General features: G+C 37.9%; 20 protein-coding genes and 1 pseudogene across 27 annotated transcripts; 11 read left to right on the plus strand and 10 right to left on the minus strand.

Moving 5' to 3' along the window:
* Nucleotides 1-32400: 32400 nt before the first annotated feature.
* On the minus strand, nt 32401-70588 carry tbc1d4 (TBC1 domain family, member 4). 3 transcript variants are annotated; one of them, XM_056260659.1, is made up of 20 exons: nt 69506-70588; nt 59578-60189; nt 58668-58757; nt 57412-57516; nt 56432-56564; nt 56251-56342; nt 56044-56154; nt 54689-54808; nt 54090-54140; nt 50399-50604; nt 49299-49451; nt 44108-44259; nt 43605-43814; nt 40708-40869; nt 39001-39159; nt 38514-38758; nt 37649-37808; nt 37296-37465; nt 35964-36140; nt 32401-33277 (listed from the first exon to the last, which is right to left on the minus strand). In XM_056260659.1, exons 1-20 carry the CDS (start codon nt 69911-69913, stop codon nt 33047-33049), a joined length of 3747 nt encoding a protein of 1248 aa, XP_056116634.1. In that variant the 5' UTR covers nt 69914-70588; the 3' UTR covers nt 32401-33046. The 3 variants fall into 3 exon arrangements, with proteins under 3 accessions (XP_056116634.1, XP_056116633.1, XP_056116635.1); XM_056260658.1 differs by having other exon boundaries at nt 54689-54811; XM_056260660.1 differs by lacking the exon at nt 49299-49451 and having other exon boundaries at nt 54689-54811.
* Nucleotides 70589-73187: 2599 nt separating this feature from the next.
* commd6 (COMM domain containing 6) lies at nt 73188-155343 on the minus strand. The gene is made up of 8 exons (XM_056260666.1): nt 155333-155343; nt 75047-75181; nt 74684-74742; nt 74446-74511; nt 74269-74345; nt 73932-74100; nt 73689-73841; nt 73188-73598 (listed from the first exon to the last, which is right to left on the minus strand). Exons 2-8 carry the CDS (start codon nt 75069-75071, stop codon nt 73548-73550), a joined length of 600 nt encoding a protein of 199 aa, XP_056116641.1. The 5' UTR covers nt 75072-75181; nt 155333-155343; the 3' UTR covers nt 73188-73547.
* morc3a (MORC family CW-type zinc finger 3a) lies at nt 75711-95170 on the plus strand. Its single transcript, XM_056260746.1, has 19 exons — nt 75711-75790; nt 77391-77463; nt 77852-77984; nt 78945-79168; nt 79420-79576; nt 79759-79906; nt 86700-86831; nt 87128-87247; nt 87402-87499; nt 87918-88016; nt 88103-88231; nt 91658-91732; nt 91907-91949; nt 92041-92133; nt 92217-92295; nt 92372-92426; nt 92536-93664; nt 94542-94777; nt 94900-95170. Exons 1-19 carry the CDS (start codon nt 75749-75751, stop codon nt 95036-95038), a joined length of 3204 nt encoding a protein of 1067 aa, XP_056116721.1. The 5' UTR covers nt 75711-75748; the 3' UTR covers nt 95039-95170.
* Nucleotides 95820-104930, plus strand: chaf1b (chromatin assembly factor 1, subunit B). The gene is made up of 14 exons (XM_056260663.1): nt 95820-95961; nt 96488-96621; nt 96727-96859; nt 96941-97061; nt 97572-97675; nt 97954-98050; nt 98194-98278; nt 101041-101134; nt 101322-101391; nt 101840-101931; nt 102891-103050; nt 103663-104199; nt 104422-104501; nt 104647-104930. Exons 2-14 carry the CDS (start codon nt 96496-96498, stop codon nt 104784-104786), a joined length of 1839 nt encoding a protein of 612 aa, XP_056116638.1. The 5' UTR covers nt 95820-95961; nt 96488-96495; the 3' UTR covers nt 104787-104930.
* On the plus strand, nt 117026-131662 carry si:dkey-229b18.3 (uncharacterized). Its single transcript, XM_056260661.1, has 7 exons — nt 117026-117626; nt 126672-126745; nt 126846-127080; nt 127518-129733; nt 129964-130173; nt 130555-130657; nt 130751-131662. The coding sequence occupies exons 1-6, from the start codon at nt 117302-117304 to the stop codon at nt 130654-130656; spliced, it is 3162 nt and encodes a 1053-aa protein (XP_056116636.1). The 5' UTR covers nt 117026-117301; the 3' UTR covers nt 130657; nt 130751-131662.
* On the minus strand, nt 131735-138381 carry acp6 (acid phosphatase 6, lysophosphatidic). The gene is made up of 11 exons (XM_056260664.1): nt 138285-138381; nt 137396-137564; nt 136911-137039; nt 135888-136018; nt 135353-135432; nt 135151-135238; nt 134106-134238; nt 133916-134016; nt 133714-133806; nt 133270-133435; nt 131735-132426 (listed from the first exon to the last, which is right to left on the minus strand). The coding sequence occupies exons 2-11, from the start codon at nt 137555-137557 to the stop codon at nt 132292-132294; spliced, it is 1218 nt and encodes a 405-aa protein (XP_056116639.1). The 5' UTR covers nt 137558-137564; nt 138285-138381; the 3' UTR covers nt 131735-132291.
* On the minus strand, nt 140256-142082 carry gja5a (gap junction protein, alpha 5a). Its single transcript, XM_056260665.1, has one exon. The coding sequence runs from the start codon at nt 142020-142022 to the stop codon at nt 140820-140822; it is 1203 nt and encodes a 400-aa protein (XP_056116640.1). The 5' UTR covers nt 142023-142082; the 3' UTR covers nt 140256-140819.
* On the minus strand, nt 143786-143907 carry LOC130094458 (U2 spliceosomal RNA; annotated as a pseudogene).
* A 10189-nt stretch (nt 155344-165532) lies between the features above and the next one.
* gja8a (gap junction protein alpha 8 paralog a) lies at nt 165533-169210 on the plus strand. The gene is made up of 2 exons (XM_056260667.1): nt 165533-165926; nt 166562-169210. Exon 2 carries the CDS (start codon nt 166575-166577, stop codon nt 168732-168734), a length of 2160 nt encoding a protein of 719 aa, XP_056116642.1. The 5' UTR covers nt 165533-165926; nt 166562-166574; the 3' UTR covers nt 168735-169210.
* Nucleotides 169211-170916: 1706 nt separating this feature from the next.
* Nucleotides 170917-174316, minus strand: zgc:113314 (uncharacterized protein LOC619272 homolog). 2 transcript variants are annotated; one of them, XM_056260668.1, is made up of 8 exons: nt 174262-174316; nt 173968-174068; nt 173286-173363; nt 172769-172897; nt 171898-172026; nt 171660-171788; nt 171297-171348; nt 170917-171070 (listed from the first exon to the last, which is right to left on the minus strand). In XM_056260668.1, the coding sequence occupies exons 1-8, from the start codon at nt 174311-174313 to the stop codon at nt 171003-171005; spliced, it is 738 nt and encodes a 245-aa protein (XP_056116643.1). In that variant the 5' UTR covers nt 174314-174316; the 3' UTR covers nt 170917-171002. The 2 variants fall into 2 exon arrangements, with proteins under 2 accessions (XP_056116643.1, XP_056116644.1); XM_056260669.1 differs by lacking the exon at nt 171898-172026.
* Nucleotides 174317-181784: 7468 nt separating this feature from the next.
* On the minus strand, nt 181785-184896 carry si:dkey-18p12.4 (SPRY_PRY_C-I_1 domain-containing protein). The gene is made up of 11 exons (XM_056260631.1): nt 184793-184896; nt 184398-184504; nt 184239-184283; nt 184041-184154; nt 183824-183964; nt 183475-183579; nt 183234-183368; nt 182863-182926; nt 182706-182729; nt 182523-182549; nt 181785-182407 (listed from the first exon to the last, which is right to left on the minus strand). Exons 1-11 carry the CDS (start codon nt 184809-184811, stop codon nt 181881-181883), a joined length of 1308 nt encoding a protein of 435 aa, XP_056116606.1. The 5' UTR covers nt 184812-184896; the 3' UTR covers nt 181785-181880.
* Nucleotides 184897-185437: 541 nt separating this feature from the next.
* On the plus strand, nt 185438-191967 carry LOC130094427 (phosphatidylinositol N-acetylglucosaminyltransferase subunit A-like). The gene is made up of 7 exons (XM_056260706.1): nt 185438-185603; nt 185868-186172; nt 188288-188720; nt 189112-189244; nt 189337-189469; nt 189749-189955; nt 191292-191967. The coding sequence occupies exons 2-7, from the start codon at nt 185891-185893 to the stop codon at nt 191547-191549; spliced, it is 1446 nt and encodes a 481-aa protein (XP_056116681.1). The 5' UTR covers nt 185438-185603; nt 185868-185890; the 3' UTR covers nt 191550-191967.
* A 1054-nt stretch (nt 191968-193021) lies between these two features.
* Nucleotides 193022-198614, plus strand: LOC130094439 (ankyrin repeat and SOCS box protein 5-like). The gene is made up of 7 exons (XM_056260728.1): nt 193022-193409; nt 194286-194365; nt 194606-194713; nt 194822-194972; nt 195059-195193; nt 198065-198250; nt 198350-198614. The coding sequence occupies exons 1-7, from the start codon at nt 193313-193315 to the stop codon at nt 198472-198474; spliced, it is 882 nt and encodes a 293-aa protein (XP_056116703.1). The 5' UTR covers nt 193022-193312; the 3' UTR covers nt 198475-198614.
* A 6685-nt stretch (nt 198615-205299) lies between these two features.
* Nucleotides 205300-208408, minus strand: LOC130094431 (butyrophilin subfamily 3 member A1-like). The gene is made up of 11 exons (XM_056260711.1): nt 208306-208408; nt 207911-208017; nt 207752-207796; nt 207554-207667; nt 207337-207477; nt 206988-207092; nt 206747-206881; nt 206376-206439; nt 206219-206242; nt 206036-206062; nt 205300-205920 (listed from the first exon to the last, which is right to left on the minus strand). The coding sequence occupies exons 1-11, from the start codon at nt 208322-208324 to the stop codon at nt 205394-205396; spliced, it is 1308 nt and encodes a 435-aa protein (XP_056116686.1). The 5' UTR covers nt 208325-208408; the 3' UTR covers nt 205300-205393.
* Nucleotides 208409-208950: 542 nt separating this feature from the next.
* Nucleotides 208951-215481, plus strand: LOC130094428 (phosphatidylinositol N-acetylglucosaminyltransferase subunit A-like). The gene is made up of 7 exons (XM_056260707.1): nt 208951-209116; nt 209381-209685; nt 211801-212233; nt 212625-212757; nt 212850-212982; nt 213263-213469; nt 214806-215481. The coding sequence occupies exons 2-7, from the start codon at nt 209404-209406 to the stop codon at nt 215061-215063; spliced, it is 1446 nt and encodes a 481-aa protein (XP_056116682.1). The 5' UTR covers nt 208951-209116; nt 209381-209403; the 3' UTR covers nt 215064-215481.
* A 1054-nt stretch (nt 215482-216535) lies between these two features.
* On the plus strand, nt 216536-222126 carry LOC130094440 (ankyrin repeat and SOCS box protein 5-like). The gene is made up of 7 exons (XM_056260730.1): nt 216536-216923; nt 217800-217879; nt 218120-218227; nt 218336-218486; nt 218573-218707; nt 221577-221762; nt 221862-222126. Exons 1-7 carry the CDS (start codon nt 216827-216829, stop codon nt 221984-221986), a joined length of 882 nt encoding a protein of 293 aa, XP_056116705.1. The 5' UTR covers nt 216536-216826; the 3' UTR covers nt 221987-222126.
* An 854-nt stretch (nt 222127-222980) lies between these two features.
* Nucleotides 222981-243280, plus strand: sytl5 (synaptotagmin-like 5). Of its 3 annotated transcripts, none has more exons than XM_056260702.1 (17): nt 222981-223170; nt 230991-231361; nt 231836-232042; nt 232253-232368; nt 233087-233195; nt 233616-233718; nt 233817-233946; nt 234907-235007; nt 235238-235315; nt 237066-237131; nt 237308-237486; nt 238339-238441; nt 238550-238711; nt 238807-238915; nt 240845-240977; nt 241052-241260; nt 242879-243280. In XM_056260702.1, the coding sequence occupies exons 2-17, from the start codon at nt 231237-231239 to the stop codon at nt 243019-243021; spliced, it is 2073 nt and encodes a 690-aa protein (XP_056116677.1). In that variant the 5' UTR covers nt 222981-223170; nt 230991-231236; the 3' UTR covers nt 243022-243280. The 3 variants fall into 3 exon arrangements, with proteins under 3 accessions (XP_056116677.1, XP_056116679.1, XP_056116678.1); XM_056260703.1 differs by lacking the exon at nt 222981-223170 and adding an exon at nt 228436-228618; XM_056260704.1 differs by lacking the exon at nt 237066-237131.
* A 2992-nt stretch (nt 243281-246272) lies between these two features.
* srpx (sushi-repeat containing protein X-linked) lies at nt 246273-259874 on the minus strand. Of its 3 annotated transcripts, XM_056260708.1 has the most exons (10): nt 259721-259874; nt 255008-255055; nt 254445-254636; nt 253171-253347; nt 252934-253060; nt 252648-252769; nt 249916-250095; nt 249473-249606; nt 246659-246780; nt 246273-246464 (listed from the first exon to the last, which is right to left on the minus strand). In XM_056260708.1, the coding sequence occupies exons 1-10, from the start codon at nt 259785-259787 to the stop codon at nt 246287-246289; spliced, it is 1347 nt and encodes a 448-aa protein (XP_056116683.1). In that variant the 5' UTR covers nt 259788-259874; the 3' UTR covers nt 246273-246286. The 3 variants fall into 3 exon arrangements, with proteins under 3 accessions (XP_056116683.1, XP_056116684.1, XP_056116685.1); XM_056260709.1 differs by lacking the exon at nt 255008-255055; XM_056260710.1 differs by lacking the exon at nt 259721-259874 and adding an exon at nt 256249-256481 and having other exon boundaries at nt 254445-255055.
* A 1234-nt stretch (nt 259875-261108) lies between these two features.
* On the minus strand, nt 261109-279916 carry rpgra (retinitis pigmentosa GTPase regulator a). The gene is made up of 16 exons (XM_056260747.1): nt 279886-279916; nt 279339-279497; nt 279149-279241; nt 278992-279054; nt 278288-278446; nt 278033-278182; nt 277770-277925; nt 268081-268236; nt 267566-267690; nt 267211-267459; nt 266122-266314; nt 265851-265921; nt 263933-265756; nt 262597-263224; nt 261997-262521; nt 261109-261900 (listed from the first exon to the last, which is right to left on the minus strand). The coding sequence occupies exons 1-16, from the start codon at nt 279914-279916 to the stop codon at nt 261152-261154; spliced, it is 5331 nt and encodes a 1776-aa protein (XP_056116722.1). The 3' UTR covers nt 261109-261151.
* Nucleotides 279917-280260: 344 nt separating this feature from the next.
* Nucleotides 280261-283726, plus strand: otc (ornithine transcarbamylase). Its single transcript, XM_056260720.1, has 10 exons — nt 280261-280422; nt 281012-281150; nt 281251-281332; nt 281467-281554; nt 281645-281798; nt 281873-281995; nt 282787-282840; nt 283089-283238; nt 283422-283559; nt 283643-283726. Exons 1-10 carry the CDS (start codon nt 280277-280279, stop codon nt 283700-283702), a joined length of 1134 nt encoding a protein of 377 aa, XP_056116695.1. The 5' UTR covers nt 280261-280276; the 3' UTR covers nt 283703-283726.
* Nucleotides 283727-287026: 3300 nt separating this feature from the next.
* mid1ip1a (MID1 interacting protein 1a) lies at nt 287027-288220 on the plus strand. The gene has a single exon (XM_056260740.1). It carries the CDS (start codon nt 287126-287128, stop codon nt 287582-287584), a length of 459 nt encoding a protein of 152 aa, XP_056116715.1. The 5' UTR covers nt 287027-287125; the 3' UTR covers nt 287585-288220.
* The last annotated feature ends 138 nt before the right edge of the window (nt 288221-288358 follow it).

Genomic DNA, 288358 nt, shown 5'->3' on the forward strand with positions numbered 1-288358 from the left:
TGAATTTTTAAAATAAGTCCATTGTTTATTCCTACCTTAGTTACACGTGTGCACGAGTTTTGATTAGTAATATGTTTTATAGGTGTACATGTGGTAACTGTGACAAAATGCCAACGGAGGTTGAAAACATCTGCTGCAAAGAAATACAAAAATGTGGATTATATTTTTCGGGAACCGAGTTAAACATAAATTGTAACCATTGATCTCTAAGCACAGCGTCCCTGGGAAGGCCAAACAAAGGTGAATTGACTCCGGCATGAAAATAACAGCGTCTCGACGTCATGGCGACAAACACACTCTACAAACAAAACTCTTCCTCTTCTCCGTGGGAGCGCAACAAGACCACGCCCCCTTTTTTGTGTATTCCTGTGGGCGGAGATTAGTCAAAAAACTGTTCTAGTTACGTCATTAAAAAGGAAGTAGAGGGTTGTAGTCCAAACCGGCCGTTCGCTGTAGGCTTTGAAAGGGGACTTCTGTTAAATAAAATATCTCGCTAGGCATTTAACTTTGAGCTTTATAATTTTACAGGTATTATTTATGCTCTAACAGCAACATTACACACTAACTAAAGTTTGAAAAATGGAATCGCGAAGAACGGGACCTTTAATCCAAAAGCGACTTACAAATGAGGAGAGCAAAAGCAATCATACGAACAATAGGGCAGCAATACACTCACCTAAAGGATTATTAGGAACACCTGTTCAATTTCTCATTAATGCAATTTTCTAATCAACCAATCACATGGCAGTTGCTTCAATGCATTTAGGGGTGTGGTCCTGGTCAAGACAATCTCCTGAACTCCAAACTGAATGTCAGAATGGGAAAGAAAGGTGATTTAAGCAATTTTGAGCGTGACATGGTTGTTGGTGCCAGACGGGCCGGTCTGAGTATTTCACAATCTGCTCAGTTACTGGGATTTTCACGCACAACCATTTCTAGGGTTTACATAGAATGGTGTGAAAAGGGAAAAACATCCAGTATGCGGCAGTCCTGTGGGCGAAAATGCCTTGTTGATGCTAGAGGTCAGAGGAGAATGGACCGACTGATTCAAGCTGATAGAAGAGCAACTTTGACTGAAATAACCACTCGTTACAACCGAGGTATGCAGCAAAGCATTTGTGAAGCCACAACACGCACAACCTTGAGCCGGATGGGCTACAACAGCAGAAGACCCCACCACTCATCTCCACTACAAATAGGAAAAAGAGGCTACAATTTGCAAGAGCTCACCAAAATTGGACAGTTGAAGACTGGAAAAATGTTGCCTGGTCTGATGAGTCTCGATTTCTGTTGAGACATTCAGAGAGTCAGAATTTGGCGTAAACAGAATGAGAACATGGATCCATCATGCCTTGTTACCACTGTGCAGGCTGGTGGTGGTGGTGTAATGGTGTGGGGGATGTTTTCTTGGCACACTTTAGGCCCCTTAGTGCCAATTGGGCATCGTTTAAATGCCACGTCCTACCTGAGCATTGTTTCTGACCATGTCCATCCCTTTATGGCCACCATGTACCCATCCTCTGATGGCTGCTTCTAGCAGGATAATGCACCATGTCACAAAGCTCGAATCATTTCAAATTGGTTTCTTGAACATGAGTCATGACAATGAGTTCACTGTACTAAAATTGCCCCCACAGTCACCAGATTTCAACCCAATAGAGCATCTTTGGGATGTGGTGGAACGGGAGCTTCGTGCCCTGGATGTGCATCCCACAAATCTCCATCAACTGCAAGATGCTATCCTATCAATATGGGCCAACATTTCTAAACAATGCTTTCAGCACCTTGTTGAATCAATGCCACGTAGAATGAAGGCAGTTCTGAAGGCGAAAGGGGGTCAAACACAGTATTAGTATGGTGTTCCTAATAATCCTTTAGGTGAGTGTATGCACGTGCTGTGACCAGTCCCAGTTAGTCCAGCACAGTACATGTAGCAAGAATTTTTTTTTATATAGATATAGAATAGTAGGTGTTAGTATTAATGGGTCAAGTGTTGTTGAGTCCAGGTAAAGATCTGTGAAAGTGATTTTGTGCCTCTTTAAGATGGCACCACAAGGCATCCTTCACTTCCAGGATGCAAGCTTCTGGAGGGCACATAGGTCTGAAGTAGTTAGTTTAGGTATAGGGGTGCATGGATAGTGGTTGTTCTGTAGGCAAACTTCAGTGCCTTGAATTTGATGCAAGCAGCAATTGGCAATCAGTGCAAGTGTATGAGGAGAGGTGTGACGTGTGCTCTCTTCGGCTTGTTAAAGACCACTCTAGCTGCAGCATTCTGGATCAGTTGTAGAGGTTTGACAGTGCATGCTGGAAGGCCTGCCAAGAGAGCATTACAATACTCCAGTCTGGATAGAACAAGAGCTTGGATAAGGAGTTGTGTAGCATGCTCCGATAGGAAGGGTCTGATCCTCCTAATGTTGCATAGCAAATCTGCAGGACCGGGCAGTTCTACAATGTGGTCTGTGAAGTTCAACTGATCATCAATCACATCTCCAAGGTTCCTGGCTGTCCTGGATGGAGTTATGGTTGACAAACCTAGCTGAATAGAGAAGTTGTGATGGAGTGTTGGGTTGGCCGGGACCACAAGCAGCTCTGTCTTTGCAGCGTTTAGTTGAAGGTGGTTGTCCTTCATCCAAGAAATGTCTGTCAGGCAGGCTGAGATGTGAACAGCTACTGTCGGATCCACTGGTTGGAATGAGAGGTAGAGTTGTGTTTCATCAGCATAGCAGTGATAGGAAAAAACATGTTTCTGAATGACAGATCCTATTGATGACATGGATAAGAGAAGTGGTCCAAGCACTGAGTCCTGAGGCACCCCAGTAGCTAGATGTTGCAACTTAAGCCCAATTTATACGACGGAAGCGTCGACCTCCCGCCGTGGCTACGTCGTAGGCTGTGTGTAGCGCGCGTACCCTTCGGCGTACCCTGACGTGCACCTCTCCAAAAATTTAACAACGCGTCAATTCTACGCGGACGCAAGCGCTGTGATTGGTCTGCTAGAACCGCTCCCTCGGGTTTCACATGTTCCCTCTGCGTGCATCAACGCGGACAACGACGCAGAAGTATAAATTAAAACCAACGCGTAGTCTACAGCGTAGAGGCTCTGGCGTGGGTCCGACGCAGAAGTATAAATCAGCCTTTAGAGACATCACCTCTCAAATTGCATATAAACTGTAAAACTATTTGTGCTACAAACCAGTGTTTATGGTAATAATAATAAAAATACCAATTTGCAATATCATGCAGCATACTGTTGTTGTACAGCTAAAATAACTGCCAAAAAAGAGAGGGATTAGGATCAGGAAATGTTATGAGCTATATTTGATATCACATCACCCATATGAGCACCTCAGCTCACTTTGTCAGAGCCATTCTCTCTGTGTTCAACTCATACTTGGAGCCCTCTAGTAGACCATTTGCTGCAAACACTGAAGGTGTGGCTTTCATAATCAATAGGATCCTTGTTAGCATTTGCATGGGTTCTGTCGTTGTAGGGCATTGATTTACCCTTCACAGCCGATTGCACTACATTTACTCAGCCGTGAGTTCAAATGAATGCCCTGCTGCTCTCTACCAATTAGTTTCCCTGCAAATGGCACTGGGGCAGTCAAAGGGTTCATTACCTTTGAGTTCTAGTCTTCCACATGTAGCCTAGACCTTGTGCCTGATGCTCTGTGCAGTCCAGCACTTTTAGAGGGATATTGAGAATAAGGGTCTTGCTATTGAAACTAATGGGTTTGTACTTTGTAGTAATGAACTTTCTGAGAATGTGATGCATAGTGTGTGTTAGATTAGCATACACAGGAACTGCAGAAGTAGACAAGGATACGGTCAAGAGGTTGAGTCACACTGCACTCTCAAACACGGTCCATTGTGTCTAATGCTGCTCTTTCCTAATGTGTTATTTCATTGTGATTCATTCATTCACATGAAAAGTTCTTCTGAAGAGGTACTTTCCTAGTCAAGCTCTGTGCATCGCTTTTCATGTAACATCTGATCTCTCCCAATGTTAAAGCCATTTTAAAAGCATGCCCAAACTTTGACATAAAAGACTCCTTCATTAAAATGCCACCTAGCTCCCCAAGTAATATTTTTAGAGCAATTAATGGACCCATTTACATGCTAATGTTAGCATGACTGGGAGGGTACTGTATTGCTACAGTACATGCATTAATGCAAGCTAAAACATCCTCAACGCTTTCTATTGTCCTTGAAGTGGAACGCCTAATGTCCTCTGTTGTAAATGCCAACATGTGGGGGCACCTTGGCAAAGGGGCACTGATGCATCTTGGAAGGGTAATGATTGTGCCTGCCTGGGGCTATGGGGGTCCACTGGGAGATCAGTTAGCTATAGGACTGCAGGCAACCAGGTGGAGTTAGAAAAAAACAGGGCTCAGAATGGGTCGGTATCAACTCTGAACACATTTTTCATCACACCCATCTTTAAGAGCTTTAAGACACTCATCTTTCAGACAGTTTTGATTGGTCAGGGCTCAACAATAAGGTTTTTTTATTCTGGCAAGGTTTAAATTCTGGCAAGGTTTAAATTTTAAAAAAAAATATTCTGGTAGGTTCAAATTTTTACTTGCCCTGCCAACATTTGCTCTGGCCCCAAAACAAAATAATGATAATATTGTATTATAGCAATGTATATTTAATGTAATTTTTATTTTTTATTTGTGATTAAACGAAAGTAGAGACTGATATTTTCTTCCCTATTGTGATGTACAGTACGGTGAAATTCATATTTAAAAAAAGAAAAAAATGTAGGGTAGGGATATGGTTCTAGTCGTTGATTGATTAGGAGATCAATTCAATTCAATTCAAATCATTACTGATAGGTTTGTACTAATTTTCAACACACACTGATGCATTTCAAGTCATTTTGGTGACAAATCAGCTGAATTTGCAACAACTCTAGAATTTATAACAGAAAACCAAATGTTTAAGTTTGTAAGGCATAAAAATGGATGCACAAGCTGAAGGCAATGTGTTGGTGTGGAAGAAATGTAATATGTTATGTACTATGTTTGCATTTTCTATATGTTTGATTTTCCTTTATTAATGGAATTGCTTAGAAAGGCAGTAATTAGATAATTTGCACGAGGACTGATTTGGTAGAACAAACAGTTATTGATCTTATGAATGTATGATGTAAATGACCATTGTATACATAGCTGGAAATGAGAAATGTGTGACCATTATATGTGACCCTGGATCACAAAACCAGTCACAAGTAGCACGGGTATATTTGTTGCAATAGCCAACAATACATTGTATGAGTCAAAATTATCGATTTTTCTTTTATGCCAAAAATCATTAGGATATTAAGTAAAGATCATGTTCAATGAAGATATTTTGTAAATTTTCTTACCGTAAATATATAACACATTTATTTTTGTGAGTGAATGCAGCACAATTGCACACATAAATGGACAACTTTAAAGGCGATTTTCTCAATGTTTAGATTTTTTTGCACCCTCAGATTCCAGATTTTTTAAATAGTTGTATCTCTGCCAAATATTGTCCTATTCTAACAAACAATACATCAATGGAAAGTTTATTTATTCAACTTTCAGATGATGTATAAATCTCAATTTCAAAACATTGACCCATGTGACTGGTTTTGTGGTCCAGGGTCACATACGTGCGTGACAGAGGGGCCTCCACTCAAGGATAGAATTTGATGAACAAGTTTAAACAATGATCCATGTATGGTTGAAAATATTTCCATTGGAAACTATCAAGGAGGTCAAAACTATACAGGAGGAAGGATGCCCTCCCTTCATTGTCACACTCTGCAGCCACTCTGTATGACTGTATGACTGCTGACCTTTTCTTGCAAGAAAATAAACCTCATCAAAGACAATTGGTATATGTTTGTCTCTTATTCAGTGATATAATTTTGTTTGCCACCACAGTAGGCAAAATTTAAAGTGCAAGTGATTGTTTCATCTACTGGTCAGAAATTCTCTCACACTGGCCCAGGGTTGTGCAGACCATCCTTGAGCCCATTGGAGTTATTGATTTCATTCCTTATTGAACCTGTGCAAAAATGTCTGTTAAACATTAAGCAAGCTTGATATTCAATATCAAGTCTGTTATTCTGACTCTCTCCTGAATATCATTCTATACTTCAGCAATATTTCCCCACCCTGTCTGCTTGCCCTTTGCACTCTGTCTCTGATTGTTACCTTTGAGCCCCCTTAAACAAATGTAAATGTGATACAGAGATTCTAATTCTTGGACAAAAAACGTCCTTACGTAATAACCTAGAATACTGTCTAACACTTGATGGCTGCTCTGTCAAAACTTCGTCGTCGGTTAGGAACCTGGATGTGCTCTTTGATACAAATCTTTCATTTGAAAGTCACGTTTCTAGTATCTGTTTAACCGCATTCTTCCATCTTAAAAATATATCTAAATTACGTCATATGCTCTCAATGACAAATGCAGAACAATTAGTTAATGCGTTCATGACATCAAGGCTAGATTATTGTAATGCTATTATGGGTGGTTGCCCTGCACGCTTAATAAATAAACTACAGCTGGACCAAAACGCAGCAGCTAGAGTTCTTACTAGAACCAGGAAGTATGACCATATTAGCCCGGTTTTATCAAAACAGCATTGGCTCCCAATTAAACATCGTATACATTTTAAAATATTGCTGATTACTTGCAAAGCGCTAAATGGTTTAGCTCCCCAGTACTTAAGCGAGCTCTTAACGCATTACAGTCCTTCACGTCTATTGCAATCTCACAATTACAGCCAGTTGATAATACCTAGAATATCAAAATCGACTGCTGGCGGTAGATCCTTATCCTATTTAGCACCAAAACTCTGGAACAGTCTTCCTAACATTGTCCGGGAAGCAGACACACTCTGTCAATTCAAATCTAGACTAAAAACACATCTCTTTAACCTAGCATACACATTATAAACTTCTATAATTCAATGTTAGGGAACACTCCCCATAAATCCTAATGTACTCGTTACATCATAAGAAGAATGGCGTCTACGCTAATATTAGTCTCTCTGTTTATCCCGAGGTTTACCACAGTCTGCCGGATCCAGGCCGTATCCAGATCTGATGAAGGACCTGCGCCTGGACACGAAGACAACGCAGTCCTCCCTGTGAAGGCCCCCTTCTCCTTCCCTTTACCTCTGTACAGATAAAACGTTGTCTAAATAGTTCCGGTTCACATGGCTACTCGGAAGTGATAAATAATTCTGTATTATAAATTTTTAAGGCCAGACAAGTCATTTGTTGAGGTCAATTTGTAAAGAAAGACTACACGCCTGCACACATATATATTCAAACGTGCATACCTATAGACTAAACACGTAATACGCATGTGCACACCATCAGCGTTTTCACAGGTTTGCGTTTTAAAGCTTGCGCAGAGATAAAAAAAAAAAAATATATATATATATATATTTTTTTTTTTCTTCAAGGCTTGCACCTTGGAACCTATTTCAAGGTTTGCGTTCTCGAGCCACCAGGCACTGTTGTGCGAATGAGCGAGCTGGAACGCGTTAAGGGTTTTCTGTTAGAACGGTGTCGTGTAAGTGGCCCCTAAGTTAATAACTAATGACCTTTGCAACGGAAGTGAATCGATCAAAACTAACTTTAGCTGGACAATAACTTTATTCTAGAGCTGTTGTAAAGCCAAAACAATCTCTGTTACTTTCATTTCCTATTATCACTGTAAAGCTGCTTTGAAACAGTCCATATTATATTATTATTAATAGCCTATTATTAATTCTTTATTCCAGACCCTTAGGTCCATATCACAAAATAAAAGAAACACTTTGTGATATGTGTTATTGTTAACAGCGCTATATAAATGAAGGTGACTTGACTTGACTACAGCAGAACTTGTTCCAATGTATTTGAACACCATTTTAACAATGCATCTCTTAAACTGACTAAAATGCCAATCCATTGCGTTTGTGATTTTGTGTGGATTTGGGAAGTGATCCCCTGTTCCTCCCCTTCTTCCTCTCGGCTTTTAACCATCAGTAGAGCGAACACCTTTTCTTTCTCTCCCTGGCAACCCAAACCATAGTTGGGCAGATCCGGCAGGACTGTATTTCTCTGGATTTGGTCCCAGCAAACAAAAGCTGCCCTGTCCACTCCATCCCCAGATGTTTTGTATTGATCTCCCTGTGGTTTTGGCAGGGTGGAATGGCTGGGTTTGTTGCTCCCCTTTTCTCTTTTTTGTTGCAGACAGAATTAGAAAACAAAGGAGATGGAAAAGTCAGCGGGTGTTTTTGGCTCCGCAGTGCATGTCTGCTGGGCGTAGTGTCACATTTCAGGCAGAAGTGCGGCTGGCCTTGCTCACTTTGTTATCTCACTCTTGCTCTCTCTCTCTTCCCCTTCCCCTATCCCTCCCTTCACTCCCTGATTAATAATGCAGAGTGTCTCTTTATCTAATGTTCGGCTGTAGGTGAGTGCTGCGGATGGGCAGGTGAGGAGTGTACCTGTCTGCCTTTGAGGCTCAGAGACCTGGCTGACGGCCTAATTCTGAGAGGCATGCGTAGGAATTAGACAGTAGAGAGGTACAGTATGGCAATCCATATACAGTTCATATACACTATCTAGATGGTCCAAAGCTGCCCATAGGAAGCCAGAGGTTGCTCTTTTATAACTTACACACTTTTTAGAGTTCACAGTTAAAGGAATATTTTGGGTTTAATACAAATTAAAGAAAAAGAAATCAATGATAATGCTCTTGCAAAGTTGAATGGGGACAATTTTTGATTTAAAAGCTTATAATTTTACGTTTTTCCCAATTAGCCTGTGTTGTATTTTTCTCAGAGAGAGAGAAGACTTAGGTGAAAGTTGTTGTAAAGGAGAAACAAATTTTTTTTTTAAACACAAGCTTGTTTTTTAATGTTAAAATACTTTCTCCTGCTCTAGTTTTATATAGACAATTCTTAAGTAATTGATAGTTTTATTTCCACAAAAAAAATAGTAAAACTGACTCCATTGGTGTGGGTCTGACCGGTGGAATGGCACTTTGGCTCTGAATTGGTTTAGATGGACTGTAACATTTAACCATGGAATGTTAATGGCATTTGTCTTGCACAGGGCGTTGGTGAAGTGTTATGAAGCAAGTGCCAACCCATTGTCTCATCCCATATAAGTTAATAAGTCCCTTTCCATCCACTGAAATGGCAGCGAAACACTGAAAGAAACTGCTCAAGTGGAACAGCATGGAGCCATGGTAAGTGCACTAGATTTACGTCTGTATGCAAGACTTTAGACTCACACCCTCACCCACGTCATGTTTCAATAACCCTTCACAGCAACGCTCTATAAATGGCTGTCGGCTTAACTAACAATCCGCTGTGACACAAAATAGCTATGAAAACGTACATCAGCCAAACCACACACAAAAAAAAATCTGTGATAGATATGACTGGAACGATCACAACTGTTCGTTCCATACTCTGTGAATAGGGTTTTCAGACTCATTTAACCTAGCGCTAATACTCAGAGCTAAGTCACTAGGAGAAGCTCATCATTTCTCTCTCTCTGCGTCAATGTGATTTTCTTTATCTGTCAGAGTGCAGCTTGCACATAGAATCTGCCCCGAGTACACGGCTGCTCCAGTGTGGGTGGAGAGTGGGCGAAGGTGCGTGGCATCTGCCACAGTCCAACGCCTGAGGAGAAATAGAAACACTTCACATTCAAACTCACTTCCACTGCAGCCTTCACATTGTTAGGCACTGGATAGATTGAAAGTGAATACCGTGTTTCAATGAATCATTTTCTTTGGCCAGGCTTTACCCTCCACCTTCGACATTTCCTTACAACACTCATTCAGAACGGTGAAGGGGAGGAGGAGAATGGAACATAAAAGTTTCAAGCACACTATGTACACACAGCAAACAGTGCTTAGATTAAATATTATATGCATGCATTTATTTATCATTTTCAAATTTGGTTTTTGATCTGTTAAGTGATATAGTTATTCTATTCTTTATTATCATTAACATATATGAGAGCAATATATATGAATATATCAGGAAATAATATTTTGCAAATATATTCCAGCAAAAAAATGCTTTCTGTTGAGGTTAAAGGCTATCTTTTGGTATTGTAAAATCTCAAGTGTCATTTTCTTGCATAAAAAAATCCCTATTACTAAATTAGGAGATCATATGAGCTACGAACTACCAAACCATGGAATCTATTTTTCACTTAAAAACTAACACTTGAAATGTAGTGGACACTTCTGTCCATTTCAAAGTCGCCAAAAAGTTGCATGGAATTAATTAAATGCATCATGTTTAGATTTACAAATATGAACCCCCAATTTGAAATCCTGTCACTCCACAGTGAATTTTCTGACTTGGGATACTCCTAGAAGTAACATAAATTGGTGTTTTATTCTCATTCTGGCCCATGCTTTGGTTTCCTCCTGCCAAAACTGTCTCATAAACACACTTCCATTTTGACGCCCAGCCAGTATCCTATTTCATAATGTCCCCTTCTTTCCAATATTCATATAAATATCTGCTTATTTTCTGTCCAAATGTGTTTCATTAACACTCAACCACGGTCACAAACTTATACAAGCCACAATATTTATTGTCCAAAGTTCATGTCATCACTGTAGTTTGTGCAGAAAAAGTTTTGAAGGATCATTACATGGGAGACATTTTGTACAAAGCTGTTCGATATACTGTTATATACACACAGCTGACTTTTTTAATTGTCTTTAAAAAAATGTGAAGTAGCAAGCTTAAATGTACTCTAGCAAACCTCTTTTGCTTTATTTTAAACAATAGCTTTTAGCTTAGCTAATTGTTTTCTGTGAGTATAATTGGTATATCTTGCTGCTTTTTTGGATAAATGTAGCTTGCTCAACACTGGTCTAGTGTTACTTTTTCATAACACTGAATATGTTTGCAATAAGACCGACTGCACAAACTGAGCCTGAATCCTTTATTCTCACGGGAATTGCTGTTATTGTTAATCAGCACAAGAAGAAATGCATGAAGTTGTTTTGATTGTGCTGTCCTCTTCACTGCTTTGTATACATCATACTTAAACCTCAAAGGTCTCCTGTTTATGGCAAATCTTTAAGAAAAATTCATTCTAAAATGACTCAAAACAGATTGTCACACTTTGTGGTCAGATTTATAATGTAACTGGCTAATTTTCATATGGTAACGTAAACCAATAAATAAATGTCACTGAAATTTTACATTAAAATTGTAGTAGATATTTTGGAACACAGTTTTTATTTGAATACTAGATGGCTTGCTAAAACTTTTCAGTTAATTGGACCCCTATTACTCTGAAGGCGTGAGTAGAGACGACTAAACGATGGTCTTCCGACAAACCTTTGAGCTGTGTGGTGTGGATGCTATTGCTACTGCATTCCAGAAATGTCTTTAAAATTAAATAAATAAAATTAGGAGAACACTTATTCCCCCCTGCTGCTGCTGATCATGCACACAATTTCACTCAAAGTGAGCCACTGGATAAATTGACTCCACACTTGTCAAGGCATCAATTATTCAGCGGCTGAGCCTTTCAGCACCGCCATCATGTCCCTCTCATTTGATTTGGAGGACAGGAGAGGCGAGCAGTGCTGAAGCGAGCCTGGCGGAGCGCGGCGGAAAGTGGCAGAGACTTCTGTCTGATTGGAGCGCGAGAACCGCCCGAGTGTTCATTAAACCCCAAAAAGTACACGCAGGCAAAGAGGACGATAACAAGACCCTTGAGCCGCTCGTACCCGGCTCTCTCACATTTCTGGAAGCCAATAAATATTCTCCCGCTCTCCCTCTTGCACAAACAGGCATGTCAAATGCAACTAACGAGTCAGCAAAATAGGCGATCCCTGTCCCTGCGGTGAGAGCCGGCTACTTTCATTTGTTCTATAATTTGGAGCTCCTGCAAAGGATTAATAGACCCAGAGTCACTGTAAAGGGTTGAGACATGGCCTCTATGTCCAAGACTGACATCACACAAGTAATTGTTCCCAGGCTCCAAAATTAGGCTACCTTTTTACCACACCTAATGATGAGTAAACGTATTACTTAGAGGCCATGAAACTTTTAAAAAATGAAAAAAATTGGAATCATTTTGGTTTAATGACAATGTAATAATTATATGTTTTGTTTTGCTTTTTTCAGTAATGAGTCACATGAAGAGAGTTGTTCTCAGTGTTGCCACTGAGAATGTATAGGAAGAAAAAGTTTCCTATACTTTTTCAAAGAGCTGTAACATTTACTGAATCTAAAGCGCGAAACAGACAGTGCAACCAGTGTCAACTAAGTCAAGTCACCTTTATTTATATTGAGCTTTATACAATACAGATTGTTTAAAATCAGCTTTACTGTGATAACAGGAAAATAATGCAAACAGTACATATAGCCTACATAACAGTTCAAATAGTGTCATTGTTCAGCTGAAGTCTGTTAAGTGTTGATTCAGTTTCGTTGTAAAGATCATCAATTATGGCAGTTGAATGCTTGAATCTGATTGGTTGATGAACGTTCTAAGGTGTGCAATTATTTTCAGTGAAACGCACAGATCCAGGCAGGTCTTGACCGCATTACAGTTCCATGTCACCTCACCAAATCATTTCAGTTTTTTCAAAGGTTTTTACAGCCTACAACAGCAAAAGAACCAAAACCCACAATGACACCGACCAAGCAAATAAACATAGTAAACAATAGGGTAAAAACTACTAATCATTTCCATGTTTTTTGCCACAAAATTACGTTTTATTATGTACGGAAAGCACATACTCTCTTTTTCCGTCCTACCCTCTCTCCCACTCAAACACACACACGCGTACATTACGGACAAACATTCGCACAGAAACATGTTGTCAGCTCTGCTCTGACGATTTTATCAGTAAAATAGTTTAACAACTTAAAAGAACTATGAATTTCTCACTAGCGAGGTAATAACGGCGCTGTTCTTGAGGCAGATAAACATACATTTTCATTTATGCTTTTGGCAGATGCTTTTATCCAAAGCGACTTACATTGCATTTCAAGGTACACATTTACATTCTTATCATTTATTGCTTTCCCTGGGAATCAAAACCATGACCTTGGCGTTGCAAGCACTAACGCTCTACTGGTTGAGCTACAGGAAAGTACAGTTTCTCTATTAGTACGCTTCTACCTAACACTGTTGAGAGACAGATTCAAGTAATTCACATACGCTTAGTCAATTAATCTCTCTCTCTCTCTCTAACGGCATTAATAACTGCATTAGACTGCTATCAGTGGCTGAAGCTTCTGTTACTAGCTCTAAAATGACGTTTTGGAATTAGCAACGGGGGCTTGGGATTAGATGCTTACAGTTACACACAAGAGCGTTTTAAGGACAAAAAACCTGACAAATGTCTTGAATTACATCATCCGAACAATGATTTGAGGTGTGGTAACATAAGCGGAATAATTGACTCCGGGCCGTTGAATTATTAGAAAAAGAATGGCCGCATTACCACCTCGGTGTGCATTATTTTTCTAATAATTCAATGGCCCAGAGTCAATTATTCCTTAAATTAGTTAATTTAATCTATAAAGCATTTCTGCAGAACAACAGTGATGTCATCACCCAGCTCAGTTCGGTTCTCATCCAATAATGTCAGTGCAGTCAAACCAATAACAATGTTGAAAATTTAAAGGGATAATTCACCCGAAAGTGAAAAATCTGTCATCGTTTAATCACACTCAAGTTTATTTCTTCTGTTGAAGACAAAGGAAGATATTTTAAAAATGTATAGTCAAACAATTGATGGGCCCCCATTGACTTCCATAGTCAATGGGGCCTTGGGCCTGTTTGGTTGCCCATATTCTTTAAAACATCTTTTGTGTTCAGCAGAAGAAAGAAATACACACAGGTTTGGAACAAAATAATGGGAATTTTGAGGAATGACAGAATTTTCTTTTTTGGGTGAACTATCCCTTTAAGTCTAGTCCAATACAGAACAAATTACTCTTATGAGCTTCTTTTTAGTGAATCAAATATATTCAATGTGACCAGTGTAGTATGACTCCTGAATGAATGATTCATATGATCCTATTCATTTTAATGACTCATTTCTTAGAAAAAGCTTCTTTGAATTGAATTTCATGTGTTACAGCAATGGTCAGATTATCATTTGTACAACTGGATTTGAACCATGTAATTTGCCGTTTTTCAGTCAACCGGTGCAGTGTTATTTTACTATTATTTAATTTTAGTATTAATTTTAATTAGCTTTTATTTATATTTTTCATTAACATTTTATTTATTTTGTTATGATAGGTGTTTGTCATTTTTATCTATCATCATATCAGTCGTTATATATATACACTACCGTTCAAAAGTTTGGGGTCGGTACGATTTTAAATACTTTTAAAAGAATTCTCTTCTGCTAACCATGGCTGCGCTTATTTGATTAAAAATACAACAAAAATCAGTTATAGTATTGAATATTATTCCAGTGTAAATCAGCTGTTTTCTGTGTGAATATATAGTAAAGTGTAATTTATTCCTGTGATCAAAGCTGAATTTTCAGCATCACCAGTGTCAGTGTCTTCAGTGTCAAATGATCCTTCACAAATCAGTATAATATGAGGATTTGATGCTCAAGAAACATTTATTAATATTATCAATGTTGAAACAGTTGTTGGTCTGTTAGTTGTACAGTTTTTTTTTTTTTTAGGATTCTTTGATGAATAGGAAGTTCAAAAGACTTTTGTAACATTATAAATGTCTTTACTGTCACTTTCGATCAAATTAATTATTCCTTGATAAATAAAAGTATTGATTTCTATCCTCCAAAAAATAAAAATAAAATTCTCACTGACCCCAAACTTTTGAACGGTAGTGTATATATATATATAATTATTATTATTTTAGCATAAAATTATTTTTATTTCAGTTTGAGTTTGTCATTTTACTTCAACTTCAACTTATTTGATATTTCAGTTTTTCATTTGTTCATCTAATATTTATATTTTAATGTATCCCAGCTTTGTTTCGATTAACAGAAGCATTCATTGAAAATAGTTTTAGTTAAGAATAACTGGTAAGTACCTCTGTCTTATTTACTTACGCAGTATGTTATATACATCTGGTCCTTAGTGTTAATTTTGGTGTTAATCCATGGTTGTTCCTTAACATTACTGTGCTGGAACAGATCTTGAATCACACTATTCCCTGGATTAAAGTGGAGTGAGGTCAGTGCGTTGCCATAACTCAAGCAAGAAAACTATGAATAATGAAGTTGTCCCCTGAGCCACTAATATGACCTCAGGGCTGTGATCCAAACAGTTTGCCTCAGTGTTTGGGTGTAGTCGACCCGGGGTATCCTTCAGACCCTGCAGCCACTGAAACGAAAGCTGTCTCACTGCGGTTAGTAAAATAGTTGGACAGTGAGAGCATGCGGTGGCCACGACTCAAGGCAGTCTGGGTGAGCAATGGAACTGCTGAGCTCTGGAGGACAAAAGAGAGAGAATCAGCAAGAAAACACACATTGACCTGGTTTAAATTTACATGGAAGAATTTCAGGAAAAGAATTGTCCACTGTCAATGTGTATACATTGTTGCATTTACTTGGCAGCGTTTATAAAAAAAGAAAGTTATAAAAAAAATGAATGTCAACAGGGCATGATCTGTGACCAAATATCACTGCATGTATCTTGTTTTATGACTACTGCTAAACTTAATGTGTCATTAAAATGTGATTATGTGCACCTTTTTATGATCTAATGGTTAAGTGTATGCAATAATAAGGGTTTGGTCGTGTTTAGATAAGCAAATATAAGGACACAACACACAACACATGCAAGTGATATTTATTTAACACACTTTCTGTCATCTCTTCAGCTTTCAAAAGTTACGAGAACAGCTGGCTGGTTCAGTTATTTGACTGCCATAATACAGTCTGAAATCTTTATTGGATTGCATAACTCTTCTGGCAACATTTGAGAGGGCAAGACGTGAAATAATATTATAAGCTCCCTGATTGGTGAGTCGATTTTAATCCCCACCCACATTCCACAGTAACTGCTTGCTCTGAGAGCTTCATGTTTTTCCTGGCTAATTACACCACTAACATATTCCAATATCAATATTACCGTATGCTCCACATCAATAAAACATACAAGTTCTTTCTTACCTGAACCTTCTCTGAGGTTTCCTCACTCCTAACTCTTTCAGTTTTCATTAGTCTCTTTGCTTCATTTTAGAGGAGGAATTTCATGATAGCCGGCAAAAGTCTGAAAGCAATCTTTTGTTTCAGAGTACCTTAATTTACCAGGAGCTAGAAGTTCATCAGAGTTTGGGAAACAAAAGTCTCTCATATATTCTAAGCTCTGCCGGCTCCATGCAGGGAATGGGATGGGTTTCATAAATCTCCGACCCAAGTTCCTTTGAGTCCATTGGGGGGGGGCAGGCATTAGCCATGACTCAGTCTTTCAAGTGTAACCCGAGCCAAGACATCTGCATCGCTCGAGAGGAGGGTACTGAGGCGCAGATTTGGAACACTCAGCGTTGGGAATTTTGGGAAGCAGTGATGCCTATCAATGACCCACGTTGATTTCGAAATGTTAATTTGTTCCTTGTTGCCACAATATGTCGTTTTTGTGTGACTGATTGTCTGAGGAGCCACTGATTTTAAAAGGAGAAAAGATAAGTAAGCTTCCTGTCATCATTTTCCTCAGGTGCTTCCATAGCCTGTGCTAATGTTCACAGCCAGAGGGAAGGTGTGTGTGTGCTGTCTGAGTTCAGCAATAGATTGCAACACTCTCTTAAAAGTGGTGCATTATTACACCACTGTACTATTATATTTTTAATTTCTTTTTCTGTCCTCTGATTTTATTGGAGATAACAGAATTGAACTGATCTGAATTGAGCTGGATAATGACACTATTGTCTTTTGCAGAGCTGCTTGATAGCTGAATCTGCTTCGTAATTGACGGATTTTCCAACATTGACACAGTTATTGAACTGAATTGAATCAAAATTGAACTGACTCAAAACTATTGTCTTCCTCCTCTTTATTTTCGGACCTCCTCCTCCACTGCAACTGTTGGGGCCGGCTCTACTCTGTACACCTCACTTTTTAATGCTCCTCATGTTAGATGGCCAACATTCACATTCCTACTTAAGAATTAGGGTGTGCTGAGTGGAGGGTCTGAAGAGGTCCTGCACTGTTGCCCCCCACTTCTTTTTAATGCATCTCATATCATACATTTAATCACACAATCAATCAATAGGTAGGGAAATGGGTGGTGCTTGAGGTGGTTCTGAATAAGTTCTACCCCTTTCGCCGCACCTTTTTTAAATGCACTTAGACTTAATTTAGACCCTAGAAGACATAACACAGGGATAGTGGGGTGGGTAGATGAGCTGGCCCGTCAATAGAACAGCAACTGACGGCGGGGGCAGAGGAGAGCAGAAGTGGAGAGGGGTTCTGGCACCGTGTGCCTCAATCTGTATTTAATAAAGCGCTATATAAATAAAGGTGACTTGACATGATTTGGAAACAGGTTCTTTTTATTGTAAAAAACATTCTTCACACTAAAACAAATGGTTCTTTTAAGAACTTTTCACTGAACGATTATTTTGGGAATCAATTTATCTTTGGGAACCTTTACTTTTAACTGACTTGGAAAAACATTTAGCTTTGTACATTTAGCATTGTAGTGAAAATGAAATCTAGGGTGTTGCCAAGGTGTTATGTGTGGTTGCTAGGTGGTTGTTTAATGGTCCAAATCAAAAGTCTCTGATGCCCATTTTTTCCACTAACGGGGTGAACAATGCATGAGTTTCCCCAGCAGAAATTATGATTTGCAATATGGCGCCAATGCAGCTTGCATTGCATTCAGTATGACGGTATGACGCTTACAGTATGACGATTTGGCCACTTTATTTCCCCCATTCCCGTCATAAAGAAAAATAATCTAAGTCAAATGTATTTGTTTTTTTTAAGACTCAGAATTATTATTATTTAAAAAGTTATTATTTAAATAACTAAATGGCTAATTTGATTTATTGATTTAAGACTTTAAAAGTGGCAAGCAGTGGTAGTAGTGGCGAATTTAATTTTACGTTAATTCTCAGTATAACTTTTACCAGCCCTTGCAGCATCTTGGCTTGCTTAGCTATAATGTTTGAATTGATGCACATGTGCATTCAATTTGTTGTAGGCCTAATACTTAAGATTAGGAGTTTTTTTCTAATACTCTTACTCTAAGTATTAGAAATTATAATACATGCTTTTTTTCTGATATTGTATGTCAGATGTACATGTAGGAGGGAAACGATGAGAAATGCATGATGTATAGTTGCCATTTATTTTCTTGAAGGATTTCAATTATATGTTACATTTGTAATAGATGTTTCTCTTACACTAGTCTTTCCAGTCGAGGCACATGTGGACATGAAGGTGCAAGGATAATCTTTCACGTTTTATTGTGTCTTTCCTTTTTCTGCTAACAGTACCCGTGTGTGTCTTTGTGCAGTCCTGTCAGTGTGTGACCTCCCATGTCCTAGAGTCCTGCCACCACACCCCCCAGCTCTCAGCGCGTCTATTCCACCCTAGACAGGAGCCAGGTTGCCAGAGCTACGCTACTCCCACCCATTAGCTGCAGGAATCCAACATAACCATGGTAACAAGTCTCTCACCCCAGGGGAGATGAGCAACAGAACTGAAAGACTCCATTCAATTTCCACATCCCCAGTCCACTAGGGCTGACAGCCTCTCATCGTTTGTGTTGCAGTGGGCAGGGGTATGTGCTCATTAAAAAAGCCAACACACACTCACTCTCTTTTCTATACACAAGTCTGTGGACACACACTGCCATACATGTGCTTCACATTATCTTCACATTAGACTGCATCCTTCCTCAACATTTGAATGCTTGAATTGCGTCTGCCCACTTGCCTGACAGAAGATAAGATAGGTTTTAGGGCTGGGCTTGTATTCCAACTCCCTACATAGTTATGTTTTTATGTCTTGGTGTGTTTCCACCCTCAAGATTAATGGTGTCAATCTGCACTCCTAAAGATGCTGGATCAATACTTCTATTCACCTTTGCCACCCTTTCTTAATAATTCAGATTTGTGTGTATAGATTGTTTGGGGTGATGTTGTGTCACTGACTTATTATGTTTATGATTATCACATTTGGTGTGTTATTTCGGTAATCAAACAATACAATCAAAAAATACAAACTGTTAGTGAGAAAAGTAAAATGTCCCAGTACCCATACCTGAGGCACACCGGCCTTCTTTGGAAGCATATGTCTGTCTAATCTGTGGATATTAATCCATGTTTCTGCATTTAGTCACCACAATATCTAGAGAACCATCTACTCCCTCAAGTGATGATGACATTATAGCGCATGCTTCAAATGTACCTCGATGAATCCGTGCTGATGAGATCCAGGAAAGGTTAATGAAGCACAATGGGAAATCAGCCCTCCTCCACTAGTGCTGTGAAGAGGCTAAAGGAGTTCTCTCTAGGTGGAGTGGGAGAGAGCAGTTTCAGGTTCTCTCCAGTGAGCGATGAAGCAGCAGTGCCCACACTGCCTGAATCAAAGCCCGGCCCAGCCCCAGTGCGCAGGGAAACCATGCAGGCTTTCAATTATTAGTCAGGCTGGGGACTGGAGAATGGAAGCAAGAGGTAGGAAACTCTGCTGGCGAAACTTCATATATCAGTTACTCTACTTTTTTAAGGCAAAATAGATGTTAGGAATAGAAAATGTTAAGACTGGAGAAACATGAGCTAGTCTGAGGTTTTTTGAAGAGAAACTGTAATGGGCAGTGCTTAGATTCTCTTGGGTACAGTATTCAGGCTGGTAATTTCTACGCATATTTGTGCTTTGATTGCACAATTTCAGGTTAATGACTTTTGTATCCTTTTTGGACTTATTTACACTTCATACGTTTTTTTTTTTACAGCGCAACCTGTGTTGTCGAGTTCACAAACAATCTCTTTTGAACTGGCCCTTGTAATAAATCATTTAAAATGACTCATGAACTCATGAACCATTACAGTTTACTCATGAATTCAAAGAATAGACCAAATTCAGAGCTTTTATACTATTTGGGAGTTTGTAACTGAATGTTCATGAGTTTGATGAGTTTATATTTCAGTTTTACACAGGAAATGCAATTTAAAGTTTGGAAACTTTGGAAAGAAAAATGCACATTGCATTTGAAATAAAGGAATTTGAAATTGATTTGTGAATTTAAATCTGGAATATTAGTACCCAACCCTACTTTAACATTTACATTTGTTCTTTTCATGATCGGATAGCTATCTGCTAAAAAAATGAATGATGTGATCAAGAGTAGCACCACTTAATGCCCCATAATTTGCTTCTCTCTTGTCTGCATAAATAGTGCTTGATGGCACTGGTCCCTCCTTCAGAAACAGGAAGTAACTGGTCAGGGGTGGAGTTAGTGAGAGTGCGGGATAAAGATAAAAACAGAGAGAGGGAAAGATAGAGCAAGCACATTGGCTCTTAGCCAGATACACAAAACCTAAGTGAGCCGACCATTACGCCTCAGTGCCTTCTTTAGAAACCTCATTTGGAAAGTTCCGCATCTGTACACAGCAACTTCAATGACCTCAGAGGCCCCAAAAAGTGTGAGATATGAGGTGTTTGTGTGAGCATGACGAGCGCTGGTGAGTTGTGGTCTGAGGGTGGAGGCTGTTTGTTATTAGATAGATGGGTGTGGTGTCAGTGCAATGAGATCTAGGTGGGTTGTGAAATTAATTGAGGGTGCGCCCATAAAGTTGCACTCCTTTACGATGTTGCCTGCTCAGCAGAGCTTGTGCGAGTTTGTCTGCACAATTGTTGCATCTTGCTTTCAAACAGATGTGCCACTCAAAGGACTTCAAAACAGGCTTTTAACGCTGCGCCTTGCAAGGCAAAGTTCAATCCAGACATGTGACGTGGGAGATGAGTCTATCAGCAGTGCCTGGACCTATGTAGAAAGGAACAGGGCAGAACAACAAATATTTGGCAGCCATTCGCCCATCCAAAGGCACACAAGAGCAGCCCCCAGTCGAATGTTTGCTTTGCTGGTGGAGAGTGTCTCCACTTATCACACTGTTTTCACTGAGGTCATCACAGACGTCAGAAGAGTGTGGTTTCAGCCAGTTCTTTCTATCTCTCTTTCTCGCTCTCTGCCTACTGCAGCACCATTGAGGATGTGTGTATGATATGAGTGTAGTTTCACACCCATAACGCCCCTCACCGATAGTCCAGAAAATCCGCAGAGTTGACCTCCTCCCTCAAAGGTTGTCAAACCGAGTGTTTTTTTATTTAATTTTTTTGCAAAGAAACTGGCCTCTTTCTCTGTTGTTTTCTGTCTATGTAAACAATGGGCTCTGATCTGGTTTGGTGAGAGGATAATATGATTAAAAAGGGAGTAGATAGAATATTCAATGTCTCTTTTGGGATCAGGTCACATATGTCATGAGAACTTACCTCATCTAGAAAATCAATTTTCATTAGGGTTAAGTCATAAAGGTTATTGTTGATGTCAGTGTAAAAACTTACATGTTGCCAAGCCAACATGTATCATATGTTTCTGTCCCTAATAAACAGTGAGATTTATGACTGAAAGAATACCTATATTTTTCCCTAATCAGACCCAGAGAGACACATTTTCTGCTCTATATTTTTTGGGAAAAGTTCAGAGTATTTAAATTAGCCCAAATATTAAATAAATTACTGTAACTTGCCAGATTTGGTGATGTATTAAACTGAAAACCACCTAGGCCTACATCATTCAAAAGTTTAGGATCAGTAAGATTTGTCATGTCACCAGGAGTGCATTTATTTGATCAGAAACAATAAAAACTATAATATTATGAAATATTGCTGAAATGTAAAATAACTGTTTTCTATTTTAATATATTTACAATGTAATTAATTCCTGTGATGGCAAAGCAAAATTTTCAGCATCATTACTCCAGTCTTCAGTGTCACATGATCCTTCATAAAACATTCTAATATGTTGATTTGGTGCTGAAAAATTATTATCAATTATCAATGTTGAAAACTGTTGTGCTGCTTAATATTTTGGTGGAAACCATGATACATTTCTTTGATAAATACAAAGTTCAAAAGAACAACATTTATTGGAATTTCATTTGTAACAACGTAAAAGTTTTTAAATTAAAGGGATAGTTTACTTTGAAATTAATTTTTGATATGTTTTAGCTTACCTCAAGGGCATCCAAGATGTAGGTGTCTTTGTTTCCGCAGTAGTTTCAATTTTGATATTTTTAGGTCAAACCGTTCTTGTCTGTCAGTCATATAATGCAGGTCTATGGTATTAGGTAAAAACGATATAAATACTGTTCGTTTTCTCACACAAACCGCTCGTTTCGTGTCTTAGGCCATCAATGTGTATTACATTTATGAGTCATTAAATCATGTTTAATTTGGACTTCTCTGTGCATACTCTTTGAGGTGGTGACCATAGACCTGCATTATATGACTGACAGACAGGAACGGTTTGACCTAAAAATATCAAAATTGAAAATACTGTGGACACAAAGACACTACATCTTGGATGCCCTTGAAGTAAGCTAAAACATATCAAATTAATCAATTAATTTCAAAGTGAACTATCCCTTTAAAGCCATCCTTGCTGAATAAAAGCAATCATTTCTTCTAACTGTAATCGGCACTGCACTGTCAAGGTGAGCCGATCCCATGATGGTAGCTCCATGGGAAGAAAAAGGGATGCAGGTAATTAATATTTTGATCTAGTTCTTATTAATTTACCACACTGACTTCACAATTTCATATTTTACCACAGTAAACTAAAATTGCTCATCCTGTGGCCCTTAAAGAGTGAGTTTCCTCTACAAAAAAAATAAAAAATAAAGATATGAGCAAAATGGTTAAAAGCAGCATTTTTTTTTTTTTTTTTTTTTTTTTGGAGATATGATGCATGGTGGCACAAGCAGCACCAGCTGGGAGGGGGTGTGAGCGTTGTGCTATACCGAGAACGTGCATGGAACCTCCCTCCTCGCTCTCACCATCCCTCCTGGACCAAACTGTGCTTTGTTCCCCTCCCAAAGGGGAAGGAGATTAATTCAGTGCTGGATCAGGTAAGCCCAGTGATTTTCCTGGGGACGTTGCAGCCGGTCTTTTGGGATTAGCTGCACATTCGCCCGGCAGCTGGGGGATGAAAGTGGAAGTGTGGCTTGCAAATGGCCTCCAGGCAGGAAAGGAGCCTTGACAGGTACACTAGGATAAACACTGATTGCATTCAAAAAACACATTGTCTGCTTTGATACATATCAAGGAGGGTTTCTCTTTGTGTTTGAGCATCTGTCCTCTGCTTTTAAAATGTGCTGTGACTGTGAAATGTCTGTGCTGATAATCTAATGAGTTGCCACAGATTCTTGACAAATGTAAACCTCAATAAGTGGACAGATAAATATCTATGAGACAATCTGCATGATGTTTCATGGGATGTCTGTGCGTTAGGAGAGTATATGATGACTTTGGAGTTGGTGTAGACTGAACGAGGAAGGGGGAGGGATACGGGCAGACTTTACTCTGCTCTCAAGGCCAAATGCAGTAGTCCTACACCTGCGTCTCGGTAGCTGTCTGCACACCTCTGTCACCTGGCCTCTGTGTACAATTCCCAAACACAGCATGGCCACTGAATCCAGAGCCAACACTCTTATCAGTGTGCATTAAATGTTTGAATGCACTTAAAGTCACAACAAAATCAAATTTGACAATTCTTATTTTTGTATGGAATATTGCAGTATTTATTATTAGTCATCCATGCACATCATTCAAATTCATATGCCCTACTAGGTGTGTTCGGCTTGAAGCGGCACTGCACAGACTGATCAGTTTATGACATCAAAGTACCGCGAGAGCGTTTCGAAAGCATACAGAGCTGTCTGCTCTCTAATCGCTCTCGCGGTACTTTGATGACATACACCGATTGGTCTGTGCAGCTCCGCTTCAAGCCGAACACACATGGGTTGCATCCGAAATTGCATACTTTCATACTATATATAGTAAGGTGAAAAACAGTATGTGACAAAAGAAGTATGTCCAAATTCACAGTACTCAAAAAGTACCTGGATGGCCTACTACTTCCGGCGAGATTCTGAAGTGTGCATAGGATGGACACTTTACTATCCCATGAGGCCACGGGAGAGGATTTATGAATGGCAGTGAAGCGACACAACTGACGCTAGGTCACATGATAATGACAACATGGCGGATGTATTACGTCCGGATTACATTCATGCAACACACCTCATGATATGGGCCTTTCCAAATACCCACACTTGCGGTCTTTGCACTTGACCACTTGTCGACTTGCGTATTTTCTGTATTTGGCCCAAGTGTTCAAATAGGTGTGAAGACCCAGCCTGATCTCATGAAATGATAGCTCTCTATAGCACGCATTGTGTTTAACATTGTGTGAAAATGAGTTTTTCCGTGCATATGGATACGCAGTTTCAAGTGCATATGATACGCACTGTATTGCGTGTAATACACACGCACCCCACACCACTAATCCTACCCAAACGTATAATACACACGTCACGTACCCCTACTAATCCTACCAAAGAACGTATATTGACAAGAAGTGAAAGCCAATAGAACGTTCCATTGCAACACCAGCGCCCAGCAGCAGCCCTACGCGTCCGCCATTTTGGGGTGAAAGCGACTCGGCAGCGGATCGGCAGTCATATATTATATTTAGTCCAGTCCAGAGGTCATTTTTAGGTTGAAATAATTAGGGGATTATTTTAACTCACAACAGTTAACGTTATAGCAGTTAAAAAGAAGTTGCTACTTAACCAGGCTTTTTCCCCCACATAACTTGAGACAGGGAAGTTCAAGGATTTAATTAACGTTATATTACTCACCATATTAAGTGTGACAGGTAAGAATAAAGTGATATCAGTTCATAAAGTTATAATAACGTTAGACCGTTTCCCAGGAGGTACACATAACGTTACATACAAAAATAAGTTATCAATGAAATAAATGAATTCAGCAAATAAATGTAATTGTAGCTACTAAAATGTAAATGTTGGACAATAAATATATAACAGCAATAGAATAACTTTACAGTTTTTTTTGTGTTTTTTTTGCAGTACTATCTTATATTAATGACCGTTAAAGCAAGACTATGTAAACAAAACAAAAAAACAGCCACTGTCCCGGACACAGCAATGCAGCAGCATCATGTTCTATAAGATCATCATGTTTGTAGCATGATCCAGGGGATTAAAACGTACAAAATATATTCCAGGCCTAGTGGAGTTGGTAACTAATAATAGTAGTAAATGTGTAAAGTTGCATAAAATGGAAATACTCACTAATGCAAGAAAAACTACCTCAAAAGACTGTATCTGTGCTGTTGTCCAGTAACTCCAGTTGGAATTTTCACCCCAAAATGGCTGCCGCCCTACCGAAGCGCCACCTAGTGGCTGTTACCAAAAAAGCAAGGGGTTTACAGTGCGTATCATATTAAAGGTGCTCTAAGCGATCCTGGGTGACTTCACTTCTTGTTGACGTTCGAACTATTGTCAAACAAAACGGAGGCTAGCTAGACCCTCCCTCCTCCTCATCCGCACACTAACCCCCCAAACCACACCCCCAAACCCTTCTTGTCGGTCATTGGCTGGAACAGTTTGTTATGTTTCGGGGAGCGGGTCGCCGCAGTTTGTTTTTGTTGCTATTTGTGGAGCCTGGGCTGTCTACAGAGATCGCGTTTCTTTACAGTGTGTTCAGGGGACAGGCAGCCAGCGGATAGTGAGGAGATGTTTGCTGTATGTGACAAAAAATGTTTTGGCCTAAAAAACGCGTGACATCGCTTAGAGCACCTTTAACGTAAAAACAAATTTTCAGTGCATATCATATTAACGTAAAAACTAATTTTCAGTGCGTATCATATTAACATAAAAACTCTTCTCCGCGTATAAATTGCATGATAAACACAATGCATGCTATAGAGACACATTTAACTTGACCGGGTCGCAAGACCGCAACTGTGTAGCAAGGCCTTATAGAACATACTTTTGTTAGCGGTCGTGAAGTAAATAATTAATCAATATAATAACTGCCTACTCAAGAGAGCATGCGATTTCAGACGCAGCCCTTTTTCTCTGATGACTTGTTTACCGGCGCGAGGGCAGGACAACTCTCAAAAATGAATGCGTGTGCTTGCAGTCGATTGTGGAAGGGTGGAGTTAAGTGGTCTAAACATTTTCACCGGATATGACATTTTGATTAAACATGACTAATGAAACATATGGATAGATTTACAATCAAATCTATAACATGAATTTACAACATAACGTATATTTTCATTTCATGCTGACTTTAAAGTGCACTTTTTTTTACAGATTAATCTTCTACATGAGGTTTCTATGTTCATATACCGTACTCATTAAGTAATTGTGTGACAAAATATTCATAAAAGTCTTCACACTGCTGTTGCATCTTGTATTAAATGCAGCTCATATTTGAAAAATTATTTTGAATGCTGGAATCATTATTCCTATACAGTGTACAACAAATAAGACAAGATGATAAATAACCACAATAAAGAAATATACAGGCTCAGCATTTGAAAAGGAAATCTGATTTACAAAATCAGGATATTAGGCCAGTTCAAGCAGTGAGTTTGAACAACACAAAAATAAAGTAATAAAAATTTTTTTTTCAAAAGCTATTTTGAGGAAAATCACTCAATGGTGCTTACCTGTTCAAAAGTCACAGAGGTATTGTGGGTGTTTGCTATGCCATTGCTACATGGATGCAAGGTTATTCTCTGTGTTTTTTGAAGTATGTTGCTATGCACTTGCTATATTGGGTTCTGGATAGCTTTTAGCATTTTGCTGTGTGATTGATTGCTATAGGGTGTTCTGTTGGTGCATCCCAATTCGTGTTTTGCACTATTCTTTGCTTTTTTGTAGCATAAATAGTGTGAGTGTTCAAGCTGAAAAATACCCTGATAATGCACTTAATTAACCAAAAAAAAAAAAACTAAGTGTGGAATGCTGGAAACTTTGTGCACTCAACTGTCACAGCTTTCCTTACTAAGCAGAGGGTGAGGGGGTATCAGGCTCCAATGTTGAATGACAAAATAAGTAACCTTATAAAATTCACACACTACACGGTTGAGCGCATAGTATTAGCGTATAGTGCGTCATTTGGGACACAACTTATGTGGTCTTTAGCATGTTGCTATGCAGTTGCTATTGTATTCTGGGTGTTTTTTTTAGCATGTGTCTGGGGTTTTCAGGGTAGTTTTGAGCATGTTGCTATGCAGTTATTTACTAGTAGAGCCGAAATTCTTTACCTCTCATTAGAGTATTAGTTGAGTATTAGTAGACTGTTAGGGTTAGGTTATGGTTAGTAGAGTAAGGGGTTAGGGTTAGTAAATTAAGTTGACATGTACTTCCAAAGTTACTTATAATCAGTAGAATGTCTGTTGGGGCGCATTAAAATAAAGAGTTAGCAGATATTAAGCAGCAGTCTCTACCAATACTCTAATGAGAGTTAGTTGACATGTAGGTGCAACTATTACTTATAGTAAAAAGAATATCTAAAGGGGACCATCGAAATAAAGTGTTACCATAGTTGCTTTTCAAAGTCATTTTCCCCCCATCTTCTACTGTTCTTGCTTTTTGCCCCAAATCATTGTCTGCTTCATCACGAACTATGCGATAAGATTCACCTTATGGCAAGAGGACACTGACTACCTGTATTAAGTCTAACCTCCAAACTTTGCTTGACATCTCCAGCCTATCTCTGGCCAAGAATTAAACTGCAGAAACAGGCTTCTTTTAAGGTTGAGGGGAGACACTAAGGAAGGTACTTAATGTAATGACAAGTTTGCTATATTTTATTCATTTTTTGTCTTAAAAAGTGTAAAGCATTTTGGTTTTTCGATATTGTAATGCTTATGGAGAGATTTTGGGACAGTTTGGACCCACTTGGTCAAGGTTTAGCTGGTTAGCAACTGCAGTTAGATGTTGGTTGTTGTTGTAACTGCAAAAGGCGTCCTTCTCAGCTAACACCATTCAAAATTAGTAGTGTTTTCTGACAAAATGTATAGCCTAATAAAATATTTGTTTAAATATTTAGATATTATAAATATTCTATGGCAAGCGAGAGCCATTGGAACAGAGCGAGGCCGTTGGTGCGAGTGTTAATGGGCGTCAACTGCGCCACACACCACACCGGTCTCAAGTCTCACGGAGGAGCTCCGGAAGGATAAAAGGAGGAGTGACGACAGAGAAGGACGAGAGAGGACCAGGCCTGGGACATTTATGTTAGTGTCTTAGTTTTTGTTTATATGGCAGTCATCCGTGAGGGGCTGCTGCTTTACTCTCATTTTGTTGTTTATGTTTATTTGGTAACACTTTAGTTGAGGGTCCAATTCTCACTATTAACTAGTTGTTTATTAGCATACATGTTACTAGGATATTAGCATTTACTCAACCCCATTCATTCCAGGCCTATAGGACTTGAAGACTGACTTTCTTCAATATTTTGAAAATTGTCTCTCAGGTATCTTTTGTTCAATCTGGAAATCTGTTTTCACACAAGGAGGGAAAACATGCCCCAAACAAAGCGGTTTGATGGCTATTTTGCAGCACTCCGTCACCCTTTGACATAAACCCCTTTATTGTTCATCTCTATGAGTGGGAGGATGGACATGGTATTAAACAAAAAGCACTGATAAGGTTGTGCAGAGGAAGCGTTCTGTGCGCCAATCCCCAACTGACTTCCATGATCCATCCAGGCATTTCCCCTCCACAGGAAACACCCTCACCAGGGAACATGTACGGAATGCTGCCTTTTGTTCCGAGCGGGAGATAAGCGGCGTGACAATGCTCCAAGTGTGGTATTTTTGCATCCTCTCGCCATCAAAAGGAGGTTTATCGAAACGAAGGGTGGGTAATGCGCTGTCTCCATCTCTCAGCTGGTCCTACATCTGGTCCAATGACTCATTGTCTACTCCCTGCAGGAAAATTGGGCTTAACTTCCCATCTATCTTGTAAGATTACAAATCACCACTTTCTGTGCCAAAAATTGTGATTCTTCTGAGTAATATGGTTGGAAAAGAACTGACGCTCTTTTGCATAAGCACAGACATATCAGGCCAAACACAATCAGCCCAGACTTTCATTAAACAGAGGAACTTTCACAGGTCAGTCTTGGTTTTTCCTAATTTAATGAGAAAATCTGTAGCCAAAACTTGTTGGAAATTTTTTCTCAAATCTATATCTTTGACGCATTAACAGGTTTAAAAATGAATGGCCCAGTTTCACAGACAGGGCTTAGATTAAGCCAGGATTAGGCATTAGTTCAATTAAGACATTTTTTTTTAAACCTTAGAAAAAAAAATGATGTGCATTTTGAGACAAAACAATAGCACTGGCATATTTTAAGATATGTCAGTGCAAGTTGATTTCAGTTAAAACAGCTCAAACATGCATTTTAGTCTGGGACTAGGCTTAAGCCTTAGGAGGTATGTCTAATAAATTAACTGTATGCATGTCTAAAAAAGTGATTATGTGTGGCTTTTCACATCCATGTTTCTTTTTGATTCTAGGGACTCGAGATTCAGTTCAGCTAAGATTATGTTTTTGCACTGTAAACTCATAATAATAAATGAAATACCCCTGTCAGTTCAGTATCAGATGGCGTTAAACTAGAAATGCACAAAGGCAGATTTTATATTCATAACAGCATGCTGTATATTAGTAAAAGTGATATGTGATAAATGTAACTGTAAATAAAAAAGCTCTAATATAAATTATTACATTTTATGTGTGCATAAAGATTTTAGTCAATGAGGAACAACCTCAAACACTACATTTATCTTCTGATTATGACATCACAGCAAGTTGATATGAAAAGCACCATTTAAACTCCAAAGATGCCTTTTTAAATGGAAAAGAACATAACTGTTATTGTTCATATTGTTGAATTATATAGTTTTTACTGTACATAACACAAATTATTTGTATAATGTCAATAAAACTGTCCATTCTTGCAGGAGGAAATTGAGGGCTGCATTGTCATGCAGCATCTGAAACGGCTAATGAAAGTATTTTTTTAACAGTGTTGCATCATTGTCAGTAAACAGGCAGAACTTCCTTATTCTTCCTCCGAATATGTATTAATAAGAACGGGGCACAGAACGACAACCTTTTAATTCAAACAGCACCTCAGAGAGCAATCAATGAAATGCGCTGCCCTTTTGACTTCACTAAACCGTAAACATCTTCAGGCTGTCTTCTTGTATTACATGTTGGCAATGGCAACATTATAAAAGCGTGAAATTTACATCACAAAATATTGGTGGTATTACAATTTCAAAACAGCACTGGGCTTGAGATAAAGGATAAGCACAGCCAGCTCTCCATGACTGGAGTCTCAGACCTGCTGTTTAACAGCCTCAGGTAAAGAGAAGGGCTCAATTTCATATTCAAGCACTGTTTGTAGGAGGCTCTGTTTACCGGGCGGTGAAGAAAATAATGCTAACTGGCTCAAGTATGTCATCAGTTTTAGGTCTTAAAGGGATTCTAGCACTTTTGCCATTGTAGATATAATCGGTCTCAAACAGTAATGGATGATGTGCTGGCATAGAGCTTCATATTCATACAAATGTTCAACACACACAGTGGGGTCCAAAAGTCTGGGATTCAAAATCAAATTTAAATCTGGACATAAACAGTTTTAAGAGTTTGAAAAATGTGAAGAATAAGATTCCATTGTATTAATATTAAAATTTCACTCTACCTTAGTTTTTAGATGATGTAAACTTACACAAATGTATCATAATATCCTGGCCTGAATATTTTTATATTTGACTGGTACCAAAATGTTAAGATGTTTTTTGCATTCCATATTGCTGATAAACCTTTATGTAGTAAAACACAAAAAATAACTTTGCCAGTATTTGATCTTCATGCATCATTCTTCAAATTCTGCAAATGTGTTTATATTGAGCTAAGATGCATATATATATATATATATATATATATATATATAAAAAATGTACAAACAAAAAAAATGTGAAATGTGCTACTGGCCCAAGTCAAGAGACTCTCCCTCAAGGATTTTGTCCTTCCTTCAATGTAAGTTTATACAATTCTTCATGTTTATTATCCACTAGATAATCATTCACCAAGTTCAAACAATAATAATAATCCTTTCCTTGGCAAGCAATAATAAAAAATGGAAACTGAGGTATAAAAAGTTGATTTTAATGGAGTATGGAGGACTGACAACTCAGCCAAAATCAAAAAGAACAATCACGAGATACTGTCAGTAGACACACTTTCAATGATGAACAAAGATTCATTGCAAACAAAAGTAAATCTGAAATTAATGTAGTCCAAGAAAACTCATGTTGAATGTTGTGCTGAGAAGTAACAGCAGCATGTGATAATGGAAAAGTGATGGTCATGGTGAACATGTTTTGGCACACTGAATATAAAGTATGAAAAAGTATGACTATGATGTATCAAACGCACCATCAGACCATTTGCTTTATGGGTTTTTTTTCTGTATGAAGACATGATATCATGATAGCACTGAGAAATATTGAAAAGTTGGACAATGTGCGCTCTTTCTCCCCCGTCCTTCACATTGATAAACTTTGGTGCAGAAGCATTGCTAGTATGTACCTTCTCTGAACAGGTGATTTATTTGCAGCCCTTGGTTAAACATGTGCATGTTTCCACTCTCTCTAAAGAGATGCAAGTCTTTCCAATTCACAATGTCACAAAAATGTATTTTTAAAAGAGATCCAAGAAAACTATCTAAAAACAATCAAACTACTATCTAGAATAAAGATTAGACATATTTTACACGCCACTGGTAACCACCACCAGCCCAGCAGTAACACTTCTTAATATGCCACTTTTGACATATTCACACAAGCACAAAATAGCAGAAAGAAGCTCTTGATTAAGTTTGCGAACACTGCTCTAAGAGTTTTACCATCTTACTACAATTGTGATTCATTCATTGAACTATCAAAACAAGGTCAAATGTAAGACAATTTGAAGACAGACAAACAATAATAAATGTTCAAGTAGATAATCCTATATAAGTATTCTGCTCATTCTTCTTACTGTATATATATATATATATATATATATATATATATATATACACAGTCTTATTTAGCCACCAACAGGCAGTTTAACCCAATGCATCATCTATCATTTTTGCTGTATTAGGCCCAGATGAACTAACATCAAGTAAAAAATTATGACAAAAAAATAAATGAAATCAATGCTTTAGCTCTTATACAACACTACAAAAATATTTGCGCAGATGTCAAGTACAGTGCGACGCAAAACTCAAGTGATCAATTGAAAAGAAACCCAAGCTATGGTAAAATCCACACAGGATTTTTGGATTTATTATCCACAGTGTTTGAATGATTACATGCACACATCTTTATGGCATAGTATCCAGCACAATGTTTTTCAGGCATACTTCCTCACTGCACACACAGAAATGCTGTGCAATAACAAAGATGAGGGTTTAAAGACAAGAAACTCTTCATGTCTTCAGACAGTGATTCGCTTGAAGCCCATGAGCTCAAACTAGGAAGTCTGGACAGCAGGACTGTTTGTAAGTTGCAGAGGAAACCCAGCAGCAGATGGTTTCACTTCCTGCCTGCACTTTAGGTGAAGCACTTTAAGCAAAAGGTCGACCCGGTAAATATTTGGTTTCCTCCAAACTCCAGGTTTGGAGTGCCAGGCCAAAAAAATCTTCACAGTGAGCACAAAGACACGTGTGGACATTAATGCAACACGCCATAATACGCGGACTAGTCATGCTGCTCTTTGGAAAGGAAACACTTCCGTATTGTTTTCAAGTTTAAGTGCAGCCGCAAGGTGTCAAACGTTCCCATTTGTCAAACGTAAAAATTGAAGTAGGCCTTCAAAGGTGAAGCATGATGGGAACATAGAGGAAGAAGCAGACTAACACTACTGATGTACCGATATGATGCATCAGTCAGTACGGCCATTCAAGGCTTTTTACAGGCAGCTTTGGCTTTCCCATTATTGCTGGACTTGAGTTGTGTCATCTCCACCTCAGCCATGGCTTCTGATGGCAAACTGCTACGCATGCGCTCAATGGTCTTCTGGTAGGAAGCTTTCTCCTGTTCCAGAGAACGGATCAGGTGCTTCATCTTGCTCTCTCGTGACAGGAAACTCTCCACGCTGCTCTCCAATGTCTGAATCTTCAAACGAGCCGCCTGTTAATAAGAAAACCAAAAATGAGCACTGGGTGATGAATGAAGCTTGTGAAGAAACTATGCACAATTTTTGTCATGTGACCATATAGACTATTGTTCAAAAGTCTTTGAATGTTTTAGAATGTTTTTGAAAGAAGTCTCTTATGCTCACAAAGGCTGCATTTATTTGATGAAAAATACAGTAAAATGGTAATATTTGGACATATCATTACAATTTTAAATAATTGTTTTCTATTTGAATATATTTTAAAATGTAATTTATTCCTGTGATGGAAAAGCTGAATTTTCAGCATCCATTCCTCCAGTCTTTGGAGTCACATGATCCTTAATATGCGGATTTAGTGCTTAAGAAATATTTCTTAGAATCAAAGAAAGTTTAAAAAACAGCATTTATTTAAAGCTGCAGTCCGTATCTTTTCCTCTTTGTCACCATCTCTCTGTTCGAAATCTGTAACTGCAGTGATTCGCGGAATTATCATCTTTACGTGGGTTGTAAATCGGCATGAAACAGCGCGGATGAACACAGTGCTTTGAGGCGAGTGCTGCTGTCAGTCACCGCGCTGTGTGGATACTGTCATACAGAATCACAGATTCACTTTTTGAAAGTTTTACCAACATAAGAATTTTCATAAGAAAATGTCTTCTGAACAAGTAAGTAACATCCATTTTTGTTCTGACCAACTAAGGGGGGAAAAAGCATTCGACATAAGCTTCGTTAGATTTAATCAACGCGATTTACAGCAACCGTGCAAATTATAGCCTACTTTGTTTTCAAATTGTTCATGTTAACAACATCACATCAGCATTGCGTGACTAATGTTAAATTTAATGTGTTTTATGGTTACCTGTGTAGTTCAGAATTCATATTCTCCATAATAGCAAAACGAGAAAGGCACAACAAAGGAAACGCCATAACTGTGTGAATTAAGAAAACGTACTGTTACACGATTGAACTATTGAAATGTCTTAACTTACTTGTTCAGCAGAAAAAAGCCGTCTCTTCTTCCGTTTTGAACCCCTTCAAAACACGGAGTTCACGCACTTTTCAAAAGCCGTTAAATATGATGTTTAAATCCTTGTGTTCGCATGAGACGGTTTCTTTCTCTTTCTCTAGCCACCTTAAATCCGAAGTACGAAGTCTTTTGGGTTTTATAACTGCTGAATCTCCAGTTGACACTGATGATTGTTGTTTGGATCTTTCTGGATGCCATAAGTTTAATTATGTAAAGTGCTGCGAGAAAAGCCTATACATCTAAACATCTCGTCACGCGCAGTATAGCCGGCTAGCCGAAACTCCTTCTTTATGTGTACGGGTGTGACGTAATGACGCAAAGACATGCTTGAATTTCCCGCGGAAACCCACCAGTACCACTGGAATTAAAATCATTATTACAAGCTAACCGTTTTGAATCTAGCTATGGCAAGCAGATAGTTTTGACCACTGGCAGAATAAGTTTTTTTTTATATAATTATTTTGGATTATTTTTAACTTAAAAAAGCTACGGACTGCAGCTTTAAAATCAGATTTTTGTGGAACAACAGCCACATTTCCACTGTTGGCGATGGAAAGACGATATGAGATGTAAATAGTGACCGTGTTATGGAGGATGATCAGATATTTCTTTTAATTTCATTAACTTCGCTCAAATAGTGCGCTTGGCCAAATTACTATAGAGAAACTGGCAGCCAGGCAACAGACAAGTGATCAATCCTGACGTCACTACATGCATTCTACCAGCACGGTTCTACCAGCTGGCTAACCGTGCTGAAAATTCCAGGCCGTGAACTGTTTGTAATCCTACCGTGCCGAACCAAGCTCAAGTGGAAATATAACTGGTACCGTTCCTTACCGTTCTGCCTGACAGTGGAAAAGCAGCTAATGTAAAAGTCTTTACTGTCACTTTTGATGAATTTAATGCATCCTTGCTGAATAAAAGTACAGAAATCCAACTTTTTAACGGTAGTGTATTTAGAAAGGGTATTTTTAATGCTACTTTGACATTTAACATGTAAAAGTAGATTTTCTATATGGGAAATTAAAATTACATTTATCCACATCTAAAATACTATATATATATATATATATATATATATATATACATATACACACACACACACACACACACATTGGTGAAATGCCAATGAATAAAACTCAAGAAAACTTTTGGCTAAATGGTAGCTATGGGGTAAATTTTTTCAGATGTTTCAGGGTAAGCTGTGCCAATGGCTCAAGTAATAGTATTATTGATAGTCAGTTTTGCATCTATGTACTATTACGTTAGTTTGGAAAATTTGGACACTTTCCCCTCTAACATGTTTCTAGGAACAGCTTGGTTTTAGCAACAGGTTGTTTTTAAGAACAAATTGGAGATGAGCATGCTGTGACAATACATGTTTAGACTAATGGACTTTCAAGGATAATTCACTCCCCCACATTCATAAACACTAGTGAATGACCGATCAACAAGCTATTATCAGCTGAATTCCTATTACTTTTAATTTAAATGTGAAAATCAAAATACCTTTTTAATATTCTTTGGTAGTAAACGAAGAGGCGTATCTGTAAAGATATCCAGTTTCAGGCTGTTTGTCTTTTGTACTGTGAGTGTGCTGCCACACACTGGCAATAAAGACACAAAAAAACACTTCTCTACTTCTGCTATTTTGTGATATAACATCTACATACCTGCAGTTTCTCTAGCAAGTCCATGTTCTGTTTCTTGAGCTGGGAATTGGATTTCTCCAGTTTATCCAGCCTATCAGACTCCTCTGATGGTGGAGGAGCGTCTGACAGCTCATCCTGCAGGACGTGGTACTCCACTTCATATGCGTGCAGCTGCTTGGAGATGTCCATCTCAGTCGCCTGCAAACCACATTTCATACTGACAGTTATTGTCAGAGAATATGCCACAGGTTCTTTCAAATTATTTGCACACATACTGTAAATATATATATATATATATATATATATACTGTATATATACACACACAAAGATTTTTTGTTATCAATTTCATTAACAATAAAGGCTTTTGATTTTTGGAAAGTAAGTTACACCACCTAGTGGTTAAATAATGTGCATTCTACTCTAAATAGGCTGTTTGGCCAGTGTGTGGAGAGAGACACCAGTGTACTGCATACTGCGCAGCAAACGCTGTGCTGTCTGCTATTAAAAATAGTATATGAAACAGTATTTAGTATGCAACAAAAACGGTTTTCAAACAGTATGCTACACTGTTGTCACAAGATCACTTTGATCATGCCACATGGCCACTTTACGGTATAGTATCCAGTTGCAGTTTAAAAAAAGGATATTTTGAGTTTGATCAAATAAGTCAAGGAAACCATGTCAAAATCATGGGTGATCAGAGTTGTTATTGGTAACTAGAACTATTTTTTTTGAAAATCATTTCAGTAATTGATATAAAGACGGAAAAAAAATATTAGATGAACAGCTGAAATTAAAAAAACAAACAAAAACATACAAATTTGAAGTTGAAGTACTTAAAATACAATTTACTTTTTTTTTTTTAAATGACAAAAGCACATACAGTATGAAACAAATTTAATAAAATGTAAACTAAAATAAAAATAAAGTGTAACTCAACCTTAACCCATTAATAAATACTATAATACTATATAAATAATACTAAAATAGCACTGATATTACTTACATACTCATTTGGAGACTGTATGGAATATTTGAATAAAAAAAAATCTAAATCAAACGGTGGGCGATTTAAAACAATTGAAAAAAAAAAAGAGATTAAAAATGGTGAAACACTTAAAAGAATTGTTGACAGGATCCAAACCTTACACTTTCCCTTAAACATTCATAATTATTTTATATTAAAATCTTGATATTAAAAAAAGAAAAGTAAAAAAAAGACCATGAACACATTATGTGCCAGATCCCTGAGAAACAAAATATGAGTGTAAAACTTTTTTTTTTTTTTTTTTTGTTGATGAAATTAAGTCCCCATATATGCAGGAATAAAGATTATTCCATTTTAAATGTACCTTGGTGATCGTCTCTTCCATTTGGCTGTGAGTGAGGGTGGGGATGGTGGATTTAAGGTACTCCACGATACTTTCAAAGCAGTCACACTCCAGTATCTCCCCCTCGTGGTTGCTCAGCAAACACAGGGCCACCTTAAAGATCACCTCTGTGCCTTGGACAAACAAGAGGTCTGCCACAGAACACACATACATGTACAAGAGTCAAAGGCTAAGCACTGACTACAATACTTGACTTATGCATGAAATGCATGAATTTGAACACACAAGATCATTTCATGTTCCCCCTAACCCCATCACATACCCTACATTCGTTCAGGTCTGAATAAGGTAGTTACGTAGGAAGTGAAATATACCAAATATACGGGCAACAAAGCCGAGCGGGAACTGAGAGGCGAAGAGAGTGAGGAACCACGGTGCGGCGTACAGGCTGGGGCAGATCTCGTGCTCCTCCAGGTGAGTGTACAGGTTACGGTGATAGTCATGCAGCAGACGGGACAACTGGTACATCTGGATCTACAGAGAGAGAAAGAAGAAAAAGTCCTCACACTTACAGGTGTGACCTTTAAACAGGCTCTAACGCAACTAGCTGAGACAGCCCTCTCACAGGATTAAACATTGGCACATCTGATGATGAATAATCACTAACAGCTGAGGAGGAAACAGTGTGCAAGAGGTGGAGACGGCTGTTTGCATACCGCTTGAGCAAATGTGCATTAAGTCATGTGTATTAAAAATACTCTGTTCTGACCGTTGGAACAATATTAGGATTTGGAATTTACAAATCACTAAAAGAAAAGCTCTAGTTTAAAAAAAAAATAGTATTTCTTAAATTTAAGGTGTGCTAGGTCACTTTCAATTTATGTTTCACTGGTCAATACATCAATGGCTTTGAATGTTATACTGACACCTGGTGGAGTGGAGGTAGCATTGTGCAAAAATGTTTCAAGGCTGATGACACTTCAAACATGTTTGTTTTTTAAATTTATTTTACAAATGAAAGTGTCTGATAAAACCTTGCTTTTGATGCAATAGGAAAAAAAATTATATAACATACAGTTCCACAATTTAGGACACATTGTTCTATACTCGTTCCATTATCTGACACAAAAACCAGTTCTGCTACATTTAACAATAGGCATAATAAGAAAAGCGAACATGCCAGTTCTGAAATAAAAACACGAACTAGTGAAATCTGACACTCTCTCACACACGCCGCACCTGCAGGGAGATCATGTCGGGACGGTACTGTCGGCGAATGCCCAGATCGTACATGAGGAACTTGAGGGTGTCGAAAGCCTGTTCCTCGCTCATATGCAACAGTAGCAAACCGGCCACAAAACTGATGCCCTGGCAGTAGCCCACCTCCGTGTCCAGCAGGGAGTAGGCCTTCAGGAGATTGTACAGAGACAGCTGTCCAGCTCCCAGCTGAGCACTGAAATACTGGTGCGTTGGGAATGTCCGGCCTGGAAAGGAGAACATCCCTTCAGTAATGTGCTGGGTCAAAAATATAACACTATTCTGATGTCCATGTGAATTTGCTGCAACAATATGAAAATATACAGTAATAGTCTGATTCACATTTTATAGGTGATTTGATAATTAATAAACAAATAATATACAACTTTGAAATGCATTCCATGTATGTAGTTTATCAGTATGCGTATTGCCCTATAAACAAACTCTACGTGCTTGGTTGGATACAGACCGAGGTCGACCAGGATGGCGTGTTGCTGTGCTGTGAGCTGTTTGAGGAGATCCTGATAAGGCGTTTCAGGAGACTGCTGCCGCTGCGGCAGACGGTGACGCAGACGATACTGCTGGAAGAGGAGGAGCCACACCTCACCTCGCCGACTTTTGGGGACACCTACAGAACACACACATTTTATTTATTTATTTATTTATTTTTATTTATCCTTTATTTTACCAGGTGATGTCCCGTTGAGATATTCAAATCTCTTTTACAAGGGAGCCCTGGACACACCCCTGTATACACATACAATTTAACTGAGGGAAATCTGAGCGTTATTTAGAAGAGCAAAACAATTTCATGTTTATTTTAATCTACACAGTACAATTATATATATATATATATATATATATATATATATATACACATACATACTGTATATATGTGGTGAGCAGTCCAATATAAATTTTAGTTGAAAAGAAGTCTCTTGTGCTCTCTGGGAGGCGTTACAGGACAATCGCCTCCAGAACAACTAGCTTCAAAAACAGTTTCATTCCAAAAGCAATACACATTCTGAACTCTGAACGCTGAGGACTGTGGATTAAGCATGACTGGACCCTTATGTATTATGTATTAATGTGTTTGTCTGTATGTATATATATAATATATATATATGTTAATTTATATGTTTAATGTTTACTGTTTAATGTAATGCTGGAACCTGTACCAAAGAGCTGTACTGAAAACAAATTCCACCAGCCTGGCTTAAATCAATCAATCAATCAATCATCATTTATTTGATCCAAAAAAACGGTAAAAACATAAATACTAATATTAATATTAATACAATTTCAAATAACCTTTTTTTTTATTTTAATCTATTTTAAAATGTAATTTATTCCTGTGATGGTGAAGCTGAATTTTCAGCATCATTACTCCAGTCTTCAGTGTCACGTGGTCCTTCAGAAATAATTCTAATATGCTGAATTGGTGCTCATTAAACATTTCTTATTATTAAAGGAGCTGTATGTAAGAAATTTATTTCAATTAATCATAAAATGGCCCTGATATATCACTAGACATTAAGAAATCATGTACATTTCAAATACTTATATCACTGACAACAGTAGTCCGGCCAGGATATTGTCATTTAAAAAGTGCAGTTGCAGCCCTCAACTGATGTTGATGTTGTCATGTTGTGTTTTGGTCTGATGCTCCACCCTCCACCTATCTACCAATCACGAAGTCAGTAGTGTTGCGGCATCCAGGTTGCCAGCTCTGCTCTAGTTACCACAGCTGCAGCTTGTCACGTTCCTGCTGGATCCTGCAGCCGATCTGGCAACCTTGAGTCAGGGGGGAGGGGGAGGGGATACACCACTCTACAGTAATTTGAAAGTGATTGCAGTACCAGTTTTGGCCACAATCTTAAATACAGCTCCTTTAATGTTGAAACCAGTTGATAAAAAATTGTTTTCAAGATTCTTTGCTGAATAGCAAGTTCAAAAGAACAACATTTAAAATATTTTGTACAATGTAAACATTGTTACTGTCCGTTTTCATCAAATTAATGTGGCCTTGCTGAATAAAAGTTAATTGAATTTTTTTTTAACTGACCCCCAAAACTTTTGAACGCTAGTGTAAGTATTTCTGTAACAGGTGTAACAACAAAAGATGATGTAGAGTAGCATGCCAGAGACCAGAATCTCTGAAGTAAACAGTTTTTACCCTGGCAGACGGCGCCGTTGATCTCTTCTTTGTCCCACTGTACTTTAGTGCGGCAGGGGCTGCTCAACTTTTTGTCCCACAGGGCCTGCAAATCTTTGGAGCACTGACACACTTCCGGGTAGTCCAGCTTCATTTTACGAATGTGCAATTCATCACGGCTGGCTGCAGGGTGAGAAAACTGTTTAGCATTCATTTATTCAGACTAACATCAGAACAACTAGTAATTAATATATTGCTTTTATATTCTATGTAACTGGTTCTCAATTTGTGGGTTGTGACCCATAAATGTGGACAGAAAGGGGAAATATGCTAAATGCAATTTATCAACATTCAAATAAATTCATATTTTTAATATAACATTGTATCAGTATATGATTTATAAAATCTCATTCATCATATTTTAAGAGCAGATTACAATAATATACTGTATGTTCTTAAAACAATTCATATAAAAAAATGCCATTGATCAGATTATTTAAATAACATTTATTAGTAATTTGCGCTGGTTTGCCACTTGATATTCAATGTAAAATATGGGTCCACAAGCAAAACCAGTTGAGAGCCATTCATCAAAGTCATGCATACAATAATTTAATAAGTTTCAGTTTGTAAAAATAAAAGTGCCTTTACAGCAGTGCATGTACAATGGAAGCCTCACAGGCAAGCGCACATCACTGGGTGCTTCTCAATATCCCTCCTCGTCTCCTCGCTCCTCCGTCCTCCATCCTATGACCCGGAAACCAATCGAGCTCAGCCATCTTGAAGGACATCTCAATTCTCTAATTGCACCGCGAGGAGGCGAGGATCGAGGAGTGAGGAGGCTTCCAGAGGAGCTATGAGCGAGGATACACAGGTGTACCCTTTGCGGAAGAGTTTTATCGACTAAACATGACGCACGTATCAATTCTCCTCCCCCTTCACATCTGTCACAATCATTTGAATTTATACTTTACTTTTGTAGTTTACATAAACCACACAACTCACATATTTCAACAAGGTATCTTGCTTTATTATTATTTATTATGAATTTCTTAAATAAACTAACTTTAACAACATAAGGGCAGATCCTTTGAGCACTGCCGATGACGCAGTGAAGTGACGCTCGAGTGATCAAGTATTCCAATGTATTAAAAAAGCTTTCATTCAATTCCTCCGTCCTCGTTTTTTTCCCTTGCAGCCTTCCCTCGCGTCCTACAGGGGGTGGAGCTGAGACGCGAGGAAAGGAAGCGAGGAAAGGAAACGAGGATGCACAAATAAGAAATGAGAAGCACCCACTGTCAATAAAATGTAGCATGCTGCTGATAGATCGAGGAATATTAAGCACTCTCCATTTCCATAGCAACTTTAGACAAGGTTCAAAGTATACCAAGTCATGGCATGGCCTTTTACAGTAACCTTAAAGCATCACTACACATATGTACTATCCAATATAAAAGCATATATGAACAGATGAATAAGAGAACGATGCTCTGTTTTACTCCAGATTAATGCAACTCTTTAACTATTGCACTCAACAGGAGAAAATGATATCCTAAAAAACACTTATAGGCACTGGAGAACATGTAGCTATCTGCCTCATGCTGGTTTGTATATTGCAGCCAAACAATGATATCATGCCAACAACTGCCTGAAGTTCAGCATGTTCAGGCAAGATGTCAATGCCATGGCTGTATTTTCTTACCTTCTACAATGACATGTTCATTCAGTTCGGCCCATCCAAGAGCACACAAAAACAGACAGAAAACATCAAAAGTAAAAGGGTAGAGGAAGCGACTTGAGTCTCATGCGTGATGCAGTTTGGCCAACAGAGGGCAATGTTTCACATGCTTTTTGCTTTGCTCTTCCAAAGCAAAGTTGAAAATACACAATATTAACCTTTCATAATGTGTTAAAGAGATTGAAATACTGACATTATTAAACCATTTCTGAAAGACTAGAGCTACATATGTAGCCCAGAGGTCACAGAACTGAAAGTGCACTCTTAAAGAACGTGAACGTCATCCAGACATTCCCATCTATAATTAACTTTGCTCCAGAATGTAAAATAGAGGCAGTGACACTTGCCCCTCTTAAAATAAGGCCATGGCAAAAACAACAGTCTAATCAGAGTGGCGGGAGGAAACACTCCCTCTCCTGTGACTCCACAATGTACCATGAACACTGGACTACTCCTGAAGGTTTACATTTGTATGCATTTGGCAGACACTTTCATTCAACGTGACTTACAATGCAACTGACTTGTTCATACATTAGGTTTATTTTATCAGTGCATGCATTCCCTGGGAATCAAACCCATGACTTTAACCTTGTCAGTGCAATGCTCTACTGTTTGAGCAACTGGAAATATTTTAGTTCAGCTAAAAATTTAATCTGATTAAATTAATGACTGACTTTCTGTTGAGTAACACAAAAGGAAATGTTGTAAGGTCTCTAAGCCAGTGTTGTTTTAGTATTATTTATATACTATTATATTATATTATTTAGATTCAGATGGATCCATCAGATATTAAGATATTAAAAAGGATCTACAAAAATGTCATACAATAGCTTTTTCACACATGCACTGCACATTTTCAAACTTGGTTTCAGAAGAATTAGAATATAGCACACAAGTTTATGTATGGTTCACGTTTATGGGGATTTCAGGGTGATTTTTAATTTATTTTTTTGGAAGCACCTGGTGACCCCTCCATTCATTATTTGGGAAAAAGCTGGATAAACAATATTCTCCTTTTGTGTTCAATGAAAGGAAAACTCAAATGGTTTGTCTTTTTTGGGTGAACGAACGGACACCCAGTGAAGTGGATCTGCACGTTATGTTATGAGTGAATCCAAATGAGAGAAAAGTTAAATTATAAGAGAGAGAGAGAGAGAGAGATACAAGTAGAAACACTAACCTTCCAGGCGCTGGTTCTCTTTCTCCATGCGGATGAGCAAAATCTGTTGGTGGATGGCTTTCTTCCACAGGGCCCTGTAGTCAGCTGGGCAACGCCGGCCCTTCTCTCCACCAAAGCTCTGCTCTGGGGACAGAGGGCTGGCCTGAAAGTCTTGATCCTGGTTCAAAGCCCGAGGAGAAAGCGGCAGCAGCTCCCGGCCATCCATGTGGTCTGGAAAACAGCAGATGCTGACCAAAATGTCTAAGATCCATGCTCAAATGGCATGAAAAGACAATAAAGTGATTTAAGGAATGTAGTACTGTGTATTTCCCTGACAAAAAAAGTAACTTTTAGGTTGTTTCTTTTTCTTGAATCTCAGTAAAAGGGAGAGTTATCTTGAAGTTCAAAAGCATGCAGAACAATGATATATTTCAGTGTTGACTTTAAATAGACTGCTGGGAGAACAGGGTGTAATGTTGCACCTGTCTGCTTGTCTGTGCGTACGCTCAAGCATGTGTACCCACCCACGTTTTGCATAGAAGCGGAGGGTTTGTTCATGGGTGACGCTACCCTCAGGAAAATCTTCTGGCGCCAAGAAACTCTGCGTGGAGGCACCAAGGTCAAAGAATCGGTGCTACAGCCTGACAGAGACCTCTTCCTGCCCTCCCCATTACCACTGCAGGCAAACAAAACACACGCTTATTCAAATAAGACAGACCGACATTTTTTTTTACCATGTGCTCTCAATACAGCTGGTCAAACCAGTTATAAGCTAAAAACAACATACATTTATGTAACAAGTTCATTCAGCAAAAGCTCATAAGCAATAAGAAGCAGAGCGTTTAGAGGTTCATAATAGATGTTAATTGGTTTCATGCATAAGCTACATAAAACACAGATTACCTGTTTTGAGGAATGAGAAGAACTAGGAAGTGAACAGAATGAAGAATAACTGAATAATGCATTGCACACAAAAACCTTGTGCAACACATGACTCAACTATGTACAAAAACAAAGAAAACAATCTTACAATATTACCGTTTTTACTGTAATCAAATAATTGCAGCTTTGGTGAGCATAAAAGACTTGATGCTCTTTATTATTATTAATGTTGGAAATGGTTGTGCTACTTCATTTTTCAGGATTATATGATGAATAGAAAGTACTAAAATATACACTTACCGGCCACTTTATTAGGTACACCTGTCCAACTGCTCGTTAACACTTAATTTCTAAGCAGCCAATCACATGGCGGCAACTCAGTGCATTTAGGCATGTAGACATGGTCAAGACAATCTCCTGCAGTTCAAACCGAGCATCAGTATGGGGAAGAAAGTTGATTTGAGTGACTTTGAACGTGGCATGATTGTTGGTGCCAGAAGGGCTGGTCTGAGTATTTCAGAAACTGCTAATCTACTGGGATTTTCACGCACAACCATCTCTAGGGTTTACAGAGAATGGTCCGAAAAAGAAAAAACATCCAGTGAGCGGCAGTTCTGTGGGCGGAAATGCCTTGTTGATGCCAGAGGTCAGAGGAGAATGGCCAGACTGGTTCGAGCTGATAGAAGGGCAACAGTGACTGAAATAACCACTCGTTACAACCGAGGTATGCAGCAAAGCATTTGTGAAGCCACAACACGCACAACCTTGAGGCGGATGGGCTACAACAGCAGAAGACTCCACCGGGTACCACTCATCTCCACTACAAATAGGAAAAAGAGGCTACAATTTGCAAGAGCTCACCAAAATTGAACAGTTGAAGACTGGAAAAATGTTGCCTGGTCTGATGAGTCTCGATTTCTGTTGAGACATTCAGATGTTAGAGTCAGAATTTGGCGTAAACAGAATGAGAACATGGAACCATCATGCCTTGTTACCACTGTGCAGGCTGGTGGTGGTGGTGTAATGGTGTGGGGGATGTTTTCCTGGCACACTTTAGGCCCCTTAGTGCCAATTGGGCATCGTTTAAATGCCACGGCCTACCTGAGCATTGTTTCTGACCATGTCCATCCCTTTATGGCCACCATGTACCCATCCTCTGATGGCTACTTCCACCATGTCACAAAGCTCTAATCATTTCAAATTGGTTTCTTGAACATGACAATGAGTTCACTGTACTAAAATGGCCTCCACAGTCACCAGATCTCAACCCAATAGAGCATCTTTGGGATGTGGTGGAACGGGAGATTCGCATCATGGATGTGCAGCCGACAAATCTGCGGCAACTGTGTGATGCCATCATGTCAATATGGACCAAACTCCCTGAGGAATGCTTCCAGCACCTTGTTGAATCTATGCCACGAAGAATTGAGGCAGTTCTGAAGGCAAAAGGGGGTCCAACCCGTTACTAGCATGGGGTACCTAATAAAGTGGCCGGTGAGTGTATATATATATATACACTGCACATCTGATCTCACCTTCCAGAAGAGATCAGATGTGCTCCTACAGTAGTCACATTCAAATCCAGCCTCAAAACACATCTGTTTAGCTGTGCATTTACTGAATGAGTACTGTGCCACTGTGCGTCCAACTGATTACACCATTTTATTTCTGCATCCTCCTTTTGATTCTAAACTCAAATGGCACTGAAAATTGGATAAGAGACAAACATTAATTACTTAATTGGAGAAATTGAGAGATGAAACCATGCTGATGAGCTGGGTCTGTGGTGGAGTAGTGAGTTTGATGTGTCAATTAAACTCGAGGTTCTGTGGGGTGCGGACTCGATCGACTCCATTCCTAGAGCTTCCGAACAAATGGGCTTTATTGGGGTGCGGACTGATGGGGCAGTGAACCCGAGGTCAGTTCCTCCTGTCCGATTTTAGGGGGAAATCGGGTAGGCGCGCTAAATAAACACCACAGACACCGTGTAAGAGTAAAACTATATGCAAAATAAGATACACAGATGTTTTGCCAGATGAGAAGTTTATTCTATGTATCATCTTTTACTATAATTAATTTTACTCTAATTCCTTTTATAACTGTTTTAATTTCCCTTGCTTTTATTTTGTGCTTATTTTCTATGCAAAGCACTTTGAATTGCCATAGTGTGATATTGTAAAGCATTTTGAATAACTGTTTTAATTTTCCTTGCTTTTATTTTGTGATTATTTTTATTCCTTTCTATGTAAAGCCCTTTGAATTGCCGCGTAGTGTATATAAATGTGCTATATAAATAAACTTGCCTTGCCTATATATATATATATATATTATATATATTTATATATACACACTGAAGATTAATACTTAGAATTAGGGTTTATAATAACTTAAAAAGCTGAAAAGGGTTATTTTTTTCTATTATTCCATTAGATAAGACATCTTTTAAGCCATTCCAAATCTAAGAAGCTTTATAGATTAATATCAGAGGCAGGAACAAGACGTGCTTAAAGTCTAATCAAATCTGTTTTATCCCCCAGGTCTCTGTCTATTTTCCCTGTACCTGTCTCTTTGCTTAGTTACCACAACAATACACAAGCAACAGCAAGGACAATTCAGTTAATGAAAGCGTGAAACGGGGTTGAATGTTATGCATTAACCCTGGACCAACCCTGACCGCCGCTCAACAGACAGGTGTGCTGCACATCCAATTACAAAAGACAGCTGGTGACAATCAACATACAAAGAGGAGGACCCTCTCTACAATTTGTAGAAAACAGAGCAGGGCCAAGGAAGTGACATTTTAAATATCTCCTCCTTTCAGAGCACTCAAAGCATTGGACCATTAAAGCCCGCTATTTTTAAAAAAATGAAGGCCGAATACACATCAAGGAACATCATTTATCAGTGATCTCAAGTTAGCTGTTGTTCAGATGAAGGAGAGCTCAGTTCAAATATTATTGTCCTGCATAGAAACCCTTGGGAGAGTGTCTATATTCCACACATGTACTAATGTAATACACTCGCCCTTGACAACCGCTGCTTTAAATTCTACTTAATAGCTAATAGTTAATAACAGGAACTTTGTTAAAAGGGATAGTTCTCTAGAATAATTTATTAACCCTCATTCCAAACCTATGACTTTCTTTCTTCTGTGGAATATAAAAGAAGATATTTTGAGAAATGTATCAATGTTTGTTTTGTTTTTTTTGTCCATACAATGGAAGTCATAGGTAAACAATACTGTTTGGTTACCAACATTCTTTAAAATATCTTCTTTTGTTTTCTGCAGAAGTCAGTCATACAGGTTTGGAATTACATGAAAATTAATAAACAAAGGCTTTCGCCCTGGGTAGTTATAGGAACTCAGTTATAGGAACTCAGTTATAGGAACTAGCCACCAGGGCGGTCCCCCGAGAACTATATTTTCACTGAAGGCCATTTTACTGACACAGACAGTCACTTACATCCTGTCGCTCTGGCTGTTCATCATAAAACTGTCATCATAAAACAGTTTTAAGATGGTCTTAAAGGTAGGGTAGGTCGTTTTTGGTCTAAAAAACTTTTTCCCAAATTTGTTTAAACTTTCTATATATATCAATGCATAATTAAAATGTAAGTACTCTGATAAAAAGAGTATAAGAATCGAGTGACTCTAGACCGTTTAATCTGCACTAAACGCAGCTCATTATTTCCTTCCGGGACGAAACAAAGGATTGGCTTAGGCGACTGTCACTCTCTCGCAACCATGGCAACACCCCCGCTGCTACATGCGCTGCCCACATGCGCGCACTCGTTTGACTCGAGGAGGGTAAGAGACTAGTAAGAGACACAATTACATGCAAAACACGGCGTATATGTTATGAATCTTACACGAAATTCACCTTCATCACAGTGTAACTGATTGTAATGGGAAAACGTGTATCAATGCAACCTGTTTTTAGCTTTGCTTTATGTTACTAGCTCGTTAACGAATCAAACTCAATATATTTTAAACTTTACCAGTATCGATATGCTAGCTTGATAGTGAGTACTAACAGCCATGTTAGTTGTTTATATTCATAATGATAAAGTTAGGTATTTTATTACATGTGAGTCTGACATGATGTCACTACATGCACTGCTCCTCTCCGCTCGGCGCTGGTAAGCGCGTCCTCCAGCTGTGAGCTGTCGGCATCGCGCGTTCATGTGTTTTGGGGGCGTGGTTTTGGAAGGAGCCCAGAATGGAGGGGGTGGAAGTGAATGGAGATAAGTAGCTGTGTTTATTACGGCCCTGAGAGGACTACAGACACTCTATTTTTATACTCTCTTTTCCAGAGTACTTACATTTTAATTATGCATTGATATATATAGAAAGTTTAAATAAATTTGGCAAAAAGTTTAAAAAAAAAATTCTACCTACAATACCTTTAAATCGCAATTGTTCAAACCAACCTGGCAATGCTTTTTCTCTTAAAAATGAATTCTGAATTATTATCCAACATAAAATACCATTCTCAATTATTCTCAATATTTAAGCACTATAGAGTATAGATGAGAAGAAAGTTCTGTGACAGTTGATGGATGCAATCTAGATGATAAACGCTTTTGTTTACCATTAGTTAGTAAAGACGCCAACATGCAATTGAGGTTTAGCATCCCTTTTGTCCAGTTGACAATGACAAAGTCCAACAATGTTGACAGAAAGAGAGAGTAAGTTACAGAAGTGGTTCTTCTTAACTGACGACACAGTGACTGAAGCCTTTGGGTTAAGAAACAGACAGGTGCAGAGAAGGCCGCTATCAGCTCGAACCTCAGGCACCCCCGCGGGAAAACGCGATCGACGCCCCCTCTCACCTCTTAAGACTCCCGCTGTCCGACAGGGAGGCCAGTGAGCCAAGGGAGCCCTGGTAAAAGCTTTTCAGGAAAGTGGGGGTGTGGAAGGAGGACGATAGACTGAAGTAGGAGTCACTCTCAGAGACACTGCGCGCTCTTGAGATACCAACAGTGCTGAGGGAGCCGAAACATAAAAGGCCCACGACAAATACACATTTCATTACAGATGTCTAAACACGGCCATGGAACCACAATCTAGAACACATGAGCGCCTCTGAGCAGATGAAAGATAATAACAATTATTTTAGGTTTTGCCTGATTACTGGAGATTTTTTTACTGTTACTTTTTTAAATGCTGAAAAGTAAAAGCTCTGACAAAAATACATAAGCTCTCAGAAGCATACTATCATTTTACCTATATTAAATCTATTAGAGACGACAATATATCAGTACAGCATTGGTTTTATATATATATATATGTGTGTGTGTATTTAAAGTGATTAAAAAAGACAAATTCCTTACACTATAAAACTAGAGCCATCAATTGAATGTCTTGATATAGCACATTTATTTATTTTTTTAAATGAATGCCAATTACCAATTGAAGCACCCTGACCTATACTAAATTCCTAAATAATATTAAGATAATTATATATTATATAATGTCCTCATTTGGGGGAAATTCTCAGTATAGGCTGATACTGGTTAAATTAACTGGCATATAATATAATTAATTCAGTTAATTTTCAAACAATTGACAGACTCCCATCAATAAAATGTTGATTCATTAAAATAACCAATATACTGTAGTTCACAAAATTCAACAATAAAAATCATAGGCATCACATTCTCTAGATTTAGTAATTTTCTAAATGATTTGAATTAGTGCTAAATCCAACAATACACAGACATGCCACATGCACTCTTGACCATGTAAGCATTCATGCTCAAATTTGAGTTTATATGTATTGAAGAATTTTTTATGACTGTAAATAAACACAAGCGGTTTTTAGCACATCAGCACATAGCTGTGACTGTCTATACATCATATGACTGTTGAATAACAGAAGTAAAGATAAATGGCTTTATCACATGAGAGCAAACAGGAAGAAATGCATTACCTGCTCTGCAGCAGCTCTGGGGCCAAAGACTGCTGCCGGCGCAGTGGAGCTTTACAGGCCTGGGAGGAAACCTCAGTGAAGGAGATCTTCTTCTTGATGGGCGGGTGGCTGAAGGTGTGTGCCCGGCGACGGAACTGCGGGGCATCTGGGTCGTCCTCAAGGTAACTGGGTGGAGTCCCAGGTGGGGAGTCACCAGGAGAGTCGCCCTGCAGGGTGAGCAGATAATGAACCGGGTCAGTGATGAGTTGAACCCAACAACCTCAGACGATGAGATTATATTTAATGTCAGACAACTTAGCTTATCAATGAGTCAAACCTCAAATTCAACAAGGATCCATCCCAGACAGAAACAAGCAATTTACTGATATATAAATGTACAACCTTCAAATTTCAGACAAAGCAAAACAACTGACTTGACACCAGCTACATCAAACTATTGATTCTGAACTCACTCAGCATTTTCCCTCTCCCCGTCCTGTCTCGTTCGCTTCCCCGGTAAGAAGTGGCTGTGTTGGCGGTAGAGTGACTGCACACTTTGTGATCTATTGTATGTTAATAGTCTGTGTCACAGAGCCACATCACACACACATGAGCCGTTGGAGGTGGACCGCAGCACAATGGAGGTTTTTGGCTGCTGTTTGCTGTGATGGATATAGGAAGGGTCTCTCTCTGGCTCTCTTCCTCACTCTGTTTCCTGTCCTTGTGCTATGGCAGTTCCTGAACCCATGCTGTCCTGTGAGTCAGTAAACAGCAAGGCCAGGAAACCAGTAACGGCTGCACAATGCTCTCTCTCCTTTCACTCGCACAAATCACAAACCCTGTCCACTTCCTTCAGCTGCCTACAGCTAAATTTGGGAAAAACAAATGATCCAAACAATATAATAGCTCTCGTCATGGTAATACCTAGGGAACGGGAGCCTTCAAACAGCGCAAGATTTGATCGATTTGGGACCAGTAATTATTCAAATGGCTTAGAAAAAAGTATTAGCATAATTTGTTTACAGATGCCACTTAATTTTGTATACAAAATTATTTTGTATATTTTGTAGCATTTTTGGTTTGCACACATTTTGACCAATGAATCTCCATGATTTTTCCAGTTGTTTGAGATTTCTGAATAAGGATTGTAAACAAATTCAAGGAAAATTCACTCACATACCCATTACTATGGCTTGCGGCTGCAAGCAAGTTTTAAAGGTGACCTATTATGCAAAATTCACTTTTAAATGGTGCTTGAACATAAAACAAGTGTGTGTACACAACCACCCTATAATGGCAAAAATCCACCCACCCCTCTTTTTTAATCCCGATAAACAGTGTCTCAGAACAAGCCATTTGCAGATTCTATGACCACTGACAGACTCTGCCCTATTAGCATATACCCTGCCCTGAGTGAGCTGTACACACTCCGCCATGTTTATCTCCTCGCCAGAGCATTTAACAGCAGCTTTCAAGTAAGAAATGTATTCTTATTAAAGCTACTAAAGTCAAAAACTATTCAGTCAAGAGCAGCGAGTGATTTTATGTTTTTCTTTTCTTGTTTGATTCACATTAACAGCATATATAGCAGTAAGTTCTGCATATTATGCTGCTTTCACTTTAATACACATATCTAATATACACATGCGATTTCTTTCCCTGCTGTTTACATTCACAGACATAACTAACTGTGTTGATGTGATGTGAACTGTGTTTTTGACATAACCTTGTGTGTATTTGACAGTTTAAGCGCAATAAAGCCCCGTACACACCGGGACGAATATCGGCGCGCGTTATTCGTCAGCGTTTTTTAACGCGTTTTTTGTGTTCACACCCAAGCGATTTTCGCTGACGATGAGCCGAGTGAACATGCAAATTCATTCCCTGACATTAGATGGCGCTTAATGTAAAACAGAAATAGTCCTATTTTGTAGTCGCTGTCGCGTTTGTCATATGTTCTTTATGTTACGACACCAACGAGACCAGCAGCAGCTCTACATTCATCTTGCCTTGCATCTTCCTCGTCTTATTTCTTCCCGGCAGTGTAGACGCTACTTGGCCTATATCTTCTTCGCCGTTACGTATGTGTGCTCGGCAAGACCGTTTTGTGTTTGAGCGCCCCCAAGTTGTGTTTTACTGTAACTTCAGAAGCTCCAGACAAGTGAGTAAAAGCGTCAATCTCATTGGTTGGATAGTTTTTGACGCGGCGCGTCAAACCAAAAAAACGAACCCGAGGCGTTTTTTAAAAAATGACGCTTTTACGCGTGACGTTTTTCGTGTCGGTGTGCACACTCACATTGGCGCCCTTTGTTTAGTCACGAGGCGTTAAACGTCGGCGAATATTGCACGCGAAATTCGTCCCGGTGTGAACAGGCCTTAAGACGTGAAAAAGAACTTAGTTTAATACTCATGGGACATGCTGTCTGACAGCCAGCTCTCCAGCTCTCTGTGTGTGTGCTTCAGATGTGTGCGCTCAGAAAAACCATACATCAGAAGTTTAGACTGATGTGGCTTTAAAACGCATGCAGATAATAAACTTTCATGATGATGAAGAACTGCAGTGCCAAGTGACCGTGATAGATAATCAAAACAAAACCGATGTTTTAGTTTTTGGCAGACTATCGGAGGCACAAGCTGTAAAGGCTCTGCCCTCTTCTGGAAAGTGGGGTGGGGAGCAGCAGCTCATTTGCATTTAAAGATACATGCACAAAAACAGCATGTTTTTCCTTCCACTCAAAAATGGCCATTTACAACAAGGTATAATAAATGATCTGTAGGATATTTTGAGTTGAAACTTCAGACACATTCTGGGGACACCTGAGACTTACATTACATCTTGTAAAAAGGGGCATAATATGTCCCCTTTAAGCAATATTTAATCACATAAATATTTTAGCAGAGCTTAACTAGACAAATGGTATTCACTACATAAACTTCATAATACATACAAGTTCATAAACATTCCTGATATTTCCTGGTTTTCCATGACCTTGAGAACCCAGTATTTATTTTATTTTGGTTGATTATTATTTCATTTCATTCAGTTAAATTTGCAACTGAACCACTACTTTTAGTATTTTTACTGTTATTTTTCGTTAATTATTTAATTTAATTTTACAAAGATGGTTTAAAAAAAAATTCTCAAAATATCTTCTTTTGTTCCACAGAAGAAAAAAAAAGTCATTTTGAACAACATGAGTGTGAGTAAAGGATACCAGATTTTTAGATCAGATTTAACAGATAAAAATATCATTTTTGGGTGAACTATGCATTTAAATCAATCATTCTCATTGTTTTAGAGTAGACTCACTATATGATGATAACTCGTGGACCCTGTGGGAAGGTAGAGCTGACTGATTTGTTTTCCATGGAGTCCAGAGACCCAATCCTACCATCACACACACCTCACATTTCACACCCCACCGAGACAGAGAGGTGGACAGGGTCAAAACAAGCCAACCCCAACAAGTGAGACCCCCTGATGAGACTGACAGGCCAGCTTTAATCATATTACTCATGCTGATGCTTAAAAACATGTAGTGTATTATGACACAGCATTGGTATAATGTGGTGAATGCATGTGGACGTGGTGGTAACTGACACCACAGAGGCATGCTTGCTGGCAGGGGCAGAACAGATATGTGATTCTTGGCAGGGTGAGAACAAGAGCTGGGGTTAAAATGACAGTATTCACGTGTTGTGTGATACTCACGCGGTCAAAGCTTCCCATGCTGCCCAGACGCATTCGCATACGGCTGGCTCCCTAGGGAAGAAATTAAGCAACTTGAAATGTCAGAATTTACATCTACACAGACTTTATGAATAATGAATAAAATAAAAATTCTGTTATCCTTTAATCAACATGTCATTCATCATTCACAAACCTGTATGATTTCAGTCTTTCATGGAACACAAAAGAAGATAATATGTGTAGTTTAAAGTATTTTAATGCTGCTCTTTTCCATGTAACAAAAGCAGATAGTGACCATCCAAAAAGGATCTTAATTTGAGCTTCAAGAAAGAAAGAAATTCATACAGGTCTGGAACAACATGAGGGTGAGTAAATGACAGAAGGTTAATTTTTTACTGAACTGCCCCTTTAACTGAACACAGACATCTAATGGAGAATTCAGGCTTAGCTAGTTTTTATCCTTATGCAATGATATTGCTTTGTGAGTAAATACAGCAGCTGGTTGAGTTATTATAGTACTGTACACAAACAAAGGTATTATTCATAGTACAAGGGTGGGTAAATGGGTCAATCCCCATTCATAGACCATTAAGACACAGACGAACAACACACACACATACCCGTGAAAAGATGTTCTCCAGGGAGCTCGTCAAAGAACTCCGGGCTTTGTTCTTCAACAAGTCAAGTTTATTGCGGCCCACACTGGAGTTATCAGAGGTCAGAGTGCTGCCAGAAGCATTCTGCGGTGACACAAAGAAATAAAAAGGAGTGAATAAGTGAGAATGAATGCCCTGTACGATTAGACAGTTTTCTGAGGAATGCATGCTCTGCACTTGGTGACATTTCACTTAATAGATTTTAAAATGATGGAAGCAAGACCACCAGGTATCAGGGATAAATCGGCACTTGTCTAAACCAAAGCACAAAGACTGGAAGTAAATGGCTCCAGCTAGCATACTGCTCCCAATAAGTGACAAAATAACGCCAACATTTTCCTATTTATATGTTGTGATTTGTATAGTCACAGTGTGTACAAATAAAAAGGTCATATGAGACACAGCCATCTTTTAACCGTATATATACTGGGAACTATTTTCTCAGAAGGCGAAGCACTGCTACTTGGGCGGAGTGATTTGCTCGCAGCACCTGAGAAGCCTCGTGGTGAGGAGCAGAGAGTTCGCTCAGTGTGTTGCGCTAATCTCTCCGCCCAAGTAGCAGTGCTTCGCCTTCTGAGAATATAGTTCCCAGTATATATACGGTTAAAAGATGGCTGTGTCTCATATGACCTTTTTATTTGTACACACTGTGACTATACAAATCACAACATATAAATAGGAAAATGTTGGCGTTATTTTGTCACTTATTGGGAGCAGTATGCTAGCTGGAGCCATTTACTTCCAGTCTTTGTGCTAAGCTAGGCTAGCGGTGGGTGCGTCAGACAGAGTTACAGCACGCACGGAGATGAAAAGGGTATGTATCTAACTCTGGGGGATACGGTGAATAAGCTAAAGTCCCAAAAAGTCGGCGTGTTCCTTTAAAGCACAGATTGAGCACATTGGAAGCCTTGCCAACTATGATTTTCTCAGCAAACCATTGTTTTCACTGCAAAGTTCAAAGGGTAGGCAGATAGGATCGTTGTTTCCATGGTACCTTATAAAAATTGTCTGCATGTCTGTATACATACACACATTTTATATATATAAAAGTAAATGGGGATCTATTTGATTTCATTTCAATTTTAAAAGCTAGATGAGAGAAATGTTAACAGAGGTGAACTACTCTGAAAACATACAGTCTTGCACATGTTTAGAAAGGCACCTGCATTCATTCAGGTGCTCTGTTCTAATCTCTATTCTGATGACTCTTACAACCTGTCTTATCCTATTAGAGGGAGGTCACAGTTTCATGACTTTGCAAGGCGGCGTGGGTGGGCGAAGTAAGTGGTGCATTTTTGTTGTTTTTGTATTTTTGCTACCTGTGAGACCTCTCCAATATGAACATGAGATTTCTGCTTGGTCTCACACAACTGTCGAAGGTGAAGAATCACAAGCTCGTTTTCTTCGTGATCAGATGCTGGCTTCATTTTCTAATGCATGAGAAAACAAACTAAATATACAATAGATAATTGGAATGAAATGATATTTAGTTAATTTGTTTGCCAAATTTCTCCTGGTTTGCCTACCTGCACCCGTTCGAATATGTTCACCTGCTCGTTGTCGCTCAGTTGTGACAGGTACTTCTGAATGGCTAGTTTCGCCCTGGGAGGATACAAGCCTGGGACATTGAGAGAGACACACACTGAATTATTGTGCTAAAACTGAGGCGAGTACATTGAGTGAGTTTATGAAAGCTGGTGGCTTTACCTTCTATTCTCTCACAGAGCTTGTGCAAGTCGTGCATTGGACAAGCCTCGCACAGTTTGATTTGGTTCTTGGAGCTCTGCATAGCTGCTGCTGTGGTAAAGGCTTGTTTTAGGGTGAGCATTACTTCATCCACCTAAGAAAAACATTTGTAGACAAAATTAAAGTAAAAAAAAAAAAAACACCTTTAAAAGAATATTCTTGGTCAAACTTAAGCTCTACTCATGGCATCAATGTTGTCAAATACTTTGAAAAAAGATATATATTGACTACACAAATAAAAATAAATTATACAGTAATAGACTTACAATGAAAGTCTTTAGGCCAGTCATGATGGAGGATTTAAAAACAGAAATATGAAGCCTGTATTTTTTTATATATAAAAAAAAAGAATTGATTTGTGAAGTCCTCAATTGTCGTTTTGAAATTAGACAACCTTTCCACACAAATTAACATCTGGTTATTAATTTATGATGCATATCATGTGCTTGTTATGGCCATGAAATGAGTTGAAAGATTATATTACTGTATAACTTTTGCTCAGATAAAATTTGTAAGCGGTAGCATATTCTGCTTAAGAATTATGTTTACACTTTTGGCAAAACAGTTCCATATTTTAAGCATTTATTTATAGTGCTGTACATTCAGTCAAAACATTTCTTTTTTTTTTTTTTTGAAATCAAGGTAGTCCACATTATTTTTTAAGGTAATCGACAGCAAAGCATCCATATAGACCAAAAACAAGGAAAAACCTTCATGTTTGCATATCAGTTGTACAATGAGACCTTATCTGTACATTGTGTGCAAAAACACAGGTCTAATCCTATTCATCCTCTCGGTGGCATTCAGTTGGCAGAGAAATCAGCGTACTAAAGGTAATGTCCACAAGATAGGCAAAGGAGAGTCATTGTTTCCATTGTACCTTAGGATGAATAATTAATCAGTGTGGTGACAACAGGTGCTGCAAGCAGGTCAGGACTCACCAGAGACTCACTAGCGCACTGGAACACGTAACACACATACTGGGCTGGGCCAGACACCTCCACATCCCGACAAATAAAGCCAAAGTGATCTGTCTGTTTAACACCCTGCGGGCACAAGAAATGACATCCATAAAAGACTAACAGACATACAGGGCTGCAAGTCACATGGACACACAACATGTAAAAATTCACTTCATAAAACAAATTATTCTACCTCTGAATTCTGATTGGAAGAAAGTGTGATTACACATCAACTGAATTGTATATTAACCTTGTAGGTATTATTATTGGTAAGGTAACACATATATTTTTTATTTAATGAACATTAGTATCCTTAATAATATTTATGTTGCTGTCATTTTATGAAACCAATAAGCACTTAATCAAAATTTACGTTTTTTGGCTTTTAGTATGAATGTTAGCCATACTGTTATCTATAAGCTAGTGTTCTCCAAAACAATGACAAAATTCGTATTTAGAAGATATAAGCCTTTAAAACTGACAGTCTCTCACTTTCGCCAATATGGATCAATGATTTTGATGACATCATGCTGCACTTGCAGCTTCTCATCAGATTTTCTGTCCAATCAAATGCTTATAAATGCTCATTAAGATTCTCTAGAATCTAAAGCGTCCCGCCCCCTACATTATAAATAGACACTGAAGCTGGGCTAAAATCAGTCACTTTTTCACACATTTACTATTTTCTATATGATTAACTGCTTTACTGAGCTGTGATATAAACAAAACGCTATTGGCTATTTTTAAAAAGGGGAGGAGCTGCTCAATATGTCCAGCTCTGTCTTAATGTTTCAGTGGAAATTACGTCAACACATTTAATAATGCTGTGCCCTTTAAGGATGAGCATTACAAAAATAAAAATCAATGACACCTTGTGTTGTGCCTAAAACACCCCTTATCTACGGTAAAATCACTCAACTCATGACCTTGTCCTTGAGTGACTTATTGCCTTAATATTCAGATCACTGTCCTGTTATACACATGCAAAACATGCACTTTTATCGTAAGACATAGACAACAGTAAGAATTATGGCAGTTTGAAAGGTCTTTTTATGAGAACATCAATATATGACCAAGAAAAATATAAATATTCTAAATTAGTACAAAACCTCATGTCAGTTGCTTGGTACTTGTTTTGAATAGCACTGTGTGACAACATATGGTGACATTAAATATGAGACGTACAAAGAGCTTATCTCTAAAACCAAACAATCCTAATCCTTTCACACACAGACCTGTGAACAGGACGAGATGTCCTTAAAATTCTTCTCCAGAACCACAGTTTTGGTTTCAGGGCTGATGAGATTCACTTCAAACCGTCCAACCTGCACAAAAAAAAGCCGTTTGATAGCATATTTTGTTTATTGAGAAGCAGTAGGAATAAAAACACAAATATTAAGCTAAATGTCTGATAACTGATAACTCGGCTCGCAGTGTTTTCTGAGAGCTGTATTTGCATTTAAAAAAATCCTACTTAACAACCAAGGTCATAGATTGCAAGTGATTTCTTAACCAAATGACCATAGAGACACCTCCCCCTAAAAACTGTTTAAAGGGAAACGTGTGACTGCATGACCATCATGCATGCTAATTAGCAAGAATTTGACTTTTAAAAAGAAGACATTTACATGCGTAGGCCTGTTTTTAAAGGGATAACTTAAAGGGATAGTTTACCCAAAAAAAATTGAGCTCAGAAGAAAATATTTTTGTGTTTTTTTGGTTCATAAAATTAAAGTCAGTTGTTTAGAACTCCATCAACCCTCTATTCACACAATAGAAATAGAATCACCATAGTTGTGGTGTGGACTTCCCACTTCTCATAGAATCAGAACAATTATTAAAACATTATAGTTATCATCCTTTGTGTTAACGGGCCTTTGGCCTCTAACTCAATCACTGGTGAGTGAAATCTAACAATATACAGACATTATTTGTTCACCTAGCGTGAAATTTAGTAGCATATGTGATCGATTTACTCGCAATGTAGAGGGATTGTCCATTAACTTCTATTGTATGGCCAAAAACAGTTGAAAGACTCATTAATATCTTTTTTGTTTCAACATGAGGGGAAGTAAATGATGAATTTCATTTTTGAAATCATCTGTAAAGGTTCAAGAAATCACAGTCTAAAAGTTTGTGTAATACCTGGAACAACATTGTGCGATTCTTGTCAGCATCAGTCGGCTGCACGTTATTGGGCGCGCTAGCATGTCTCCTACGCGTTGACCCCTTGCCAGTCTCTCTGGGCTTTTTCTGCAGGCCGCCCGCGAGGCTATTACAGCGCGTACGAATCTCCTGCTGCTCCCCAAATCCCGAGTCCTCCAAAATGCACTCAGGAAAGGCCCCTCGCAAGCTGCCTGTACTGGAGGAGCTGGTCAAGGCCAGTTTCCCATTGGCCAACTCAGACAGGTCTTCCTCAATCGAGCCATGTTCTGCCTCTGGTTCGTCAACTTCGCAGAGGGAGGAGCTTAGAGGGTCGTCACCCATGATGAACTCTACGGGGGCTTCGGTGGAGCTACGCTGGCCGCTGAGGAGCCGCAGACGCTTGCGTTCAATCTCGTGTTGGCGGAATTTATCAATGCAGTCGTCAATTAGAGTTGAAGGGGCTTTTTTGTGGTTGACAGTCACTTTTCCACAGTAAAGTACTTCAAACTTCTGGGAGTTGTAGAAAGACTCGTCACTATCTTGCTTGGGCTTGCTTTCCTCCTTAAGTGCAGCCTTAGACACCTGTCTAATGCTGCTAATAACCTCAGGCACCTGGGGAACAGGGTAAGACATTAGATCAACCATACAAATACTAACTCAACACACTGAAAGGCAAACAAGGACAAAACGTCTATAAAAAGGCTCAGTGGTCACGTTAAACTTTTGGAGTGAGACATGCAGGTTGCATAACTAACTAGGTTCAGCCCCTAAGGAGTAATTTAGGAGTCAGTAATACAAAAGCCAAGGCAGACTTTTCTCTGGTATCTGATACTACTATCGATCATTTAGAATGAAACCTGGAGCTAAGAAAACAGATCTCTGTTTTTATAAGCCTGAACATCAGTAGGAATCTTTTGAAACTAGATGCAAAGGCATAGGTTTGATTATAACATGGGTTGAGACATTTCTAAATCTGCAACACTATACATATCCACACAAAATACTTTATCTTTATTTCATCTTTATGTATTAAAGATTTTCTTTTCCAGGATCTAACACTCATGTTTCAAACAACTGAGAAACTGTAATGTAAAAAAAAAAAAAAAAAAATTATATATACAATTACACTCACCTAAAGGATTATTAGGAACACCATACTAATACTGTGTTTGACCCCCTTTCGCCTTCAGAACTGCCTTAATTCTACGTGGCATTGATTCAACAAGGTGCTGAAAGCATTCTTTAGAAATGTTGGCCCATATTGATAGGATAGCATCTTGCAGTTGATGGAGATTTGTGGGATGCACATCCAGGGCACGAAGCTCCCGTTCCACCACATCCCAAAGATGCTCTATTGGGTTGAGATCTGGTGACTGTGGGGAACATTTTAGTACAGTGAACTCATTGTTATGTTCAAGAAACCAATTTAAAATGATTCAAGCTTTGTGACATGGTGCATTATCCTGCTGGAAGTAGCCATCAGAGGATGGGTACATGGTGGCCATAAAGGGATGGACATGGTCAGAAACAATGCTCAGGTAGGCCGTGGCATTTAAACGATGCCCAATTGGCACTAAGGGGCCTTAAGTGTGCCAAGAAAACATCCCCCACACCATTACACCACCACCACCAGCCTGCACAGTGGTAACAAGGCATGATGGATCCATGTTCTCATTCTGTTAACGCCAAATTCTGACTCTACCATCTGAGTGTCTCAACAGAAATCGAGACTCATCAGACCAGGCAACATTTTTCCAGTCTTCAACTGTCCAATTTTGGTGAGCTCTTGCAAATTGTAGCCTCTTTTTCCTATTTGTAGTGGAGATGAGTGGTACCCGGTGGGGTCTTCTGCTGTTGTAGCCCATCCGCCTCAAGGTTGTGCATGTTGTGGCTTCACAAATGCTTTGCTGCATACCTCGGTTGTAACGAGTGGTTATTTCAGTCAAAGTTGCTCTTCTATCAGCTTGAATCAGTCGGCCCATTCTCCTCTGACCTCTAGCATCAACAAGGCATTTTCGCCCACAGGACTGCCGCATACTGGATGTTTTTCCCTTTTCACACCATTCTTTGTAAACCCTAGAAATGGTTGTGCGTGAAAATCCCATTAACTGAGCAGATTGTGGAATACTCAGACCGGCCCGTCTGGCACCAACAACCATGCCACGCTCTAAATTGCTTAAATCACCTTTCTTTCCCATTCTGACATTCAGTTTGGAGTTCAGGAGATTGTCTTGACCAGGACCACACCCCTAAATGCATTGAAGCAACTGCCATGTGATTGGTTGATTAGATAATTGCATTAATGACAAATTGAACAGGTGTTCCTAATAATCCTTTAGGTGAGTGTAATTATATATATATACACTCACCGGCCACTTTATTAGGTACCCCATGCTAGTAACGGGTTGGACCCCCTTTTGCCTTCAGAACTGCCTCAATTCTTCGTGGCATAGATTCAACAAGGTGCTGGAAGCATTCCTCAGGGAGTTTGGTCCATATTGACATGATGGCATCACACAGTTGCCGCAGATTTGTCGGCTGCACATCCATGATGCGAATCTCCCGTTCCACCACATCCCAAAGATGCTCTATTGGGTTGAGATCTGGTGACTGTGGAGGCCATTTTAGTACAGTGAACTCATTGTCATGTTCAAGAAACCAATTTGAAATGATTAGAGCTTTGTGACATGGTGGAAGTAGCCATCAGAGGATGGGTACATGGTGGCCATAAAGGGATGGACATGGTCAGAAACAATGCTCAGGTAGGCCGTGGCATTTAAACGATGCCCAATTGGCACTAAGGGGCTTAAAGTGTGCCAGGAAAACATCCCCCACACCATTACACCACCACCACCAGCCTGCACAGTGGTAACAAGGCATGATGGTTCCATGTTCTCATTCTGTTTACGCCAAATTCTGACTCTAACATCTGAATGTCTCAACAGAAATCGAGACTCATCAGACCAGGCAACATTTTTCCAGTCTTCAACTGTTCAATTTTGGTGAGCTCTTGCTAATTGTAGCCTCTTTTTCATATTTGTAGTGGAGATGAGTGGTACCCGGTGGAGTCTTCTGCTGTTGTAGCCCATCCGCCTCAAGGTTGTGCGTGTTGTGGCTTCACAAATGCTTTGCTGCATACCTCGGTTGTAACGAGTGGTTATTTCAGTCACTGTTGCCCTTCTATCAGCTCGAACCAGTCTGGCCATTCTCCTCTGACCTCTGGCATCAACAAGGCATTTCCGCCCACAGAACTGCCGCTCACTGGATGTTTTTTCTTTTTCGGACCATTCTCTGTAAACCCTAGAGATGGTTGTGCGTGAAAATCCCAGTAGATTAGCAGTTTCTGAAATACTCAGACCAGCCCTTCTGGCACCAACAATCATGCCACGTTCAAAGTCACTCAAATCACCTTTCTTCCCCATACTGATGCTCGGTTTGAACTGCAGGAGATTGTCTTGACCATGTCTACATGCCTAAATGCACTGAGTTGCCGCCATGTGATTGGCTGCTTAGAAATTAAGTGTTAACGAGCAGTTGGACAGGTGTACCTAATAAAGTGGCCGGTGAGTGTATATTGATATATATATATATATATGAGACTGGTTTTACAAAAATTCTCAAAATTAAAATTTGAAAGATAAATTCAAAGAAGTTTGTTAGAAAGTTCAGTAAGTGCAGTTACTTTAAGAGATGTTGGAGTATATTCAAAACTTCAAGATGTTATTTATGAGAAAAAGAAGGAAAATATTTTCAGGAATTCAAATTCTTATGTTTTGTCCAAAACAATCCTGAGAAAGAAAAAAAAAAGTTTAGAACATTCTTAAGAATGTTTTGTGAATCCAACCAATTGTGTGTTTTGTGAATACAACTGAATTTAGCTGAAACACCATTTTTGGAAACCTTGAGATTTTAATTGGCTGTTTGATTAGGCTCCTCGCAGAAAAGCATGGGACATAAAGAAACTGATTTATAGCGGCTTGGGTTTTGAACACATGCAGCATTTGCATAATTCCCATAAAACTCATGCACAGTCACAAGCCATGCAAAAGTGTTACCCTTGTAATGCTTAATTTCACTTATTACAGGAAACAAAGTATTTAATTTTGCAAATGAAAACATGACATTAATTACATTCCGTAGCTTTATCACATCTAGTCACAGCTGAGATCAAAAGAAACTTTGGTATACGGTCATGACTCAAGTCCCTACTGTCCATCCTCAAATCTGCATTCATGCTTTTGGGTTTAAAACTGGTATATTAACTGGTTGCAAATGTCAGATATATCTCAAAGTATATTACGCCGTGATCTCTTGTGCCTTTGCTTGGCTTAGAAATGTTCTGGCTTGTCTCTCAGGCTCAAGTGTATAAAAGGTTATGGCTACGTTAAATAAAACTGATTTACATCAGCAAGACACATCTTGTTTGAGAGAATACAATAAGGAGTCTGGTGACAGAATTGGGCCTGATGCCAGCAACACTCAGAGGTGAAAAGAAATGAAGCTCCACCGACTTTAAACACACACTAGGCCAGCTCAGACTAGGCTGGAAGTGCATGCTTGGCTGGCCTGATCTAGATGACATACCATTACCAGGCTTATGGTAAAGATTCTATTCTGAGCTGGCTCAACATAAACAATAAATCCCTGAAGTTGCGTTCAGGGAAAACAAACAGAAGTAGAGAAAATTATGTTCTAACAAGAATCTGAAACGGTTTCAGGCATGGTATAAACGAACGAGTTTCCTTTGACTGTGCAACATTCTAATGTGTCTCAGAGCTTGCCGTGTCTGTGGCAGTGCACATAGAGCGCAAAGCACTAATGTGAACAAGAATCCTGTCGATATAAACATCTTCCAGGAACTAAAGCCCTGTAATGGATACAGAGTGCTTGCTGCATAAAAATGCAGTCACATGGATTACTTGTTCAAGTAATGTAGAGCAAGTCAAACATAACTGCAGGCTGTGCACACTGTTCTATCTCTTGTAAAGCTAACCCATGAAAACTTTCACATTAGAGGCTTGACTTGTTGCTTTACCATGTCACTGGCATAACTACACCCATGATATAAATCATCTTTTCATGGGCTATCAGGTACAACAAACACCTAACCTGCCACATTAAATTTCAGCGCATAACTCAATATAATATGGCTTTTTGATAATTGGTGTGCTATTACTTGAAGCAATCAGCCTTATAATTTTTCCCTGGTGTGCAAAAACCATTGAAGGAGGGACCTGAGTTATATATAGAACCAGAATATCACAGAGACTTGAGGCTGGGAACGTAACTATCCAGAAAACCTTATAAACCACATTAAATGGTTCCACTCAGAATGCTTTGCCAACCGCATAGCAACACCCTGGCAACCACACAGAATAGCCTAACAATTTAGCAGCAAGTTGTACATGGGTACATTTTCTTTACTTTGCAATTGGTTTTATGCAATTATTGCAGGCACTTCACGAGTGAGTCAGGAGTAAAAAATAAAGACAATTAAGTCCTCTGTGGTCCACTACACGTCTGTCAGTAAATATAGCTCAGTTTAATGCAAACATGTCATTGAAACCCTAAGGCTAACTGGTGGAAAATCATGGTGCAGCTGAGAGAAAAGGTTCCTTGAGATCAGGAGGAAAAGCAAACAATCCTTCAAGCAATCGTCTGCTGCAATGGGCTGCCTGTGTAAGCAGCACAAAGGGTGTGGCTGCTTGTTTTTAACTGACAAATGGCTTATTTCCTAGGAACACTCACAGATTTCCAAAAAGACTCCTAGTAACTACCTAAAGCAGCCTGAATAATCAGCAAAAAGCTGATTTTTACATCTGATAGTGAAAAGGCAATGCACATAGTGCTGTTTTGAGGTCACATACCCAGCGTACAAGAAAAGGCAGAATAAAAACATTCACCTACAGTAAACTTCTGTGACCTCACCAGGCATCAGTGACAGTGTTTAAAACCCTTAAATGGTCTGAATTATTCAATTGCAAGATGATGCTAGACCCCCTTTAGTCTAATAAATTATTTGCACTGAAACAAACATGTAAGGATGAAAGTAGGAGGGTATGAATTACAAAAGCTATATAAAAAAACAAAGAAATTAATAGTAATCATTACTAATCATTAATTAATGATTCAAATAGAAAAGTCCTTGTCATTGCATTAGATGACTATCAAATTTTTTTTTTTAATTTTTATCATAACTAAGTTCACTTTCCTTTGTTTATTTGCCTTTTCATCAACTGGTGTCAAGGGCATTTAGTGAATATGACATCAGTTCTCCTCAAGTTCACTAGCAAGAGTAACCACGTATAGTGCATCACAGTAACTATGAGCATGTTTGTTTTACAACCAGAAAGAGTCCAACAACATACATTGTCGTCATTTTGAACAGAATATCTATTCTTTTATCATTCAAAACACGATGCTTTTGTGAAGCATTTTGATGTTTATAAATAAATACCATTTGGTTTTGTTTTCTGTAACCAAATGCAATGACATTCATACATTTTTAGGTGCTTTACATATATGTGACACAGAGGCTTGATACCAGATGAGGAATATCAACCTCTTTGATTTATGCATCAAAAGCTGTGGTATGAAAAATACTTTAAACAAATAAACTGTGATGAGAAATTCCTGCTTTTCATTAGAATTGACAAAATACAAAGACTGATTAGTGCACATGACCTCCTAAATCTCTCAAGATTGAAAGAATGTGCAAAATTTTATCAATGTGCTGCCATGACCTCATGTTTAAAAATGCTTTAGAATGCTGTTTAAAAACTAAGATATAAAATGCAAACAGCACTGGAGGCTTCTCAGGAAATTACCAGAGTCAACCCACATAAAACTAACAGTGAAAACAGAGAAAGGAGCACTGAAAGATGATGAATCTGAACATTTAAAAAAAATCTGTATTTCGTTAAAATCTAAAGTATACAAATTAACCTTGACAGACCTAAAAATATACTGCACAAAATCCTTTTATTTCTCTAAAAAAATGTGCGAACCCCCAGCACCAAGTCTGAAAATTCATTACTTAAAATCCACAATAAAATATTGATTATTCATAGATATAACTTTGCTTTCTCTACAGTACCAAAAAACAATGCACTAGACCAGGACACCCATGTACTGGTCACTTCTTGTACAGGACGCAGATTGGCATGACATGAGTCATGGGTACCAGGAAGATCGACCAACTACAAGGTATTCAGAGCAGCTGGGTAAAACAGGACACTGTCCCATATTCCAAAACTCTAACTTGGAGGTCTAAGTGGGTTATTATATCCTGTGCAACATTGCTTTTGCTTCATACTTTGATAGCCGGTCCAAACCTCAAAACAAATAGCCTAGTCTTAAACTGCATAAACAATTTTAAAAAATGCATCAGAAGGACCCCAGGCATTTTTCTTGCCCACAGCATAAACACACTGCAGCTTAATCACAGATAAAGCTATCAGTATAATGAGGCGAAGCATCTGAGTGCACATAGTATATCATTATGAAAAGAAGCATAACCTTACTTTGTTGCCCTTACACTGGGTGGGCTATTCTATGCTGAAGGTGGAGTTATAAATAAGGGAGCAGTGGGTTCCCCCACAGCCTTAAAAGTTGAACTATGTCACTCCACAGGCAACAGGGAAAGGATTGATCAGGCTGCATTCAGACTGGGAGAGATATTTATATGCCGTAATGCCAGTCTAAGAAAACTGGAGGGACTATAGTGCACGGTAGCACTTCGAAATGAGCCAGCAGCCATCTTAAGATGTGAGCAAAGACACATTCCTCATGGACTATCTAGCACGTGTTGATATCCAGCTACGTGTTGCTATTTTATTGCATAACACATGACGGTGATGTATGCATGTTGCCTCTGGAGCTCAACATGCACACACAAGAGGACCGACACCAGGAAGAGAAACTTTCCCTTCCTCACATTCACTTCTGCAGTACTTTTACCTTTGAGAATATACAACAATAGTATAAATAGCATACATAATGTGCCACATGCAATAAAAATGATTTATTTTCAAATGAAATCCACAGAGAAACAGAGATAGCAAATCACTGAATATACACACATATGTGCAAATTCATGTTTCACCAAAAACAACAAAGCACATTGAACAGGCTTCTCAAATATAGCTCAGCAGCAGAATAACATTAGGGTTACATTACAACTAATTACAAATCAATACGATGGAACAGAGTACTCAGATGTAACTGCAGTGCATCATGGTTATTATTGTTGTTTCAAGGCATCATGACAGAGCGCAGAGGAGCGGGTGGGGGGTATTTCAATATTCTATGTGTGTATTTTCTAGCTGATCTGATTAATCCTTCCTACTCGTGTGCCAGGAGAGATCTGGCCCGCCTTTACATGATGCTCTGTAAATCTAATTCCTCTGGTCCAACGCTGCCCTACATACTGGCATTTATCCAACTGACAAAGACCTGTCAATCATACTGGAGACTAAACGTCAGGGTGCATTATCCCCGGCATTGTAAAAGTTTAGCATGATTCATTATTTCTGTTGAAAAAGTAAGGGGGACAAAGAAAGGAAGGTTGTTTTATATATATATATATATATATACACAAACTAGAATACATTTGGTAAAGAGGCAGTCCCAACCAACAGCGGAAAAAAATTCACATAAATTAACGTGAGAAATTACGAGTGAATTACGAGATTTTTCAGGTTCGGATCATGTCGCTGACCTGGTCATAGTTAACGAGTGGAAATCTGTCTGCGACAGCATAGATAGATAGATAGATAGATAGATAGATAGATAGATAGATAGATAGATAGATAGTAACTTTTTTGCATTTAAATATAAAAAGTATTAAAAAAAAATTCAGGGAAAAAATAAATAAATAATAATGGTCAGATGATGCCATTTATTCATAGACCAGAAAGAACCGATAACCAGTCTACCTCTAATTCAATCCCCAAAAAGGGTTTGATTGAATATTTGTAAATATATATATATATATATATATATATATATATATAATATATATATATGTGTGTGAACAAAATGAGGACATTTAACAATAGACCTGATATTTAAGAATATATAACCATTTAAATTAAAAAGCTGTTACGCTAATATCGTTAAAATAAATAAAGTAAAAATGATGGTCAAATCATGCCATTTATTCATATACTAAAAAGAACCGATAACCAGTCTACCTTTAATCCAATCCCATCCCCTGTAAGGGTTAATTGAATATCTGTAAAAAATAATTTACAAAATTATGTCATTTAACAATAGACCAGATATTTAATAATACATAATTTAAGTTGAAAAGGTGTTAATATTGGTAAAATAAATAAATAAAAATGATGGTCAAATGATGCCATTTATTCATATACCAAAAAGAACCGATAACCAGTCTAACCTCTAATCCAATACCCTGACAGGGTTAATTGAATATCTGTTTAAAAAAAAAAAAGTAAAAAAATTTGGTCATTTAACAATAGACCTGATATTTAGAAATATATAACCATTTAAGTTGAAAATGTGTTAATATCTGTAAAATAAATAAATTAAAATTATGATCAAATTAAGCCATTTATTCATATAGCCTACCAAAACGAACAAATAACCATATAGGCCTATCTCTAATCCAATCCCCTGAAAGAGTTAACTGAATAGGCCTATCTGTATAAAAAATATATTACCAAAATTAGGTCATTTAACAATAGACCCGATATTTAAGAATATATAACCAAGTTAATATTGGAATAAATAAATAAATAAAATAGTGGTAAAACTATGCCATTTATTCATAAAGAACCGATAACCAGTCTACCTCTAATCCGATCCCCATAAAGTGTTGATTCATAAACTATACGCACTGTGCCCTTGAGCAACACATTAAACAAACAAAACGCTTACCATCTAAATCAGTGGCCAAACATACCTGATTTGGATCGCATGCTTTGAACACATGGCATGCCATCTCAGACTCTGGGTTCTCTGGTTGACTTCTGATAAGGTAGGCAAAATAAGACAGGTCATGACTATTGTGGATAAACCTGGATATAAACTGTGCTTTGTGTTCGAATATGAACACGGACGGGTTGCTGCTGTTTGCGGGGACGCAGCGGATCAGAGAGGGCGAGAGATTCAGCTGGACTTCTCTGGCCTGTGCGGGACCGGGCTCGTTCTTCTCACTTTTCCTCCGGATCTCCGCCACCAGCCACGGGAGCATGGGCAGCGTGGTTCGCCTGTCCAGAGACGACCAGCCCATGTAACACAGCGCAAACCTCTTGTCTGCCTTTTGATTACTGTCATTATTATTATTCCCTTTGCCATCCTGTCCCTCCATCTCTCCGAGGGCTCCGGGACAAAGACTTAGTTGCTTTGTGCAACCACTCTATGCCGTTATACCACTAAATGCCTAAATAAATACAGGCACCGGTCAGTAGGCTATGTGAAAGCAACTGGAAACATCTCCTGGCGCGTTAATGGTAGCCTATAGGGATCACTCACGCTTTAGGCAAAAGTGCGTGAGGATCGTGTGTCCTGAAGAGCTTAAGCTACAAAAATACTTGCAGCTACAATAATACTTGCTTTTAAGATGCACCGAGGCTTTTATTCCAAGGTCATATCACTGTTTAAAAATCAAAAACCTCCACTCGAAGCGAAAAATCCATATATAAAGTTAAACGATTTGCCTCAGAGTGTCAATACACAACTGCTTGAAGGACTGCGCGTCTATTCCTGCAGATTTCTCGAGTCCCGACGCCTCAGATTGTGGACGTCGCCGCGGACAAACGCCTCATGTGTGAAGTTGCAGATCAGCTGGAGTCCTTTAAAGTCGCTGCACATCACTTTTTAGGGGTTATTGTGTCATTTAACTGCGTTGGAGAACAGAGAGTGCTGTTGTTCCAGGAGGAGTGGCCGCAGCAGCCACATGAGAGGCGTTCACTTGAACGCGCGCGCGTGTGTGTGTGTGGATCTCTGGCTCCCCTGCGTCTTCAGGAAAGGAAACACACGGCACTGGCCTGACTGAGGAAAGCAAGTGAACTTTATTAATGCTTGGGATATCTAAATTATGGAAGCTTGTTTCCGCCACTGAATAAAAAAAAAAAATAATAATAATTGCGACTTTTTATCTCACAATTGCGAGATATGAAGTCAGAATTGTGAGAAATAAAGTCGCAATTTCGAGATATAAAGTCGCAATTCTGAGAAATAAAGTCAGTTCGATTTTAGAGCTAGTTGTCAAACTTATTACTCCATCTGAATATTTCATATTTTTGAAAGTCAACTTCTTTATAGGTTACAAATAATCGCCCAGGGGCTGATATTTTGTGACAACGTGCCCCAATTGTGAATATTGATATATTTGTCCTTATGACAGTTCAACATTTTGTTTATAATTACAGTGTGGTTTTATTGTGTGCACTTGTTTATCAAACACTAAAAATTTTATATTAAAATTTTAATATTGAGAACACAATTCACAAAAACTACTTTTTTACTTTTCTGACTACTTTTCATAAACGTATTTCATAAACCAACGTCTCAGGAAAACGTTATGAGGTTTCAGATCAAAATATGCCTTTCTGTTACAGAACATGGCATTGGTTTCATACATGTCCACTGTGGACACCAGGACTTAAATCATGTTTATCATAAGTGTGTGAATAGGGAAAGGAATTATACATCAATATTCCTATGAAATATTAGAGATTACCAATTAATACTCCCATTATTGCACTTCTTTTTTCATTACATGTGTCCCCAAAAACAAATTCATATGCAAATTAGATACATTGTACAGATACATTGTATTGAATGGGACTACACATGTATGGCCATTTTACCCACATATTGCATAAAGTAAAATGGTGTATCAATTCATTCTGTTATATCTTTCATAACATAGTTGAGAATCATCTTTATACAAATTTTGGTTAAAAAAATTCCTGAAACCCCAAAATTTAAAGTGAATGAAAAAGAAATCCCATTGTTTTTGCCTATACATGTCATTTCATGTCATTTTATTGTTTTAAACAACTGATTTCTGGTGTCCACTATGAACAAACTATAATTGTTCAAAAATGATTGTATTATTATTATTATTACCTACATTTGTTTATTATGCTCTACACAATGTTATGATATATAAAAAACTTTTTTTTCTGGGCCAATGAACACTAAAAGTTGAGTCAAGAGATTTTACTGTGGATAAAGCATTCTTCACATTTCTAGTAAATACAGGGTGAGGCTCAGGGTGTGTTTAAGGTGAGCATACTTGTAAAATTCAGTGTGAATCAATGGTATCCTATGTAAGTTTCATTCGAGCAATATTTGTTAAGAATAGTATTAAATAATATGTTTTGCCAGTATAGTGAATTGGATACACATTACATAAGTAGGCTACTGACAGGTTTGACACATTAAACTGTACTTTTGCTCAAAAGTGATTCGATATACTCAAGAGCGCCCTCTGCAGTCTCTAGAAGCTATCATGATTTTTTATGATAAAGGTTACTGTGGTCATATTTCGGAATCAAATACTAACATGATACATACTGCTGCATACTATGTAGTATACAGAGTAAACTGTCTACCCTTCATTTCAGACAGCGGCTGAATTCGAAATAGTATGTTTCCATACTTTTCTTATTATTTCTGCCATTTCTTTAATAGTATATACACTACTATAGGAATAGTAGAATACTGTAGAAATCGTAAAGGTAGTATACTTGTATGCTATTCAGAAGTATACAATCTGGATGCTGCTATCATCCGCTCTTAGTTTAAAAAAAAAGAGGCCATTAAACAGAAGTCGTGAAAGTATTTTCTTCCCTATTGTGACGTATTTCCTAGTGAAAAAGCTTCTCGAACAGGAACAAACGTAGGACAGGACTTGATTTTGTCCATCGGGAATTGATTGGATCATTGTGGTTTGCTATTGCTGCAATCTCATGTGAGTGACAGGTAGGTTGTGTCTCCTTTGCGTCAGTAAACACATTGCTTGTCTAACACAGTGAGATATGATGAGATATCGAATTCAGTTCAAGGCCAACTGAGGACCTGCATAATAATTTTCATCATTTTTATTTATGTTTCATAAAAGTATTAGCTGGTCAATAAATCAATTGAAAACACATTTTTAAAAAGTTCTCTCATGTTACTATTGCTGCCATCGAGTGCTGACCAAGTACCCAACTTAAATCAGAGACCAACTGTAGCCCATCATCACATATAGCCTGTAATATAGTCTGTAAAAGTTGCCATCTCTAGGCACAGGTTTCAGGCCTTCAGAAAGTATTCACGCCCCTTCAATTATTTCTCTCTCTGCTGTGTTGCAAGGTCATATTCAAACATATTTTATCTGGAATCTTTCAGCCAAGACAAAACAGCAGATCACTTCAACTGTCAAGGAGACAACGAAGCTGCCAAAATTTGATTTTTGGAAAAATTTATAAATAAGTCCATTCAAAATAACAGGTCATCCTAACGATTTTTTGCCTAAACCAAATCCAACACCGTCCTTGTTTAGCATTGTGATGTTAAGCATTGTAAAGGATTGTGATGTTAAGAAGGTGCAATACAGTACATAAAAAAACTATAAACAAAACACAAAATAGTGGTTCAGTGAATAATTGTATTGAAAAATATTAGAAGAAATTCATGTTCTTGAACATCATCTCATAAGTGTTATTTGTTATTTGAAAGGTGAAAAACATATTTAATGTTCCTAAAGGCACTTTAGACAATTATGAAGATCAATATTAATGACAAATGGAAATTTATGTTGATCCATGGGGGATCTAACACTATAGGACATGTGTTTGGATGTCTTTATTCAGTGCTGACAGTATTAAAGGAATAAAAAGAAAAAAGATCAGTGTAAAATTATTAAATATTAAATACTTAAACGTAACATTTAGTCAAACACAGAATGGTTCAGAATCACTGCTGCAAAAATCACTTGCAGAAAAAGATTAAACCGTCTCTAAAACGGAGGCCATTTCCTTGAACTGCCTGTGGAAGTTCTGAGGGACAAAAAAAAAAAAAAAGAATTGCAGAAGTTTAGACACTTCAGATGGTTTAAAATGAAATTAGGAAAATGCATAATTGCATACCTGAAACTGCTGTACTGTCATCTCAAAGGATTTATATGATACCTCCCCTGACGTGTCCGCAATTTTCATTAGAACCGAGATGAACGAAGAGTTGAGGGATCGGCAGGTATCTGAGCTCACTGCCATTCCAAGCTTCCACTGGATATCTACAAGCTAAGAGTGAAGAAGCTTTGATATCAACAACCTGAGAGAGAATAGCGGCTGACCAATAGTGACACTGAAAACAAGAATCATGTGACACACCTGTCCAATACTAGCCATTGTCAGGTCCTCCTGCTGTGCATGTAGAAGAGCACCATGCTCAGTCCAAAGCTGGTGAACCACCTGTAGCTTTGCTTTGGACCATTTACTGCTGCATTCAGTCAATTTACTGACCAAGACATCTGCACTGAGATTGCCCTTTGCAGCTAACCTGTTTTAATAAATATTTATCATAAATTTTATCGCAGCCGACACCAATCAAACAGGCAAAATCAACATGTTCCAGAAATGTGTATACACACAGGGTTTGAAATAAGCCCATTTACTTCAGAAACGTTTACATCAAGGGCATTTTGTCCTGTGAGAGTTAATACTGTACCTAAAATAGTATGACATCAGTCTTATAATATCTTGAACAGCTTTCTGATCCAGGTTTATCCCGGCTCTTTGAAATTTCTGAGTTAGGGAAATAAAAGCATTTCAAAGACATAAAGAGCAAGTACATGCATGCTCAATTTACAATATAATTACATCCCAGTCAATTTTGTGAGCTTACATCACAGTTTTCAATCAAATCTACTGCTCTGCTCTGATCCTGAAGATGAACAAGGATCACCTGGAGCTGGAAAATTAAAAGACTAGTGTCAGATCAGCAGTCTGAATTAACATTCAATACCGCATCCAGTAAATAACTTGATGATAATATGTAAATATGAACTGTGAAGTGTTGCAAATGTTTCAAGCACAATTTTTTTCTTCCCATTGTATGACCACACAACAATGACAAATCTTACCGTTTCTGCAAACAAGTCTGTGGGGAGCTTTTCAAAATTTTTGACCACATCATCCACACCTGCAATAAAACATGCAAAATGTCACGGATAATCAGAATCAAATAATTTATTATGCTAGCTTATATCAATAATTATTAATGGCTGTGTGTGTGTGTTTATACTTGGGACATTCTGTTCAGTGTAAAGTAAAAACGGCACCCAATGATATGGCAGACAGTATTATATCAAAATATATATTGATACCAATTATTATATTCATAAGGTTAATTTTGTCATGTTTAGTTTAATTAGAACACAGAAAGTGAACGAACACAAATTGCTGCTCTTTAAATTTGCAAGAAAATAGTAATACATTAGACTCACCAGTTGACAGCTCCAGTGCAAACATCTTTGTCAACTATCGGGCTATTTATCATAAGACAACTGTATTCAACAATATGTTAAACAGCCGAGTTTCGTGGTATTGTGTCAAAGCATAGATCAATTATTTTGGACCAGAACTGTTTACTTGTCTTTAGCCACTTCTGTATAAAGGAGAGTTCCAGTCCGGAAGTGATGGATTCCATTGAGAATTTCTTTCAAAATAACAGTACGACTGTTGGGTAGTAGACTACTTATCAATGGGAAGAATATAAAATTGATATTTTTTTATATTATTTATACCTATATTTTTAGTCATAAATATAAAGAATTGCTTACTATTTGACCTCAGCAATATGTGCTTTTTATTTTTATTTATTTTTTATTATTTTAATTCAAATTTTAATTTTTAATTATTTGGAGTCTAAAAAGGTATTCTCTTTGCGGTCTTGTCATATGAAAACAAAACCGGTCTAATGAATTATTTATATTAATACTTAATACTATTAATAACTTAAACATATCAACGTCAAATGAATAATACATCAAATAAATACAAATATAATTAAAAAATCAGCTAATTAAATTTACGTCCCCTTGTTTGGGCTTTTATTTTGAAAATCCTTCGGTCAGTACTCCAGGCTGCAGCTACCCCTGTCTCCACCTCTCTGGACGTTTTGTATCATCGCGGGTTTGTGCCTATCAATGATGGCGGTGCAAACGGAGAGAGGAATCCCGCTCAGTGCGGTATGCATGTTTAATACATTTATTATTACAGCCTGACATGTGTAATTAACGCATGGTAATAGACACCATGTTAATAGACCTATTGGAAAGTGTATAAGTTAAGTAATAACTTAATTTCTCGCACTGTTAGCATTGCCATTGGCAGGTTGACGGTTTATATGTCATCTTAAATGATCTAACGTTATATGTTTGCTCTTAACAATGAACAACAACTATTTCACAGTGTAGGAAAATGGTGTGGTCGTTTAATGTTATGTTCATGTATTTGTTTTGCTGTGACGTATGTGTTCGTCGTCCTATCAGAAAGGCTCCAAAATCGAATTGTACTTTCAGTTTCATTTCTCTGCCAACGGGATGTGGCTAATCGAGGCTGAATCTACCTGTTTATTCGTTTCACCTTAAAAAACGCGACGCTTGCGCTTGTTTTTAAACTTTTTACCCTGGTAACGTTAGTCCATCACACTGTGTATCAGTTCCCTCAGTGTGGTCATCAGTAACGTTAGGCTACTGACAGTAGCTAAGCTCACCCTTAAAAATGACTGAGAAACAGTGGCTCCAATTGGACAAAAAAATGTAATGATACACTAAAACTTTTTCTTTCGATAATCCGGTACATTATCCTCAGACCAACTGCTATTTCTAGCCCTTAAGTTTAAAAGTTATTAGCATGGACAGTGAAACCTTTTAGCTGTTGGTGGCGCTACAGGGTTTGAGACAGATACTCAAAATTCGCTGTGGTTAATGTTGAGACTGTCCTCTATATGTGTGCCAAATTTTATAACTTTAAGTTTCCCTCAAACAACATAAACACAGGAGCAGTGTAGGAGTAATAAACCTTGTGGTCGCAACTGCTTCAGGGGACCCGAGTTTGAGTCCTTTGCCTGTCCTGGCTGTTCCCCTCTCTCTCCTCACTGTTGCTTCCTGTCTCAGCTAATAAAGGGATGAAATATAACTTTTAAAAAAGACACTAGAGTGGAAGAAAAAGATGAAGAAGAATGGATACATATAATAGGTGCACACACCTTCAGTGCTTGTTGGCCCCTAATAATAAGTAGAAATACAGATTTGTAGCATATATATCATCACTTAACAATAACAGTAAGCTCATGGTAGGCCTCTCGTAAAAGACTTATAAATCATCTGTAAAAAATAAGTTTTTACTTCCGAGTGCTGCTGTCTATTTATGTTTTTTCAAAAACAACTTCGAACAAGGCTCATCCACATGATATATGAATTATAAAATGGTTCAGAAAAGTAAATAAATACATTGTTGAAATGTATAATAACTTAGGGTCTTTTGAAAATCCAGATTAAAGAATTTTAAATACCTTCAAACCTGGAAACAGATAATATGGAGAAAAATCTATTTGCAAGTCTTATATTACAGAAACATCCTAACACAAAACCCTACCCTGTCTGTTCAGTAACGGTATAACTTTTTCAAATCTTAAGTATTAAGATAAGAAGTTTCTGTAATACAGCTCCTGTGAACAGAGATCCACAATCCTAGAATACAGGTTTATTAAGTAATCCATACATACATAAATTGTGTTTTAGGGTGTTACTTATAAAGTTTCCTGTGTCTTTGACCCTTTTATAGCTTAATCCAAAGTTCCTTCACACCAACTCCACCAGCCACACCTGGCCCTTCAGTGCCGTTGCAGAGCTGATAGGTGAGCTGACACTTCTGATAGCGCTCGTTGTGAGAATATGTATTAGCATTTGAAACAACGGGTGTGTTCCCTCAAGTCTTAGATTACTATGAATTTGTAATCTAGTTTCACATCTTAAAGACATTCCTGGCTATATTACCAGTGCATGATACCATTTAGTACTGTACGTAATAAATTAAGTAAATAGTTTTATTGCATCCCATGTATTGCTCATTAACAGCTAGCATGAAGTCCTTTACTGTGTTTAACTCCTGCCAGGGTCAAGTAAGGAATTAAAAGACTTTGTAAGAATAGTTTTCAGGGCTACCTCAGTAGAGAGCTACTCAGACACTAGGATGAATATGTGTAATAATTTGATCATATTTTAAATTTATATTTTCTACTTTAGACAATGCTTACGACCCAGATGTGAGAGCCAAACAGTTTTGGATTGATAAGGCGGTCATGAGTGGTCATGACTGTCTAATTTTCATGGATAATGGAGCAGGAATGGATTACGATAAGATGCACAAAATGCTCAGGTGGGTGAGAACACAAACCAGTATGTTGACTAGCACACATTTGGGTTTCATGATCCTAACAGTGATTCTTACTGTGTCACATGATCTAAAATGCTGATTTGGAACTCAAGAAACTTTTCAGTTACCCTCTATTTTTTGAGGTGTCATTACAGTGTAATTATACATTTAAGTACTTAGTCATATACTGTACATTAACAACACTTACTCTAGGGTTAGGGTAGGATTTGGTTGAGGTTTAGTTGCATGTAATTATGCATAATTTACTGTTATTATTACTATGGTAGTTACGTAACATATGTAACAAGGATACTGTAAAATAAAGTGTTGCCAACTTTTCTTATTATCATAGTTGAAAATGGTTGTTCATGAAGTGTGGAAACAGAAACTGCGAAACTGTCTTTTATCAGGATTCTTTGATAAACAGAACGTTTGAAGAACAGCATTTATTATAAAATTGAAACATTATAAATGTCTTTTGTAAATGTATTTATTTACACTACTGTAATTGTTTTAATGTTTTTGAAAGGTGTGTCTAATGTTCAAAAATACAGTAAAACAAAATATTGTAAAAATAAACTTGTTTTCTATTTTAATATATTTTAAAATGAATTGATTCCTATGACGGCAAAGCTGCAATGTCATCAGTAGTCTGCAGTGTCACATGATCATTCTAATATGCTGATTTGGTGCATTTTGTGAAACATTTTGTGGAAACTGATCAATTTTTTCATGATTCTTTGATGAATAGAAAGTTCAAAGGAACATAATTTTTTTTTTTTTTTTTTTTTTATATTATAAGTATCTTTACTGTCACGTTTGGTGAATTTAAAGCAGCGTTGCTGAATAAAAGTACCGGTATTAATTTCATAACAAAAATCTTACTCACCCCACGGTTAAACAGTAATGTAAATAAAAAAATGTTATATATACCCTAATGTATTGTGTTCCTCTCCCTCTCAGTTTTGGCTTCAGTGACAAGGAGACTATAAATGGCCATGTCCCTGTGGGCCTCTACGGCAATGGATTTAAGTCTGGTTCCATGCGCTTGGGAAAGGACGCCATTGTGTTTTCCAAGAACGGAGAGTCCATGTGTGTGGGCCTGCTGTCCCAGACATACCTTCAGGAGATACATGCAGAGAATGTCATTGTACCCATTGTCTCCTTCAAACGCATTGGACAGTCATATATCCTTACCTTCCAAATAAAGACAGGAGGAGGCTTAAATGGATGGGCAACAAAGGATATTATATAATATTTAGCAAGATATAAAAAGAAGAAATTAGAGAGATGATATTAGACATAGTAGGAATCCAGTGCCTAATGTTCTTTTGCATTTGATCAGTTTCACCATTTGTTGTAAAAGTTGTTTTTGTTAAGTAAGAGTTTAAGCATATATTACCTATATGACGTCTTTATCCTTGACCTTTCCTCTCACTCCGACCTGAGTCACAACACACAGCAAGTCTCCAAGATATCCTGCGCTTCTCTCTGTTCAAGACAGAGGAAGAACTGCTCTGTGAACTCAATGCCATCAATTCACACTATGCCACCGACTCCACAGGAACACGAATCATCATCTGGAATCTCCGCAAGTGAGCATGCTGGTAGATAGTGAGGCAGAGAATAAGAAATGTTAGAAATAATGAAAAGATCTGCTAATAATGTAGTTTAGAGCAGTGTTTCTCAACATCAGATTCAGCTTGGTATTGCTAGCACCATACACAGGAATGCATAGTTGAAATTGTTCAGAGAATGTTTTTTTTTTCTGCGACAGAACATCCACAGACAAATCTGAGTTTGACTTTGAAACAGACCGCTACAACATCCTGATTCCATCTGAAGTATATGAGAGTGAAAAGGAGAAATACAAGCAACCCTGCCGCGTATTACAGTCAAGCCCAGACAGCGACTTCTCCCTACGGGTGAGTACTTCACCCTCCTACTGTATTTTGAGTAGGTCCAACAGATTACAGTCTACATGCTGTATTATCAGTGTGTCTGTGATGAGAGACATCACTTCATTATGCATTACAGTTTGAACCACCTGTGGCTTGTCTGTAAGGTAGAGCAGTGCACCACCAAAATATTCATGCAAAACATAGACCTCTACATAAACAGAATCAATAATAAATTGTAAAAGTGAAAAGATATCAGTATTAACCCTCAGACGGTCCTCGGTCATTTCTGACCGAAACATTTTCTGTTTTGAATTTCTAAAAATCACAGCTTCATCGGAATGTTATGAAACTTGGTGACTTTTATGGTATTATGTATGTGAATAAAAAATAAAAAAATTGAGGTCATGATCCGAGCATGCTAAGTGGTCGTAAAAAAAATAGTGACGATTTTGGTCTTTGACCGACCCATAGGAAATGAATGGGAAATTGACAAAACACAAAAAAATTACCGAATTAAAAAAAAAAAAAAAATGTTATAGTAGTTTCTATTTTTTCATCTTTCTTTAGCTTGTTCATTATTGCTGTTTTCTTTTTTACTGTTCACTGTTTTGTTACGTTCAGTGACTTACACAAATGTTCATTATATAGACATGTTCATTAAATATTATTTTACATAGTGTTATAATTGAATGAATTGCTTGAATAATTTATAATAATGAATCATTTTTTGTTACAAATTCTGAATAAAAAAAATGGGTATAAAATTTGCTTCTTGTCAACACAAGCTTCTCTTTCTAACAGAATGTTTAGGTTTGATTGTAATCATAATGCAAAAACTAACACTTTAAATCACTATTTCTTATATATATATATATATATAAAACTTGATAAGAAATAGCTTTTGAGATTGTTTAAATATGTATTCAAATCCACCAAAAAAAAAAAAAGTAAATGTGTCCATCTGTTACACCATGGTCCTACTCTTTCTCTCCATACTCCCACCAGATGGTGCTAATCTGCTTAAAACATTTTTTTTGAAGGCCTAGACTCTATATTAAACTAAAATACTGCATAAAAAAAAAAGCATTTTTAAGCCAGCTCACAGTATGTGGATCAGTCTGGCATCCAACAACCAGCCTAAGCCAGCTCACAATCTGTGGACTAGTTCGGCATCTAACAACTAGTCCAAGCTAGCTCAAAATCTGCGGACCAGCCCGGCATCCAACAACCAGCCAAGACGAGCTCACAATCTGTGGACCAGTGTGGCATATAACAACTAGCCCAAGTCAGCTTACGGTCTGTGGTCCAGTATGGCATTCAACAACCAGCCCAAGTCTGCTCACAATTTGTGGACTGGTATGGCATTCAACAACCAGCCCAAGGCAGCTTACGGTCTGTGGACCAATCTGGCATTTAACAACCATCATATGCCAGCTTACAATCGGCAGACCAGTCTAGTATCCAATAACCAGCCCAAGTCAGCTCATAATCTGCGGTCCAGTCCGGCATCCAAAAACTAGCCCAAGCCAGCTTACAAACTGTGGACCAGTCTGGCATTCAACAACCAGCTTAAGCCAGCTCACAGTTTGTGGACTAGATCTCAGTGGTCTGCGTGTAGCACAAACTGGCTACTAGTCTGTGGACCATCCTAGTGGCCTGCAGTCAGCATAAACCAGCTCTCAGTCTGTGTCCCAGCCCAGCAGTTTGCAATCAGCACATTCCCGTTACCAGTCTGTAGACCAGCTCAGTGGCCTGCACTCAGCACAAACTCGTTATCAGTTACCAGTCTAAAGTTTTAAAACAAAAATAAAAAATAAATAAAGTTGCCCTCCGAAGAGGGGGGGGGGGGGGGGTGTAGGTGGGAAAAAAAAAAAAAAAAAAGCATATATATATATATATATATTTTTTTTTAAATTAATTTCAATGGCAAAAATAGACCATAAATATTGCATAAATATTAATAAATTCAATCAAATTCTCTCAAAATGCAAAATTAAAAAGAATAAATATTATAGAGCAAAAATAAATTGGTTTTACTGGGATGGAGGAAGTTTCATTTTTAGGTCTCCGGTCACTTCTGACCGGGTAGGCCCAGGATGTGACTCGGAAAGGAAGACCGTCTGAGGGTTAACAAAAAGCCATCTTTGCACTGCAGTAGCACAAGCTGCATCTAGATGTATTTACACACTGTTTAATGCTGCTCAGAGATGGCACAAATGCAATTACAATGGCATATATAATGTCTAGGGGTGTCACGATTCTCCAAATCCTCGATTCGATTAAATTTCGATTCTAAGTTCACGGTTCGATTCGATTCTCGATTTTTACATTTATTTTTTTTAAAGCCGAAACCGGCCAATCAGGATGCTCTTTGTTTTACATGCGCTTCATGAGGCATACATGTCTCTCGCTCTCTCCATCTCTGCCGTGCGCGCGCTATACGGTTTGGAGCACAGTTTTTTCTGTCCCGCATGCGCGCTCTTGCTTGCTCACTCTAGATTCCGGGAGATTTTAACTACTTTGCGGGCATCAGGGAGCCGCAATCAATATACGGGAGACTCCCGGAACTTCCGCGAGACTTGGGATGTCTGCAAACTGTGGCTTTTTTGAAGCGCGAACGTTGTCAACATAACTCACTGGAAATCCAAAAAACTTTCACACCTGCGATTTCAATGAAAGAGGAGGGGGTTCAAGTTCTGTCGATGGGTCTCCTGCAACTGCAGTTGCCATGCTATCTTTTGAATGGCTGTAGCTAAGTTAGAGGTGGTTGACCATAGACTCGCAGCACTTCAACACGCGTTTTTTTCCGCTTGGCATGCCGACCGGACGTGACATGGGGGCGTGGTAGCATCGACGATTTTCAATTGTGACTTAATTTCGGTGACACCCTTAAAGGTACAATATGTAAGAATTTTGTAATAAAATATCCAAAAATCACTTGAACAGTGTGATATATTTCCTGCAGTTGTGTACTTACAATATCCCAAAAGTCTCCAAAGATTTTTTATTTCAGAGAAATTCCAATTTTAAATAAGTGGCCGTCCCGGAAAAAAATGTCGCCTGTCAATGACGCAATATCCGCGCTATCCTCGGTTTCCGTTCATACTGCCATAGCCATGACGTAACCATGGCGACAGACGTGGACAACTGCGTAGTGCGTAACGTTTAGCGGCACGCAGTTCTTGTTTCTTTCAAACATAGACCATGGCAAGCAGACTTTGGGACAAACAAGGAGAACTAAAATGAGGATCAATATCAGCGTGGCGTTTTTGAGATGCCGAGAGCTCCACGTCCGCGACTAACTTGGACTTGACAGAGCTTCACGAGTCACGACTTGACAGCTTTATTAGACAGGTGAGCAAATGTACATAAAACAAACCAATGTTATATAACGTTAGCTCAACATGATGAAATGTTAGAATATGGTCAGTATGTTATTCTAATGTTGATCTAGCTTAACGTTACTGCTAGTTTCGTATAGCAAACGAACTAACACGTAGTATAACATTATAACTTTCAACACACATTTAAATGCCGTTTAGTGTGATAGTGTAACGTTAGACCAAGTGAAGCAGCGCTGCGTTACCTCACAAGTTTAATTTGTCTAATAAACTGACCTGTGTGAGTAATCCAGCACTTGCGAGTAGTTCGGTAGAATTTAATGTCCTTATTCCTTTATATCCGCGGGACTCGCGTGTGATATCTGTCTCTTTAGCAATCGCGACCTGCTTCATACCACTGAAATGTTAAAAAGCATGAATGTTTGCACTCATCCATAAACATTATTAGATCCATCAGCTTGACAGCAAGTCCCATCATTCAGCTCATCACTGCGTCATCAACCTACGCCTTTGTTATTGTTGGAAACTGCGCCCTCTTGTGGCGAAAAAACCCTACATATTGTGCCTTTAATAATGTCATGAGTTAATGTTTTAAAAAAATGTTTAATAGAGAAATATAAAATGATGCTAAAATTAAGTGATACTTTTAAATATTAAAGTAATACTTATTCCATGATTTACTCACGCTCAATCCATCCTAGGTGTACATTGATGTACTCATAACAAAAGTCCAAGTCCAGTCCATTGGTCCATCCTGACCAATAACTACCCCTGGTCCCTTCCACTCAGGACAGACTGCTCTTTTGTAATATACCTTGTCTCCTGTCACATACATGTCATCCGTGGGCCTGAGCTGCTTACTGTACGTAGTGCCCTTCTTATCCGCTTAGAAGACTCTGCTCTGTGAATGCTTTCCTAAAAGCATGTACTGTAAAGCAGAAATGTGTTCTCCTACTCTAGCACTTACAGTGGTACCTTCTAGAGCAGGTAGTTTATCAACTAATACAGAAGGAAGGTTAGGATTCTGTTCAAACAGTAATTAATATGGGCTGTGGCCATGAACATTCAACATACTGTTCTTAGCCATGATGGCTCAGTCAAGGGCAGTGTGCCAGTCACATCCATTTTCTCGTTTGACCTTCTGGATTATCTCAGTGAGCATTTGATTATGTCTCTCAAGTAGTCCGTTGCTCCAGAGACTGTATCCCACCAAATGGGGGATGGAACATTTGCCATGGACACTTATCAAAGTGTGAAAATTAATGATTTCAGATGACTTTGTTTTCACAATGTTTCCAGCGCTGAAACGCGTGAAATGGTAGATGATGTTGAGATACCATAAACCTGGCTCCAATGCGTGCAGATCCACCGCTACTATCTCGTTTTATTCCGAAGCTAAGGGTAGCCCCACAGCAGGCTTTGTCTTTTTGTATTTCTTACATATTTCACAGTCTTATACTTTTTTGTTGTAAAATAGTAAAGCATTCTTTGTCGTTATTTCATGATAATGAATGAGCCTCTGTAGCCTGTCTGCAGACGCATGACCAAACTGTTTATGGAGCTTCAGAAGGACTTTGTGTTTCTCATCTGGAGACATATTTTCTGTCACTGTTAGGACTTCATCTCCATCTTGACCTTTTTTTAGTTTCTTTGTCTCTGATATCGACACAGTAATATCCACTATAACTAGTAAATTCAAGAGGAATGGATTGTTTGAACATCACTGCACTTTCCTTTTCCACGTCCAAAATAGTCCCTGCCTTCTTCAGGGATGTTTTACTCAGCAGGAGTGGAATGTCAACCTTGACAGCTTCAGTTTCAATTTGGCATTTTGTCAGTCCTATTTTAGCCGGTAGTTTCACATATCTTGTGGAATATACCAAATTCCCAACTTCAAACTGAAATGGTCTGCAACTGGGAGTTTCTGTTTGCATCAACTGGTTTAATTGATCTTGGGTGATCAATTTCCAGCCATTTTCCCCACACACAGTACGGGTATAGGCAGTGTCAATAATCGCTGATCCCAATGACTCAGTCATAAATATCTCTGCATCTGACATGGCGGCCTTTGTAAACAATATAAAATGCATAGTGTAGAGGGGGAATAACATGTTAACATACACTGAACAAAATTATAAACGCAACACTTTTGTTTTTTTTTCAGCATGCCAATTGCACGCTCCCTCAAAACTTGCGACATCTGTGGCATTGTGCTGTGTGATAAAACTGCACATTTTAGAGTGGCCTTTTATTGTGGCCAGCCTAAGGCACACCTGTGCAATAATCATGCTGACTAATCAACATATTGATATGCCACACCTGTAAGATGGATGGATTATCTCGGCAAAGGAGAAGTGCTCACTAACACAGATTTAGACAGATTGTGAACAATATTTGAGAGAAATAGGCCTTTTGTGTACATAGAAAAAGTCTTAGATCTTTGAGTTCAGCTCATGAAAAATCGGGGGGAAAACAAAAGTGTTGTGTTTATAATTTTGTTCAGTGTATATGACTTTCTTCTTTCAGCCAAACACAACCCGAGTTATAAGAAATAATATCCTGGCACTTCCTAGCTTTGTAATGGCATTGAATAGTGCCCGAGTTTTTGAAGCTCCAGAATGCGCATCCATCCATCCCAAGTAATCCATACAACTCCAGAGGGTTTAATAAATGCCATCTGAATCGGAGCGATGGGGTTTTGTAAGAAAAATATCCATATTTAAAACTTTTAAAACTAATCACTGGCTTCCAGCAGCAGCAATACATGCATTCTTGAGAGTCAAGTTCCAGTGGAAAGGTGACCTCTGACCCGAAGAATGATGCAGGATGTGTCACGTAGGTGTAGTGTAAGCTTACGTGAGAATAGACGCCTCTCGCAAAACCCATGTGATTCTCGTGAACGTGCGTACGGCCGTTGCCATAAGCAACGATTATAGTTTATAAAGTTTTAAATACTCTGCATGCAACCTATCTTTTGTGTACTGTGTGGATGCAGTCAGATTTGACTGTAAAAGATGAGGTGCACTACCATTTTCCTGATTTTACACTATAAGCAACATTTTGCCTGTTAGAAATAGATGCTCGATTTTAATGTTTTAAGGTGGGTTAAAATTAAATGAACGGCAAAATCAGCATTTTGTTCCCCCTCTGTCAAGCCTCAGGGACCCCTAGGGGTACGCATATACCAGTTTGGGAACCATTGTTCTAAAATAACAGTCGGAGGAGATAAATACTACACAAGGCAATTATAAGATGGCATTCTATGTGTTTCGTGTGTACTTAAAGCCTGTCAATCAACATTAGAGCTTCAACCTCAGACTGAATAAGGCAAGGACACTAGGCCTCTTACAAAATGTTTATCAAAAGCTAGTGCAAAGACCCAGAATCTGACCTACCTAAATTTACAGTCAGGAGCTGCCACTGGTTTGAACACAACAACAGTAATTTGTGTCTGTATGTCTCTTTTCTTTTCCTAGGCGTACTGTAGCATCCTGTACCTGAAGCCCAAAATGCAGATTATCATTCGTGGACAGAAAGTGAAAACCCAGCTGATCTCTAAAAGCCTGGCGCACATTGTCAAGGATAAATACAAACCCACTTTTCTAAATGTATCCATACAATAAAAAGGAGAAAGCTGTGATTCCCTGTTTCCCAAAGAAATCCTGATAACTATTGGGAAATTGTTTCCCCAAGATGCTACCTTTTTAATAAGAGACAGAAAATTTAGTTTTTTTAAACATAAAAGCAACTTGACATAAACCTTTTAATGAATTTATGGTACAAAATTTATTTGAAAAAACTCATTACACAATCAGATCATTATAGTAATTTCTGATCAGAATACAGTACTAAATTGGCTATGAATACACACATACGGACCTATCCTTAAGTCTTTTCTTCTCAGAAAGAAAGCATCCCAATCATATTTGGATACAACACCAAGAGCAAAGAACATTACGGAGTCATGATGTACCATAAAAACCGGCTCATCAAATCCTATGAACGTGTTGGATGCCAAAACAGGGTAAATATTTAAAAATGAATTATATACATTTTAATGCATTTGTGATTTTTTTTCTAACCTAAACACCACCTTTTTTAGAGTGATAAAATAATTTTTTGTAGTTTATTACTACTCTGAGTATCCAAATGCATTTTCAATCTTGGTTTTGCAATAGGCAAATGGAAAAGGAGTGGGAGTCATTGCAGTGATTGAGTGCAACTTCCTCCAGCCAACACACAACAAGCAGGACTTTGACTACACAGAAGAGTACAGGCGAGTGTGATACGTGACTAGAATTATTGTTTTCTGTTGAATATAGATACTGTCTCTCCTTTTTACTACATTCTGTATATGGTCAAAATACATTAAATATATGCCAATGTTACCTGCACAAGTATATGCATTTAAAATGTTTTGACTAATTATGAATATCTTATTTTGTGAGCTCATTTGCTATTCAGCGTTTGATTTTTGATGAGGCAGGCAGGGTTACAAACAATTCAGGTAATTGCAAGAATTGTTCGAAACCTTGTTAAGATTTGTTCTCATATTGGACTGTTTTATAACTAAATAAGCTCTTTTCCATTTAAGTTAATAACTAATTTTACAAGTTTTTGCGAGCAAATTTAGTTTTCTACAACAGGAAATCAATAATATAGCAGTCTAAGCTGTTTATTGTTTGTCCACGCAGGAGAACAATGAACATTTTGGGTGTGAAACTGGAAGAGTACTGGAAAGCAATCCGCCATAAGAGGGGATTGAACAGCACAGTCCTTATGGAGGATATCCCGTTAGTATACACTGACACACACTACAAAACATTTTGTTTCTTTTGGCCACTTTATTCATAAACTGTTTACCTTGTTTAACGTAAAGGAAACGTCCTGATCAGAACTGGGCTCAGTGTGATGAGTGCCAGAAGTGGAGGAAACTTCCCGATGGCATCGACACGAATAAGCTGCCTGAAAATTGGTTCTGTCGATTGAATCCAGACCCCCAGTTCAGGTTTGTTCAGGGTTGTTAAACATCTTTGAAGTCAAATTTAAGTTTTTTTAAGACCCTTTTTAGACCTGAAGAAATACTGTACATTAGGGGTGTGCATTATTGACAAAAATATTATATTTCGATATATTTCGATATTTTTTAAAAGTTTTGTTGATAATAATTAGATGATATTTTGCTGAGTGTGATTTTGTGTTGGTACCATGGATGGTTTAAGCCAGTTGTGGACTGTTGATGGACATTTATATTATTCATATTCTATGTGGTGGTCAGATCGCAGCAGTGACAGAAATTAAACATTGTTTTACTTGGGGGCAATATTTGCTCTCAAAGTCTCACGCCAAGCTGAACTCAAAAGTTGGCAGCTATGTAAAAGTGTTACACAGTATAGGCTGTTACCAATCAAAATAAATCATTATCAACAAAATCCATCTATGCACTGCAGAGGTGACACAGAAGCGGCATCAGAAGTGGCATTAAAGGGGTGGTTAGCCTAGCACCGCAAACAATGCAACTGAAACGACTGGATGAAAAATTTTGACAACTGTCTCCACTGATAAATAACACTAAGGCTAACTTGGAAATGAGGCCCGATGTCCAAAATTCTGAACCACCCCTTTAATATATTTACACTGCATTTAGGTGGCGGCAAGTCACTGTCTAAATGAGTGAGTCATTCATTCAACCGATTTGTTCAAACGGCTGATTCATTCAGGAACGATTCTTTATTGAAAGGGTCATTCAATCATTAATTTAACTGATTCGTTTAAAATGCGGAATAAAGGAAAAACAAACAATATTGACAACATTGTGTCTAAAGTTATTGTTCATTTAACTGTTGTATAAAATAAATATTTAATTTGCAATCATGCAGATATTTTGGGCGAAATGGCACTCTTGCTCATGCGATATTGTAATATAACTACATCATATGATATAAATGAAAAAAACTCATCGGGGCAAAAATGCCCAAGTATCTTGAATTTTGGGGGCATATAACTGCATACATCATGTAGTAAAAGCGTGAGTGACAAACTTGATGTCAGCTCGCACATTGTTAAAACAATAATTACGATATCATCATAGGCGATAGCCTACATATCGCACACCCCTACGCACAAAGAATGCACTTACAATTGAACTGACATTTACCCATCTTCTTCTCTTCCTTTCTCGTGCAGGAGACTGTACGTAATAATGTTGTCGTAAATGCCTTGAATTGTCACGGAAACAAGCAAATCCACAAAGAAAGAATAAGACAAAAGAATGTGTACTCTAATTAGATAGTTTTAATTTGGTAAAGGATTTAGATATGTCTTAGTCAAAGTGTGGTTTAAAAAAGACCTCTCATAAGTAAAAAAATAAGACCTTTTTTTTACCTTAAATTTGACTTTTTAATCTTTTTAAGGATCAGTGGGAACCCTGTTTGTCTAATCTAATCTTTTTATTATTTAGCTTTTAATGTTTAATAAAACCTCCAGCAGTACTCAAACAAAAAAGTTCCTTGAAGAGTCATATTACAATTTATTATATTTTTTGTGCCTTTCCATTTGCATTATCCGTTATGAGTATAGAAAAAAAAGTATTACCTCTGCAAACCTTTAAAGGGGTCATTAGAACTCAAAACTACCCTGTTAGTCCAAAAACAGCTTTATTGAAACCAGTTTCCAAAACGACTCGTTTCAGATTTTGTCACATTATTACATCAAAAAATACCGCCTGTGCAGAAGAAGATCAGTGCCTACTTCTACATCATTGCCTCTTTTAGCCCCACCCATCGATTCGCGCATGTCATGTAGTAGTAAATGTGAGACAGACGATACAAAGCGATAGAGATGCCTCTGGGGATTACATGACGTTTTGCAGTGTCAAGTTGTCTTTGCATTGCCTTCCTTGTGATCTTAACATTAAGAAAGCGTGGATGAAGTACCAGATCGCGTCAGTAAGACACTGTTCGTTTGTTTGCCTCATTTTACTGCGGATTCATTTTGAAACAACACACAGTTTGACGCAGGCTTTTCAGAGAGACTAAAATTAAAAGATGATGCAGTGCCAACTACTTTGGATCCGACAGTAATGTCACAACACACAATTGTGAGTAAACAGTGTTTTTAGCGTGTCACTATTGCTTTGTCTGTTACATTTCGTTTGATATGTACTCACTTTACTTTTTACTTTACTGAAAATGATGAACGATGAATAAAGAACGACAATGCGACAAACGATGGTACATTCATTCGTAATTTGTTTACACTAAACACAGTATTATCCTGTCATCTATAACTAGGGTAACTCCAAGTACTTTGTTTGCCACAACCAAGACTTATAAAGCATTTGTAATACACATAAATGTTTTGGTACAGTTGGCAAATATTTCAACTATGTCTATGCAAAACCTAAATTTGACTCAGAAGTGTAAAATGACTTGCAAAGAAATACTCAATATTTCAAAAACCGAGAATACATTGTATTGTGATTCCCACATTTATTACACAACAAAAAGATGAGGAATATGTAATAGTGGGAGTAATTGTAATTGGAGGCATAACTGCAAAAATGGTATTTTTAGAGTTTAAATTAGAGATTTTTTATCAATTAAAAGCTACATTGGTGAAGAGAAGCAGTAATATCTTTTTAAAAAATGATAGTCATTCTACACATTTGAATGGTAGTAACTTTTAACCTACAGCAATTATAAGCACTCTTGGAAGAGATGTCGTTTAAATGGGTTTCCTGAGAGATCACCTATCGCTGTGACATCCCAAGGCTCTGTAAAAGAAAAACAACAATCTGACAGCAGCCCGCGTGTGTTAGCCAATCAGAAATGCCGTTTAGGTAGTAATGATCATAATACAATTATCAAGGCTGTGTATTAAATTCAGAAATGTTTGGGTTTCCTTATGGCACCTACACACTTGAGAGCTCTGATGGGGCGATTGAAGGATAGGAATGCGTACGTTTTCTGGTCATTTTGTGTGTACCATGGAGAGAAGTAGCGGGTGAAACCTAAACTGATTTTCGCATGAAATTACTTTTGGCAATTGCTATTTTGCATCACCGGAGAACAAAGCAAGAAGGAGTCTGGCGACTGTGTGAAATTAATAAAATGCGTTCGACAACCTAAGTTTCATATCTAATATATTATGTTTAATTACATTTTTTATTTTCTAGAATTATACTTTTCCAACAAAACAACCTGTTGTTGTTGTTGGGTTTTTTTTACCCCTGTTGGGTTTGCATCCCTGAACAGATATAATGTGCGAAAACACAAAAAAAATAATTCCAGTGCATTATAGCAATGTATAATTTGTGGAAACTTAGAGAGTAGAGCAGATTAGTAATATTTATCAACAAATGTAATTGCTTCTGAGTTTGTGTGCAAATCTCTAAACGTGTCTTAGCTCAAACAGTTGTTCTTTCTATATTCAGGCGATGTGAAGAACCAGAAGAAGCTGAAGATTCTGAAGATGAAAGTTCAGACTGCCTGAAAATATACAAACAGCAGTGAGTGAATTATTTGTTACATTTCTTACAACTATTCATTTATTTTGTTATCTAGATATGAATAAATAGACCCATTGATTTATGCAAGTACAATTAAGCCAGTGATTTTTTTTTTTAAAGAAATGGATCTGAAATACCATAATCTGACACTAATTTTCTGTTATGTTGACACAGTGAGAGAAACCTCAAAAAACAGCAGGAACAGAAAAGAATTCAGGTAATGTCAAACAATGGCTGGTGAGTTTGTGTTTTGTACTCAGATTTCTTTCCACTTTTTTGTAATTTAATTGGCAATTTCTTTGGATTAGGAGGAAGCCAGGTTGAGAAATGATGTGCTGACTCAACAGAATAAGGACCTGAAAAGGAAACGTGAGGACTTTGTGCGTCAACTCCGGCAAAATGTAATTAATTACTCAAGCTTAGTTAAGCAATTATCAATTATAAGAACATATTTAAGTCTCGCTCTCTCTTTTTGTTTCCATAGGCCCCTTCCTCACCCAGATCACCTACAGTGTCTTTGACAGCACAGAGCCCTTTAAATTCAACACCCCTCTCACAATCTGGTGAGGCCAAGTTTTGAGCATATTTGATTTTGCTACAAAATTGTAATTATTTATATTAATAATATTATTTATATAGGCCCGGACAACATGCCAGTGATTTCAAATGTCATTTCCCTCTTCACTCCTAAAAGGTACATCATTCTCTTTCTTACTTTCTCTTTTTTAAATTGTTGTATTGGTGATAATCTTCTCTTAATTCTCTTTTTCCACACAACATGATTTCAAACTTGTCTTCTAAAGGACGAAAAGCAGTCTAGGACTGACCCATAGCCAAGCTGCAAAAAGAAAAAGAATATTTCAGGATAACTGTAGCAACACACCAGATAGTCCATCAACATCCGCAGCTACATCTGATTTCATATCCTCACCTTTGGGGATCACAGACAATAATGACAAAAAAGTTAATGAAAACGATGACGATGAAACAAGCAGTGGTGGTGATGATGACATTGCAATTGATGAGACCAAAAGCACGCCAAGACCAGAACCTTTGACCTTTGACCTCTCTAAGGTAAAGACAGAAAAAAGTACCAGCAAGGATGCAGTGGGATTATATATGGAGTGCAGTGATCAGGCTTCAACTTCAAATGACCAAACCAGCATAACAACTCAAACCGAAAGTTTCATTGTAAAGGCGGAGGAAGACCAGCAGATCAACAGGGAGGAGATTGAGAATGATGCTAAAGGAAGGGAACAGAGTAACACTGCAGAAATAATCCAAGACCCCGTGGAGGTTGAGAGATGTTGTAGTGCAGACGGTTCCAGACCAAAACTTGCGAAATTAGAGGACACAATTAAGGAGAATAGAATCAGTTTTGAACATCCCAAGTCAGATGTAGAAAACCATGAAGGTACGACATCAACAACTTCTAAATCCTCACTTTTCTCTAACATAGAAATAGACCTTATGCCAACCCATGAAGCACAGAAGCAACAGGATAACCTGCTAAAACTCCTGGAGGACACAGCCCAGGAAAGAGATGAATTAAGAGAGCAGGTTCGGGAGAAAGATATCAAACTTCTGAAACTCACTGTGAACAAGGACTACAGCCATCAGAGCATCCAGACAGATCCATCAGAGGAACAGCACTATAAGACTCGCTTCTTACAGGCCACCCAGCGCATCAAAGAGCTTACAGAAGAGAGGGATGAGATAAAAAAGAAAGAGGAGGTGTTGTTGCAAATCAAAGCTGAGAAAGAGGCACAGGATGAGGTGCGTCGTTGCCAGTTGAAACCTGAGGGGGAGGGACACTCATCAACAACAACTGATGTTTTCGAAAATGTAGATGATGAAATGGCTGTTCAAGTAGACTGTCTTATAAGGGAGCTGGACAAGCGCAACTCAGAATGCAATGAACTGAGAAGTAAAGTGAGCATCTTATATTTTTTACTCTCTAAGTGCCCGTAAGTAATAAGGAATTAGTCCCTGCTGAAAAGACCAGCATACATTTCCAGACTACTTAGTTATGCTTTAATGTTGTTAAAGGGTTAGTTCACCCAGACATGAAAACTCTTGTCATATTTACTCACCCTCACGTTGTTCCAAACCTGTATGACTTTCGTTCATCTTGAAACCTGAAAGATTTCTGTTTCTCCACTGAAAGTAAATTCCACCAAGACTTTCAACACTAGTTAATCAAATATGGTCAATGGAAGCTCAACCATTCTTGCGTAACACGCAGTAAGTACGTAACACAAACATTATTGGTTCTCACACATTAAGCAACCGCTTATGAGCTTCTGTTTACCATATTTGATTTGCTGTATGTATATGCATTGATCAGTGTTTAAAAAAAGCCGAAATTAAATCTGTTCATCATATAAAACAAGAAGATTCTACAACTGAACTTTTTGAAGCATGAAAGTTTTGCTTGCATGGACTTTCAATGGAAGGACAGATATCTCTGGTTTTAAAATGTCTTCATTTCTGTTTCGAAGATGAATGAAAGTCTTACGGGGGTGGGAAAGACATGAGGGTGAGTACATGATGACAGAATTTAAATTTTTATGTGAACATTCCTTTTAACTGGTAAATCTTGCCTGTGAAGGTAATTTATACTGGTGAAGCTGGCTGACGATGGAAGCCTTGTTGGTTAAACTAGCTACGAGCCATGGTGCGGACATACCAGCATCCTAGTCTACAAGAGCTTGTCTTTTCCATTATTTGATTGGTCAGGCTTAAACTGTTTTTCTTTTTTCCCTTCTTCCATTCCTCAATACCCACAAACTCAATTTTATACGTAAAGTTGGACAGCTTGGAGCAGGAGAAAACTCGTTTACAGAAGGAAGTAGAAGAGCTGAGGAAATACAGAGAGGAGTGGAGTAATGCAAAAGTAGAGAAAGAGACTCTGAAGAACAGTACCACCAGTTCAAATCAAACATGCAGCACAAGCACAGCTGCAAACCTTGTGAATGCGATCACAAAGGAAGAAGAGAGCAATGAAAGACCTGTGGAGGGAATGAATGCGGTGACACTGGCCAAGTAAGAGCCTTGTTGACTTATTTTAAAGACTTTCAGTATTAAGGTGGCATTTCTGTACATACTCATCAGGAGTCACATTTTAATGCATATATATAAAGCTGCTCTCTCTGTTCTGTCCTTAGGTTGAGGGAGCTGAGGTGCAGTGTCGCCCGTTTATTGGTCACTTTTGTTCCTGCACTGGACCTTGACCAAGTGAACTATGACTGTGAGGTCATAGATGAGATTTTAAATCAGGTCATACAGGAGATTCCCCCCTCTTGAGACCACTTTTACGTTAAAGCCAGTTGCCAAAATGTTCAGCATAGGTTAATGTTTTGTATATAGAGGCAAATTGTTCAAATTCTATTGGACTCTGAAAATATTAAACTTAATATTAAAATGTTAACTTAAGTACTTCCTGATTACCACTTGCAGTTCTTTGAGCAAGTTTCACATTCTTTTTTTTTTAAATATTTGTATTAGAATAGAGTTAATTTGTCCAGAATAATGTTTGACCTTTTTGACACAAAGACTTAAGCTTTTAAATGTTATGGCATTTCAAGTTACTTATTCTGTAATTTTTCTGATATGCAATTGTGTGTATTTCTGATACACAATATTCCTGATACACAATACACAATTGTGAGTGGATAACAGCTATAGTAATTTCTACTTAAATTGTGTACAAGCAATTCTGTGTATAAAATTGTACATAGTGCTGTTTTTGAAAAAAGAGTTAAATATAAAATACATTTATTTGTTTAATTAAAAATGGTTGTATCTGTCTTTCTTGTTTATATTAGATATTATTTGTTATAATTCTAAGTTAACTTAAAAGTTAATATTTTACTAAAATATCTTTTTTAGTAAACTAAAGTCGCCACATACTGTTTACAAAAATTACAACCAAAGTATGTTCGTTTTTATTGTTGCAGTGCAAACAGTATTTTACACGCCGTTTTTATACAATATAATTTTAGTACACTATTTAAAAACTCATGAAACTCGTACACTTTACATCTAAAAGTGGAAAATGTCACAGCTCCGACGTCGGATTTGTGTGGGATCAGGCAACCCTTGAAACCGGAAGTTCTCATTCTTACAACGCTGCGCGGGAAAGGCGGCTGTGTTTGGGTGAAAGCGGGAGTGACACGAAGCAACTGTGTAGAACAATTGTTACGACTATTGCAACTTTAATAGTCAAGGTAACTGGATGAATGTTTTCTATATATAATATGCCTTGTGACTTTTATCATTTATTATTAATTGACATTACGTGCTGTTACCGTTAAAGTTCTTCAAGAACTGTTGTGTTTGTTGAGTCCATATTACGCTGCGGCTGTAATAGTTCATAATGCAAGTTAATAGTACTTTGTTAACGTTACACACAAATATTACTGTGTTTCACGGTTTGCTATTACTTTTATTAATGGTTCTCACATATTCATGATTTATGGACATTTAAGCTTCAAGTATATTCAAATGTCTAGTGTTGTTTACTTTATAGAAATGTAGCATTGCATTCAACTCCACTGGTTATATAGTAATAGGACAGTGTATTGCTGTTGTGACGTTGTTAAATAAATTCCTACCGTATTTTGCTTTTCAGTATGCGTGTTTTCCTCTGTCGTGCCATCATCTTTTACATTCTGTTACTTCCCTCATATTCCTCCTGCCTTTGTCATGATGAAAATATCTTTATCTCTTTGTTATCCCGACCACGTCCATCAGGAGTCAGAATGAAGGTGGTAACCTGTGAGATTGCCTGGCATAATAAGGAGCCAGTGTACAGTCTGGATTTCCAGCAGAGCGGTGAGGGAAGGACACAGCGACTGGCTACAGCTGGGGTGGACACCACAGTTAGGGTGAGAGAGAGCCTCTACCTTGAGTTAATACATCACTTGTGTCTCTTAAGTTAACACTGGTGGTGACATATTACAGACTGTAAGATGAGAGCTGCTCTCTTTCAGATGTGGCGTGTGGATAAAGGGCCTGATGGGAAAGCGGTCGTTGAGTTTTTGTCTAACTTGGCACGACACACTAAAGCAGTTAACGTAGTGCGTTTCTCACCCACCGCTGAGGTCTTGGCATCTGGAGGGGATGGTAAGTTTAAAGTCAGATCATCACTTGGGTAAGTTCTGAAATCACTTATAAATGTCTTAATAAAATATCTGGTTTCTTAAGATGCTGCTATCTTGCTTTGGAAACTGAATGACAATAAGGAGCCTGAACAAACCCCGACCTTTCAGGAAGATGAAGATGCTCAGCTCAATAAAGAGAGCTGGAGTGTGGTAAAGACTCTGAGGTCTGATTTTAATCTCTCCCAATTAAAATGTCCCTCCTTGACTGTCTTTGACTTTAAATTTGGCATGAAATGAAAATTCATCTTATGTTTTCAAAATGCATGTTATTGATCTTCTTGAGAGCAATTTATCTGTCCATACGTCCTATTTTTTATGTCCTACTTTTTTTGAGTTCATAATTTTTAATCAAAATGTCTTAACTTGATCTTCCGGTGAAACAACAGTCTTCTCTCTGGCGATGTATGCTTTCGTTTAGTCCGCTTAAACGCTGCCCCTTTCTTACAAACGACTGCAAGCTCATGCTAGCTGTTCTGCCTCCATCAATCAACAACCAATGGATAGAGGAAATTCCCCGTCCAACATTTTTCTTTTTTTGATTAACTGTTTCACTCAGATATGCATCACAATACAGAAGAAACCATCTGCAGCTACTTTCATTTCATTGCAATTTTAAGTTATAATTACTTTTGAAGAAGTTTGTCAAAGCTCATATTGTTGTTTGTGCTTGTTAGGGGACATATTGAGGATGTATATGATATCTCATGGACCAGTGATGGGAATTTGATGGTTTCAGGCTCTGTGGACAACACTGCCATCATGTGGGACATCAACAAGGGTATGAAACTTGAAGCAGTACTTAAGTGCTATGTGACTTAAATTATGACAGTATTGTAAAATGATGATAGTTGTTTAGAAAGCAGAGCTTTATGAAGTTCCTTCATAAAGCTTGCTTCCTAATCTAGCTATCTAATAAACCTGACATTGTATATTACGTATATATTTGGCTCTGTGATGAATTGCTTTCGTTCCTCTATTGTAAGTTGCTTTGGATAAAAGCGTCTGCTAAATGCATAATGGTAAATGTATTGAATTCAGTGCCTGTTTTGTTTGCAGGTCAGAAGATGTGCATTTTTAATGATCACAAGAGTTATGTGCAAGGAGTAGCATGGGACCCACTTGGGCAGTACATCAGCACATTAAGCTGTGACAGGTTAGTGTGTTGATTTTAAGGGCTTTCAAATGAATTTCAAGCCATTACAGATTATCATAGACAAGAGGCTTGTGATGAGCATTTTGAAATGAAACCTTTCATGGTTTTACAAACTGACAGCATGTAAAATCTCTGTGTCTTAGGGTAATGCGCGTGTACAGTGCTCACAACAGGAGAAAAGCTTACAGCGTGAGTAAGATGGCATCAGCCGCTTCTGCAGATGGAGAGGTGAGTGTCTCTGGGATCTTCAGCCAGCCTTTATTTTTATTAAGCTGATAATTATTAAGAGATTGGTTGATGTGGACAGTGTCTTCCTTGCCCTTTCAGGGCTCCAGACTATGACCAAATGGTATCATTTTACATCCTTTTTCCTGTTGGTGTGATTACATTTTGTAAGACATCGCACTCGGGCCACCACTACGTTGCCCAACTTATAATTTCTGTTTCAATGAGAAACTGTAAACTAAACTGATACCGCGCTACTCGTTTGAGCTGCGCAGCTCGGACCGAAAATAGACAGCGCAGCTACTACACAACGCTGAGAGATCCAGTAAGAATGTGTTTGAGTTCGCTGCAGAATTAATAACATTACTGCAAGATCTAATGAGAACCATTCAAATTTTCTGCAGAATTCTGTTATAAACCATATTGGATCTAGGGATGCACTGAAATGAAAATTCTTGGCTAATGCCGAATATGAATATGAAGGCCGAATACCAAACGCATTTTTTTTTTTTACCAACAAATCACAATATAAATATTTTTATTTGGCCATCTTTGAGCCCCCCTTTTTGGCCTATTATGCCTACAGGCCTGGTTCTAGAATCAAATCACTGAGGGTGCTTCTAAAATCCCTGAGGGTGCTCTAGTACAGTTCATATTTAGGCTAGCAGCGGCTCCACCATAGCAGTGTACACAATTTCAATGAAGCTCCCAACAGTGCACAATAAGTCTCTTACTTACACCGTGTCTACACTTTTTTTTAATGAGAGGTTTTGCGTGCCTGCATAACTCAGCACTGAATAAAAACTCTGGCGTTCTAAACTTATATATAACACCTCTGATTGGCCATTGCGTTCAAGAGATCAACAACTATGCATGTGATTGGCTACATTGATCACCGCTGCAAAAACACATTGTAAATTGATTAATTTGACGTTCTCCAGAGCACAAACACCAGAGCGTTTGCCAAATCTGTTTCGCCAATACCGTATTTTCCGCACTATACGGCGCACCGGATTATAAGGTGCACCTTCAATGAATGACCCATTTTAGAATATTTTTCATATATAGGGCGCACCGGATTATAAGGCGCATAAGTTACTGCAGTCAAACGTTTGACTGGATTTGCGTTATGCATCCACTAGATCTCAACAAATGTCAACAAAACAGTCAGATAAAGTAAAACTTTATTAAGCGTTCTGACAACTCCGTTCACTCCCATGGTAACGTTGTTTAAACGTTAAAGGAAAACTCCTGTCAATTTTAACATTGAGCTCATTTTTTGTAAATTTGGAGTGCTGTCAGTACAGATAACAACGACAAAAACCGGTGTTGCCTACACCGTGTTATCCTCTTTTTAAAATTTGCACCCTGTTGACTTAAACGGGGCAAGTTTTAAACCTGCTTTTAGCCTCTTAACAACCTTAATGTGTCATTACAAGTGCACAGCCATGTGAGTGAACACGGTGAATCTGACTGCAGTAAACGTGAAGGATATGAATAAAAATGATGTTTATTCAGCCAGCTCACATACCCGTATTTTCTTCCTGTTTTCGGTCGAAGTCCACAGTAGGCGATAGTCGAGTGCGCGCGCGCGATCATTGGTAACTAAGCAACAGTGGAGACTCAGACTGTCAGCCGATGACGGTGCTGTGTGGTGCTTTGAGAATATCAGCTCAAATGGATAGTTCATCCGAATCAGATGTTGAACACACGGAGGAGGTTTGATCGCGCGCGTGCGAACTCGACAATCAACTACTGTGGACTTCGGCCGAAAACAGGAAGTAAATACGGGTATGTGAGCTGGCTGAATAAAGAGATTATTCCTGCCTTCGTGAAAGCTCGGATCACAGTTGAGACCGATATATCAGCCCAGGCATCCACGATCCGTTGGCAGATAGTGGCGTAAGTCGCCCGGCGCTGTTCACCATCCATATATAAGGCGCTCCGGATTATAAGGCGCACTGTCGTTTTTTGAGAAAATTAAAGGCTTTTAAGTGCGCCTTATAGTGCGGAAAATACGGTATATATTACAGTATCAACTGAGTGTGCGATTGCTTACGTTTGAGGGTGCTTAGACAATTAAGCAGAACAGTGTCTGCAAACGGCCATTTTTACATCTTTTTCGGACACTTTAAAATGCGTTGCTGCATTTATAAAATGTGTGCGCCTCTTACTCATGCTGGTTGCTATTTGATTGTGTCAAACGTCATTGTTCGGTAAAATTTATTCGGCCTTTTCACTTATTTGGTATTTTCGGACGAACATTCGGTGCATCCCTAATTGGCTCAAACAGCGCTGACCAGGAGAGACATTGTGCCATGAACAAACAAGTTATAGAAGGCTTTTCAGTCCACAAATCACCAATGTTCAGCATGGATTAAATGTAGTAATGCTAACTGTAACCATGGTATTGTGGCAGAAATTCTCAAATGTTTTTGTATTATTCATTTCAGGGTTTGTACAACCTTTTGATAGTGAAATTCACACAAGCTCAACACAAAATGTTATTTGTAATGTGATAAATATTATTTGTTCAATTTTCAAAGATTATCTTAATATTATTATAATTTTCACACTTTCTTTTGAATTCATATATAGACAATATGAAATCGCTATTATAAAACATCAAATACATTTTTGTCAAAGTTTGGCAATTTTGTACTGAGGTATGAAGTAGGAAATGTGGTTGTTTTGTTTTGTTTGTTTGTTTGTTTTAGTAAATAGTTTCTTAAATCTGTTTTTAAATTGTAATGACTTTTGTGCAGGTGAAGAACTACAGAATGTTCCACGATGACAGCATGAGATCGTTCTTCAGACGTCTCACCTTCACACCAGATGGGTCATTCCTCCTTGCACCAGGTACACTTTCTTTAAAACACTATCATCTAAGTGTATATACTGTGCATGTAATGTATGTGAATTTCTTATAACAAGCTATTTAATATGCATTTTGACACATTATACAGTATGTATTTTTGGCCCAGTGTTGTCCATTTACATGTACTTTCCTTGTGTGGTTATGGAATATTTTTTTATTTATTTTTAGCTGGGTGTGTCGAGGCTGGAGAGAATGTCACAAACACCACTTATGTGTTCTCCAGAAGAAGCTTTAAGAGGTTTGTGTTCTAAATGTCTATGGTCAATTGTAAACCTATGCATTAATCATATATACACTACCATTCAAAAGTTTGGGGTCATTTTTAATTATTATTAATATTTTTATTTTGCAAGTATGCATTAAATGTATCAAAACAACATGCTTTTTGTGAATAAATTGCATTTTAAAATACATTAAAATAGAAAAGTTATATTAAATTGTAATAATGTTTCACCATATTATTGTTGTTGTTGTTTTTTTTAATAAATGCAGCCTTGAGCATAAGTTTTAAAAACCTTATCAACCTCAAACTTTTGAAAGGAAGTGTAAACCCTAAATCTTTAAAAAAAACTGCATGAAAGATTTGTGGTTCCAGTTATTTAAAGAAGAATCAGTTTTTATTAACCAGCCCGAATGCTGACACAGTCAACTTTAAATGTTTATCTGTTTGTTTGTTTGTGTGTCAGGCCCATTGCTCATCTGCCCTGTCCATCTAAAGCGACCCTGGCTGTGCGCTGCAGCCCAGTGTACTTTGAGCTGAAGACAAAGAGAACTGAAGGTACAAACAATACTCTTCCAGAGGTATGTTTGTGTTCCATGCAATGGAAAGACGGCTCTCTTCTAGTGTTGTCAAAAATATCGATATTTCGATATGTATCGATGCTGAAATATCTGAAACTGTTCCAATATTCCTTTCTGCAGTATATATATACCGATACCAGCTGCGCATTCTAGCTCTCTCTTCTCTCCAACAGCAAGTTGACACACCCGCCTCCTCTCACTCACTCGTCTCATTCGCTCCGGTTGAATAGTGCTTGTACTGCACATCATTTTACTCATTCCCGCAGGGTTTGCGCTCACACCAAAAGTGTGCGCACCACTGAACTATATTGAAAACATAATCCACTAGATAGTGCGTATGCGCCGAAAGCGCCTTTCTGTGCTCCCAGCCAAAGAAAGAGTATACTTTGAAAGGGAGCAGAACGGGCCTTTAAGTGGCCCGCTGCGCATACACAAGCCGCCTCTCAAACAGCTTGCATATACCAAATTGACTTCTTTTTCAAATTTTATTGTGCTTAAACAGTCAAATACACACACATTATGTCAAAATGCCTGTCTTTTGGTGAGTATTCAGGTAAATACAATCAGTTTTGGGATGTAAATAGTTGAAAGAAAACGCATGTTGTGTAACAGTATATTGGATCTGTCTGTGTATAAGCTCTTAAAGTTGACAGCAGTCTAATAAACCTGCTGCTGTCTGTCAAGTTAGTCGAACAAAAGAGAGAAAATCAGTCGCTGCTCTTGACTGAATAACTTTTGTAACTAGCTATTGCAACAATTATCCAAGTTATCAAAAAATTGAGTTAATGACAAATTATCTGTATGGCAGTTTTCCCCCTTGGTATCTCAAATGGTATACAATATATATTTCGATACAATATTGAAATATTTTTCAAGGTATCATATTGAAGTTGGAAATTTCAGAATCGTGACAACACTACTCTCTTTGTCCTACAGATGGTTCACTGAAGCCGGTGTCAAATACATTTAATCTGCCATATCGGCTGGTGTTTGCGGTTGCATCAGAAGACTCTATCTTCTTTTACGACACACAACAGACGATGCCGTTCGCATATGTTTCCAACATTCACTACCACACACTGAGTGATCTGAGCTGGTAAGACGTAAATAGATGTTGTGTTAATGCGTTGGGCCTGTGTTGTTTTCACATGACTTGAGTTGTGCTTGTTCTACGTTATGACAGAGGGGGAAGATTCTTCTGTCCACAAAATGCATCCCAATGTATAGTTGCAATGACATTTTTTGTGTCTGGTGGTAACCTGCAACAGCCAAATATATTTGGAAAAAATGAAACTAAAGAAATGCTTTACATTTATTATCCTATCAATAATATAGCATGTTATTTATAACATGTAAGTATTATATTTTTATTCATTTGTTTTAATAGTTCAATTTAGTTTATTCATTTATATTTCCAATCCTCGCCTTTTGCTGTTTTATTTATTCATTAAGTTGAAGAGTGGGAAATTTGCAATGATTGATAAATCCCACTAAAACCTATTTCTCATGCGTCACATATGCATACCTCACAGAAGAGAGTAGCCTGAAACACTCCTGTCTATTTAGAAATGGTCTTTGTCTATGATGAAATCCAATTGACCAACCAATGCCATTGTTCAAGTTATAGAAAATGCAGACATCTATTGTCTTGAATCATTTTGATAATAGCAGTCATTCACTAACATTTGTTATGCACATTGTTCCACAGGTCTCGTGATGGCTCGTTCTTGGCAGTGTCTTCCACTGACGGCTACTGTTCATTCGTGTCATTTGAAGAGGGGGAGCTGGGCATCCCATTGAAGGAGCGACCTCCACTGGAGATGGTGACCCCATCCTCTACCAATGAGAAGAAGGGAAAGAGACACTCAGCCAATGGCAGGACTGCTTCCCCAGTGCCTCGCCAGGCCAGCATACCTGTCGTACAGGATAAGGAGAAAGAGGGATCTACTGGCCCTGCATCCTCGAAGACCCCCAGCGTATCTGGGCCAGAAGAGAAACGCACACCGCAAGGGAAAACCAAACCTCAGCCCAGGAGGATCACACTCAACACCCTGGAGGGCTGGGGCAAACCCAGCACCCCCAAATCACCAGCAGCTGCTGCCAGTACAGCTCCCAGCACACCCAAATCTGCTCCCTCTACCCCTGGATCCAGCAAAGGACCTCTTACACCTCATACAGCCCCCAGCACTCCTTTTGGACCCCTCAACTCCAAAAGTACCACAACTCCAAAAGGACCCACTCCTAGGTAGGGCGGCACACCTGTGGTGTGATCTGATGTAACATTGTATTTTAACCATAACACCATTTCAAATTGGGGCGTGGTAGTTTTTTTTTTTTTTTTTTTTTTTTGTCATGGCAACCCATAAATATAACCCTTGAGATTATAGATTTTGTTTTACAGACTAATCCATGACTTTAGCAGTAAAGATAATGTTCACAATAGATCAAGTATGTACTTCTCTTTCAGACGAATTTCACTGACTCCAGTTGTACCCAGATCTCCCAATCCCTTTGTCACCCCATCTTCCACTGAGAAAGCCAAGCATGGTTAGTAGAGCCATTTATTGCATGCTTTTAAGTTTTGTTTTGTTTGTTTGTTTTAAGCTTTCTTTTATAAAGTTTTTTTTTTTTTTTTATGTTTTAATTATTTGCTTAAATTGTGTTTGAATGGTCTGTAATAATTTTATTACAGAGAGACCATCTCCTCCCAGTGACCCAGCGTGCAAACCTCCTGAGTCCAAGAGGTCCAAGACTGATGTTCTCAATGGTTCTACCCAGAGCAGTGAGCACAAAGTGGGCACAGAACCCAGTGTCACACCCCAGGAACCATAGGCACTGAACATGGTTCTTTGTGCATCTTTATTAGCACTCACATCCTCAGAAATGAAATATACTCATAAACCAGTAACTTAAAACACCTGATCTCTCATGGACATGGAGTGTCAGATATGGACTTTCTGAAGCTCATCTTCACTTCTTTTTTTTCTCCAATGTTTCCAATGAAAAATGTCTATTTTCTATGAATAAGTGTGTATGTTCTTTAAGAGGGAAATGCATTTAATTATTCTTAAAAACAACCCTCTCCCTCATGGCTTAAATTCCTTTTATTTTTAGGACAGGAATGTTTTACTGTTGGACCTTCGGTTTAAATTTTCTTCATAAAGAATTCTTAAGAATGTGTAAGTTAATTGTCTTTGAAGTACAAAATGTTTAGATATAATCGATTGTCATGTTTTGTAAGATTTACTTGAGCATTTTGGGATTCTTTAAAAAAAAGTACTAAATGACTTGCCAGGATTGGATGGTTTGTGACTGCTTTTTGCTGCATTCAGCATTTGAAACTGAGTTTTATAGAATATGATGAAAATGCCATCAAAAGTCTATATTATATTGTAGGATGTTATTATACAAGACAAGTTATATTTTATTATCTTTAACAGTCGCAAGCTGTGTGTTAAGGGAAGTATATGAACTTAAGTTCAGTATCACAAATGCAAACACTTACAATGCAAATCCTAATAAGTAAACAGATTAAGTTCGTATGACCTTAGTTTTTGATTTTATACTACACATACATTTATGTTAAATTGAGTAAGCTAAATCATACCATTTAGTTAAAAGAACAGGTCAGTTTCTTAAACATGACTGTGAACTGATCTTTAAGGGGAAATTACAGTAACTTGATTTACACTGCCTAATTTGGTCTTTCCCCATTTAAAACCAATTTTAGTATTCTGTTTAATATAACCAAATGTTTAAATCAAAAATCATTTTAAGTTCTCATTTTACATTAAACCACTGACAGATGAAGTGACTGATATTGATTATGTCAAGGGTTGGGATATATTAGGCAGCAAATCAACTATCAGTTCTTGATTTACATAAAGATCATCTGACTGACTTTGACAGGTCAAACAATGATGGCTAGATGACTGGGTCAAAGCATCTCCAAAAACGGCGAGTCTTCTGCTCTGATGACACTGCTGAAAAACCTAAAGCTGGCGAAAGTGCCTACAATGGGCATGTGAGCATCAGAACTGGACTATGGAGCAATGGAAGACAACTGCCTGGTCTGATGAATCATATTTTGTTTTACATCAGCTGTGTGGCCGGGTGTGTGTGTATCATTTACCTGGGGAAGAGATGGCAGCTGGATGCATATGTGAAGAAGACAGGCCGACAGAGGCACCCCCTTACAAAAAATAAGTATTTTATTAAGTATACTTAAGTAAAGTTCAAGTATATTTTTAAGCATACTTTAAGTATACTAATATCAATGTAGTAGTAGTGTTCTTGTAAGTGTACTATTTCAGTACTACTTGGGACTAAATTTACACACTTTTTAGTGTATAAAAAATATACTTTGTGTAACAGTAGTAAACTTAATACACCACCAGTTTACATCTACATTTTTAGTTTGTACTGCAGCTAGAAGTGAACTAGAACTAGAAGTGGGTATACTGATAGTTTACTAGTTAAATACTTGTAGCACATTTTTTTTAGTTTATGAATGTATACTTTGAAGTATACACTCAGTAAACTACTAGTTTATGTAGTTTTATATTGAAAGTATACTTGAAAGTTTTCTTTAAGTGAATTTAACATTATACTTAAAGGCCCGGTTTCACAGACAGGGCTTAGATTAAGCCAGGATTAGGCCTTAGTTAAATTAGGACAGTAACAAAGTACATTTACTTGAGTACTGTACTTGTACACTTTTTGAATATCTGTACTTTACTTGAGTATTATTTTTTCTGGAAAGTTTTTACTTTAACTTCACTACATTTGAAAGACAAATATCATACTTTTTACTCCACTACATTTCTGTCAAGGTCCTTGAGTAGAAAGTAGTAACGTCAGCCAGGGGATGATTTTGGTTGGAAAGGAAAGTCAGATTGACGTCAGAATCCGAAATGTTGGTTTCTGACGTCAACCCGGTTTTCATTTTCAACCACAATACATACAACGTCTGTCCAACGTTGGAGTTTAACGTCAATCTGGCGTTGGATTCTGACATCAACCTGATTTTCATTTTCAACGTTGGGTTTGGTCTTCTAAATGCGAATTTTGTCATTGTTTTAGAGCACACTAGCTTATAGATAACAATAAGGCTAACATATTCATACTAAAAGCCAAAAAACTTTAAATAGGGCACTATTTGAGGGAACAGCCATTTGGGTGTCCGAAACCATTGTGGATGTTATTGAGCGCACTTATTTAATCTCACATTCAATCCCACTACTGGAACTGTGTTCTAGAAATAAATTTGATATTGATATGAGGGTACAGGGGTGATTTCGGTCACAACCAATATCTGATTAACGTGAATATTATTACTAGTCTTCTCGACTAGATGTCATCCTTTTTTTTTTACCTTGTATGATGTTGCAACGGGATCCCTGCATGTGCATAAGGAATGCTTCTGCTAGTTTCTGTTTTTTCTTCACCTGTGTTTTGATCCGGAGATTCTGTACTCTTTTAGAAGATGCGTAATAGAGGCCCCTATAACGTATAAAAGTGAAAACATGGATTGCCGGAAATTTCTGTAAATTCCTATGTACACTATAGAGGACTACACAAAAATTCACTTACTCAGAATTAGGAAAATATCTGTTTTCGTTATAAATCAATATTTTCAAACAAATCTATTGTATTGGGTGCCAAAACATGCAAGTATGTAAAACTATGTTAGTGTAATTAAAGAGTAAACAAAACTACAAGCCAAGTATGCTTAGAATACTTAATTATAGTTTTAACATTGGTACATGTGTACAGTTTGTGGCCCTGAACATTTTCAGAAATGGAGCCATCTCAAAAACGCCTTGTGGCGGCCATGGCGGCCATTTTGCTTTCCGCCATAACTGGATTACGGGATGTATTTTGTATTATATCTCCTGAACCAAACATGATAACACTGAAAATGTGATATCTACCCCATGTTTTGATGGTCAAGGATTACAATGATATCACCACAATGATACAACATCATAAACTGTTCAGGTGAATAGTTAATGCTGAATTCAGTGACGTTGTGATAAGGATTACAATGAAATCACAGTATCTGAGAATATCATCTGAAGCTGGGGCTATAGTAAAAGATTTTTTAAATCTGAAATATTTTCAAAATGTGAGAGACCACAAACATGCCGATAATGTTTGTCATGCCAACAAACATTCCTCTAGTGTGTGGAGTGCTGCGATGTGACCAGGAAAGGACATCACTCACTAACAGATTCCATTCACAGACAAAAGAGTCCCGCCTGAGAACACAGGAAATCTCACAAAATATCTCGCATCAAACGTGACTTTAAAGTAAACAAATATGTCGGACGACTGGCAAGAAGAAATGGTGCTTATAGTGTATGAATTGCTTTTTAAGCCAGGGACACACCACGCCTGCGGTCGGCTGTAGGGCAAAGTCGGGCAGTTTTTGAGCATCGACCGACTTCGTTTTTCCGTTGACTCTAGTCAACACAGTCGGCTTTCATCAGCGCTCTTTTTTTTGCGTCGGTTGGGTGTGTCCCTACCCTTACAGAAAATTTGCGGGGGAAAAAAGAAAACGTTGATGAAAATGTGGAGACGGTGTGAACATGAACTTGCATGAGCTGGAGGTGAGTCTTCCGTCAGCTCGCTTTCTGACTGGGTGTTGTTTCGTTTCACGTGATAATCTGCAGAGCCTGTGCGCGTTTGTCCTCTGGGTTCCCCCCCACACAACAAGATTTCTGATTTGATTCGAGATCAGGGCAGCTACGACGTTCTTCTGAGTAGAATCAGTCACTCTTAACACACCTCACACCACAGGAAAATCTGATAAGATAATTTGTAGAACCATCAAGATAATCGGGACTTTACCTGGCATTAACGGAAGGGGAGAAATTAATCCAAAAAGCACCCCGAATATCTTGTAGTGTGTACCCAGCATAAGTGATACATTTTAGAATGCCATGGAGTTCAGCAGTACGTGTCTCTGAAAACAGACATCATGAACAGGCCAAAAGTGTCCAGCTGAAATTCAAGACATGTGAGTTGGTTGACATGATTGAGGAAATGGGAAATCCCTTCGCAGAGGACAGCAACAACCTTCTGAAGCTGAACTCAAGAAAATTAGCAGACCAAGCTTTTGTGGATTCTATTCGGGTTGCAGAGAGGTTGGGGCAAGAGCAGTACAAATTCTTTGTTGCAGAGAGGATGCAGGGCACAAAACGCATCACTGCCCTTTTGAAGAGGAAAAAGTGCCCTCTTTTTAAAACAGCTCCGATAAGAGGACAGTCCAAGACAAAACTCGCTGAAAAATAACTGTGCACTGTTTTCCAGACTCTACATTGCCTGTCAGACATGTGATGGGAACCCAGAAAACTTCTTCAAAAAAGAAAATCAGGCCTACCCTCCATCACTCTCACTTCATGGTGGACTACACTTGGGAAACAAGGCTGATCTGCCTAGAAAACAGTATAAGCAGTGCCCCAGACAGTGCCTCAGACAATGAGGGCTAAATATTAGATGGGTCAGCAGTCATTAACATGCTGAAACCAGGCGTAGCTAAAACCTTCAATGACTTTCCAGCAAGATCTTCATACCAGCAAGATCTTCATACCTCAAAGAGAAACTTGAAAGGGTCAACAGAGTGGATGTTGTATCGGACTGCTATGAAGTTAACACCCTAAAGTCCCAGAAGCAGGGAAAGGGGACAAGAACAAGAGTGGATGGAAAAAACAAGTTAACAAACCAACTGGAAAGGCTTCCTGAGAGTGGATAAAAACAAAACAGAGCTCTTTTACTTTCTGGCCAGGAACCTTGTGGAAATGTCGACTACCAAACAAGTTGTTTACACATGCGGACCCAGTCATCTCACCCACAAGAAATTGCCCCTTGCACACATGAACAGGCAGATACAAGGATGCTACTCCATGCGGCGGATGCTGCAAGAAAATTATTTAAAGAGATCACCCTGCGCACTGTGGACCAACTGTTGTGGTTCTAGCCATTGCACATGTGTCAGGGCTGGACATTGAGGAGTTGCGGGCGGCATTTGGGACTGGCAAGAACTTCAGATACATACCTGCCCATGAGATTGCCAAGTCTCTTGGTCCTGACAAATCCAAGGCCCTTCCTGTGTTTCATGCCTTCACTGGCTTCAACACAGTCTCTGCATTTGCAACAAGGGGCAAGAAAACAGCATGGTACACCTGGAATGCAGATGACATGGCAACAGAGGCCTTCATGGCTCTGTCATAGGCTTCAAAAAGCATTCCAGAGGTGGTCATTTCCATTGTGGAGCTCTTCACAATTCTCCTCTACGATCGCACCAGCAGCAAACTCAACATCGATCAAGCTCGTCTTGAGTTGTTCACAAAGAAAAGAAGGAGGAATGGAGCAAATCCCCCCAAATAAGGATGCACTGGTGCAGTCAAGTCAAGTCACCTTCATTTTTTATAACGCTTTTTACAATACAGTGTAGCCTACTCTTAAACCTTGGCAGGATTAGATGAGCAACCAAATCTATCATGAAAGATCATGTCATCCACAGCAGTATATTGGAAACCTTATGTATGGCAGAGCCAACAGTCAACTGAACCGTCATGTGATTAGTTGAGTCATCCTGTACAAGCAGAGGAGTACATGTAACGTAAACATGGCAAAGCACATTGCAAGCTATAATGTTTTTCCTGTGACAGATTTATGTGGCACTTTCATTGTGCCTTGCATTGTGGATCTGGTAGAACAATATTGTTTTCCTTTCATATTGCCTATTATTTGAGGAAAGACAATAAATTAGTTTGACACCTTAAGCTGATGAAGTTTCAGCATATACCAGCAATGTTCCTGTAATAATTACAGGCTGTCCTGTAATGACATAGTGCGACTTTGTGAAAGCTATTGTTGTTTGGATTATGAATCTTCTTTAGAATACCACCAGTAATCCTGCACTGATTCTTGACAATCGAAACATTCGATTTCTGTTCCTTGTCTTCTTTCAGTATACCTCCAAGTACTGTTTCATTTTCTGTGACAGTTGCTATTGTCCCTCGTGTTTTTTCAAAGATGTTTCACCAGTCACTGTTTTATCTTTATTCATTATATTTGTTTGATTGTTACTTGCTCTACAGAGAGTGTTGTGTTTGTGAAAGACTCAATAACCACACCGTGTAGCTCCGTTCATGTTGCGTTTACTGCACTGACGCAAACATTACATTTGTTCACAATTGCCGTAAATCACTGCCGTAAGCCTTAAAGGCACCGTAACCTGTCACTCGCAGTGCATAACAATACCGAGTCCAACCGGAAACAATACTGAACGTTTTCAGACATAACATTTTCTCCCCCCCCCCTGGAAACTAAAACCTAACCTTCAGCCCCCATTTCCCAGTGTCACAATCACCCTGTCACATAGTCCCCATGCCAGACGGGCGGGACCCTCATTCTCTGAGGGCGTGCTGGCCGTGAAGCTGCGTCGGGCGGTGCTGGTGGATTACCCCCCAATCGGTTAGCTCTTGGCCTGGGCTGCCAACCTAGAGCCACTGCTGGGGACGGAGGTGATACAGGTGCTGTGGGGGCTGCAACTCTGTGCAGGCGGTTTGAGTGCCAACGAGTCCCATTCTCCAGTCTGTAAGTGGCAGGACCCAACTGCTTAGTCACCCGCAGGGGCTCTGACCAGTATGACTGCAGCTTATTTTGGCGGTGGAGGTGTTTGATCCTGACCCAAACCCCTGCAGAAAGTGAGGGGTTTTGCACTCTGTGCGAGACATCAAACCTCGCTTTCATCCGAGCCTGCGAACCTTTCACCTGAGCTCTGGCTTTCTGGAGCCCTGGGCTTCCACGTGTAGGAGCTGGCTCAGCTCTCAAACAGTCCAGTGGTTGCTTTAGTTCGCGCCCAATCATGAGCAATGCAGGTGACACTCCAGTGGTGGAATGTTTGGATGCCCGGATGGTCAGGAGAGTTTGGTCGAGTGCGTTGCTGAAGGTTTTCCCTTCCTCCAGACAAGCTCGGATTCCATTTTTAAGAGTTTTATTCAATCTTTCCACCCCCCCCCATTACTCTCCGGGTGATACACTGCCGTCCTGATGTGCTTGATGGACCGTATCGTTAGAAACTCAGTGAACTCTGCCGACGCAAATTGGGGCCCGTTATCCGTTGTGACAACACTGGGGAGGCCCCAGCGCCCAAACAGGTTGTCCAGGCGGTCGATGATGGAGTGTGCAGTGATGGAGCTCAGCTGGAAAACCTCTGGCCATTTTGAATGAAGATCGTGCACAACCAGCAGGTAGCGAGCGTGAGCAGGTGCCCCGTGAAGTTCTCCACAGAGGTCGACCTGAATATGTTCCCAGGGCGAAGACGGCCAAGGGGTCGGGGTGAGAGGGGCTGTGGCAGGCTGACCAGTTTTCCCACTCAGGTGGCAGCAGGCGCAGTTACGTACCAGATCCTCAACATCAGAGTCTATGTGGGGCCACCACACTGTGTCACGGCAGCGCTGCTTCACCTTGACCACCCCCAGGTGCCCCTCATGCGCCATGTTTAGTACTCTGGACCTGAGAATCTCCGGAACGACCGCACGGTGGCCACGGGCCAGACACACTGCCCCCCAGCAGGAGAGCTCGTTGCGGAAGCGGTAATAGGGAAGCAGCCTGTCATCCACTTTGGCCGGCCAGCCGTCCTGGACGTAGTTACGGAGAGTTGTGAGGGCCTCGTCTGTAGCTGAGGCCTGCTGCAGCTCCGCCAGAGTGACTACTGAACTGAGGGGGCCGTGCAGGATGTGGACCCAGTCTTCGTCGCTCTCTGCGTCTGGTGTCCCCTCGCCCGTCTCCTTCGTCACAGACACAGCTCTAGACAGGAGGTCGGCAACCGTGTTGGCCCGCCCAGGCATAAACTCCAGACTGAAGTTATACTGGTTCAGCCTGTCAGCCCACCGCAGCAGTCTCATGGGCCTGTGCCCCGAGCCTTTAGTTGCCAGCAGTGCCGTCAGCGCTTGGTGGTCTGTGCGGATGGTGAAAGGCCTCCCGTATAGGTAAACATGCCAGCGTTCGCACGCCCACAGGCAGGCCAGGGCTTCCCTCTCCCCCACCGAATACTTCTGTTCTGCTGGAGTAAGTGCCCGTGAGGCGAAAGCCACTGGGCGTTCCACCCCCTCTTGAATCTGTGAAAGCACAGCGCCTAGCGCCACCCCGGAAGCGTCGCAGGTGACCATAGTGGGCGCGGTCAGGCTAAAATGGGACAGTGTGGGTGGGGACGTGAGCTGCCGTTTGATGATGCACACGGCTTCGTGGCAGGCCGGGGTCCAGTCCCACGGAACATCCTTCCTGAGAAGCTGGCGGAGGGGGGCCGTTGAGTCAGAGTAGTGTGGCATGAATCTGAGGTAGTAAGCGGCCATCCCCAGGAAGGAAGACAGCTGGGATGGTGAATGCGGGTCTGGCAGGGACAGAATGGCCTCAGTGTGGGACATTATTGGGGCGATGCCCTCCTTCGAGAGCCTGAAGCCCAGGAACTCGACCTCCTCAACCCCGAACATGCATTTCTCAGAGTTCAGTGTGACCCCATGCTGTTCGAAACGCTGAAAGACCTGCTCCAGGCGATCGTCATGCAGTGCGGTGGAGGGCGCATGCACCACCACGTCATCCAGGTAGATGGAGACACCCTGGATAAGCTCCTCAGCCGTAGGTAGGGGATACTTATCAGGGATGATGGCTTTGTTGACATCTGTGAGGTCGACACAGAGCCGCAGTCCGCCCCCCCTTTTCTTGGCTATCACCAGGTTAGACACCCACGGCGAGGCGTCGACAGGCTCTATGACGTCCGCCTCCACAAGGCGATGCAGTTCGGCCTCCACCGCGTCACGGAGGGCCAGGGGAATGCGCCGTAGGGGCTGGATAACAGGGCGGACTGACGGGTTTACAGTGGGCTGGTGTACAAAACCAGTCATGAGGCCCAGCCCGTTGAACAGTTGTGGGTAGCGGTCAGGCCAGGAGATGGCAACTTGCAGGACATGCAGGCCCCTAGCATCACTCACACTAAAACCCAGGGCAAGGAACAAGTCTAGGCCCATAATGTTAGCTCCCTTCCGAGTGATGCAGAACTTGGTGGCAGGCGCACATTGTTGATCATACCTGACGGGCAGGCGGGCCACACCCAGAGTGGAGATGGGAGAATGGCCGTAGCCTAACAGGGGTTTAGCCGCTGCTTCCAGAGGCACGCGACTGAAAAAGCCATCATATGTGCATTTGTTTAGAATTGACACTTTCGCCCCTGTGTCCACGAGGAGTGGAATGAGAGCTGTGCCCACACGGCATGTGCAGAGCTTGAACGAAGGCTGTGAGGTCTGTACAGTGTTTATGGGGACAGCCGCAGTATCATGGCAAGCAGGGGAAGAGCGACAGCAGCGTGCAAAATGGTTCAACTTGTTGCAGTTACGACAACGTTTCCCCTGGGCAGGGCATGACTGATCTCTGGTTGCATGTTTAGGGGAGCCACAGTTGCTACAGCTCTTGTGCCCACTCTCCCTGGGCCCCCTGTCCACTCTCTGTACATCCAAACGGTCACTCACCCAGTCAGCCGCATCTGCAGTCTCTGTGTGCTGAACTGATGGTGGTGATGATGTCACAGGCTCGTGCGCAGCGCGGCCGAACTTGCGCGCCTCCATTAGGGCCGTTTCCAACTGTTTTCCGATTACTAAAGCATCCGCTAGTGTCGTGGAGTCTGGCTCTAGTAAAAGTCTCTCCCTCAGTTGGTTACATGACGTTTTCTCTATTAACTGGTCAACTATAAGTCCATCCTCCAAAGCCCCAAAATCACAAAGTCTAGCCAGCTCACGTAATGCTGATACATAGTGGACAACGGTCTCACCCGGCTTTTGCGTTCTCTGACGGAACTCAAAACGGTGCATCCGCCGGCTTCTTCCGGAGCTGAAGTGGGCCTTCAAGGCGGTCGTGGCTGTGACGTACTTATCATCCGATAAGGTGAGCGTGGCGAAGATTCGCTGTCCCTCCTGCCCGAGACAATGGCGCAGGAGCGCGCACTTCCTCGCCTCCGCTAGGTCCGAGTGTCCCAAAGCTAGCAGATAATCCTCAAACGACGTCAGCCAGCGATCCCAAGGAACAGCTGGATCACCGGGAACAGGTAGGAAAGGTGGCGGTGGTGGTAAGACGAGTTCAGACATCCTCGTTCGCCAAATGTTGTGTTTGTGAAAGACTCAATAACCACACCGTGTAGCTCCGTTCATGTTGCGTTTACTGCACTGACGCAAACATTACATTTGTTCACCCTTGCCGTAAATCACTGCCGTAAGCCTTAAAGGCACCGTAACCTGTCACTCGCAGTGCATAACAATACCGAGTCCAACCGGAAACAATACTGAACGTTTTCAGACATAACAGAGAGGAAACCTTTACTTGAATCAAATTACCACAATTTAAACTTCCCTTCACTAAACAATACCACATACACTTGAAAACATTTAGGGAAATAGGAAGTTTCAGCACATCATGCAAGTAAATTAGTTGAATAAGGCTATAGGGTTTTTTGTACGGGAAGGATCAATGACCTCATTGGTCAGTTATGTTGCATGTAAAAAAACAATCTGGACATAATCTTTGTTCGTCCGTGTCAATTACATGTATGCAGCATTGAAAGTGTGTGTGTGCCTTGCTTAAAATAACTATATAAGCCTACCATCAGACAAACACAGTCGAAACACAATAATACAGTCTATGTGTTTCACAGGCCCAATACAATAACACAAATGTGTGATTATGTTTAAAAAAATTAGGGGTGTATTCAGACAATAATTGTGTTTGTTTTCTCCAAAATAATCCTAGATTGTATTTTTCTTTTTTTAAATAATCGTCATAATAAAATGCACACCAAGCACTGCGTTGACAATAGCTTATTACAGCATTTTCCCCTCTGCGTTCATTTGGCTAAATATAAAAAAAATATATAAAAAAAAACAGATTTGAACAAAAATGCATAGCTATTCCACATGCATTAATAAATAATAACCTTAACTATCACATAATCTATCGACTAATAAATAATGCAGACAAATACGAGAATCGTATCAATCAAAGGGCTAAAATGAAAACGAGTCAAAGCGAAACAATATTTTCGCATTGTTTACCTTTTTCATATTGATAAACTTGACACTAAGTAAGGTAACGCTGACGTCAACAACCTATCTTAGTGTAGGGAAAAAGTAGGGAAAACAGCCCGGTGAGTGACAGTCTCAATGACCAATGGCGTTGTCTGCAGTCGATGTTCTTTAAAGAATCCACCAATATGCGTCGAGGAAGGGAGGGGGTGAGGCAATTGGGCGTCGAGGCGAAGTTAGGTTGACGAATGGCAACCAACAGACGACTACGAGTTAAAAATTGGATTATTTGATCATATGACTGGCTTTATCGTTACATGAACGGACGCGGAGCACGTTAAGGTGAAACCGCGGATGATATTTTTGATTTTGGGGGCCGCCGTTCCGTTTGGATGTGTTTCGGGAAGACCCCCGCGTATCGCGCATAGGTCGCGCGACAGATTAGCTGCGGCGTGCTGGCTTAGACCGAGTTCAAGAAATCACAAGTTGCACGCGCGAGAGGAAGACCCTTCCGCGCGATTGTTATTGCTACCCGCCGAGAAATTTGGACGTTCGGATCTCCTGTTATGACGTAGTTGGCGTTTCGTGACACATTGTTAATTCAACTGCAGTTACCTCTAATGAAAGAGGCCCTAAAGTACCTGCCTAAATAATAATAATTTCATACCAATGGATGGCAGCCACTGCATATTTGACAGATTGAGACATTTTCAATCGATTGATTTTTGTGTTTAGTTTAGTTCCATGGGACAACCAGGCTATTGAAGAACTTACCATCCATGTTTCCGATTTTTTTTATCCAGAATTTATTTGAATTATGATAAGTGGTCAGGATTTACTTATGGCTTTTGATGGTGGAAGTTACTCATCTGTCTTGAATTCAGTGTCTCGTGGAGTTGCAGTTTTTCACATTTGATATGATGTAATGTCACATCGTAAGCACCAAAGATGATGGACTTTATTGTAAAATACTGCTTCTTCATAACAAAAATAACCTGGATGCCTACGACCTGTTAAGTGAGACTGTCTTATTTATTCATAATATTATTGATTTTGCTTGTTACTTAAATATCCATATTGAGGATTTGCTGTGAATCTCCAACAGATGTTAAAACTTCATGGACACTTCTCAGAGCATCATTGGTTTCCGAAACGTCTCAATGTCGGTGGATAAAGTCAAGTTAAAAAGTTCTGTTTTTTACACATAGAAACGATTTCAGAGAAGCTGCACTGATAGTTAAAGTGTATTGAGAAAAGAATCCGGTAAAAATGGCAAGTGAATGCACCTACAGTGCTCAGTATGACACTGATGACACCTTTCGCAGTAGTAAACTCTCAGCGGACGAGCAGCGGGAACGCGCAGGATATGTGAACGGCGGCTGCGCGTCCATCTCGTCTTCTGCCTTCTTTGAGGTCATCGGCGGCGCTCTTTACCGCAGAAAGTTGGAGAAGGGTTTCGTCCAGTACCGAGAGGTGCTGGCTGAAGACAAGCGGCTTCAATCCATAGCTACCTTCCACGAGAAGAGACTCGGCAAATCTCACCACACCCTGGAGGACACATACAGACTGGTGGCCGAGCACTATTGGTGGGAAGGTTTGTCATTTTTCTCTTATGGTATTTTGTTTTAACTACCGATATATTTTATTCAAGTGTCTGTTTCGAATTAGTTTTAAGCTGGTTTTATATCTGAACTTTGAATCAAATCATCATGAAAGTAATTAGTTAATTTATTAAATTAATTTTAATATTATTAAAACATATTTAAGCATAATATGTATTCATGAGAGTTGTCGATTTCCACGAGACGTGCAACAGCGATGCAAAAATGTTTATGTAAATGAGCAGCGCAACTACCAACGTGACAGAGACCTCTAGCTATAGCATGAAATCAAATTTGACAGTTCTTCTTATTTTCTTTTTATGGAATATTGGAGTTCACTTAAATTATTTATCCGTGCACATCATTATTGTTTTTAAAATTCATGTGCCCTCGTTATCTTTAATAAAAATAAGTTCCCCTCCCTATTGCAGTGATATCTCTTTTCTGATGATGTTTACTGGAACGAAGGTGGGACAACCTGTCACTCACATGAGATCACAAGCAATTAGCAAAATACAATGATCCAATCAATTCCCAATGGACAAAATCAAGTCCCGCCCTACGTCTTTTTCTTGTTCGAAAAGCCGTTTCTCTAGGCTATGTCACAGTAGGGAAGAAAAGACTATCGCAACGTCCATTTCATGTAGACTTTAAATGTTGTCATTGTGAACTAGGCTTTAAGTTTAATTTGATTTGTTTCTAACTTGACAGGGATTTACTTTAATGTTTAAAGCCATGTATAATTAACTTTTAATTTATGAACAGGTAGGGGACTCTTCATAGCAATTGCTTTTACTAAGCAATTACTAAAATTGAAGTAAACATGGAAGTATTTATTATTATCCCATCTATAGCTGTCTTTACACTTGTAAAGTGGCACAGAGATGACATAAAATAATTTACAATTTAATTACAATCACAGGGAACAATTCATCAAGCACTCAAAAGTCACATTGTTGAGGTATGTTGCCTTTCAAACTAATCTGACCGAAAACAAGACATGCACTGATTATGATGACAGTGGCAAAAATTAAGGTGGCTCTAATGTAGCATTTCAACACAGAACTTCGAAATCGAGGAGTTGAGGTGCATTAGAGTTTGCTTTTATGCTGCATTGCATCCTTAAAGTGGATTTGGAGGTGGCAAAGATCTCCCTCAGGGCCACCTTATCTCGAGACTACTTATGATGTTTACAATTCTTAAAGGAGAACTCCGGCGCAAAATGAACCTTTGGTCTAATTACACATTGTTACCTAGTCAACCGTTATCTGAGATTTGTTTTCATGATTATCGAATGTAAATAGTTTTATCTCTAAAAACAGTTTAGCCTATAAAGCTAGTATAACGCTAGTATATTGGGCATAGTGTAATGACAAATAAAAATCGCTTGTTAATACCACTAACAAGGCTGAAAATAGACCCACACTAGCACGGTAGCATAATGAGGGTCCCTACCTTCAAACCGAAGCATTGAGAACTTTGTAAGTGTACAGACAGTTTAATAAGAAGATATTTTAAACATACAGTCAACTTCGCGTATACAGGCAGAATCCATCTTTGAAATACAGCCTTTACCAGTCGATCTACGAACGCCGATCCAAGCCTGCTGTTCGCGCTCACCTTATCACAACTTATAGCTCGTTCACATCTCACCAGCGCACTTGGATCGGCGTTCGTAGATCGACTGGTAAAGGCTGTATTTCAAAGATTGGATTCCGAGCTTTGGCTATCTTTCTCTGCCTGTGAGAAAATGAGATCTCAGATGGGCTGATCTTGAATCTCCCCCGTATGACGTCATACGGGGGAAAGGTTACCTCCCCTTTCTCTGCTTTGCCCGCCCATGAGAAAACGAGCTAGCAAGTACGAACGCGCACGCGCGATTTGAGTTTTTCCTAGAGAAATATCATGGGGTGTGAACTAGGGGTGGTGAAAAAAAATCGATTATTGATTAATCGCGAGTATGTTATGGACGAGTATGAATCGATTATTACATTTTCAAAAATCGATTTTTTATTATAAAAAAAAAAAATTTGCATTACTTTATTTTGTAAAAAATGTTATACCGGAAGTTGATCGTCACGAACGCACCCAGTTCCAGTTAGCAAGCGCGTCGTGTAACGGCAGCCAGAGCGAGTGAGAGCAGGTGTTCCGGAGACACACTGGCTGCGTGGCGGCGTCTCAGCTGCGTGGTGTGTCCGTTTTTATTTCGGCTCCCATGTTAACAGGTTAGAGCTTGCACACTGCCTGCATGAGCCGCGCGGAAAACGCGTGCATGCTAGAAATAGAACCGACGCCTATTTTTCACGCGACACGCAAGCGTGTTGGAAGCGTTTCCAGGCAAAATAGAATAGGAAACGATGTTTATGTCATTTTGTACACGAATACATATTAATAAATTACATTTTGATGTTTGAAAGTCTAGGTTTTGATATAAATTCAGATATCAATGTAATTTAAACAAATAATAATAATAATTATCGATTTTCAAATATTGCCATTATTTTTGCCTATATACAAATTTATGTCATTTTTATTTTTTTAAAAATCGAGTCCTGGTGTTCACTACAGAGGTCATAGCATAACATATGAATAAAATATCTCTTTTTTTTTTCATTTGTTTCTTATGCTCTTAACAATGTGATTACATGAAGAAGAAAAACAACTTTTGAAAAAAACGTTCTGGGCCTCAGGAGGATATAAAGATAATAGGCTACAATAACAACATAGTGTGTCTTCTGAGTGACGGTCCACCATCAGGCTAAATATAGGCTCTTTAAAGCTACACAAAATTTGTAAATGTTATTGAAATAAACAGACAGCCCACTTCCCTATTTTTCGGATTTTGGAAGATGTGTGATAACAGTTGAAATTGTTGTCATAAAGGCAAGAGGCAAGAGTTGAAATTGTTGTAGTAAGGATTAACACACCGCTAACCCAAATGTAGACTGTCCCTCTATGTCACCTAGCAAACGCCACGCTCACGCCACGCAGCCAGTCTGTCTCCGGCCTAACGAGCGTTGCTTGCTACAACACCTTGTCTTTCTAGAAGAAAATTGTCCAATTTCTACAGTATGTTGGTTCTGATCTACTTCCTAAAGGAAATAAGCCTTTCATTTATTTGTTATTGTTTAGTTCAACTTGATGAGTCACAACACAATGTGATGTATTCATTTCTGTGTTCTACAGAACATAAGCTACATAACATACAAATAATTCTGAAGTTATAACTACACGACACAGAAAGTGCTTTGAGTTGTTGTTACTCAATGAAAGAGTTAAGTAATTCAGCAGCTGACTTTTTTTAATACTGCAAACACTTTGTGGTGTATTTTCATTTACTGTTGTGAAATGGAAAATCAATAATCGCTAATCGAGAATCGTTAATAATAGAAAATCGACTGTAATCGAATCGGGACTTCAATAATCGTAATCGAATCGAATCGGGAAATCAGACAGATTAACCACCCCTAGTGTGAACGAGCGAAGCACAACAGTTGCTCAATAATTGGATGCACAAATGATCACCGAAGTATTGTTTACTTCCTTCATCCAATCCCCAGAAGGATCAATGGATTAATTTCATTTACTCTGGAAATGCACCGACACAACGCACCAAAGTTTGGCATGTCTGCGCCAAACATTTCACAGACGACTGTTTCCACAACATGGGTCAATTCAGAGCTGGGAATGCTGAACGTCTGAAACTAAAGTCTGGATCAGTACCAACTCTCTTTGGCTCATCTAACGACGTTACAAACCTCGGACAAGTCAGTCAACTAATGATCGAGCCAAGCAACACTTTCTGATGTGTAATTGTTCAAGTTCAGACGGGTAATCTTTCTCTCAAATTCGTTCAATACTGTTTATGCATCAGTAAGTCAAGCCAGTGACTAAAATATCAACTTCACATCGTTTATTTTAGTAGGATGAAAATAATCTTATTTAAATTGTGAATAAATTATATACAGAAAGCGATCAAAGAACAATCTTTCCATACAACGCGAGTTTATCTGGACACTTGCCAAACTCGTTATGAAATCAATGACGCACGTTACACTGCACAACGAAGCTCTTACTGTATTTACAGCATCGTGTTTGCATTGGTGAAAGCATTAGAGAGAGTGTAGAAACTGCGTTACAATGATAAGATCTTCATTCTCGCGATCAACAGACTGTCATCTGCTTGCTCAATGCTCATCACGGCAACATTTTATGTGATGGGAATAGATCTAAATACTTTAAAAACTTCTCACGATTCGTTAATCTCGATAGCTGTAATAGTAAACGCGTATAATAGCTGTAATAGTATTCGAGAGAGTTTCACATGTAGTACATAGCTATTTCATATGCAAGCATGTCAGCCAATCACAGCAGAGGCCGGTTACACACAGCAGACACGCCCCTTCAAACAGAGCGTTCAAATCAGAGGCTAAAATTAGGCTAGGAAAAATGCCTTTTATTTCGAAATTATGACTATTTTTGATCTAAAAAACATACTAACATTATAGGGGCAACCCAGGAAACATTATAAAATAATAAAATAACCCCATGTCAGGGGACCTTTAAGACACTTAACCTTGGGTTATTCCAGGAGCACCGAACCTGTAATTTCTGTATTAAAAGCTTTGGCTAAATGACGACTTGGTGAATTACTGAGTGGACATCATTGTTAGAGGTAAAAAAACACTGACCAAAATAATCCTTAGAACGGCTTAATAGTTCAGATCATTGTTTGAGCTCCACATTTATAGTCAAATGCCAACTAAACTTTAGATTATTTTAGCAATTGATTTTTATCAAAGGGTTTGTAGATTGCTGACAGTAATGATTCCAGACAGTATTCAGCTTTATTCAAATAGCAGTATTCAAATCTACTGTCCATTTATTTCAGAGACATTCCCCCTGGAATAGGGGTTAGTGTCTTGTGATTTGTCAGCTGATCAGTCATATAAAAGTTCATGGATCATCTCTTCTGGGGTTCAGACTCACAAACTTTAATGTAGCTCTTTAACCCCTAATCTATACCACTCCATAGTCCCCTGATAACTATTTGGAGTATGCCATATCTGTTTCTTCACTCTCTAGATGGCAAGTCAGGACTTATTGTGATGGGAGTAATAAGCTGAGCTTTTGGTGTGCTGCTTCATGTTTTAAAGGAGTCATAATGTGCAATTTTCACTTTTCCATGAGAATCAATGTATGTTATGATTGACTAACGATTATACATTGGCCGGGATGCCGATATTCAAAAGTGAAGCGTTTGTTTACCCCAGGGTTCTTAAACTAGCCAACGTGCACGCGCACTCAAATACGAGATTTCAATTTCTCCCCCGGCTTGACGTCAAGACGGGGCCGGATATACCATATATGTACACCGCAGAGGAGGCCCGCCCTGCCCCTCTCCCCCTCATATTCAGACAAGAAAGATGCAGAAACGTAGTGCACACGTGAGTTGCTCTGTGGTTGACTGTCATAATCCACATTCTAATGTTTTTTCTTTACCCAAAACTGACCAAACTACAAGGGACAAGTGGATGAAATTTATTTTTAATGACGCTGTTCCAACAACCATCTCAACTTGCTCAACGTTAGGTGCTGCGCTAAACATTTCACAAAAGAATCTTTTACAAATTTGGGGCAATATCAGGCGAAGTTGGCATCGAAGCTAAGTTTGGAAAAAGGTGCCATTCCAACAATCAGGGACTTGCCTGAATTTGAAACGGTAAGACTGTGATTTTATTACTATATTTTGTGTAACAAACAGCAACTACTAATGCGGTTAATGTATGTGATGTAAACACGGGGAATGGACTCTACGAATGCTAGCCACATCTTTCCACTTTGTTTTACACTACAGTAACGTTAGCTATTATTTAATATAATCGTATATAATATAACAATGACAACATATCATTGTATTGATTTTTTTATATAATAGATAAGGATAGATAAATTTAAAAAACAGTCAAGAATTAATAAACATAAAGAAAAACATAACGTTACATGTCTGCAGATGAAAATTATTAAATATCTAAAAAACCACAACGTCAAAAAAGGCAAAAACAACACATTATAGCAAACGTTAATCTCTATAACCACTGTAAACTGAAAATAAAGTAGACTACATCTCCGTTAATGTAATCTACATTAAATAAAAGCTAAACTTATGTGGGAGAAAATAGCGAAAAAACGTGTTAGCTCGTTACTGATGTTAATGTATGTCTCAGTCAAATAAATTGTCTTTACCATTCAGAGACATGTTGATGTAGACGTCCTTCAATTGACTGTTGTTCCTCTTCCGTTTCCAGCTCTGGTTCAGAGTCTGGCTCAAACATGAGGTACGGTTGAATCCCGTAGGTCGCGGCCAGGTCGGGTTCATTCACAATTTGCGCCATGATCTCTGTTTGGAATGATATGCTGAAGTTACCTGCGGTGTCAAGCCCCCTCCTTCCTGCCACCAATCAACGCGCCCCTCATTTGCATTATTAAAATGACCGTCCACGACAGCCAAAACCTCGCATCAGATCTCGCGAGACAATAATGCATTCAGAAATAAGGGTCAAACGAGCTCTGTGTTTATTTTTTTCCAATTTTTCTTTTTTAGAAGGGCATGAAATGACTATAATAGAGCGTGGGTATCAAAGTTAATACTACATTATGACTCCTTTAAAGGAGTCATAATGTGCAATTTTCACTTTTCCATGAGAATCAATGTATGTTATGATTGACTAACGATTATACATTGGCCGGGATGCCGATATTCAAAAGTGAAGCGTTTGTTTACCCCAGGGTTCTTAAACTAGCCAACGTGCACGCGCACTCAAATACGAGATTTCAATTTCTCCCCCGGCTTGACGTCAAGACGGGGCCGGATATACCATATATGTACACCGCAGAGGAGGCCCGCCCTGCCCCTCTCCCCCTCATATTCAGACAAGAAAGATGCAGAAACGTAGTGCACACGTGAGTTGCTCTGTGGTTGACTGTCATAATCCACATTCTAATGTTTTTTCTTTACCCAAAACTGACCAAACTACAAGGGACAAGTGGATGAAATTTATTTTTAATGACGCTGTTCCAACAACCATCTCAACTTGCTCAACGTTAGGTGCTGCGCTAAACATTTCACAAAAGAATCTTTTACAAATTTGGGGCAATATCAGGCGAAGTTGGCATCGAAGCTAAGTTTGGAAAAAGGTGCCATTCCAACAATCAGGGACTTGCCTGAATTTGAAACGGTAAGACTGTGATTTTATTACTATATTTTGTGTAACAAACAGCAACTACTAATGCGGTTAATGTATGTGATGTAAACACGGGGAATGGACTCTACGAATGCTAGCCACATCTTTCCACTTTGTTTTACACTACAGTAACGTTAGCTATTATTTAATATAATCGTATATAATATAACAATGACAACATATCATTGTATTGATTTTTTTATATAATAGATAAGGATAGATAAATTTAAAAAACAGTCAAGAATTAATAAACATAAAGAAAAACATAACGTTACATGTCTGCAGATGAAAATTATTAAATATCTAAAAAACCACAACGTCAAAAAAGGCAAAAACAACACATTATAGCAAACGTTAATCTCTATAACCACTGTAAACTGAAAATAAAGTAGACTACATCTCCGTTAATGTAATCTACATTAAATAAAAGCTAAACTTATGTGGGAGAAAATAGCGAAAAAACGTGTTAGCTCGTTACTGATGTTAATGTATGTCTCAGTCAAATAAATTGTCTTTACCATTCAGAGACATGTTGATGTAGACGTCCTTCAATTGACTGTTGTTCCTCTTCCGTTTCCAGCTCTGGTTCAGAGTCTGGCTCAAACATGAGGTACGGTTGAATCCCGTAGGTCGCGGCCAGGTCGGGTTCATTCACAATTTGCGCCATGATCTCTGTTTGGAATGATATGCTGAAGTTACCTGCGGTGTCAAGCCCCCTCCTTCCTGCCACCAATCAACGCGCCCCTCATTTGCATTATTAAAATGACCGTCCACGACAGCCAAAACCTCGCATCAGATCTCGCGAGACAATAATGCATTCAGAAATAAGGGTCAAACGAGCTCTGTGTTTATTTTTTTCCAATTTTTCTTTTTTAGAAGGGCATGAAATGACTATAATAGAGCGTGGGTATCAAAGTTAATACTACATTATGACTCCTTTAACTGAATTGCACCATGAGGGATTTCTCAATACAGCTTATTGGGGCTGCAGAACAGCTGGGTATTTTGCCCTGTGCCACAAACAAGGTGCCAAATGAATTTGTTACAAACTAGACAAACAAGTAAGCCTAATGAGGATAATAGGCCCATGTCTAATTCAAGGTTGCAGTTGTGGATCAAATTTGAAATTGCTGATGACTCGTTGATTTTGTTAGGTCATTAGCAATGTTAATTTATAAAACTGAGAGTGGAATTGATGAATGTGTATGATATGGGGATGAGTTTGTATCCTGGTATCCCAATTTTCATGTCACTATTCATTCTAATATTGTTTAAAGACAGATATTTATTTGCCATTTCCCATTCCCTCTATTTTGTTTTTACCTGGAGGATAAAATGCTACAAAAAGTATATTTTTTTTAAACTTTTTATTTTGTTTAGCCTTATTATTCATACCTGCATTCATCTTTTTTTTTAAGTAAATGCATATACATTAAAAAAATCTGTTTGCCACACTTAACCACTTTTTCCATTGGCAAGTTTCTCATTTAACTGGAGTTAACTAGTGCTATACTCTTACTCTCTGTTCAAAATTGTGCTATTTTCATTGCCACGCAAAAAATTCACTCATGAATTGAGATTCCTATACTAGCTGTCAGCTGCATAGTTTGCAGTCTTAATCGATTTTGTCTATGTAATGTGAAAGTGAAAGAGAATGGGTAATGCCCACACAGAACTGAGCTACTTGTGGAATAGGAGTGGTCTGACAGTCACAGCACTGACTTTCTTTTTTGAATATACACAGACAAATCCTTTTCTGTAATAATTTTGTAAAAATCTGTTTGTTTTTTTTAGGAATGTATTTTCAGGTCAGAGACTATGTCTTTGGCTGTGAGGAATGTCAACGCAGTCAGTCTGAGAGATCAGTGGTAAGAATGGCTTTTTAAACATATTTATCCCAGTATTCATCTTAGTCAAGAAGATTACTGTTTTGACTTTATCTTACTTTCACTTTGTCTATGTCTCTAGTGTTCTGATGTGGGACTTATCTCCAGGATGGTGGAATCACATAGTCATCAAGTCTTAACCAAACTCAATAGCCAACGGGAAGCAGGGCTCTTCTGTGACATCACGCTGAAAACTGGTGATGGCCAGTGTTTCGTCGCCCACAAAGCAGTCCTTGCTGCGGTGAGCGAGTACTTCCAGGAGTTATTTACTGAAATGGACTCAGCCACTGATGCCCAGTCACATGTTGACCTCACAGGTATGGGTGCAGTATATATTCAAGTTAAACCAGTTTCAAAATAAGTGTTTGTTCACACTTGTATTCATTTAAAATGGGCAATATTGAAATTGTGGAGCATATTTTATTCATTAAGGTGAGCCATTGTAATCTTCTCTGATTATGCTTTTGGTTGTTTAAAGTTGACTTGTTACTGGGTTCCCACAGTCATAGGAAACCTTGAATAATAGGGAATGTTAAAATTGTGATTTCCAGGACTGGATTCATAGGAAAGAATATATTTTCATGGAATTTTCTGTACTAATTATACAAAATATACTAATATAATGTATTGTTAATCTCATTCCAGCAGCAGATCCTTAACCTTTAGACTGTCATTATCCTATTTCAACACACTTATATCTTTTAATGTATCCTTCAGGGCATTAATCAATTATCATTTATGGTTCCTCATATAGATTTCAGTGAGCAGAGCCTGCTTGCTTTACTGGAGTTCTCTTACACTTCCACCCTCAATCTGAATCTGGACATCTTGACGGAGGTTTGTGCCATGGCCCGCCATCTACGCATGTGGCCTGCCCTTGAGGCTTGCTCGGCTATCAAAAGGGAGCGAGAGACTTGTCAGTTACATTCCAGAATGCACAGTACTCCTGGTGAACCAAATAAATCAATACCTGGACCTTTCAGGAGAGACCACTCCTCAGCTTCAGGAGGGAAAGTGGGACTCAAAAGGAAGAGAGAGGATAAGGAAGGAGAAGGCTCTGGGTCTTCCTGGAACATCCAAGCACAGTACAGTGAGCAGATTGTTAATAAGGTGACAGATGAACCTGAAACAGAAACCTCAAATCCTCAGTTCCTGTCCAGTTTTCAGGTTGAGGAAAATGGCTTTCCATGCAGCCCAAATCGCAGAATGAAGCTCATGGACTTTAAATCTCCATCCTGCAAGAAAAAAACGTCCTCCCACCCCACATCTTCGGTCATCTCAACATCTCCTTGCACCTCTACTCGTTCTTCCTCTCCATCACGCCGTCTGCTTCGTTCTTCACCTGGCGCTGCACTTGCTCTGCGCAGACTCCTCCCCAAAATTGACCTCTCCACTAAGAGAAAGAGGAAGTCCTCTTCTTACCGGGCATACAAGCCCCAGTGTGAATTCTCAGTGACTCCATCCCAATCTCAGGCAATTTCTTTGACCCATGATACCTCAGTAAAGGTAAAGGAGGAGTATGTGGAAGAGAAGGTATGTAACAAAGTCCCTCAGGATGAGGTGCATAGCCCCCGTGCTCAGGAGAAATACCGTCTTCTTAGCTTCCTTGGCTTGCAGAGGAAATCCTTGGTGCCTGGTCCAGAAGAACTCTCTGGTTGGGGGCAGAAAAAACGACTTAGGAAGTTAAAAGTCAGTGATTATTCACTCACAGCCCGCCGAAAACCTCGTGCACAAGGCGTCCCATTGGGATTCGGAACCAGTTTAGGGGTGCTTGCTGCCGTTAGTCCTTCTCTGTCTCTCTGTGACATGAGCAGAATGGACTTGCTGAACAGACCAGTGAAAGTAGAACTCCAAGAATCTTGGAACCAAGAAAGGTCCAAAAGGAAAAGGCATGATCCTGTGGAGCCAATTGTTAGAGCTACACGTAGCAGGTCATTGCTGCACACAGACTCCAGTGCAATCGATCGAACGCTCAGACGTCACCACAAAAATCAAGATAAAACACCTTCCCAACCTGCTCGAAGAGGTAGAGTACCAGCACACAATGCATCTCACCCTTCAAAAAGCACTATGCTCAGGATAAAACAAGAATCTTCGGACAGTGCCATCCTGCAACCTATTCACCGTCGCAATACTGTCTGCAGCCCCCAGGCAACTCCTCCTAAAGCACCAGGACGTAGGGGTCGACCACCAGCAGATCGCACAGTAAGGGTAGCCACAACAAATTCACAACACACAAAGCGGCACAAACCTGGGCGTCCCCCAACAGTCAAACCTAAGAGTTCAAAACAAATAGAAAGCAAAACAAAATGCAGCCATGCTACAGGAATTCCACAAGCAAAGCACAGCAGAACTGAAAGAGGAACACAGGTGAAGGAGAACAGAAAAATGAAGGAACATTCAAAAAGAAAGGACAGTCCTGAAGTTCAGTATGCCGTCATGAACTGGGATGCTTCCAACCATCAGCATCTTCACAGCCATCCCCTTTACAAAACGATAAAGGAAGAGCCAGCTGACCCGTTGCCCTTAACCCAGCCATTCCCAACCAGTGATTCCTCAGACCTGGGCAAGCGTCAGAGCAAACCACCCGTCAAATTGTTGGATCAAGGCTTCCTCTTTGGGTTCTGTCGGCAGCCAAGTGGCATCAAACGGGAGGAGGAGAGCATGGACATCTACCTGACTCGGTCTCTCTCTCATGGAGGTAGTTCCCATTGCGATTCATCACCTGACATGGGGAAAAGAGATCGGGTGAGGGCCAGGATTATGCCAGATCGGACTGGTCTAAATGGGCCTCACTGGTCAGGACTTGGAAACAGGCACTCACCTTTTTCCCAAAGAATTGCTATTCAAGTGAAGACAGAGAAGGATGAAAGCAGTGTGTCCCAAGGGTCACGGGTTACCCGATTTTCTAGACGCCCCCAAGTCAGCAAGAGGAGCTGTAAAGTCAAGAAAGAACCTACAAAGACAAAGGTGATAAAAGTTTTTCTTATGCTAGCATTTGGTGATGTTTATTCTTATGACAAAGGCCTGTTACGTAACTGTTTTGTAAACTTGTATGCAGTCTTGGTTGGGGAAGTAGTACTCAAATGTCAATCGTTGAAAAGAATGAAACTAAATACTAAATTTTATCTGGTAATAAACATAAAATGACACTTGCCAAAATTACAAAAAAACCATATTTATCTGTTTTGTCTTCATAGAATGTAAATAAGCTGCTTCCTCTGAGCAGCCGCCGTTCCATCCTACTGGAATCCATCCGAAGGGCACGTCTGAAACAGCAGAAGAGTCCTCACGGTCAGGCCTCCAGTGGAGCACATGCTTGCCTGCAGTGCAGAGCCACCTACAGGGACTGTGATGCCCTTATTATGCACCGGATCAAGCACATTGAAGGCAAACACTGGCCCTGCCCGGTATGTATCATGTCTCCTGAGATCCTGAAGGTGCTCCCTTCCCAGCAATGTGCCTGTCTACTGTACAAAGCTATAATAAAAGGTGGGGTAGATCTGATTAATTGCCCTTATTCTAAAAAAAGTACCATCAGAGCTGTGACAAAGCGGTTTGCACGTCCAGCGTATTGACTGAGCAGGGCAGCTTTGAATCTGGCTCGCAACATTTCTTAATTCCATTTTTTTCTTGGTCACATCATTTCAGTCTACTCTTTGCTTAATAAAATTGACAAAAGACCACAATAAAAAAGCACCACAGTCATTTAACAGTTTTCCTATCCCACTCTGGCATTGTACTTCTATATCTGGTTTCTTCCTATTTTCACATTTAATTCTCTCTTGCAGTTGTGCAGCAAGTCTTTCTTCAGACAGAAAAATGTGAGGAATCACATAAAGACACATAATCCCAAGCTCTACAAATGCCACCAGTGCATTGCTGCTCAGTGAGGTCAGTCTGTAATATGCAGACATTTCTATATTTCTGTTGATTTCCATTGTTTGTTTGTTTTTATGAGTATTTTAATTTGTCTTAAAATTTTAGGTGAAAAGCCACAGGAATAAATGAAGAGGAGCAAAGCTTTGTTTCTTTAAATATTAACGCTGTAAATACCAAGGGTCTGTGATGTAAGACAATGAGGTTGAATTTATTAATGTAAATAATGTAATGATGGTTTAAATGGTCCTTTTCCTCACAATAATTGTTGTTATTTAAGTTACTAAGCTGAGGTTGCTTTGCAATTAATACAGATGTTAAACCAGAACTTGAACCCATGGTGTTTTTCTCAGGGGGGCAGAGCCTGATGGTCAAGGTGATATATGTATAATGAGAATTGTGTAGAATGCTTTAAATTTATTACTAATGTAATTACTACAGTTGTTATTTCTATTGTTATTATGATTATTTTTTTTATAAATGGCATAATCTTGAGTGCACTTAATGTTAGCTTTGTTTTGAAACCTAAGAAAGATGCGATGGACTGGGATGTACTTGAATGATGGAGTGGAGCCAGTGGACTGCCCTAAATGTGTGGTTGTCTGGCAATGTTTTAGAAAAAACTATTAGTCAGGAATTTTTAAATGAAGGTTGGGTAAATGGAGTTAAGAGATATTGTAGAAATCACAAAATGGTTAACCTGCATTGGTGAAATGCCATTTTTTGGGTATATACAATTTTGTGAAAACATTTGTTTGACTACAGCTTTTCAAAATGAGACAGTGACTGTATCTTTTAAATAAGGGAATCCCAAAATGTCTAATGTGATTTGTTTTCTCCTTCCCTCTCTCCTTTGATAATTCCTTGTCTGAATTTTTAATGCATATCCTTCTTTAACATACAATGCAATGGACTTTAATGAAGAAGTTTTAAATGTTGAGGTGTTTTGTCTGAAAACACAAATTTAAAATGTAGAACGACCAAATAGCCATATAAATAAATTTTGCATTTTAAAGTTTACACTTTTCTTCATGTGTGCTTTTTCAGGTATTTTGGTTTGTTACACTAGTGAATGCACAAAGCAAAAATCTATAAAATGTAGAACATGTTTTTTTTTATTATATCACAATTTAATATGCATATCAGTAGTGAGTATGTAAGAAAAGTTTCACCCTATTGACTTGCATATCACCTTGAACAGCACTTAAATTGATGTTAAAACATCAAATGTCATTGTTAAAAGAATGTGAGGTTGCAGCAAAATCTGTAGCAGTTTCAGATGACTGAAATGAAGGCACCTACTGAAGATATTACACACAAACACCCGTTTGAATAGTCACACACATTATCAATATTTTTGCTGTGAAATGTATGCTAAATATTACGACAGCCTGTGAATGAATTTGTTTACCAACTTGTACACTGCAGAAAGATAAACATTTTCTCATTTGTTACATTCGGTCATGATCCATTTCCTTTAAAAGAACGGACATGACAGAATTTAAACATAAGACTTCTGATACTGCTCTTTTGTTATTATAAACACTTGAATCCATGTAGAAGAGACCCGAGCTCCAGAGGATTCTACAGCCCAGAACCAAACATTTGTTTTTTTGGGTCAAAGTCCAGAGTTGAGAGTTAGTGAGAGTTCAGACTTTGGGATGGTCATCTGCACTGTTGCAGAGAGCATGGTAAGAATCATCAGGTAGAGTGTGAACAGCCATTGCCGCCTTAAATTCGTGCAGTGGGCAGTAGACATCACTGCAGCCTGGGATTTTTTGGTCCTGTAGGTATAATCAATAACAGCTTCAAATGTGGATGGATAGACAACACAAAAAGACCAAGCCAGATTTACAAGTAAAGCAAAGAAATGCTTAATTACAAGCAACAAGTTATTGCAAATGTACAGTGTTTTAATGACAATGCTATTCAAAATAAATGCTGTTCTTCCTATTCATCAAAGTATCCTTAAAATGTATCACAGTTTCGGTAACACTTTACAATAAGGTTCATTTATTAAACATTAGTTAATGTATTATCTAACATGAACTAACCATGAGCAACACATTTGTTACTGTATTTGTTAATCTTTGTTAACGTTAGTTAATACAAATCCAGCTGTTCATTGTTTGTTCATGTTAGTTCACAGTGCATTAACTAATGTTAACAAGATTTGAATAAAGTATTAGTAAATGTTGAAATTAAGATTAACAAATGCTGAAAAAGTATTGTTCATTCTTAGTTAATGTTAACTAATGTAGTTAACTAATGAACCTTATTGTAAAGTGTTTCCACAAAAAATGTTTTCAACATTGATAAGAAATATGCACCAAATCAACAGGATCATTTGACACTGAAGACGAGTAATGACTGCTGAAAATTCAACTTTGCCATCACAGGAATACATTATATTTTAAAGTTATTAAAACAGAAAACAGTTACTTTAAATTGTTATAATGCTTGACAATATTACTGTTTTACTGTATTTGTAATCAAATAAATACAGCCTTGATGAACATAAGAGACTTCTTTCAAAAAATCATACCAACCTCAAGCTTTTAAAACTTATTAAAATGCTTTTAAAAAAGCATTTTACCTCCTGATTATTACTGTGTGAATGGTCTTACCTGGCCAATGTAAGATACTTTAACATAGTGCTGGTTAGTCTGACGGTGCTGGTACAGCTCCAGTGTGATGTCAGCTGCATACGGTGGCCATTTCATGTCAAAAACCCCCAAAGCCATGAGACATGGCATCAGGGTGGTGTCATGCACAGAGTACAGGAACAACTTTCTGTATCAACAACAAAAAAACAGCAAAAGATCTTGTTTTCAAGAGGACTTTTACACACGTGATCTCTGAGTTTGACCACTGTGAGGCAGCACCTCTCAAGTTTTGTAACTGACATTTACTGTCTGGAAATAGCAGGTAGAGAAAGTTTTGGACACTTAAGCTTTAATGTCATTGCATTGCAAGTTTAATTTTTAAATATGGATTGCAGGTGTTTTAACGAAAACATTAAAAGAAGTCAAGTGATAAAAGAAAAGATAAGCTGTTCAAAATGAAGACACCTGTCTGGATTAGAAGTTGTCCCTTGAATTTTGTCCTCAATGTTGGTTAGAAGTATGTGGAAAAGAGGACCCACGCACATCTGTAAATTCTGCCTGAGGACAAACAAAAGCAAATAAACATTTACAGAGACCTTAAACCATAAGCAACTTCTTCATACATTCTCTTCTCAAGAATCTACAGCAGGATTCATTGGCCCCTCACCTCTTACTGGGCTCATAGATATGACAGATCATATCTACAGCTCTCTGCTCTACGATACTCCTCCAGTGCTCTAGAGCTGTAGGAAGCGGCAGGCCATGGGTCTAGGATCAATAATATAACAGTACCGTATTTGAGAAACAAAGCCAAATGCAGATGCATCTGTAGAATGTATCAGCAGGGGGCACTTTACCTCTCTGGCCACCATGTCATCTCTTATGAGGATGAAGTCGATATGTTGATGAGGATCAACACCCAAGGAGCTCTGGATGCTCTGGAGGTCTGCAGCAATGTCAGGAAGCGTGGATGATTGTGCCCAACGATGACTACATTTGATGCACCACAGTCAATCACAGACACATGATGTTAAACCAGTCACAAACCAACATTGGGCATTTACACTACTATTCAAAAGTTTGGGGTCAGGAGAAGTTTTTTTTTTTTTTTTAAGAAATTTTTATTTTTATTTAGCTAGCATGATTGATGAAAAGTGACAGTAAAGACATCATTTTACAAAAGACTTCTATTTCAAATAAATGCTGTCCGTTTGAACTCAATTAATCAAAGAATCAGTTTCCACAAATATTAAGAAGCACAACTGATGTTCAACTGAGCAGCAAATCAGAATATTAGCATGATTTCTGGAGGATCATGTGACACTGAAGACTGGAGTAATGATGCTGAAAATTCAGTTTTGCCACCGCAGGAATAAATTTGAATTCATTTTAAAACATAAAACAGTTACTTTAAATTGTAATATCACAATATTATTGTTGTACTATACTTTTGATCAAATAAATGCAGCCTTGGTGAACATAAAAGACTTCTTTCAAAAACATAAACAAATCTTACCAACCCCAAACTTCTGGACGGTAGAGTATTTCAACAAAGCAAAGGTCTAATGTTTTCTGATAATAAAGTATATTGTTATTATTAGATTATTTTTTAACAAAATAAAAGTACAAACCTCAATAAATAAACAAATAATTAAAGAAAATAAAGAAGGTTAAATTATATTTAGGAACATTTAGGAATAAGTACTTCTTCAAATTCTTGGAATTTGAATCATTTTTTAATTTAAATGTATTTTATTATTATTATTATCATTATAATTATTGCCCAACTAATAATAATATTTCCCAATTAACTTTCCATTGTGAGCTATAATTCAGTATGAATGGTTATATGAAGTTTGTTTATTATCATCATTATTATTATCAAAATAAAGCAGGTTTTACCCCATATGCAGCTTGAGCAGCTTGCATCCATGATAGTTGGGATAGAGGACTTCTTTCTCTGCCTTATCAGTGAGGATGGGCACAACACCTTAGAGTGGGAGAAAATCAAACACGGAAAGGCAAACACAGGAGTATGTAAAGCTCATCTCATCCATTACTCAAGCAAACCACACAAAAAAGCGTAGCTGAGCTGCCACCTTACCTGCTTGTTCCTGTTGGAACAGTCCTGCCACCAAACACTTAGCAGACTCAATGGTGCGTACAATGTTGGTAGAGCGAATGCTGTAAATCAATGACAGATAGTCCCTCTTACTCATTTAGCTTAATGCAATTCAGAGCCATAAACATATTCATAATTTATTACATTTTTTAGTCTATTAGTTAATGTTAGTTAATCCTTTTACTAACCATGAGCAATTCATTTGTTACAGTATTTATTACTTTGTTAATGTTAATACAAATACAACTTTTCATTGTTAGTTCATGTAAGCTCAGAGCCATTAAATAATATGAATAGATTAAATTTTTTATTTTAATATTTAATTAAAGTTAAAGTTTAAAAATTAAAGTTTGTTAATTAATGTAGTTAACTAATGTTAACAAATGAAACCTTACTGTAAAGTGTTACTGTTTTTTTCTCCTCAATATGATACAATTTAAGGTGTCATTTTTGTCAGTAGCACAAATAGTGCCAAACAATATAAATATTTCAATAAAGAATCGTCAATAGCACTCACTAAACTTCTTTAGGGTTGAAAGAAGGTGTAAGAAAGGGCTCTTCCTGTATGTATTTCTTTCGTAACTTCACTCCAAGATCGTACAGCTGTTGCATGCCCACCGTGGTCAGCTGACCTGGATAAGTTCCACCCTATGGAAGCAGGAGCCAAAGTCAGTGTCATTTTTTTTTTTTAATATGACAATCTGGCACAATTTCCATCTAAACATTTAGGTATGCTAATGTTTACATGATGTCTGACACTGCCATTTACCATCAATCCACTTCATTCCAAACATCCACTCTAAAACGCTACATCTCGGAAAATGACACTATATGCCCAAAACTATGTGGACATCCAAACAGTTTGCTGAGCATTTCATTTCAAAACCATTTGGTCTTTCATTTGCTACTCTTCATAGAAAGCTTTTATTATACGTTAGAATGTGCCTGCAGAAATTTGCTCCCATTCAGGTCTGAGCTTTGTTGCAGGTCAGTCAAGTTCTTCTACACCAGACTCAATAAACCTTTTTCTTTTTCTGACCTTGCTTTGTGCACAGGGGCATTGTCACGGTGGAGCAAAAAAGGACCCTCGCCAAACTGTTACCACAAAGCTGGATGCACACAATTCTCTAGAACAGGGATGGGCAACATCAGTCCTGGAGTGCTGCTGTCCTGCAGAATTAAGCTCCAACCCTGATAAAAGCTAACCTGCATGTCCTGTAGCCTTAGTGATCCTGAAGACATTGATTAGCTTGTTCAGGTGTGATTAGGCTTGGAGCTAAACTCTGCAGGACATTAGGACTCCAGGGCCGACATTGCCATCCCTGCTCTAGAATGTGAACATATGGAGTAGCATTAATATTTGCCTGCTCTGAACACACTAAAATAGCCAAACCTATTAACTAGAAAGATTTGTGGCCCTTTTTAAACTAATGTTACCATTCAGAAGGCAAACCATAAGCTGGACCCTTTCAAATCCTGTGTGCAAAACACAGTTTCCATTGTATAAGAAAGTGCCAGATATGCATAAACACAAACCCACCGTCAATATTTTGGCCCTGTAGCTGTCCTCCACAGGAGCTGGGGGTCTGGGTCCCCCCTTCAGGTCTGTAACCGTATAGTCTATTTCTGTGTGAGCGGGCGCTTCAAGTAGCTCAGGGACCCATTGTGCCTAGGGGTGCAGAAACCATGCGTCATTCTGGATATAATTGGCATCAACATGTAGACTATTACAGACATATGACAGTGCCACTGTCACTGAGTGAAAAAGCATGCTGTTAAGACTGATGCTGACAATGATTCTGAGACATTTAAGCAATTAAGAATAATGCCACATTTGTGCATTCTCTTCTCTTTTTTGTTCCACCTTCTTTTGCATTATTATTTTTATTATCTTTAAACTATTATTCCTATTATTCAAAAGTTTCATCTATGTTTAACATTATTGTTTTTTAAACCCCCCAAAAATAACTGATCACGCCACATTGCAACTTTGGGAATTGAAGTGACACTAATCAGCTTTCTTACCTCCAACACATCTGGTATAGATTTCAGCGGCGTCCTCGCCCCATGTCGGAATAAAACTTGAATTAATTTAAGCTCGTATGGAGAGGGTTCAGCCTTATTCTTTTGAAACCAAAACGTTGACCCGAGGGCCACTGAACCCATCAGACCCACACGTGCCCACATGATGCACCTGAAAGAGACATGAACACTTGACTTGACATTTTTGAGAAGTTGACATGTCCTGTGTTGTTATACATGCTACTCCAGAAAACTGAACAGCACTTTACATATTCTTTTCTAATAAATAATGCATATAGTTGTATAACCTCAATAGTTGAAAGACTATATGGAATGTTTTGTCTTCTAAAATTCATTGGTCACAACACAGGAGCATTTGAAACGAACTTAGAGAAGCCTAAAATGTGGTTAAAATCTTAAAGAAAGGTGACCACTTATGATATATAATATCAAATACATTTTAAACTAAAATGCTGTTGATGTTTTTAAATGTGGGGTTATGGTTAGAATGTGTCAACTACACTTGTGTCATACAGATCCGCTCAACTGCAATTGTTTTCTGCTTTACAGGTCGTATTTATACTTATTAATAACATTACATTTAATTTATCACGTTGAATACATTATTCTACATTGTATACAGCTGTAGGTTGCATATTTATTTTGTTTTTGTGTAATATATATAAATAGGCTATATCAAAACGTGTCAGCATTACATTTCCATAAGTGATTCAAACAGCAACTGTATCATTCAGTAATGCTGCTGCCTGTCATATCACCAAGTTTCATACGCTCTTGCAAACTGTCAAATATCATGCACTAGTTTAAATCTATTAAGTAAAGTAAAAACATGTAGGTGCACTAGAAAAAGTGCTTTTTAAATATCACCAACCTGAAGGTTTCAGACGCGGCAAGTTAATTCCACTGGTTTTGAATTGCACTCATTCCTTTCAGTTTCAGGAAGACTGAACGTTGCATTACACCGGCTAACGGTGAGGTGCATTCTGGGATATGCAGTTTCACAGTCTACCTATTTATTCTGAGAAACAGCAGAAACACAATGCTGTAAAACTACATTTCCCATACTTATCCATGCAGAAGTAATTTACTGGCGTAATGTTCCTATGCAGAACGACGTAACATACAACGTAGCATAACAAACAGCAAATCTATGTTGTGTCCAAATACTTTTTGGGGACAGTGTTGAAATGAAACTGTCTTAACACAACTAGCATGTATACAGGATGTAAAATATTACACAATCACACAGACATATTATAACATAGCCTACCGTAGTCAGAGGGATGACATTTCGTTATGTGGGTGCGAATAAGCCTGCCTGCTCCACAACAAGCCGATTAACGCCTACATAAAAAATAGCCTTACATTAAAAGGGCAAAAAAAAAAAAAATCCAAATAGTGTGCTGTATAGGCTACGGATGCTGTAATACCCGATTGGTTTGTAATTTTATAATGTGCACCAAAATAAAACCTCCATCAAGCATTTGTAATTAGTGGTAGGATACTTTATTGTGTAGGCTACTGCAGTGCAAACAGTTCAGAGGAAATGAGACACAGTGACTGCAATCATATGTGAGAAATAAAGTGAAATAAAGCATTAACTGTCAAAGAAAGATTCTCTAGACCAACTCTAATCATCTGCCATAAATTTAAGTCTTGTTTCTAGCTACTTGTGAAAATAAAAAAGACTACATCAGGAGACTGAACAATAGGCCTAATGTTAGAATAGTCAGTGAATTATTTTCTTGAATTCTGAAACCCTCTGGCAGATATTTTGAATGACCCTTTGTGAGACTATAGATTATTTGGAATAGGCCTACTTCACGTAGGTGTACATATTACAGACTATAGACTACAGACTGATCTATGAAAGTGCTAAAGTGATTAAAAAAAAAAACCATTTGAAGAATAACAATGATTGTCTTTGGGCTAGTAATGCCATTGCATATGCTAAATTCAAATGAATAATCTTTTAATAATCTGTTTGCCCTATAGCCTTCTTTCTCTTTTCTTTTTGATCTAAAGATGTGATTTTCCAAGACACTTTCATACCTATAGCAGTCAATATTGAGGATTTGGCATTAACAGGTTAATAAGGTTAATATATAATGCCTAACGTCAGTCGCTAGTGTGACTCTTGACATCAGGGGAGTGAGGTTTTACCTGCAGTGCTCTCATTAGCTGGTCTCCGTTACACTCACCCCCTAAACCTCACTCCCATCTGGGTCATGGCACCAATGTAACCCCTCCAATCCTATTCGCCCCCTCTCCGAGCAGGACTCGAACCAGCATCTTCTCCGGCATGGGAGGCAGGCACACTAAGGACACTAAAGACTGCAGTCCCTAACGTCAGTCACTAGTGCTCCTCTTGATATCAGGGGAGTGAGGTTTTACCTGCACAGCTCTCACTTGCTAGCCGCCGTTACACTCACCCCCTAAACCTCACTCCCATCCGGGTCACTGCACCAATGTAACCCCTCCGGTCATACTCACCAATTCACCTCTCACTAGCTGCCTCTGTTACATATACATATCCAGTGCTATCTTGTAAATATATTAACCTTAATGCCAAACTCCTAATCAAAATCATTGGAGAGTTATTGTGATATTAAATCTAAGTACAGCCTCATTACTGTAACAAATAACTCATGTGTTAATAATTCATACATATTTGCATCCCTGGTTGATTGCAATAAAATCTATAAAATAAGACACTTCATAGAATTCAGTGTTATTTATTTCACATATATTTCAGTAAATATGTAGCATACTCACATAATCTCTGTTCTGTAGTCATGTTATTGTTAATAAAATGTATAAACCTTTAAAAAAAATTCAAAGTGTTGTTTTTCTCCTTTTTTATTAAGATATGTTTTTAAGATATGTTTTAAGTGCATTTGTGCTTTTTTGGCTCAAAAACCATGTTTGATTGGAGTGTTTTGAATTACAGACCACAAAAACATTAATCATAAAATATGAACCTTATCACTGAGCAAAACAATCCAGTGCTATCTTGTAAATGTCACCAATTTATTTCAGTAGTCCTCTCATCCTCCATTCATCCATCCATCCATTCATTCGGTTATATCAACAGGCTTTTATTCAGGATCACTTGATCCCACCCTATAAAAATCTACATACACTTTAGCAATTACGACAACAGTTTCAATGAAACCATATTAAATGCTCTGATACAGATTCTCTCTCTGCATGTCTTCCTCTCATTATCCATTATCCTCTTATTCTTAGTGTTATTTAAGCCCAAATGAATGAAATATTCCATCTCATAGTACCAACACACAAGCATACTTATACGCACATAAACATACACACCCCTCACATCTATCTCTCATCTTAAGGCTAGTTCACCCAGCTTCCCTTCTTCTGGGACATCCTGTAACCCAACCTACACGGCCAGATCACTTTGTTTGACCCGATTACTACTAGTACCACTGGTCTTGCTAAACCGGCGCTTGTCTCTGGAAAATCCTGGTTGGGAGGATGGCGTGGAGGGGGCGCTAGGTGTCATCTCACCCGGGACTCGAGCATCAGGGCTTCCGTAGCTCATCTGCAGGAAGTCCTCAGCAGGATCCAGGTCATCGTGGCTGTGATGATGCCGCTCGGTGGCCATGTTGACGGAGTTCTGCTGGTGGGCCAGGTGGTTTGTGAAAGGCTGGCAGGTTTGATGGATGTGATGAAGATGGTGAGAATGAAGATGTGGGGGTGATGTTGGACGTTGGCTTGTTGCTAGGCACTGGTTGAAATCTGGGGGTGGGGTGCAGGTGGAGGGACGTGGCTGAGCAGTCTCAGGCAGTTCCATCGGAATACTTGTCTTGCCAGGTTGGACAACAGAAACAACTTTGCTGTTTTTGCTTTTGACGTCATTAGCATGTTTGACGGCGTATTTTCTAAGACATTGCTTGCACTGTTTATATCCGAGGTAATACAGCTCTAGCACACTGAGGAGCAGTGAAACAGCTGCCACCACCAGCATGAACACAATGAAGACATTTTTCTCTGTTGGACGGGACATGTAACAGTTCACAGGGTTGGGGCAAGGTGACATGTTACAAGGATAAAGAGCATTCAGGAAGATGCCGTACATCATATACTGGATCACAATGAAGGTCACTTCCATGACCAAGCGTATTATAATACTCATGACGTATGTCTGCAGCAGCGCTCCCTTCAGGCGGAACTTTGTCTTTGTATATTCGGCTTTCTCTTTGTGTTCCAAATACTCCTTCTCTCCTCTTCCCTCCTCACCCTTCTCCTCTATCTCCCTCTGCTTCCGCTTCTCCTCCATGCGAACGATGTGCATGGCATGGCCCATGTAGATGAGGGATGGTGTTGATACGAAGACAATCTGCAGCACCCAGTAGCGGATATGGGCAATAGGGAAAGCTCGGTCATAACAGACGTTCGTGCAACCGGGTTGTAGTGTGTCGCACATGAAGTCGGACTGCTCATCGCCCCATGATGACTCTGCGGCCGTACCCAGAACAAGGATACGGAAGATGAACAGCACAGTTAACCAGACCTTCCCCACTGATGTGGAGTGCTCCTGCACCTCCTCTAGAAAATTACCCAAGAGACTCCAGTCCCCCATCACTCCACGGCAGCACTACTGAGGCAGAGAGAGAAAAGAGAGAGAGCAAATAAATACCAAAAATGAGATTGGCATCAAGATCAGTTTTAACATGTTGTCAAAAGACATGCATTTTCAGCTGTTTTGAAATGTATGATTATTACTGCTGAATATAATGAAAGGGGAGACTGAAGCTGCGTCCCAATTCAGAGGCTGCATCCTTCAAAGGCCGCATTCGAAGGTTGATTGCGTCACATCGGCGCGACGAAGGCTGTCCCAATTCGAAGGCCTCCAAATGCTTCCATCGTTTCCCGTGCAATGAAGGATACAACACCAACAGATGGATCCTTCGCGGCGTTGCCTTCCCCAGAATTCATTCAGGATTTTTTTAGAGAGAAATTTTCTAATTACACTTTTAAATGTATAAGTATTGGGTTTCCAGCTAAAATATCTAATGATACAAATGTAAAAAAAAAAAAAAAAAAAAAAAAGACCGTTAAAGTCTTATATTTTACTAAGATGCGATTATATATATAGTTTATACTCTTTATAAAGAAATGGACCATGGTGAACATATATAGACTTTAGTTTGTGAACCCTGTTTTGTTTAATATAACTATTAAAAAAGTCCAGTACAAACGTTACTGCCACTCATCAACGGCAGCTGTCACGGTTAGGTGACAATAACAGTCCTCTGTAGCCTAGACCGTCCGACCTTCGTGGCCTTCGGACACAGCCTCTGAATTGGGACACAGCTAATATCTCTTCAAAATGTATTTAGAAGGGTCGTAACAAGTTGATAAAGTTTACTTTTGTTTAAATCAATTTGCCAACTAATGTGCATAATTCAAATCCATATTGTAAAATGTATTATTGTTATTGTTCACGCGGTAGCCCAGTCTAGTTTTAATCACTGTACAAATCACAATGACATTAGAAGAGGCTCACAGCACAAAGGCGCCTAGTACTAAACTGACCAATCAGAATGCATTTTCATATGACGCAACCTCGTTTACTTCTTCTAAAATGATGAAGTCCAGCTCCCCCTATCTGAATGTAATTTGGGCCTAATGGGTGGAGCTGGAATATCCCACCACACCCTAACCCTGCCCATAACTCCATCCCTCCACCCATTTAGACGTCTAGAGAGGTGGCGCTGGACGTCATTTGACTCTGCAGTGAGCACCACTTGGAAAAAGGCACAATGGGATGAAGTGATATTTGTCTCTTTCCCAAAAAAAAAAAAAAAAACCAAACATGCTTTTTAGTATTTTAAAATAAGTTTAATTATATTGAATCAGTCTTGCCCTCGAAAACACAATATTATAATATTGTACAGCCAGTACAGGCATCTCCTTTAATGTTTTGTGTAGGCTAATATTGTTTTTTCCCTCTAGCAAGTCAGTTAGTTAGGTAGTTAGTTAAAAATGGTTTATACATGGTGATATTGTTCATGTACGTACTTGTTATTCAATATCAAAATAAATGTGTCTCCTTCTGCATATAACCAATCATTGTGAGAGAGGTAACCACAAGCCAATCAGCTTTTAGAATCATTGTAGTCCGTCATCAAGCCTCGTTGTGGTTTGCAAGATGAAGAGAAAAACTTTTTCGACTAGTCAATATATTGATGAAATCCAGATTATCGAAGAATCTCAGAACAAGTGAGACTGAACGACACATTTCCATGATTTCCCACAGTGAAGAAGGAGTGGAGGATGGACGCATGTGAGTAGATTTTAGATGGAATGTGGCCCTCCTTAGTCTGCAGATGGCGCTGCTCTGTTGGTTATTCCCTGATCCAAAAATCTATTTAATATGGTCCCCGTATAGGGGACGTATCAGATATTAAACCGATAATAAACAGATACTACACTTGATCTTAGCCATAAGGCCGAGGAGCGATATACAGCTTAGCATTGTGTTGTTGATTGGAGAGATTAATGCGTCAATCATTAATAAAGACTTTTTAATATCACTATTTTGGTGCAATAAATAGATCAAAATCAAACTGCCTGCAATCTTATACTGTTTCGATCTTCACATGCCTCTCCATAAATTCCCTCACAGCTCTAAGTGATCCCAACTCATTTCTAAACCCAAAACTTACGTCTTTTTTTGTTTTTGTGATGCACTTACATTTTTTCTAGAGGTTTCCCGATCTGTGTCATGTTATATTGTATATTTACAGTAGGGCCGGAGAGGGGAGCACCATGAACTTAAACACAGGGGTGACAGTTCTAATTTTAGTCTGGCCTGTCCCATTTTTTGGGTGGGATGGGAACAGTGGTCTTGGCAGGGTAGAGCAGGGCAATGTGATGCCAAGGGCCCTGAGAACTGCCCCTCTGAATGACCCTGTACAGGCCTAGATGGGTGATCATTTAACCACTCTGCAGCTGTCTCCCAACTACATCAGGTATGCCAGCCTTTGTGCTTCTGTTTTGTCCCTGTGTGAGTGATGTGTCTTTCAGGACACTGCAGGGACTAACTGAACTTCTCATCACAGAGACAAATCAAACGAGATGACAAGGGTCACTGTTCCTCTATGTGTAGTATGACAAATACTAATGTCATTTAAACAAAATAACAACAAGATATCCAGACAAATGCGACCAGCTGAGAAACCAGACTTTTTTTTTCTGTTTAGTACTTTTTAAAGGTGACATATTATGCCCCTTTTCATAAGATGTAATATAAATCTATGGTGTCTCCAGAATATATCTGTGAAATTTCAGCTCAAAATACCACCCAGATCATTTATTATAGCTTGTCAAATTTGCCCCTTTGTGGGCGAAAACGCTCAGTTTTTGTGTGTGTCACTTAAGAAAATGAGCTGTTGCTCCCCGCCTATGTTCAGAAGACGGCCGATCCTTTACACGAGCTTCGGATACATATAACAAAACACGCGAATAATCTCACTCATCCAAAATTTCAGAAATAACCACCAGTAGCGGAGTGCAGCCTTACAGAGAGACTCAGGAAGAGGTTGCAACTTTTAGACTGCACCTGAATGGATACATTTATGTTGTGGAGTTACATTGAATCATCTGTTTCTGGGCGACTTCCGTTGAAAATAAAATTAATCCACTGCTCTCTTGTCTCCTCTGAGGCTGGGACTCTGAATAGTGTTCTGTTCTCTTCTGTGCAGCCAACAACAGAGTGGGTTGCCATTGGGTTAAAACTGGTTACACTGTTGTTGCTTGCGAAAACCAAATGGTGGCTTTCATGGGTGGAAACGTGTAGATTAAGGGGCGGTAATATTATAATAAGTTCCCCTTCCTACGTCAGAAGGGGAGCGAAATTTGATCGGCCTATTTTTTGACATGCTTGCAGAGAAAGGCTTACCAAAACAAAGTTACTGGGTTGTCACTTTTCACGTTTTCTGGGTTAGTAGATGAACCGGCGACCCAATTAAACACGGAAAAAGTCTGATTTTCATGATATGTCCCCTTTAAGACTTTTTTCTGTATTTTTTATATTATTAAGTTATAAGGCCTGTTCACACCAAGGACGATAACTATGACGATAAAGATTTTCTCAAAATTGTTCTAAATATAAAAGAATAGCAGAGTCCACACCAGAACTATAACGATAACGGCACAGATAAACAATATCGTTGGAATCACTTTCAGAACAGATTTTTCACAGATAATGAATGATAAAAACGTTGACAGCCAATCAGATTTCATCCTGCTTTAAAGAGCTTGAGCATTTAAAGCAGCAGATGACAAAACTGCATGCAGTGCACGCCTAAAATAAACGGAACGATATCCTCCGCTGGTGTGAACGCTAATATAGTTATCATTATGTTTTTTGGTGTGAACGGGCCTAACTTTACATTTTAAGAAAAAATATTTATCATTTGCAGTTTATGAAGGTAAATGAATCACTTTTTTCAGTAACTGTTGAGTGAAAAGTATTTGGTAAAAAAAAAGCCACCATGTTATTATGACCAAAAAAGGCCAAAAAAAATTATCAAAACAACTTATTTTACCATTTATTTCCTCTTAAACTAAGTCGTTCCATCAGTTTTTAATAAAAAAGAATATTTATTTTAGATATTTTGAAAGCAAAAACAAACACTTTCAAGATATGCTTTTTATACTGTATATTCAATATTATTTAAATGAAGTAAATACTAGTAAAGAGTGAACTCCTTCAAAAGTTTCTTCCCTGTTCCTCTCAAAGGTGTCAAATGTGAATTCGGGTATCAGGCAGTATATTAATCTTAGACATTAACATTAACACTGTCCAGTGCTCTGTTTCCCAAAATAACATCAGTGAGCGCTGCCTCATTTCCGTAAATGCCACTCCAGTCCAGCCGCGTCAATCCGCCCTTAAATAAATCACTCTTAAATTCCAGTCATTCCGTAAAGCATCATGTATGTCTCTAAATTGATTTTGTTAATCCTAAATGAAATTCTAACAGCTTAAAAGTTGTTAAAGCAATGCAACAAGTGTGTATTGTGTCTTTTGCTGTGACACACACATTGATCTTTTCTCAGGTTCTCCACATGCCTGTTTTAGTTGTTTCTTTAGCGCCAGTTAAGGGTTCCTCTGAGAGGGGTTTCAGTTTAATGCTATTTACAGGATGTTGTCACTCGAATACCCATTAAACCTCAAATGTTTTATGAAGCACTATCTGCAGCCACACTAGAGAGTTACCTTTAAAGTTTATGTGTGTGTGGATTAGTATCTGACTGCCCTCTCACACCCATCCTGTACCAAACCCTATACCGGTCCTGATCTCCTGGACAAATATGGACTGACAGTTTGAATGGAGGCCCTCCTACTTTTTTAGCAGATGTAAAATAGTACAAATGTCTGATCTCCCATTAATGTTTAGTGAAAGTTAATCCAGAAACAATAAAGAGGGCACTAATAAAATGTATAATGTATAAAATGGGCTTTATTATTATTATTATTATGAATAATCTTACCCTCTTCTATAAAGCACTAGTCTGTTTTACAGATTGAGTTTCTTTTATACACGGACATTTGACAAATGTGCAATCTAGTTCATAAAGAAATGCATTTTTGTCCATGATGTTCGGTGTCGTGGATGCATGCAGTTTTTGCATTTATTAGTTTGTTTTAAAATCTAATCTAAAGTCTTTTCACATCAGATGCTTTGGAAATGACTGTCATTCAGTGACGTGAACTCAGCAAACCCGTGTGCTATGTTGTGTTGGCGAAATCCTTTCGGAATGGCATCGGTGGGAACGGAATCTTAGACATAAAAAAAAAACTGAAGAAAAAAACAGGAGGACGGAAATATCCATCTGATTCACACTGACTGGGCGATCTCTGTTGCCAGTGTGTGCTCTCTCTCCTTCTGTCTCTACATTTTCCTTTTTTTCCATCTTCCTTTTCTTCTTCTCTTAGGAAGCAATTTCAAACAATATGATTTCCTTTAGACTTGCTACTTTAAAGGAAACAAGTCTCTTAGGGTCTCCAAGTGCAAGGGTGTTTACTTTCCCAAAGAGAGCAAGAACGACACAAGATAAGAGTTCATTTGTGCTGATTATTTTTCATCTGGTTAATGCACAAAATCGTAAAACCCCAAAAGCTCTTATCATGAGGTATTATGAGAGGTCAAAGACTGCTGTATTTCTTGAAGGTAGCAAACAATGGACTTCAGTCCACACACACACATGAGTTTGTGAGATGAATGACAGACAGGAAGAACTTTCACCTGCTCTCATATGATTTTTTATTTGTAAAAGGAAAGACTTGACATTGGTCACTGACCACAAAGGTCATATATATATATATATACAGTACCGGTCAAAAGTCTGGAAACATTACTATTTTTAATGTTTTTGAAAGAAGTCTCTTATTTGATCAAAAATAAAGAAGAAACTGTAACATTGTGAAATATTATTACAATTTAAAATAATGGTTTTCTACTTTAATATACTTTAAAATATTATTTATTGCAAAGCTGAATTTTCAGCATCATTACTCCAGTCTTCAGTGTCATATGATCCTTCCGAAATCATTCTAATATGCTGATTTGATACTCAGTTATTATCAATGTTAGAAACAGTTGCTGCATAATATATTTTGGAACCTGAATACTTTTTTTCAGGATTCATTTATTCAAAATAGAAATCTTTTCTAACAATATAAATCTATTGTATATATCTATAAATTACTATTTTTTAAATCTAACACATTGTTGCTGTATGAAAGTATTAATTTCTTTCAAAAAAAGAAAAAAAAAAATTACTGACCCCAAACTTTTGAACGGTTGTGGATTTGGTTACAAAATATTTTTTTTCTTTTTTTAAAACTTCTTATTCATCAAAAAATCGTGAAAAAAGGTATCACAGGTTATATAAAAAAATATTAAGCAGCACAACTGTTTCCAACATTGATAATAAATCAGCATATTACAGTGATTTCTGAAAGATCATGTGACACTGAAGACTGGAGTATGCTGAAAATTCAGCTTTGCATCACAGAAATAAATTATATGTTGAAGTACAGAAAATAGAATGTTAAATTGTAACAATATTTCACAATATTACTGTTTTTATGTATTTTTGATCAAATAAATAAAGGCTTGGTGAGCATAAGATACTTCTTTCAAAAACATTAAAATTAAAAATAGTGTTTCCAAATGTATATACTGTATATAGGCTATGTATAAACATTAGATGACTTGCATTAAACATCCATTTGGCCTTTTTAAACTATTTGATTTGGAAATGCTAATGAATCAGGATCCGAGAAGCTTTTCAAAAGTCTTCCTGAGCTTCTTTTAAATTGTTTGTTAGGAATCATCAGAGCTTCCCTTAACCCTCAAGGATTCTTTTGCTGTTCTTTATGACTCTAAGGCAATGTCAAACATTCAATAACAAAAATAAACTTAGAATAACATGCAGCCTCGTGCTTCCATTTGCATCAGTTTAACAAGCTGGGAACATTGCCACGACACCTTTGAAACATTCTAGTAGCACTTCACAAAGGTGCCAGGCACTGTTGGCAAGTGATGGCATGCTGGTTTTTCTCACAGTGATCATGTCGCTGCGGGCACACGGATACTCACACCATAAGAGGCTCTACAATGCCCACGCATGAGACCGACCCCTCAACTCTGAATAAATATTTATTCAAGCCCTTTCCCCTTAACCTGATGTCAGGGACTACCAGAATCAGCATGACACCACAGACTATAGTCACATCTTTATCCCAATATAACCAGAGTTGTAAACTAGGCAAGACACAAAGACAAACACTGTGGTTTATATAGATCTGATTATAAATTTGCATGATGTGTATCTTTTTTTTTTTTTTAATAAGAGGGATCATAAAAATTGCTTTTATGAATGAATAAATGCAGTTATTGCCACAGAAATGTACCGTTTAAAAGTTTGGGGTCTGTACATTTTGTTGTTGTTGTTTTGTTTTTGAAAAATTCAAAGTTTTATTCAGCAAGGAAACATTAAATTGATTTTTAAAAAGTACAGTAAAAAACATTTATAATATTACATAAGATTTCTACTTCAAATAAATGCTGTTCTTTTGATCTTTCTGTTCATCAAAAGATCCTGAAAAAAGCAGCACAACTGTTTTAACATTTGACAATAATAATCATAAATATTTCTTGAGCACCAAATCAGAATATTAGAATGATTTCTGAAGGATCATGTGACACTGAAGACTGTAATGACTGCTGAAAATTCAGCTTTGTCACCACAGCTTTGGAATAAATTACATTTTAAAATATATTAAAATAGAAAATAGAACAGTTACTTTAAATTGTAATAACATTTCACGATATTGACAATATTATTGTCTAGTAAAATTATTTACTATTTTGTCTTGAGAAATTATGTAAACATCTGTTATGAAGCTTCTTTAGCACAGTTAGCACAGTACTATAATATATATATATATATATATATATATATATATATATATATATATTCACACATACAATATATACAATATATCTTTTTTTATCTTATTTTTTTAAAAACAAAAATGCTAAATCTTACAGATTATCTGAGGGGAATTTAAAGTTATGTGAGTAGAGGACAGGTGTATGTAAACTGGGCATACTTACGTATATTATCTCAGTACAATCAATAAAACTTAATGCTTGAATGTCATGAACATCCATTTATACGAAAACTATTAAACACCATGGGGTATAAAATTTGCAGTGTCAAATGTATACAACATGAATCAAGGTAGTGCTTGGATGGATGTTACAAAGAGCCAATCATAAGTTAAGTTGCCTCTGTACTTGCTAACTAATAAAATATTCACGTTGTAGAGTCACAGATACATATTTCACGCTGTTTAGTTCCAGTGTCTGAGGAAAGCAGTTAAAATGTCGAATGGAGACATTACATAAATATGTAAATAGAATGTTAACCTGCAGTTTACATGTGTGGAGTGTGAAATTAAAAGGGCAATGGCACTTGCACAGAAGTACAGAGGAAAATACAGTGAAAGAAGAATTTTGTGAAGGAAATTGAATCAGTTTCTTATGGAGAAAGCAAACATCACTTCCAATTGAAGTCTAAACCTGTGCATGCACTTGTGTTGCTGGACTTGAACTTGCATACCAATGCTAAACGTGTGCTTTTAAAAACAAAGGATAGAACAACTGTTTAAGCCAGACATTCCCGGACTGACACAGGCCGCTTTAATCAATGGAGAGTTCAAGGATGAGATGCTGAGTTTAGCCATATGAAGTGAATCCCCCTCGCCCGACTCTGCCCACTGCAGAACCCCCATTATACACACACTGACACCCGCACATATCAACACTTCACCTGCCATCCAGTGGGATTCCTCATGTGGACCATGAAGACAATCCTTCTCTGCTTGTCAGGCTGCTAACTGGGTGATGTGTTTCCTTACATGGCAGTTTTGTTTTTCTCTTCACTGTCAAAGCAACTGTATTGATCAGCCAATGTCTTATTATTAAAGCCAGGCACCACTTGACATGTTGTCTTTTGCACTTTGTAAATATGTGAGTGGGATATGAGAGATATAATATGTTTAACATACAGTGACCCTTAATATGTTTTTGGACACTTAAGCAGTGCATAAAAAAATGCGTTCAACAAGTTTAACACAAAAACATGGCTCACAAATGTAGAGTTGGGTCTGCAAAAAGTTCAAAAATAATTGAATTGCAGTTGCAACTTTTATACTTTTGAATTGATACTTTATTAAATGACATTCTGTGTAGGGTAATATGGACCACTGTATCTAATTATATAAGTAAAACTGCTTAGACATTAATCACGTCAGGTGACCAATTCACACTGAGCCGACAGTCACCAGATTACAGCACGTCACTTGTCAGACATTATAAATCTGATTCAGAATGTTCAATCGATGAAAACAAGCTCTGACAGACGCCTACTGAACTCGACAGGGTGACTCACTGATCCGACAAAACCCGACGAAGTGTCTCTGGCCGTCTGTCGGTGCAGTGTGAATTGACTTTAATTCACATTTCTACTTAAAATAGACTAGACAGACAGTTAGTTAGTCGCTAAAGTACAATCAAAATCTCAATCCTTTATGATGACGAAAGCATCTGTTGGATAAGTGCTAATCAGAAATTATCGTTCCATTAGAATGGCTGCAGATTCTCATCTCAAGCAACAATGATGTCATAATGTGCAAATGTAATTATTGAGTACTTAATTTGAAACTCTTAAGAATTATTTATGACCATGTAAAAAATTAATGTAGCAAAGTCTACAAGCAAAATCTTGTAAAAAATACAATTTAAAATTTGTAAAAAAATTAAACAAAAAAAAAGATTTATACATAACTTAATATTTAATTAGTACATTAATAAAGTCAGTGGTATTTTAATATTTCTTATAAATAATTTGAAAAATATATATATTTCAATATTAAAAAGATAATAAAATCCAATAATCTATTGTTTAAAAAAAAAAAATACAGCATTCTGCACAGTACCTCAAAATCATTTCACAAATAAAACAATAAAATCTTATTTTTGACCCATAGATCTCTTAAACAATTAATGTTATGTATAAAACTGAATTACCTGTCTGACTGCTGACTTGTGAGATTGTCTTAGGTTGAGTGTGCTGTGGTCTGGTCCTCTTCAGATGAACGTGGGCTCTAATTCTGTGGCCCGGGGTCCTGTAGACGTAGCTCAGCTCTGATGGCTGTATGACAGTGGGGAAATACTGAGTGATGGAGAAAAATGGCAGTGTATCTCTATAGAAAACACTCTAGCAAGACTATTCAAATATAGCACAGGCCCCCTCGTGCCTGTCCCACTGTGGGAATAAAACACAAGTGTGGGACACTGAGAATACTGGGCCATCTCAGGGAGTGTTTCAATCCCCCCCACACGCACACTCTTCCTTTTCCTCCTCCCCCTCTCTTCCTCCTTCCCTCCCTCTCTAGTTGCCCCCCCAACAGAATGCACTTGGTGTATAAGAATACCACCGTGTAAAGAGAGGAAGTGTGATTGGAATAGAACACAATGGTTGTTCTTCTCAGGCTGGTCACTTGTGCTATGATGCGTTGTGCTTGTCACTATATGTGATTGTTGAAGTTTTACCCCTACCCTGATCAATAAACCTTTTCATGCGATAACCACACAAACATGTCTTCACCATACATGCACTTCCATACGTACACACATGACCTCAATTTTAACAGCATTATGTATATATTTATATAATCGTACGATAAAATAGTGCAGATTTGTTTAGCATGCAAAGGCACACTGGTTTAAATCCTGATGTGATTTGATGAAAATTATTTTTTAATAAACCAAGGAAAATTTCAACTGAATGTGACAGCCAATGATCACCGTGGAAAAGCAGCTTTAATATTTTGATAATTTATTTTGCACTATATAAATTGCCGTGAGGGTAGGTAGGCTAAGTAACGACTATTTTGCAAGATAAATGCAAATGATCTATTGGATGCACTAAAATCATCCATTCACATGGTTATTTGTAAATGAATCACAGCATGATAGATGCAAATACTTTTTCTAAACCAAAATAATTGCACAAGATACAACCCAGGCTCATTGGAAAACCATTCCTATGCTGGCATTTCTGTAAAATGATATTACATTGCTTCTTGCATGTTTTGCAACCCTTTCAAAGTAAAATGTCCAGTGATTGGCTGTAAAAGCATGAAAAAATGGTAACACTTTAGTTTATGAATTCTCACTATTAACTAGTTGCTTAATAGCATGCATATTACTGGGATATTGGCTGTTTATTAGTACTTATAAAGCACATATGAATGCCTTATTCTGTATGATCATAATCTACAACCCGATACCTTAACAACTTAACAACTACCTTGCGAACTATTAATAAGTAGCCTAGTAACTAGTTTATTGAGGCAAAAGTCAAAGTTAATAGTTAGTTAATAGTGAGAATTGGAACCTAAACTAAAGTGTGACCAATTATTCAAACTATCGAAAACATTTGAACGAGAATCTGGCAACATTTTATTATGCATTAAGTATTGCGGCAGTTCAGAAATGAAATGTCCGTTGAGTGGGGCTAAAAGGTTAATGCTCTATTTTAGCTTGCTTGTACAAGTCTTTGAGCTCTTTTATTTTGGCTCGTGTTTCACAGGTCACTCATACCCAAGCTCTTTGCATTGCAAATGCAGTGCTGTACAAGGTGAGCTATATCCTGCAAGTTTACTAAAGCCATGCATATGGAGCTGGTTATGTGCATCAACTGTCAATTTACAAATCATGCATATGGTAAAAGTGTTTTGAACAATAAGCATTTTTTAATTAAACATCTGCCCCTGTAATCATAATTTGAGTAAAAAATAATAAAGTTGTTGGTGTTTTACGGCTAATAGTGCTCATTTCAGCTGGAAACTGCAGTGAATTATATGTATAGGTATACATATATGTTTTTGGAGTTTTGCAAAAATGTAGGCACATTTTTCCAATAGGTTGGCAAAATTATAGCTAGCTAAAGCTAAAACTAATTCTTGAGACAAAACTCATAGACTCACTGCCCTGGCAATCACCCAAAATGTGAAATCAAGTAGTTTTTTACGGTATTTTCCCTAAATATTCCTTTTTAGCTGAACAATATGATGCATCAGTGTAGCAAAAATGGTTGTACCAGTGTTTATAGGATATTAAAATATTGTACCTGATCACATGATCCCTTTTTTCTTCTTTGTTAGGTGTCCTTCTTCCTGTCCTTCATACAGTCGACTACTGTATTCCAGTGAGGAAGCAACTGTAAGAAATTCAACCAACTTCACAGAGACTAATTTAAACAGAAGCCTGAGCTGTAAGCCCTCTCTCTCATCACATCTCTTTCATTGCTTATTCTGCTCATCGGCTGAGAGCCGGAAGATATATGTCAGCTTTATATAATGGCAATCTTTTAGGTTTCATTCCTCCTTGCTCAAGGGTCTGTGTGTGTTTGTGTGTGTGTGTGTGGTGGGAATACTGTAGATTTGAGTACTCCTTGCTGCTGGGTCCATGTGTGTTTGTCTGTACATACATATGTAACCTATATATATATAGTGAAATGGGCACAAAGCGACATGATGCTAATTTGGTGTAAGGGACACCAGAGGTTACTAAGGGCTGTTAATGACATTGTGTCATAGTGCACTTGCTCATTTAGAGCCAAAGAGAAATCGAATGTAAGAAAATGGAAATTTTGAGCCCTAAAAGAAACTTTGACCCCTGTTTTAAGAACCGCTTACTTAAATCATGTGCTTCTACCAAGGTAACCATAGTTTACTAATTCCCATCAGCTATCTGTTTTAATATTGAATGTCCCTATCATTTCTTATTTGGGCTCATCTAACACAACACATCACAGAAAAGCCCTCAGTGAATCTGTTAGTTATTCAGTTTGTTTCCCCATCTCTTCGCATGCATAAAAACGGGATACATTTTTTCTAACTTAGTCAAAAAATATAAAAGTCAAGATATGACAAGTGGCTCTGGGATTTAAACATAGGGCATTGAAGGCATCCTTGGCTCTCTCTTTTTTTCAAAATTCTGTCTGAACATGTTTCATTTTTGTTTAAAATTAAGGTGGCCATTTTTCCCCAAACCTATAAAATAGTTTTGAGCACCACGCTCACCACGCTTTGAGCATCATTTCCAATCAAGTGGAAATGATAAAGGAAATATTTTAGTATCACAGAGTATATAACATTGATGCTGACATGGTCAGAAATACATGATGATTTGTTTTAGTATGAACTATTAGGTCAGAATTTGAGTCTAAATTAAGATTCTGGACTCTGTTGCTTGTACGTCACTAAGCAAATCCTCATTGTTATAACTGTTGAACATATCATACTGTTGTCTGGAGAGTTTCTGTGAGCATTATTAATATGACGTAGATAGTGCTTTGTTCCACTCGCCAGCACCCACCAATCACTTTTTCTACAAACAGGGTGACTGAGACAAATGTAATGAGAGCAGTATTTGGGTGTGTACTAACCGGTATAAAGTTGTTATAATTCACAAATATGCTGATTTATTCTTTTTCGGAAGAACAAAGTATGTTCGATATGCATCTAATGCTTCTGTTTTATGTGTCTGTCCATTTCATTTCTTGACATAACTTATGTACCCTTATAATAATTTAGTTAACAATCACTCTTTCCTTTTGGATTTGTCCATATGTTTTTGTTACTGTAAAAGGGATAGTGAAAATATTATATTCTGTCATTATTTACTCACCGTCATGTCTTTCCAAACCTGTATGTTTCTTCTTCTATACAGAAAATATTTTAAGATTGTTTTTGTGCATACAATAGAATTCTCCAAATCTAGAATTTCTCCAATATTGATTGGTTCATTACATTCTTGGGAACAAGAAAGAAAGTGATACAGATTTAGAACGACATGGAGGTGAGTAAATGATGACGAGAGTTTTCCTTTCAGGGTGAACTATCCCTTTAAGTTACATGTAATATCCAAACATAATATTTGCTATTAAAAAGGAATTATTTTGCCCTTTTAAAAATATTGATTTTGTTTTTGCGGTCTATTAGAGGGTTTCAAGCTTGAATGTAAAAAAAAAACACACATTAATTTTCACATATTTGACATTTTTTATTTATTTTACATTATTGCAGCACCTCTCTTCCCAGTCTGTCGGTAACGCTTTGTTTGGTTCCTGTCTCTATTAGGCCCTATCCTTCCGAAAAGCTCAATGTACTCTGATTGGCCAGCTGGACCAGTGTGTTGTGATTGGTCAATTGCTTCAAGCATGTTTTGGAAATGTCACGCCCCTACCATAACTGTAAGTTTCAACTTACTAACGCAACTCAACCAGGCCTCTTCCCTTTTTTCTTTTCTTTTTTTTTTTGCATATGCCTTGGGAATTGTGACGTATGTTCCCGGGAGAAAACTAAAGACTTCCATGGAGGCATTTCAGGGGGAATCCTTTGACTTTGTGCTTTGTAACTTTGCAGACCTTTTTCATGCTCAAACAGCAACATTACACACTAAAGAAAGTTGAAAATGTAACAAATTCTATATAGTGTATTCTATATTATTTGTCTCAAATAACTGAAAACTGTGCAACTACTGTGGAATTAGGTGTACAAAATTTCCAAATCAAGACATGCATCAAATAATTTTAGAACAATTTCCAATCATTTCAGTTTTTTTTTTTTGACAGTTTTCATCACCATCACACTATTCTGAATATGCTGTAATATGCTATGCTGCCATAAGGCAAAACAAGCAGGGATGTACAAAGCGTCTTTAAAAGCACACTCCACCCCTACAGAAACACGGCAATCAACACTTTCAAAACTGGCCCAGGAAAGAAGGAGACTGACAGACGTTATTCTAAGAGAAAGAAGGATGCTGGACGGGTAGATGTTCTGTTTTTCTGCACTGGAGCTGAAACATGGATTTCAGTGGTTGGACACGACCACTCAGACAAACACAGGAAAAGGAGTCACCCTGAGACATCGATGCTGCTAATTTCATAATCAGTTCAGCTAATTTTATCAGATTCTCAACAACTAAAGACTGTTACTAACAACGACAAGGTCATGAGTTCGATGCCTAGGGAGCAAACAAACAGACACAGTGTTTAATTACCCAGAATGCACTGTAAGTCACATTGGATAAAAGCGTCTGCCACATGCGTAAATGTCAAATGAACAGCCAATGCAGTCTAATTCATTCTAACAATATACACTTTCATTTACAAGCCAATTAAGTATACAGGGTTTTACCTGATAGAAAGTGTGGCATGGTAAATTACTGAAATTAATTTGTGAATTTTAATCTTTTTTTTTCTTTGTATTGTATTATTTCTGTGAAACTGAGGCATGGTATAAAGGTGCCAAGACTTTGAACACATTTGATGAAAGACAGAATGACAGAGAGAGAATGAGATGAAGATTGAGAAAAGACGTGTAGAGAGAGAGAGCGAGAGAGAGAGCAAGAGAGAGGGGGGGGGGGGGGGATTGAGAGAAAGATAGTGTTTCTCCTGCCGTTAGTTTGTCACATCCTCTGATAACATTGTTTTCTGCATTGGTCTAATGGTGGGATGAAAATATATTTTGAAGATCAGCATCCAAATGGCAATCAGCCTGTTTTCCTTGTTACCTTCTCCTCTACTTTAACCCTCCTCCATCCATCCTTTATTCTCTTTATTAATGTTGCATGTAAAGGCAAACATCACTATTATTATTATTAGTCATATTTAGGGTTGGGAATTTGTTCTAAATGTAATAGATAAACATTTAAAACAATTCTTGCAAAAGCTGCACTGTAAAAAATAAAATGCCATTTTTACGGTAAAATACCGGCAGCTGTGGTTGCCAGAACTTTACCGTCAAAAATATGGTAGAGACGTTATTGGTTTTACAGACTTAACTTAAAATTTACAGTAATAAACCGTATTTCATTATCTGAAATAATGTTAATTTACCAACCTATTTATGTATGAATATCTGTTTTGTACCATTGTAATATACTGACAACCATCAATCATCACAGCAGTGATGAAAGTCACATGATAAATCAAAGCTCATCACAAGCAGCTCTTCCATAAGAAAGTTAATACTATTATAAAGAAGCTGCACAGTGTCATTCGCACAAACATTAAACACCATCATGGTAACACACATGCAATTTTAAAAATGCAATAAACATTAATTTAACAACATTAAATGTAACATAAAACTCTAATGTACATAACTGATTAGAAAAGAACTAAGAAAACTAAGAAGAAACAGTTATTTCAACAAAAATACATCAAATGTGAAATGTCACGCAGGGAATTGTGGGAAAACTGTTTAAGTTTTTTCACTGTAAATTATACAATGAGTTTTTCTTTTTCACTTTCAAAAACTGTACATTTAACGGTATTTTACAGTAAAATTACATTAAATGTACCGTTAGATTTATCACAGTTATTTACCGTATATAGTAAGGAAACTTTCTGTTAACCAATTAACAGTTTTGCACTGTAGCATTTTTACAGTCTTTTACCGTTAAAATCACGATCATTTTTTACAGTGTGTATTAGTTGGCTTTTTATGTTATAAGCTACTGAAAAAACTCATAATTTGTATCCTTACACATTGAACAACCAGTCAGTAATTATACTGATTTAAATCTCACAGTCAGTTGAAGGTTGTATGTGTTTGATACGCTAAACCGACTCATTAGAGTCATTCGTTCGAGAGTCAAACTACATTAGATGCACTGTATGGTTTTGATCCTCTATAAAGAGCTGGTTCATAAATTCGTTTATTCGTTCTGTATGGCACTACTCTGGTCGATCACTCTGTTTTGCGCGGCAAATTCAGGGACGTTGCGGACAATTTACTGACAAAACTGGAAACTCTTAAAATATGGTATTCAGTCTGCATTGGCGGGAAAATGCACTGTGAGAACCGTTAAACATCAAGCAGAACACCTTAGCAACACCCTGGCAGCCACTCATTACAACATAGGACTTTGGGAGTGATCTTTCACTGACAAGAACTCCCGTTTTCTTCAGAAAATGTAAAAACTATAGGTTTTGCTGCTGCTTTGGTCTCATACATTCAGTTTGTCTAATGTGACTGACAGTCCAGAGCCTTTTCCCATGGCTTATGCATTTCTTTCTTCTGTTTATTCGGTTCCTTTCCCATTTTTTCTCAATTTTTTTCCCTCCCTCATCTTCATCATCCATTGTTTCAGCAGCATCTCAGCATTGGCCCCCTAGTGTGACCATTGCTACGCTACAGGAAGTCCAGGGTCTGCTTCCTGTCAGGTTGAAGAGAACAATCAATCATTTCCTCCTTTGACCTTAACAAATATGCTTTGCCAGTTTATATGCTTGCTTGTTTATAGGTTGTACATAACAGGGTTAGAGAACATTTACACTTCTTAACAAATGGCTCTTCAAATGGCTCTTTTTTGGTGGCCACTGTTTCCTTTATTCTGTTGAACAACAGTCAACACAGATTTGCAAGTGCACCTCAATAATAACATATAGCTGGGTGATCTGTTATGTAATCATCTTTGATTTGAGTAAAAGCTAATCACTTGATTTGCCAAGTTTGCAAGATTCGCTGCATTAAATCTTTAAATGATTTTTAGAGCTGTGTTTTAGCAAAACTAAAAATATTAAAATACTAAATATTATAATTTTGTATCCATTATTTTGTATTAATAAATGTATTAATATTTATTTATTTGTGTTTGTCAAGAAAAATGTATACTTCAAAATCAGTAGCACATACAAACAATAAAAATGACATCTGAAGTTTCCTGAATTTCAGACAGAATTATAAAAAAAAAGGTCAAATATAGAGATGTCAGACTAACCAAGCGCTTTCAAGGTTCACACCCATATAAGCGCTAATAATAAATAATTCAAAAGCACATCACAGACATTTAATATTTAGATGACAAGAAAATAATTGAAAACATACTTTCATTGTTTTTCAGTTATTTGGTTAAAACCAAAGTCATGTGAAAATACATTTATATGGTTAGACTTGAAGTGCAAAAGTGTGACTTAAGTGATTGTTTTATGATCCGTTGACATCAGATTTATTTTATTAAAATGGTTAATGGAATAGTTTCACTTATAAATGAAAATGATGTCATCATTTACTCACCCTCACCCTTTGCTTGTATGAATTTCTTTCTTCTGCTGAACACAAAAGAAGATATTTTGAAGAATGTTGGTAACCAAACAGTGGATGTAACCTATTGACTTCCATAGCATTTTTTTCCTACTATGGAAGTCAGCGGCTGCGGGGTACATCAACTGTCTGTCAAATAGCTGTTGAATATGAGAGGACGTTTCTCTTTTTTTCTGAGTTTATATTGTGAGTGAAATTTAAATTACTTGACATTTTTTGCAAAAGTTATAGTTCAAAGACCAAATACAATAACCTAATAAGGAAAATGTCTGAATGCCCATTGTGTGTCTCGTTACTTATTGGTTATCCAAATCAAATGAACTAAAACAATGAGGTAAATACTTGGTGTTGTGAGTCATAACTTTCTCAAGAGAACTTTCAAAGAACGGTTTCTCTTGCCTTACTTTTAAAACTGACTCATTTGCACTGACCAATATAAATTAGTGATATTAACGAAACATGAATGACTCAAACAACAAAACTTGAACTTGAAGCACTGATTTTAATATTCGGCTCCCACACTACTGGCAGTCCGTCCTTTTGAACCCTTTGTGGCGATAACTTCCATAGGAAATCACTTGTTCATTAGAAGTATTGAATTTGAGGAAAAGGAAGCTTGTATCTGCTGGTACGTATGCCTGCTGCCGCTCTGGTTCCCTGTCTCTCATTCTTCTCATGCGTGGAGTCTGTTTCCCCAATTTAGGCTTATCACGTGTTTCTGAGATTTGTCTCTTGTACACAGAATGAAATAATCAGTGATGGAGGGCTTTTGTATGTGCCAAAATTTTATTTTATTATTTTGTTATATTTTGTATTACACAATGTTGTTTCAAATATCAGCGAGCTGTGACCATCAATACCAACAGCACGATTGCAAGTGTAATATTGTATTTATTCAACAGTAAAATCATTTTATACGTTTTTGATCTGCCAGCAAAAATATTTCTAAAGAAAGTCAAATCTGAATCGACCATTACTGTAGTTCAGTAGTCAGGGCTTTGATCAGGGAGTCAGACATTTTAAGGGTTGTTTCAGTTGCAAAACGCTTTCAGTTCACTGAAATATTAGCTCTTTAAAAAGTCTCACAATGCACCATGAAAACCAGGGAGCATGGATGCTCACTATGTTCCTATTTTCTGAAGCATTAAACGTAAAATGAAGCTTAAAAGGATATGTCGCCGGATAGCGTAGCTCGCACGGATGGCTGAAGGTGGCGAAGACGGCCGGTGTTGTGCCGAATTTCGACCCCCTGCCAAATTATTACCCCCCTCGTTGAAGTCAGTACCTGATTGCCTAATCCCAACCCCGCCCCTAATCCTAACCCCTCCCCCACAATTAATCCTAAACCTACCAATGCTAGGGGGGTAATAATTTGGCGGGGGTCGAAATTCGGCACAACACCGGCTTCTCCTAAGCGCTGTCCTAAGCTGGCTTGTCGCTTTTCTCAACGGCGGCAGCGGCTTCTCTCTAGATCCAGCGATGCGGAAAGCTTCGCTGAAGAGATGAAAATCAGAGAAACAGCCTCCGAGCCCTGCTTATATACGCTAAGCCACGCCCATTCTGGCGGGCTGTGACGCTGTGAAGGCGCGAACACCCTTTTTATTAGTAAATAATAAAAAATAAAATATATAAACAGTTACTTGATAGTTCCTCGAGAATCCTTTTTTGTTGTTGTTGTTGTTGTTGAAAGAGACTGTTGAGTGAATGATTCAATGACTGAATGAATTTTGATTTTGAGAACATTTTGGTGCTTAGTTCGGTCATCATTTTAATGTTCAATATAAGCAAAACCATTTGAGAAACACTGTATTATTTTTAGTGGACATCTATATTATTGTCATATGTTTCACAATCAGGTCAGTCAAGCACTCTGCAGACCTGATGATATCAACAGGTCAGTAGAGGTGAGGGTGTGTCTGGTCTGTCTAGAGGAACAACGGAGAAAGCCAGGTCTTTCACCTCTATCCAAAATCAACATTTGTTCCTCTCGCAAACACAATTGCAGCTGGGCAGCGCCGACCGTCGCACCCAACGAGGTGTTCTTTATGACCACAACCGGTCGACCGGCACAATGACCTCAGCACAGTTACCTGCTCCATACACCCATAAACACGGCACACGTAATCGTTCAAACGCACACTCTAATCAAGAGTTTAGGTTGGCATGGGCTGATGTCCGCTTGGGGTGAGTGAAAAACTCAGTGTGTATAAACTGAGCTCGGTGAGAACAGTTTTTGTGTACATGGGGGAAGTGAAGAGAATGCTTTTGTATATACTGTTAAATTAATTAAACAATCATTGGAAAGGTCCGAAAAATAGTTCCCACAGGAAGTGAGGCTCAGTTCAGGAATAATGAGGAGAAATGAAGAGACACACTGGAGGTGTGAACAGGGTCGAGATTGAATGAAGGTGCATTATTTCACACTAACTTTAAAGGGATATATTCAAAATTTCTGTTATCATTTACTCTCCCTAAAGCTGTTCCAAACCTGTATGAATTACTTCTGCTAAACACAAAAGAAGATATTTTGAAGAATATGGGCAACCAAACAGTTAATGGGCCCCCGTTGACTTCCATAGAATGGGAAAAAAAATAATACTATGGAAGTCAATGACCCATCAACTGTTTGGTTACTGACATTCTTCAAAAATATCTTCTTTTATGTTCAGCAGAAGAAAGAAATGCATTCAGGTTTGGAACAACTTGAGGGTGTGTAAATTATTTTTTGGGAGAACTATCCCTTTAAGTTTAATGGTTTCTAAAATGTTATGGGCACCCTTTTCTGTCCAGACACATGCAGGACAAACATGACTCCTTATTTGAAGACTTAAAATGTTTTTTTTTTTTTTACTTTCTTGGTCCTTTGATCCATCAGTGTCTTTTTTAATGATGATTCTAGCATCAATGACCCTCCTTAGCATCTTCATCCTCTTTTCAGCAATGAAGAGCTGCTGAAGTCTGCATTTATTCATCTATAGGAAATTTGTAATGTAGACAGAGTGAGAAATTGCTTTGACTTGAATTTAAATGGTTGTATCTCTGAATGACGCATGAAGCTTGTTATAGAAATGTAAATTTCAAAATACATTAAGTCAATTTCAAGGATACTTAATTTTTCTCAAGGCAAGACGGTGAATTACTGAAATACACAAAGTGCATTGGTTTCGAATACTTTAGGTTTACAGTGCCATCAAAAAACATTTGGCACTTAAGTCTCACCTGTCAAAAATGTATGAATGTAGCCTATTAGATAAGACATCCAACAAAGTAGCAATTGCAAACAAATGATGCCAGACTGCAAACATTTTTAATTAACTGATGTTAGGGTGATTTTAGTGAGCATGTAACACTAAATGTTGTCAGCGTTAAGAATTTCAAGATATAAAAGCTGATTTAACAAAAATAAATCAATAAATCAGATTTCATTATATAGGAAATGTAATGTGAGCAGCATTTGATAGCTGTGCTATAGCTTCATGAGTGTCTGCTGCATTGGCACGATGTGGGCTCATGCCTGACTGCACATGCTCCATAGGCTCAATGCTCTAGAATGACATCATGTCTTTCTGTGTCATCCTATCACTATTCACTGACAGTCCTGTGTGGCTTATCCTGCTAGTGTCCACTATATCAACACACAAACCCTTCTAGGGAACAATTACTAGGGTCTAAATTGCAGAGAATACCATGAAGTCACTGAACTATTGCATAGCATTAACTATTACATTTAGATTTTTTTATTTACTATTATTTACTGTTTTACGCATTACTATTATTAATATTTCTGTATTGATATAATTCTAGTTCCACCTTTTATTGTTTCCCTTTTATTGTTTCCCTATAACAGATATGATGTGCAACCTACTATATCAATGGCAGGTTTATGATTAATGGTGAGGTGGCAACATGTTATAGGACAAAAGTTAAAATTTTGATGACACATTTGGCATCATAATTTTATTAAATGATGACAAATGTAAAGTGTTTGTGCACTATGTTTGTTTTCAATATAGCCTTTAGCACACACACATAAACACACACACACACACACACATATATATATATATATAAGAACAACATAAGTGACACAGGCTTCAGTCTTCCATTAAGCAGTTAGTTAATTGTGCTCTTCTCTTTATCTTGATGTTTGGTCCTTATGTACACAACAACCAGTCAAATGTTTATGAGAGATACTGTGCAGTATGGGGAAATGAATTGTGTATCTTGGAATAAACTCTCCGTCTATGTAGCATAAAACATTGCCCATTGACTGTCAGTCATGTTGTTTTCCCTCTGAAACTTGTAGCACAAACTGTTTCCCCTGACAACAATAATTCAACAGTTTAGATAAGTGCTAAACAATCCCAAACTTTAAATAAACCATTCCTAAGTATAGGATTTTGCCAACTGTTTCATGTGCTCTCTTGATCAGGACTGCCACAGTAAGAGAAACAGTCAAAACATATAAACCCGAAAACGCCAAAATAACTCAGACTATACACATTTCCCGACTTTTAAACATTGGTGCTTTGCGTACTGTTTAAAATCTTGGTGTGAACCAACACTGACAAGAATGTGTCTGGCCAATGATTCAGCTGCGCAGGAAGTTTTTTAACAGGGTATTGTTGAAGTTTATCCATGTGTGTATGTGTGTTTGAGCTTCCTGGCCGATATCATAAATATGCCATTGCGCTGCACTGTTGCCCCGTTATCACAAAACCATTAAACCTTATACCTCCAACACCCAGCTTTCCTGCATGTGTGTGCCCAAATGCTTTATTATCACCATTTCCTAAGGCTGTCTGTTTGTGAAATATCTCTGTTGTCATAAGGTCTTTTGGCTTAAAGTGCAGCAACATTTTGTTGAAGATTTGTGTGTGGATAATTTACTGTGTATCCCACTCATACAGTGAAACACAAACACTGTAATACCAAAATGCTGCTCCGCCTAACATGAGCAACCATGTCATGAAGTTTGTGGCACAGTTTCCCAGTTCTCATTGCTGTACATGATCATAAAACAGATCTAATTTTTCACTTTCTCTGTTTTCTGCCAGCATTCAAAAACTGTTTTTAAAGAAAATTGGTCACCAAGGCTGCATTTATTTGGTCAAAAATACAGTGTAAAATTTTTATTTTTTTTAAGTAATATTGTGAAATATTATTACAATTTAAAATAATTTAGATTTCAATATTTTTTTTAAAGTTTTAAAATGTGTTCCTGTGATTGCAAAGCTGAATCTTTCAGCAGCTATTAGTAACGATGCTAATGTTTTTACTGGCACTTTCTTTTAAAAAATACTGTATGCATTTTATATTATTTAAAGTAAACAGAACAGGAAGTTTGACCACAGATTTTTCTGTTTTCAGTTTTCATCATCTGATACATCCCTACAGCATTTATATCATGATGAAGTTGGCCATTGCTGTGGACCTCATGCCCCAGTTTTATTTTATTTATTTTTTAGCGTGTGCTCTTGGTTTGGGCCTGTGGATGGTGTCCTGTCCCTCTGGCCCCTCTGGCTGCGGGTCTGTTGATCCTATTGTCTTCTGCATCAACACTCGTGGTCTGGTGCATAAAGGGCATCTAGTTAGCAGCTTAAACTCTACGGCAGGCATGAAAAGCAGCCATCATAGCCCATTCGCTCACATCTGCTCAGTGGTGCGACAAGGACGAGGACTGAGTTTGGGTGACTGGGGGACAGGAGTTCAATTCGCCCCGCAGGGCACCAGGAGCAACAGACAGAACTGGACTGCATTGAATCCACCACTGCAAAGGTGACCGTGTTTGAGCAAAGTTCACATTGGCTCTCCTTTTCATGCAAAAGCTTATATGTATAGTTTTTGTCTTTTAAAATTGTTTTCTTTTATGTCTAAGATGTGCAGATGGCTTAGATTGTTGAATGTGAACCCATTGGTGATGTGTTTTGGCAATGGCATATCTGAGTCTTACAGTTGTTTCCTGGTCCTGTTTGTAAATGGTCAGTTCAGTCTAGTTTTGTTTAAAAAGAAGGTTTACAGATTAGTGAGAAGGTACACTTGGAAAGTATTTTTTGTGATATCACTAACTATATTTTGAAAATGCTGTATAAAAAACAACAAGTGTGTATTATGTATTTATTATGTATGTGTCAGGCTTATTATGCATCACTGGATAATGTAAAAGACACTTGTATTGCACTTTATTTTAACAGTAGGCTATGTGCACTCATGTGTACTTACCTAAGAGAGTACTGGGTGATATAAGGTTAGTAGATGGGTTAAGATTAGGTTAAGGGGTAGGTTCAGGGTTACTTAGTAATTACCCAGTTATTCCAATTACTATAATAAGTACATAGCATGTAAATAAAGTGCTACCGACACTTGTGTCATCTTGTTTCTCCCTAATTCCTTTTTGTCTTTCTTGTACACAGCTAATATACAATCATGGGAGACTGGAGCTTCTTGGGTAATATTTTGGAGGAAGTAAACGAGCACTCCACTGTGATTGGCCGTGTTTGGCTCACGGTGCTGTTCATTTTCCGCATCTTAATTCTGGGCACGGCTGCCGAGTTTGTCTGGGGAGACGAGCAGTCTGATTACATATGTAACACTAAGCAGCCAGGTTGTGAGAACGTGTGTTACGATGAGGCCTTTCCGATCTCTCACATCCGTCTATGGGTGTTACAGATCATTTTTGTATCCACACCTTCGCTTGTATACGTCGGCCATGCTGTCCATTACATTCATATGGAGGAGAAGCGCAAGGAGCGTGAAGAAGCTGAGGTTAGCCACCAACAGGAAATAGGTGAGGAGCGTCTTCCCCTAGCGACGGATCAGGGAAGTGTTCGCACCACCAAGGAGACCAGTACGAAGAGTAGCAAAAAGTTCAGACTCGAGGGAACCTTGCTTTGCACCTATATATGCCATATCATCTTCAAAGCTCTGTTTGAAGTAGGTTTTGTAGTCGGACAATACTTCCTCTACGGGTTCCGCATCCTGCCACTGTACCAGTGCAGTCGTTGGCCGTGCCCCAACACGGTGGACTGCTACGTCTCCCGGCCCACCGAAAAGACTATCTTCATCATTTTCATGCTGGCAGTTGCTTGTGTTTCATTGTTCCTCAACTTTGTGGAGATCAGCCACCTTGGCTTGAAGAAGATCCGCTTTGTGTTTCATCGACCAGCTCCTGCACAGTTGGAACCTCTTGGACCACCGGAGAGAAGCTTACCGTTTCTCTTAAACACCCCTGTCCAAAAACGCAAAGGCTATAGGCACCTTGAAGAGGAGAAGATAGACGAGGTTGCACACATATATCCACTAGCTGAGGTCGGTATGGAAGAGGGACAGTTCTTCTCACCTCAACTGGAGAAGGAGCAGAAAAGGAGTCAGGAGGCAGTTGTGCCAACAGCTCCACCTGTAGAGGAGACAATCATTTGTGATGAGACTCAACCCTCCTTCATTCAGGTCACAGAGACACTATCAAAGCTCCCAGAGGAGCTACTTCGGGAAGGAGATGAGGTAGACAGCTTAAAGACTCAGGCAGCTTTACCAGAAGTACTGGAGGAGCGATCAGAGGGAGAAAGTGTGGAGGAAACATATTTAATATCACTTGAGGAGAGTCTGGATATAGATCTAAGAGAACTGGCCAGTAGAGAGGCAACTGAGGAAAAGTCAGTGAAAAAGAGTTTGGTAGATGCTGAGCCAACACAAGAGGAAAACTTTTCAGGAGCTGAAGAGAATGAAATCTCACAGGAAATTAGGGGAAAGGAGGATAACACCTATAAGGACAAGGGGTTAAGAGAAGAAGAGGGTTTACCTGATGTGGTAGAGGAAGGGACAGAAATTGGGGTGTTTGATGAAGAGAGAGAACTTTGTGAGATTGAGCCTTTTGTAAATGAGGACATTTTGGAGGAGGTAAAAACTTTAGATGATGAGAAGATTGCTGGAGATTTGGGGGAACAAAAGTCTGAGGCTTTAGGGGAGGTTGTAGGGTCAAATGTATCTGGCATAGAGCCCATTGGGGATGAAGTGGATTTGGGAAAGGACAAAGCTCAGGGGGATGTAGAAGATACAGAAGGGGATGGAGTTCAAAGGGATGAAGTAGACACAGGAGTGGGTGGAACTTTAGAAGATGTAAATAATATAGGAAAGGGTGGTGCTCTAGAGGATTTAGTGGATGCAGGAAGAAGTTGTGGTCTAGAAGATGTAAGGATGGGTAAGGATGAAGTTTTAGAAAATCTAAATGAGAATAGACCTATTGAGACTGCATTCAATACAGGTGAGGAAGTTCTAGATAAAGCTCTAGGACTTTCAGTTGACTCTGTACAGGTGAAAACTTTGGGGAAGGATGGGGTATCATTAGAGATAGAGGATCCAGAGGAGTTGAAAGGCTCTAGGGAGTGGGATGAGAAAGAAGAAGACTCTGTGGAAACTGGAGGCCCTGAGAAGGAGTGTTCTGAAAAATCAAAAGCCTTGGAGGCCATAGAGGAGGTGATGGATGTTCCACTTGTAGCTCTGGAACTAGAGACAACAGAGGAAACAAGATCATTAAGTCGTCTTAGCAAAGGGAGCAGCAGAGCCAGGTCAGATGATCTAACTATATGACTGACCAAACAGAAACTTAATCAAATTCTTTGATTCCAAATTTCTCTAGTGCCACATTATCAGGTGGACCAGCATACTGCATGTTTTCTAGATCAGGAGTTTTCAAAATCTGATCCCAAATGATGCTCCCCTTTATACTGAAGTATAAAGGCAGCTATGTATTTTCATGCATAAGAATTTGTAATAATTGAGAAAAATATCATTTCCCAAAATTAAGCCCCATAGCACCCCTCTGTGGTACCCTAGGTGTCCCAGATCCGAGTTAATCTTAAAAGCAATGCAAAAGAAACTGAAAAAAAAAAATCATATGAATAGCTTATACGGTAAAAATATAAACATTAGCCACTTTCTAAAAAGTAGCTAATTTCTCGCTGTGAAAAGTGTTAAAGACATATTTTCCTAACACAATTTTAATTCTTTTTTTTTTTAAATGTCAAACATTTATGTTTTGAAGCTAGAAAGGTCAAAGAATACAAGCAAAAACAAACAACAACAAAAAAATAGTCTTGATTTTAGCATTTTTTTTTCATAGCATTTATTACAAATCCACAGGGATAGTCACAGGGAGTAAATAATCTCACATTCTCAATTTATGCCTCATCTGTCGGTTGTGTTTAATAGTTATGTTTATCTATACATTTGCCATTCATTGTTACATGCTGATCCTGGGCCATAGAAATAATTGTGTTATTGTTTATAAATCCACCAATTTGTGTATAACATTCACATCCTTTTTTGAGTTGTTCTGAATTGCTACTACCAAATTGCTACTACCAATGGTGTTCAAGTCCATTAAAAAAGAGTTTTAAAAAAATGATAGTTCCCAAATTTAGATCCATATTTAGATGGACTGTATCATTTAAAAACGATTTATAACAATAATTTTATGCTGTGTGCAATACCTCTCACCAGATACAATGATCATTTACTGGTTTATATGTCAAGATTTTATCTGATAATAAAGATACAATGAGTGATGACTAAAGAGCCTTGTGTTTGTCTGTTGTGCAGGATAAAGATTTTCACCTAACCTGAGACATAATTTCTTTTAAAATGTAGAAAGACTAAATTATATCTGCAGAAAAGGTATGAAAGTGCACTTCACAGGACAACACTGAGAAACGAACCTTTTATGACCTCTAGTGGCCAAATATATTATAACTCAAGGTTTTACTAACGTCTTAAATTTCAAATCAATTTTAATAAAATTTGTATTTTTATTTATTTAATTAAAACCTTCTGATAATACACTGAAAATAATTAACAACCACAGTCCCAAAAAGAGAAACTGAAAGTACCTCATCATACACAACTAGGCCAATCTGGGAAGATTAAAAAAAACCCACATACATGAAGTAAACAAATGTGTCAAAATATTTTCATTTATTAATATATCATGTGATTTTGCATTGACAATTAACTTTTTCACTATCAAAAGACTTTTTCTGACCTATTTGATTTACTCTAGTCTAATTTGCCAACATACTAGCTGTAAACTGTTAAGACTTCTCATCAGTGCCTGACCTATAACGTTACTGTGGGTTTAGAGCTGTTGCATTGCAACACATGAATACATTGGTGGCTTACAAGTACAGAGTGCCACTGAATGCCTGTGATCATTATAGTTGCTATTTACAAGAAACCATATAAAAGAATTCATAATGAAATTGAAAGTGCAGGAACAGTCAAAATTCACATTTGGCTCTCCTTAGTAAAATGGTCATTGGGTCATTGGAATTGGTTTTGAAATAATTGAAGAAATAAGTGCTGTCACTTTTTGCCAGAATGTCTTGATCACCTCACATTCCCAGATACAATGGAAGAATGTACCCTTATGTTTTTGCCATTTAAAACAGATATCTGGGATTTCTTAAACCTATTTAACTTTTCAGGGGTGACATCTGTACGCATTACCCAGTTATATTGGATCAGCTTAAATCTAGTGTTAATTGACAGATTCTGGGCTTTAACACATATCTGGCTCCATTCTGAATCTGGAAGGTCATATTGGAAATCTATACCCCAAGCAATTCTCTTGGACTCAGATGATTCCTTAGAACTGTTTACAAAATTCCAATAAAACAGTGAAATTTGGGGAATGTCCTGTGTTGTCTCTCTTGTCTCATTCCATTAGCTACACAGCAGCTATAATAGTTCTTCCAAGCAGGCTGTAAAGGTTACTATTGTTTGTGATGGTTCTTGGCTCACTCAGGCTCCCATTCCTTGAGAGCTGTCATTCAGTTTGATCACAAAGGTGGTACATTAATGCTAAAGTGAGAATTTCATCATTAAGTCTTTTAGAATATGCAGTTTAAATTCCAGTGGTACACATGAACCTAAAATGGAGAGACGGAGAATTAGAAGTAGTTAGAAATTAGAAAAATAAAGTAATGGGAGACATGTTTTGGAATTTTACAGGAATGTAATGTCATACAGAAAGTGATTATCTCTTTCCCTTTTCTTATAAATGCACAACTTACCATATGTGCTTACTGCTTACAAAAAACACCACCCACACATTCTAAGGTGAATATTACACATATGTAAATACAAAATCCCCACCTGTTTCCATCAATGCTGATCTATGTTGAAGCCTCCGTTTCAAAATGGAATCCTAAAGTCATGAAACCAAGAGTTATTTACATAGATCATCTATGCCACCATCTGCAATTCCAGATGGTTTAGGGTCAGTTCTATATTTAAACTTAAATTGGTTTTCAAACGGCAGTCAAATCTAATAGGAAGGACCCTAAGATCTAGACACCCAATAAAAGCAGTTGCTTTTGAGTTGCTTTTAAGATATATTTTAAATGGAAGAGTGAAACAAGGCTTATAAACAATTTCACACATGTGGATGATTATAATGGTGGAGTAACATATAAACAAGAAAACAAACAAAAGAGAAACATGATCTCAACATGATACCTTTTCCTTGAGTAGTGTCTTCATGATAAAGTCCATGATAGGAAGCATGCTGATCAGCTGCCCTTTCTTCCACAGTCTGTAAAGATTCAACAGCTCTACTCTAGCACATCCTTCTCGACACACTGAGGACTAAACAAAAACAAGAGAAAATTAACAAGGCAGATAAATCCATATTCATATGTATGGGCTTAAAATGACAGTATGATCAAGTAATAAAGCTTTTTTTATCATGACTAACCTTTGGAAGTGACTTCAAAATATAAATAAACCAGTAAAAATCTTTATGAGCTTCTGTCAGTTTCTGAACTTTATCTTCTCTGGTGTTTAGACCTTCCAGACTCCTTTTGAATCTCTCAACATTGAATATCTGATGAAATACAAATATTTAAACATTAACTACCTTTTAACAATCTTTTTGTTGTATCTGCAATACTTGCAATTTGCATTATGCATGTCTTATATCCCTACAGCAGACACTGAATGTTTTCTCATGGTTCTGATAGCTTTCTGTATAGGCCATCTTTATACTGTTGACGCAAGTACACGAAACACCACACTACTTTTTTATGGAGTTCACCAGCAGCAGTAGACTGACATCAACATGACCATACCTATAAATATCATAAACTATAAGCTGTTACCAACAGTATAATGAACCAAAGGGACTAGCCTAGTTATTGAAACACCCTAACTGATTATCTGGTTTCCTTTTCATTCTCCTTTACTTCATGGAAATAAATGTGCAAATAAAAGCACATATCCACATTTTGCAGCTGATTAACAAATGCAAATCATCAATTCAAATACATTCCAAATGATATGGAAATATAGTGTAGGTTTGAAGTGTGGGTGTTTCTTCCATGAAATACATATATTGGAATGGAATGCAATATTTCACCATGGAGTTCTGAGTTCTTTAGAAGCTAATCTTTGTGGGAGTCATGCAAGATTCAACAGACTAGCATTTCCTGATAAAGTAACAGGCCCATCAGCGTTTTATTTCCTGATAAAAAAACAATTCTCGCATTTGGCACTTTAGAAAAGGCGTTAAACTTGGACCCTGTGTGTAGTTACAAACACAGATATATTGAGATATTGAGATATTTTACCTTGCCTAGGTGGCTTCTGTATTTTCCACGCAAACACTTCAGATCCTCAGACCATCTGACAATGAAAACTTCACACTCCTCCAAACTCAAGTCATCCACCACATTGTAAGCTTGGGACTTTCCAAAAACCTATAATAGAAAATGAAATAGCAAAACTTACTCACTCAGCGTCTAGACAAAAGAATGATGATGTAGATGATCTCTCAATGGATCATTATTAAGCTGTGTCTCATTTCAAAGGCGCATTTGTCGGCCGCATATGTCATCAAATGAGGATGTCTTATTTCACAAAAGTAGCCTAACCATTATAAAATTGACCATTATTCCTTGTGAAGTGTAAATTGTTATGATTTCATTATGACTTTAGAATGTAATGGTTACTTTACTGAAATGAGGCATCATCATTGACTTAAGCAGCCTTTGAAATGAGACAAAGGGATTGAGGCATGTCAAGAGATCATCTGATTGGATAAAATGTCTAAAACAAACGTACCAACAGTAACAATTAGTAATGTACCTTTGTTGTGACTCTATCTAACTGTGTTGCCAGGTCTGTTATAATGTGTTTAAAAGTCTCCATGGTGATGCTTTGTTTCTGTGTGGATACAAAGACGTAGACAAAAAATATTAAGTGACAGGCTTGTCCATGTATGAATTGTCCTTCAAAACAAAGCAGTCATGGTAGAGATTGGTTTTCTAGGCTATTTTAAAGGGATACTTTAAAATTCTGTCATCGTTTACTCACCCTCAAGTTGTTGCACAGCTGTATGAGTTTCTTTCTTCTGCTGAACACAAAGGAAGATATTTTGAAGAACGATTGGAACCAAACAGTTGTGGGGCACCATTGACTTCCATAGTATTTTTTTTTCTACTATGGAAGTCAATGGTGCCAAACAACTGTTTGGTTCCAATCGTTCTTCAAAATATCTTCCTTTGTGTTCAGCAGAAGAAAGAAACTCATACAGGTTTGCAACAACTTGAGGGTGAGTAAATGATAACAGAATTTAAATTTTTTGGTGAAGTATCCCTTTAACAAATTAATCGGAGTATATTTGAATATAAAATTTTACCTTTGATCCTATTCCTAATGTAAGCATTAAGATCCTCTTGTAAAAAATAAGTTGAAGCCTAAGAAGCTTTATATAAATATGCCCAGATGTGCAGTGTTGGTTTTATATTGTTTCATGATGAAAACTTACCAGTGTAGAGGACAATTGTGGTTTTGTGAACGGTTCAGACATACAATCATATTCCACCTCAACCTTCGAAGGAATATTAGTATCCCACATTACATCTTGTCCTTTAAAAGAGCACACACATTATTATAGCACGTAAATTTTGATCTATGGATATGAAACTAAAACAAACTGAACGACAATCCGGCTTTAACTTTAAATGAATACACACATCTCTATCACTCAGGATCATCACATAGCTTAATTTTTTTTTTTATCTGTAAGTTTTAATTATATATATATGCTTTATTGATTTACCTTTTCTACGCGATTCCTGCAGATTTTGAATGAGCATTGATAAAATCCTCATAGTTTTTAGGATTGTACTCCTCGTAGGCAAACACTTCGGAACATAGCTAGGCTAACTGAATCGGTAGCATCGCCGTGCTTTTAAAAGGCTCGGTGACATTTTTTTCAAAATCCCCTCTGTTAGCAGCACTGAGTAGGCAATAAAAAAGACTTCCTTCCTTACTGTCACGTGATTTTGCAGATTTGCAGATTGGGCGGGCATACGATCGTTGTCTCTTCTGTACTGTCCCGGCAGTCATCACCATCAATTTGATAAATATTGACGTTTTGGAGGCAAATACAAAGGGAATGGATAGTACCGGGATTCTGTTGGACTCTACACATAAATGATATGACAGAACTTGTAAAAAAAAATATTGAGAGTGGGAAGAGATTTGGTAGTAGGTAGACATTTAGGCTATAGGCCTAGCCTATATATATATATAGGCCTATATATAGGCTATAGCCTATATATATATATATATATATATATATATATATATATATAACAAGGGTAAATGGCAAAAGTCTAATTGGAGGAAGAGGTCAATGGCAATTCAAGTTTGAATTAGGTTGGTGTGAAAGTAGAGGGAGATAAAGGCAATTAAAGAAAAATTAGTTGCATTTATTACTGCCTTCAATTTGTTTCTCTTTGCCACGCTGTTCACATAGGCTACTTTCTTTTTTAAATATATACACATATATATCTTTTGTCTGAAACCTAAAATAAACATGTGGTTAAAAACACTGAATAGTTGTGATATATGACAAGCGCTGAGCGCGTCCGTCTTTGAGTGTACACTCATTTAAAGTGTACCTATTCACACTATTTTTTCCCCGGCCTTAATTTGAGACCGGCCTTTATTTGTCCGCGTTGACCACGCCCCCGGCCACTATCAGAGGCCCGGCGTTTATTTGAATACCGGTCTTTATTTGAGGAATTACGGTATACTAATTAATAATTACTGATTATTGGATTACTGAGTCAGTGAGTTCTCTAGAACCAGATAAGAGATCTTTACAGAACACATTCATGATTGGTAGGGTAGACTGGGTACAGTTGAGACACTTTTTGCGTTTTGATTTTTCACACAAAAATAGATGCTGAAAAGACGTGAATTTCCACATGATATGCCACATGACATTTCATGAGCTTGTAGACTAAGATATTATCAATCAATATTACTCATAAGTAGTTTATATTTTCCACAATTAGCTCATAAAAATAAGGTGCTTTTTGTCTCAACTTTGTCTCAACTGTACCCATATGTGGTACAGTTGAGACAGTACCATGGTACAGTTGAGACACCCATTTTTAATGATGTAAAGGTAACTAATCGTTCATTGAAAATATAATAAATAAAGACAAATAAAAAAAATAACAATTGGGCAACATGTTTGTTTATTCATCCATTCAAATTCATTAATGTTATTTAAATTAGCACTGGTTAAATTTTATAAAACAGAAACAATATATTTTATATATTCATTAATAATACACAGTTTAATTATCACAAATACCAAATTTTTATTTCATTTGCAGCTTATGCTGGCTAATTATGACATTTAACCTGTTATCATAACACTGAACAACTAAACAGTGTGTTTCCTAATAGAACTCTATCGCGGGTACAGTTAAGACAGTGTGTCTCAACTGTACCCTGATGGCCACCTCGCGCATTTCTCTAGATTTTGCAATGACCATGCCTGAAACAATCCCATGAAATATGCCCGTTTTTAGGGCACAGAATAACGTTTGTGATTATACCAGTTACGTTTAACAGTCACAAAAGGATAATAAGCTATTCATTGTGGAGTGTGCATGGTGAAGTGAACGTCTTACCTTAAAAAAAAAACTTTTGCCGATATCTTCGGAGCGGAGATGCGTCCATTGATCAAATTTCCCACGATCAAAGAGGACACTAATACGCATGTGCACAGCAAAAATCACAACTTGTGCTGGCTGCCGCCGCAAGTTATTTAAGGTGTCTCAACTGTACCTATGTCTCAACTGTACCCAGTCTACCCTATTGTAAACTTGATGATTTGCAAAGATAATGTAGCCTACTGTGTCACCAACGGTTGCAGGAAACACGATGAAGAGGAAGATCAGGTATAAATGTCTTTAATAATCCACTCAGAAGGTAATACAAACCAAGATACACAAACCCAACCCATGCGTAAACGTGACCGGACAAATGAACACTGAAAAGACTGCAACTGAAATACCAAGCAAAGGAGGGAAATAAATGACAAACACCTGTGATTGTTAATTAATAACTAATAAGTGGCAGGAAACTAAAAGGAGAATATGGAAATAAAACCCAGATCAAAATAACTGAATGTTCGTGGCATAACTTCCCCTCCCAGAAGGAGCGACCTCGAGCCTTAGATGAGGGAGGAAGGGAGTGAGGGTGGGGGCTTTGAAGGAGATCGAGGAGCTGGCGAAGGGCTGCTGGGAATGGCTCATAAGTACGCAGAGCAGGAATGGTGATGGTTGACCGAGGTGAAGCCGTTGGGACGAGGGGGCCTGGTGGACCTGCAAGGCCGAGGATCTCAGGTGGCGCCGAGGGTAGGAGGAGCCAAGGCGCCGCCGATAGGTCGAGGCGAAGCGAAGGGAGCTCTGTAGAGGTCGGAGAGGAGGCTGACTCAGAGTAATAATACATAACACTATGTGTTTCCTACTACATTGGAATGCCTGGAGCTTAATAGCTAATGGGCAAGAATTTGGAATTTGGAAACAGCTCCTTGGAATTTAAGATCAATGGATATGTAGGAAAGATAGGGAAAATGGCAGAGGTGGAGGATGTGCTGCATGTAAGAAAAGTATTACGTATATAAAAGAGTATATAAAATAAAAAACAGTAATGCAGAATAAATAATGCGAATGAATGAAATCAGAATTATACATTTTTATAATCCATGTAAATAAATACTATTTAATACTAAAGTAATACTATTGTAGTGTCTGGACGAAATCACGATTCATGTCAAACTTTTTCAGAAAGCTTTTAACCTATTAGTCTCATTCATGTAAATTTACAGGCCTAGCGCCAATGAGTCTGCATCAAATTTGCCCCATTGTCACTTTAGTGGTATGGCAGAGGTTAAACAGAAACACCTCCAAACTCCGTCAAGGATGATGGCTCATCACTATCTTACATCTTACTTCTTACGCCTTAATTCTTGGTCTTGTCTTAGTCTTGTCTTGCCTTACGTTTTCGTCTTGTGCTCATTCATTTTTATAGCCTTAGCCTTAGCTATTTTTATAGACTTAGCCTGAATTTCCAGCAAATTTGCTTTCATGACCAGAACAGAAGAATAAACTTCCTTGAGAGTTGACAAGAAGATCGTACTGTCGGTTCGGTGGATGAACAGATTATTCGATATGAAATTAATGTAAAAGGTTATTCTGAAAATGTATAGCCTGTCTATATATTCATAATTGATTATAATTCGTTGTAGTTAATTATCCATATATATAGCCTTCTGCAGACAAATACATGCTATGTATGTATCCCCTTTTTGGGCGATTTAAAATATGTAGGTAATAATTGATCATAACCAGTATGATTAATTATTTATTATATTCCTTTTTTGAGCTAATTCGCTACACTATTTTAAAAGAGGTGATGGGTGACGCACAGGGCAAAATTATTATGTGTGGGGATTGTATTGTACATAATGGTTTATGGGGCAGTAGAAACACTGATAATAGCGGGGACATAATAGAAGAATAGAAGAACATCAACTGGTTTGTTTGGATGATGGGGAACCAACAAGAATGGATATAATAAGAGGTAGCACATCATGTTTAGATCTTACAATAATGTCAGCAGCATTAGCTGGTGTACAGCATGAAGATAATATGGGCAGTGATCATTGGCCAGTAATATTTGAAATTCAAAATACAGTACAAAAGTAAAAATATTAATCAATGTGTAAGATGGAAATTTAAACAGGCAAAATGGAAAGAATTACTAAATTTTCCAAAATTAAGTTGACCCAACTGATTTAAATTAAGTTGCCCAACTATATAATTAAACATTAGAATTTAAATTCTTCAAAATTAAGTTGGCCCAACTCAATAATTAATATTTAGAATTTAAATGTTCTAAAATTGAGTTAGCCCAACTCAATTTAAATTTTCCAAAATGAAGTTGGCCCATCTCAATAATTAATATTTAGAATTTAAATTCTCCAAAATTAAGTTGCCCATCTCAATAATTAATATTTAGAATTTAAATTGTCCAAAATTAAGTTGGCCCAACTCAATAATTAATATTTAGAATTAAAAAAAAATACCAAAATTGAGTTAGCCCAACTCAATTTAAATTGTTCAAATTTAAGTTGGCCCAACTAAATAATTAATATTTATAATTAAAATTTTCCAAAATTGAGTTGGCCCAACTCAATAATTAATATTTAGAACTAAAATTTTCCAAAATTGAGTTGGCCCAACTCAATTAAAATTTTCCAAAATTAAGTTGGCCAAACTCAATAATTAATATTTAGAACTAAAATTTTCAAAAAATTAAGTTGGCCAAACTCAATAATTAATATTTAGAACTAAAATTTTCCAAAATTGAGTTGGCCCAACTCAATAATTAATATTTAGAATTAAAAAATACCAAAATTGAGTTGGCCCAACTCAATTTAAATTGTTCAAAATGTCAAACATCTATGTCTACATAGTCTAACATCAAAATGTTAATGTCTTCTGTAGATTTTGATCTTTATAAGTTGTTATGATAGGCCTGTATTTTTAATGAAAACACAATTAAAAAATACAACAACTTTTTATTACCAAATATACTATTAATAAGACGGGTGACCCAAAATACCCATATTATAAAAAATTAGTGCTGGGCAAGTTAACGCGTTATTATCGCGTTAACGCATTTATTAATTAATGCCGACAAATTTTTTATCGCGCGTTAACGCAGAGGTTTTTTTTTTTTTTTTTTTGAAAGTCCGTTGCTCACTGCCTCTGAATACAAATAGGCCTACAGTCAAACCATGATCACAGGAGGGGTGGGATGTTGGTCAGCCAGCAAATAACCCACCCAAACAAGCAGTGGAGAGGCTTTGGCAGGTTCTCTCAGGTGAACAGAAAGGGAGACAGCGCTCCGCGAGTGAATGACAGGCGCTCTATGGATAGTAACCATGGCACCGGCTTCTGTGCGCAGCTGCGCCTTTTTAACTTAAATTAAAATTATACATAACTTTACCTGATAGGCCTGCGTTTAGTTTAGCGGGGATGCTCTGCCATGTGAATTCCCTCCTGTTGATGTCCTGATAACTATTTAGATTCTGGAAACTCACAAACAGCGAGCCGAGGATCAGTCTCTCTTCCAATGATTTGTGCTGCGCGTCGTGTACAAAAAAGTTAGACAATTCAACTTCGGCAACGCGCGGGCGCGTGCGTGAGGCGAGCATGACTGCAACAGTTTCACAGGAACGCACCCGCTTGTCGCTGCACCTGTGCTCGACCACTTCACCTCACTCTAAGGCTGATTTATACTTCTGCGTCGGACTTACGCCGGAGCCTCTACGCTATAGACAACGCGTTGGTTTTCATTTATATTATATCTGCGTCGTTGTCCGCGTTGACGCGCAATTACACATGAGGGAGAGTGTGAAACCCGGGGAGCGGTTCTAGCTATCACAGCGCTTGCGGTACGCGTAGAATTGACGTTACATTTCTGGAGAGATGCACGTCAGGGTACGCGCGCTACACAGCTACGGCGTGAGTTCGATGCAGAAGTATAAATTGGGCTTTACCTCTGTTTAATGTAATCTTACGTGGGAAACCATGGCATGCCATGACCAAACCTAAGCTGCTATCAGAGAAGTAACGTTGGTCGACTTATATCTGTAGTAGTGATCATGACCCTTTGACTACATAGACTGTTTGCTGCTCCCTGATACAAGATACCTGTTCAGAAAAAAAAAGAAAAGAAAACTGGACTCGTTTTAACAAGCTAGATAAAAGGTAATGCCCTGGCAGTGGCAAATAGCTTTGTTTAAATATTTGATTTGATTACATTAATGTTTAAGTTGAGATTTACAAGAAATATTTTATTGATACTGTGTAAAGGGAATACTGCTGGTGTAAAAGCACCTTATTTGTTTAAAGTTTTTGCAAACCACATGTTATTGCACTTTTGTAGCAGTACATTTAAATCAAAAGTGCGCAATACACTACTAGAATTCATTATTCAATTTTGCGCGTAACAATGCGATTAATCGCGATTAATCGCAAGAAAATCATGCGATTAATCGCGATTAAATTTTTTAATCGTTGCCCAGCACTATAAAAAATAAATAAAAGATATTTGGAAATTTCCCTTTAAAACAAAGGCTCAGTTTGTGGTCAACTGTTCATTATTATTTTATTGAAAACAATAAAACAAAGACAAAGTCACTTATATTAAACACTTTTTTTTAACAGAAGTTATCTTGCCCCTTTAATTGCCTCCGCTATCATCCTGTCAATCATCTGTCTCATTCTTGCGGGTCGCGGCTATGATTGCAGTTTCAGTAAAATTTAATTTCACCATCATCTGTACCCACCCTCAGCCGATTGGCATAATTACAGTATTTGCAATGACCATCCCGTGTCCAAAACGGAGCTTACTGTCTAAAAGAAAAGTTGTGACTGCCTAGCGCAGCACCACACAGATTCAACTCAGCACATCTAAATAAAACAGGCTGGTGGCAGACTAATATTTAATATTTCTGATGTAAATATTTCTGTGAAACGCATTAAGTTGCACAGAAGAAAGCCTAATCTAGGACCTGCCCTGTACAGTTTAAGAAGCGGTAGTAGATGACTATTATTAGTATTTATTTATTTACAAAAACACATGATAGAGGTACTACCAGAAACAAGTAGAACTTCTTTAAAGAACAAACAGAAGAATGACATGAGAGTGTGCATATAAAGCATACATACAGTATACAACAAAGCACAGGCTATACAACAAACGTGTGCATTCTTTTTAAAATTTGACTTTAAACTTAACAAGAGAAGGAAGGACCATGAGGTATGTATTAAAGGTAGGGTATGGGATTTGCAAAACGGCCGGCAGATTTTGAAAATACACAACTCAAAAGGTCCTACCTTCTTTCCTCCAACGCTGGCCCTGACTCCACCCATTCGAAGAACATGGACACGCAATCATGCATCTGCAAAACTCAGATGCGCGAGATTGCAAGATTGCGAGATTGCGAGATTACTCTCTCTCTCTCTGTACCGGGGCGACTTGCACTTACTGTGACTGGGTCACAAGCTTTGAGTATGCGCACGAAGGGGACACGCGCACAAGGGGGATGGGGGAGGGGGGGATGGTACGACCGTTTGATTGACGCACTGACTGTCCAATGATTCTAGGTGGTCTTGGAAATGATTGGCTGGAGTTTCGAGTCCTGCCCGTTCCACAGAATTGCTTATTGCTTAATTTTCATTTCAGTGCTTCTAACTCAGTGGCTGTAAGTAGGTTAGGAATAGGATTTCAAGTGATTTTGAAAAAAATGGTCAAAAAAGAAAATCACACACCCCACCTTTAAACTACATGAAGTACATTTTATGATGAAATCACCAATGCTCTGTCTGTCTCAATGGTGCCAAACATTGGGTAAATGTTTTCTGTCTCACTAAAGTCTGTGTTAAATGTGTAAATATGTCTTCTTTTCTCAGCATCATAGAAGGAGACGTGGCCCTCCTCTATGTCCAGATAAACTCCTATCTTAGAGGGAGTTGGTAGGTTGAGTTTGATGACTGGTTCAGTCAAAGCCATCAAAGTACCCACCCGCAGATGCAGATTCCAGTACCCTGTTTTTGTGTTCATGGTCACATAGCCACTACGAGGAGCTGATTCCTTCACAACTCCCACCCGCCACTCATGTTTCTTCTTCACATTTACCTCCCAGTAATGCCTACCTGTATTATAACCCTCTTTAGCTTGGACACAAGTCCAGGCATCAAATTTAGAACGCTTCCGTTGGAACTCTTTCCAGTTGTTGAGACCATATTCTTTTGCCCTCAAAGATTTTCCATCTTTAGAGACTAGGAGATCTGGGTTGGCTGTGTTTGGATCCAGAATTACAACAGCTTCAAGAACAAAATGATAAGATATTGAAGTATTGAAATTAAACTTTGTATAGTGAATTTACATCCCTTATAAATCTATATCCCTTATAAAAGCTATATATCAGTTGAGCTTTACCTGTTGATTTTGTAATCCAGTTCCAAACTGCGAAAATAAAAGTAACATTGGATTAAACCTGACAAATTGAACATCAACACAAAAGTTTTTTTTTTTGGTTGTTTTTTTTTTCTTCAAAAATTTAAAGTGTAATTAAAAGTGAAGCTATGATTTTATGAAAGTCAATGAGTCTAATGAAAATACCTGGGTTAGGAATGCATAATCCAACTATGAGGGAAAAAAGAAAACAAGGAAACACATTGACATAACCATATATGCAATTTATCATTCTCTGAGACATTTTTTCTACCAACATGGTAGATGGTAAAATCTCTGTGAAAAAGACTAAAGTAATCTTCACCTGCATTTTTGGCGTTTTGCGTTTTGCTCTGTTTTCTCTTCACCCACTGTCTGTGGTTTGAATCCTTCCATACAAAACAATAAAACCATAAATACTCTTTAAGATTTGACATTCATTTTGATTAAAATGTGATTGACGTGATAAATAATATACAAAATATGATTAAAAAAATGACAAAAACATGATTCTCCAAGTATAAAAACGAGTCATAAAATGTTCATTACATTTATTGAAAGTTTAGAACATCAGTTGAAATCTCATGCATTTAGATGTTCAGTTGCAAAAAAATATTGAAAAGCCATGGACTACTGTCTCAGTTAAATAGCAATACTTGATTTCTTTACATGACCAATTTTCTTTTTCATCTTTACCTCAGAGCTTCCTGACTGTAGTACAGTCCATATTATCCAGTCCATTACTGGGAGTATGCTGGACTCTCCCTGTTTCCATTCTTTGTGGAGATCCCTCAGTGTTTCTTCACATTCCCTCTTTGGAAATATTGAGTTCTATATTTAGAAAGAGGCAGAAAGATATTTGAGATATCTGATTTAATCTTGTGCGTGACCGAAACGTCTTATCCCTCTGATCTCTGTAAACATGCAGGTGACAAACCTGTTCCATGTCTTTCAGTTCCCAAGACCAGTCAGACAAGATTTTTTTTGCTTTGTTAAATTTAATTTCACTGTTCGACAACTGCTCTGAACAGGTATGTTGTATCTACAGCAAACAGAAGAGTAAACAAATATATTGACAACTGTGGTAAAATAATGTCTGATGTTAGTTAGGGTTAATTCATAATTTTCCCTGTACCACTGTTATCTTGTCATCACTTTGCTCCAGGATGGTTATAACACAAAATCTCGAAACTGGAAGAGATATATTTTTATTGCTTATCGCATATCAGTTTATGGCATCCTGGTTAGGACATGAAACTAAACACTCATAAAAAGTGAATCCAAACCTCTTGCTTGTCCAGTTGTTTTGTCTGTGTGTTCTCGAGATCTTCAGCCCATTGCAGAATATAATATTGCTGTTCATCCGGCTCTTCTTTTTTAGTTCCTTTATTTTTAAACTTTTGAGTCATCAAGTAGAACATCTTTGACTGTGGGCATAATGCAGATCATTTGAAACTTCTGTTAAACTCATATTAAATTCATATAATAATGTCAAATATTTACCTGTACCACTCTGTCCAGTTCAGATGCTAGGTTTCTGATAATGTCCCTTGACTCATCAAGTGAGTTGTCTTTTTGCTGTATGCTTTCAGTGGCTGGTATTTTGAAGTTGAACCGCTGCAGAGAGATTTTTAGATATTAAGCAAATACTAGTGGCTTAAAGATCATTAATTATACTTTATATTACATGCATATGTTTACCTGGTAACAGTCCTTCCCAAATTGTTTGAATATTTTAACAACATTCTATCAGGAAAAACAGGGACATGCCCAAACAATTAATTCACCATGGAAGTTTTTTTTGGTACTGTTTAAAATAAAAAATAAACTGTCTATGTAGAAGATGTTTGTGACATATACCTCAGCAGCACTCAGATCTGGCCTGATACCTGGGAATGATGCAGAAGCTCTTTCATTCTTCTTTATGTTTGGCTTCATGAGACTAACATCACTAAAGGCAACTCCAGCTGCAACATATATAGACAGCCAATGAATTTAGTAACGGCAACAGGAAATGAAACATTAACGCTGTTGGCGCATTGTGGTAAAGTTATTAATTACAAACAACTCAGAGTGAAACATGCTGTATGAGTGATGTTAAGAAAGATGTCACCCATTAATATGAATACTTTTGAATATGTGTTGCACTATTCCAAATTCTGCCATACAAAAGAATGTCTGAGAAAATAGTGGAGATTTTTATTTCTCTAGCACTATATAAGATATGAATGTAAAAAGAAAAAAAGAAAGCATACCAGCTGCTGCAAATGCCATATCTCATGTAAAGAGTAATCCAATAAGAGCTCTATGTGAACACATCATTGACTGTCACTGCAGTCGAAAGAAGGGTTGTTGTTTTTGTACAGCATATTTATACTAGACCCCGCCCTGTCGAAACAAAAGTGAAACCAGTTTGTTTTTGTGCAGGCAGTGACTTTGGTCAGTTCAACCTCATAGTTCCAAACAAAAAAGGGGACATTCTGTTTCAAGCAGAGAATAGGTTATGGCTTTAAACTGCTTGGAATCGACCATTTAGTGGTGCTTTTTGTCCTTTTTTGGTGCAGGGGAGTTAGGATTTGAAAACATATGGGGTTCTTATTTTGCAAGAACAAATTGCAACATATCTGCCATACAAACACACTTACATTAATTTAATGTCACATGCCACTCACTGCTGGCCAAGTTAACAGAAGTAATAAAGAAAAGAATGGGAAAAAATATATTATTGTTTATTAGTCTTACTGAAATCGAACTGTTTCCTGTAAACGTACTGTGTCCTCTAGAGGGCAGCACCTACCGTCGCATCATTTCATTTTACACCACGAAGAAAAGAATCCAAACATCACGGAAATAGACGTGATGGTGTACTGTTTCACTTGTATAAAAGCATTCTCTGCTTGTATTTTATTCCAGGGAAACACAATTGAAACCTTTTCATTTTTTATGAATTAACGATGGATTTAAAACGTGATAAAGATGTAACAAGATCGAGCACACATCTTAAATCAGTCTTTGTTCATTTGTTCAGGATTCAGTTTCATTTTTTATCAGCCAGTGATTGACTGGGTGAGTGTTTTAGTGTCTCTTTAGTTAATTTAAATTTATGTAAATGTAACGTAATGTTAATGTACATAAATCCGTGTTACTCAAGACTCTTTAATTCATCTATCTGGCTGTCTGACTATTAGCTTTTCGTCTATTAAATCAATGCAAGTCTTGCAGTGTTGTTGTAGTGACGTTCAGCCACAATATACTGGAATATAGCTTGTGTAACTGTGTTGTGCAGAAGTAACTTACATGTGTACATCTCTACTTTTGTATGGCAGAGAGAGCACTGAGGATTTCACAACACCATGGGCAACAGGAGGAGAGGTCACTCTCATGCACCTAAAACACCACCTCTATCCCTGGACACACACTCCTCTGATCATGAGCCGGGCGTGAAGCACAGGATATGTATGGTGTCAGACTTCTTCTACCCAAACATGGGTGGTGTGGAGAGTCACATCTACCAGCTCTCACAGTGCCTCATAGAGAAGGGCCATAAGGTTGTGATAGCAACGCATGCGTATGGAGACCGCCGTGGGATTCGCTACCTGACCAACGGACTGAAGGTGTATTACCTACCACTCCAGGTTTGTTTTACAACATATTGCATTAGTTTAAAAGGGTCATATCACACACTGCTGGCAAAAAGTTTGGAATAATAAAATTTTAAAAATGTTTGTGATAAAGTCTTTTATACTCACCAAGGCTCTGTTTATTTGACCAAAAATACAGTAAAATAAATAACTCATCTTTTTGAATATACACACTCACCTAAAGGATTATTAGGAACACCATACTAATACTGTGTTTGACCCCCTTTCGCCTTCAGAACTGCCTTAATTCTACGTGGCATTGATTCAACAAGGTGCTGAAAGCATTCTTTAGAAAAATTGGCCCATATTGATAGGATAGCATATTGCAGTTGATGGAGATTTGTGGGATGCACATCCAGGGCACGAAGCTCCCGTTCCACCACATCCCAAAGATGCTCTATTGGGTTGAGATCTGGTGACTGTGGGGGCCATTTTAGTACAGTGAACTCATTGTCATGTTCAAGAAACCAATTTGAAATGATTCGAGCTTTGTGACATGGTGCATTATCCTGCTGGAAGTAGCCATCAGAGGATGGGTACATGGTGGCCATAAAGGGATGGACATGGTCAGAAACAATGCTCAGGTAGGCCGTGGCATTTAAACGATGCCCAATTGGCACTAAAGGGCCTAAAGTGTGCCAAGAAAACATCCCCCACACCATTACACCACCACCACCAGCCTGCACAGTGGTAACAAGGCATGATGGATCCATGTTCTCATTCTGTTTACACCAAATTCTGACTCTACCATCTGAGTGTCTCAACAGAAATCGAGACTCATCAGACCAGGCAACATTTTTCCAGTCTTCAACTGTCCAATTTTGGTGAGCTCTTGCAAATTGTAGCCTCTTTTTTTTTCTATTTGTAGTGGTGATGAGTGTTACCCGGTGGGGTTTTCTGCTGTTGTAGCCCATCCGCCTCAAGGCCTCAAGGTTGTGCGTGTTGTGGCTTCACAAATGCTTTGCTGCATACCTCGGTTGTAACGAGTGGTTATTTCAGTCAAAGTTGCTCTCCTATCAGCTTGAATCAGTCGGCCCATTCTCCTCTGACCTCTAGCATCAACAAGGCATTTTCGCCCACAGGACTGCCGCATACTGGATGTTTTTCCCTTTTCACACCATTCTGTGTAAACCCTAGAAATGGTTGTGCGTGAAAATCCCAGTAACTGAGCAGATTGTGAAATACTCAGACCGGCCCGTCTGGCACCAAAAACCATGCCACGCTCAAAATTGCTTAAATCACCTTTCTTTCCCATTCTGACATTCAGTTTGGAGTTCAGGAGATTGTCTTGACCAGGACCACACCCCTAAATGCATTGAAGCAACTGCCATGTAATTGGTTGATTAGATAATTGCATTAATGAGAAATTGAACAGGTGTTCCTAATAATCCTTTAGGTGAGTGTATATTAAAATAATTAATAATTATAATAATTTATTCCTATGATGGATCCTTCAGAAATCATTCTTATATGCTGATTTGGTGCTCAAGAAACATTCATTATTATAAATAAGGTTGAAAACAATTGTGCTGCTTAGTGCTTCATATTTTTGTAAAAACCGTGATAAACTACCATTCAAAAGTCTGGTGTAAGTACAAACAAAAAGAAAGATTAAATTGATCAAAAGTGACAGGCATTTATAATGTTACAAAAGATTTTATTTCAAATAAATGCAGTTTATTGAACCTATTCATCAAAGAATACTGAAGAAAATGTATTATGGTTTTTACAAAAAATATTAGCCAGCAAAAACTGTTTTCAACATTGATAGTAATAATAACCATTATTAATAATTGAGCACCAATAATAATTAATAATAACTGAGCACCAAATCAGCACATTAGTGATTTTTAAAGGATCATGTGATACTGAAGACTGGAGTAATGATGCTAAAAATTCCATCACAAGAATGAATTTGAAAATATATTAAAATAGAAAGTTATATAAATTTGACTATATTACTGTTTTCACTGTATATTTGATCAAATGAATGGTAGCCTTCGTGAGCATAAAAGACTTCTTTCAAAAACATAAAAACATCTTAATTATTCCAAACTTTTGACCGGCAGTGTACATATCAAACTTCTCACTCACATCCCTTCCTTTCAGGTCATGTATAATCAGTCCACAGCCACCACCTGCTTTCACAGTTTGCCGCTACTCCGATGTGTGTTTGTGCGTGAGCGCATCACAATCGTGCACGCCCACAGCTCCTTCTCTGCGATGGCCCATGATGCTCTGTTTCACGCAAAGACTATGGGGCTGAACACTGTATTCACAGACCACTCTCTCTTTGGATTCGCGGACCTGAGCTCTGTACTGACCAATAAGCTGCTGACTGTCTCTCTGTGTGACACGAATCACATCGTGTGTGTGTCGTACACTAGTAAAGAGAACACTGTACTGCGGGCCACCCTGGACCCTGAGATTGTCTCTGTCATCCCTAATGCTGTTGACCCCACTGACTTCACCCCTGACCCCTGTCGTCGTGACAACAGCAAGATCACCATTGTGGTCATCAGTCGACTGGTTTACAGGAAAGGTGAGGAAAACATGGTGTTTTTATTTGTATTGCAAAATAATATAATGTATTGCAAAGCATTTTCATAAAAAAGTGTTAATTTAATGACTCTAAAATCATTCAATCAGTATTTTAATTAATGTTATATATTCATAATGTTTTTTTCCCATAATAATAATTTCAAATTTTTTATTCATATTATATAAAATAATATAAAAGTAAAATGTAAAGCTACTTAATTTTTATGTAAAGCTGCTTAATAAGATGTTATTTTCAAGAATTGTATTATATCAAAGAGACTTTTTATTCAATGTGATATCAGGACAGTTTTGACTTTATGTCCCCTTAAAATATCTGAATGAATTTCAAGTCAGAAATTAATATGCTCATAATACAATCTGTTGTTTTTCAGGGATTGATTTACTAAGTGGAATCATTCCTGAACTGTGTGGAAAGCATCTAGATCTCTGCTTTCTGATTGGTGGAGAAGGACCCAAAAGAATCGTATTGGAAGAGGTTCGAGAGAAATATCAGCTTCATGACAGGTAAGAAAGCCAGTAGGCCTGAGCAATGATCTCTAGATGTAAGTATGTGTATAATTTCTTTACTTACCTTTATTTTTCCTGTGTATATTAAGGGTTCGTCTGCTGGGAGCTCTGGATCATAAGGATGTGAGGGATGTTCTTGTTCAAGGTCATGTCTTTCTCAATACTTCTCTCACTGAGGCCTTCTGTATGGCCATAGTGGAGGGAGCCAGCTGTGGTTTGCAAGTATGTTTTTTTTTTTTTTTTTCTATGAATATGTATGAGTGAAGTAACATTATGCAAGTAAAATGGGTTGCAAATGACATTTCATGTTCAAAAGTATATTGTGTGAGTATGTTCATAGTATGGACGATATATGTTAGTGACATGACGTGAAGGCCAAGTGTGGTAACCTATACTCAGTCCAGTCTGACTCTCTAACCATTAGGCCACAACTGCCCCACATATAAGATGGATACAGTATACTTTTTAATGCTACAATTAACTGGTTTATTGTGTGTGTAGGTGGTGAGCACTCGTGTTGGAGGTATACCTGAAGTCCTGCCTGATGAGTTGGTGACTCTGTGTGAACCATCAGTTCAGTCACTTTGCGATGGCTTGGAAACTGTAATTGCAAGAATACGCACAGGAAATGAGGCGTCTCCTGCCGCCATCCACCGCAAGGTCCGAACCCTGTACACTTGGAGAAATGTTGCAGAGCGCACAGAAAAGGTAAGTTTTAAGAACATGCTCGAATTTAATCATTATTTGTTGTTTATTATTGTGTAATTATTATTATTGTACACAACCATTCAAAAGTTTGGAGTCAGTAAGATTTCTTATTATTTTGAAAGTATCTTATGCTCACCAAAGCTAATATTGTGAAATATGAATCAAATTTAAAATAGCTGTTTTCTATTTTATTGTATTTTAAAATGTAATTTATTTCTATGGTGGTAATGCTGATTTTTCAGTTGCCATTTAGTCCAGTCTTCAATGTCACATGATCCTGATCACCCAGAAATCATTGTAATAATCGTGATGCTTTTTTTGTTGATTGATTGATTGATTTTATTTGACCACTTAAATATAAAAATATGAAACTGTGTCATACATTAAAATAAAATACATAAGTAGTCAGGGATAACACAATAAAGCCCGAAGACTTATTTCCATTGTGGTCCCTTATAAAGGCAGCGGAAGAGGACAAGTGGCAGCAAATCACACATCAATCATTCATCATACATTAAACAAATTCATACATATTATACAGAAAAAATGATCATAAAAATAGACTATGGTATTATAATAACTACAATTGGCACCTAAACCATACTTTCAAACCCTGTTTAAAACTACCTATACTTCTTACTTGTACCAGGTAACCGATTCCAAAGGGTAGTTCCAGCATAAAGAAAAGACTGTTTGCCCAGATTTGTATTAAATCTGGAGGGGTACAAAATCGGTTGAGCTACCCCTAGTGGAGTACCTGTGAACTTCGTTTACTCTATTAAAATAATTTCTAAAATATTTGGGAACATCTCCATAAACAATTTTATGTACCATACCCAGCTGCATCTGAGACACTCGATCCTCAACTTTCAACCATCCCACCCTTTCAAAGTGGGAACATTCCAGATGAGTTCTTATGGGGAGGTCTAAAATTAGCCTTATTAATTTATTTTGAGACGTCTGAAGCCTATGTTTCAGGTTCCCTGTGAGACCATTGTACCATGCGCCACACGCATAATCAAAATAAGGCTGAATTAAAGCTCTTGCCAAAACTAGCTTTGTTTTTTCATCCAAAAACTTTGATATTCTGGCCAAAAACCGAACTCTCTGATTAACTTTGGTGATTACCTTTTGGGCCTGACCTACTCCAGATAAATTACAATCTAACATACATCCAAGATAACTGTCACTGCCAAGATGTCTGTCACTTTTTGATGAATAATGCCTCCTTGCTAAAAAACCCCCAATTAATTTTTATAAAAAAAATCTCACTGACCCAAATGTTCTAAATTGTAGTCATTGTATAATTCTCCCACTCTTTCTGTGTTTGTTTCAGGTGTACAATCGGGTGTGCAGGGAGCCCGTTTTGCCATTGTCTGCGCGACTGCAGAGACTGCGCTCTCACTGTGGTGCCGTGGCAGGCTCCATTTTCTCCTTTGTTGCTGTTATTACCTTCCTCTTCCTGCTTTTCCTGCAGTGGCTCCGCCCAGATCATCTAATTGATGTTGCTGTAGACTCATCAGGCCCCCACAGCCGCTTGGGGCAGCACGTTAGTAAGAAAACAAGTAAAACACCAAACCCGGCTGTGTCCTGAGTGACTAATGATCTAACATGACTTTACAAGGTTATTTTGGAGGGGACGGATGTAGGTAATGAACTGAATTGTAGTACCAATGTACTACGGTACATCAAAACATGTACTGACTGTACCCGTTTACATTCCTGTATAAAACTGTGACCTCAGGTGTAGAGAAAGCTTTTAAGAGCTATCCTCAGCCAATCCCAGAGCCCAGCGCCTGCTTTTGCACAATGAACCCCCATCAGATAATAATCTAAGCTTGCTGAAATGGTTGCACAAACACCTTTAAAAATCTGGATTCAAGATAAATAAATGACAAACAGGGGCAGCTTTTTCTGTATCACCTTTACATTCATCTCACAGCATATCTGTATGCTTGAGGTGTGAGTTCAAACTGGTATATATGAACTGAACTAAAATGTTTAATGAGAAACAGTTTTTGAGCTTTAGTGGAGCTATGAATCATATCGCTTCTTTAATCTGACGGTACTTCTTTTTCTGTAAGCTGGTTTTGACTTCTATTGCTGCTTTTTATTGGCTAACGTTGGATAGTAACATGAACGTATTTATTTTAAACCCAAACACCCCATTTTCTTTTGACTTCACATGCAGCACACTCATTTTAAGGCACTATACTTCACTTTTCATACTTGCTTTCTTTTATGTTACACCTATTTTATATTGACCTTCTCTGTGAGTATGATGATCATAGTTATAACGCACAAACGTTTATACTACCTGAAAGTGGTGTTAACTTGAATTTTTTCACAATTGTTGACACAATCTACAATAAATTTTATTAACATGCAATAAGTACTGTATACATTCTTTTTTTTTACTGCTTCAGCTTTGACATGAGTATTTGTTGGTGCTTTTCGAATTTTGTCCACACAACACAAAATAATTGGAAGAATTTACTTAAAATATCAGAAGTTGAATTTAAAATTCAAACTAAAGAATATACATTAAATTAAGTCAATATATGAAATTTTACTTTAAATGTGTGACTGTTGAGGATAAATGAGGCATGTTATGTTTACATAAAGTTGTTTTTGTTGTAGATAACCGTCAGGGTCTCTCTGGATCAGGAATCTTATGCTAATACCCAAACAGGGCTGATAAAACACACCCTCAACCATTCAAGGCTAAATCCAGAAGTCGTTAACAAACACTTATCGCCCTTTCTGACTGCTTTCACACACATGCACATTCAATAGCCGCTCTATCCAGCTAGAGCGATCCTGTTTCTGCATAACACTGGATGCAAATCATGTTTTGCTGGAGAGGCAGATACTGTATCACCAATTACATTTGCAGTTACATTGGCTTTGGTTCATGGTTAATTTTCTTTTTTCAAGTTTTAGCTATTTCTCTTGCTGTGTATAAAAAATCATATTTATTTTGAGGTTGTAGATCAGTTTTACTTAGTTACTTTTTATAGGGACATATTGTCTTTACATACTGACTTTCATTTGTTCTCTGAAGCTGATTAAAGGTGCTTGCTGTGGCATGTTTTTGCATCTAATGTTTTATCTCCTCTGGCCCTTCGACTCATTTTGAGGAGATTGTTTATGTGGGGGATGCTCACCTCAGGAGTTTGGGGAGATGGGGGTGTAAGCACATATCACTGATAACGGTGGGAGGTGCATTCTTGCCAAGGGGGGTTCTTGTTTCTCTGAAGGCCATATAAACTCCTCTGAAGAGTTTCTCTGTCCACCACTATCACAATTGTTCTCTTCCTGCGAGGTCTCTGAGTTGTCTTCTTGTGAAGTTTGGAGATGGCTGTGGTTCATGCTGAAGTGAGCGTCTGGAGTAAGCCATGGGATCACAGGTTTCACATATATGGAGGACAAGTGTGTAATACACTAATGGCAGGTGAGTTTTCCTCCTCTACCTCTGTTATTCTCTCACTCTTCTTGAATGTTTTCAGTGGTCAAACACGTTTACAACAAGAACCAAGCTTGTTCTGTTTTCACAATTTGTTTTACAATTTTATTACACTAACTAAAATACCTAAATTTATATCAACCAATTTGTCACCATTGGACCATGAAACATGTATGATAGTAGCATACTATATAGCATCAAGTCAGCAATCCAGACCATTACATTTTGCAATTATATGGACATAGAAAAAGGAAATTGACTTTGGCTTGGAATGATGGTCTAGAAGATAACCCAATCTGACTTTACAGCAGGACTGGTTTTGAATAGTTTGTTTAAATTGCTTTTAAGAGATAAACTTATTCAAAAATAAGGGATTGAGTGTGGGTTTAATTGTCTATACTTGAAGGATACTTTCCCTGGATATTTGCTAATTTGACCTCTTTGAGGTCAGAGTTGTGGCTCAGTGAGCTGTGCACATGCTCAAAACATCTATAACACATCTGTCTTTCAAATTTTTGTATCTGGCCCTGGGTCATTTTCTAATCCCTGTTCACCCATTTTTCTGTCTCTAAAAAACAACTCTGTGTTTGCATTTCACTGTTTTTGTTCATTTAGAGGAATACTGAATCTGTTTTTGTGCAAGTGAGATGAGTAAATGTATGCTCACATTTAACTGCAATAACTACGCCTCTGCATCTCATTCCTGATTTACTTTACTAATTACTTGAAAAAAGTAATCGGATTACATGCCTTTAAGATTAAGTAGTGTTTCTTGTAACACTGATTATTGTTTAAATATCAAAACAACAAATGTGATATGGCACATCCTCATTTAAATATCTATGTATGTTTCTGCTTTGTTAGGTTCCTGGGATGACAGAACACCTCTACACGATGCTGCTTTGCAAGGAAGATTGCTGCCACTGCGAAGACTCCTTTCACAGGTACTAATGGGAGGAACACTTACTCAAACTGGATAGCTAAATAAGAGTTCACAAAAAGTATTTGGACACTTAATCCACACTGAAATAAGTATGAATGTCATTGGACTAGATAATACAAACCAGCCCGACTGGTCTGGGGCCACTATTACATATTGAGGTTTAAGGACAGAAGACTATGTATTAAAACAAACGGTTATTATGAATGAAGGAAATTAATTGTCCATGTTTGCATTTTTATAGGGATACAATGTGGGCATGGCTACATTAGATGGAATCACACCACTGCATGAAGCATGTGTTGGAGGCCATTTTACCTGTGCTAAACAACTTCTGGAACATGGCGCTGATGTATGTATATAGGCCTAACTTTCTCTTTATTTGCAATATTTATGCCTTTATTTTTCTCTTTTTCTCTGCATTAACATGCATTAATGGCTGCAATATGTATGCATTCAGGCGAATGCCGTCTCCTTTGATGGAGCCACTCCTCTCTTCAATGCATGCTGGAGTGGAAACCCCACTCTCGTCAGCCTCATTCTGATGTACAGCTCTGTCCACCATCCGGCTCATCTGCTGAGCTCACCTCTTCATGAAGCAGCAAAGAGAGGTATATGTGATGATTCTTGTGGATTTACAGAGAACTGTAAACATTGGGATTTCAGTAAACCGGATGTCTGTGTGTACATGTTTTAGGTCACACAGCATGTGTTGAACTGCTGCTGTCTCATGGTGTGAATGTGGACATGGAGTTGCCCAGCATAGGAACACCGCTGTACTGTGCATGTGAATCCAAGAGCACAGACTGTGTTCAAAGCCTGCTGATCTCAGGTCAGAATCACACACGCCACCCTTCATGGGTTAATAAATACATTTTTGTTTTATTTTGTGTTATCTCAAAGATGATTCTCACATGCACATTACTGTAGTACAGTAACAAAAATATCCTATCTGGATCATGTATTGTCTCTTTTTTTTTGTTTAGTTACAACTAAATAGATTAAATAGCACGTAATCAATTAGAGAAAATGCCAAATCTAATCCAAGCTAAATCATACATGTATAAATACATACAGTTTAAATACAATATATAATTATTTGTTCCCACTAATTAGCAGGGTTATTTTGGTTTTATACAGTTATAATATTTTGTAATAAAATGTATTAAATATTTAATACTCATTATTTGTAATTTATATCTTCAGTGTTCACTTTAATTTTAGTTTAAATTTTAGTATACTAGAGAAAATCTACACTTGCATAGAAGAGTGTATACATAAATTTCAAGTACCGTATTTTCCGGAATATAATAAAATTGAAAAATTTTAATCTCTGAAACCTGCTCAATTTACATTCCAAAGCGACTAACACAATGAAATTAACGTTAACCACCTTTTGTCCACTTTTAATCCCTATAATCCCATCCTTTAATGTGGTACAGTAGAAAAACACTGTATATGAGATCATTAATGATCTTCCAACAAGTCAATTGTTGGCAAATTAAAAATGACTGGTCTGTGCATTTGTACAGAAATGTTTTATCTCATAGGTTTCAGTTTGTATCTCTCCAAACATTACATTTTCACACAGTTTGTGCTTCATAGGCAAAGTAAGGCACATCAAGTTTATTTGCATAGCGCGTTTGCTACATGTTTGTTGTGTTTGTTATTACTAGTGCAATGCCCGTGCAAAATCTGTTTTTAGTAATTGTTGGTTTGGTATGTTTGAGTTGCTGAATAGCCTAGGCTACTATTACACAGGTGCCTAAACTCTGAGAAAATGATAACGTTAAGCGCACCAGAATAAAATATAATATTCAGAATTAAACAGTGTAGCTGACTTACAGATTCAGTTAACATCCACAAAATGAATAAGCGCGGCAATTCAGGGGAGGTTCAGACCTTGGCTGGAGCAGCTACACAGTGAACTCCAAGAAAATGCTACGCTTGAGCAAACAGTTGGTGAATAGGCTACTACAAATGATGGCCGTGAATAAAATATAATATTCAGATATTTTTAAACCACAACCCTCTAATGTCAGAATGTTTATTTTGGGGAGTGGCCACTCAGTGTGCAGTGTGAGAGGGGGAGTGGCCACTCAGTGTGCAGTGTGAGAGGGGGAGTGGCCACTCAGTGTGCAGTGTGGAGGGGGAGTGGCCACTCAGTGTGCAGTGTGGAGGGGGAGTGGCCACTCAGTGTGCAGTGTGGAGGGGGAGTGGCCACTCAGTGTGCAGTGTGAGAGGGGGAGTGGCCACTCAGTGTGCAGTGTGAGAGGGGGAGTGGCCACTCAGTGTGCAGTGTGAGAGGGGGAGTGGCCACTCAGTGTGCAGTGTGAGAGAGGGAGTGGCCACTCAGTGTGCAGTGTGGAGGGGGAGTGGCCACTCAGTGTGCAGTGTGGAGGGGGAGTGGCCACTCAGTGTGCAGTGTGGAGGGGGAGTGGCCACTCAGTGTGCAGTGTGAGCCAGAGTGGCCAGCGGCTAGAGTGGCAAAAGCCAATGTGTGCTTCTTTTACCGATATATTTAACAATATCGTTTGCATTTCTAATCCAAACAACGTCAAACTCGGCACTGCACTTACTCGTGCCCGTAGCAAGACAACTGTCAAGTTTGAAATCCATTGGACTAACGGTTTGAGATATTCGATTAACAGACAGACAGACAGACACACACACAGACACACAGACAGACGTTCCTGTAATTTATAGATAGATATAGCTTTTAACACACACACACACACACACACATAGTTTTTCTTCATTTTATTTCATTAATTATTTGTCTTATTTATTTCTAAATGAAAGTTAGAAATAAATAAGACAAATAATTAATGAAATAAAATGAAGAAAAACTATGTGTGTGTGTGTGTGTTAAAAGCTATATCTATCTATAAATTACAGGAACGTCTGTCTGTGTGTCTGTGTGTGTGTCTGTCTGTCTGTCTGTTAATCGAATATCTCAAACCGTTAGTCCAATGGATTTCAAACTTGACAGTTGTCTTGCTACGGGCACGAGTAAGTGCAGTGCCGAGTTTGACGTTGTTTGGATTAGAAATGCAAAAGATATTGTTAAATATATCGGTAAAAGAAGCAGCCATTGAAGTTGTGGTTTAAAAATAAACATTCTGACATTAGAGAGAGTTGTGGTTTAAAAATTGTGGTTTAAAAATAAACATTAAGTTTTTAATCTAATATTGGTAACACTTTACAATAAGGTTCATTAGTTAACATTAGTTAATGTATTAACTAACATGAACTAACAACGGGCAATACATTTGTTACAGTATTTATTAATCTTTGTTAATATTAGTTAATAAAACTCCAGCTGTTCATTGTTTGTTCATGTTAGTTCACAGTGCATTAACTAATATTAACAAATACAACCTTTGATTTTAATAATGTGTTAATAAATGTTGAAATTAATATTAACTGAGATTAATAAATACTGAATAAGTATTGTTCATTCTTATTTCATGTTAGCTAAGGTAGTTAACTAATGTTAAGTAATGAAACTTATTATAAAGTGTTTCCCTAATATGTATATATAATTTTAATATTATATTATATTAATACAATTTATTTTAGCTTTATTTCAATTACCATAAATGATTTTAAGTAGCCTAGTTTTAGTTATAGTCAACAATAGCACCACTGCTAATCACTGTGCAGTGTGCATTACAGTAAAGTGCTCCTTGTCTCTCTCCAGGCGCTGATGTGCAATGTGGGCGGGGTCTTGACACACCTTTACATGCTGCAACCAGAGTGGGCGGAGCAAAGGAGGTGGAGCTACTGTTGAAGCATGGAGCTGATTGGACATCAAGGAACTCAGAGGGAAAGAAACCTCTGGAATTGACTACAGATCAGAGTATCAAACATCTCTTGCAGATTGCAGGTAAATAAACACAAATTAAACACTCAGCATGCCCCATTACTATTATGCTGTTTTAATGCATGTTGCGATACTGATTCTGGCTTGTGATCGGTTCTGCAGGTCCTTGCTCTCTTTCTCAACTGTGCAGATGGTCTATTCGACGTTCACTGGGACAAAAAGGACTAAACAAAACTAAGTTGCTTTGCTTACCACTTATCCTGCACAATTATCTTCTCTATCATTAAAACACACATAAATATTATCCAAACACTCTTCCATAATCTTTCTCTTTTAGTAACATTATGTGCACATTTTTATTTGTAAATAATCTTTGTATAAATGTAGCTACTTAATCTTTGCTTTTTGTAATAAATATTGTTATACATTCACAGGCTATTCATTTGTTTGACACACACACACACACACACACACACACACACACACACACACACACACACACACACACACACACACAGTCTACAATTGCACATTCACACTCTTTACGAACGAGAATTAACTAACTATCCAGTAGATGGCAGCTTTGTAACATAAGATAGCCTAATATTATTTTCCCCTCATAATTTTATAGGGTAGATTGGGCTTTAAGAATCTATATTTTTACGTAGCCCAGCCTATCTATGATTTTTTTTATATACAATATAAGTAGCCTACAAAACAACAAATTGTGCCAAACATAGTAGGCTAATTACAAAATACGATATCCATTAAAGTAAAACCCAGATAAAAAAATCCATTAAAGTAAAACCCAGATAAAAAAACATGAATGAACATTATCTATCTATCTATCTATCTATCTATCTATCTATCTATCTATCTATCTATCTATCTATCTATCTGTCTGTCTGTCTGTCTGTCTGTCTGTCTGTCTGTCTGTCTGTCTGTCTGTCTGTCTGTCTGTCTGTCTGTCTGTCTGTCTGTCTGTCTGTCTGTCTGTCTATCTATCTATCTATCTATCTATCTATCTATCTATCTATCTATCTATCTATCTATCTATCTATCTATCTATCTATCTATCTATCTATCTATCTATCTATCTATCTATCTATCTATCTATCTATCTATCTATCTATCTATCTATCTATCTTTCTATCTTTCTATCTATCTATCTATCTATCTATCTATCTATCTATCTATCTATCTATCTATCTATCTATCTATCTATCTATCTATCTATCTATCTATCTATCTATCTATCTATCTATCTATCTGTCTGTCTGTCTGTCTGTCTGTCTGTCTGACTAATATGTTGAGGATGTTCCCTCTCTAGTCTCAGTTGCAAACAGTTTGGGAGAGTATATGGCAGTCCTATGATGCAGACACGTAAAAGACTGCGTGTGTGTGTGTGTACACGGTCACGGGGAATCCGTGGAAGCGCAAACTCCGCCCACGCTATGAACATCTCCAGCGGAGGGTGCGTGGGGGGGTTTGCCTCGCGCTCGGAGCTCGGGCTGCAATGAACACACCACTACAAAACTGATCTTGACTTGACCATGTAACAGCACTGCAGTTCACAGGATATTCATGTACGAATGCTGCGGCAGGTAGGACAACAGTTTATATCCTGGTGTGTTTCATGTATGCGGGTTGAGGGAATAACGCAGCTTTAAGGTGAGATGGACGCAGGAACTTCAATGCTCCCATTCTCTCATGTTTAACAGGATATCTTCTTTATATATCGGTTACATCATCTTAAAACATTCTAAACCCCGCAAAAGTCATAATCAGAAGATATCCCTTGACAAACAAGCCAGTTTTAACGCTGTTGTGTTGCACATATAATGTCGTCTCACCAGGTGTTTGAACAGGTGCAATGCAGCAGAGCGTTTTTGTAATTGTTTTTCGAGCCAGCCTGAAGTCGTTTTCAAATTTGTGTAGGATATTTTTTGTTAAAGTTCAAAAGTGCCACTACAATCTAATCGGTGGTGTTCATTGTAGGCTACGCTGAACATCTCATCACATATCAGTCACATATTACATGAGGCTAGTTGTCCTACTTTTTACCACAGTGAAAATTAATTGGGGTGTTTATTTTTGAAAGTGAATTTCATGCATGCCTTAAAGTCCTAGGGACACAATATCTTAATGTGTTCCATTGTGGCTCTATTGTGTCCATTTGACCATTTAAAAAAAATATATGATGGTAGGCTATTTATATTTACGTAGGATATAATTTACAAAATGAAATTATCTAATTTACCTAATTTAGTTTTAAAGTAGTTGTTTGAATCCAACATACAAAACCAGTGCTCAATTAAGCAATTTATGCATTATAGAAATCAACTTGCCGACCTTTCCTCTATATTGCCTATAGGCTATATGAGAGAGAGAGAGGGGGGATATAATCGTGCACAGTGAGGATTTCTGTAAGGTGATCTATAAGATGCTATTCCACATGATTACAGCTTTTAGCACATGCCAGTGCACCGTGTTTATCCTTTAGTATGATACCAAGCGGAAAGCTGTCCAGGGCTATTATGACATCATGAATGCAAAACCGGCCCACTAGTAGCCTACTGTATGTTGTTGTTAAGTATTATCTGTCTTTTTTTTATTGCTGTTACAGTGGTAATCACACTGAGAACCAGAACAGACTTCCTGCTGGTGTACTGAACTAAGTGCCTACTCACATGAGTGGAAGAGTGCAAGTTATACACGCAGATTTAAGCCCTAATTATTTACGGAGGTGACAAAAGCAGTGATGGATAAAATGCCTCTAAGCGTGTCAGCCTTATGTCACATGCCGGTAGGTAATGGTTTAAGGCGTGGTATGTCTTTTGTGTACTATGAGCAACAACATACAGTAAATCACTTCTGTTTTCAGAAGCTTTAGCTATTTATACCCGAGTGAGGCATAATCAAGATAAAAGGCAGCTGAGGAACAGCAAATCAGTTTGACTGGCCAGGGGAACATTTGCGCGTGAGAGAGAGGAGCATTTTGCTAAATAAATGCACTATATTACATATTCATTATATTTTCACTCTTATAATGTTTTTATTATAAAAAACTTCCTTATAATTGTATACATAAGTTGTTAATTTTATGTACCAGCAGACAGGGTTCCCTGACCTGAATAGTTTACAGCATTAGTTGAGAATCTTTTTTCCCTATCCATGTACTGTAGCTGATATTTATCGAATCAACATTGAAGTGAGATTCAAGTCGAATTGCAAGTTTATGAATCAAATCATGAAATGTGTGTCAAAACCCAGCCCTAATAAAAACACAGTACCAGTCATTGTACCGTGTAACATGTTGTTGGTAATGAAATTATGTTCAGTTACCAAATGTTTTGACAATCACAATACACAGTTTTTTATTTTTATTTTTTATAAACACCCCCATCTCCCCGAAAAATCCATAATTCTCACTCTTAAGATGCCAGCCCTGGTTAAGTGCCTAAAGAAGAGACATGTCTTCAGTTGTGATGTCTCAGCAGATCAGGTGGAGGTTGGCAGCTCATTCCACCAGAGACTAGTAGAGGTTTCAGAGTGTTAATATTGTAGTCTAGAAGAAACAATGAAGATATTAAAGAATTTGCAGTTGTGAGAATTTGCATTTCTGTTTTTCTTTGGAATTCCTTTCACAGATGGCTCTTGCAACAAATTTCAACCATCACAACAAAACAAAAAAAACTAAACAAAACAAAGTTGGCTGTGTGGACACGGTTTGTGTATTTGAGGCACAATTCCACCCATACAAAATCACTGTAAAATCATAATTTTTGTAAAAGAGTGACTGATACATACTGGTCACACAGAAAATGTATTATTATCTTCACTAAAAGATAGAAATATTAACATAATTCGCTATATAGACAGTGACGTTAGTGGCAGCAGGATCATAAAAACTAAATAAAATTCATAAAAAAGACTGAAAGCAAACTCATTAAATTTTTAAGGCCTTTTTCTAATTTTAATGTGCACTGGTCTTGAAAAAAGAGAATGTGGGATGACTTCATAGTTAGCAGGACCAAAATCTGTCATGTTCAGACAATATACCTCAATATATTGTGCTCTCATATGATTGACTGAGATGTACTGCACATATCATTCTACTGAAGGACTTTAACACTAACAATTGACTATCCATAAGTGACATTTTGTATTGATTTGTGTGTATGTGTTTAAAGAAGAGGCATGCATTAAAGATTCAACGGGGCACAGCTGGAGAGAACAACATCATTATATTTAATTACATTGCATGTCATTAGTCCATTAGTCCATACTTCATATGCAATCTGAAAATGTATGGAGGGCTGAAAACAACATTTCCTTTACATCTACTACTTTTATAAGTTTGTTCCCATGCATGGTGATTTGGAGATGTACCATGTTCATCTGGTGATAAACAGAAGTTGTTTCCCTTTGTGTTCTTTACACAAAGCTCTTTGAGTAACAAATTGTGTAAAATAATTAGTGCTGGGCAAGTTAACGCGTTATTATCGCGTTAACGCATTTATTAATTAATGCCGACAAATTTTTTATCGCGCGTTAACGCAGAGGTTTTTTTTTTTTTTTTTTTGAAAGTCCGTTGCTCACTGCCTCTGAATACAAATAGGCCTACAGTCAAACCATGATCACAGGAGGGGTGGGATGTTGGTCAGCCAGCAAATAACCCACCCAAACAAGCAGTGGAGAGGCTTTGGCAGGTTCTCTCAGGTGAACAGAAAGGGAGACAGCGCTCCGCGAGTGAATGACAGGCGCTCTATGGATAGTAACCATGGCACCGGCTTCTGTGCGCAGCTGCGCCTTTTTAACTTAAATTAAAATTATACATAACTTTACCTGATAGGCCTGCGTTTAGTTTAGCGGGGATGCTCTGCCATGTGAATTCCCTCCTGTTGATGTCCTGATAACTATTTAGATTCTGGAAACTCACAAACAGCGAGCCGAGGATCAGTCTCTCTTCCAATGATTTGTGCTGCGCGTCGTGTACAAAAAAGTTAGACAATTCAACTTCGGCAACGCGCGGGCGCGTGCGTGAGGCGAGCATGACTGCAACAGTTTCACAGGAACGCACCCGCTTGTCGCTGCACCTGTGCTCGACCACTTCACCTCACTCTAAGGCTGATTTATACTTCTGCGTCGGACTTACGCCGGAGCCTCTACGCTATAGACAACGCGTTGGTTTTCATTTATATTATATCTGCGTCGTTGTCCGCGTTGACGCGCAATTACACATGAGGGAGAGTGTGAAACCCGGGGAGCGGTTCTAGCTATCACAGCGCTTGCGGTACGCGTAGAATTGACGTTACATTTCTGGAGAGATGCACGTCAGGGTACGCGCGCTACACAGCTACGGCGTGAGTTCGATGCAGAAGTATAAATTGGGCTTTACCTCTGTTTAATGTAATCTTACGTGGGAAACCATGGCATGCCATGACCAAACCTAAGCTGCTATCAGAGAAGTAACGTTGGTCGACTTATATCTGTAGTAGTGATCATGACCCTTTGACTACATAGACTGTTTGCTGCTCCCTGATACAAGATACCTGTTCAGAAAAAAAAAGAAAAGAAAACTGGACTCGTTTTAACAAGCTAGATAAAAGGTAATGCCCTGGCAGTGGCAAATAGCTTTGTTTAAATATTTGATTTGATTACATTAATGTTTAAGTTGAGATTTACAAGAAATATTTTATTGATACTGTGTAAAGGGAATACTGCTGGTGTAAAAGCACCTTATTTGTTTAAAGTTTTTGCAAACCACATGTTATTGCACTTTTGTAGCAGTACATTTAAATCAAAAGTGCGCAATACACTACTAGAATTCATTATTCAATTTTGCGCGTAACAATGCGATTAATCGCGATTAATCGCAAGAAAATCATGCGATTAATCGCGATTAAATTTTTTAATCGTTGCCCAGCACTATAAAAAATAAATAAAAGATATTTGGAAATTTCCCTTTAAAACAAAGGCTCAGTTTGTGGTCAACTGTTCATTATTATTTTATTGAAAACAATAAAACAAAGACAAAGTCACTTATATTAAACACTTTTTTTTAACAGAAGTTATCTTGCCCCTTTAATTGCCTCCGCTATCATCCTGTCAATCATCTGTCTCATTCTTGCGGGTCGCGGCTATGATTGCAGTTTCAGTAAAATTTAATTTCACCATCATCTGTACCCACCCTCAGCCGATTGGCATAATTACAGTATTTGCAATGACCATCCCGTGTCCAAAACGGAGCTTACTGTCTAAAAGAAAAGTTGTGACTGCCTAGCGCAGCACCACACAGATTCAACTCAGCACATCTAAATAAAACAGGCTGGTGGCAGACTAATATTTAATATTTCTGATGTAAATATTTCTGTGAAACGCATTAAGTTGCACAGAAGAAAGCCTAATCTAGGACCTGCCCTGTACAGTTTAAGAAGCGGTAGTAGATGACTATTATTAGTATTTATTTATTTACAAAAACACATGATAGAGGTACTACCAGAAACAAGTAGAACTTCTTTAAAGAACAAACAGAAGAATGACATGAGAGTGTGCATATAAAGCATACATACAGTATACAACAAAGCACAGGCTATACAACAAACGTGTGCATTCTTTTTAAAATTTGACTTTAAACTTAACAAGAGAAGGAAGGACCATGAGGTATGTATTAAAGGTAGGGTATGGGATTTGCAAAACGGCCGGCAGATTTTGAAAATACACAACTCAAAAGGTCCTACCTTCTTTCCTCCAACGCTGGCCCTGACTCCACCCATTCGAAGAACATGGACACGCAATCATGCATCTGCAAAACTCAGATGCGCGAGATTGCAAGATTGCGAGATTGCGAGATTACTCTCTCTCTCTCTGTACCGGGGCGACTTGCACTTACTGTGACTGGGTCACAAGCTTTGAGTATGCGCACGAAGGGGACACGCGCACAAGGGGGATGGGGGAGGGGGGGATGGTACGACCGTTTGATTGACGCACTGACTGTCCAATGATTCTAGGTGGTCTTGGAAATGATTGGCTGGAGTTTCGAGTCCTGCCCGTTCCACAGAATTGCTTATTGCTTAATTTTCATTTCAGTGCTTCTAACTCAGTGGCTGTAAGTAGGTTAGGAATAGGATTTCAAGTGATTTTGAAAAAAATGGTCAAAAAAGAAAATCACACACCCCACCTTTAAACTACATGAAGTACATTTTATGATGAAATCACCAATGCTCTGTCTGTCTCAATGGTGCCAAACATTGGGTAAATGTTTTCTGTCTCACTAAAGTCTGTGTTAAATGTGTAAATATGTCTTCTTTTCTCAGCATCATAGAAGGAGACGTGGCCCTCCTCTATGTCCAGATAAACTCCTATCTTAGAGGGAGTTGGTAGGTTGAGTTTGATGACTGGTTCAGTCAAAGCCATCAAAGTACCCACCCGCAGATGCAGATTCCAGTACCCTGTTTTTGTGTTCATGGTCACATAGCCACTACGAGGAGCTGATTCCTTCACAACTCCCACCCGCCACTCATGTTTCTTCTTCACATTTACCTCCCAGTAATGCCTACCTGTATTATAACCCTCTTTAGCTTGGACACAAGTCCAGGCATCAAATTTAGAACGCTTCCGTTGGAACTCTTTCCAGTTGTTGAGACCATATTCTTTTGCCCTCAAAGATTTTCCATCTTTAGAGACTAGGAGATCTGGGTTGGCTGTGTTTGGATCCAGAATTACAACAGCTTCAAGAACAAAATGATAAGATATTGAAGTATTGAAATTAAACTTTGTATAGTGAATTTACATCCCTTATAAATCTATATCCCTTATAAAAGCTATATATCAGTTGAGCTTTACCTGTTGATTTTGTAATCCAGTTCCAAACTGCGAAAATAAAAGTAACATTGGATTAAACCTGACAAATTGAACATCAACACAAAAGTTTTTTTTTTTGGTTGTTTTTTTTTTCTTCAAAAATTTAAAGTGTAATTAAAAGTGAAGCTATGATTTTATGAAAGTCAATGAGTCTAATGAAAATACCTGGGTTAGGAATGCATAATCCAACTATGAGGGAAAAAAGAAAACAAGGAAACACATTGACATAACCATATATGCAATTTATCATTCTCTGAGACATTTTTTCTACCAACATGGTAGATGGTAAAATCTCTGTGAAAAAGACTAAAGTAATCTTCACCTGCATTTTTGGCGTTTTGCGTTTTGCTCTGTTTTCTCTTCACCCACTGTCTGTGGTTTGAATCCTTCCATACAAAACAATAAAACCATAAATACTCTTTAAGATTTGACATTCATTTTGATTAAAATGTGATTGACGTGATAAATAATATACAAAATATGATTAAAAAAATGACAAAAACATGATTCTCCAAGTATAAAAACGAGTCATAAAATGTTCATTACATTTATTGAAAGTTTAGAACATCAGTTGAAATCTCATGCATTTAGATGTTCAGTTGCAAAAAAATATTGAAAAGCCATGGACTACTGTCTCAGTTAAATAGCAATACTTGATTTCTTTACATGACCAATTTTCTTTTTCATCTTTACCTCAGAGCTTCCTGACTGTAGTACAGTCCATATTATCCAGTCCATTACTGGGAGTATGCTGGACTCTCCCTGTTTCCATTCTTTGTGGAGATCCCTCAGTGTTTCTTCACATTCCCTCTTTGGAAATATTGAGTTCTATATTTAGAAAGAGGCAGAAAGATATTTGAGATATCTGATTTAATCTTGTGCGTGACCGAAACGTCTTATCCCTCTGATCTCTGTAAACATGCAGGTGACAAACCTGTTCCATGTCTTTCAGTTCCCAAGACCAGTCAGACAAGATTTTTTTTGCTTTGTTAAATTTAATTTCACTGTTCGACAACTGCTCTGAACAGGTATGTTGTATCTACAGCAAACAGAAGAGTAAACAAATATATTGACAACTGTGGTAAAATAATGTCTGATGTTAGTTAGGGTTAATTCATAATTTTCCCTGTACCACTGTTATCTTGTCATCACTTTGCTCCAGGATGGTTATAACACAAAATCTCGAAACTGGAAGAGATATATTTTTATTGCTTATCGCATATCAGTTTATGGCATCCTGGTTAGGACATGAAACTAAACACTCATAAAAAGTGAATCCAAACCTCTTGCTTGTCCAGTTGTTTTGTCTGTGTGTTCTCGAGATCTTCAGCCCATTGCAAAATATAATATTGCTGTTCATCCGGCTCTTCTTTTTTAGTTCCTTTATTTTTAAACTTTTGAGTCATCAAGTAGAACATCTTTGACTGTGGGCATAATGCAGATCATTTGAAACTTCTGTTAAACTCATATTAAATTCATATAATAATGTCAAATATTTACCTGTACCACTCTGTCCAGTTCAGATGCTAGGTTTCTGATAATGTCCCTTGACTCATCAAGTGAGTTGTCTTTTTGCTGTATGCTTTCAGTGGCTGGTATTTTGAAGTTGAACCGCTGCAGAGAGATTTTTAGATATTAAGCAAATACTAGTGGCTTAAAGATCATTAATTATACTTTATATTACATGCATATGTTTACCTGGTAACAGTCCTTCCCAAATTGTTTGAATATTTTAACAACATTCTATCAGGAAAAACAGGGACATGCCCAAACAATTAATTCACCATGGAAGTTTTTTTTGGTACTGTTTAAAATAAAAAATAAACTGTCTATGTAGAAGATGTTTGTGACATATACCTCAGCAGCACTCAGATCTGGCCTGATACCTGGGAATGATGCAGAAGCTCTTTCATTCTTCTTTATGTTTGGCTTCATGAGACTAACATCACTAAAGGCAACTCCAGCTGCAACATATATAGACAGCCAATGAATTTAGTAACGGCAACAGGAAATGAAACATTAACGCTGTTGGCGCATTGTGGTAAAGTTATTAATTACAAACAACTCAGAGTGAAACATGCTGTATGAGTGATGTTAAGAAAGATGTCACCCATTAATATGAATACTTTTGAATATGTGTTGCACTATTCCAAATTCTGCCATACAAAAGAATGTCTGAGAAAATAGTGGAGATTTTTATTTCTCTAGCACTATATAAGATATGAATGTAAAAAGAAAAAAAGAAAGCATACCAGCTGCTGCAAATGCCATATCTCATGTAAAGAGTAATCCAATAAGAGCTCTATGTGAACACATCATTGACTGTCACTGCAGTCGAAAGAAGGGTTGTTGTTTTTGTACAGCATATTTATACTAGACCCCGCCCTGTCGAAACAAAAGTGAAACCAGTTTGTTTTTGTGCAGGCAGTGACTTTGGTCAGTTCAACCTCATAGTTCCAAACAAAAAAGGGGACATTCTGTTTCAAGCAGAGAATAGGTTATGGCTTTAAACTGCTTGGAATCGACCATTTAGTGGTGCTTTTTGTCCTTTTTTGGTGCAGGGGAGTTAGGATTTGAAAACATATGGGGTTCTTATTTTGCAAGAACAAATTGCAACATATCTGCCATACAAACACACTTACATTAATTTAATGTCACATGCCACTCACTGCTGGCCAAGTTAACAGAAGTAATAAAGAAAAGAATGGGAAAAAATATATTATTGTTTATTAGTCTTACTGAAATCGAACTGTTTCCTGTAAACGTACTGTGTCCTCTAGAGGGCAGCACCTACCGTCGCATCATTTCATTTTACACCACGAAGAAAAGAATCCAAACATCACGGAAATAGACGTGATGGTGTACTGTTTCACTTGTATAAAAGCATTCTCTGCTTGTATTTTATTCCAGGGAAACACAATTGAAACCTTTTCATTTTTTATGAATTAACGATGGATTTAAAACGTGATAAAGATGTAACAAGATCGAGCACACATCTTAAATCAGTCTTTGTTCATTTGTTCAGGATTCAGTTTCATTTTTTATCAGCCAGTGATTGACTGGGTGAGTGTTTTAGTGTCTCTTTAGTTAATTTAAATTTATGTAAATGTAACGTAATGTTAATGTACATAAATCCGTGTTACTCAAGACTCTTTAATTCATCTATCTGGCTGTCTGACTATTAGCTTTTCGTCTATTAAATCAATGCAAGTCTTGCAGTGTTGTTGTAGTGACGTTCAGCCACAATATACTGGAATATAGCTTGTGTAACTGTGTTGTGCAGAAGTAACTTACATGTGTACATCTCTACTTTTGTATGGCAGAGAGAGCACTGAGGATTTCACAACACCATGGGCAACAGGAGGAGAGGTCACTCTCATGCACCTAAAACACCACCTCTATCCCTGGACACACACTCCTCTGATCATGAGCCGGGCGTGAAGCACAGGATATGTATGGTGTCAGACTTCTTCTACCCAAACATGGGTGGTGTGGAGAGTCACATCTACCAGCTCTCACAGTGCCTCATAGAGAAGGGCCATAAGGTTGTGATAGCAACGCATGCGTATGGAGACCGCCGTGGGATTCGCTACCTGACCAACGGACTGAAGGTGTATTACCTACCACTCCAGGTTTGTTTTACAACATATTGCATTAGTTTAAAAGGGTCATATCACACACTGCTGGCAAAAAGTTTGGAATAATAAAATTTTAAAAATGTTTGTGATAAAGTCTTTTATACTCACCAAGGCTCTGTTTATTTGACCAAAAATACAGTAAAATAAATAACTCATCTTTTTGAATATACACACTCACCTAAAGGATTATTAGGAACACCATACTAATACTGTGTTTGACCCCCTTTCGCCTTCAGAACTGCCTTAATTCTACGTGGCATTGATTCAACAAGGTGCTGAAAGCATTCTTTAGAAAAATTGGCCCATATTGATAGGATAGCATATTGCAGTTGATGGAGATTTGTGGGATGCACATCCAGGGCACGAAGCTCCCGTTCCACCACATCCCAAAGATGCTCTATTGGGTTGAGATCTGGTGACTGTGGGGGCCATTTTAGTACAGTGAACTCATTGTCATGTTCAAGAAACCAATTTGAAATGATTCGAGCTTTGTGACATGGTGCATTATCCTGCTGGAAGTAGCCATCAGAGGATGGGTACATGGTGGCCATAAAGGGATGGACATGGTCAGAAACAATGCTCAGGTAGGCCGTGGCATTTAAACGATGCCCAATTGGCACTAAAGGGCCTAAAGTGTGCCAAGAAAACATCCCCCACACCATTACACCACCACCACCAGCCTGCACAGTGGTAACAAGGCATGATGGATCCATGTTCTCATTCTGTTTACACCAAATTCTGACTCTACCATCTGAGTGTCTCAACAGAAATCGAGACTCATCAGACCAGGCAACATTTTTCCAGTCTTCAACTGTCCAATTTTGGTGAGCTCTTGCAAATTGTAGCCTCTTTTTTTTTCTATTTGTAGTGGTGATGAGTGTTACCCGGTGGGGTTTTCTGCTGTTGTAGCCCATCCGCCTCAAGGCCTCAAGGTTGTGCGTGTTGTGGCTTCACAAATGCTTTGCTGCATACCTCGGTTGTAACGAGTGGTTATTTCAGTCAAAGTTGCTCTCCTATCAGCTTGAATCAGTCGGCCCATTCTCCTCTGACCTCTAGCATCAACAAGGCATTTTCGCCCACAGGACTGCCGCATACTGGATGTTTTTCCCTTTTCACACCATTCTGTGTAAACCCTAGAAATGGTTGTGCGTGAAAATCCCAGTAACTGAGCAGATTGTGAAATACTCAGACCGGCCCGTCTGGCACCAAAAACCATGCCACGCTCAAAATTGCTTAAATCACCTTTCTTTCCCATTCTGACATTCAGTTTGGAGTTCAGGAGATTGTCTTGACCAGGACCACACCCCTAAATGCATTGAAGCAACTGCCATGTAATTGGTTGATTAGATAATTGCATTAATGAGAAATTGAACAGGTGTTCCTAATAATCCTTTAGGTGAGTGTATATTAAAATAATTAATAATTATAATAATTTATTCCTATGATGGATCCTTCAGAAATCATTCTTATATGCTGATTTGGTGCTCAAGAAACATTCATTATTATAAATAAGGTTGAAAACAATTGTGCTGCTTAGTGCTTCATATTTTTGTAAAAACCGTGATAAACTACCATTCAAAAGTCTGGTGTAAGTACAAACAAAAAGAAAGATTAAATTGATCAAAAGTGACAGGCATTTATAATGTTACAAAAGATTTTATTTCAAATAAATGCAGTTTATTGAACCTATTCATCAAAGAATACTGAAGAAAATGTATTATGGTTTTTACAAAAAATATTAGCCAGCAAAAACTGTTTTCAACATTGATAGTAATAATAACCATTATTAATAATTGAGCACCAATAATAATTAATAATAACTGAGCACCAAATCAGCACATTAGTGATTTTTAAAGGATCATGTGATACTGAAGACTGGAGTAATGATGCTAAAAATTCCATCACAAGAATGAATTTGAAAATATATTAAAATAGAAAGTTATATAAATTTGACTATATTACTGTTTTCACTGTATATTTGATCAAATGAATGGTAGCCTTCGTGAGCATAAAAGACTTCTTTCAAAAACATAAAAACATCTTAATTATTCCAAACTTTTGACCGGCAGTGTACATATCAAACTTCTCACTCACATCCCTTCCTTTCAGGTCATGTATAATCAGTCCACAGCCACCACCTGCTTTCACAGTTTGCCGCTACTCCGATGTGTGTTTGTGCGTGAGCGCATCACAATCGTGCACGCCCACAGCTCCTTCTCTGCGATGGCCCATGATGCTCTGTTTCACGCAAAGACTATGGGGCTGAACACTGTATTCACAGACCACTCTCTCTTTGGATTCGCGGACCTGAGCTCTGTACTGACCAATAAGCTGCTGACTGTCTCTCTGTGTGACACGAATCACATCGTGTGTGTGTCGTACACTAGTAAAGAGAACACTGTACTGCGGGCCACCCTGGACCCTGAGATTGTCTCTGTCATCCCTAATGCTGTTGACCCCACTGACTTCACCCCTGACCCCTGTCGTCGTGACAACAGCAAGATCACCATTGTGGTCATCAGTCGACTGGTTTACAGGAAAGGTGAGGAAAACATGGTGTTTTTATTTGTATTGCAAAATAATATAATGTATTGCAAAGCATTTTCATAAAAAAGTGTTAATTTAATGACTCTAAAATCATTCAATCAGTATTTTAATTAATGTTATATATTCATAATGTTTTTTTCCCATAATAATAATTTCAAATTTTTTATTCATATTATATAAAATAATATAAAAGTAAAATGTAAAGCTACTTAATTTTTATGTAAAGCTGCTTAATAAGATGTTATTTTCAAGAATTGTATTATATCAAAGAGACTTTTTATTCAATGTGATATCAGGACAGTTTTGACTTTATGTCCCCTTAAAATATCTGAATGAATTTCAAGTCAGAAATTAATATGCTCATAATACAATCTGTTGTTTTTCAGGGATTGATTTACTAAGTGGAATCATTCCTGAACTGTGTGGAAAGCATCTAGATCTCTGCTTTCTGATTGGTGGAGAAGGACCCAAAAGAATCGTATTGGAAGAGGTTCGAGAGAAATATCAGCTTCATGACAGGTAAGAAAGCCAGTAGGCCTGAGCAATGATCTCTAGATGTAAGTATGTGTATAATTTCTTTACTTACCTTTATTTTTCCTGTGTATATTAAGGGTTCGTCTGCTGGGAGCTCTGGATCATAAGGATGTGAGGGATGTTCTTGTTCAAGGTCATGTCTTTCTCAATACTTCTCTCACTGAGGCCTTCTGTATGGCCATAGTGGAGGGAGCCAGCTGTGGTTTGCAAGTATGTTTTTTTTTTTTCTTTTTCTATGAATATGTATGAGTGAAGTAACATTATGCAAGTAAAATGGGTTGCAAATGACATTTCATGTTCAAAAGTATATTGTGTGAGTATGTTCATAGTATGGACGATATATGTTAGTGACATGACGTGAAGGCCAAGTGTGGTAACCTATACTCAGTCCAGTCTGACTCTCTAACCATTAGGCCACAACTGCCCCACATATAAGATGGATACAGTATACTTTTTAATGCTACAATTAACTGGTTTATTGTGTGTGTAGGTGGTGAGCACTCGTGTTGGAGGTATACCTGAAGTCCTGCCTGATGAGTTGGTGACTCTGTGTGAACCATCAGTTCAGTCACTTTGCGATGGCTTGGAAACTGTAATTGCAAGAATACGCACAGGAAATGAGGCGTCTCCTGCCGCCATCCACCGCAAGGTCCGAACCCTGTACACTTGGAGAAATGTTGCAGAGCGCACAGAAAAGGTAAGTTTTAAGAACATGCTCGAATTTAATCATTATTTGTTGTTTATTATTGTGTAATTATTATTATTGTACACAACCATTCAAAAGTTTGGAGTCAGTAAGATTTCTTATTATTTTGAAAGTATCTTATGCTCACCAAAGCTAATATTGTGAAATATGAATCAAATTTAAAATAGCTGTTTTCTATTTTATTGTATTTTAAAATGTAATTTATTTCTATGGTGGTAATGCTGATTTTTCAGTTGCCATTTAGTCCAGTCTTCAATGTCACATGATCCTGATCACCCAGAAATCATTGTAATAATCGTGATGCTTTTTTTGTTGATTGATTGATTGATTTTATTTGACCACTTAAATATAAAAATATGAAACTGTGTCATACATTAAAATAAAATACATAAGTAGTCAGGGATAACACAATAAAGCCCGAAGACTTATTTCCATTGTGGTCCCTTATAAAGGCAGCGGAAGAGGACAAGTGGCAGCAAATCACACATCAATCATTCATCATACATTAAACAAATTCATACATATTATACAGAAAAAATGATCATAAAAATAGACTATGGTATTATAATAACTACAATTGGCACCTAAACCATACTTTCAAACCCTGTTTAAAACTACCTATACTTCTTACTTGTACCAGGTAACCGATTCCAAAGGGTAGTTCCAGCATAAAGAAAAGACTGTTTGCCCAGATTTGTATTAAATCTGGAGGGGTACAAAATCGGTTGAGCTACCCCTAGTGGAGTACCTGTGAACTTCGTTTACTCTATTAAAATAATTTCTAAAATATTTGGGAACATCTCCATAAACAATTTTATGTACCATACCCAGCTGCATCTGAGACACTCGATCCTCAACTTTCAACCATCCCACCCTTTCAAAGTGGGAACATTCCAGATGAGTTCTTATGGGGAGGTCTAAAATTAGCCTTATTAATTTATTTTGAGACGTCTGAAGCCTATGTTTCAGGTTCCCTGTGAGACCATTGTACCATGCGCCACACGCATAATCAAAATAAGGCTGAATTAAAGCTCTTGCCAAAACTAGCTTTGTTTTTTCATCCAAAAACTTTGATATTCTGGCCAAAAACCGAACTCTCTGATTAACTTTGGTGATTACCTTTTGGGCCTGACCTACTCCAGATAAATTACAATCTAACATACATCCAAGATAACTGTCACTGCCAAGATGTCTGTCACTTTTTGATGAATAATGCCTCCTTGCTAAAAAACCCCCAATTAATTTTTATAAAAAAAATCTCACTGACCCAAATGTTCTAAATTGTAGTCATTGTATAATTCTCCCACTCTTTCTGTGTTTGTTTCAGGTGTACAATCGGGTGTGCAGGGAGCCCGTTTTGCCATTGTCTGCGCGACTGCAGAGACTGCGCTCTCACTGTGGTGCCGTGGCAGGCTCCATTTTCTCCTTTGTTGCTGTTATTACCTTCCTCTTCCTGCTTTTCCTGCAGTGGCTCCGCCCAGATCATCTAATTGATGTTGCTGTAGACTCATCAGGCCCCCACAGCCGCTTGGGGCAGCACGTTAGTAAGAAAACAAGTAAAACACCAAACCCGGCTGTGTCCTGAGTGACTAATGATCTAACATGACTTTACAAGGTTATTTTGGAGGGGACGGATGTAGGTAATGAACTGAATTGTAGTACCAATGTACTACGGTACATCAAAACATGTACTGACTGTACCCGTTTACATTCCTGTATAAAACTGTGACCTCAGGTGTAGAGAAAGCTTTTAAGAGCTATCCTCAGCCAATCCCAGAGCCCAGCGCCTGCTTTTGCACAATGAACCCCCATCAGATAATAATCTAAGCTTGCTGAAATGGTTGCACAAACACCTTTAAAAATCTGGATTCAAGATAAATAAATGACAAACAGGGGCAGCTTTTTCTGTATCACCTTTACATTCATCTCACAGCATATCTGTATGCTTGAGGTGTGAGTTCAAACTGGTATATATGAACTGAACTAAAATGTTTAATGAGAAACAGTTTTTGAGCTTTAGTGGAGCTATGAATCATATCGCTTCTTTAATCTGACGGTACTTCTTTTTCTGTAAGCTGGTTTTGACTTCTATTGCTGCTTTTTATTGGCTAACGTTGGATAGTAACATGAACGTATTTATTTTAAACCCAAACACCCCATTTTCTTTTGACTTCACATGCAGCACACTCATTTTAAGGCACTATACTTCACTTTTCATACTTGCTTTCTTTTATGTTACACCTATTTTATATTGACCTTCTCTGTGAGTATGATGATCATAGTTATAACGCACAAACGTTTATACTACCTGAAAGTGGTGTTAACTTGAATTTTTTCACAATTGTTGACACAATCTACAATAAATTTTATTAACATGCAATAAGTACTGTATACATTCTTTTTTTTTACTGCTTCAGCTTTGACATGAGTATTTGTTGGTGCTTTTCGAATTTTGTCCACACAACACAAAATAATTGGAAGAATTTACTTAAAATATCAGAAGTTGAATTTAAAATTCAAACTAAAGAATATACATTAAATTAAGTCAATATATGAAATTTTACTTTAAATGTGTGACTGTTGAGGATAAATGAGGCATGTTATGTTTACATAAAGTTGTTTTTGTTGTAGATAACCGTCAGGGTCTCTCTGGATCAGGAATCTTATGCTAATACCCAAACAGGGCTGATAAAACACACCCTCAACCATTCAAGGCTAAATCCAGAAGTCGTTAACAAACACTTATCGCCCTTTCTGACTGCTTTCACACACATGCACATTCAATAGCCGCTCTATCCAGCTAGAGCGATCCTGTTTCTGCATAACACTGGATGCAAATCATGTTTTGCTGGAGAGGCAGATACTGTATCACCAATTACATTTGCAGTTACATTGGCTTTGGTTCATGGTTAATTTTCTTTTTTCAAGTTTTAGCTATTTCTCTTGCTGTGTATAAAAAATCATATCTATTTTGAGGTTGTAGATCAGTTTTACTTAGTTACTTTTTATAGGGACATATTGTCTTTACATACTGACTTTCATTTGTTCTCTGAAGCTGATTAAAGGTGCTTGCTGTGGCATGTTTTTGCATCTAATGTTTTATCTCCTCTGGCCCTTCGACTCATTTTGAGGAGATTGTTTATGTGGGGGATGCTCACCTCAGGAGTTTGGGGAGATGGGGGTGTAAGCACATATCACTGATAACGGTGGGAGGTGCATTCTTGCCAAGGGGGGTTCTTGTTTCTCTGAAGGCCATATAAACTCCTCTGAAGAGTTTCTCTGTCCACCACTATCACAATTGTTCTCTTCCTGCGAGGTCTCTGAGTTGTCTTCTTGTGAAGTTTGGAGATGGCTGTGGTTCATGCTGAAGTGAGCGTCTGGAGTAAGCCATGGGATCACAGGTTTCACATATATGGAGGACAAGTGTGTAATACACTAATGGCAGGTGAGTTTTCCTCCTCTACCTCTGTTATTCTCTCACTCTTCTTGAATGTTTTCAGTGGTCAAACACGTTTACAACAAGAACCAAGCTTGTTCTGTTTTCACAATTTGTTTTACAATTTTATTACACTAACTAAAATACCTAAATTTATATCAACCAATTTGTCACCATTGGACCATGAAACATGTATGATAGTAGCATACTATATAGCATCAAGTCAGCAATCCAGACCATTACATTTTGCAATTATATGGACATAGAAAAAGGAAATTGACTTTGGCTTGGAATGATGGTCTAGAAGATAACCCAATCTGACTTTACAGCAGGACTGGTTTTGAATAGTTTGTTTAAATTGCTTTTAAGAGATAAACTTATTCAAAAATAAGGGATTGAGTGTGGGTTTAATTGTCTATACTTGAAGGATACTTTCCCTGGATATTTGCTAATTTGACCTCTTTGAGGTCAGAGTTGTGGCTCAGTGAGCTGTGCACATGCTCAAAACATCTATAACACATCTGTCTTTCAAATTTTTGTATCTGGCCCTGGGTCATTTTCTAATCCCTGTTCACCCATTTTTCTGTCTCTAAAAAACAACTCTGTGTTTGCATTTCACTGTTTTTGTTCATTTAGAGGAATACTGAATCTGTTTTTGTGCAAGTGAGATGAGTAAATGTATGCTCACATTTAACTGCAATAACTACGCCTCTGCATCTCATTCCTGATTTACTTTACTAATTACTTGAAAAAAGTAATCGGATTACATGCCTTTAAGATTAAGTAGTGTTTCTTGTAACACTGATTATTGTTTAAATATCAAAACAACAAATGTGATATGGCACATCCTCATTTAAATATCTATGTATGTTTCTGCTTTGTTAGGTTCCTGGGATGACAGAACACCTCTACACGATGCTGCTTTGCAAGGAAGATTGCTGCCACTGCGAAGACTCCTTTCACAGGTACTAATGGGAGGAACACTTACTCAAACTGGATAGCTAAATAAGAGTTCACAAAAAGTATTTGGACACTTAATCCACACTGAAATAAGTATGAATGTCATTGGACTAGATAATACAAACCAGCCCGACTGGTCTGGGGCCACTATTACATATTGAGGTTTAAGGACAGAAGACTATGTATTAAAACAAACGGTTATTATGAATGAAGGAAATTAATTGTCCATGTTTGCATTTTTATAGGGATACAATGTGGGCATGGCTACATTAGATGGAATCACACCACTGCATGAAGCATGTGTTGGAGGCCATTTTACCTGTGCTAAACAACTTCTGGAACATGGCGCTGATGTATGTATATAGGCCTAACTTTCTCTTTATTTGCAATATTTATGCCTTTATTTTTCTCTTTTTCTCTGCATTAACATGCATTAATGGCTGCAATATGTATGCATTCAGGCGAATGCCGTCTCCTTTGATGGAGCCACTCCTCTCTTCAATGCATGCTGGAGTGGAAACCCCACTCTCGTCAGCCTCATTCTGATGTACAGCTCTGTCCACCATCCGGCTCATCTGCTGAGCTCACCTCTTCATGAAGCAGCAAAGAGAGGTATATGTGATGATTCTTGTGGATTTACAGAGAACTGTAAACATTGGGATTTCAGTAAACCGGATGTCTGTGTGTACATGTTTTAGGTCACACAGCATGTGTTGAACTGCTGCTGTCTCATGGTGTGAATGTGGACATGGAGTTGCCCAGCATAGGAACACCGCTGTACTGTGCATGTGAATCCAAGAGCACAGACTGTGTTCAAAGCCTGCTGATCTCAGGTCAGAATCACACACGCCACCCTTCATGGGTTAATAAATACATTTTTGTTTTATTTTGTGTTATCTCAAAGATGATTCTCACATGCACATTACTGTAGTACAGTAACAAAAATATCCTATCTGGATCATGTATTGTCTCTTTTTTTTTGTTTAGTTACAACTAAATAGATTAAATAGCACGTAATCAATTAGAGAAAATGCCAAATCTAATCCAAGCTAAATCATACATGTATAAATACATACAGTTTAAATACAATATATAATTATTTGTTCCCACTAATTAGCAGGGTTATTTTGGTTTTATACAGTTATAATATTTTGTAATAAAATGTATTAAATATTTAATACTCATTATTTGTAATTTATATCTTCAGTGTTCACTTTAATTTTAGTTTAAATTTTAGTATACTAGAGAAAATCTACACTTGCATAGAAGAGTGTATACATAAATTTCAAGTACCGTATTTTCCGGAATATAATAAAATTGAAAAATTTTAATCTCTGAAACCTGCTCAATTTACATTCCAAAGCGACTAACACAATGAAATTAACGTTAACCACCTTTTGTCCACTTTTAATCCCTATAATCCCATCCTTTAATGTGGTACAGTAGAAAAACACTGTATATGAGATCATTAATGATCTTCCAACAAGTCAATTGTTGGCAAATTAAAAATGACTGGTCTGTGCATTTGTACAGAAATGTTTTATCTCATAGGTTTCAGTTTGTATCTCTCCAAACATTACATTTTCACACAGTTTGTGCTTCATAGGCAAAGTAAGGCACATCAAGTTTATTTGCATAGCGCGTTTGCTACATGTTTGTTGTGTTTGTTATTACTAGTGCAATGCCCGTGCAAAATCTGTTTTTAGTAATTGTTGGTTTGGTATGTTTGAGTTGCTGAATAGCCTAGGCTACTATTACACAGGTGCCTAAACTCTGAGAAAATGATAACGTTAAGCGCACCAGAATAAAATATAATATTCAGAATTAAACAGTGTAGCTGACTTACAGATTCAGTTAACATCCACAAAATGAATAAGCGCGGCAATTCAGGGGAGGTTCAGACCTTGGCTGGAGCAGCTACACAGTGAACTCCAAGAAAATGCTACGCTTGAGCAAACAGTTGGTGAATAGGCTACTACAAATGATGGCCGTGAATAAAATATAATATTCAGATATTTTTAAACCACAACCCTCTAATGTCAGAATGTTTATTTTGGGGAGTGGCCACTCAGTGTGCAGTGTGAGAGGGGGAGTGGCCACTCAGTGTGCAGTGTGAGAGGGGGAGTGGCCACTCAGTGTGCAGTGTGGAGGGGGAGTGGCCACTCAGTGTGCAGTGTGGAGGGGGAGTGGCCACTCAGTGTGCAGTGTGGAGGGGGAGTGGCCACTCAGTGTGCAGTGTGAGAGGGGGAGTGGCCACTCAGTGTGCAGTGTGAGAGGGGGAGTGGCCACTCAGTGTGCAGTGTGAGAGGGGGAGTGGCCACTCAGTGTGCAGTGTGAGAGAGGGAGTGGCCACTCAGTGTGCAGTGTGGAGGGGGAGTGGCCACTCAGTGTGCAGTGTGGAGGGGGAGTGGCCACTCAGTGTGCAGTGTGGAGGGGGAGTGGCCACTCAGTGTGCAGTGTGAGCCAGAGTGGCCAGCGGCTAGAGTGGCAAAAGCCAATGTGTGCTTCTTTTACCGATATATTTAACAATATCGTTTGCATTTCTAATCCAAACAACGTCAAACTCGGCACTGCACTTACTCGTGCCCGTAGCAAGACAACTGTCAAGTTTGAAATCCATTGGACTAACGGTTTGAGATATTCGATTAACAGACAGACAGACAGACACACACACAGACACACAGACAGACGTTCCTGTAATTTATAGATAGATATAGCTTTTAACACACACACACACACACACATAGTTTTTCTTCATTTTATTTCATTAATTATTTGTCTTATTTATTTCTAAATGAAAGTTAGAAATAAATAAGACAAATAATTAATGAAATAAAATGAAGAAAAACTATGTGTGTGTGTGTGTGTTAAAAGCTATATCTATCTATAAATTACAGGAACGTCTGTCTGTGTGTCTGTGTGTGTGTCTGTCTGTCTGTCTGTTAATCGAATATCTCAAACCGTTAGTCCAATGGATTTCAAACTTGACAGTTGTCTTGCTACGGGCACGAGTAAGTGCAGTGCCGAGTTTGACGTTGTTTGGATTAGAAATGCAAAAGATATTGTTAAATATATCGGTAAAAGAAGCAGCCATTGAAGTTGTGGTTTAAAAATAAACATTCTGACATTAGAGAGAGTTGTGGTTTAAAAATTGTGGTTTAAAAATAAACATTAAGTTTTTAATCTAATATTGGTAACACTTTACAATAAGGTTCATTAGTTAACATTAGTTAATGTATTAACTAACATGAACTAACAACGGGCAATACATTTGTTACAGTATTTATTAATCTTTGTTAATATTAGTTAATAAAACTCCAGCTGTTCATTGTTTGTTCATGTTAGTTCACAGTGCATTAACTAATATTAACAAATACAACCTTTGATTTTAATAATGTGTTAATAAATGTTGAAATTAATATTAACTGAGATTAATAAATACTGAATAAGTATTGTTCATTCTTATTTCATGTTAGCTAAGGTAGTTAACTAATGTTAAGTAATGAAACTTATTATAAAGTGTTTCCCTAATATGTATATATAATTTTAATATTATATTATATTAATACAATTTATTTTAGCTTTATTTCAATTACCATAAATGATTTTAAGTAGCCTAGTTTTAGTTATAGTCAACAATAGCACCACTGCTAATCACTGTGCAGTGTGCATTACAGTAAAGTGCTCCTTGTCTCTCTCCAGGCGCTGATGTGCAATGTGGGCGGGGTCTTGACACACCTTTACATGCTGCAACCAGAGTGGGCGGAGCAAAGGAGGTGGAGCTACTGTTGAAGCATGGAGCTGATTGGACATCAAGGAACTCAGAGGGAAAGAAACCTCTGGAATTGACTACAGATCAGAGTATCAAACATCTCTTGCAGATTGCAGGTAAATAAACACAAATTAAACACTCAGCATGCCCCATTACTATTATGCTGTTTTAATGCATGTTGCGATACTGATTCTGGCTTGTGATCGGTTCTGCAGGTCCTTGCTCTCTTTCTCAACTGTGCAGATGGTCTATTCGACGTTCACTGGGACAAAAAGGACTAAACAAAACTAAGTTGCTTTGCTTACCACTTATCCTGCACAATTATCTTCTCTATCATTAAAACACACATAAATATTATCCAAACACTCTTCCATAATCTTTCTCTTTTAGTAACATTATGTGCACATTTTTATTTGTAAATAATCTTTGTATAAATGTAGCTACTTAATCTTTGCTTTTTGTAATAAATATTGTTATACATTCACAGGCTATTCATTTGTTTGACACACACACACACACACACACACACACACACACACACACACACACACACACACACACACACACACACACACACACACACACACACAGTCTACAATTGCACATTCACACTCTTTACGAACGAGAATTAACTAACTATCCAGTAGATGGCAGCTTTGTAACATAAGATAGCCTAATATTATTTTCCCCTCATAATTTTATAGGGTAGATTGGGCTTTAAGAATCTATATTTTTACGTAGCCCAGCCTATCTATGATTTTTTTTATATACAATATAAGTAGCCTACAAAACAACAAATTGTGCCAAACATAGTAGGCTAATTACAAAATACGATATCCATTAAAGTAAAACCCAGATAAAAAAACATGAATGAACATTATCTATCTATCTATCTATCTATCTATCTATCTATCTATCTATCTATCTGTCTGTCTGTCTGTCTGTCTGTCTGTCTGTCTGTCTGTCTGTCTGTCTGTCTGTCTGTCTGTCTGTCTGTCTGTCTGTCTATCTATCTATCTATCTATCTATCTATCTATCTATCTATCTATCTATCTATCTATCTATCTATCTATCTATCTATCTATCTATCTATCTATCTATCTATCTATCTATCTATCTATCTATCTATCTATCTATCTATCTATCTATCTATCTATCTATCTATCTATCTATCTATCTATCTATCTGTCTATCTGTCTGTCTGTCTGTCTGTCTGTCTGACTAATATGTTGAGGATGTTCCCTCTCTAGTCTCAGTTGCAAACAGTTTGGGAGAGTATATGGCAGTCCTATGATGCAGACACGTAAAAGACTGCGTGTGTGTGTGTGTACACGGTCACGGGGAATCCGTGGAAGCGCAAACTCCGCCCACGCTATGAACATCTCCAGCGGAGGGTGCGTGGGGGGGTTTGCCTCGCGCTCGGAGCTCGGGCTGCAATGAACACACCACTACAAAACTGATCTTGACTTGACCATGTAACAGCACTGCAGTTCACAGGATATTCATGTACGAATGCTGCGGCAGGTAGGACAACAGTTTATATCCTGGTGTGTTTCATGTATGCGGGTTGAGGGAATAACGCAGCTTTAAGGTGAGATGGACGCAGGAACTTCAATGCTCCCATTCTCTCATGTTTAACAGGATATCTTCTTTATATATCGGTTACATCATCTTAAAACATTCTAAACCCCGCAAAAGTCATAATCAGAAGATATCCCTTGACAAACAAGCCAGTTTTAACGCTGTTGTGTTGCACATATAATGTCGTCTCACCAGGTGTTTGAACAGGTGCAATGCAGCAGAGCGTTTTTGTAATTGTTTTTCGAGCCAGCCTGAAGTCGTTTTCAAATTTGTGTAGGATATTTTTTGTTAAAGTTCAAAAGTGCCACTACAATCTAATCGGTGGTGTTCATTGTAGGCTACGCTGAACATCTCATCACATATCAGTCACATATTACATGAGGCTAGTTGTCCTACTTTTTACCACAGTGAAAATTAATTGGGGTGTTTATTTTTGAAAGTGAATTTCATGCATGCCTTAAAGTCCTAGGGACACAATATCTTAATGTGTTCCATTGTGGCTCTATTGTGTCCATTTGACCATTTAAAAAAAATATATGATGGTAGGCTATTTATATTTACGTAGGATATAATTTACAAAATGAAATTATCTAATTTACCTAATTTAGTTTTAAAGTAGTTGTTTGAATCCAACATACAAAACCAGTGCTCAATTAAGCAATTTATGCATTATAGAAATCAACTTGCCGACCTTTCCTCTATATTGCCTATAGGCTATATGAGAGAGAGAGAGGGGGGATATAATCGTGCACAGTGAGGATTTCTGTAAGGTGATCTATAAGATGCTATTCCACATGATTACAGCTTTTAGCACATGCCAGTGCACCGTGTTTATCCTTTAGTATGATACCAAGCGGAAAGCTGTCCAGGGCTATTATGACATCATGAATGCAAAACCGGCCCACTAGTAGCCTACTGTATGTTGTTGTTAAGTATTATCTGTCTTTTTTTTATTGCTGTTACAGTGGTAATCACACTGAGAACCAGAACAGACTTCCTGCTGGTGTACTGAACTAAGTGCCTACTCACATGAGTGGAAGAGTGCAAGTTATACACGCAGATTTAAGCCCTAATTATTTACGGAGGTGACAAAAGCAGTGATGGATAAAATGCCTCTAAGCGTGTCAGCCTTATGTCACATGCCGGTAGGTAATGGTTTAAGGCGTGGTATGTCTTTTGTGTACTATGAGCAACAACATACAGTAAATCACTTCTGTTTTCAGAAGCTTTAGCTATTTATACCCGAGTGAGGCATAATCAAGATAAAAGGCAGCTGAGGAACAGCAAATCAGTTTGACTGGCCAGGGGAACATTTGCGCGTGAGAGAGAGGAGCATTTTGCTAAATAAATGCACTATATTACATATTCATTATATTTTCACTCTTATAATGTTTTTATTATAAAAAACTTCCTTATAATTGTATACATAAGTTGTTAATTTTATGTACCAGCAGACAGGGTTCCCTGACCTGAATAGTTTACAGCATTAGTTGAGAATCTTTTTTCCCTATCCATGTACTGTAGCTGATATTTATCGAATCAACATTGAAGTGAGATTCAAGTCGAATTGCAAGTTTATGAATCAAATCATGAAATGTGTGTCAAAACCCAGCCCTAATAAAAACACAGTACCAGTCATTGTACCGTGTAACATGTTGTTGGTAATGAAATTATGTTCAGTTACCAAATGTTTTGACAATCACAATACACAGTTTTTTATTTTTATTTTTTATAAACACCCCCATCTCCCCGAAAAATCCATAATTCTCACTCTTAAGATGCCAGCCCTGGTTAAGTGCCTAAAGAAGAGACATGTCTTCAGTTGTGATGTCTCAGCAGATCAGGTGGAGGTTGGCAGCTCATTCCACCAGAGACTAGTAGAGGTTTCAGAGTGTTAATATTGTAGTCTAGAAGAAACAATGAAGATATTAAAGAATTTGCAGTTGTGAGAATTTGCATTTCTGTTTTTCTTTGGAATTCCTTTCACAGATGGCTCTTGCAACAAATTTCAACCATCACAACAAAACAAAAAAAACTAAACAAAACAAAGTTGGCTGTGTGGACACGGTTTGTGTATTTGAGGCACAATTCCACCCATACAAAATCACTGTAAAATCATAATTTTTGTAAAAGAGTGACTGATACATACTGGTCACACAGAAAATGTATTATTATCTTCACTAAAAGATAGAAATATTAACATAATTCGCTATATAGACAGTGACGTTAGTGGCAGCAGGATCATAAAAACTAAATAAAATTCATAAAAAAGACTGAAAGCAAACTCATTAAATTTTTAAGGCCTTTTTCTAATTTTAATGTGCACTGGTCTTGAAAAAAGAGAATGTGGGATGACTTCATAGTTAGCAGGACCAAAATCTGTCATGTTCAGACAATATACCTCAATATATTGTGCTCTCATATGATTGACTGAGATGTACTGCACATATCATTCTACTGAAGGACTTTAACACTAACAATTGACTATCCATAAGTGACATTTTGTATTGATTTGTGTGTATGTGTTTAAAGAAGAGGCATGCATTAAAGATTCAACGGGGCACAGCTGGAGAGAACAACATCATTATATTTAATTACATTGCATGTCATTAGTCCATTAGTCCATACTTCATATGCAATCTGAAAATGTATGGAGGGCTGAAAACAACATTTCCTTTACATCTACTACTTTTATAAGTTTGTTCCCATGCATGGTGATTTGGAGATGTACCATGTTCATCTGGTGATAAACAGAAGTTGTTTCCCTTTGTGTTCTTTACACAAAGCTCTTTGAGTAACAAATTGTGTAAAATAATGTAATTTCTGCCATTAAATTACAATAAACATGTGCATTGGCATTATGTTTACCATTAGCCACCCTGCTCTCTAGATTTTGATATTGCCATTGGCTACTGAAAATCTCTTATCGGTTGTCCACTACCATAATTATTATTATTATTTTATTTTTTTAACCTTTATTTAACCAGGAATAGTCCCATTGAGTTACAGTAACTCTTCTCCCAGGGAGTCCTGGCCAAGATAGGCGGCCAAAAAGTTGCAAAGAAAAAAAACATTAAAAAAGACAGGACAAAAAAATTACATTCTACACAACAAATCTCTATACATAGACTATACATATACAAACGAGACATTTTGTTTAACTTAAGTAAATACAAACATATAATTTAAAGGGTACCTAGTTAAAAGCAATTACACCGTTCAGTCAAAGTTGACTTTAAAAGGTTTTTAAAAATATGAATAGATGGAAGTGATTCTAAATGTAAGGTGTTTTGGAGTTCATTCCAGACATTTGGTGCATAGGATGAAAAAGCTTTTTTTTTACCAAATTCTGTTTTGTCCACTTATACTTACCCAAGACTCACATTTGTCTTGCTAATCTGCATTTCATAGCTCTGTGTCCCTTTTTTATTATGCTAATGCACCTCTCTGTAAGGCATAACACATGCATGAAATTAATCTCCATTAAGCCAGGTGTTGTTGGTGAATGTGTCTCCATCATTAGAGGAGTAATTACTGTGAGCTGAGAGATGGACTGGCAGCTTGTTGACTTGTTCTTTTGAGATTTATGCACTGAACTACATTTCCCATGGTTCTTGCAATATGTTGTCATCTTTCATGCTGCTTTCAGGTCATGTCAGGATGATCATATTTACACATGAACAGCACCACAGTGTCTTAAATACCAGTGGAAAAATCAGGATTGTGAGTCATGTCACAATTAAAACATTGCTCAATATTGACTTCACTGTTTATTTTGCATGCATTCAGCGTACTGTTGATGCATAATACAAATAAGGCTTGTGCAACTGCATTTCAGCATGAGAAAGCTAAAATACACAGATAAATAACCAATTACACACCTAATGCGCATCCATTGCGCTTCATTATGTTGCACTAGGGCTGAAAAGCTTCCTGTCTTTTGTCAGTAACTAAAGAGATAAAGAAATATGAAATCTTATCATTTTGTCCCCACCATAATCTTTTCAACTTATCACATCATAATAATGACTTCCGAGCTGGTAAATACGAATTTCCCAGGAGAATTAGAAGGCAGCATTATTCCTGTCTGGTGTCTTCATGTGCACTAGAGCCTGAGGTACAAATGAATTAACTGTTTTTATCTAGTGTCATTATAGTTGTGTGTCTTAACTCTTTTCCCCTGCCAGCATTTTTGATAATTTTCACAAAAGTTTCATGGCCCCCATGAATTATTGTTGTATGAATAGGCTATCTGAACATGCATCAAAAGAAAGGTCAGACCCTCTGCTTTTAAACAAACAAAAAAACTGTTTTAATTTAGCTTCATGCATTCTTTTTTAATCAAAATTTGAATGTGGGTAAGTTTCATGATTTATATTCTGTTTAATGTTAATGATTGCGTTATTTTACATGCATCTGCTTACAAATGCTATTGCTGGTTTCTGCTTCTTCTTCACCTGTGTATTGTATGGAAGCTTGTTTCCGCCACAGAATAAAAAATAAAGGAAATTGCAACTTTCTTTCTCACAATTATATAGTCATAAACTTGCAATTCTGACTTTATAACACGCAATTGGGAGATATAAAGTCAGAATTGCATGATATGAAGTCGCAATCGGGTGTTATAAAGTAAGAATTGTGAGATAACTCGCTATTCTGAGAAAAAGTCAGCCTTTTTTCCCTTAGAATTGGACTTTATTACTCGCAATTGCAAGTTTATATCTCACAATTCTGAGAAAAGATGTCAGAATTGTGAGATATAAACTTGCAATTGCGTGTTATAAAGTCAGAATTGCAAGATATAAACTCGCAATTGCAAGAAAAAAAGTCACAGTTGCGAGTTTATATCTCGCAATTCTGACTTTACAACACGTAATTGTGAGTTTATATCTCGCAATACTGACTTTATATCTCGCAATTGTGAGATAAAAAGTTGCAATTATCTTTAAAAATGTTTTATTCTGTGGTGGAAACAATCTTCCATAGTATTGATCAGAAGATTCAGTACTATTTCAGAAGATGTGTCATAGCGCCGCCTACCCTATAACAGTGTAAACACAGGTTTGGAATTCTTTTTAAAGAAATGTATTATTGTATTCAGTAATTAAATTGATCGAAAGTGACAATAGACTTTTACAATGTTACAAAAATCTTTTTAAAATAAATTCTGTTCTTTTGAATATTCTATTCATCAAAGAATCCTGGAAAAAAATCCATCACAATTTTCACAAAATATTAAGTAGCACAACTGTTTTTAACATAAAAAGAAATGTTTCTTGAGCACCAAATCAGCATATAAGAATGATGTTTTTAAGGATCATGTTACACTGAAGGCTGGAAAAATGGCTTCTGAAAATCCAGCTTTGTCACCACATAATAAATACAGCCTTGGTGAACATGAGACTTCTTTGTAAAACATAAAAAATATCACTGACCCTAAACGTTTGAACGTTAGTGTATATTGCTTAACAACGTAAGAGAACTGTGTGTTGGTGTGTTTATACAGGGCTTTGTGTACACTAATGTGTGTACTTAGGGTGGGATCCAGGGAGATACCACACCTTTTGTAACCCTGCAGTTTTTATTGAAGCATCTCAGCAGTAGGCTACACCTTGCCTTAGGAGTGTATAATGAGCACTCCAACATTCAGACTCAAACGCATATAACAACTGCCTGACGATGACGGCAGTAAGACGCAGAAGAGCTTGTTTTTTAATTAGTAGTGCTGCTAGATATTGCGGGCACATGCTGTCCTTTGCCTCAGCGGAGATACTGAAGTTACACTCTTAATCTGCATGTATTGTGTGTCCCTGTAAACAGTTCTCGCATGAGAAATTTGAATTAATTTTGCTCCATGTCTTCCTGTTGAGTCAGACACTTAATCGAACAATAACCTCAGTTACACACAAATACACAAACATACACAGATGGAATTGTCTAAAGCGATTTTTGGCTGCGACATTACAAATAATTTGTCACCTGTGTGTGACACACTGACACATGTACGTATGTGGTTGTGTCACCAATGGCAGACGCTTTTCTAAGTGTAAATGATGGTGTGAAAAACAGCTTTTGAAGGTTCTGATTATGTAGGCTGGCCTGTTAGACATGGTGTATCAGATTCTGTCAGACAGGCAACATAGAAGAAAGCAAGTCGTACACACACACACACACACACACACACACACACACACACACACACACACACACACACACACACACACACACACACACACACACACACACACACACACACACACTGGTGTACTGTACATTGTCATTCTCTATTAATTTCAAACAAACCTGCAACAAAAATGAGATAACAACATACACACATGCAGTAAATGCTATATATTAACCTAGTTCATGCAAACAGAAGAGATGGATATGACCCATAATCAGTTCTCCAAACAGGAAATGAATAAGTCCTCCACAGATCCAGGCCAGTAAAATGCTTCAGTCTTGATGGGGTTTCCAGTAAAGACAACTGAGCATGATTAAAATGGTTATGGATTGGAGTCTAAAAAAAAAACAAAAAAAAAAACATGAATATGATATTATAATGTTATTATAATAATCATTAAAATATTGTAATATACATTATTAATAGTAGCATTGAATATTAGTTCAGCTAAAAGTTAAAATAAATGATTAATTATACAATTTATATACATTCTTGAATGGTTTGTGAATATCATATATGTAATGATTAACTTTTACCAAAAATGTAAGGCACAATTTAGACAACAGGCACGCCTTTTATGGCATGATGTTCCCTCTATTGTATTTTAGTGGATTCCAAATAAAAAGAAAATCGACTGCCAAGGATGTAGGATTTCATTATTTAATTTACTTTACGTTTTCATCCATTTCAAGCCCTATTATCGTGTGGAAAGTGCCAGCTATTAATGCAGAGGTTGTAGGTTCAGCCCCAAGTATGCATGATGTACAGTGATTACTGCCCTGTTCTATTACTCTTGTGCTCTCCAGCAAGCCACTTCACCTCAGATTGCCGCTGGCAGACTGCCACTGCAATTAGTGTATTGTCGCTTTAGATAAAAACCTAAATGGTGACTAGTAGCTGTAGCTGTATCGGATTGGCTGGGCTCTCATACTGACATCTGGACTGTCAGTCTATTAACAAAGCAGCAGATAGATAAAAAGTGCTTGATTTTGTCTCTAAATTATTGTTATATACATATAAGGATATACATGTGTGTGTATATATATATATGGATTGCTATACATATACTGTATGTAATGTGCTCTATTATATTTTATAATTCCTACATTTAGATACTGGTTTGTGTTTAATGTTTGTAATGAGAGGCATAATCATAGTTTTAAAGTGGTCACGTCATACATTTTTGTAAAATTTCTCTTGAGGATATTTGTGAGCCAAAGTGGATGTTTTTTTTTTTAGTTTTTTTTTGCTTTGAAAAGAGTAATAATAGGTTTTTCATTACAATTTTCTACCCTCTCTTTCTTTGACCCTTGCAGGCAGACTGATGGAAACACAGAATCAGTTTTTTTTTTCAACTTCTTTCAATAGAAGTTTTTTTCTTTTTGTACTGGGCGCATCTTTTTTATTTCTGAACGTAACTATGCTTTATATTATATTAAACTCTATTTTTTTAAAAGATCATGAACAATTAACTTGGTCAGAAGACATGAATCATGATTTACCATGTATATTGTAAGTATTACACATAAAATACCCTGATTGATCACTGATTTTTTTTATATGGATGTTATTCTTGCAGGCATTCAGCAGGTGAAAGGGTTAATGCACTGACCAACAGGATCACAAGACCTGACACAATTGCTGAGATGAAGGTTATCGCCTGAAGGAGCGGGCAGATGACCTTTGTGTCGACATGTAGATGTACCAAAGCAATCCTTCATTAATTCATAAGGATTCAAGCTGCATTCATGAAGCATCATTTTGATTGGTTTGTGGCCAGTTTTATTGGCTGAGTTTTCCTTGAGCTCTGTGAGCAGTTCTTTAAATGGTCATGGCGAAGACAACCGGGTCCCTTAATCTGTCCTTCCTTCTGGAGCACGAAAAGCAGACGATCCTCAGTGTTCTCCAGAAAGACGAGAAGGTCAGGAAACGAGAGGAGAAACGCATCAGGTAACGTCTTCCACCTGCAGATCATCACAAGCAGACATTTTCTTTCTTTCTTCTGCAAAAGTAGTTAGCTACTTTTTTTTAAAAAGTTTATAGAATAGCTAACTACACTGAAGCTACTTAAAATAGGTATATAACTATTCAATTAGATCATTTTAAATTATATTGCAGAACGACAAAAGCAAATAGAACTCATTATAATCAGTGATGTTGTCTACACTGGATGCGACGGGACAGTTTCCCGACAGTAACTGATGCACCATTCTATTTTCAAACACATAATAATAAACTAAATGTTCTGCTTAAAAAATACTTAAAATGTAGCGACTCAAATCTGTGGATTTTCTGTGGAAAATTCAGCTTCTTTTTGGAATAGATAAACCGTGTTATAAGAAACAGACCTACTGTAGTTCATTTATAGGGTTGCTTGCTACGTTTAGTTACTCCCCAACAGTCATGCCAGTTGTGCCTCTACAGGAAGCTGAAAAATGAACTTTTGGAACTGAAGCGAGCCGGGCGGCGTAGTTCAGCTGATCAGCGTGAGTGTGCCGTATGTCTGCGTGCGCTGGGTCTCATCCTGCAGAGGGGTAATGTGTGTACCAACTGTCATCGGCGGATGTGCAACTTCTGCACTGCTACACCTCCAGGCAGCAACTGCAAATGCACTGTGTGTGCAAAGACTGCGTGAGTCACACAGAACATCCATACATACTCTGAAAAGATGAGAGACACCATGAAATAATTTTTTTTGGCTTTTAATCCATGTTCTGCACCAACTTATTTCAATTGGAAATGTTTCGACGCAGTATGGGAAATTGCAGTTCATATGCTCTTTAATAGGTGAACCAATTAAGCTATGCTTGTCACTTCTATAATTGTGGCTTGCTGTCATAGGGAACTGAAGGTGGTTACAGGAGAATGGTTTCTGGAAGAGAGATCCAAGAGGTTTCAACATGTCAGTGTACCCAGCAGTGATGTAGTCAAACAGTCAATCCTCAGCAGTCCTCCAGGTGAGATCAACTCAGAGTCTGTGTCAACACAAACATCCATCAACCAATGCCTGGAAATATTGCCATACATTTTACACAATTTCAGCCCTGACATAATGTAAAGTTTTCCTCTCCAGGCTCTTTTTAATGATTTGAAAACTAGAATAGTTACATGTTTCAGTGTATAAAAAATAAATATATTATCATTTGTTTGTTCATGTCCAGGTGAACAGCAGCATTGACAAAAAAGTACAAGTCTGATCAGGTTTTGTCTCTTGTGTTAATTAATAGTGATGCACCTAAAATTTCAGCATCCGAAAATATTCAGAAGAAACGCTAAAAAAATTGGTTGCAGCCAGAATAGTTTTGAAGGGCCGAAAACATTGACGGAACAGTGATCATGTCAGCATCTACTATTTCATGCACACAATGTGGATAAGCAACATCGGGTGAACATGTCAGTGTGGACGCACTTCACCATGACCAAAAAGGATGCTAAAGAAGCAATATGCAAATATGTTCAGCTGACATATTGTTGCCAAAGAACTTTACTACAACTGGTTTCATTTATCATCTGATAACACGATACCCTGAGCAGAATACCGTGTTCAAATACTCAAATTTAATTACCTAAACTTTATTGGTCACTATTGAATAATACACAGATGGTCAAAGGACTGTGTATTTAGCTTAACGGCTTTGATATTCTTATTATGAATATTTGTTTTTGTTTATGGAGATGGAGGCTCTTCTCCCAGACCATCAGAGAGGGAGAGATCATCCACACCACAGTACGAGAGATCGCCTACGTCCCAATTCCAGATAAGGACAGGGAAGAACAGGAAAGGGTGAGGGGCATGATTTACAGTCCATTGAGCTTGACTTTGCTATGCTTGGAATCACTTACTTTGATACAATTCCTGCAGTTAATAGTAATTATGCAGTGCAGCGTATGCCTTTTTCTTTAAGCATGGAAAAACAGGAAGACCTACTACAGTTGCTTAAATGTAACACAATCGACCATTAGCAATGTGACAAATTAACCAGTAATATCACCAATGGTTTAAACATTAAGCATGCATTGTATTGGTCATGTGACAACAATGTAGCATATCGCTGTTTGAAATGATTGCATATTGCATACTGTTTCACAAAATAATAGGCAGTATATACTTTAGTGCAATAAGCTAGCATTTCGTTTTACTCAAGCCTGTGTCTTCTCATTAAGACTGTCTGTGTTTCACTCTCATTAAGTGTCTGTGTTTTAGGAAGAGAGCGGTTGCAGTGGAGCCATCAGGGTTACCAACGGTACCCAATAACATGAGAGCACAAATGGTCAAAACACCAACCCAGACAGAGGCAAGAAACAGGGTAACACACGATAACACATATGCATTCCTATATACAGACTTGTGTGCATGACAAGAAAGCAGTGTTTACTGTCTGTGCGTGTCCGTGTGTTTGTTCAGCCGGATGGAGCAGAGAGCGTGTCTAGTATACAAAGCAGTGACAGCGCTTCTGAAAAGATGGCGGATGGGCGGAGACAAAAAGATTCCAGCACTCCCTCTATCGCCATATCCAGAGCCTCCCTCTCATCAGGTATCACCATGGCAACAACTTGATATAATCTATTGCTGCCAATGACACCAGTAACAACATTTGCATGTGAAACTGTCCTTATATCAGTTCACTCTAATAAAAAAAATATAAAAGCAATAAGTGGGATTCAAAAGTCTGAGACCACACTGAAAATCTCATTTAAACATGGAAATGAACAGTTACAACATGTAAAATAGAAATATATGTAGAAGAAATGGAAATACTGTCATGTAAACAAACAGTGTCAGTGTCTTTGAATTTGTAAACCAATACTTACCTCAAAAACAGAATGCCTAACCCTTTTTCTAATGTTTTTTTTCTTTGTTATACTATGTAAAACATTTTCTTGAAAAATCAATAAAAAAGAACGTAAAACAAATCTATGTAGAAATATTCAAGATTCTGCTCTATTTCTAGGACACTAATTAAAATAAGCATTTTTAGACCAGTGCTAATTGACATTACTTTTTTTTTTGAAGCAGTGAATTAAAATATAATAAAATATATTGATATGTTTGCCTTTACTTGCTTTAGCTTATTATGTTTGTTTAGTCTTATTTAAAATAATTTTAAGTCATCTTAGAGGGCCCCACCCTGGTTGAGAACAACTGTTGAGAACGGTTGAGAACAACATTGTTGTACAGACTGTCAGATGTTGTTGCTTCCATTAAAGCACAAGATGCTTTTTGGATCTTTCTCATATCATGCTGGAGAACCTGATCATCAGGGTTTACACAAACATGCCAAATACTAAAACATTATAAAAATTTGTGTTAGTGTTTCAGTTCAACCTTTTGCTTAAATTATGGGAATGATGTAATTCGTAATGAAAAAAGTAAATATTATATTCCGAAAATTGCTAAATAAATGCATTTTCACTTGTGGTCTTAGGCTCGCTCTATGTCCTAAGTATTAGATAATATAAAATAGTCAGAACATCTCATTTTCTGTTCTTCACAGATCGCAGTCGCTCTGAGGTGGACCTCAGTAATCCTGGTGAGGGCTTCAGTGAAGATCCTCTGATAAGTCGATGCCGCTCAGTTCCAGGACTGAACGATGGGGTATATTTCAGCCACAGTCTCTTAAACCACTTCTCACTTGCAATCTTGTTCATCATTTTTTTCTGTGTGCAGGATATGAGATATATTTCCGGATAGGGAGTTAAAATGATAAGAGACAGCCTTCTGTAATGTGATTTTTATGATATCATATCACTGAGTGAAGTGATTGCATAAAGAAAAGCAGTGCTGTTTCAATGTGATATTCGTTGATGGCAGTGTTTGTGCTCTAGGACTCGGATGAGGACATTGATGCGGTGTTATCAGCACACTATAAAACCAACCGGAGCGTCTGCAGTGCGCAATCAATGGTATAATGTTTTACACAGACACACGCACACAAAAAACAACATAATCACAGGCGCTTTGCTGCAGTGTGTGTTTGCTGGCTTTGTGCAAATGTCTGACTGAAACAAAATATATTTGTTCCCTTTTCTGTGTACTGTATGTTTAGACTTATATTTGTGTGCCTTATATAAGGGGAGCCAGAAACCCAATGCTTTTACCCTCTTTTTTCAGATATTAAGTATACCCTACCCTATAAAACTCGTTCCACTTCAGCTATTCTCCATTATCCAACTCCAGCTATTCTTTTGAATATAAATATATATCCTCCTTGTGAATATTAGCATTTCCTCCTCCTGGCAAAATATCCAGTTACATGAGATCACTTAATTTGTTGACTCACCTGGTAGACCCACGCATGCATTTTTTTATCGCACTATCTCATATACACACAATTTAGCATAGATAAAACTTGCAATAACTACTGAAAGTGCATCATTGTCATAGTTCCCGGTTATTGGCCACACATACAGGTGCAGGTGGTGCATTAAGACACAACAAAGAGAAATAATTCAGGCAAACATGAAGACAAGTGGCCTCTTTCAAAACAGCTGACATAACTCGTAGCTCACACGCAGTCTCTAATAGCTAGATGAGTCAGATGTGTTTCCTCTTCATTTAGCACTCTTCACAAGAAAAGAGACAGGCTTTTACTGACAACAAAACAGTCATGTTTTCACAGAATTAAAGTTGCCATCATTTACTCACCCTTATGTCATTCAAAATCTAAATGATGTTCTTCTGTGGAACACAAAAGAAGATGTTTTGAAGAATGTGCATGCTACTCTTTGACATAGTGTGAAAGTGAATGACCGAAAGCACCAATGGACCACTTCCATTCAATTTGTGTGATAAAGTCCAAGTATAAATATAAAATATTCCAAAGAATAGACAGAAATGATACAATATTTATTACTTGTTGAAAATCTTGCTTTCTGCCATAGCTCTTAAATCGTATTAGTCTTCATGTAAATGCATATGCCTTGTGCTACATTTTACATAAAATGTATGGCTTCAAAAAACCTATATACTATTTTCATTGGGTTTTTCTGTCATTTTTGGTGCCCAAAAGCCCCAGTTCCCATTCAATGTCATTATATGGAAAAGAGTAACGATGCACTGAATGAATTTTTTTACAAAACTAAACCAAAAATACATTTTTCATTTAGCCCGAAACCCAAACTAAAATGTATGTATGGGTAAATTAATTTTGGTCATTGAATTTGGTATGCTGTTTGGGGATTTGTGTTCTCAGGTGATAAATTAGGCATAGTCGTAGTAAACTTCTCAATATTTTAGTCACCCAGTTCGGCTACTGAGAAATGCTAATTAAATGGTGTTTTTTGGTCAATGGTTTCGTCCCCTCAAAACTACTACCGCCAATACCAAAAATTCAGCTGAATATTTTTGGTTGCTGAAATGTGCATTACTAGAAAATAAAATCTCTTTTTATGGAAGAAAGAAGTACAAATGGGTATAAATTTACATCAGGGTTAGTAAATAGGACACAATGTTCATTTTTAGGTGAGCTGTCACTTTAAACAGCTAATAATCAATAATCAAATGTGAAAAAGTTCCTTCTTGGCTCTAGCAATCTGTGTTCTGTCACATTTAAATAGGTTTTCTTATTCTACTTCTCTGCTCTCTGTTTTTTTTCCTGGCTTGCCTTCATGCTGTCAATCTTCTCTACTCTGTCTTTCTCCTGTCTTATTCCAGTCTTCCACACCTGCCTCGGAGAGAAAGTGGGGTTTCCTTAATGTACCTGACTCAGATGCTGACACTGTGAGTGTTCAGTGTGTGTTTGAGTACAGCTGTGTGTGTGTGTCTGTCTGTCTGTTGCTGTGTTCGCTTCAGTTTCTCTCTCTTGCCTTTCTGTATTACACATACATACACACATACATTTAAACACAAGCTTGTGAAAGATGCACAGCCAAAGACCCTCCCTATATTCTCTCCAGACCAGCATTAACAGTATGATGAGCGTGTACAGTGAGACGGGGGACTATGGCAACGTGCGGGTTTCCGGGGAGATCCTGCTCAACATCTCTTACAGCTATAAAACAGGGGCACTAAACGTGCTCGTCCGCGAGTGCCGCTGCCTAGCAACCGGGGATGAGAGGAGACAGCGCACGGATGCGTAAGGCCACACACACAGAGAGAGAGACAGCTATACACTTCACTTTGAGCCCTGGCAGAGCATCCCTGCACTGCATGTATTTGGGGTGTCCATATATTAACATTTAGATTTACAATTAGTATATTTTTCTATTACTGTATTTAAAAGGATAGTTCAATGTAATAATGTTAAATGTAAATTCTATAATTCTTTACATTAGTATTGTTTATACACTTGAAAAATTTATTAAAGCTATTATTTTTATATTTTGTTTTCATTTTAGTTTGTTTTAATAATTTTATGTGCTTTTGTAATTTTTCACTAGTTTTATAAATATTTAGCTATAATTTATTTTTGTTTTAGTCATTTTAGTACTTCAACTTAAACATATATTTTATTTCAGTTTAATTGTCTTTCATCATATTTATTTTATTTCAACTTGTATTTCAATTATCGGAAACAATTGTTAATAGTTGATTTTCAGTAATTTAATGATTTCATTTTTAGTCTATGGCTTTAGAAAATGTGCATGGAAGGACTTTTTTTGTTGTCATTTTTAGAGTTCGAAAGACTTTTTTTTTTTTTTTTTAAATGGGTGACCTTTTCATAATGCAGTCATTTTCAGTTTTGATTTAGCTGACATTTCCTGAAAATGTTCTGAAATATTTGCTGAAATATTAATAATTAAATACAGTATGTGTTGAAAGGTAAAGAAATCTAACTCTGTCCAGTATTCACATATATTCTTATATGTGTATTGTTTATTATCAACAAATTATTATTTGTTGTCTAAGATATCAATTTAATACTGATGCATCAGAGACCGATATTGTACAGAAGCAAAAAAATCGGTGTGTGTGTGTGTGTTTACAGCTATATTAAAACATATCTCCTGCCAGACAAGTCCCGTCAAAGCAAGCGAAAAACCAGCATCAAAAGCAACACCACTAACCCAGTCTTCAACGAAAACCTGAGGGTAAGAGAGGGTTCAATCCTGCCTTACAGGGTTTTCTATTGAGATTGATGAGATATTGTAAATGAGATATTGATTTAAAGGCTCTTATCTGTCTGTCCCTTTGAGTAGTATGTAGTCAGTCACTCTCAGCTGGAGACGCGCACACTGCAGGTTTCTGTGTGGCATCATGATCGTTTTGGACACAACAACTTCCTGGGGGAGACGGAGCTGACCTTTGACTCCTGGGAGTTTGACACGAAGATAGAGGAATGGTTCTCTCTACAGCCTAGGGTGAGCTGAACATACACAAACAGAAACAGCGAGAGATAAAAAGAAATGTTGACATGGATAAGTGTGATACTGAAATGTGTGTGTGTCTGTGTCAGAATGAGTCTTATGTGGACTCAGTGATGCACTATAAAGGGGAACTTACAGTGGTTTTGAAGTACATTCCTGCAGAGAGAAATGTCTCCCTGCCTCTGGACCAAGTGCAAGGTATGACTTAGAAATAATTTCTATTTCATTTCTTTCACCTTTTCATTGTTGATAAAACCTATGACCTAAAGTAGTGGCAAAAAGTGGGGATTTTTTTTTTTAATTAACCTAAAGTTTGATTAAACCATCAAAAAATATTAAATTGTATTTTAAATATGAGGGAGGAACAAAACACTAAACTTGCTTAAGGTATTTTTTTTTTGACAAAAATTATATGGCTAAAAAAGACAAACTACAGCTAAAGGTTTTATTTTACTGTGCAAAATAAAGTTTGTTGGCTTTCTCTGGGTTTTGCATGTGTTCATAATTTCTTTGTATGACAGCCTGGCCAAAAATTGCAAAAAAAAATGTCCAAGCACAACTACATGATATGCTTACAAAATCTTTAACACATTTTTAATAGTATTTGAATAAATATTCCTTATAAATTTTCCTTGGCTGAACATCACTTATGATTTTAATATTAATGTGGCAATAATTTCTTTATGGATTGATCGTGAATTATGATGTTGCCTCGAAGCCATAAACAGCCTAGAGTTAGGTTACAATTAACTATATTACTAAGTGGAAGAATTGTTTATTGTGATTATTAGTAGTATTATATTTAATTATTTTTTGAAAATTTGTGTCTTATATCATGCCGCTTTGCTGCCTGATAAACACTTTGTGTCATATTTTAAATATTATAAAAAGAAGGTAAAAATATAAAATAAAATAAAAAAAGGATAAAAGGATAAAGTAAATTTACAAACATTTTTGTTTTAAAAACTAGGTACTTTTCATGCTAGGTTAATTTTATGATAGGTACGTTAATCTAACATATCTAATAGTTTACACAGCAAAAAAAAAAAAAAAAAAAACTCTACTGCAGATGTTTTAAATAAGATATGTTCAATAGAGGATTATGCAATGGTGGTTAATACAAAGTGATACTTTTAAAGGATGGTATACCCAAAAAATGAAAATTCTGTCATAATTTGCTCATCCTCAAGTTGTTCCAAACCTGTATGAATTTTATATAGAATATTTTGAAGAATGTTGGTAATCAAACAGTTGATGGGACCCCATTGATTTCCATAGTTTTTAGTATATAGTATTTTTGCCATAATGTGAAAGTCAATGGGATCCACAAACTGGTACAGGTTTGGAGCAACTTGAGGGTGAATAAATAAAGAATTGTCCTTTAAATATTAAACTAAAACCGGCAATAGGTGGCTGTAAGTGTCTTAATGCCTGAGCCATTCATTCAGTTACAAAGCAAGTGACTGTATTTATGAATGAAACATTGACTCTCAGGATTCGTTCAAAGCCTCAGATTCATTCACGAAACACCCCTGTGTGTTGCAGTTCTGCTGTGGATTTCGTTGGAACTATTATTTTGTTGCAGAATAGATTAATCAATACTGTGTTTAAAATTAACATCACTTAATATTACCATTTTGTTTTTGAACTGGAAAAGTTGCATTCTTGCTCGTATAATATTGATAATGATAATATTCAACATTATTTGTTCTTCATGCTAGTAAGTGCTAAATCCGTACATTTACAAAGGTACAATGCGGAGAATGACAGTGATGTAGCTCGATTTGCTGAGGGAGCATGCTCAGTGCTTGTGTGGATGCAGTCAGGTAATTTGATTGGATGCCATGTATTTGACCTTTTACGGCATTTTGCCTGTTAGAAATACATGCTCGGTTTTAATGTAATTTTAAGGTGGGGTAGAATTAAATTAAACGGCAAAAACTCTGCATTTTGTTCGCATACACCCTCTGTGACGCCCCAGTTTAGGAACTACTGGTCTAATGATTTAAACATTGTAACGGGACACTATATGTTTAACGTGTCATCGACAAAGCTTCTATTTGAGCTCCTAGAAGCTCTCTGTTTATAATACTGGAGTGTATAATCAAGCTCTCTTCTGTTTCTCAGTGAAAAGGGGATTTCTGAAGGGAAAGAAGAAGACCATCACACTTCCTAAAGGAGGAATGGTGGAGCTGCTGGTTAAAGAGGCAAAAAACCTAACGGCTGTTAAAGGAGGGTCCTCTGACCCATTCGTCAAAGGGTGAGCTGAATTCCTCTGATTTCTTCATATACATTTCGCAAACTCACACTCCTGGTTTTCTGCTTGTGTATCAGATACCTACTGCCTGATGACAAGAAAAGCACAAAGCACAAGACCGCGGTGGTGAAGCGTACCGTAAACCCACGCTGGAATCACACCTTCACATACTGCGGCCTGCAGCACAGTGATCTGGACAGCGTGTGTCTGGAGCTGACAGTGTGGGACAGGGAACCGCTTGCCAGCAACGTCTTCCTGGGGGGTGTGCGGCTCGGGGGAGGGACAGGTCAGTCTTTCTTTAGCTTAGCCTTTTTCAGGTCAATCTCTATTTTTGTATCAAAAATCCACAGTATGTATTTCAAAATCTGCATACATGCTAAATTCAGCGTTTTACGCAAACAATGGGTATATTATAGTATTTTGAATTCGTAATATTTTGAATTAGCCTTTTATTTTTATATTTTCTAATTTCATTCTAATAAAAGTTTGTCATTTTGTTGTGCTTTTCTGTTTTAAGTTTAGAAGAAAAAAAATATAGCTTTAATTTATTTTCATTTCGATTTTAGTTTTAGTAATTTTAATACTTCAACTTATACATAGTTTTTCATCTAATATCTATGTTTTAATATCTGATTTTTAAAAATAGTTTTAATTAACAATAACAACACTTGAAAGTCAATCACAAAATACTCAAGTTCTGTCAGGAATAAGAGCCAAACTGTTCAAAGCACAACCTGAAACATAGTTTTTCATTCACTAATGGAAGTCCATTTCATTTACTTCTTTACCATAGCATCAAATTATATTTCCCACATTAGTAGGACAGATTTGTTCAGATTTGATATTGTGCGTTACTGTGCAATGTTCTCTAACTCAAATTAAGATAATCATTCAGTCCCACATGTTCTTGAATATAATTTCCACTGTAATGTTCTTTCTAAACGTCTCTTAAATCCATCATCAATGATGCATGAAGGATTAGTTTCTGCAACACATTTTGTATTCATGCTAAACTAATTTACTGTTACAAATATGTTTTATTAAGATCTTCACTCACTCATGATCGAGTCATTTGATTCTCTTTGATGGTTGTGTTAAAGGGGCCTTTTACAGTGTTTATAATTACAAATATTACTCAAAGTTTCTTGCACTAAAATCAGTTTACATGACTAATTTCCACCCTCTCTAGCCCTTTTAATATTTTTCTACTATACCTTTAAGACTCCTATAAATAAATGACCCCTATTAGGATTGGCTAACCTCTTCACGTGTAAAATGAAATGACTATCACACCCCTATTAAATTGCTGACAAAGTTAATGTGGACAGTGATATATTTATGTGCTGATAGTTCAAACATAACCATGACGTTTTCCTGACACTGAAGACTGGAGTAATGATGCTGAAAATTCAGCTTTAGCTTCAAAGAAATACATTTATTTAAAAAATATATTCCAATATACAAAATATTTCACAATATTACAGTTTTCTCCTTTATTTTAGTTGAAATAAATGCAGGCTTTGGTTGAGCATAAGAGACTTATTTTCAAACACTAAAAAACTTACCATCTATTGTAAATTCATTCATTTTGATTTTGACGAGATATTTTGTTTTATAAAATGTTTCAAAATAGCCTTATGACAATCCATTGTTGCAATTTTAATTTAGATCATTTCTCTGTGATATACTAAATGGGCTTTTTGGTGTGAATTGCTTAAAAAATGGTTGAACACTAACAGCCAAAAAACTGTCACCTAGCTAGCTAACATAAGTTTATTTTATTTCTTTAAACAATCTTTGAAATGACTCCACTGTGGGTGTCTGAGAGTTGAGCAGTACAGCTAAGATCTCTGTGTTTAGATCTTACATACAGAGCAATCAAATGACCTGCTTGTGTCCTGCAGGTCTGAGTTATGGGAAAGAAGTAGATTGGAACGATTCCTGCGGCGAGGAGCAGCGGCTATGGCAACGCATGATTGACAACCCTGAAGTCCCACTAGAGTGCACACTGATGCTGCGATCCAGCATGGCCAAGAGGAAGACATAGAGAGAAGAGGAAGGACAGTTTCCCTGGCAATACGCATCAAATCTGATCACCTCTAGACACTTTAAAGTGCTCTTTATGTTCTTTGGCAGTACTCACACTACCCAGATTCTCATTCCAACGTGCATATGCTCACTAAATTCTCAAAACACATCTGTGGTATACACATATGGGCCTATAATTTCCCATTTACACCTGGTATTAACATGTCTCAATTGTGACCACAAGGATTTGGATTTCAATCACTATCATATATCATATAGATATACATATATACTGTATATCATAGATATATCACTTATATCAGTGCGGTACTTCATGTTGATAAAGCACACGGGAAGAGCAAAAAATGGTACACAGTCTCTCCCAAATATATTTAAATATTTAATATAATTTTTTTTATTATTTACTTACGCATTCACATTAGTTGAGTACCTGTATTAAGCAGTCCTCGGAATAGTGTGCTTCAAATGTAGTTGATATCAGGCTTACTGAAGAAAGAATATTACTCGGTACTTTATATTTACATTGTAACAAGGACACCTTGAAATAAAGTGTAACCTTATATTTTAAAACAATCACACACATTGGTCATAACTGTGAATAGCACATGAGTACTATTTAAAAAGAGCATAGTGAGCATTATGAACAATCAAAGGTCACAGTTGTCCAGAAAAAGCACAAAGCACTTCCTCCATACACACACACACACACACAAGAGAGAATTTTTTTTATCCAATTTGCACAAATACCACCTGCACATAACACTTGTACAAATGGCAGACTAACTGAGAACAATGTACTGTAATTTCATAGCTAGTTTTACCACAGTTAGAATGGTGTGTGGCATACAAAAGATTATCTGGGAACAATGTGGTTCATTACCTTTACCTAGGTTTACAGTTCCTCGAAGAAAATCCAGTGTTTTTGGTAAAATGATAGTTATAGCCCCAAATGTAAAGTGGATAAAGTAGATTACATTTCTATTAAGACATCTTTAAGCCTGTTTTCTAAAGACTAGTCACAATTCAGCATGCAAATATTACAATGACATGATTGTTGTCAGGTAGACCCCGCCACCCCCCACCCCCCACTGTTCTATCACACAGAAAGCCTCAGCATCGAAGAAGGTACACTCTGCACAAATGCATGATGTTTACCATAACCCAAAAAAAAAAAAAAAAAAACTAAGAATAAAATGATCTATAAAAATATAAGTGGTTTAAGGTTCTATTTGGATATAAAAAGAAAAAAGACCGATTTGAAATACACAAATTGTCACAAAAAACATACATAGGCACACATATTGTATAAGCACAATGCCTACAGCCCCTATATTGATTTTTGAGGTTAGTTTAATAGTTAATTCCCCAGTTGATTCATTTGAGCCGTCATGTCACTGTGAGGTCTCCATGAATAATGTGTGCACCCCCTTTTACACCTAATACTCTTGTTAGAATCAGTCAAGTGAATAGACCTTATATCACACTGTATAATAAATTGAGAGATTTTGTGGCATATGTAAGGCTTTATCAATGTCGATGTTTGACATCCAAGTGTTCCCATGTCTGATATTGTCTAAAGCTGTTTGATTCACAGCATGTTCAGTGTATGTGTGCTGTTTCCACTCTCTCATCAGGAAGACAGTGTTTAGGACTGTTCTGTACTGTACTTTATCATCTTCAGAAAAAGAATAAACTATTATTTAACCACTCCTGCTGCTTCATTTCTCCTTTTTCCACATCTTAATTATTATTCTCAACCATTCTCTCTTTCTCTCTAAATACATACTTAGCTGTATTGATATATTATCTGAAAGAAGTTTTCTGCTCACCAAGGCTGTATTTATTTGATCAAACATTCAGTAAAAACAGTAACATTGTGAGCTATTGCAATATAATATATTTTAAAATGTAATTTATTCCTGTGATGGCAAAGCTGCCATTACTCCAGTCTTCAGTGTCACATGATCCTTCAGAAATCATTCTAATATTCTGATTTGCAGTCAAATATTTCTTCTTGTTATCAATGTTGAAAACAGTTGTGCTACTTAAATATTTGTGGAAAAATGTTATACATTTTTTCAGGATTCTCTGATGAAAAGAAAGTTCAAAAGAACAGCATTTATTTTAAATAGAAATCTTTTGTAACAGTGTCTTTCTCTTTACTCTCACATTTGTTTTTTTAAATAATTTTTTGATAAAGTGGCTAAACTAGCTGGTTAAAAAGATCACATTATTGCTCTCTTGACTGGTCACGAGTCTAATAATTTCTTTGTGATCAATTTTTATTTTATTTATTTTTTACATGGCAACAAAATGGCTTCCACTGACTTTTACAATAGCTTTTCAAACATTACAAATATACTTTAGATATATTTTAAAGCAAAGCTGATTCACTACTTGTAAGAAATCATAATATAACACTACGCCAAAATACTTTCAATAATTTTAGCCTTATACTGAGACTTTCTTTCTCCTCACTGTGACATTGAAAACATTACTCCCTACAAAATAAATTCACGAGTTCCTTTGCCCATATAATCTTTAAGCTAATAAGGTTAAGCGTATTGGGCTTGCTATCCGCAGTGGAGTGGCTCGAGGAAGCAGCTTCAACTTGAGCTTAGATATACCCCCCAGTGGGACTACTAATGCTTGGATGATGAGTATGGTAGCAGGATGCCTAAATTATATTTGTGTAGTTGCGGAGGTGGAGGGATGGCAAAACCGCTGATGCCAGAGCAAGGTGAGCGGCTGCTTATATGCTCCGGCAGTTAATTGAAAGATTAGATGGGTTCACTCCTCCCGAAATTACATTGTGAACTTCACTTAATTTTAATTCAGAAATTGAAAACATATTAATCATAACTCTAATGTACTCAGTTCAATTTGACCTTATTTATTTACCAAACCAAAGAACCCAGACAAACCCAACTGGCCTTTTAAAAAAGCAGTCTCAATGCTCTCAAATTTCAATCATCAAACAGGCTTTTATTACATTAATATTGCTTTGGTAGTATTTCTTAAGAAAAGTAGACCGTCCACTCTGACATAAATAGAGACAACAGACAAATCAAATAGAGCAGAACCTCATAAAAAGACAAACAACAAAGACTCACTCATGCATTCATATTGAGAGATGTGTGTGCGTGTGTGTATGTTTACAATATATGTTACAATATAAGATGTAGCAGCTCTATCCAGACTCTCTCTTGTAGTGTGGTTTGCTTTATACCCAGTAGAAAATGATGTGCACTGTATATATACATCTAGCAGCTCTGTCCAGCCTCTTTCTGTAGTATGGCCTCCTCAGTGCGGAGGGGAAACGTGTCAATGGTGGTAAAGATCTCTGCTGCTGTGATGGGGAACGTGTAGCGTTGCTTATCTACACCCTGTTTGTCCAGCAGCACCATGCTAAAGGAATTCTGAGACAGCTGCAGCAGCAACCTGCCCCACACAAACAAAACACACACACACACACACATTTACTGCACATTCAGTAGAATGATGCGAATCAGGATGTACTTTCCAGTGGGAGCAATTCACAAGTTCTTATCTACAAAACATTGTTTAAAGAATATTCATTAAGAGCTTTCTTTCAAGCACTGTAATCAAGTAACTGAAATAGAGTAATTAAGTACCTGAGTTGTAGAGCCAGCCCTGGAGGGATGAGTCTGTGTCTGATGCGGCCGATCTGAACTGGATACACCCCCACCAGCTCAATCACCGTCACATGCCTTAAGTCCAGACCACACTGAGCATGCTGCACAATACAGATCATCCAGTTTACTTGCAATATGTGTGTATGTATTTATTATACCATCATTTTTACATTTACATTGTTGTACATCTATCTTTGTGAGGACATTCATTGACACAATGCAATCTCTAGCTCCTTACCCTAACACTACACATCACAACTAAGTGCCTAACTGTAAAACCAAGTCTTGACCCCCAAACAGGCCTTTAAAGGGGTCTCAGAAAGTATAGACCAGTCAAAATGTTCTCACTTTACTCTCTTTGTCCCCCCTCCGATGGTCTAAAGGCCGGGACACACCAAGCCGAAGTCAAAGAACTAGTGGCGACGAAAGCTGACTGTGTTGCCGCCTCTCGTCGGCTGCGTCTCGGCCAAAAAGTTGCGCTTGAACACACCAAAAGGACTTAAAGGCGGCTGTCAACTAGCATGTGTGTTCTGTGCCTGCGTATAAGTAAATAACTGTCTATATCAGCAGGTATCAATAGTATATTCTCATCATTCAAAAAGGAAAACCGAAACTAGGACTGCAGATATACAAACCGTAAATAAAGCAGCGCTTGCTTACTATTTTGAATATCAATCAAGCTAATCAGTTTTTCATTCCAGTCGCCTCATGTTATTATGAAAATATTAGTGCATTCGAATGCTCGGGTAAGATGACTTAAAATTATAACAGCCTTCTGTCTGTACTGTCTTGACTTTTTTGCTCGCTTTCATCACTTTCGCTTTTATTCTGTTCACTAAGCTGAACAGCCAATCAGAGTTCTCTCTCTCACCGGCGGCCCAACGCCAATTCCACATGCTGAATCAGCCCAAAAAATCCTGATGGCGTCCGACTATAGAGCCAGCCAACGGAGCGGAACACAGCGAAAAAACTATCCCGACAGACACTCAAAAACGGCCCAACATTGCCCGAAAGCCGACAGTCGGCTTGGTGTGTCCCAGCCTTAAAACTCAAACTTCATCACAAAGATAGTTGTACAAGTACACACACAAACACTCACACACACTTTGAGCTAACTACTTTAAACCAGAGGTGTAAAGTCCAGGGGTCAGAAGTAAAGGTCCTGCCATATGTTTATTCCACCCATGAACTCAGCCAGCAGATTTCACTAATTTACTAATCTCCTGGCTGAAAAACTGTGCTAATTAGCAAATCCAGGTGATTGGAACAAAATACTTTACAGCTCTGCTTTAAACTTAAAACTTCAAGCTTTTAAAACTTCTCCAAATTTAAAACTATTTAAAACGTCAAGCTTTTAAAACTCCTTAAAGGAGTCATAATGTGCAATTTTCACTTTTCCATGAGAATCAATGTATGTTATGATTGACTAACGATTATACATTGGCCGGGATGCCGATATTCAAAAGTGAAGCGTTTGTTTACCCCAGGGTTCTTAAACTAGCCAACGTGGACGCGCACTCAAATACGAGATTTCAATTTCTCCCCCGACTTGACGTCAAGACGGGGCCGGATATACCATATATGGACACCGCAGAGGAGGCCCGCCCTGCCCCTCTCCCCATCATATTCAGTCAAGAAAGATGCAGAAACGTAGTGCACACGTGAGTTGCTCTGTGGTTGACTGTCATAATCCACATTCTAATCTTTTTTCTTTACCCAAAACTGACCAAACTACAAGGGACAAGTGGATGAAATTTATTTTTAATTACGCTGTTCCAACAACCATCTCAACTTGCTCAACGTTAGGTGTCTGCGCTAAACATTTCACAAAATAATCTTTTACAAATTTGGGGCAATATCAGGCGAAGTTGGTATCGAAGCTACGTTTGGGAAAAGGTGTCATTCCAACAATCAGGGACTTGCCTGAATTTGAAACGGTAAGACTGTGTTTTTATTACTATATTTTGTGTAACAAACAGCAGCTAACTACTAATGCGGTTAATGTATGTGATAAGGATAGATAAATTTAACAGTCAAGAATTAATAAACATAAAAGAAAAGCATAACGTTACATGTCTGCAGATGAAAATTATTAAATATCTAAAAAACCACAACGTCAAAAAAGGCAAAAACAACACATAGCAAACGTTAATCTATAACCACTGTAGACTACATCTCCGTTAATGTAATCTACATTAAATTAAAGCTAAAATTATGTGGGAGAAAATAGCAAAAAAAAAAACGTTTTAGCTCGTTACTGATGTTAATGTATGTCTCAGTCAAAAAAATTGTCTTTACCATTCAGAGACATGTTGATGTAGACGTCCTTCAATTGACTGTTGTTCCTCTTCCGTTTCCAGCTCTGGTTCAGAGTCTGGCTCAAACATATACGGTTGAATCCCGTAGGTCGCGACCAGGTCGGGTTCATTAACAACTTGCGCCATGATCTCTTTTTGGAATGATATGCTGAAGTTACCTGCGGTGTCAAGCCCCCTCCTTCCTGCCACCAATCAACGCGCCCCTCATTTGCATTATTAAAATGACCGTCCACGACAGCCAAAACCTCGCATCAGATCTCGCGAGACAATAATTCATTCAGAAATAAGGGTCAAACGAGCTCTGTGTTTATTTTTTTCCAATTTTTATTTTTTAGAAGGGCATGAAATGACTGTAATAGAGCGTGGGTATCAAAGTTAATACTACATTATGACTCCTTTAAAACATTCCGACTAAGCTTTATATGCTTTATTTTGTAGAACAAATAGAATAAAGAGGCAGATATTAATCTTGTACCTGTAAATTAGTCATCTGGAATCTGTAGTAGTGATTGGCAGCCGAGGGGGCTGAGATGATCAAAATGCGCCGTTTCTCATAGAACTGGTCCAACAACGCAGCAGCGGACCGCACACCGACATTAATATTCATGGCTTTTAATAAAACAAATCATTTGGATGTTATTCACCAGAGGGCAGGAAAGTAGGAGTAAGATCATGAATTTTACATAAACTGTGAGGTTTAATCGCATAAGAATAACGTGAATAATTCTGTCATGAAAATTGTCATCGTTTACTCTAGCATTTTGCCTCACAATATTAAATATAAATATTCTGCCAGAATAAGCAGCATCATTCTTATTTAGGAATGCTATGCAATCTTGCATTTAAGGGCGTATAATGTTTAATGCAAGGAATATCTCTGGCTAAACTGTTTGTGAGATGTTAATGTGTGTTACGTACGGGCACAGGAAGTCTCCAGGCCAGACCATTCCATGTTAAACTGGCAGACTCTGGCGGCGCTGCCCTTCAGCTCGTAGCCACCCAGACAGCGGAATTCACAAGTGGCCCCGTAATTATCACCCGCACTGTCACATTTCATCCAGCCATTGTCAGGGACAGAGAGAGGAGTACAGCGACGCACTACAATGTGTACATAACACACACTTATTACCTTACACGCATTCATATATGGCTGTAAAAATAAATCTACATTATTTATCCTTTTGATCTTTCTTTCAAAAAATTCACAAAACTTTCATTGAAGTAAAATAATTGAAAGTGGGGGGGAAATCACATAATTAAATAAATGTTTTTCTCCAAAACACGTTGGCCACAATTATTGGCACCCCTAGAATTTTTTATGAGTAAAATATCTCTGAAGTATATTTTCAAGAATATTTACATTTTTTATCACAACAGGGTGACTAAACATGAAATTGTCTAGCTATGACTTGTTTGTATCACAGGAGTTTAAATATGAGGAAACACAAAGGCTAAATTCCCTTAATCATCCATCACAATGAGTAAAACCAAAGAATATAGTTCTGATGTGCAGCAAAAGATTGTTGAGCTCCACAAAATAGAAAGTGGCTGTAAGAAAATAGCTAAAGCGTTGAAAATCCCCATTTCCACCATCAGGGCAAAAATTAAGAGGTTCCAATCAACTAAAGATGTTATGAATCTGCCAGGAAGAGGACGTGTGTCTATATTGTCTTGAAGGGATACTCCACTTTTTTTGGAAATAGGCTCATTTTACAACTCCCCCAGAGTTAAACTGTTGAGTTTTACCGTTTTTTAATCCATTCAGCCGATCTCCGGTTCTGGCGGTACCACTTTTAGCATAGCTTAGCATACATCATTGAAGTGGACAAGACCATTAGCATTTCTAAAAAAAAAATGACCAAAGAGTTTCGATATTTTTCCTATTTAAAACTTGACTCTTCTGTAGTTACATCGTGCACTAAGACCGACGGAAAATGTAAAGTTGCGATTTTCTAGGCTGATATGGCTAGGAACTATACTCTCATTCCTGCGTAGTAATCAAGAAACTTCACTGCCGTACCATGAGAGCAGCAGGCGTAGTGATATGACGCAGCGCCTGAAAATAGTTCCGTTGTATTGACGGAAGGTGGCCTATTTTCAGGCGCTGCGTCATATCATTACGCCTGCTGCACTCATGGTACGGCAGTGAAGTTTCTTGATTATTACGCAGGAATGAGAGTATAGTTCCTAGCCATATCAGCCTAGAAAATCGCAACTTTACATTTTCCGTCGGTCTTAGTTCACGATGTAACTACAGAAGAGTCAAGTTTTAAATAGGAAAAATATCGAAACTCTTTGGTCATTTTTTTTTTAGAAATGCTAATGGTCTTGTCCACTCCAATGATGTATCCTAAGCTATGCTAAAAGTGGTACCGCCAGAACCGGAGTTTGGCTGAATGGATTCAAAAACGGTAAAACTGAACAGTTTAACTCTGGGGGAGTTGTAAAATGAGCCTATTTCCAAAAAAAGTGGAGTATCCCTTTAATGCATGGTGAGGGGGGGAGCTTGAGTGGCCAAAGACTCTCCAAGGATCACAGATGGAGAATTGCAGAGATTAGTTGAGCCTTGGGGTCAAAAAGCCTTAAAAAAAATCAAACAACCCCTACATCACCACATGTTGTTTGGGAGGGTTTCAAGAAAAATCCTCCTTGCTCATCCAAAAACAAACTCCAGCATATTCAGTTGTCAGACACGACTGGAATTTCAAATGGGATGAGGTTCTATGGTCAGATGAAACTAAAAAAAGAGCTTTTTGGCAGCAAACCCACCAGATGGGTTTGGTGCACACAGGGATAAAAAAGTACCCCATGCCCACGGTTAAATATACTGCTCGATCTTTAATGTTGTGGGCCTTTTTTTTAGCTTGAGGTCCTGGACATCTTGTTCAGATACATAGTATCATGGATTCTAGCAAATACCAACAGATAAAAAATCAAAACCTGATGGCCTCTGCTAGAAATCTGATAATGGGCCGTGGATCTTCCATCAGGACAAAAATCCAAAACAAACATCAAAATCAACACAAAAATGTGTCACTGAGTGACCATCCCAGTCCCTGACCTGAACCCTGTAGAAGATGAGTGGGCTGAACTGAAGAGAAGAAGCGCCAACATGGATCTGGGAATCTGAAGGATCTGGAGAGATTCTGTATGGAGGAATGGTCTCTGATCTCTTGTCAGGTGTTCTCCAAACTTATCAGGCATAGGAGAAAACTCAGAGCTGTTATCTTGGCAAAAAGAGGTTAAAAAAGGCAGTAATTATTAAAAGGGTGCCAATAATTATGACCAACGTGTTTTGGAGAAAAACATTTATTTCATAATGTGATTTTCCCCCCCACTTTCAATTCATTTACTTCAATAAAAGGTTGGAGCTTTGCTCATTTTTTGAATGAAAGATCAAAAGGATAAACAATGCAGATTTATTTTTACAGCCATCTTTGATCATATTTACCAGGGGTGCCAATAATTCTGACCACAGCTGTACATATTTAAATATATGTTGCCTTCTTAAAGAGCTTAAATGTATATTTTGTAGCTAACATTTTTAGTTGCTCTTAGTTTAGCTAAGCAATTTCAAATAATAACTTGACTTAAATCATGAGTAAATGGTTCAAGATTTCAAACATTAAATATTTCACTAAAGAACTTACCTCTCACTCGAACATTGAACCTGCAGGTCGCCTTGTTCTCAGCACGGTCAAACACAGTGTATGATAATTTATGATTCCCTTCTGGGAAGTGCGAGCCTGGTGGCTTTCCTTTCAGTATAACACTACAACAACAACAATGGTTTCTCACAACAAGAATCTAGACAGTGATTAGATGTGAATTAAATGTGAATTCATTGATTCTCTTTGGTCAATCTTGGCATTGAGGGGTCAAATATTTTTGAATAAAGACCACTGAACTGAGTGAGCATAAAACTGATTCACTGACTCTGTTAGGATGCCGTCCGCTGTGTCTTTGCCCTCTGGCGTGTCCCACGTCACTTTGGCAGTGAGTTTTCCTGGTTCAGCTGTCTTCTCCTTTATATTAGGACACTTAATAACTGGGGGATCCACATCTGAGACAGAAAGCACCTTTACATGCCTCACCACCTAAATACTAGGCCTATGTCATCAATCCAAATCTGTAAATGAATATTAGTGAGTGCTCAATGACTGTTTCACTCACCCAGGCACACACTGTTGCCCCCGCTCCACGTTCTGCTGCTTTGGCAGGTGGCGCTGTGGACTCCACGGAGTGTGTATCCTGGTGAGCAGAAAAACTGGCAGCGGGAGTTGAAGTAAGACCCGTCTGAACACTTAAAACCTCCGTTTGATGGCATGGTCAGTTTAGGACAGCGGACTTCTGTAAACATAATTCATACCCTGGTGAAAATGGATTTTCAATGGACAATCACTGCTGTCAATCCAAATAAATCCATGTGGCATTCAGCTGCTGACTGACATGTGGCTGGTTGTGGCTAGTACTAGAGATTTCTTCAGGAATCAGTCATTTGAGAAACTGATCAATTGAATTATAAAAAGCAACAACTGGGAAATCAATAAATGAATTAAAATAGATACAATCAACAATCAAACTTTCAGCATGTGGCAAAAAAGATGAATGAATTTAAAGTTTGGTCATCAAAAATAATCAATTAATAAAAACATAAAAAAGACACTACCATTCAAAGTCAAGTTTGGGGTCAGTAAGATTTTTTAAAAGAAGTTAATACCTTTATTCAGCAAGGATGCATTAAATTGATCAACAGTGAAAGTAAAGACATTTACAAAATATTGATATTTCAAATAAATGCTGTTCTTTTGCACTTTCTATTCATCAAACAAATCCTAAAAAAATATATTAATCAGCACAACCGTTTTCAACATTGATAATAATAAGAAATGTTTCTTGAGCAGCAAATCAGCATATTAGAATGATTTCTGAAGGATCATGTGACACTAAAGAGAGGAGTAATTATGCTATAAGAATAATTACATTTTTAAATATATTAATAGAAAACATTTAACTAATATTTCACAGTGCTTTATTATTGCTGAATTTTTGCTGAAAATTCAGCTTTGCCATCACTGGAATAAATTGCATTTTAAAATATATTCAAGTTATTTTAAATTGTAATAATATTTCACAATATTGCCTCAATGCATGGTTGCTGTTTTACTGGGTTTTTTTTTACTGTAGTTTTGATCATATAAATGCAGCCTTGGAGAGCATAGGAGACTTCCTAATCTTACTGACTCCAAACTTTTTGAACGGTAGTGTAAATAAACAAAAAAAAGTAAACAAATAATTAGTGATTATGAGTTGATTGATGAATGCATGATGTAAAATTGTTGTGTTAAAATATAGAACCATTCAAGAATATAGAATCATTCAAGTGAGTTAACACGTCAGCATTTATAGGCAATATGATCTTATAATTGAGTTCAGTAAATGTTGACCTCTGCAGGCGTAGTTTCCTGACCACTGTTTGCTGGCCATACAGAGAATCTCGCTGCTGCCGTGCATCTCATAGCCCGTCTTACAGCGGATCTTGCAGCGAGTTCCCAGAACGTTCTTATAACGCTCTCCGCGTGGTGTCTGGCAGCTGACTTGACCATGTTTGACTTTCACTGGGGCGCACCACGGCACGCCTAGAATGAGACATACGTTATCACACATGTACGCAAATGCACTGAAGAAAGACGCTGAGTCATAACAAAACACGGCCTTCAAAGCTTACCTTGACAACTGGCATAATCCAGACATGAATGGAGAAAACGTGAACAAAGATAAAGTAGCACAGCCACAGAAGAAGAGGAAGCAATCAGAGGCCTGAAGCCTAAGCAGGCAGTCAGAGATGTAGTGTCTTCTGTGTTGTGAGTGTATGTGTTCTGACAGCAGCGCTCGTGTGTTAAGATGTGGTAAGAGTGTTTCACTGAGAGAAGATAGGTTTAAGTTCTGTGTAATGGGTTTTTGGGATCAACATGTGCATTTAATGTAGTATGTCCTTGCATGTTTTCACCTGTGTGTCGCACATCTTCATCATCAGTGTATGGCCAGTATCCAGAGCCTGCAAAACAGTTTAGGACAGCACAAGCAAGAAGAGTTGGCATGACCGCAGAATTTCAGATTCAGTTCAACTAGAATCATTTGTATTCTGTGTGACTATATTAGAACAAAACAAACCACAGTTTGGTTTTTGTTGTAATATCTTGTTGTAATATTTTTATGTTCAGTCTGCTAACTATGGAAGCCTCAGAATAAAAAAGGTATTTGTGTACACTAATGTTCAAAAATGTACGATTCTTTTAAGGGATTCATATTTTTATTCAGCATGGACTCATTAAATTGATTAAAAAATTGACAGTAACAACATTTATAATGAAAAAAAGTACTGTCTTTATGAACTTTCTATTAATCAAAAAATCCTGGAAAAATAGTATCACGGTTTCCAGAAAATTATTAAGCAGCACAACTGTTTTCAACATTGATAATAAGTAATATTTTTGAGCACCAAATCAGCATTTTAGAATGATTTCTGAAGGACCACGTGACACTGAAGACTGGAGTAATGATGCTGAAAATTCAGCTTTGCCATCACAGGAATACATTACATTTTAAAATAGAAGTTATATTTATTTTTATTTATTTTTTACTGTATCGAATAATTGCAGTCTTGGTGAGCATATGAGACAAAAACAGTATGTTAAAAGACAAAAACACTAAAAAAAATCGTATCTATCTTGACCCCAAACGTTTGATCAATGGTAGCCTACTGCACTACTTTTTTTACTTTATCTTTATCATGTGACTGTTTTTTTTTCTTTTTTTTATTCTTACATTTATATTTTTAAACAGGCTTTCATAGCTAGGCTGTCACTGAAATGGGTTTGTTGTATTTATTGACATGGCATGAAATGCAACAATGACCCCTGCGGGTAATGAAGTGAATTACAGTGTGTCATGTTGCGATGCAGTGAAAATGGCAGCCACACAAAATAACATACGACACTATATTAGGATAACATGCTCTACGGGGAACATGACAAGATGGAATAGATGCTGGCATGGCTTTATTCAGAGGTCAGACTAGTAGCTGCCAATTTTTCTTGCTTATTTACATTCAGTGTCATAACAGAAGCTCCTTCACAACAGTCAATGTGTAATTTCATCCTCCACCATGCTGCAGGAAAAACAGTAATGTTCTCCAACAGAAACAGGTTTCAGTGTTCTATTCCATCTAATTCGGTGACTTGTACTTACTGTATTATGAAAGTAAGTGATCCATACTCCAATGAAACTTAAAACAAGACCTGCTTCAAGAAATCATGGAAAACTCCATTACCCACATTTTGCCCTCTTAGATTGGAATCAAACACAAAAAAAACTAGAGGCTGCATTCACGCTGATTCGCATTTTTATTCCCTCTAGTTCTGTTCTCTTGGCTCATGTGTGTGTGTGTGTGTGTGTGTGTGTGTGTGTGTGTAAGTGAGTGGATGGCTGATCACACAGCAAATTAGATCAAAGCTCCCTCTGATGCAGTAACAAGAACTTGGGAGAGAGACAGAGCAGCAAACACATAGCCTACATACACAGACAATGTTAATGCAGAGCTAGAGGTGAATCAAGACAGGACCACAGTTTTCCAACTTCTATCATGGAAAACACTCCACAGGGATCATGTGTGTAGGTGTGTGTGTGCTCCATTTGGCAGATGAGTTTTCCTGTTCCATTCTGTTAAGCTCAGCAGAACGTTGTGTAACCCAGAATACTCACTGACTTGGCTTAGAATTGCTCTCTTTCTCTCTCTCTCTCTCTCTCTCTCTCTCTCTCTCTCTCTCTCTCTCTCTCTCTCTCTCTCTCTCTCTCTCTCTCTCTCTCTCTCTCTCTCTCTCTCTCTCTCTCTCTCTCTCTCTCTCTCTCTCTCTCTCACACACACACACACACACACACATGTAGGCTTTATATATACTTCAAACAAAGGGAGTTTCCACTTACAGAAAACTTTGTCAACTAAAACATATAGCTTCTGTTGAAAAGATTTCACAATTTATACAATGTTTAGCTTAAAACTGGATTTGGATGAACGTTTTGCAGACATTAGTCATAAGAAAGCAAGATCCCTCAGGCTCCCCATGTTCAGTGTCTGCAACAGTTCCAGCCTCACAGATTCACAGCTCTTATGTGTGTGGAGTTTAGTTAACCTTATTCTACAGACTGACGGGGAATTACAGACTAATTATGTTTATATCAATCCATCTGCCACCACACATTGACCTAGTAGCCACCATCCAAAACACCTTAGCAACCACTGAAAAAATGCTTGTAGCCACAAAAAAAGAAAACCTTAGCAACACCCTAGCAGCCACCCAGAGCAACTTAACAACTGGCTAACAACCACTCAGCACACACTTTAACCTTCAAATCTCTCTATAAACTGTATTAAAACGCTTATACTTAAATATATTTCAAAAACTGCCCACATATTCAAACTACACTCTCTAAACAGCCTTTAGACTTTTTAAAATCTTTTATTGTCAAGTTTTGTCTTCATTCTATTTTTTTTTTTTTTACATTTTAGTTTGAAACTATTGTCCCCTCACATCAATGTGTGTATAAAGCAACATCAACAGTGTCAAAAATTCTCAACTAATGATTTTTTCTCTCTCTCATATGCAACATCCAAAAGAGTTCATCTCTGAAAGCTACTGATTCACATTAGACAAAAAATACTAGCTCAGAATGTTCAATTCATTCGAGTTTGGACATGTGGCTGTTTTACAACTACATGCATTCACTCATACTAGTTCGAGTCAGGACAGTGTTATGTGGACAGTCTGTGTCTGTTCAATCTTAATCTTGTAACATGTCTTCAAGTTTTAGCCAGCATGAGTCTGTGTTTGTGTTCACAAGGCCATAAAATACACAAACACAAATAGCCACCCAGTCTTTGTGAATAAACAATGTACATCGTTTGAAGTCATTTACCAAAATGCATAATTTATTTTACTGGCGTTTACTTTGCACATGCAAATAAAGCCAGTATGTGAGTCTGATGGTCTGTTGTATTTGAAAATTGGACCTCTCATGCATTTACAAACTGTAGCCTGGACCACAACCACAACCTAAAACCCGAAGACAGGACGACAACCTCACACAGTCATTCCGCATTGAATTACATTCCCAGCCGTGGTCTCACTCTAACAGTGCTCGAAATGGAGATTGGTAATTTAGAGCAATTAGTTCTACCACCACAACACATGCATCTCTTCAGCTTTTTCAATTGTGTTTCCAGCAGAACAAGACATTGCATGTCTAAGCGAGTCCAGGCAAGACTCTGTTTTCATTAATTCTCTAAACAAATAAAATCTTGGAGTGAGAAACCATCAAGGTTTGAAGGGACCAAGGTGCACACGGTGAATGTAAGCAAGTGTGAACTGCTTCTGCTGGAATATAAACGCATTACTTCATCACAATGTTTTCTGGAAGTAAAATGCATTTTTGCTCTCACTAATATACAGCAAATACTTCAAAAGAGTCTCCTTAGTCAACCAGCCTGATACAAACAACAATACTGATGAATCAAACATAAACCAAAGCACAAAGTAGATTAAAATGTTATACAGATTCCTAAAATTATCATACAAATTGGTTGAATATATTAGTGACATCAGGTACAGGCTTAGCAACCATAATCTAGTCATGGAAAAGTAGACAGTCTCTAGCTCTGGATACACAAAAATCCTAGATTTTTTTCCTGAAATGTGAATAACATATCAAAACATCAGACACATTTCCAAATAACAGTCCCAGACTCCATAGCCCCCTTAGCATAGCCTGAGGGACAGTGAGTAGCATAACACCGCCAGCATATTAATACACACCTTCAGTGATGCTTTATTACTTGTTCCATATTTTGCATGTATAACTTCTTATCTAAATTCAATGTCATTGTATCATATGATTACTATTTTATTCTATTGACTTGAGACTTAACCAAGGAAATGACTCATGATGAATAACACAATCTTTAGATCTGCAAGACCCTATTGGGTAGGCACTTGAAAATCTGCCTAAAAATAGCAGTAAATAGATAATGAAGGATAATGAACAAACTTAATATTAAAAGTGCATGGAATTAATATTAATTGTCCTGCTAGAAGTCCAAAAGGGATTTTGAGACTATAGGACTTGAGACAAAAGACTGTTGAACATGTCTGCTCTATATGCTTGGAAATTTTGTAAATGATCCCATTAAACATTTGCTGACTCCTCGGGCACACTGCTGACCTACTGTCCAGAAGACATTATTACATTACTGTGTGTCACTAATCACAGATATTTTAAAGACGATGCATTCAAAAGATATGTCCCATCAGTATTGAGCAGTTCGACCGGGCGCGCAGTGTCCTACTGGTGACAAGTCATCAGTGCATTTTCATATGAAAGAGTTCAGTGTCTTTTCCCTGGATTTAAGAAACTTGCCCCCTTCTTTCCCCCCAAACAGCCCCAAAAGCGTCCACGTAAACACTCTGAGCTCTTTTGAAATATACTGTACCTAATACAGAAAAGCAAGAAGAAACAGCACGGGCAAACTCTCAGATGCACAAATACTCTATTTCCACTGATTTTTGCACAACTTTGCATTAGTTTGATAAGTACTGCTCAACACATTTTGATTGATTAAAGGTCAGAGCGCGAGACTCAACAGGATCCGTTTGTATGGGTCTCTTACCGTCATACGCAAAGCTTCCGGACAGCTGCAGTCCCACTATCACATACACACACATCCAGGTGTCCATCTTTAGGAAGTCCAGGAGCTGCTGGGAGACCTCGGGTACATTCCTACGATAGAACCAGAGCACAAGCCCGAGCCCGCCTCCTCAATAGAAATACGAGAGCTCTTCATCCAGCGCGAGCGCGCGCACAGAGCGGCGCGAGGACTTTTGGTATACATGTATAAAATGTGTATTGTTATTAGTGATGCTTACAGTGACCCTAAAAAGTAGGCCATTGGGACACTTAAGTAATCGTTAAATTATTATTATTTGTAACATTTATTATTGGAGTCCTATTTAACTTTTTTTAGAACACTTATTGTATTGTAGCCTTATGAGGGGGAAATGATTTAGTTCAAATAATTTTTGGTCTACATAGACATTTCACCCATCACCATTAGCATTGTAGGATTTCAGACGACAGAATACTGAAATACAGGGAATGTCCTCAAAAGTAAAAGTGGAGTTTGTGTTAGTCTGACTCTAAACCATCTTAAAACGGAAATTCAGTTGCCAGACTCCTTGTAGATATACACTGTAAAAAATAACTAAAAAAAACATTAAAAAAATAATAAATTAGTTGCTGCCTTATATTTAAGTACAATCCCCTTGGTTGTTTAAGTCATTTTAACTTAAATTACACTAAACTGACTTAAAAAATGAGTTAAATCTTGTATAATTTGTAAAAACAAGTTGAAAATTGCTTAACTTATTTTGATGAGTTAAAGCAAAAACATATGTTGTCATGACTTATTGATTTTTTTTTTTTATAGTGAACAGATAAACATCTCAAAGATAGAACATTGTATTTCATAGTTTCTTAACAAACAGAAAAACACATTTCACACACACTCACAGCAAAATCTTATCAACTTTACAGTCAAATCATATGTAGGTGCGTGATGTCTGTTCTCTAGCACTTTTAAATTGCAGTTATCATTTACAGTAGTCTGGTATGCTGCTAATAACAGACCAGGTCTCGGAAAAGGAATGTCAATAGAACAGAACACGAAAATATTCACTGTACAGAAATAAATACTTTACACATCTGTGCTTAAAAAATAACATTCACTATAACAATATAGTATACTGTAACAGAATATGTATGGAATAATTTAGTCAAGGCACTTGATAATCAAGAATCCTTGTATAGAAGTGAGAAACAATCAGCTCTTTTAGAGCCATACGTCATACTAAAGCAGAATACAAACCATAACACAAACCATATTTTATGTTTATGTATCATGTTTAGCTCCATCGCCAACACCCATTCACCATTTTAAGTTTCGCCGTTTAAAGAACTGTGATTCACAGCCCTTTTGAAATGTCCTGTGAACTGTAATTGCAGATGTTCAGGGTGTCTGTGCTTGTAGTGTGCAGATTTGGGGTCATTTAAGGTTCAGATACTGTGGTAGGACACTGTTCCAGAACTGAGGGTCCTGAGCACCACCTGTTTGCTTCTTCCCTTTAATATTCTGGTGATCTCTTTGTCTAGTCTTCTGTCTGTCTCTCTGTGCACTTGCCTGTCTGCGCGCAGGTAACACATTTGGTTTGTCTCTCTGTTTTGGTACTTTTTTGGTCTTTTCTTCCTCTTCCTCACTTTCTTCTTCCTCCTCTTCCTCACCTTCTTCCTCTTCAGCTTCTTCTTCTTCCTCCTCTTCAGCTTCTTCTTCTTCCTCCTCTTCTTCTCCAGTAGTTTCTGTCTGTATCCTCCCAATTTTCTCAGTTTTTATATTCATTTCTTTCTGCTCTGCTATTTCCTCCTCCTCTTCCTCACTCTCTCCTTCGTGTTCTTCTTCCTCTTCACTAGTTTCTCTCTGTTTCCTCCTGTTTTTCTCAGTTTTTATATCCTTTTCTTTCTGCTTTGTTTCTTCCTCCTCCATTTCCTCCTCTTCCTCGCCCTCTTCCGCCTGTTCTTCTTCCTCATCAGTATTTCCTCTTTGCTTGTTCTCATGTTTATCTTTATTCATATTTTTATCTTTCTTCTCTGTTTCTTCCTCCTCTTCATCACCTTCTTCCCATTCTTCCTCTTCACTGGTTTCTCTCTGTTTCCTCCTGTTTTTCTCAGTTTTTATATTCATTTCTTTCCGTTCTGCTTCTTCCTCCTCCTCATCTTCCTCACTCTCTTCTTCCTGTTCTTCTTCTTCGCTAATTTCTCTCTGTTTCATCCCTTTTCTCTCAGTTTTTATATTAATTTTTTTCCTCTCCCTTTCTTCTTCCTCCTCCTCCTCACTCTCTTCTTCTTCACTAGTTTCTCTCAGTTTCCTCCTGTTTTTTTCAGTTTTTATTTTCATTTCTTTCTGCTCTACTTCTTCTTCCTCCTCCTCCTCCTCTTCCTCACTCTCTTCTTCATGTTCTTCTTCCTCTTCAGTAGATTCTTTCTGTTTCCTGCCACTTCTGTCTGTTTTTGTATTCTCTTCCTTCTTGTCTGTTTCTTTCTCCTCCTCTTCTGTTTCTTCTTCACTTCCTTTCTCTTCCTCATTATTTTCTTCCATCATTTCATTCAGCTTGTCTACCTCATCATCTTCATCTTCTCTGTCCACGTCCGGTGTCTCTGAGAGATCCAGATTCTCTTCTTCTCTAAATTTCACTTCACTTGTATCCATTTCCTCTTCTTTGTCTCCATCATCTTCCTCCACCTGTTCACTCCCTTCCTGTCTTTCTTCATCTCCATCTTTCTCGGAAACCTTTTCTTCGTCTTTAGCTTCCACCTCATTCTGTCGTTCTTCTTTCTCTCTCGCACTCTCCTCTCCCTCCTCTTCTTCACTGTTTGTTACTCCATCTTTTTTGTCTTTCAATTCTTCATTATTTTGCATTTCCTCATCTTCTTCACCCTCTTCGCCATTCTCTTCTTCTTCCTCCTCTTTTGCCTGGTCTCTGTTTCCCTCCTCCTCCTCTTCATGATCAGTCTCTTCTTCTTGATTTTCCTCCTCATCTTCATTTCCTTCCTCATCTTCTTCCTCACACTTTTCGTCTCCCTTTTCTTCCTGCTCTCCCTCTCCTTCCTCTATTTCATTCTCTTCTTCTTCACGCCCATCATTTTCTTCGCTCTCTCCTTCGTCTTCATCTGATCTCACATTTTTATTTTCATCCTCACTGTCAGATTGTTCACCTACTTCCGTTTTCTCATCATTACTGTTCTCTCCTTCCTGCTCCTCCTCTGGATCGGTTTTCATCTCTCCCTCACTCCCTCCATCCCAGCTCTCCCTCTCTTCTTCCTCATCTTCACCACCACTCTCTTCATCTTTATTCTCTTCTTCCATTTCTCCATCCTCACCCTCATTCTCCTCTTCTTCTCTTTCAGTCACATCTTCACATCCTCCTTCTTCACTCTTCTCCCCCTCACTTTTACTGCTCTGTCCACTATTGCTGTCATCCTCTTCCTCCCCTGCTGCCTCACTTTCCTCTTCCTCTCCCTCCTCTACCTCACAGTCCTCCTCTCCCTTTTGAGCACTTGCACTGTCTTCATCATTATCGCTCTCTCTTTCTTCTTCATCTTCAACAACACTGTTCTCTTCTTTCTGCCCAACCCCCTCACTTTCATCTTCCTCTCCCTCCTCTTCCTCACCGTCCTCCTCTCCTTTTTGAGCTCTTTCACTGTCTTCATCATTATCGCTCTCTCTTTCTTCTTCATCTTCAACAACACTGTTCTCTTCTTTCTGCCCAACCCCCTCACTTTCATCTTCCTCTCCCTCCTCTTCCTCTCCCTCACCATCCTCCTCTCCTTTTTGAGCTCTTTCACTGTCTTCATCATTATCGCTCTCTCTTTCTTCTTCATCTTCAACAACATCGTTCTCTTCTTTCTGCCCAACCCCCTCACTTTCCTCTTCTTCTCCCTCCTCTTCCTCACCGTCCTCCTCTCCTATTTGAGCTCTTTCACTGTCTTCATCATTATCGCTCTTTCTTTCTTCTTCTTCATCTTCAATAACATCATTCTCTTCTTTCTGCCCAACCCCCTCACTTTCATCTTCCTCTCCCTCCTCTTCCACACCGTCCTCCTCTCCTTTTTGAGCTCTTTCACTGTCTTCATCATTATCGCTCTCTCTTTCTTCTTCATCTTCAACAACATCGTTCTCTTCTTTCTGCCCAACCCCCTCACTTTCATCTTCCTCTCCCTCACCGTCCTCATCTCCTTTTTGAGCACTCTCACTGTCTTTATCATTATCGATTTCTCTTTCTTCTTCATCTTCAACAACACTGTTCTCTTTTTTCTGCCCAACCCCCTCACTTTCCTCTTCATCCTCAGCGAGAGTCTCTTCTTCACCTCTTTCTTCCGCTCTCTCTGTTTCGCTATCCTTCACATCTATTTCTTTCTCCATTTTTCTGTTTTCATCTGAAACAAGCTTGTTTTGTACGTATTGTGCTGATACATCCTGAACTGTGCTGCCCAGGTCCACTTCGTGTTCTGGCAGGAAATTGTTTCCTGCTACTTCTTGGGACATTGATGCACACAAGGACATCGTATTACTTTGTTCTGGTGAAGTTTCAGAAAAAACTTCAGCAGCTGTTATAAGTAGTGGTGCAGCACTAATTATAGCCATGGCTGCTAGTGGTGAAACTACACTACCCATAATGCTCTGCTCAGCCTGTGGCTTCCTGTCTGGCTCTTCAGGTTCAACTGATTTGCCATCTAATTTAATTTCATTTAGTGGTGACTGCCTGTATTGTGGTGATAGACTTAACAAATTACCAGATGGTGATTCATTTTCTTTTATGGTGGAAGATTTACTAGTTGCTGATTCATTATTGGACCATAAACTGGAAAATGAGTGGCCTCTTTCTGGAGTTAAGCTTTTAATTGATGGAAATTCATATTTCTGTTCAGTAAGCAGTTTATCAGTGGGCGACTGGCTATTTGTATGCTCAGACTGCAGGTTGGAAGCGGATTGGCTTATTTCAGAAGCTCCTCCTGATTTTCTGTTCTCTATAGGGGGGAATGACATATTGGAGTTCTGAGGTGTTTTACTATCATTTTCCCTTTTGACTTGTGCTAGCATCTCAGTTCTAAGCTGGACGTTTGAGTTTTCAGCCTCCACGGGTTTCCCCTTTTTTGCTTTAGACATTCGTGTGGGTATGGAAACTGATAGAGAGCTGGGTGTTTTGGGTGCTATTTCTTTCTTTGGGGCTCTTTCCACATCTGATCTCTTCTTCTTAGCTTTCTTTGGTGTAAGTTCACCAGGGTTTTCTTCTGTGTCAACATGATTTCCTTTTTTGGGAGTGTTTTGCAATTTGGCTGGAATTTTGACTGATGGGTTTCCCTGTTCTTGTGTGTCGATCAGTGTTGATATGACCTCTTGAGCCTTTCCAAGGGATGGCTTGATGTCTTTTTGAGCAGGACCTGCCTGAAGTATTGATTCAACCACACTAACTTCCATACTTCCAGAGGGCACGTCTTGATCCTTGACTGGAGACTTGGCCCTTTTTGTAGCTCTTACTGGAATACCCTCCTCTTTAATTTTATGTGATTTGACCTCTAAAACTTTTGTAGGCATTGTTCTAACTTCCTTGACTTCGTGAACTGGAGAAGTTGTATTTTGAATTTTCGACTTGGTCTCGTGCTCCATCTCAGCAAGAGTAGTGACCTCTTGACCTTGACCTGCTTTTGAAACTTTGTGCCTTGAATCAATACTAATACTGCATGTTTCACTGCATCCCTCCCTTTCTTTAGCTGACATTCTCTCTGGAGATGATCTGACCTCTACTGCTTCACCTTTAGATTTATTATTTGTACTCTGGATAGGTTTTTTGTATGTTTTGGATTGCATTTTGCTTTGTGATGCTGTAGCATAAAAACGTTCCTCCTGCGTAGCAGCGTTCTTTGGATCTCCAGACCTGGGCTTCTTCTGTTTAAGATTGCTTGGTGGTGGAGATTCTGTCATTGATGGATGAGAAACAGAACCAGCCTGTACTTCAGTGGGCAGAGCCTGAGGAACATTCTCTTCCTTCCCAATAGAAGAGGCTCTTGCCATCTTGTGCTTATGCTGTTCACGTGTCTGTCAAATCAAACATTACATTCTTCAGTTAAATAAACAGTTTTCTAATAAATAATTTCATCATCTTGAGCACAGTGACACAGCTTTTGCTCACCTTGTCTGACACGCTGTTTTCAGATGTTCCAACACTATGGCAGTCCTCTGTGCTCTTAGTGATGGGTGTGACTGTATTCACAAAAAAGCTGGTCAATACTGATAATCAAGTGTTTGGTTCTTGCTAGTGTTTTTTTATTAATTTAGAATGACTATATTTAGTGATTATATAATTGTGGTAAGAGATATTAGCATCACAGTTGGATAGATGGTAGATGGATGGCTAGAAAGAGAGGTCTTGGGAGAACATAGAAAAATTGAAAAATATTTACGTGGAAGTGTCCTGACAGGCAGTGTGATTGAGGTAGAAGAAGATTCCACAGGGGCATCAGTTCTGAAGCGTTTAGGAGTGTCTGTTGGAGATCTGGGTTGAAGGATGTTGCCTGTCAGGGCTAGTGCAGTAAAGCCAGTTGTAAGGGGAGGAAGATTGCAAAATTCTGGACCAAACTGTGCAGATGAGCTCTTCTGAAACACACAAACACACAACCATGTTGGTGCATCTATCATTTTGAAGACATTCCATAGGTGTAAGGGTTTTTATACTGTACAAACTGTATATTCTATCCCCTAACCCTACCCCTAAACCTACCCATCACAGAAAACCTTCTGCATTTTTATTAAAACATTGTTTAGTATGTTTTTTATATTAATTAATATTTATATATAATTTTTTTATATTAATAAAAAACACGTTTATGTTGTAATTACAGTGTAATACCCATGTCGTTATACAAATTTGTGTCCTCATAAATCATATAAACACGAACACAAATATTTTCACAGTCTCCCTACATTATTTTTTCCATTAAGAATGTCACACACAATTAAATAATATTTTCACACATTTTTCGCACAGTTAAAAAATTCTGTAATATTTACCTTGATTTTTCTTTGTTTTCTTAACACATTACATGTCTCATATTTCACTTGGTAAGTACACTAACCTTTTGAAAAAACTTTCAAAATATTGTTTGGTGTGGTCAAAATATGGGACAGCTATAATTATATATATATATATATATATATTCACTCTTTGTTTGGATGCTCATAGTTGTAAATATAATTCATATTTTTATTATCGATTGTCTTATTTTAAGTTCGAAAATATAGGCCAGGGACAAGTAAAAAAAAATCTATTCATTAAAGGCACAGAAACCGGTTTACACGTTTTAATGTGACCTTCATATTATAAAAAAGAGTTAACTTTGTTATCTCAAATAAAAATCAACTCCTGGTTCATTAAGTGCTTAGCTGAAAAAACGCCTCCATACATCTCTTTTTTGCAGTGTAAAGATCGCCATAGAACCTTCATAGAACAGTCTAACATCAAATTGGTGTAACCCAAGTGATCAGTTGCTTACCCTCTGTCTCCGTCTGGCCCGTGTTGATAGTCTCCAGCGGTGAGAGGTTGGAAGAGATGAGGGGAGAAAGGTCAGTTGTGAGACGAGAGCTGGGTCTGGAATATGTTCTAATGGTTGCCCCTGTAACATTGAGGTATAACACCTGTCCAGGTAAGAGTAGGTAACATCTTCATCCTCTAAACAAACTTCTTCACTTTCCTGTTGCCGTGGCCGTGCGAACACCAGCATGTGACTGGAACCACATGCCACCTACAGCACATAAGCACAAATACAATGAACAAATACAATGATATTTCCTTAGTTATACATACATAAGAAAACAAGAACATGATAAGAAACTATCAAAAAAACTTACAGTCATGACAGAGTAATCAAAGAACCTCTGGCACACAGTTGGACTGAACTGATTGGTGAAGTTCTCGTCTCCAAGGCCTAACTTCCCATGACGGCCATCTCCAAATGTGTACAGAAGACCACTATCTGAGAAATGAGTGCATTTAGATGAGATGTGTAACTATATAAACCACAAATACATGTTTTTTGGAACTGGTAAATGTGAAGTCAAATGTTTAATGTATATGTAATTATTCCAGTCAACACATTTACACAACACAACTGTTTGATTCTGTTAAAGACTGATCAGAATAAGAGCTTGTCTGGTAAAGAATTGAACTAGCAACACTACGATTATGGGGTCGACTCCCAGTCACTTTAGAAAATAAATGTCTGCCAAATGTGTAAAAGTAATGTTACCCATGTTGTTCAATAAATTTGTTAGTGAATGACAAAGGAATCATTTATTTGAATCATTTATTTAATAATTTATTTTAATCCTCTGACAGCTCTCATTTAACAGTGTGTGTATCTTACCTGTTATAAGCGCAGTGTGGTTTTCGCCACATGTGACATGGGTGACCCTGCCTTTCCTGAAGTGGCCGACAGCTACAGGTGCGTCTGCTACAAACATCATCGTCCCCAATCCCAACTGCCCAAACTCCCCACGGCCAAAAGAATATAACTCATCCTCTACAGAAAAGGGAGAGATAAAATTCATTTAAAAACATCATGAACATTCAATGTTTAAGACAAAAAAAAATGAGAGAAAAGGGGAAAGAGAGGAATAATTGTATGTGTATAATTTCATATCAGGGTTCCCACACCTTGTTTAAAGGTGCTCTAAGCGATGTCATGTGTTTTTTAGGCCAAAACATTTTTTGTCACATACAGCAAACATCTCCTCACTATCCGCTGGCTGCCTGTCCCCTGAACACACTGTAAAGAAACGCGATCTCTGTAGACAGCCCATGCTTCACAAACAGCACCAAAAACAAACTGCAGCGACCCGCTCCCCAAAACATAACAAACTGTTCCAGCCAATGACTGACAAGAAGGGTTTGGGGGTGTGGTTTGGGGGGTTAGTGTGCGGATGAGGAGGAGGGAGGGTCTAGCTAGCCTCCGTTTTGTTTGACAATAGTTCGAACGTCAACAAGAAGTGACGTCACCCAGGATCGCTTAGAGAACCTTTAACTTCAAATTCAAAGACCGTCCAAGGACTTTCCAGGTCCAATACCCTGAAAAACCAAGGACTTAATGTGGGGACACATTTCAAGTGAGAGCAAGGTTACATCGTGTTACAGTTTTCATGTGTCAAACACAACTATGCAAAAAAGCTTCTTTTTTTCATTTTTTTTGGGGCCATATGACAGAGCTCTGTTCTAGATCTGATATTGTCGCATTTCTGTTTTGCATAAAACTGAAGAATATTTGGTACATCCTATACTGTATTCTAAAATGATCTGATATTAACTTATGCATGAAACGTTGAGGTATCATCGTAGTAGTTTTGTGCGCTCGTGAACGTCATGGCAACGTACTACACAAAGCACCTCACGAGGGAAACACTTAACGTAACGCGTAAACGCGCAAAACTAACGTAAATCAAGCAAGCTAGTATGCATAGGTCACGAAGTGTTGGCGAAATAACACATTAGCGGACTGGAGGGAATAATATGGAATTTTTCCCAGAAAACTTCTTGCTAGGGGTGTGACGAGACGCTTATCTCACGAGACGAGACTAGACACGAGATTGGGTTCACGAGAACGAGACGAGACGAGATTTTTGCACAATTTTTCAGAAATCCTCAATGACAAAATTCATGGCTGGAAAAATAGTATGCAGGTGCATTTTTCAATGTTTTAACTAATAATCTTCTAATGCATGTCATTTCAGGTCTACTTTATGAGTATGAATTATCAAATGCATTGAAAGAAAACAATATTCAAGCACTGTAAAAGGTTTTTATTGACTGGCTTTTCTCCTGTATAATTTCACATTAGTCTCTTCAGACCTTACTGTACATTTAAGAGCTTTCAGAACTTCTGATTGAGGCTGTGTGTGACCTCCTAACTGAACTCCTTTACATACATTTAACAGAGAAATAAAAACCGTATAAATAACAAAAATAAATAACTGTTTTCTCTTAGTCTTATTAAGTGCAAACAATAAGTGCGAGTGCAACCATAATCAAAGTTAGCACACAGACTCTTTATAATTGTTGTGAAATTGCGGTTTTATTTTGCACCGGCAGTTATAGGGTTAATGCGGTGAGTTCGGAAAAGGCCGAGAGAAACGAGGCTGTTTGTCTCTACAGTTGTTCTTGCGTTCCGATTATAAGTTCAGAAACGGAGCCTCCCTTGTCTGTTGTCCTTTGTACGTTACAGTGCTCTCTCAATATTCGCAGTGCCAACAGAGACCAGAGCCGCAAATAAACAGTCCAGAGATGGGTATTGGGAGACGGATTATTTTATGTATGCAGCCTAATTTGTGCGCAATGCACATCAGGGAGCTTGTGTTTTACTTTCACTTACAAATTCGTGACCGCGCGTATAGGGAGCAGCGGCAGGGCCGTATTAAGACAGTGTGGTGCCCCTGGGCACTATACCTCAAAAGGCCCCCTATATTCAAATGTGTCAATTAAAAATGTACATAAATTAATTGACAGCGTCAATTCACGTTTGCCCAAAAATAATAATAAATCTATCAGGTTTCTTACCTCTACAGGCATGAAAAGGGGTCAGGGGTGAAAAAGGTGAGAAGGATATTACCCCTCTAGGGGGGTCCGGGGGCATGCCCCCCCGGAAGAAATTTTTTAAATATTCCATATTTTATAGCATCAATCTGATGCATTTTGAGATGCATTTTTTTTTGCCAACCTGGGGAGAGTTGGAGAAACTTAACTTCAGCCATGAGTCAAAAATATTATGGCCTCCGTAGCGTTAGCTAATAATTTCCCACCAGAGCTTTAGCTAGCTGGCTAATGTTGCGTTCTCTCCTGCTGTGTTCAACTCAATTCATCAAGCTGTAGCTAACGTTAGCTAAGCCTATGTCAACAGAGCTCCTGGGTAACTTAGAGCCTACCAGAAAATATTAGGGATGTCCCGATACCATTTCTTCTGAACCGATCCAATCCGATACCAAAAATTCTTAGTATTGAATTATACCGATCCGATACCAGCGCAGTTAAAAAAAAAAAAAATCAAGTAGAATTTCTATAACTCTGTGTGTTGAACTGATAATCACTATTTTCTGTTAAACATAATCTACTTAATACAGACAACTTCATTATAAAGAAAAACAACAAATAAAAAAAAATATGATCATAACCTATGACAAAAATTCTATTATATAAACTAGATTAGTGGGTAACTCAGCAGTAAAATTTAGTCTAGAAAAATCACAAGTGCACAATAATTGTATAAAATCGAACATTTAGTGAAAAAAAAACCTTATTTAGTGAGGAACAAATAAGAGACAATAAGTGTAGCACTAAATCTGGTAAAACGTTTTCATGTATTAAGTTTAGCAGAACTGCTCCTTCCTTGATTTTGCGCAAGCAAAGGTGTCAACTACATCCCCAAAGTCCATTTCTTTGTTACCGTCTCCACAGTTAGCTCCGGTGTCCTGACATTCCATCCTACCCGTCAGATTGTCCTACCAAGGCTTACTGCGCATGCGCACATCAATATTGCGTCATTTTTGTCACGCTGAACAACACGCCCATAATATTTTACTACTTGCGTGAGAACTTCTTCATCTGAGGTAAGTTTTTCACTATTTATGTTAATTTTTATTATACAAAGATATATAGCAGTAATGAGAAGAGAACTGTTTACGGTCACATTCATACAAAGCCAGCTAGCACCATTGATCATATTAGCATTTTTCATGAAAACATTAGGCTAGATATGGGCGGGGCATATGATTTGATTGTTTGGTGTAAAATATAAACACACACAATTATGTCAAAATGTCCGTTTTGTCGAGTGTCCTCATAAGATCAGTCTTAAATTAATTAAATAAAGTATCAAATGATCGTAAAGAGTGTGAGGCGTGTGAGATCCGCGTCTCTCTCAGCAGCGGCAGGTCTTAAAGTGACAGCTGTTTTCATTCATAAAAATACGCCATATGATTAAACAAATATTTAAAATATATACTCTATATTGTTTTTGCATCAATTTGGAGATCAACTGTGAAATTATTACATTATAAAATACAATAAATGTATATATGTTTGTAATTACAATTAAGCACATCATTTTTTTTATTAATCTAGTTAACCCCCCTATATTTGTGATATTTTTTCTTGCATTTTTTGACAGCTATGGAAGATAAGTGGGAAGCACTGTATAATCTTATTTATATTCATGTTTATTTTTCTTAATTTAGGTTATTGATGCATACCTGCACCTGGTCGTTGAAAAACAACAGGTATGTATAGAATGTCTACTTATTTAAGGCCAATTTATACTTCTGCGTCGGGTGCGCGCAGTAGGTACGGCGTAGCATACGCACAGACGCGTACCATACGCCGTACCCTTCGCCGTAACCTGACGCGCACCTCCTCAAAAATGTAACTACACGTCGCGACGACGCGGACCGCAAGATCTGTGATTGGTCGGCTTGGTAGCATCGCGTTTCCTCCTATGCATTTCCGGCGTGTTCTTCTGCACCGCCCGCCATTTTTAAATTCTAAGTACAGCGAAACTGTTAAAAAACTAAAAATTTACCTTTTCCACCTCGATAAGCTCCAACTCCAACATGATCTGCTCTCTTTCAGTCGCCATTGCTTGTAGTAACCTAAACTCAAAACAGCCGCGAGGAATCTTCTTCTTCTTGCCGCGAGGAATCTAAACACAGTGGAACATTAAAACCCTCCGCCGCCAACTAGCGTTTCGGCGCTGTACTGCAGAGCAACGCAGACCTAAACGCAGAAGTATAAATGCTCATGACGGCGTCGCCTACGTGCGTAGCGTACGCCGTACACTACGGCGTACACTCGACGCAGAAGTATAAATTGGCCTTTATACTGTAAGTATTATAGAACTAAGGGGTACTTATTCTACTATTATGATACAGCAATCTTACATTTGGGAGCAATTTAGCGAGAACATACACTGCGTACCTTTTTGTAATAATTGTGTACCAATACATACTGTATAGGCTTTTTTAAAATGACAGGGTACATATCTATTTTCTAGTTGTTGTTTTTTTATAGCAAAAGTGCATATGTTTAAGTTTGGCCTTACATGTTTCAATGCAAGAAAAGCTAAGACTATTGCAATGTTTTTTAAATACAGGGAAATATATCTTGTTTCATGTGGTTACAGGGTAAGTGGTGCTTGTATAATAAATAAAGGTTTCCGAGTCAGTGATATAAAATTGTGTATGCATTTTTATTGTACTTACCCTGTAACTACATGGAACAAGAGGGTAACAAGCACCACTTTAATTTACAGCCAATGAAACGCAATGTTTAATTTACCCCTTAGAAACGCAATGTCACACTTACCCTGTATCTACATGGAACAAGAGGGTAACAAGCGCCACTGCATGAAACAAGAGTATCTTTCCCCAATATTTAAGCAAAAGTTGCAATAGTTTTTGTTTTCAGTGCACTTTTGTTAAAAAGATTACTTTATAAATGCATAGATATGTACCCTGTAATTTTTAAAAAGCCTATAAAGTATGTACTGGTTCACCATTATTTCAAAAAGGTATGTTCTTGCTAAATTGCTCCCAAATGTAAGATTGTTATATCATAAAAGTAGAATAAGTTCCCCTTAGTTCTATAATACTTACAGTATAAATATTTTTATATGTTACCCCTTTATTCCCCAAACTTAAAATATTGTTCCCTTATACTTATATTGTAAGTACGTTATAGGTACACTATAATCACCGAAGGTTACGCTGTAAAATCGCTTTAAGTACTTTCCGGGCTGTAATCTAAAGCGTTACCGAAATGTGTTAGGTAATGCAGGGTCAAAGATGACACACTGCAAGTTTTAAAGTTGTGAGCAGAGAAGTAGGAGTAGGCTACTGCTCACTCCAAAGTCCCCACTTCAAGGGCTCTGCCCTTCGAAGGGAGTAGGGCATAGGGATGCTCACTTCCGTTTGGCATTTTCCCTCAGTATATTGCCACCATTCACTTATATTCTTATGTGTTATATTCACCTGCAAATAACTAAATCACTGTGTTGACACTTTCTCCATAATCTGCAGACATTCTTTAATGCTTTAGGTCAATAATTTAAAGGTTTATTTAAGCAGCTTCCTGTAGTTGTTAGTAGAGTGATCTAAAAATATTTTTAAAACCTTATTTATGATTACATGACATTATATTCCAGATTATCAACATGCCTGAAAAAACACTCCTTGTGATTGACCCAATGGGAAATGAACGTTCTTATGAACATAAAATTCTGCGGAACTGGAGGTAACCTTGTTAGAACTGTTTCATCTATTTTTTTTAATGCTATTCGATTCTAAACAGTACAAATGTCTCGACGACATCTAGGAATTGAGCAAACAGCCCAGTGGCAATTACGGACCCTGAAGCACGACCTGCAGATGGATTCCAGCAGTTGTGGTATTGAATGTATGTGTTCATATATTTTCAAGAGTGGCTTCAGGTCTGGATATGTTATAATGAATTTAATTAAGTCATCTGTCAATTAATGTTTCAGTTTGCTGAACAATACCTGCTGACAGGAACGATCAGCAATGTTCAGACTACGCCTGAAGCGGTCAGCTCAGCACGCATGACAGTAGCCTGCACACTTCTTGGATGTCGAGGTGAGTGCTGTTTTAATTCTGTAATACCGTAGTAATGTATGTATTGTAATGTACAGTGTGTCATGTAGTACACCTCTGTAGATGCTATCTTCACTCTGAAAAATGTATTTAATCAAGTAAGAATATCCAAATATACAGAGGGGATAGAGAAGAAAATTATATAGAAAATAACTTGAAGGATGCAAAAAGTAATGCAAGAATGATTTGATTTAATGTAATTTCGGAACAGGTCTGAGATTTTTTTTTTCATGGCGTTTATGTTGACATTTAGTACACTATGATATGATTGTCCAATGAATTCATATTTATCTTTTTTTTTAATGTTAACAAATGTATAGGTAATGCAGAGGAGTACTGTGTGGAAGACGACCCCAACGAAAGCATGATTGAAATGGTATACAACTTATAATACACACACCCAAAAAACAATAGTTTAACTTTATGTGCCATGTTTTTTTTGTAGAATTTTGTTATTTAAATGAAAAGGTCATTTTTCTTTTCATGTTTTCAGATTCTATATTGTTTTAAATGTACTAATTTACATATATATTCATCTCCTTTATTTCCAGGTACAGTGTGAGAGCTGCAATAGATGGGCACATTTTAAATGTTGCAACTTCAGTAGCCTAAATGTGTTTATGTGCAAAAAGTGTGTAGTATAGTTTCAGTGTATGTCCCTTTATCATTTGCATTGATAACAGTCTGCAGCACAGTGTGGTCTTAGTTCATATTTATATTAATAACTTATTGTTTTACTTGTTTTGTATTGTGCATCTCTGTTGCATGATTTTGAATTTTGAAATGAATTTGATTAATAATCTCCGTTCTAAATTGATCTGCTTGATTATAAATTATCTCAATAACTAATCTTATTTCAATTTACATTATCATCTGGTTTAGAGTAAATTTGTAACATCTGTCCAGGGACTATACAGATTAAAACTTAGACTGTCAAATCATCCTATCTGTTTATTTGTCTAGGACAATCTGATGAGGTATTTGCACTGTAAAATCATCCTACCCGATTATTTCATAGGACAATCTGATGAGGTAACGTTACTTTGCACTGTAAAATCACCTAATAAGAATATGCGGCAAAGTTACACTGAAATATTTGATGTAGTCACAGACGCGAAGCAGAAACGCGCAGTAGGATTTTACGATGTGGTAGGATGAAACGATAGATATGGCTATAATTTTGCGCTACGGTAGGAAAAACTGACAAGGTAGGACAGATCGACAGAACACCGGCTTCGTCAGACTCAGCGCTGCTAGTGATCGCAATTCCCGTGATGTTCTCACAAAAAATCTTTCGATACCTGGAACATTGTGAATTGTAGCTACGTCTAGCGTCCTTGTCTTTCTTTAACTTTCTTTTTGCAAAACCACTCAATTGACGTCTGTCCAGTTTTGATTTTAATTCATTTTTTTGTAGCCGTTAAAAAAATGACACATTTGCACGTATTTGTTGTGGACCAACGCAACTCTGACAGATTGGGGAGGGGGGAGTGATAGTGGTCATGTAATCTTTATTTATTTATAATTTATTATTAAATCATTATTGTTATTATTATTGTTAAATTAGTGTTCATAAACGATTTATTTATGGTCTGTCAAGAATTTCAAGTTAATAATATAACAATTTACGAAAAATATTTTTAAAGCTTGACTCATGTGGTGCCCCCCTAGTGGTTGTGAATGGTTGGTGCCCCTGGGCACTGGCCCAAGTGCCCTTATGGATAATCCGGCTCTGAGCAGCGGTGCTGAGCGCGCATTCTAAATGATAAGACATTTACCAGACGTTTAGTCTGTTGCGCAACGAATCCTCCGCCATCGTCACGCGATCAGTGAACTGTGATTCGTGCTGCACTGATTGCAACGGCAACTCGCGCTGGATGAGCAGAGCAGACTTTTGCATTAGTTTATAATGGTTTTTATTTTTTTATAAAAACAACAAAACGATAGTTTAGGCGAATGTGAGTGTAGCGGTGGAATATTAATGGGGATATCGCGAGACAGCTTTTTCACTCGACGAGAAATCTCGTCATATTTAGTCTCGCGAGATCTCGTGGCACGAGATCTCGTCACACCCCTACTTCTTGCACAAAATAAATTCAAGCACTTTCAAGGACCTGTATCTATGTAGCTATGTTTATTTTCAAAAACTTTCCAGGGCCTTGACTTTTTTTTTTCCAGATTCACAAACTTTCAAGGATTCCAAGGACCCGTGGGAACCCTGTCATATGGTGAGCATTCAGGGAAGTATCAAGAAGTCTCAAGAAGTATTTGGACACTTGAGTGTCATGATTCGTGTCTTGTTTCCCTGGTTTTGTTTAGGACTTTTAAGGTGATTTTTTTGTTTTGTTTTTTGTTTCCATTGTTTCTGTGTTCTCTTCCTCTGTTGCTATGTCCCTTTCTATAGTTTGTCCCCTGTTTGTCCACCTTGATTAGTTCTCTCACCTGTGTTCCCTTAGCCCTAATTTCCCTGTGTATTTATAGCCCTGTGTTTCAGTTGTCTTTTGTCTGTCATTGTCTTAACATGGGTTTAACAGCTGTGTAAGCTGTTGCATTCTGGTTTCCCTGTTTGGATTATGTTCTTTAACCTGTCTGGATTACCTGTGTTTGTGTTATTTTGAATAAACATGTGCTTGCGCTTGGATTCTTGCCTCTCCTCGTCCCTGCTGTCACGTAACATTAAAGGGTTAGTTCACCCAAAAATGAAAATTCTGTCAGTAATTACTCACCCTCATGTTGTTCCAACCCCGTAAAACTTTCGTTCATCTTCGGAACACAAATTAAGATATTTTTGATTAAATCTGAGAGCTGGATCACTCCTCCATAGGCTTCTTAAGTGATCGAAACTGGCCGGCCCAAATGTTATGGAAGACATCGTTAAAATAGTCCGAGTGACTACAGTGGCTCAATCTTAAGTTTATCAAGCGAAGAGAAGAGGAAATGATTAGTTGAATAAAGTCGTTATTTTTGTTTGTTTTTTGCGGTCAAAAAGTATTCTCGTCGCTTGATAAACTTAAGATTGAGCCACTGTAGTCACTTGGACTATTTTAACGATGTCTTTCATAACTTTTGGGCCGGCCAGTTTCGATCCATTAAGAAGCCTATGGAGGAGTGATCCAGCTCTCAGATTTAATCAAAAATATCTTAATTTGTGTTCCGAAGATGAACGAAAGTCGTACGGGGTTGGAACAACATGGGGGTGAGTAATTACTGACAGAATTTTCATTTTTGGGTGAACTAACCCTTTAAGCCACACTTGAAAAATGTATTAATGTCACTGCATTAGATAACAACATATCAAACCAAGTGGCATTTCAATTTTAAACCTAAATCTAATGGATAGTAAAATATATTTAATATACATTCATTCAAATGTTTTTAAGGCACTGTATGTGTTCATCTCCATCACCTGTGAGGGCGAGTGTGTGCTTGCCTCCACATGCCACCTGCAGAACCCTGTGCAGAGATTCTACTCGCTGGGGACAACTGTGATTGGCCAGCAGATGAGCAGAAAGACCCAGTCGTCCATCTGCACTTTCCCCAAAAGTGAAAACATCCCCATTATCTGAAACATACCAAATTCCCAACAATTTATTCAGCGCACCCTCAAAAAATAAATAACAGCATGGTCTCATTCATGCTTATGAATAGTGTTGATTGACAGGCGCTCACCTGTGACCAGAGCCGAGTGTCTGTATCCACATGAGGCCGACTGAACGGGTTGTCCCAATTTCAGCTCTTTAGGCAACAAGGCATGACTGTCATTCCCCAAACCAAGCTGACCAACAGAGTTATCACCCCACAGAAACAGCCTGCCATCCTCTGAAATATGCAGATTTATTATTTAAATATATAAATGCATTTGCATGTATAATAGTAGGTTTATATCTACTATGAAGGAGAATTTCTGTTGCATATCAATGTTACCTGTAAGTGCAGCAGAGGTGTGGTCACCTGCACAGAGCAATTTGATTGGAGCATAGTCACAAAAGGGGCGGAGGCGCTGGAAAGAGACACTGCCATTACAGTGGCCCAGTCCCAACTGTCCATCACTGTTTCCTCCAGCCGCAAAAATCTCCCCTTGTGCTGGAAAAACCCACAGACACTTTCACTTACAATTCTCTTTTTAAAATATAAACTACTGTTTAAAAGTTTGGGGTCAGTAAGATAAAAAAAAAAAAATGAATACTTTTATTCAATAAGGACACATTAAATTGATCAAAAGTGACAGTAAAGACCATTCATTTTACAAGAGATTTTTATTTCAAATAAATGCTGTTCTTTTGAACATCCTGTTAATCAAAGAATCATGAATCATGGTTTTCACAAAAAAATATTAAGCATATTAATTAAATCAGAATATTAGAGTGAAGGATCATGTAACACTGAAGACTGGAGTAATGATTCTGAAAATTCAGCTTTGCCATCACCGAAATAAATTAAAACATATTAAAATAGAAAACAGCAATCAAAAAATGTTTACTTATTTTTATTATATTTCAAAATATTACCAGTATAAATTGAACTAATACTACACTTCTTCCAAAAACATTAAAGCATCTTACTGATGCCAATCTTTTTAACAATAGTGTATATCGTTATATGAAACTATAGTAAAAGGCTTTGCTTACAGGTGCTTACGAGTGTGTGATCAGTCCCACAGGCAACCAACTGAACTCTCTCCCCTTTAAGAACTGTGTGGACGAATAAGATAAATAAGATAACACAGAGCTAGATCATTATAAAACATATAAATAAATGTATACTGTAAACACCTTTATGTCTAACCTTTAACACAGATCGGTCTTTTAACTGGTCCTTTGGCTTGTAGACCAAGCTGACCGCTGTTATTACTTCCAAACACAAACAAACGGCCCTGCTCTGAAAAGAGATCATTAAAGAGACAAAAAATATAGTATATTTTACAAAATATAGCTATAGTTACTAAATTAAAAGAATAATATAGAGAGATTACAACCTGTTACAAAGGCTGAGTGTGACTGTCCGCATGAGATGTGCACAGGTATATCATTCTTTAACCATAACCTGCTGGGCACATTGTTTGCTATTTTACTATTTCCGAAGGTAAATACAGCACCTGTATCTGCAATAAGGAAACATATGTTCAGGACAACATCTCACAATTGTTCACATCCGGAGCAAAGAGCAAACCTTCCCATGCTCAGCAAGGTCCATTTAAATCCTTAGAAAGCTTCCAGCTTCCCAGAATAGCCTGTGTCGGTATAATGCTCTAGGAGCTCAAAGGCTTGATTATGTGTCACACAAAGAGAGTCTTACAAGCACATGCTAAAATACACATACACGTACACAGATAGACAGATATATAGATAAAAAGACAGACAGACAGATAGATAGATAGATAGATAGATAGATAGATAGATAGATAGATAGATAGATAGATAGATAGATAGATAGATAGATAGATAGATAGATAGATAGATAGATAGATAGATAGATAGATAGATAGATAGATAGATGTGTCACTGTAAAAATACACATCTTACCTGGTATTTCTGTGTCTGTTTCTCCTGTCATCACCTTCTACACCTCTGTTCTTCAGATGACATTCCTGAACTTTCAGCTGTTCCCTGCTGAAGAGATAAAGTTGAACCGGAAGTATACGTTACCTTGACATCGATGCAAAAAAATCGAATAAAGTGTTCGCACTTTGTTGTAACTGTACAGTTTTTAATTGTATATAATTATTTAATTAAGAAAAGAAACATTATAGTCATTGAGTATTTTAACAGAGAGAGAGAGAGAGAGAGAGAGAGAATTTAGCATCCGATGGCAGTGTGTGGGATAAATGAGAAAAGGCACAAGAGCTGTCACTCACCACGCCCAGTTACTTGTACCGCCCCCTTTCCATCCCATTAGCCACGCCCACAATGCTGTATGACAGGGAGCATGTGGAAATGCATTGATTTGGTTGTGCCAGCTTTGAGCTTTATGTTTTCATATGTCAGTAAAATGTTTGCTCTCAAAAACAGAATATATTGCAGTCTGAAATTTGCAAGATGTTGCCAGAGCAGGAATTTAAGGTGAGTCGCAAAGTTTGCCATAGGCTAAACAAGAAATATGGTTTGTTGCTGTTTAACAAATATTCATCATTTATATTAACAAATATTATTAAATTTCATAATTCTCAACAGACAATTAATTTAAATATTAAGAAGTCATCATGAGTGTCGTGAAAGTTTGAATAATGTTCTCGTTTTAATGTATAGTAACACGCTGATCTGTTAAGCAAAAAAAAAAAAGTACCGGTACTTAAATTTGAATTAATGAGTAATTGGCCAATAAAACTGATATTTTAACTAAATATTAACATTTAACATTTTTGCTAAATTTATATATTTTCATAAAGGAACATTCTTTTCTTTAGATTGTGACACTTTTGAAGTTTTTAACCATTTATATATATTTTATATATATTTATAGAAATAACCTATACAATTTATTCTTTCAATATATGACGTCATGAAATCTAAATAATAATTTGAAAATGTTATTTAAAATGTTGTTTTACATTAACTATTTTCATAAAATGTGTTTGAGTTTTCTTTTCTCTTCTTTTTTCTTATATTCAAGCAGTTTTCCGTCTGTATCATGCGTATTTCATGTCCACAGAGTGGGAAAAGCAACTTTGGAGAGTGTTAATCTGAAGGGCAGCAGCTTTCTAACACTAAAGGACTTTAACGCAGAGGAAATTAAACATATCCTGTGGGTTTCTGCTGACCTAAAGCATCGAATAAAGCACAGGGGCGAGGTACTGCAAAATATACTGCAACTGCTGAACTTACTGATTGGAAATCTCACCATTTCAGGACTTATAAACAATGCTCATTTATTCCTCTTTTTATGCACAGTATGTCCCAGTACTTCAAGGCAAATCTATTGCCATGATATTTGAAAAGAGGAGCACTAGGACCCGCATGTCCACTGAAACAGGTGCCATTCAGTGTTCGAGCTTGTGAAAGGGCTTATATTTATCAGTGCGGTCTCTGAACAAAATGAATGAATAGAACGATACAGAACAAAGGATTTGACACATAGACAGTTTCTCTCTCTCTCTTTTTCACTAGGCTTCTCTCTGTTGGGTGGCCATTCATGTTTTCTCACACCCCAAGATATTCATCTAGGCATCAATGAAAGCACCACAGACACGGCCAGGTCTGAATTTAAACACATTGTAAACACTTCTTAGACTCAATACTGTGAGGCATTCACATGGTCTTAAATGTGGGTGTGTATGTATGGCAGGGTGCTTTCTGGTTTGGCAGATATCGTGTTAGCTCGGGTGTATAGTCATTTATCTCTGGAGCTCCTGGATAAAGACGCTTCTATACCAATCATCAATGGCCTGTCTGACCTCTACCACCCTATACAGATTCTGGCGGACCTACTGACACTGCAGGTACAAATTCACTGACACTTACACATACATAAACTGAAGTACATTCACTCATGTGTTCTTTTTCACTCTTACAGGAGCACTACGGCTCATTAAAAGGACTCACTCTGGCTTGGATAGGTGATGGAAACAATGTTCTTCACTCCTTCATGATGTCATTGGCTAAACTAGGTGTCAATCTAAAAGTGGCCACACCCAAGGTTTGTGCCACTTTCAGAACTGTGTCATACACATGCTGTCACTATTCCTGTCTTGTGTTCCCCTTGTCTTGTGTGGACTTTTATGCTATTTCCTGTTCTGTACCATGTTTTTTAGTTCTTTGTAGTTTTTCTTGTTGATTAGTTCCTGATTGTTCCCAGGTGTGTCTTGTTTGCCAATCTCCCCTTGTGTATACGTATATACCCCAGTGTTTCTCATTTTCTTTGTCTGGTGTTGGTTTACCTTTGGTTTACCTTAGTTCCACCTTAGTTCCCCTGCACATGGATCCTGATCTCTGAGAGGACGTGGGGGTTACACATACAGTCCCATCTTTTTTTTCTTTTTTTTTTGTGAAAGAAATTAATACTTTTATTTTATTCAGTGAAGACATTAAATTGATAAAAATGTATCACAGTTTCCACAAAAATATTAAACAGCACAACTGTTTTCAACTGATAATAATCAGAAATTGTATTTAAGCATTAGCATATTAGAATGATTTCAAGTGACACTGGAATACAGAAAAAACAACTTTTCCATCACAGCAATAAATTACATTTTGCAATATATTAAATAGAAAAGAGTTTACTTGGTGAGCATAAGAGACTCTTCTTTCAAAAACATAAAAAATCATACCTACTTTTGAACGGTTCTATATATATATATATATATATATATATATATATATATAGTATAATGTATATAATGTAATATACAATATAATGTATTTTATTTATTTTAACTCGCACCACTCTGAAATTATTTTTCCTGAATTAACCTCTTATCTTTATAGGGTTATGAGCCAGATGCTAACGTCACTCAAGAGGCTCAGCGTCTCTCTAAGCAGGTATAGATACCCTACAATACAATTGTCTCTTTATAATGTCTGCTTTATCTTTATAATGTATGATTTATATCAGGGATTTTCATTATAGACATATGTGTTTGTCTATGTATGTGAAATGATTCTTTAAGAATTCCCTTTAACAACACAATAAATCTGTGCAAAAGTGTTTTATAGATGTTTTTTATGTTCACTAGCTTATGAATAGTAGGCTATGCAATGTTTAGCTAATCGTGATATCCATGCTATAGTTTGGTACCAAGTTGCAATTCCTGACGGATCCAGTGGAGGCAGCACGGGACAGTAATGTGCTGGTTACTGACACTTGGGTGAGCATGGGCCAAGAGGAGGAGAAGAAGAAGAGACTGAAAGATTTCCATGGTTACCAGATCACAATGCAGGTAGACAAACATCCATCAACTTTGTCTAGTTTGATCTAGTCTAGACTTTTCATTCCATTATGTTAGTATGATTTACTCTGGATTATAATTCATTTATATGCAGCCTTGTTGTGGAAATTAAAAACTTGCTTCTGAATAGTGTTATGCAGTTTTTTATGTTTCTGTTGAATTGTTGACATGCAGGCAGGAAGTGTGGCTGCACCAGACTGGACATTTCTACACTGTCTCCCACGTAAAGCAGAGGAAGTAGACGATGAAGTTTTCTACTCACCACGTTCCCTCGTGTTTACAGAAGCTGAAAACCGCAAGTGGACCATTATGGTAAAGTGTACCTATATGTAAAGATATGAGCATTAATAATGCATTTATGTTTGTTAAGTAATGTTTCTATGTGTTTTCTTCAGGGTTTGATGGTGTGCATCCTGACAGACTATAGGCCGCAAATTCCCAAACTCAAATTTTAAAAAATTAGAAAAACAAAACAAAAAACCTAAACCAGCAGAATACTGTCATCATCTGCTTTTGTATCATAAAATCAGTAATAATGTGTCTCAAAACTCTTTGAAAATGGGCGGTTTAATGGAGAAATAAACAATTAATTGTACTAAATTCATGTATTCGTCATAAAAAAAAATACTTTTCACAACACATTATTCAAGTATTTCAGTTGTGCAAATACCTGTATGACCTATAGAGGGTGCTGCGACATTGTGTGAAATGGTATGTGTGATAAAACATTTGATATGTTCTGATTTCTTTAAATTACAAGGGGTCAGATGGACACTGATATTGTTGTTTACAACAGAAATCGGTTGCAAAGTGCACTAAACGAAAAAAAAAAAAATCAATCAATTTTCTTGTTCTTTAATGGCCGTCATTGTATCTCTTAGGGTTTAAATGTAATTATGTGAGGCAGTATTCATGTCACCTTAAATTGCTTATAAATATTTTACATAACAGATGGACTCTCTCAGGTCATCCCTTGCATGTCTAACTCTGCACAGGACAGAAATATAATAGAATCCAGCAGTGTAACATGATTCAGAGTGTGGGCATGCTTTTGAAACCACTGTGGTAGTTTCATGTTACTTCTACTGATCTTATCATAATAAGAAATGTGTGTGTTTTAGCATGAATGTGGAGTTATTGGGCATGCTATGGTTGTTGTTGTTTTTTTTTAGTTTCCCTATGACTTTTCACTGGCAGCTGCCCTGCAGTTTTAGATCAGAGTGAGATCAAATATGCACAGGGATGGGCAGTTTTTCAGATACATGTATTAAAAATACGTATTTGAAATACAAAATCAACTATCAACTAATCAACTAGTTCAGGCCCCCCAACCCCAACTTTCCTGCATGTGAGCTGCAGCTGTACGACTCCATCTAGCATCGAGTGAGCGAATTTTCTGCATTAATAAGGAATAAGATATGGTGAAGATGTCATGGTTGATTCTACTTGTTGATTAAGTTTAAATCTCAGCATTATTCAGATTTACCTTCAGTTAACATGAAGGAATAAAAGAGCACTGCCAAGGGGAAAAATAGTGTTAGCCAGTCAGTCTTGATAGTTAATTGGTTATTTGTTTGATCAATCTGCTAGTCAAAAGTGTTTAAGCATTACTGTTTGCTAGGACTGGGCGATATGATGATATATACTGTATCATGTTGGTAATATATAGAGTGAATCAATTTAACTTGTTCTAAATTGTTTATATATTGCGGTATACTACATAATTCAGCTTTTAGTAGGCATGAGTTACCCCTGATATGATTGTAAAGCGCTTTGGGTGTACAGTAGTACATATGAAAGCGCTATATAAATGCCTCATTCATTCATTCATTCATGAGTTGATAGAGATCATTCACTGAATGCCAATTTCACATGTTTTTTGATAATACAAAATATTGTATTTGTATTCACATTTTTTTTCCCACACAGTATTTAGTATTTTATTTTGATACATTTCAACTGAGGTATTTAGAATTTTTTATTTTAAATACATTTTCATCATGCCCATCTCTGGATATCCAAAATAGTCAAAAGATGTTTAGGGGAGGTTTAGACTGAAACTATATCAACAATGAAGTTAAGTGAAGACACATTGCATGAAAAAGAGACAATGTTATGGTACACTTTTGCAAATCATACATTTACAATTCTCAATGATTCTTGGGGTGAGGCAAAGATGGACCTAGAACAAGGGTGGAGGTGAGAGGCAGAGCAGAAGAACAGGTTTCTAAATCATCCGAGACATTCTAGTCATTGCAAGGTTTCTCAGCTTCCCTTTCTATGACTTGGTATGCAAAATTATTTAAACTGAAACCTTACTGTGATCTTATCTCTTATCTTATGTGGTTTGACCCTTTTGTGGAGACCTTATTAGGCCCGAGTGTGTGTTTTAGTTTGTGGATGTATGGGATACCGCACATACAGTATATGATAGCTATTCCAAGAAAGCCAAATATAGAAATAAGACCTTGTGATTTCTTACAAAAAAGAAATGTGAAAAAAGAAACCTTTTTTTACTATAACATAAATAATAGATTAGCATTCTAATCGTTTTGTTTACACCTGAATAATCCTCTTGTGTTAATTTGTTGAATTGGACAACAAACCAAATCCCTTCTGGGCATTCAGATTAATTTTACAGGCCAGAAGGGACAGTTTCAGAGCATTTTACATAAGTCCATAAAGTGGAAAGCAGAAACATGCCCCCAAAACCCATTTTAAGGACACAGATAAGACATCTTGTCAACTTATAAAGTATTAATGAAATGTAATGTTTCAATAGCTTGACAAATAAATCAACCTTGCAGACCAATCAGTTTATGAATAGGTTGTTTTTTTTCCCCCAGAGAAAATCATTATACGGTTGGTCTTTCTTAGCTCAGGAGACATTAATATGTTCCATCAGGATCAGCTTTGTCTCAGATGTTCATTTGGATAAATGAATATAGAGACACCTGAAAAAAGAATGGAGCTATAAAATGATGATGACGTGTTGGAACGTGAAAATCTGTTGAGAAATAGTTTATACCAAAATCTTCTAATGTTGAGACTGCACATCAGTTATGGCTAAATCTTGGCAGTTTGAGACATTGTTGAGAACTCTTCTAATACTCTACAGAAGACTCTTCTTTAGGAGAAAACTGTAAGCAGATTAAAGCAAAAGTTTCTTTCTCTCTATTGGATCTCATTGCCATCTAAGACACAACTGAGATATAATCTCATATCTTATTTGTGATTTTTCCTTCCTGCTGGGTTCATTCATTTTTGCTTATGTGGCATGATAATGATGACTTCAAACATTAGGCCTATTCATAACTTAAGCATGCAACTTTTGGCCTCAAAATGTTACTAATCAGAAAAGAATTCTAAAGATTAGATTTTGTTATCAAGGGACATAGTAGGCCTAGTTAACTTGCTCAAAAAGGGATATTTTAACCCTTATTAATGTTGTTATGACCGTTCATTTATAGCCTAGAACTAGAAATTAACATTAGGCTATTTGCGTCATTTGTAGGCTAAATCTTGAAAATCAAAGTCCAGTTTGGTGCAACAACATTTCACATGCCCTCACAGCAGAATTTAGTTTTTATTAAGTTTGTATGAAGCTTAAATAATTATGCAACAAATTGATCCATGCACTTTTGTGCCGCTCCCTGTGTATCTATGGGCCGTGCGGAGGTTTCTGTCTTGCTGTTGGAATCTGGTTGTGTCTGACCTGACATCCCAGACCAGATCAACAGGTTTCGGTCACGCCCAGGAGCTGAAAATGTCTGGTATATAAGGCATATAGAATGCAGATGTTCAGAAGAAAGCTAAACACACCAGAGAGAAACATACAGAGTAAACTACTCTCGAATTAACCCTCATAATCCACCAAAATGCAGATGTCCGAACCCCTCAGCCAGAAGAACGCTCTCTTCACGGCAATGAACCGCTTCATCGGCGCCGTCAACAACATGGACCAGACGGTCATGGTGCCAAGCCTGCTGAGAGATGTGCCGCTGGACCAACAGAACGAGGAGCAGAAGCTAACCAATGTTATGGGTAGCTATCTGCGGGATGCTGAGGACGACATGTACAGCTATTACAGCCAGCTCAAGTCCATCCGGAACAACATCGAATGGGGTGTCTTGCGCGCAGAGGAGCAGAGGCGCAAAAAAGACTCTCCTGCGCCGGAGCCAGTGCACACAGAACCGGACAGCGACACGGACCTGGAGCAGCTCCTGCAGTATCATCTGAAGGGCTTGCATGGGGTGCTGTCCAAACTTACAAGCCAAGCCAACAACCTGACCAACCGATACAAGCAGGAGATTGGCATTGCTGGCTGGGGACAGTGAAATGCATCATGAAGGATCCATGTCTTTGAATATGATGAACAATTCTGATCTAATATGATCTATTCTGCCTTTGTGGAAGAGACAAAAGGGACTGACCGAACAGATGTTAAACTGTCAAAAGTTAAAATGCAAGGCAAAGCGAGAGGGGGAACTGGGTTTTGTAGTAGTATTGGTGTTGATCACTGACAAATTGTAAGGGCTGCTTCCTGTCTTATGACGTTATATTTGCACAGGCACTTTCCCTTTTTTACAAAAACAAAACAAAATCTCCGTTCAAATGGCTGGCTGCCATTACCTTGATATTTAAATCTATTTATGGATTATGTATAATTGAAAGCTTTTATTTTTTAATTCTTCTTTAAAGTTGTTGTCCTATGATGTTACTGTGTGTTCCAGAGGACTGATGACTTTTTCATGACTTTAAGAACAAAATGTATGATAGTTTGTTTATGTGAAAATTCCTATAGATGAAGCAGAAACTCTGTAGAAAACTCCTGGGAACGTTTCCTGTTAATGGCCTGAAACTATCTGTGAATCAATGACGTGGACAACTCTGAAAACCACTGCTTGTGTGTGTCATGATGAGTTCCATGAGATTCTGGGTTAAATTGTGCCTAAATGCCAGTATGATAAAAACATTTTCTGTGTTTTGTATTGAATTGGTTTTTTATAACAAAATAAACTTTTGTAATTTGAATATCTGTGGTTGTTTATTATTCATTCATGCTCAAAAATAATCCATAATTAACAGGCACACACACATCCTGCACCATG

This window comes from Rhinichthys klamathensis, unplaced genomic scaffold (assembly GCF_029890125.1).
Source record: "Rhinichthys klamathensis goyatoka isolate OS25496 unplaced genomic scaffold, OSU_Roscu_1.1 h1tg000177l_1, whole genome shotgun sequence".
Lineage (NCBI taxonomy): Eukaryota > Metazoa > Chordata > Actinopteri > Cypriniformes > Leuciscidae > Rhinichthys > Rhinichthys klamathensis.

Coding starts and splice junctions, on each gene's coding strand:
- zgc:113314 (XM_056260668.1), bottom strand. CDS start 174,313: ATGAGGATTTTATCAATGCTCATTCAAAATCTGCAGGAATCGCGTAGA. Junction 172,898..173,285: donor TAGATAGAGTCACAACAAAG/GTACATTACTAA, acceptor TTTCTATTATAG/GTTTTTGGAAAGTCCCAAGC. Junction 171,071..171,296: donor ATCAGCATTGATGGAAACAG/GTGGGGATTTTG, acceptor TCTCCATTTTAG/GTTCATGTGTACCACTGGAA.
- LOC130094431 (XM_056260711.1), bottom strand. Junction 207,668..207,751: donor TTGGGAAGGACTGTTACCAG/GTAAACATATGC, acceptor ATCTCTCTGCAG/CGGTTCAACTTCAAAATACC. Junction 206,243..206,375: donor GCAAAACGCCAAAAATGCAG/GTGAAGATTACT, acceptor TTTCCCTCATAG/TTGGATTATGCATTCCTAAC.
- tbc1d4 (XM_056260658.1), bottom strand. CDS start 69,913: ATGGAGGGACAGGATGGCAAAGGGAATAATAATAATGACAGTAATCAA. Junction 60,190..69,505: donor AAGCATGCGATCCAAATCAG/GTATGTTTGGCC, acceptor CCTGTTCCCCAG/GTGCCTGAGGTTATTAGCAG. Junction 54,141..54,688: donor TGGAGAACATCTTTTCACGG/GTATGTGTGTGT, acceptor TTTCTTCCCTAG/GGAGCCAGCCGTATGCGAAT.
- LOC130094440 (XM_056260730.1), top strand. CDS start 216,827: ATGGCTGTGGTTCATGCTGAAGTGAGCGTCTGGAGTAAGCCATGGGAT. Junction 217,880..218,119: donor TGCGAAGACTCCTTTCACAG/GTACTAATGGGA, acceptor GCATTTTTATAG/GGATACAATGTGGGCATGGC. Junction 218,487..218,572: donor TCATGAAGCAGCAAAGAGAG/GTATATGTGATG, acceptor TACATGTTTTAG/GTCACACAGCATGTGTTGAA.
- si:dkey-18p12.4 (XM_056260631.1), bottom strand. Junction 182,550..182,705: donor ATTATGCATTCCTAACCCAG/GTATTTTCATTA, acceptor TTATTTTCGCAG/TTTGGAACTGGATTACAAAA. Junction 182,408..182,522: donor CTGGATTACAAAATCAACAG/GTAAAGCTCAAC, acceptor TTGTTCTTGAAG/CTGTTGTAATTCTGGATCCA.
- mid1ip1a (XM_056260740.1), top strand. CDS start 287,126: ATGCAGATGTCCGAACCCCTCAGCCAGAAGAACGCTCTCTTCACGGCA.
- LOC130094427 (XM_056260706.1), top strand. CDS start 185,891: ATGGGCAACAGGAGGAGAGGTCACTCTCATGCACCTAAAACACCACCT. Junction 186,173..188,287: donor TGTATTACCTACCACTCCAG/GTTTGTTTTACA, acceptor CCTTCCTTTCAG/GTCATGTATAATCAGTCCAC. Junction 189,470..189,748: donor GAGCCAGCTGTGGTTTGCAA/GTATGTTTTTTT, acceptor TTGTGTGTGTAG/GTGGTGAGCACTCGTGTTGG.
- gja5a (XM_056260665.1), bottom strand. CDS start 142,022: ATGGGGGACTGGAGTCTCTTGGGTAATTTTCTAGAGGAGGTGCAGGAG.
- otc (XM_056260720.1), top strand. CDS start 280,277: ATGACAGGGAGCATGTGGAAATGCATTGATTTGGTTGTGCCAGCTTTG. Junction 280,423..281,011: donor TGCCAGAGCAGGAATTTAAG/GTGAGTCGCAAA, acceptor TCATGTCCACAG/AGTGGGAAAAGCAACTTTGG. Junction 282,841..283,088: donor CTCAGCGTCTCTCTAAGCAG/GTATAGATACCC, acceptor TCCATGCTATAG/TTTGGTACCAAGTTGCAATT.
- gja8a (XM_056260667.1), top strand. CDS start 166,575: ATGGGAGACTGGAGCTTCTTGGGTAATATTTTGGAGGAAGTAAACGAG.
- commd6 (XM_056260666.1), bottom strand. CDS start 75,071: ATGTTTGCACTGGAGCTGTCAACTG. Junction 73,842..73,931: donor CAATGGCTAGTATTGGACAG/GTGTGTCACATG, acceptor CTTCACTCTTAG/CTTGTAGATATCCAGTGGAA. Junction 73,599..73,688: donor TGACAGTACAGCAGTTTCAG/GTATGCAATTAT, acceptor TTTGTCCCTCAG/AACTTCCACAGGCAGTTCAA.
- LOC130094428 (XM_056260707.1), top strand. CDS start 209,404: ATGGGCAACAGGAGGAGAGGTCACTCTCATGCACCTAAAACACCACCT. Junction 212,234..212,624: donor TCGACTGGTTTACAGGAAAG/GTGAGGAAAACA, acceptor GTTGTTTTTCAG/GGATTGATTTACTAAGTGGA. Junction 212,983..213,262: donor GAGCCAGCTGTGGTTTGCAA/GTATGTTTTTTT, acceptor TTGTGTGTGTAG/GTGGTGAGCACTCGTGTTGG.
- rpgra (XM_056260747.1), bottom strand. CDS start 279,916: ATGACAGGAGAAACAGACACAGAAATACCAG. Junction 279,055..279,148: donor AAGACCGATCTGTGTTAAAG/GTTAGACATAAA, acceptor TCGTCCACACAG/TTCTTAAAGGGGAGAGAGTT. Junction 265,757..265,850: donor AAAACAGCGTGTCAGACAAG/GTGAGCAAAAGC, acceptor TTGATTTGACAG/ACACGTGAACAGCATAAGCA.
- si:dkey-229b18.3 (XM_056260661.1), top strand. CDS start 117,302: ATGGCAAGTGAATGCACCTACAGTGCTCAGTATGACACTGATGACACC. Junction 127,081..127,517: donor GTCACATGTTGACCTCACAG/GTATGGGTGCAG, acceptor TTCCTCATATAG/ATTTCAGTGAGCAGAGCCTG. Junction 129,734..129,963: donor AAGAACCTACAAAGACAAAG/GTGATAAAAGTT, acceptor TTGTCTTCATAG/AATGTAAATAAGCTGCTTCC.
- morc3a (XM_056260746.1), top strand. CDS start 75,749: ATGATGGCGGTGCAAACGGAGAGAGGAATCCCGCTCAGTGCG. Junction 79,169..79,419: donor CAAACGCATTGGACAGTCAT/ATATCCTTACCT, acceptor CTTTCCTCTCAC/TCCGACCTGAGTCACAACAC. Junction 88,017..88,102: donor GTCCTTATGGAGGATATCCC/GTTAGTATACAC, acceptor TTTAACGTAAAG/GAAACGTCCTGATCAGAACT.
- chaf1b (XM_056260663.1), top strand. CDS start 96,496: ATGAAGGTGGTAACCTGTGAGATTGCCTGGCATAATAAGGAGCCAGTG. Junction 98,279..101,040: donor CCGCTTCTGCAGATGGAGAG/GTGAGTGTCTCT, acceptor ACTTTTGTGCAG/GTGAAGAACTACAGAATGTT. Junction 103,051..103,662: donor ACACTGAGTGATCTGAGCTG/GTAAGACGTAAA, acceptor ATTGTTCCACAG/GTCTCGTGATGGCTCGTTCT.
- LOC130094439 (XM_056260728.1), top strand. CDS start 193,313: ATGGCTGTGGTTCATGCTGAAGTGAGCGTCTGGAGTAAGCCATGGGAT. Junction 194,366..194,605: donor TGCGAAGACTCCTTTCACAG/GTACTAATGGGA, acceptor GCATTTTTATAG/GGATACAATGTGGGCATGGC. Junction 194,973..195,058: donor TCATGAAGCAGCAAAGAGAG/GTATATGTGATG, acceptor TACATGTTTTAG/GTCACACAGCATGTGTTGAA.
- sytl5 (XM_056260702.1), top strand. CDS start 231,237: ATGGTCATGGCGAAGACAACCGGGTCCCTTAATCTGTCCTTCCTTCTG. Junction 235,008..235,237: donor TTCCAGGACTGAACGATGGG/GTATATTTCAGC, acceptor TTTGTGCTCTAG/GACTCGGATGAGGACATTGA. Junction 237,487..238,338: donor AGGAGACAGCGCACGGATGC/GTAAGGCCACAC, acceptor GTGTGTTTACAG/CTATATTAAAACATATCTCC.
- srpx (XM_056260708.1), bottom strand. CDS start 259,787: ATGGACACCTGGATGTGTGTGTATGTGATAGTGGGACTGCAGCTGTCC. Junction 250,096..252,647: donor GTTCAATGTTCGAGTGAGAG/GTAAGTTCTTTA, acceptor TACACATTGTAG/TGCGTCGCTGTACTCCTCTC. Junction 246,465..246,658: donor GGGCTGGCTCTACAACTCAG/GTACTTAATTAC, acceptor TGTGTGGGGCAG/GTTGCTGCTGCAGCTGTCTC.
- acp6 (XM_056260664.1), bottom strand. CDS start 137,557: ATGTGGGCACGTGTGGGTCTGATGGGTTCAGTGGCCCTCGGGTCAACG. Junction 134,239..135,150: donor CTGCTCAAGCTGCATATGGG/GTAAAACCTGCT, acceptor CATCAAATGTAG/TCATCGTTGGGCACAATCAT. Junction 133,807..133,915: donor ATCTATGAGCCCAGTAAGAG/GTGAGGGGCCAA, acceptor GTTTGTCCTCAG/GCAGAATTTACAGATGTGCG.